Raw genomic sequence first — 288,358 nt, 5'->3', positions numbered from 1 at the left:
GTGTTTTATTATGAATATTATTTAGTTAGAATCACCTTTTAATTTATGAGTAGGATTTAAAATTGCTTCTTATTGACTAATAGCTCGTGTTATTTGGATGTCAAAATAGATAATGGTCCAAAACCCAAAGGCATTTGGTAAGAGTGAAAGTTTATTCCCTTATAGTTCACCATGGTCCAAAACCCAAAGGCATTTGGTAAGAGTGAAAGTTTATTCCCTTATAGTTCACCAACACTTCACTTTAGATTGCATGGTTTTTCTTGAATAATGGTGATGAGTGGGCAGACATTTGAATATTACAACCAAGTTGACTACTAAGGTATGAGAGGTTTTGCCACCTTAGAAGAAATAAATACAAAACCGGTTTTGTAATAAGACCTAAAATAACTTAGAATGTAAAGACAAATACCCAATTTTTGTAACACCTCCTACCCCTGTGCTATTGATGGTTGTGGGAGTGCTCCTACCCTGTACTATTGATGGTTGTGGAAGTGCCCCTTGTTTAACCTTATCTCCAAAGTTTGTTACGAAGATAAGGTTACACCAACCATCCTAAAGCTAATACCACCATTTTGTTTACCTCACAGAGAACTTCTCAATGATATGAATGTTACCTCAATCTAAGTCTTAGATAAAAAGTTATGCTCGGTAAAAATTTATCCCATTTAAAAGGATCATGTCATCACTAGAACACCATGTGGCACTCACATGGCTCCTCGTGTGGCCCATGTGGTGCCATGCCATCACCATGTGTGGTCCGCAGGTTTACCACACCATTGCGATCAAGTTTCCTGTAACATTAACGTACTTGTTATGAGAAATGGCCAAAAGCCAATGGCCAAGAAGCTGAATGAGGGGTCCACATATACACGTAATGTCGAATAGGGGCTCTCCGCTTAACTCATCTGAAATCCTGATGGCCTGGAGGCCTAACAGCGGAATGGGGTCCACCAGAGTCCACGTCGTCTCGGCATCAAGGTCTACCGACCTCGGCTCTCTACTTAACTTCTTTCGAAAGCCTAGTGGCACGAAGACTTGAAGGCCCGGTGGGTTCCACCTTGGCTCACGTCATCTCGACATCAAATATATCAGCCTCACTCTCTACTTACCTTTCTTCAAAAGCTCGTGGCCAAAAGGTCCGGTGGGTTCCACCTCGGCTCATGTCACCTTGGTATTGCGTCTATCGGCCTCCTTGCACACATGTGTTTCAGGACCAATGATCCATGGCTGATATCGATCCATGACAATGGTGGGTGCAATGTCCTGATGGGGTCCACGGGGTATAGTTCCGCTGGGCTAGGTTCTGCCATCGCACTGACACGCTTACCTTCAACACACATATGTTAAGTTGTAGTCTGCAGGGGATAGGCCAATGGTCAATGTGGGGAACACATGGTATGGTTACATTGGGATAGGGTTCTGCCATTGATCCCTTGGTGTCGAATGCCCATATACATATGTATTGAGCCATTACGCTTCATCGGTCTCCATGATAGCTAGGGCACCAAATTTCAAGGTTTTGCAAAACAAAGGGGTGACTACCTCGAAGACCAAATTTTCCATGTATCATGGCATGAAGGCTCGAGGCCCTTAAACTTCTAATTCTGTGTAATGATCAATAACCAGGAACATGTTCCCATAACACCAAATTTACAAGTGTTTGAGACCACAGGGGGCAAAGACACAACACTAAATTTTCACAATTTATCAATGTTGTATGTACCAATCAATACAACTCTGCTAACCTCTTGTAGGTTATTTATTAATTAACTAAATATGAATACACATATTTTCATAACTGCACAAGAAGAGTTACATATTATTTATCACACATCACAATCCTTTGAAAAAGCTTTGATTCATATGCATAATACATTGTTGTCAAATAAAAGAGAGAGAGAGCATAAACACAAAGTTTCTCACATCAATCATGAACTAAACATTGTTCTATACGATCCAAACATTCATTAACACATATAAACATACGAGATCAGATAGAGGCATAGCATGGAACATCCTAGTTCATAACTCAAACATATAATTGTAATATACTTATCTGTATATCTCAAACTGGTTGGCAAATAAACGAGGGACTTACACTCTCCACCCAAACCATAGGCCAACTACACCGCAATTTTCTTGCAGTTGACCACCCCCGAGATGGATCCAATGTTTGAGGAAATGCTTTCTCAAGGAAATTCACACCAAAGGCTTGGTTTAACACTTGGGATATGGAGTCCACTACCCAGGTGATTTATCAACTGCCCTCTAGCATTAAGCACCACAATGAACCACTCTTTCCTCTAAGTTTATTAACAAGGATTCACCCAAGGTCCAATTAGGGTATTGCTCAGTCTAGGAGTTGGAATTCATTTTGCAGGTGGTTTTCAACTACCTTTTCATAGCAAGCACCAGAGAAATATGAAATCCACTGTCCAGGTGGTTTATCAACTACTCAACAAGCACCACAAGGACCTAGAATGCCATGTCCAAGTGGTTTATCAACTATACAACAAGCACCACAATGTTTCATTCATCCACTAAGCCTCTGACTGACCGCACGAGATTAGACAACACAATTTAGTGGCCTAACATAGTTCATAGGGACTTTACCCAAATTCACTAAGGGTCTAATTCATGCACAAGGCTTTGCATTCCAACTTCAATGTCACTCTATCTTCTATTGCCATTGTCCCAGCAGCTCCATTCGCTCCACAATCAACAATGAGTGTCGTCCATTCTCTAATGATAAAGAGAGCCAGCCAAAACAACTAGGAACTAGAGAGAGAGAGAGAGCTCTTTAGTTGTGTGTTGGGTTGTTTTTTTTCCTCCATTGTTTTGTTGTTTTCTTTTTTCCTTGCCTCTTATTGTGTTTATGAGATTTGACCTTGTCTCTTTAATCTGCGAGGGGGGATGGGTACGCCCTCTGTCCCATTGCCCCACCCACATATCATCATTTTTTTTTATTTTTTTATTTTTATTTTGCCAACAACAGGTCTCCCCCAGATGTATCTCATCAATTTTATGCTAGGATGTAACTCAATTGGGTTACAACTAGTGGCTCTTTAATTTCATTAATTTCATGTAGGGTTGGTTTTGTGGTATTTCAAGGCACGCAAGAAAGTTACCTCAGCCATTGGATACGTAAGGTCGCCCCCTCCTTCAATCAGTAAAAATGAAATTTAAATGTTTCATATACACAATATATTAGTCAGTTGTGGGTCCTATGCCAATGTCGCCATTACACAATCATATTTACAAAAATGGGGGTAAAATGAAAGTGTTGTCACAAACCCCACCCTCTCAAAGAAACATTGTCCTTGACGTTTTATAAACAAAAAACAAAAACTGAGGTTTATAATTAATAATTTTTACATCAATCTATACATTAAACAAAAATGAGTAGAGCTCCCTCATTTGGTATTCAAATTCCCATGTTGCTTCATTGGGTCCAAAGTTCTTCCATTGCACCTTGATCTGCGCTATTATTTGATTTTGGAGAATAGTTTATCTCCATTCCAAGATGCATAGTTGTTTGGGTTGGAATTCTCCCTTAGATTTTGCCTATATCACAGACCAATCAATCACATTATTATTGTAATGTACACACTTTTTTAAGCAAAGAAATGTGAAATACATCGTATGCTTTCACTATGGGAGGAATGGTCAATCTATAACCTATTAGCCCCACTCTATCCAAAATCTGAAATGGTTCAAAAAATCTAGGTGATAATTTAGCACATGATCCCACTTTCAGTCAGCTCTTCCTTGCTCTAATATGGAGATATTGATCCAGGAGGATCCTGGAGGGAGGATCCAAGAGGATCCTAAGGAATTGATCCAAGTGGATCTTTAGAAAAGTACCAGTGGCATGGTAAAAGGCTCAAAACTCAAAGTGGCAAAATTTGGATAAACTTAGCATCAGATCTAAGTGCTCATCATCCTAATTCCAACGGTGCAAACGACACTCAAATCCGAGTTCATAAGCAGAAGTTAAAACGAGTCAAAGATCAAGTTTGACTTGTCCAAGTGGCAGGAGATGACATGGAAAAAGTCTCAGTGAATGGGGAAACGCCAAGTGGCAAGCTGCCATTGGCCCTACATATCGCATATATGAGCAAGAGGAAGAATCATCTTAATGATAATCGGCCCCGGTAGGATCCATGCTGCGATTGTGATATCGCATATCACAAGTCGGAGGAGGAACGAGTATTCAAGAATCAGCCCCTGGCGAAGCCCAGTTGCGATGCGATAAAATCACCATCGTAGATCATAGCGGGAGCATGGAGTATCACCCCGGCCACCGTCGATTGTGATTTGCGATGGGGGACTGTCATATGCGATATTGTTCTATGTTGTTTTTTATATTCCTGGCGGGTCTGCAGTTATCGCAGAATGCGTGTTCGGATCTTTATGTCGATGGCTCCACCGATTGCGATTTGCGATGGGGCTTTGGATGTGATATTTTATAAACTACATTTTATTATCTCGGCAGGTCTGCGATCATCACAGAGCGTGGGTCTATCCGCCAATTGGGAACACCGATGAGACAAACGCCAATAGCAAAGAATGTTGGTTTCAACGCGTAGTTAAGGGAGTTTCGCCATATTTGAAAGGGTTGTTGCCATGTCTTATTCAAGACCGAGAATCTCTGTTGGGATAATGCCTGCCTGCTAACTTCGTCAATGGTTGGAAATTGCTCGAGTTTTGAGGGATTCCCGCAATGATTATAAAATACCCTTTTGTGTCAAAGAAGGCAAAGAGGACTGGTTGATTAATTTAGAATCTATTGTGCAACAGACCTTGACCCTAGCAGCAAGTCGGGACCCTGCCTTGAGCAGCATGGAGGTTCCAAGAAGTTGTAGAAGGCTCGATTATCCAAATTGGGTGTTTGGATAGGCATTTTTGCACGATTTTTCGCCAGGAGTGCAGTGGTACCGTCTGTTTCTGAAGCTGGGCTCTCCATTCTTTGTCTATCTTCCAACTTGGAGGTATAAGGATTGTAAAGAATGTTGCTTGTACTTTTATCTCTTTTTATGCCACTTATTGAATGAAGGCCTCCCCACTATTGAGTAGGACCCAGAGACGTAGTCCAAATTGGACGAACTCCGTAATCAAATCATTATGTCATGGTTTCATGTTCTTCTAGTTATTTCCGCATTGTTTATGTGTTTTAATTTCCATGGCTGATTAATAGTGTTTTTGTTTGGTTAAGAATATTAAAATATTATTTGAAAAAGGATTTTTTAATATTTAGTAATAAGTAATAAATGATATATATATTGAGTTATGTATTATATTTAGGTTTGGGAGTATGATCTAATAATGTTTATGGTGAGCTAAGAGTTGGTCTTCATCGGACATGAGGAAGCGGGTTAATGGCCCAATACCCAAAGGCATTCGACAAGAGTGAAAGCGTGGCCCTTTAATGACCATTAGTGAGTCTTTGAAGGTGGTATGGTATTCTTAAATAATAGCGATGAGCCAACCTACATTCTCTAATAACAACCCATGATAATTGTCTCATGACTAGGCTGACAATTGAATTGGGATAGGTTATCCCATTGTATAAAAAATATGTTATATATAAAAATTATAGATAACATTAATTATATATATATATATATATATATATATATATATATTATTAAGATAGGATAGGGGTAGTAATTGGTTTTATATATAAGATTAAGGTCAATTGTTATTAAAATATATATGATTACACTGAACTTAGTTTTAAGGGTAATTGTAAAAGACATGTGTTTTATTATGAATATTATTTAGTTAGAATCACCTTTTAATTTATGAGTAGGATTTAAAATTGCTTCTTATTGACTAATAGCTCGTGTTATTTGGATGTCAAAATAGATAATGGTCCAAAACCCAAAGGCATTTGGTAAGAGTGAAAGTTTATTCCCTTATAGTTCACCAACACTTCACTTTAGATTGCATGGTTTTTCTTGAATAATGGTGATGAGTGGGAAGACATTTGAATATTACAACCAAGTTGACTACTAAGCTATGAGAGGTTTTGCCACCTTGGAAGAAATAAATAAAAAACGGTTTTGTAATAAGACCTAAAAGAACTTGGAATGTAAAGACAAATACCCAATTTTTGTAACACCTCCTACCCCTGTGCTATTGATGGTTGTGGGAGTGCTCCTACCCTGTGGTTGTGGGAGTGCCCCTTGTTTAACCTTATCTCCGAAGTTTGTTATGAAGATAAGGTTACACCAACCATCCTAAAGCTAATACCACTATTTTGTTTACCTCATAGAGAACTTCTCAACGATATGAATGTTACCTCAATCTAAGTCTTAGATAAAAAGTTAAAAAGTTATGCTCGGTAAAAATTTATCCCATTTAAAAGGATCATGTCATGACTAGAACACCATGTGGCACTCACATGGCTCCTCGTGTGGCCCATGTGGTGCCATGCCATCACCATGTGGGGTCTGCAGGTTTACCACACCATTGCGATCAAGTTTCCTTTAACATTAACGTACTTGTTATGAGAAATGGCCAAAAGCCAATGGCCAAGAAGCTGAATGAGGGGTCCACATATACACGTAATGTCGAATAGGGGCTCTCCGCTTAACTCATCTGAAATCCTGATGGCCTGGAGGCCTAAAAGCGGAATGGGGTCCATCCGAGTCCACGTCGTCTCGGCATCAAGGTCTACCGACCTCGCTCTCTACTTAACTTCTTTTGAAAGCCTAGTGGCATGAAGACTTGAAGGCCCGGTGGGTTCCACCTTGGATCACGTCATCTCGACATCAAATATATCAGCCTCACTCTCTACTTACCTTTTTTCAAAAGCTCAGTGGCCCAAAGGCCCGGTGGGTTCCACCTCGGCTCATGTCATCTTGGCATTGGGTCTATCAGCCTCCTTGCACACATGTGTTTCAGGACCAATGGTCCATGGCTGATATAGATGCATCACAATGGTGGGTGCAATGTCCTGATGGGGTCCACGGGGTATAGTTCCGTTGGGCAAGGTTCTGCCATCACACTGACACGCTTACCTTCAACACACATATGTTAAGTTGTACTCTGCAGGGGATAGGCCAATGGTCAATGTGGGGAACATATGGTATGGTTACATTGGGATAGAGTTCTGCCATTGATCCCTTGGTGTCAAATGCCCATATACATATCTATTGAGCCATTACGCTTCATCGGTCTCAATGATAGCTAGGGCACCCCATTTCAAGGTTTTGTAAAACAAAGGGGTGACTACCTCGAAGACCAAATTTTCCATGTATCATGGCATGAAGGCTCGAGGCCTTGAAACTTCTAATTCTGTGTAATGATCAGTAACCAGGAACATGTTCCCATAACATCAAATAATTTACAAGTGTTTGAGAAAAGAAGGGGCAAAGGCCCAACACCAAATTTTCACAATTTATCAATGTTGTATGTACCAATCAATACAACTCTGCTAACCTCTTGTAGGTTATTTATTAATTAACTAAATATGTATACACATATTTTCATAACTGCACAAGAACAGTTACATATTATTTATCACACATCACAATCCTTTGAAAAAGCTTTGATTCATATGCATAATACATTGTTGTCAAATAAAAGAGAGAGAGAGCATAAACACAAAGTTTCTCACATCAATCATGAACTAAACATTGTCCCATACAATCCAAACATCCATTAACACATATAAGCATACGAGATCAAATAGAGGCATAGCATGGAACATCCCAGTTCATAACTCAAACATATAAATGTAATATACTTATCTGTATATCTCAAACTAGTTGGCAACTAAACGAGGGACTTACATCCCCACCCAAACCATAGGCCAACTACACCACAATTTTCTTGCAGTTGACCACCCCCGAGATGGATCCAATGTTTGAGGAAATGCTTTCTCAAGGAAATTCACACCAAAGGCTTGGTTTAACACTTGGGATATGGAGTCCACTACCCAGGTGATTTATCAACTGCCCTCTAGCATTAAGCACCACAATGAACCACTATTTCCTCTAAGTTTATTAACAAGGATTCACCCAAGGTCCAATTAGGGTATTGCTCAGTCTAGGAGTTGGAATCCATTTTGCAGGTGGTTTTCAACTACCTTTTCATAGCAAGCACCAGAGAAATATGCAATCCACTGTCCAGGTGGTTTATCAACTACTCAACAAGCACCACAAGGACCTAGAATGCCCTATCCAAGTGGTTTACCAACTATACAACAAGCACCACAATGTTTCATTCATCCACTAAGCCTCTGACTGACCGCACGAGATTAGACAACACAATTTAGTGGCCTAACACAGTTCATAGGGACTTTACCCAAATTCACTAAGGGTCTAATTCATGCACAAGGCTTTGTATTCCAACTTCAATGTCACTCTATCTTCTATTGCCATTGTCCCAACAACTCCATTCGCTCCACGATCAACAATGAGTGTCGTCCATTCTCTAATGATAAAGAGAGCCAGCCAAAACAACTAGGAACTAGAGAGAGAGAGCTCTTTAGTTGTGTGTTCGGTTGTTTTTTTTCCTCCATTGTTTTGTTGTTTTCTTTTTTCCTTGCCTCTTATTGTGTTTATGAGATTTGGCCTTGTCTCTTTAATCTGCGAGGGGGGATGGGTACGCCCTCTGTCCCACTGCCCCACCCACATCTCATCATTTATTTTTATTTTTATTTTTTATTTTTGCCAACAACAGGTCTCCCCCAGATGTATCTCATCAATTTTATGCTAGGATGTGACTCGATTGGGTTACAACTAGTGGCTCTTTAATTTCATTAATTTCATGTAGGGTTGGTTTTGTGGTATTTCAAGGCACGCAAGAAAGTTCCCTCAGCCATTGGATACGTAAGGTCGCCCCCTCCTTCAATCAGTGAAAATGAAATTTAAATGTTTCATATACACAATATATTAGTCAGTTGTGGGTCCTATGCCAATGTCGCCATTACACAATCATATTTACAAAAAAGGGGGTAAAATGAAAGTGTTGTCACAAACCCCACCCTCTCAAAGAAACATTGTCCTTGATGTTCTATAAACAAAAAACAAAAACTGAGGTTTATAATTAATAGCTTTTACATCAATCTATACATTAAACAAAAATGAGTAGAGCTCCCTCATTTGGTATTCAAATTCCCATGTTGCTTCATTGGGTCCAAAGTTCTTCCATTGCACCTTGATCTGCGCCATTATTTGATTTTGGAGAATAATTTATCTCCATTTCAAGATGCACAGTTGTTTGGGTTGGAATTCTCCCTTAGATTTTGCCTATATCACAGACCAATCAATCACATTATTATTGTAATGTACACACTTTTTTAAGCAAAGAAATGTGAAATACATCATATGCTTTCACTATGGGAGGAATGGCCAATCTATAACCTATTAGCCCCACTCTATCCAAAATCTGAAATGGTTCAAAAAATCTAGGTGATAATTTAGCACATGATCCCACTTTCAGTCAACTCTTCCTTGCTCTAATATGGATATATTGATCCAGGAGGATCTTGGAGGGAGGATCCAGGAGGATCCTGAGGAATTGATCCAACTGGATCTTTAGAAAAGTACCAGTGGCATGGTAAAAGGCTCAAAACTCAAAGTGGCAAAATTTGGATAAACTTAGCATCAGATCAAAGTGCTCATCATCTTGATTCCAACGGTGCAAACGACACTCAAATCTGAGTTCATATGCAGAAGTTAAAACGAGTCAAAGATCAAGTTTGACTTGTCCAGGTGGCAGGAGATGACATGGAAAAAGTCTCAGTGAATGGGGAAACGCCAAGTGGCAAGCTGTCATTGGCCCTGCATATCGCATATATGAGCAAGAGGAAGAATCATCTTAATGAGAATCGGCCCCGGCAGGATCCATGCTGCGATTGTGATATCGCATATCACATGCCGGAGGAGGAACGAGTATTCAAGAATCAGCCCCCGACAAAGCCCAGTTGTGATGTGATAAAATCACCATCGTAGATCATAGCGGGAGCATGGAGTATCACCCCGACCACCGTCGATTGTGATTTGCGATGGGGGACTGTCATATGCGATATTGTTCTATGTTGTTTTTTATAATCCTGGCGGGTCCGCAGTTATCGCAGAATGCATGTTCAGATCTTTATGTCGATGGCTCCACCGATTGCGATTTGCGATGGGGCTTTGGATGCGATATTTTATAAACTACATTTTATTATCTCGGCAGGTCTGCGATCATCACAGAGCGTGGGTCTATCCACCAATTGGGAACACTGATGAGACAAATGCCAATAGCAAAGATTGTTGGTTTCAACGCATAGTTAAGGGAGTTTCGCCATATTTGAAAGGGTTGTTGCCATGTCTTATTCAGGACCGAGAATCTCTGTTGGGATAATGCCTGCCTGCTAACTTCGTCGATGGTTGGAAACTGCCCGGGTTTTGAGGGATTCCCGCAATGATTATAAAAGACCCTTTTGTGTCGAAGAAGGCGAAGAGGACTAGTTGATTAATTTAGAATCTATTGTGCAACAGACCCTGACCCTAGCAGCAAGTCGGGACCCTGACTTGAGCAGCATGGAGGTTCCAAGAAGTTGCAGAAGGCTCGATTATCCAAATTGGGTGTTTGGATAGGCATTTTTGCACGATTTTTCACCAGGAGTTCAGTGGTACTGTCTGTTTCTGAAGCTGGGCTCTCCATTCTTTGTCTATCTTCTAGCTTGGAGGTATAAGGAATGTAAAGAATGTTGCTTGTACTTTTATCTCTTTTTATGCCACTTATTGAATGAAGGCCTCCCCACTATTGAGTAGGACCCAGAGACGTAGTCCAAATTGGACGAACTCCGTAATCAAATCATTATGTCATGGTTTCATGTTCTTCTAGTTATTTCTGCATTGTTTATGTGTTTTTAATTTCCATGGCTAATTATTTCTATTATATGTAATTCCGATGCATCTGTAAGTAAAAGATCTTGGATCAGATATACATGCTCTCCTACTTGGAATTCTTCTTATATTGTATGTTGATTTGTATTGCTCTTTTTCCTATCCTCGACTGCTTTCAACTTATACCTTATATTAATCACTTCTTGCTCCATTTCTCTCATCATGTTAGGTCCAAATACCACTCTATTCATGGGGTCATGCTAGCTAATGGGAGTATTGCATTTCCTACCATACAATTCCTCAAAGGGGCTTATCTTCATTGACTCTTGGTACCCATTGTTTTATGAAAATTCAACTAATGATAGGAATTATTCCCACCTCTTCGGGTCATGCATTATATACATCCTCAGCATGTCCTTTGGATTTTGCTTACGCTTTCAATTTGACCATCTATTTGAGGATGACAGGTTGTGTTAAAAGCTAGCTAACTCCCAAAGCTAACAAACAATGCTTTCCAAGAATTTGAAGTGAACTTGGAATCCTGATCTAAAATGATCTTCTTGTGTATGCCCTACAATCTGGATTCTAAATATTTCTTTCATAAAAATATAACCTATGTCAATAGCTTTGTGGGTGGACTTAACAACTATAAAGTGAGTTTCCTTGCTCAATTTGTTCATTACCACCATAGTAGCATCATGTTGTTTGGATGTCTTTAGAAATCCCATGATGAAGTCCATGGATATGACTTCCCATTCCACGCGGGAATTGGAATTGGCTATAGTAATATCATTAGATGTTTTAGTTCTATTGTGTCTTGTTGGCATTCCAGGCACCTTGAAATATATTCAGTTATTTCCTTCTTCATTCCCGGTCAATAATATAATTTCAATATGTTTGTTATCATTTTTTGATAACCAAGATGACTTGAATAAGGTATTTTGTGAAACTCATCCATTATGAGCTTCTTCAAGTCAATCACACATGGTACATACCATATGTCTTTTAACATCAACATACCATCATCAATGAGCTTGTAATTCTTGCTTATTGTTCTCTCTAGCTCTTTTTGTAACCATTCCTTCACATATTGGAAATGTTCATTGTGTAGAAATGTATGTTTGATCCTTTCTTTGGTGTCAATTCGACAAGTGCTAATGGATAGAAAGTGAGCTACTCATAGATTTCTACTAAGTGCACCTACTACTCGATTTTCCTTGCCCTTAATATGCTTGATTAAGAATCAAATTCACTAATCAAAGTGAACCATCTATCTTTTCTAACATTTAATTTGGGTCGATCAAACGATTATTTTAACCCTCCATGATCAAACATCAACACAAACCTTCTCCTAAGCAAGTAGTGCCTCCACATCTTCAGTGCATGCACAATTTCTACTAGCTCCAACTCATCAGTGACATAGTTCCTTTCATTCTCATTTAGCTTCCTTGATTCATCAATATAAGTTGAAGTTCTAATGTCATAGAATTCCAGTAATCTCATCTGACTGCGGAAACTGGGTTCCAAAAGTCCCCAATAGCATCTCAGGTGAGAATGCATCCACTTTGTGGGTGATGCCGAAAGGGCCGGTGCCAAGTGGGTTTGTTGGCTAATTGGGCAATAATTTTTGGGTTTGTTAGAATCCCGCGCGCCAACAATTGGTTTTGTTGCTAGGACCGGGATCATGGTATGATGGCATTGTTTTGTGATACAAATGTGAAAACCATGGAATCCCACTGAGGAAGAGATTAGTCGGTGGTTTAAGTGGAAGGAGCACAAGTTTTCAGCCAAATAAATTGGGGATAAAAGACTAAGCATAGAGAAATGGTTACAAAAGTATGTGTTTACTAAACTCCATGAAGTTTTCTTAGGAGAATTCCCAAATGCTTTAATCGAGTGGGTTCAATGCTTGAAGGACAACTATCCGACCTATCAGCACAAGGGACTGAGACAATGGACTCTAGAGGAGGTACATCAGTTGCAAGTGATAAGTAATAAAATTTCACATGTTGTAGATTTCTGGTTTGAGAGTGTGTTGGAAGGTTATATTGTTGAAATTGCAATAGAAGCGACAATATCCTATATTTTATCATAGAGGAAATTCCCGAAAGGACCACAAGTAAGATTTATATGGTCACTACCATTATCCATTAAAATGTTACTGTGTGACCATGGAGTTCTTCCATTGGAGTCAAACAACATGAGTGGCTAAACCGCCTGTGTGCCAGGGGAAAGTGGGGAAGAACCAGGACGTAGTTCGAAAGAAGAGGAAGGAGAAAGGGTGGGAATATTGTAGTATAGGTTGACAGTAAGTAAGGGATTGTGCAAGTGAGGAAGAATAAATAGTACGTAGTTAGGGAGTTTTGAGGGTGGAACCTTGAGGAGTGCATAGAGAATCTAACAGAGTGACATTGGAGGAGGCCAGTCAACATTGTTTGTTTTCGCAAGGAGAAGCCTACGGAGAGTGACAAGGAAAGGCCACCAGAGGACAAGGAGTAGTGTAAGTGGCCATAGTTATGAGGGAATGAATTTTGGTACCCTGCACACTGAAGCAAAGGAAGAAGAGCAGCTTGGTCCATGCAACACGGAGTCCATGGACCCTGGACGACAGAGTCAGACCATGCCTGGTGTTGGACCCATGACCCTATGCGCTTATACAAATGTAGATGTAAGTACTCAACACACTATAATAAATAGTGTAGAAGGTAATTATAGTTGAGGGGGAGGAGGTGCTAGTAATTGTGGAGTCAGTTAAGTAGTAAGTGGAGTGACACAAGGTGCCCAAGTTCAGCGTAGTGCAAATACAGGTGCACAATTTTCTAGTAGTACAGTGGGTGCGATCAAGAATACTTCATCGGGAAGTATTGTGCAAAGTACAATGGATGGTGTAGAGATAACGATGCCTATGTTCCATGGTGTTGAGAATGAGGGCCAAAAGCAACACTTGTTTGTGTGTGAGGTCATATGGACAGCCAAGCAGGTCCAAGATGAGGCAATAAAGATTGCACAATTGGAAGCTAACTTCAGAGACCATGCATTGACATGGTACATGAAATTTAAGAGCATGACCCCAACTGGACAGAATAAGATGCTAAATGATATTAAGCAGGCTTTGATTAGGGAGTTTCAAAAGCCAAAATCTTAATCTTAATGTATTACTGAGTTGAAGGAGATCAAGCAAGGCCCAATTGAGTTTGCGTGGGATTTTGACCAACGATTTAAGATTTTGATGGACATGTTAACATTTGAGACTCTAGATGTGCAGCAAAAAGAGTGGTTCATTGTTGTATTGTTGCCACATATTAGGATACCATTCATGCAAAGTGAATCGGCCCATAATCAGATGCATTGGAGTTAGCACTGAAGTTGGAAGCTTTGCCAGTCGGGAATGGAGGGAATCATGGTATGGAACAAGTACAGTCAGAGTTAGTTGTGTTGACTCTTCAACTACAAGATCTAACCAAAGGTAAAGATAAGCAAGAGGAAGTGTGGTGTACCATTGTTTAGGCAAAAGGTGACCACCAAAATGAATGCAAGTTGCTAACAGACTATATGCAAATCGACGTAACAAATTTGCTTGTGCAGGGTAGATGGTTGTGGTGTGAATTTTGTCAAGTATGAGGCCACACCCCACAAAACTATCTGATGATGCAAAAATATGAAGCAACTGCTCACACTCTATTTTGTGATTTTTTCGAATCGGTGGGGCATGATATCCACCACTATCATGCATTAGACCTGATGCGTGAAAAAACATTTGATTCATTTTGGGTACAGGGACCCGAAGGAACTGAAGCTATAATAGTAAGCTTCAATCAACTAGGATATAATCATACTAGAAAATACAATCAGCCAATCGAGGACAAGGAATGGAAGTGATAAGTTTAGGAGGACCGACCTGAGGAAAAGGAGTATTTGGAAGAGGTCGAGGAATGATTATTTGCTACAATTGTGGTCAGTAGGGACATATTGCATAAGATTTCCCTAATCCCTGTTGTATGTGTACATATTGCAGGGCACTAAACCATTCAACTAAGAATTGTCCACAAATGATTGCTAAATAACAAGAGAAGACGGGGCCAAACGTACAGATGATGGTCATCGAGCCTCATAGATCCCAACAACGGGTCAGCATGATAACTTGATGAGGTGTCAGAACTGAATCAGATGTTGCGAAGCCAGTGACTCCGCAACTGCAATGGGTTAGAAGGGCACCTAAGCCTCTGTAGAGTCTCCAAAATGTCTTCAAAATATCATCCACTTTCACCTTTATCGCCACCATTTCACTCACATGTCACAACTCCATAGCCATATAATCTTTCATTAGCCTCCATTTTCATGATTACATGGGGGTACCTTTGTGTTTTCCAAAAGCTATTTATTTCTAGTATTTTAAGTGAATTTATGGTTAAAACTTAGAAAAATGACATATACTTGCTAATACTTAAAAGTGGCTTGAGTTCATGACATGTGTAGGTCATTTGGAAGCTCACCCTTATGTGGCCTCCAATGCTCAAATTCGAATTCCCTTCAAGATATGGAAGAAGATTTGTATAAAGGTCAAAAAGGATATGTGTCTCATCATTACCTATTTGAGTTGTAACTCTATATGTGTCTCATGATTACCTGTTTGAATTGGAACTCTATGAGATTTTATAGGGATCTAGGGAGAGAATAATGGACCTCCATTAATGAGGTAGCTTCTTATGTTCTTGTATAAATAGGAGAGCCTTCTCCTTTCAAAGGCATGTGTAAAGTTGGGGAAATGCTCATGTTTTGAATATAGAATTTGGATTTGGCACCATGCTCACGAGTGATGTTCACTTTGATTTGGTTATGCTTGTATTTGGAGCCTCTCAACTTTCCACCCCTCATGCTTTTGGATTGGCCACCTATAATGTGTGAGATTTATTGTTTTTCATAGATTAAGATTTATTGATTTCATAGATTAAGATTTATTTATTTCATATCTTTTCCTGTGTAAGAGGTTAAGGGTGATTGTTTTTATTTGCTTTCATATCTAGAGGTTAAGAATGATTGTTTTTATTTGATTTTATATCTAGAGGTTAAGAATGATTGTTTTATTTGCTTTCATATCTAGAGGTTAAGAATGATTGTTTTTGCTTTCATTTCATATCATGTGGTTTTAATTATTCATTTCATAGGATCCTGATTTGATAATGCACACATGATCCCTTAGAGTATATCTCATTTCATGTAATTTCATTTCTGAAAGAGTGGTGTGCTTTTTAATTCCTGCAAGTGTGGTAGATTAAGATTTCAATTCCTTCAAGTGTAGTAGATTAAGATCTCAATTCCTGCAAGTGTGAAAGATTAAGATTTCAATTCCGCGCACTATACTATAATTCCTTTTGAATTGATTGTTGAATTAGAATATGTGAATTTGATTTGTCGTTATTTGGTTTCGTAGTTATATTGATCTAAATTGGAAGTTAATTTCTAGCATATATAGTGCATGCATGCTTCACAAGTTTTACGAAACCCCCGGGTTGACAATTAAATGACAGGTAATTAATTTGCCTCAACATCCTCCTCTAAAATTTGATCTCGTCCGAGAGAAATCAACCTATAATGAAGCTTGAAGGGAGGTGGTTGTTGCAGAATGGGATAGACCGGACATAGTCCAAGAAGCAAAAAATGTTGCCTATCTACAAAGACATTGCTTCCAAGGAACCCGTGACAAAAGTCGATCTAGTTTGAATCCTTCTTCAAGGTTGTCTTGAGACGGTAAAGAATGAATGAGCATTGGAGAAATTTAGGAAAATGGTATAACAATGTGCCAAAGATACTAAAGTAACTATCGTTCAAGCATCAACACTCACAGTAAATCAGGTAGCACACAGGAAGAGAATGAGTAAGGAATTCAAATTTTGTGCACAATTGGGAGAATATGAAATGGACAACATCATATTGTACTTGGGGTCTAACATGAATATTTTTTCGAAAAGTACATGGGAAATAATTGGAAAACAAAAGCTAACCTGGTCTCCCATTCAACTAATTTTAGCCAATCAACATCCTATGTTCCCCATTGGTAAATTGCCAGGTGTACCAATAAATATTGATGGAGTTGCAAGTACTATAAATTTCAAAGTATAGAGGATCGTTGATGACACTGATCCCTACCATGCTTTGTTAGGGATCGATTAGGCTTTTGATAATCAAGTGATTGTCAACTTGAAGAAGATACATATGATCTTCGAAGTTGGGGATATTCGAGTTACAACACCGTTGGAGCAATGGGAAGGCGAATCATATAATAAACCAATTAAAGGTGAGTTAAGTAGGGAAAAAACATATAATATTTACAATGTGATAGCTCGTCGGGAGGATTATGTTAACCCTATCATTGATGGGGTGTTGAGCTGGCATAGTGTTGGATCATGCACTTATGATTTAGAATAGGCATTGAAAAACTAGTAGAATAGACTGCATGAGGTCAAGACTCGAAGATTCACACATATAACAAGGGTGGTGTGTTGGGTAGGAGCCAAGGTGCATAACCCACCCTGTTTTGATGGATTGTCTGAGGTGACGATTTTTGTAAATGAATTTGAGGATTAGATACCTGAGCAAGTAATGATTCCTGCGTTGGATGTTGCATTGTGTGCAACCCCGGCTAGATGGTGGACTGCGCACAAGGACCAAGTTGCGAGATGGAAACAATGTAGGCAATTGATGTGCATCAAGATTGGGACCAATTCTAGGGTCCTTAAGATATGCATGCATGGAGTGCCTAAGGACACACTTAAAGTGGTATGCTGTGACATGGACTTGGGAATGTGTGCCATAGTAGGAGTGGGTACACATGTTTGTACATAATTTGGACATTTTTCCCATGAACTGGTATATTTAGTTAGAGGTGTGCAGAGGAACAAAGCAGTGGACTTAGATGGCACAGAGCTTTAAAGCTAAATTTAGTCTTGAGGTGGAAGAACCAACACTCCATGAGGCCTTCAAGGTACCGTGACAATTTATTTTACCTATGGAGACCCAACAATGTTGAATGATATACCATTGTGTCTTGCACACAAGCATTCATAACATATGCAAGAGTTCATGGAGTGTTATAACATAGAAGAACTGGGAGAGGATGATGACGATGACAAAAACATACAGATCCCAAAAATTGAGGGGGGTCATCGATTAACTGGACCAGAGTTGCAATCTATCGAGTACGTGCAACCTATGAAAACAAATAAAGTAAACATTGTGAGAGAGTAAATTTCCAAGATGATGGTTACTGGAGATTATTAGGATGGTGAAATGGTAGGGAAGGTTGCAAATCTGTTGTGCGGGTATTAGGATTTGTTCGCCAACGCATTCGTGGAAGTGAAAGGAATCATGGGAGAATTGGGTGAGATAAGAATTCTAGTGAATCCTGAGGCTAAGCCTATGAACCAGCGGCCCTATTGGTTGAATATGATTCTCAAGGATACTCGTCAAGAGGGAGTTGGATAAAATGATAAAGGCAGGAACCATTGAACCTATGGAAGAGTCTTAGTGGATAAGCCTGATGATGGTCCATAATAAGAAGACGTGAGAATTCTTGATTTACACAGACATTTGGAAGATAAATTGTGCAAGCATAAAATGATAGAAGGAGCTCTACCCTTGTGTATATAAATAAAGTGTGTTGTTTGTAACTTGAAGTTAAACTTTCGTTATTTGTTAGAACGAGTAGTAGTAGTTCTTATTGATTGTGCTAGTAGAGGTTATTAGATGCGCATAGAATAAAAATTGCATTGTGTCGAACTGGAATAGTGCGCACAAAAGGGAATTTCATAATATGGTAGTGCCAAAATAGATAACACATAGTGTTAGGAGCAGTCAAGTTAGGGAAGAATCGCACCAAGAGATTGAATGATCAATAAGGAGATAATATTTTAATCTTAGATATGATCTTGACAGTGTATGACATACCTATTTGGCTGAAGACTCGGCTAAGAGTCAGGGTGATAGCAAAAAATGTGAAGGGAACCATGTGAGAAGGTGCAGGAATGACCATCCCTGGTATGGCAATGATGACTAAATTGAAAGAAAGTGATTGATATTATATGCAAATCAAATTTTGGCAGGAGATAAGAGCATGCAAACCACCATTTCAACCCATTGGATATCAAGACAATGTGATTGGAAGAGGATAATACATAGGTGGACAGAATAAAGTGAGAAGGAATTGGTATGAATTTGAGAGACAACACATGTATGCCATCCTTTCGAACTAAAATGAAGAGAATTTTAGACACGTTCCACACAGAGATGTAGTGATTATGATCTGCAAGTAATAATGAAGAAGCCAATGTAATGATTATCTATCATAAGGAGAAAGTGGTGCGAGGGTTATAAAAAAAACACACACAAGGGATGGGAGCTAGCAGAAGAATCGATGGAGGATATTCCAGAGTCTATGAGAGTTCAAAAGAATAGAGTAGTCAGTGATAGGGAGAATAGGGGCAGCGCGAGAATGGCACGAGGGATAGATGGAGCTATGCTGATATCATAGAGAGGAGCTCAAGGAGTGAGAGAAACTGAGGTTGTGCATCAAGGAAGAGTTTGCAGTGCTTGGAAATATAGTCTGATGCGACTATGGAAGAAAAGAAAATGTTAGGAGAGTCAAAGATGGGAGAGAGGAGATAAGAGAATTTTTCTATCGGTGATAGCTTAATAACTTCAGGTGACCTAGAAAAGAGAGGACCCCTTCCGCTCAGGAGAATGGTTTACATGGCAGATCATAGTTGCATTAATTAGGTTAACCCATAACAGCTTATGGGAGAGTGTTGTGAGTATACTTGGTAGGTTTGTGTCGGGGTAGTCCTTGCAATAGGGGTTGTAGCAATGGAATAGGATTTTATCCTCATGTGTATGGGGGTGGCATGAGGAGTCCCACAGATGAACCCCTGCCTTGGCGAAGAGACAAGACTATGACCACCTTGACAGTGTGTGAGTGGTCCTCTAATTGAGTATGCACCACTCTTCACACTAACCTTGTAGGTGTCATGAAGAAGGAAAAGGAATCAAAATCTTGCCAATCCCTGCTAAGGAAATGAGAAGTAAAGCAACACGAGGAAGGAAAAGGTCAAATACATACATAAAACTTGGTCCTTAAGCAACAGTGGTGACTCAAGGTCCTTATATGTCAGAGCCATTGTAGAGAGATGAAGTGTGGCACTCCCCTCTTATTCGAGATCAGAGTTCCAGTAAAACCATACCACTTGAATGCCTTTGCAAACTGCTCTACCAAAAGCAGAAATTCAACCTCAGTAAGGACAAATGTTCTTGAACCCATGGTGATAGGAGAAGGATTGAGTGGCTTGGGATAAGGCACATTTTTGTGTTGGGGGGCTATTGGAGGCTAAAAGATTTTGAATTTTTTTTTTAGTGTTAATGCAGGGTACCATGTCGAAGGGAGAGTGGCACAAGAGAGAATTATTTGGTGTGCAGTAATAAGGATTGACATAAAAGAGGGAGGCGTGGCCCAATTAGGTACTATGTGTAGGAGGCAACAATGTCCAACAAGAAGGACACATGAGAATAAATCAAGTAGTTAGGATTATGCAGATATTGGGAAAAGGAGAGGAAGGTCACCGTGGCGGGAAAATCCAGAGATATATACATAAGGGAGAAATTCGACAGAGGGGTGATGAGCTAGGGATAGATATTTTCCGCAGCTTTGTCCAGACGGTTATATGGCATGGGTCAACTGGAGAGAAGTTGTCATAAAATATCCCAGACAATTAGCAGCGTGGAGGACGGTTGGAAGAGAGGTGGAGTAGGTCGAAGAAGATAGAGAGACTACGAGAGATCAATAAGAGGACTTGTCTGATATAGTTCGAGGGTTGGGACAAAAAAGGAAGAACGAATTGTCGAGTCTGTGTCTTTTGTTGTAGTAGTTCTAGATGTTAACTATATGTGTCTGTAGATTTTGTGTAACATAGATGTAAAGGGAAAAGTGTGTAGTGAAGTATGTTATGTTTTTTCCTTATATTATTTATTGTATTGTGCCCTGAGTAATATAGAAGGTTAGTGAGCCGAGCTCTGAATGGCTTCTCTGGTAGTGCATTACACCCTTTTGTTTTATTATGAAGTAATGAAAGGAATTGTGGATTGTCTCCTCTATATTGGTGTAAAAATGTGTTGTGTTATTGTTGTGATTGTTTGTTTGTTCATTATATGTTTAATGATATAAATTTGAATCAGTGTTTCCTAATGCCCCGAATGGATGAGAGGATTGATAGTCTTATGGTAGTTTTATTAGGTTAAATCATATATGTAATGAATGGTAATACACTTTACTGATGTAGAAAATGTTGATGAGAAGGGTGATACATTTTGGCTATAATATTGTTGTAGGTAATGTCTCGTGCGCTAACTAGCAGTTGTAAGAACTCGTGAAGTCTCACGCAGCGCGTAGTCCCATAAAAAGTACCACGTGTCAAGCTTATAGGTGTCTAAAGTCTCGCGTTGTGCCCTAGTGTCGCAAAATTCCAGTAATCCCATCTGACTACAGAACCTGGTTCCATCAATTCCCCATAGCATCTTGGGTGAGACTTCATCCACTTTGTGGGTGATGTCAAAAAGGGTCAATGCTAAGTGGGTTTGTTTCCTAACTGCGCAAATCTCAAGTCTATCAGAATCTTGCGCACCAACACGCAATTTGGTATGTGGTTTCCTTTACAAAGAACATGTCCTTGTAATTTTGGGACTAACATAATTGAAATTAGAACCCACATCAATTTAAATTGAAACAAGCTGGTTTGTAACTATACCCTCCATTTCGATCACCAAGGCTTGATGATTTGTTTGTCTGTTGTCTAATATTGCATAAATCTAAGGTACGATTTGTGTCACATTATTTACTGTTGTTTCCTCTTAGACATTGTATAAATTCTTTTTTTTTTGTTGTTGGTGAGGGAAATCTTTTAGCATGTGATTCTCTCCACATCCCAACACTATAATGGCTTTTTCCTAGGTTCCTTTACCTCTTCCCTTGCTAATTTGATATGTTGATCTCTATTTTCAGTAGGAAAATTTTGTTGGAACTCACCTTTAGTGGGCATGTTGAACTTGATATTTTTCCCCATTTGCTTGTACCTTGAGGATTGTGGTCCTTTTCCTTTAAAGTTGTTTTTATCTTTCTTCCTCCAATCTATTTGGAATGTGACCATATGTTTGGAATAATCATAGCAATACTTGGCCTTCTTGATAGTGTCCTCCAATGTCTTTGATTCATCAAATTCAATTATTTCTTGGTAGGACCATGGTATACCAGTAAGATATCTTTGAATCTTCACATTCTCATCCTTGATGTAGGGTACATACCTCAACAGCTCCAGAAATATATTGGTTTAGGCATCCAAGGTGAGTTTTCTCAACTTATGCTCATGAAACTCTTTGATATTGTTGTCATAGCACCTCTCGGACAAGTACTTTTCCTAGACATATTTCTCAATTATTTTCCATGTCAGTTCATTTTCTTCAATGTCTTTGAAATTTCTCAGATCATCCCACCATATTTTAGCTTTTCTATTCAAATTAAAAATAACCATTGTGGCCTTCGTGTTCTCAAAATAATCATGGACTCTAAAGTACTTCTTTAAGCCCAAAATATAGGCTTTTTCCCCTTCAGTATTCTTAATATCTCCATCAAAGGTAGGCGGATTTTCTTTCTTCAATTATTCTGATATTGTGTTTTTCTCACTCTTCCTTTGTTGGTGGTGTCTTCTTTCCTTGGTTGTGGCATTGGATAGTTGGTCATGATTGCTTATTTATCTTTCCAGAGTGCTGAGTGGAGTTCCTCCCCTCACTGTGTCTTCACTTTTCTGCATGTGCCTCTTCTTGGACTTGCTACTTTATACCTTACTGGTTTCCAATCCATGCTTCCATATTGCAAATGGGATTTGCTTGGATTTATGCCTATCCAGATAAATATCACCATGTTCATGTTTATTTTGTTTGTGTACATTTGACAATATCTACATTATCATTGCATTCACCTTTGCTTTCCTTTCTTATGCTCTGAAAATATTTTAATTGCCAGCCTTGCAACTCCTTAGTTCATCTCTCAAGCTTCTTAAGGTATCCATCCAATTAGCGGCATTTTCTTCTAACCTCTTTCCAACCAAATCTTCTTCCTAGTTTTGGTGAGTTCTATCCATGTTGTATTATACCATTCTACTACTCATTCCTTTATTTTTTGTTGTATATTGTGTCTTCTTATGTGTTGTCACACACACACACACACATACAACTGTAAACTAAATCAAGCATAAACATATTAATCATAGCCTTGGCATGTTAGCACCAAGCATGTTGATATGAAGTTGTTCACACAACCAAAACCCATGTCAATTACATATTCGAAAAGACAAAATACATATAATAATTCCATCAAAGTTAGCAACCACATAACCTATTGGTTTAAATCAACATTCACATAATAATTTAATTTACTCATCCATATAAAATTGAATTCTATTCTATGTGTGTGAGCCTCTTCAGGTCCAGTGTTTAAACCTAGGTTTTGATACCACTCTGTAATACCTTCCACCCCCTGTTCCATCTTGGTTGTGGGAGTGATACTTGTTTGACATGATGTCCAAGATCTATTATGAATATGGGGTTACAACAACCTCCTTTCTTAGGGTCTTAAAATCCTAGAACTAATGCCCCCATTTCATTTAGCTAACTAAGAGCTTTTCAACAACATAAATTTTATCTCAATCTGAGTCCCAGATAGAAAGTTATACTCTATAGTTTTTTAGCCCATTTAGAAGGGGCCATGCCATCACTAGAACACAACATGGCCCCATCACTAGAAAATGCAATAAGGAGGCTATTTTTAGATTTTCATTTACCTTAATAATTGCTTGTGAACTTTATTTATCTTCTTGTATTTTTCTTTCTTAGATATTATCATCCAAAAAATATAAAGAGTAGTACAATAAAGACAATCGACACAAAAATTAGGCTCCAAGCCAGGGCAAAACCCCTCCAAGGGGAAAAGCCGAAAATTTTCTTCTCTTCTTATAGAATATGCTTCAAATGAGACAATCAAGACCCAAAACCTAGACTAAGTCCTCCTCTAAGTATGAAGTCAACCCTTCAAGAAATACTTGCATCACCCAACTTCCATTTATACCTTCAAACCCCGACTTTGACCCTGCAACTTTGACTTTGTAGCTGCTGTAGAGACCTTAGGACAGTTCTTCAAGAGGTCTTTCTTGAACAAGGTGTGTGAAAATTTAGAGACCCAAATCCCTACTACAACAAACTGATATTACTTCTCCTACTTGTTAATTCATGAAAGTTACTTATTGTGTTACACTGTAAATATTGAAGTAAATACGACTGCAACCTTCACTAATTAAATTATATGCATAAACAAGAATTGAGTAAGAAGAAATAACCACACACACAATTGACACCATTGTTTTTGGACAAACGTCCCTAGAAAAAAATCAATCTGGGAAAACCGATGCAGCAGTTGAGGTTTTGTATTATTATGTAGTAGTTTCTGAATACAATTTTTCGGATTCCAAAACTAGCAATCCTATACAGAAATCTAACTGGACAAAAAGATAATGAGATGATCTCACCCTGTCACTAGAAAATCCAACACTAACCTGCACTATAGATGATCCAGGTGAATGTCGGTGGCCACCCGCCTATTCCACTTAGACCCCCACCACTGTCTCTTTCAGTTTTTTTAGTTTCCTTAATTGTAGCACATTTTACTATTTTTGGCAGTTTTTTGGGTCCTAAATTCCATAGTTGTTTTAAAGCCCTAAATGACATTTTTTGGGAAAACCAGGGCCACTCAGTAGTTGTATTCCTTGGATATATCTTTCTAATGAGGTATTGTGCGCATCAAACGAAGATTGTATGCAAAAGTTACAATCCCGAGAAGTTGATGTACCAATTTACCCAAACCGGGCCCATAGCTTTGCCGCTTCATCTCCTAGGGTTAGGTTTTTGGATGTTTAGGGTTTTCCATTGTTTCTCAATAATAAATAGGCCTCCAAGCCTTATTATAACATAGTTTAGAGGCATGTAGCTGCCACATCTCTTCTCAGAGATAAGCTACCATCGCCGAGCTAGTCTTATTCTCATTCTGTTTGTAAGCATATTTCAGTATTTGACATTAATGAAATGAAGTGTTATTTCCGCTGCATCTTTGCATTTAGGGTTAGATCTATAATTTATTATGTTCCTGTTTAAGTTCAGATCAAGAGATGAGCCTCTGCACAGTCACTACGCAACACTACGTCACACCTATGTAGTTACTGTGCCACTAATTTTGGGACTATGCTGCACCTCCTCTTGATCTCCTGCTAGCTGGAAACTTCGACCCTCTGACCTTTTGGTCTTACACCCCATCTCTGGAACTAGATCTCAATTTTCCCCTGAAGAAATACATACTCCCTCTGAAGCTCTGGACTGCCACAACGTAGCTTTGCGTTGCCTCTGCGTGGCACTGTGTTGCCTCTCCAGACTACTCTCTACCCTCTCTGCCTTGCACTCTCCGGATTAGGAAAACTTCCTCCGGAAAACTATCCCTACCCCTTGAGAAATCGACCTCTTGATCCCACTCAATGTGTTTTCCAAATTCCCATCGAAGTCCTTATAATCTTCTCGTTGAGTAATCAACGACCCAGATTAAATATAATCAATGGATTAGATCATGTTGACTCGATCTCCTTCTTTTTCTAGAAGATTCACACCTATTTTTATTAATACTCTTTAATTATTTTAATTTCTTAAGTTTAGACTTAGGCATCCATTAAAAATAATTAATTATTTTAATAAAAATGCCTTCGAGTGGAATTTCCCAAAAATATTTATGGGTATTACGGAATACATGTGTCCTAGCCTCCCTACACATTTTCAGGCTTAGATCACATCTGATGCTACCAGAAATCAACACTCCCTCTTAGCGAGGAATGTGAGGCATCACCCTGACTTTGTAACATCTCCCTCGGTGCTGCTGATTTCTGGCATCACTGCCCACCAACTACTGTGAAAATGTCACATTTGTGCTGATGCTGACTCTCGATGCTATTGCCAACTGCATCTGCACTACAACTCTATTGTTGTAGTAGGAGAAAAATATCCAAAATACTGAACCAAAGGTGTTTAGCATGATGCATTTTTTGTTGGAATCCCGATTACTGCTAGTCTTTGCACTAACCCTCTAAAGTCTTTGTGTTGTTGCTGACTCTACATTGTGTCAACTGCATTGCTACCAACCATGCTCTGCAAGGCTCAGTCTCTAATGCTCCTAATCACTACAACTGTTACTCCGTCATTCCACTGCACCAACTGACACTGGTCCATCCTGCTACTTTTGATATGGGCTCCTGTACCAAGGTAAAGATCCATGAGGTGGACTCCTCAATGGACCCTGCCCATCTATAGTTCTTTCGAACCACAGTACTAGATCACCCCACCTTTGCCCTGAAGGTATCTAGGCAATCATGGCAAACTCCTCCTCCTCGATATTTAAGGTTGTAACCTGCAGATCATGTTTCTTGTCCTTTTCATTCTTCTTGATAGGAAACTGTGAAGCATAGTGACCAAATTCACCAGATCGTAAACATTTGATCTTAGAAACGCCATTCTTCTTCCTCAGTTGCTCCTGTTGCCCCTTTGATGCAAGGGCTGCATTCTCGTCCTCCTCCTTGGGCTTCATCCAACTTTTGTTGTTGCCATCAAGTTTGCACTTGACTAAGTCTCGCCTCATCTCTTCCTGTTGAAGAGTGGCCCACATCCCTTCCTAATCCGATAATTTCTCTCTGCCCAAGATACTCTGGATAAATACTTGCCATTCTTCTAAGACTGAATTTAGGGCCAACCTCACCATCTTTGTAGGTTGAGGTGACGATACTACAACTTCCAACTGATCTCATACTTCCTGAAGCTTTGATAGGAACGGATCAATGCGTTTCCCCTTCTACATCCTTGCGGATCTCATTTTCTCCTCCAAGTACATCTTCTGCTACTCGAAAGATCCTTGATACAACGTAGCCAAGGCATCCCACATCTCTTTGGTCATCCCTTTGCCATCAATATGACATACAACGTGATCCCTCACTCTGTCGAGGATCAACTGCTTGGCCTTCACCATCTCAACCTTGTACTTCCTGAGCGAAAATGCATTAGCGAGTTCAGCTACCACACTATCGACATAGGTTTTCAGATCATGCTCATCTAGAATGCAGGAGATCCTAGCCTTCCAGATCACGAAGGTGGATTCTCGATCCAATTGAGCTTGATCTCTCAACCCATTAGCTTCCATCTCTGCAACAAAAATTCAAATTTCTCTCTCTCTCCTCTGCGTAGTTGCTAGGTTGGCCTAGCACTCCCTACTAAAGTTAGTAGATATTCTCTTCGCTATTGTTGCTCAGTAATTGAGAAATAGAATTCCTTGGCTCATAAATCATTGAGGAAGAAATTCCCTCAAAAAGTGTCTTCTTCCTTCTTCTGTCACTTTTCTGACCTAGGAAACGTTGGAGAAAACTGCATCCCACTTGAAGATTGCTCTGCATTGAATCTGTTGTTGTGTTGCTCCCTATGCCACTGAAAAATCACAAACTGGAAATCTTACTTCTCTGTCAACTCACTCAGAGAGAGATTTTCCTCGAGAATCTTTCCCTCCTAGCCTGGACTGCGTAATCCCTCTAGGGATTCGATTTGCTGCCTACGCAACACTTCGATCTTCCTCCTTCTATTCAACGTTGGGCTCTTCAGGTCTGCTTTCTTGCTTCAACTGTGCTATGATACCATGTGAAAAATTGGAGACCCAAATCCCTGCTCCATCAAACTGATATTACTTCTCCTACTTGTTAATTCATGCAAGTTATTTAATGTGTTACACTATAAATATCGAAGTAAATATGACTGCAGCCTTCACTAATTAAATTATATGCGGAAACAAGAACTAAGTAAGAAGAAATAACCACACACAAAATTGGCACCATTGTTTTTTGACAAATGTCCCCAAAAAAACCAATGTGGGAAAAGCAGTGCAATAGTTAAGGGTTTGTATTATTATGCAATAGTTTTTTAATACAATTCTTCAGATGCCCAAACTGGAAACCTTATACAGAGATCTAACTGGATAAAAAGATAGTGAGATGATCTCACCCTATCACTGGAAAATCCGACACTGGTCTGCATTGGAGATGAGTCTGTATGTTGTCTTTGCGCAGTCATTGCATAGCACTGCATCACACCTATGCAATTATTGCGTCACTGGTGTTGGGATTGTTTTGCACCCTCTCTTGATCTTCTGCTATCTAGAAACTTCGACCCTCTGGCCTCTCGGTCTCACACCCCGGATCCGGCACTAGATCCTGACTACTCCCCAGCAAAAATACAGACTCCCTCTAAGGCTTTGTGTTGCCACAACGTAGCTCTATGCTGCCTCTGCATAGCACTATCCTGCCTCTCCAGACTACTCTCCACCCTCTCTTCCTTGCACTCTTTGGATCAGGGAAAATTCCACCAGAAAACTATCCCTACCCCTCACTACAAGAATCTCCTTGATGACTTCTCCGACAACTACTATGCTACTCTCTTGAGAAATCAACCTCTTGATCCCACTCAATGTATTTTCCAAATGCCCATCGAAGTCCTTCTTATAATCTTCTCGTTGAGTAATCAATGGCCCAAATCATGTTGACTCGATCTTCGTCTTTTTCTGGAAGATTCACACATAGTTTTATTAATACCCTTTAATTATTTTAATTTCCTAAGTTTAGACTTAGGTATCCATTAAAAATAATTAATTATTTTAATAAAACTGTCTCCGAGTGGAATTTCCTAAAATGATTTATGGGTATTCTGGAATACATGTGTACTAGCCTCTCAACAAATTTGAGGCTTAGAGCACATCTGATACTACCATAAATCAACAAGGTGATGTTTATCAAGAGCAACGAAGTCAAATTAGAATATTCACTCTTCCAACAACTTGATCCCGCAACTTGATCTCCTACAATTCATACCTACATTTTCAGCCTTTTTGGAAGCTGCAGAAACCTTATATTTTGCACATGTGAGAGAGATAGAGCCCAAAAACAAACTTTTCTTCTTCTTCTTGGATTTTCCTTGTCTTTTATACCTTCACTCTTCCTTTCTTGCTTCTTCGAGCTTCAGATCAAACTTGTGAGTAAGTAAGTTCCAAATGAGGTAGAATTTGCTTCTATTTATAGACTTTCCAAGGGGCCAGATTTCCTCCTTTAGGCCGACTTGTAGCTGTCAGGGATGACTTGTATTTTGGAGGTTTCCAGGACTTTCTAGACTCAAAATAAATTATTTTACAAGGTACATCTTGCTAGGAAGGGTCTTATAATCATGATGTTGACTCTCTTGACTCATGGAAATATATCATATCACCTAACAAACCCTAGAAGCGTGAAGAACATGCTTTTACCTAGAAGACCATCAATAAGGAGCAAAAAACCCATGCTTTAAAATAATAAAATTTTATTTCTTCTTTTGTTGGTTACATAAGATACATATTGAAATGAGTACATTAACAATTATGAAGATAAAAAATAGTAACATTTCCAACACCCATGCGATTTCATATTGGGTTGTGTAAAATGCTAACATACTTATTATGAGAAATGATTGAAAATCAATGGTTGTTGGCCAAAGTGGGGATCCAAATATACATGCCATGTCAGACTAGAGCTCTCCACTTAACTCATATGAAATCATAATGGCTCAAAGGTCTGACATCCTGGTGGGGTCCACATCGGCTCACGTCATATCGACATTGAGGTCTATCGACCTCACTCTATACTTAACTTCTTTTGAAATCCTGATGGCCCGAAGGCCTGGTGGGTTCCACCCCAAATCATGTCATTTCTGCATCGAGTCTATCAACCTCACTCTCTACTTAGCTTCTTTTGAAAGATAGGTAGCCCAAAGGCTTGGTGGGTTCCACCTTGGCTCACATCATCTCGATATTCGGTTTATTAGCCTCCTCGTGCACATGCATTTTAGGACAATGGCCTAGGGTCGATATTGGTCTATTAGCATTGGCCTCTTCACACAATGGTTCATGCAACTGACTCGGGGGGTATAATAGGCGATTGGAGTCCACATGGCATAGTTTTTTTGGGCCAAGTTTTTTCATCAAACCAACACACTTACTTGCCCACGCACATACGTTAAGTCATAGTTTAGGGATAACAAGATGATGGTCAATGGCTAATGTAGGGATCACATGGCATGGTTCTTTTGGGACAAAGTTTAGACATTGGTCCCTCGGTGTCAAACTCTTCCTGTATACATATGTATTGAGCCATTACACTCTACTGGTCTTGAAGACCACTAGAGCACCAAATTTCAGGTTTCTGTAAAGCAAAGGGGAAACTACCTCGAATTCCATTTTTAAAATGTATTATGGCATGAGGGTATGAGGTCTTGGAACTTCTAATTTTATGTAATGTGAGTAATAGGGAATAGGTGCCCATAACACCAACTTTATAGGTTTATGAGACATGAACGGACCAAAGTCCCAACACCAAAATTTCACAATTTATCAATGTTGCACGAGTAATGTACCAATAAAACCATCTCTATTGACCTCTTACAACTCGTTAAATTTATTCAAAGATATGTGATTTATCAATTAATTAAACTTGAATACACAGGTTTACATAACTACACAAGAAGAGTTATAATCCATCTATCATACATCACAATCCTCTGAACAAGATGAGCTCTATATTCATAAGACATTGTTGTCAAATAAGAGAGATAGAGCATAAACACATAATTTCTCACATCAGTCATTAACGAAACATTGTTCAGTACAATCTAGACATTCATTAACACATAGAGACATACAATATCTCATACCATAAATATGCTTAGCATGGAACATCACAGTTCATAACTCAAACATATAAATGTAATATACTTATCTATATATCTCAATTTGGTTGGCAACTAAAGGAGGGACTTCGAATCTCCACCTAACCATAGGACAACTACATTGGAACTTTCTAGCAGTTAACCATCTTTGAGCGAGAACCAATGTTTGAGGGGATTCTTGCTTAGGAAAATTCACACCAAAGTCTTGTTTTAACACATAGGATATGGATTCCACTGTCCTTGTGGTTTATTAATTTCCCTATAACATTAAGAAACACAATGACCCATTCTTTCCTCTGAGTTTATTCATAAGGATTCACCCAAGGTCCAGACGGGGTATTGCTTAGTTCAGGAGTTGGAATCGACTGTCCAGGTTGTTTTTTAGTTGTCGTTTAATAGCAAGCACCATAGGAGTCTGTATCCCACTATCCATATGGTGTACCAACTACTCAATAAGCACCACAAGGACCCATAATGTAATATCTAGGTGTTTTATCGACTGTACAACAAGCACCACAATGATTCAGTCATCCAATAGGCCTCCCACTAACCACACTAGTTTAGAAAACGTAGCCCATTAGCCTAACACAATTTATAAGGACTTTACCCAAATTTGCATGGGTCTAATTCATACACAAGGCTTTGCAATCTACCTCCAACATTACTTTGTCTCTATCTTCTACTGCCATTTTCCCAACAACACCACATGCTCCACGATTAAAAATGAGTTCCCTCCATTCTCTAGTCATAGAGAGAGCCAACCAAAACAACCAGGAACCAGAGAAGGAGAGATCTCTTCAACTATGCATGGGTTAATTTTTTTTTTTCCATTATTGCACTATATGTTTTCTTCCTAGCCTCTTGCTACGTTTTTAAGAGGTCGCCCTATATCCTTGATCTGTAAGGGGGTGGGAACCTTCCTCTGCCCCACCACCCCAATCACGTCTCATCAGATTTTTTCTGCCAACAACTACTCTCCCCTAAGTGTATCTCATCAATTTTCTATTGGGAAGTGGCTCAACCGACTTGCAACCAATGGCTCTTTAAGTTCATGCAGGGTTGGCTTCGTAGTATTTCAAGGAATTCAAGCAAGTTCCCTTAGTCATTAGATCGGTAAGTTCATCCCCTCCTTCGTTCAATAACAATAAAATTTAAATGTTTCAAATACAGAGTATATCAACCAATTGTGGCTCTGGTGCCCATGTTGGCATTGCACAATCATATTTATAAAAAAAGGGGTAAAACAAAATGGTTTTCACAATATTATTGACACAACCATAGACATATATAGTATGTTGTATGGTCAGATACATTTTGAAGGATTATTGTCATTGATTGGAAAAAATAAGATACTGCGGTATACCACATTATAAAAGAGTTGGACATTGTTATATGAATCATGAAGTAGATAAAACAAAGCACTTACCTCCTTGATTTAAGGAATTTTTTTTAAACATATTTCAATATGATTAAGTTGAGAAGGAAATTATATATTTCAGTGCAAGGGAGATGTGTTGTGTAATGCTCTTATATTTAAAATAAAATAAAATAAATTTAGCTTTAACAATAATTATGTTTTGTTTTAAATTCGCAACGAAATATATAAAAGATCAATTAGTTCATCTTAACCCTAAATTTATTAAGCATGGAAAGGGATCAAAATCTTTAATGTGTAAATATTTTCAAAGGTGTAAATTAAAAGTGGAAGAAATGCTTGTGCTTGGAGTATGAAAATAGTTTAAACCTCAAAAGATTTAATTATTCTCGATGGTTGATAAATTTGAAGTTAAGATAATTCTATGATGGTGATGATGCTTAACATCCATTAATACCTATATGGTCTACTGGACCTTAAGAAGGGAAGAGATTAAGCATAATTCTTTAACATTTTATTTCTATATTAAAAAAGAAGCGTTCCTAGATCACCATGATTTTGTTGAGTTAAAATGTCAATAAAGTTGGTAGTGTGACAAATATTTTGAAAACTAGTCTAGAGAATGTGAGTATGAAATGGACAATTTAAGAGAAAGTGTTTTCCTCTTAAACCCTCTTAGGACCGGACACATGACAAGTTCCTTTATCCCATGACTTTTTGGGAATTGACCAACGCCCAATTTCACTATGAAACTTTGAAAATTAGTTTTATCTTGACGATGTTCATTTTCTCTTTGACACTAATAAAAATACATATATTTTATTAACATTTTAAACAATTAAATTAATATTACTATTATTACATTTTTTAAAGCTATATCTAAGCACTACATTTATTCATTCACTAATAACATATCTTTAAATCCAACTATTAAATATACTTCTAAAATATCTGTGTTCAAATCTTAGAGTCTTCACCCATAAGGCGAGTAAAAGACCCGAGTTCAACTCTTGGAAGCTTCACCTATAAGCATGTAGATAGGATATACAAGCAATGAAAGAAATTCCCATCACCCATTGCGACCTCTCGAGTTTTGGTGTTTGGAATCGATTTGCAAGTAAAAAACCTGTGTAAACAAAATTATATTAAAACACATAAAAATCAATCACAAAATAAAAATGCAAGTACATTGATTTGTTGAAATCATGAGATTAGATGGCTTGCAACATTTTCAACTCCAAAATATAGGCTACCAACATATTCATGTCCATAATAATACCAATAAAAAATGAAAAAATATGTTTTTGGATACCTTTTTCTGTCTTTAAAATATATATATATATATATTAGTAACTATTAGTTATATGACTTATTGACTACTATTTGTTTATGACATGTCATATGGGAAATCAAATCATTGACAAAACACAACTTTGCTAGAGTGTTAAAAGAAAATATCTAAAATAATAAACAAAGATAATATAACATAAATTGCAAATAACTATAGGCAAATAAGCAATAATATTTCTAATATTATATATAGTAGCTATTTTAGCAATAAGTTAAAATCAGCTCTCTACAAAACCGTAACCCTTTGCTAACCCTAGCTTCCCTCTCCCACACCCTCCAATGGCCTGCTTGGAGGGGGCTCCTCCCCCTCCTATGGATGTTGCAACGACCTTTCAGGCTCTAATTGCATCACTTCCAAAGAATCAGAAAATCAGGGAGTCAAACTCCAAATTTGTCAAAAAGTCCGAAAATATTCCTTATGTGTCACTCCCTTCCACCTTTGTCTCTCCACCCTTTTGTTTTCAGATCATACGTTGATCAGAAAATTTACATGCATGTGGTCGTCTACCAAATCCATAGAACAGTGGGCTAAGAAAAATTCAAAAGCAAAAATGAAAGGTGGATTAGGCATTTACGCAGTCAGTAACGGATACTTTGCATTCCTGTTTGAATAAAAGGAATACAAGGAGATTATTTTCAGAAATGACCCCTACTTTTTTCGGGGCTAGAGGGATGTACTTGAATAAATGGTCACTATACTTTGATCGAGCAGAAGACATTCCAAACATTGTTCTAGTATGGGTAAAGTTGCCAATACTCCCTGTATCTTCTTAGAGCGACGATTGCCTTAGGGAAATCAGAAATGAAGTGGGAAGATTCATAGATAGAGCAGAACCTAAAGGTTGGCAGTTCACTTGTGCCAGGATATGTGTTGCAGTTGATTTGGAGAAGGGGCTCCCAACAAAAGTCTTCCTCACTATGGGGGAATGGAAACACTATCATGTTATGGACTTCAAGCAATTGCCCTTCAAGTGTTGAGTTTGCCACAATTATGGACACTTTGCATGAGATTGTGAGAAAGCTAAGTATAACAAAGGGGAAGCAACATTAGGCTCTCAAGAGGAGAAATGGTAGAATCAGAGGAGAGGGGGAAATAGACAAAATCAAGCTTCAAATCCCCTCAAATAAGTGCTCCCACCTCTTCATATAATCCTTTTTGGGCTCTAAATCCTTCAAAGGAGAACTAGTTGGAGGATACAGAGGATCCTGAATCTTTGGTAGAAGGAGAGGAAATTGAGGTTGAAGTCCAAGAAGAAGGGGAGATTCTAGAGTCGCCAAAGGTGGGTGAGGAAAATGAAGCAACTAACTTTATAGAAGGTGATTTTGTAAACCCTAGCCCAAAGGTGCAAGATCCCTCAAAACCTAATGCATCTAACTTCAGACTAGTCCTGTGCTAGATTTGCCCGATGGACTCTTTTTCATCCGGATCGACGTAGCCTCCTCACGGTCCCAGGATGATTATTACCAAAAATATGTCTCATCCCACAAGTGGGCAGGATGAAGCAAGTAGTCACGAAACAGAAAATACTACTAAGAGGAGAGATAAACATTCAAAAAAGGAGCTAAGAGAAAATGAGGCAGAACTCAATGAGAAGTTGGGTGGCCAACCCCACAGCCCTGGTATTTTAAATGCTTTATGATCCAAAGGGAAGACATGACAAGTGGATGGAGGTCATAAACCCCAATCTCCCCTGAAAAAATGATGAAGTTAATATCATGTAACATAAGGGGTATGGGTAAAAAAAAAAAAAAACTCGCGCGCGCTCTGATACGCGACCAAGCTAGGTCTGCGAACGACTGCCGCCGCCATGGCTGCTCCAGGGGGTGCGGAGCCCTCTCCCACCCCTCCGCTAACACCTGCAGAAGCCTTCCGAAGTATTCTAACGCAGAGGGGAAAAAAACGATCTCACCCTGAAGTCCCGAAGTTTATCAAAAAGCTGGATGAAATTCCAGAAATCGCTTTACCAGAAGACCAAACGATCAAAATCGCCCTTGCCTTGGCTGACAGAGGCTTAGTGGGGCAATTTATGGGTCGGTGGCCAACCACAAAGTCGACTGATGAATGGGTTCAACGAAACTGGAGACCCCTGCTGCCCAACAATGTGATCAGTTACGCGGTTGGAAGGGGATTTTTCATATTCGAATTCACTACCAAGGAAGACCGAGATCTGGTGTTCAGAAATGGCCCATATTTCATGGGAAATCAAGGTCTCTTTCTGAACAAATGGACACCCGATTTTGACCCCTCAGTCGATGTTCCAAAGGAGGTCCCTGTTTGGGTTCGGTTGCCCAATCTGCCAATACACTGCTGGAGCTATCAATCTCTGCAAAAGATAGGAAACGGACTGGGTAGATTCATCGACAAAGCTGATAACAAGGGCCAATACACCTGCACCAGAATCTGCGTGGAAGTTGACCTCGAAGCTGGACTACCGGAAGCCATCAAGCTTACAGTGGGAGATTGGCACCACTTCCAGAAGCTGGATTACGAGCAATTGCCCTTTAAATGCAGAATCTGTCATGAGCACGGCCATTTTCAAAGAAACTGCCCCAAAGCACCATCAGGGGACAAAGAGGAAGAAGAAGGATGGAAGGAAATAAAAAAGGGAAAGGTAGTCTCAAAGCCAAACGAGAAGAAGCAGACAGGACCAAAGGGGAATCATCAGCCCAATGACAAGTCCAAACCAGTCTCAAACGAAGGCACATCCTCAGGTGAAAAGGTGGAGGCCTCAGAGAACCAAGAAGAACCTCAAGACCAGCCGAAGATAAGGAAAGATACCGAAGAAGAATCAAATGCCCACTTAGCCAAAGCAGATCAAGGAGAAAAAGCAGGCAACGACGAGCACATTAGTCTTGCATCTGACTCAGGGGAAGAAACAGAAGAAAGAGAATCCGAGTCAGACAGCTCACAAATATCTCCTATCAAATCGACAAGGGGCCGGAAATCCAAGAAGAAACAGAGAGAGGAGAAAACCTACATGGATGTTCTCCAAGGCTCCCAGAAAACTCTCAAGGGAATGATGAACACCAGATCCGGGCGCAAGAATAACAAGGCTCCAAAAGGAGCCACTCCTCCCCAATCCAATAAATAATGAAATACGTCTCCTGGAATTGCAGAGGATTAGGTAGCAGGCTGAAAGAAGAGGCCCTGAAAGACATTGTGAGGTTGCATGTGCCTGAAATCCTTCTCATCCAGGAGACAAAGCTGGAGGACACTCTTCTCCTCCACTCCAGCAAAACATTCTGGCGCAAAGGCCCTGGTAGAGCAGTCAGTGCTAGAGGTGCCTCTGGTGGGATTGCCTCCTTCTGGGACAGCTCCAAATACGACTTGATTCAAGAAGAAAGTTGCCAGCACTGGATATTCACTCAGCTTCTACACAAAGACTCTGGTCAACAAGTAAGTATGTTTAATCTTTATGCTCCGGTCTCCCCATCAGAGAAAAAATTTTGTTGGGACTCGCTGCAGTCCTTTCTTTTACTGCAAAATCCAGAAAACATCATTATTGCAGGAGATCTGAACGTTACTCTAGGCGCTGAAGAGAAAAAAGGTGGTTCCCCTGTAAGGGATCCAGCTAGAGAATGGGTAGAAGATATAATGATTGGCTGGGATCTGGAGGACATCAAACCGTCAGCTGGGAAATACACCTGGTCTAATAAAAGATTAGGCCCCAGCCATATAGCTGCTCGTTTGGACAGATTCCTAATCCAAGCCTCCTTCCTTACTAGCGGTCTAATGGCCTCATCCAAAATTCTGCCCAACTGCACCTCCGATCATAAACCCATAAGTCTCGAGCTCTCCATGGATGGGTTTCTCGGCCCCATTCCTTTTAGATTTAGCCCGTTGTGGATTCAGCAAGAGGATTTCAATGAAGTGGTTTCTGAAGTCTGGAACCGGAAAATACAGGGATCCCCTTTCTTCGTGTGGGAAGAAAAGTTGCGGGCTCTTAAGAGAAGACTCAAGGAGTGGGCTAAAGCTTTGAAAACTCCTGCTGCCAAGAGAAAAGAGTCTGAAGAAAATCTTGCTGTCCTCCAAACATCAATGGAGAATTCAATTATTACCCAAAGTCTGCTCCAAAAAGAAATTGAGTTGCAAAAAGCCCTTCATAAAGCCAGTAGAGACGAAGAGGAGTATTGGAGACAAAAATCCAGAAACTTATGGTTGCAAGCTGGCGACAAAAATACTAGTTTCTTCCACAAGCATGCCGAAGCCCGAAAGCAATTCAAAAATGTTTCTGAAATTCGTTCCCATGATGCAGTGGTTAAAGACTTTGAAGGCATCAAAAGAGCAGCCTTCTCTTACTTCAAAGATCTCTATTCAGCGCCTGATGACCAGCCTATAAATCCTCAAGCCTATCCGTATAATCTAATTCCCCTCTGTGTGCAAGACCCTGTCAATAATATGCTGACTGCTCCGATCAGCATGGATGAGCTCAAGAAAGCCTTGGATTGCATGGAACCGGATAAGGCGCCAGGGCCTGATGGGTTCACTGCTAGGTTCCTTCAGGCTTGCTGGTCAACTATCAATAAAGACCTTCTGAGAATGGTTAGGAAGTCCCAATACTGCGCAAATATAGGAGGCAGTACCAATTCAGCCTTCCTGGCACTAATACCGAAAGAGAAAGGAGCTTCAGATTTCAGTAGATTTCGACCCATTTCACTGTGTAATACTAGTTATAAACTGATTACCAAAATAATATCCATTCGCCTCAAGAATATTCTGCCGGACATCATCCCGGAGAACCAAGGAGGCTTCATTAAAGGGAGAAAGATACTGGATAATATTGTGCTAGTACAAGAGGCAGTTCACTCAAGTGGCCAGAGGAAAGAGAGAGGAATGGTAATAAAACTCGATTTGGCTAATGCCTTTGACAGGGTGAGGCATGACTTTCTGTTTGCTGTCATGATGAAAATGGGCTTCTCAATAAAATTCATAAATTGGGTGAAAGCCTGCATCGCCTCTCCTTGGATTGCACCGTTGGTAAATGGCCGTTCGACTGAATTTTTTAAAGCTTCCAGGGGATTAAGACAAGGCTGTCCGTTGTCACCGCTTCTCTATGCTATTCAAGCCTCAGTGCTTAGTTTCCAGCTCGACTTCTGTCAGCAAGTCCAAATTCTGCCAGGACTCAGAATGGTGCATAAAGTCAAAGACATAAACCATGCCCAATTTGCCGACGATACGCTGCTTCTAGGTGGAGCGAGCATTAACTCGGCCAGATCTTTTAAAAAGGAACTGGACATTTATAAGGAAGCCTCCGGCAGCAAGATAAACTACTCAAAAAGCACAATCTATGGCTGGAACTGCTCAGCCAAAAATCTGGCTGATATAGCTAGGCTTCTTGAGATGAAAATATGTCAGGACTGGGAATCATTCAAATACCTTGGGATCCCAACTTTCAGATCCATTCCTAAAGTCACCCATTGGATGCCCCTATTGGATAAGCTTAAACTCAAAATTCAAGCCTGGGGAGCCTCCTGGCTGAACACTGCTGGGAAAATAATTCTTATAAAATCTGTCCTAACAAGCATGCCTCTTTTTCAGCATTCCATTCTCCTTGCCCCCAAAACCTTTCTCAGTAAAATGGATGGTATGCTGAGGAGATTCCTGTGGGAAGGGGGGAAAAACAATGAAAGAAGACTTCATCTTGTAAATTGGGATACCATTAAGAGACCATTCATGGAAGGAGGTCTGCAAATGAGAGAGTTGGCTGCTCAAAACCTCGCTCTAGGCTCAAAAATTCTGTGGAATATTGTGGCTGGGAAAACAAGCTGGAGCAAGAAAGTACTGTGGAAGAAATACTTTCAAGGTCAACGATTGAGATGTTTGGACCTTCCACCAAAAACCGCCAAAGGTTCCCCAATATCCAAGCTCTGTATCGCGGCTCTGGAGAATTTCAGCTCCAAGCTGTACTGGATTCCAGGTAATGGGAAAAAAATCAGAATTTGGGAAGATCAGATTCTTGGAGACCAGCCGCTACACCATATAGAAGGCCTGGCAAATATTAAATCATGGCTGCAATCCAACAACAAAGAAACCCTCTGGGACATATCCAACTGGACGGAGGATGATGGTAGAAGATGGGAGAGCTGGAATCTAGGAGAGGTGCCTCACCGGTTGAAATCTGAAGCTTCATTACTCTTAGACAAACTCCAAGGAAAATCCCCCTTGTCAGCAACAGCCAAGGACAAAAGAGGATGGGGCTCCCATACTGGCTCCTTCTCGGTTGCTGAAGGATACAAAAGTTTGATAGCTGTTCCGAATGTTCCTCCAGACCCAACGCAATGGAAATTCATATGGAACTTCCCTTCTCTCCCTAAAATAGATTTCTTCTGTTGGACGCTTGCTCATAACAGTATTCTCACTGGAGATAATCTGAGAAAACGTGGAATGGAAGGGCCTTCCAGATGCCCATTATGTATTTCAGAGGAAGAAACAGCTGATCACCTGTTGTTGTTGTGCCCCTTTGCCAAGGCTGTTTGGAACGGGGTTCTGAGCTCAAGGGCGGACAAGATTGAGATGCCAAGAAATGTGCCAAACCTGCTTCACGAGTGGGCCAAGCTAGCTCCGTTCTCTTTCAATAAAAAAAACCTGCTAAAAACTGCATGGATGTGGATCCCGAAATTCATCTGCTGGAAGTTATGGCTGGAAAGGAATAGCAGAATATTCAGAGGAGAAATCTGCACATCTAACAATGTTATATCCAAAATTAAAGCTATGCTGGGAGAGACACTGGAAGCTAAGACGGCTTTAAGGAACGAAGTGAGTCTGGACAGCGAGGAGGAGCTTTGGCTGAAAGATATTGTTCCAAATAATCAAATCATCCCTGTTTCGCCAGCCTCTTGCCATGCTATGTGGGAAATACGCCTGGAAGAACAAGAATTTCTAAAGTGGAGATCGGCCCTAGATGACCACTGTCTATTTTTCGACGGGGCCTCTAAAGGCAATCCTGGAGCTGCGGGTGGAGGTGGAATACTGCTGAATCCCGATGGCACTACAGTTCTCAGGTATCATTGGGGTCTGGGAATCGAATCAAACAATAGAGCTGAGGCTCTAGCTTTGTGGCAGGGGCTGAAACTGGCTCTCAATCGGAACATCCAATCCCTGACGGTCTTTGGAGACTCTCGCCTCATCATTCAAGCAATGAACTCTTTCTCGAACCCGATGCAGATCCACTTAGGCCGCATTCTCAAGAAAATTAGATCCATGCTGGTCAAATTTCAAAAAATTTCCTTCTACCACATATTGAGGCAGTTGAATCAACAAGCTGATTTGGAAGCCAATCTTGGCTCAGCCAGTAGCCATCGAACCCTTACAGTCAACTCTGAAGATTCTCAATGCATCATTCCTTAATTGCCTTCCAAGAAATCTGTTCTATCGGATGAATGGGGGTTCAGCTTCTGAACCAGTAACTCTGGATATGCTTCAGGCTATGCTTAGCTAGTTACCAAATCACCGGTTTCTGAGTCAAATCTTCAAGCTCCAAAGGCGGGCATTCAAGAAAACTTTGATGCTCAGATTCTCTGTCCCTGGCAGACTCTTTAATACTCAGCAGAAACAGGAACCTGAGGATGAATAAATGATTTTAAGTAAACAAAGGCAGAGGCGATCTTATAACAGGAAGGGTACTGCATGGAAAAAGAAAGGAATCATTGGGCAGCAACTGATTCGTTTCCATTCGTGAATTCCCAAACTGAAAGACGGAATCCCCTGTGTCGGCTTGGATAATGTGAGATCGCGTGGAGACTTGTACCAGCGAGTTACAGGTGTGCAGCTTCCCGGAACTGAGGTCGAGTGGCTGTAATCAGATCTGGGGCGCATTTTCAATCATTAATGTTGATGGAGGTAAAGTTTAGAATCACTTCTGCAGCTGAAAACATCGCTTTGGTTTGAATGCCAAGGATCTGTTGTTGCAGTAGCCAGGAGGGTAAAAGCAAGAAGCGGAGCAGCATTGACTAAGATCGCCCTTCTTCATTCCACCCAGAAAGCGGAGGGATCCTCAATAGTACGTGCATCCAGTGAAAGAGGAGGAAAAGGCATTGTTCCTTATTGCGAGACAGAGCACCAAATCAGACAGCATAAACTTTTAAATGGCCGATCAACCAGAACCTAACTGGCAAACTGGAATAGTCTGGCATATCTCAGAACCAATAAGGCAAGGATTCGGTGAACATCTCCCCAAAGGGCGACATTTTGTAACAAGAAAGCTGAGAAACATGAATTTTGAGAAATCTCTTCCAGATGTAAAAAGTATGCGGCAGCTGTTTTGCCGCCCATCAAAAATTAACCGTTACAGTAAAAAAAAACATAAGGGGTATGGGTGACCCCAAAAAATCCCACTCCATTAAAGATTTGATTAAAGTAGAAAATCCCTCAATATCATTTTTGTAGGAATTAAAACTAGATGAATCTGAGCTCATGGATGCATATAAAGCTTTTTGGATAGATACTTGTGGTATAGCCCAAAGTTCTAGGGGATCATCTATAGGTCTTGGAATTTTTTGGAATAGTTCAATGTTTTCAATGATCGACTTTCAAAAATCTCATCATTGGATAACAATATTATTGGAGAAAAATGACTCAAAGGAAAGGTTCAAGATCTTGAATATCTACACTCCTATTACATATAGTGACAATGTAGAGTTTTGGGATAATCTAATATTGCTTAAAGAGCACCCATGGCATCAAGATTCTATAGTAGGAGGTGATTTCAATACAATTTTGTTTGCGAGTGAGAAAAAGGGAGGCTCCTTAGTCAGAGATCCATTTAGAGAAACAATGGAGGATTTAATAGTATAATGGGACCTGCTTGACATAAAACCCTATAGACGCTAATACACTTGGTCAAACAAAAGATGTGGAGCAACTCACATTGCAGCTCGACTTGATCAATTTCTAAACCATAGTTCTTGGTGTTAGGTCTCCAAAATGTCATCTTTTTCATCATCTTTTCATTCACTTTTAACCATATTCCACTACATTATAACCTTACAATAAGACCATTTTCATTATCATATATGGATTTATCATTATTATTTTTCTGAAACATTATTTTAGTATTTTAAGTGAATTTATGGTTAAATATTGGAAAAATAACATGTATTCACTTATATATAAAAGTTGGATGAGTTTTATGATGTGTGTAGGCATATTTGAAGATTCCAGCAAAGTCATATTTGGACTCTAAGTCTCAAATTCGAATTTCCTCTTCAAAATCTTGAAGATTTGAGGAATATTTGAGATAATCATTGAAACACATTTGGTGGAGAAAATTCATGAAAGTTTTGATAAGATTCCTTATCAAATAGGTTAGATATTTGTGAGAGGATATGTAGAGATGTTACTTGTTAGATGTTAACACATGGTTGTAACCACATGAGATATTTGTGGATCTAGGAGAGATTTGTGGATCTACATTTATTAATTAGTTATCTTAGTTTTTGTATAAATAAGAGTGCCTTCTCCATTCAAAAGGAGGAACTCTTGGAACATAATTCCAAACTATGATGGAGTAAAATACATTTGATAAGTTCTTGTGTTATTTATTTTATATTTTTATATTCTTATTTTGTTGTAAGATATAGTGTTATAATTCATGTAGTTTCATAATATATGTTTTTATATTAGTTTTCTTATGTTTTAATTTGGTTTCTTTTGCATGTCAATAGTAACACTTGTTTAATGTTGCGATTGTGATATTTCAACACTTGATCAAAGATGGTGATTTAAATTAACAATAATTTTCGAGCAGCCAATTTTTGACGCAGTTTTTGGCCAAAATGAGACAAATCTTAAAAAATAAAACATGGGTTTTGTGCAGAATGAGTCAGTTTAGTTGTAGTTACGAAATTTCTTCAAAACAATGCACGGTTTTGGAGATATTCAAGGATCTTTAAAATGTAATTTTTCAGATTTCATGTTGCGACCAACAAATATATCAATAGAAAAAAAGAATTTGAATTGTCCATCAAATTAAGAAAGAGATCACTCATTTTGAACCTAAATCAATCTAGTTTTTTAAGTCATCACAATTCTCTAACAATTCTCTAATCTTTTTAATTAAGAAATAATTTACATTTCAATGATCACTTAGGATTTGATTTATTTATTTGTTTTAGATGCTTTATTTTCAAGTTTCTAATTGTCACTTCATTCTTTTCCATATTGCAATCAAGCGCTTGAGAAATATAAAAATACAAAAAATAAATAAATTCTAATTATGATTATAGTTGCTTTCTTTCATAGAAATAAATTTCAAATATTTTCTAGATTAAATTTACAAACTTTCATAGATTAAATTTACTCACTTTTATAGATTAGAGATTTCCATGCTTTCATAGATTAAGTTTACATGATTTCCTAGATTAATTTTTCAATGTTTTCCTAGATTAATTCTTCAATGTTTTTCTAGATTAATATTTCATTTCATGTCATTTAATTTGTTTTTAAGGCTAGAAATTTCTTTCATTGCAATTTATTTCTTTTAGAATTGAAAACTAAACTCCTAGCATATATTGTGTCGTATACTTCACAAGTTTACGATCCCAGATTAACAATGTAATGTAAAGTAATTTAAAGCACATTAAATTACCAAACATTTTGGCGTCATTTTCGGGGAAGTATACATAAGATTTAGCTTTCAATTTAGATTGCTCTTTAATTTATACAACTTTGGAAAAGAGAGATGGTAAGACGAGAGGTAAGAACTTGCACATCACCATTGTGAGGTCTTTCTTAGCCTTAGTTGTTGAATTACATCTCATTCTTAGTTGCATTCATTTTTTGTTTCATAAGTTTAATTTCATTCATTTTAGAGTTCATTCTAGAGGTAGATTCATTGCAAAAAAAAAACTTCAAAAACTTCAAAAAAAAAAAATTCCACAATCACCTACCATCCCCACTAGATCACGTGGTGCACTAAGAACCACATCACCATCCACATCATAAGTTCCTACTTTTGCAGGTGGAAGAAGACTGCCTCCTGGAGGTGGAAAACATGGTAGAGAAGGTAGAAAAAATGGATGGAAATGATGACAATGAAGGAGATCCTTTTAGATTTCTCATTCAAGATATTGATATAAATGTTAAAATGACAAACATCTCTCCATATATACTTCTCAACTTCCATGGTATGAGATCAGAAGAGCCATAAATATTTCTTTTTGAGTTTGAAATATTTTGTAGATCTTATAATTACTTATTAGATGCTCAAAAATTGAAATTGTTTCCAGCTACATTAAAGGATAGAGCTCTTAAATGGTTCATGTGTTTATGGACTAATTCAATAAGATCATGGGATGATATGAAACTGACATTTCTAGAAAATATAAATACTATTATATACATCATGATCTTAAAGATGAAATATTTAAAATGAATAAAAAAGAAGACGAAAGCCTTGAGGATCTGGTAGAAAGATTTATGTATAATTTTAAGAGGGAAAATTTTCATAATTCAAGATTTGATACATTAAAAACCCTCTTACATAGAGAAATTAGAGAAGAATGGATTTATATTCTTAATCTCATGAGCAAAAAAGATATTTTTGTATTACCATTTGAAGAGATTTGTGAACTACGTGAGCACATATCAAGAGAAAAAACAAAGTATGGTAGATCCCCTCAAGATTCAGTATGTCAACATCAAAGTTGGTAAGTCGAGCTGAACTTGGAAATTTGCTTGATAATTTGAAAAAAAAATCTTGGTAATTTAAGTGAACAGATTGATATGCTAAGAATGCAAAATAAGCAAAAAGCTAAGAATGTTTGTTTGTCTATAATTTTCCCTCAATGTAGAAAGAAACATGTTTTTCTTGAATGTCTAATTGATAAGATTGAAATTTGTGTCATATGTGCATAGTCACATGATACTAAGGAATGTACATCATTACCATGGTTGAATGTAGTTTACCAAAATGATAATGGAACAAATCAAGCACCAGAGCAACTTTGTTATGTAGCTCCAAGAAGACCTTCACAGCCTTGTCAAATTGGTATGATGAAAGATACTAGTTCACAATTTCAAGCTTATGCATAATAATCTCAATTTAATTGGAGCAAATCCTTTCCTTGGAAAATTTGACCATATCAATCCCAACCTCAAAATCAATCTTGGCAACAAGGTTGACAAGGGCCTTATGGAATAAATCCACCATATCCTCAATATTTTCCTCACTATCCTCAATACCAATCTCAATGGTATCCATACCATTCACCTCCACCACAAACTCATTTTCAACCTCAGTTGCTCTTAATTCAACCTTTCTCATTACCACCTACGCAAGCACCCCAAATACCCATTCCCACTCAACTACCTACAAAACCATTTCCAATCCACAACAATAAAATAGCTCAACCCAATTACAATTTCAAGGTACAAATATTTAAACAAATCCTCTTTATTTAAATGATATTCATCATATATCAGGAAGAGTATTGCAAAAAAAGGATTCTCCAGTTGTCACAGAAGAACGACATCCAGAAGAAGAAGAAGAAGATGAGGTCCAAGAATCATGGATGCTCTTTGATGAAGAGCAGTTGTTGGAACCTAAGATTGAAGAGTTTCTTGCATGCCTATCCCCAGATTCTATGAACGAGGATCACATCTATGAAGACTTGCATGGAATGATAGCAATAAGCCAAGAAAGACAAGATTACAATGAATCTTGGTTCAAGACAATAATTGGATCCCAGTTCTCAATTCTTCAATATTTTCTGACATCATCTCAGTCAAGGCAGATGGTCTCTCATATACCGGTATATATTAAAATGTATCTTTGAAACTTGCATATGAGTTTATTTGTCATTAGATTACACACATGGTTTCATTGGAAATATTCCTATACTTGAAAGAGATTTTCTTTTTTCAAGGTAGAGTACGATAGAATTATATATATATATATATATATATATATATATATATATATATATATACATATACATATACATATACATATACATATAAAGAGAAGAAGAAGAAAAAATTATTGTGAAAAACTAGTTTACTAGCACAATTGGACACGAGCTTTGCTGAAAACCAGAAAATTGACGAGAAAAGTTCACAATAAGTTATGTAATTTCATGTTGGTTTCAATATTTCATTATGGTTCTTCAAATTATTTTTGGTTCTATGCTCGAGTTGGCTGATGTGGGATTCCTTAAGGCCCACCTTCCAACAGATCTTGTCCCATCGACTTCAACACTTTATTTGGGACCAAGATCAAAGATTCTTTTAAGTGCCTTGGAGCTTGCATACATCAATGGAAATCCTCTTTGCTGAGAACAATGGGAATACAACAATGTCTCTTGATTTTTATATCTTGTTGGTGACTTGACTTCAACACATTTATTCGTACCTATCAAGATGCACTCTTGTACCTTGACACTCATTTACATTATTGGTGAGTTGTCTCGCATTGGTTAACAATTGACATTAATGGTCAGTAATCCAATGAATTCTTTCTATGTTTAACTTCAACTAAATCCATTCACATAGATTGAATTGTACTAATCGGGGTTATATATTAAGATTATATGGTTTATGATATCAACAACAACTTACAACAATGTTCCAATAAATCAAGGTTCAATTCCTAATTCAAGTAATAAGAAGGCACAAAGGCTCCAATTTCATATTTCATTCTTTATTCATACAACCAAGAGAAAAGAAGAAGCATATTAGATTCTTTCACTTCACATTCCATGATCAACAGTAACAGCCAAGATCTCCCAGATGCATAGCCTATGGACTTTTCAGGTAGGTGAAGGTATGTTGTTTTCTAATCTTTAATCAATAATTTCTTGAATGCTAAAAGACATGTATTTGGAAAATTTCCCATATGACATTTCTTTCACCATTTTTCAAAGATAGAAATCACCTTTAGTTGTGGGGGGGGGGGGGGGGGGTAGGAGTGGGGAGTGGGGCGTATTCATTACCATTTTTTTCAATTCCATATTCTATAACCTCATATATTGTTGACCAACATGATTCGGCAACTGATTGTTATAGCTCTTCAATTCAAAGATGAATATGTTTTGGAATTATTCAGATCATGCGCAAAGATCAATTGATATGTATATAAATGGGTCTTCATTTTGAATGTATTTTCAAGTATTCTTTGTTGCAGCAAGAAGAAAAGTAAAACAAAAGTGTTGCTACACAAGAACCAACACTCACAATACTTGTGGTTGTCACACAAGAACCAACCATAAGAGCTACAACTTAGATATCTTTCAAAGAAGGCTCCATAATAGCAATCTCTAGAGAACGGGCAATGAAGAAGACTTTGCAAAAGCTGCAAATCTTGGAAAAGTATCTCAAATCACAAAACGAATTATTGATAAAACATAATCTTTCACTCCAAAAGGCTATAAAAAATGAGATGAATTTAGTTCATGAGAATCAATGCAAGGTTGCATGAGGACATGCAACATCTTCAGTTGGGGGGAAATGTTGGGTCTCCAAAATGTCATCTTTTTCATCATCTTTTCATTCACTTTTAACCATATTCCACTATATTATAACCTTACACTAAGACCATTTTCATGATCATATATGGATTTATCATTATTATTTTCCAAAGTATTATTTTAGTATTTTAAGTGAATTTTTGGTTAAATATTAGAAAAGTAACATGTATTCACTTATATATAAAAGTTGGATGAGTTTTGAGATGTGCATAGGCATATTTTAAGATTCCAGCAAAGTCATATTTGGACTCTAAGTCTCAAATTCGAATTTCCTCTTCAAACTCTTGAAGATTTGAGGAATATTTGAGATAATCATTGAAACACATTTGATGGAGAAAAATCATGAAAGTTTTGATAAGATTTCTTATCAAATATTTTAGAGATTTGTGAGAGGATATGTAGAGATGTTACTTGTTAGATGTTAACACATGGTTGTAACCACATGAGATATTTGTGGATCTAGGAAATATTTGTGAATTACCTTAGTTTTTGTATAAATAGGAGTGTCTTCTCCATTCAAAAGGAGGAACTCTTGGAGCATAATTCCAAACTATGATGGAGTAAAATACATTTGATAAGTTCTTGTGTTATTTATTTTAGAGTTTTATATTCTTATTTTGTTGTAAGATATAGTTTTATAATTCATGTAGTTTCATAATATATGTTTTTTATATTAGTTTTCTTATGTTTTAATTTAGTTTTTTTTGCAGATCAACAGTAGCACTTTGTTTAATGTTGCAATTGTGGTATTTTAACGCTTGATCAAAGATGGTGATTTAGATTAACAACAATTTTCAAGCACCCAACTTCTAACACATTTTTTGGCCAAAATGAGATAGACCTTGAAAAACTAAAACATGGGTTTTGTGCAGAATGAGCCAATTTAGTTGCATTCAAGAAATTTCTTCAAAACAATGCACAATTTTGGAGATATTTGAGGATCTTTAAAATGTAATTTTTTAGATTTCATGTTGTGACCAACAAATATATCAATAGAAAAAAAAAATTTGAATTGTCCATCAAATTAAGAAAGAGATCACTCATTTTGAACCTAAATCAATCTAATTTTTTAAGTCATCAAAATTCTCTAACAATCCTCTAATCTTTTTAATTAAGAAATAATTTACATTTCAATGATCACTTAGGATTTGATTTATTTATTTGTTTTATTTTCAAGTTTCTAATCGTCACTTCATTCTTTTCCATATTGCAATCAAGCGCTTGAGAAATATAAAAATACAAAACAAAAAAAATGTAAAACATTCTCATTTGTGATTAGAGTTGTTTTCTTTCATAGAAATAGATTTCAAATGTTTTCTAGATTAAATTTACAAACTTTCGTAGATTAATTTTACTCACTTTTATAGATTAGAGTTTTCCATGCTTTCATAGATTAATTTTACAATTTTTCCTAGATTATTTTTTCAATGCTTTCCTAGATTAATTCTTCAATGTTTTTCTATATTAGTATTTCATTTCATGTTATTTAATTTGTTTTTATAGAGTATAATATTTTTTCATTGCAATTTATCTTTTTTTAGAATTGAAAACTAAACTCCTAGCATATATTGTGCCGTATACTTCACAAGTTTACGATCCCAGATTGACAATGTAATGTAAAGTAATTTAAAGCACAATCAAATTATCAAACACTTGGCTTCTAAAAGGAGTGGATGTCTCCTCCATCTTGGTTATAGGTGAATCCGATCATCATCCTATTATGTTAGAGGTTGGAGAAAGAGAGAACCTAGGTCCCATACCCTTTAGATACAATCCAGGCTCATTGAAAGAGGAAGGAGTCTTTGATATTATAAAAAAGGCTTGACACCCTCAGGTTTCGGGCTCCCCAACTTATGTGTGGGAATCAAAACTGAAAGTTGTTAAGCACACCCTTCGTCAATGGGAAAAGGATTCATATGTCTCACCTAGTAAAAAGAAGTAGGCCATAGTCAAAGAAATGGAGCAACATATGGTAATCATGGAGAACAACAAGATAGAGGAATGACATGTGAAGAAAGAAAAATAATCAAACTCTCTTTACTTTCAAGAAAGTAGAAAGGAGGAGGAGTTTTGGTGACTTAAATCCACGAGTGTTTGTCTCAAGGTAGGAGATAAGAACACAAATTTATTCCACATGCAAACAAAGGCAAGGGAGCTAAGAAACAGAGTAAGATAAATCACACCAAAATGTAAGGAAAAAATCACTTCCTTCCTAGAAAATAAACATGAATCCTTTATTCATTTTCAATCTCTTTATGCTTCATTTAATGATCTAGATTATGCCAAGGCTGAATATTTCCTTTCTCCCTTTCTCCCCGAGATATTGGAGATAGGAAACCAACAACTTATAAAGGAAATTGAGGAAAAAGAGGTAATTGAGGCAATTTGGTCTATGGACTCTGACTAGGCTTCTGGATTGGATGGATTTCCTATCAACTTTTATAGAGCTTTCTGGCCAAAGATAAAAAAAAATATATTATTAGAATGTTGAACTGGTCTAAGAACTAATGCAATGTAGTGGGGAGCATAAATTCCTCCTTCCTTTCACTTGTCCTAAAAGAATCTAATTCGATAATGTTTTCTCGCTTTCAAGTCATCTCACTTTGTAATGCTTCATACAAAATTTTATCTAAGATCATTGCTAGCAGGTTGACGAAGGTCTTGTCAACGTTAATTTTAGAAAATCAAGGTGGATTTATCTAGCAAAGGCATATTCTAGACAACATTATTCTCATCCAAGAGGATATTCACTCAAGTAAGGACAGTGGTGAACTTAGATTTTTTATTAAGCTAGACATGGAAAACGCCTTTGATCGGGTGTGTCATTCTTTTATCTTTCTCATCCTTGAAAAACTTGGGTTTTATAGTCAATTCATCCATTGGATCAAAGCATGCATTGGGTCCCCCTGGATTTCCCCCTTAATAAATGGCAGACCTACTCCTTTCTTTAGAGCCTCTATAGGTCTCTGCCAAGGTTGTAATGGCATGTAATTATGATTTTATGTAATGAGGTGTAAAGAAGAAAAATAAAATTATTATATTGACTTGCTTCATGGGTTTCATGAGCAAGAGATTTTGTTTTTAAGTCAAGACTCCCATTGAGAGTCTTTAGGATTTATTTGTCATCTAGTCATAAAATGATAGAGTCTTTGTCATGTAATGAAGTCGGGTTACACTATGTAAAAGGTCAAATTTGTCTATGTAAAGTATCCTCCAAGACCTTGTCACTTATCCTCTTCAAGTCGGCCTACAACGATGGAAGAACATGCTAAAATAAGTCGGCCTAACCACAAGCGATCATGTTAGCCTAAAGGACATGATGAAAGGTGTATATATAAGCCACACCCGTCCTCACTTAGAGCAAGCAACTCGACTTTCATTTGATCATGAGAAGTGTGAAGAAAGGGATTACAAAGAGTTTCTTTTGGGGCAAGTGAAGGAGGGTTATTTTGGGTCAACGAAGGATAATTATTCTGGGTATAGTGAAGATATATTCTTCTAGATCAACAAAAAGAGGTTTCTTCTAGGGTAGCGAAGAAGAGATTCTTCTGGGGCAACGAAGAGGAGGTTTCTTCTGGGGCAGCGAAGAAGAGATTCTTCTAGGGCAACGAAGAGGAGGTTGCTTCTGGGGCAGCGAAGAAGAGATTCTTCTAGGGTATCAAAGAGGAGGTTTCTTCTAGGGCAACAAAGAAGAGATTCTTCTGGGGCAGCAAAGAGGAGGTTTCTTATGGGACAACAAAGGGGGTTTCTTGTGGGTAACCAAGATCGAGATCTAGAGACCGAGATTCTCTAGTTGAAGCCAGTGAAATTATAGAGATTGAGTTTCTCTAGAAGGAGCCAAGGAGAGCAGTTCAAGATCAAGAAGGAAGTCGAGAAAAGGATGAGGCAAAGCATCAAGGTTAGTGACAAGGTTCTTGGGAGGATAATAGAGTCAAGGGTTTGTGTCACGGTCTTGGTGCTCATTAATGAAGAACTTGAAGAGGAATTTTGATTGGGTTTTCCTCTCAAGAGGTGAGAAGTTTTGGCCCTGGCTGACAAGCCTACATACTGTGTCACTTGTCTTTTATTGTGCATATTGGTAATTGTCTTGATGAAAAGAACACAATAATAACATAATGAAGAAAATATTATAATCTAAGAAGTAAAATTATATCACAAGCAATTATCAAGCAGATAAATCTTGTAATTATTCATGCCTTAGATTTCTCAACATGGGATCATAGCTTATGTGCTGAAGTCAAGAATTCAAGCAAGTAGACACACGAGAACAAAGCTTCAAAGAAAGATCTTAGCAAAATCCAAGGGCTGTGAAGGGCAATATATTCAAAACACTAGATCAAATAAATCTATACCAACAAGAGTCTTGAAACTATCTTCAAGAAGGAAGCAGGAAGAAAGGATGAAATCCTAGAAACACTTCAGAGATCATCACTCATACATCACCAAAGAAGTGGAAGCTCTTCAAATCTAAGGAAGGTTAGATCAAAAGGCAATATTATCTCTATTGAAGAAAGGATCATCTCAAGAAACATCATTATCAAGTTGAAGACTCTATCTTCATAAGTAAGTACATTTTCCTTATTCTAGTAAAAATTACTTCATGTCAAGGAGAACCAAAAGATGGTTGGGATATAAAACTTCCTTGTATGGAAAATAAGGATAGACATAGTCCTCAAAGTAAATGAAGCCATTGATCATGTCCATTGAAAGGTCTCCAAGCCATCCGAAGGAAAAGCATTATCTGAATACATGGGAAGGGATCTCAAGGCTCAAAAGGTTCTCAACGAATCCATTAAAGATCCTCTCATTTCCTATTTAGTCGAGTTGGAGACATTTAAAGAAATATATGATAAGCTGGCAGAACTTTTCTCTGAAAGAACGATAGGAAAGATCACATCACTTAGATATGATCTATATAAATTGAAGGTGTCAAAGGATGAAGGGATATAATCGTGCCTCTCAAATAAAAGGTCAATTGCATGATCTAGGAGAGATGGTATTTGATAACGATCTAAATGCATTAACTGATGAACAAGGTAACCTCACATCTACTGGGGAAGAGAAAGCTATCCCATTCATCGAATTATGGACTCTCTGCAAGGCAAAAGAAGACAGGTTGAAGAAAGAAAGTAACAAAAGATCAGATAGAAGGGGTCAATCAATGACAAAAAGAAAAGGGAAATTTGGAAAGTTTGATCCTCCAAAGAAAATGAAGAACATGGATAAGGAAAGATGTTATGGTTGTTAGAAACTTGGGCACTATAGAAGAGATTGTCCTAAACGAAGAGGAATAGGGAAGAAGCCCATATTACTGAGGAAGTGAAAGAACCTGAGACAAAGGAGCTTAGGAAGGAAGAAGCAAAAGATCTCTACTATGACTGAGATGGTCTTATTCACTAAGTAGGTACTTTCTACTTGTAATTTATAGATAGGGAGCAATGTAAATGAGTTAGGATGCATCATATTAGAAAATAACATCGTGATAGGAGCATTAGAAGTAAGAGCTCTTGACATGGGAAGCAGAAAGGATGTCTGGAACAAGTTATATTACTTACAAAGAATGGGAGCTCTTGGCAACTTCATTAAAACCTCAAGTGATACTCATAGAAGTAGAGGTCATAATCAACTAGGATCATCATGCAATAGTAAAAAGGAAACATCTTCCAGGTCATGATATGAAAAATCCTCAAGTTTCTCTAATGGAATCCTTATAAAAGGATTCACCGATTTAGAAAGGAAGCAAGAGTTTCATCAAGAATTCCAACTCATGGGATTCAAGGGATGATAGTATGATGACATAACAGGAAAGTAGGTCTAAAGGATAAAGTTCTTTCGTTCAAATGAAGCTGTTATAGGTTGTCCAGATGACCGAAAGGAAAGATGAGGTATGTATGCTTACATTGATTATTATGGAAGTCATGTCATATGGTTGTTGATAATATGGATCACTATTTCCACCTTGGGGAACATTATCAAAAGAAGAAAGGGTATCCTCCTCTGAAAGATTGTAGAAAAGAATAAAGTCACACTAGATGAAATCAACATAATATGTTCTTGTGTGAATCATGAGGAGGTTAACTACAATTGAGGAACTAGGAAACTTATGGGAATGAAGCGTGAAAAGAAAGGAAGAGATCGTGTGAATATGCAACAAAGGTAGAAGGAATTCAATATCCGAGACCAAGAAGAGTTGACTAGAATATCTACCAGAAAAATATGTAGACTCTGATAGGAGGCAAAAAAAGATGAAGACCCTTGAATATGGATATCTTTGGGAAATGTGTCAATGTGCATGTAGGATGATGATACCTATAGGAAGATGTCGTGATGAAAGACCACCACAAAGTTAATTTTGATTTAAGTGTTCATTTATTTTTTAACTAATATCTGGATGGGATTATGTGGGACTGTGAGAGGAAATATTTATGGATGACTTCCAAGAGGACCATATTGAGGGATATAAGATCCTTCCAGAAAATATGGCATGAAAGTAGAATGACATGAAGCAGATGGAAATATGATGAATCAATTTATGTTGAAATGAAGACTTGGATGAAAGTGATGGATGGTATGTGCCCTATGAAGAAGTCCAAGAAAGATGAAGACTCCGTGACAAAAGAAATTGATGAGATCAAAGAAGAGAGGAGTTCTTCAGGTAGCTTGTTGTTCCACAAAAGGAGTTGTTGTAGGTCCCTAGTTAAGAGGGAGCCAAAAAAATAAGTTTCTTACTTGGAATGAACTTGGAAATTCCTAAGCTAAGAGGGAGCTTAGTTACATTCCTTTTTGGTAGGAATGAGTACATTCCTTTATTGGAATATGTCCTCCCTATTTGAGAGGGAGAGATAGACATGTCATTCTGGTCTTCACCTAGGAAGACAAAATGGAGGATTGGGTAATCATTTGGCATTCGATACTCTTTGGGGATGAGATAGGGAATCCAATGGAAGATTAGTCATGTAGGACCAATATTCATTGAGGATTGGGGAGTCCAAGATAAGAACTGTCCTCATGGAACACACCTTGAGTACCTAGGAAAGGATGTTCTGAGAGAGACAATGATGAGGGTGTCTATAAATCATTGGTCACGCCAACATTGAGCTTAGATATTGTGGAGATAAGGAGTTGTTAGCCAAGGGATTTCTATGTAACAATGTTGGTTGATATGATGTTATACAAATGAGTTACCATTCTGAATTGTTCTTATGAGGAATTCTTGAGATTAAGAAAGTCCAAGTATCATTATGAATACCTCCCTAGTTAAGAGGTAGTGTTGAAAAGTGTAACTAGTTTTGGTCTTCATAATGACATGTAATTATGATTTTATGTGATGAGATGTAAAGAAGAAAAATAAAATTGTTATATTGACTTGCTTCATGGGTTTCATGAGCAAGAGATTTTGTTTTTAAGTCAAGACTCCCATTGAGAGTCTTTAGGATTTATTTGTCATCTAGTCATAAAATGATAGAGTCGTTGTCATGTAATGAAGTAATGTTACACTACGTAAAAGGTCAAATTTGTCTATGTAAAGTATCCTCCAAGATCTTGTCACTTATCCTCTTCAAGTCGACCTACAACGATGGAAGAACATGCTAGAAGAAGTTGGCATAACCACAAGTGATCATGTCGGCCTAAAGGACATGATGAAAGGTGTATATATAAGCCACACTCATCCTTACTTAGAGCAAGCAACTCGACTTGCATTCGATCAAGAGAAGTGCAAAGAGGTTACAAAGAGTTTCTTCTAGGGCAAGTGAAGAAGGGTTATTCTGGGCCAACACATGAGAATTATTCTGGGTATAGCAAAGGAAGATTCTTCTGGATCAACGAAGAGAGGTTTCTTCTAGGGTAGCGAAGCAGATATTCCTCTGGGGCAGGGAAGAGCAGGTCTTTTTTGGGGTAGCGAAGAAGAGATTCTTCTGGGGTAGCGAAGAGGAGGTTTATTCTGGGGCAATGAAGAAGATATTCTTCTGGGGAAGCAAAGAGGAGGTTTCTTCTGGGACAATGAAGGAGGTTTCTTCTGGGTAACCAAGATCAAGATCTAGAGACTGAGATTCTCTAGAGGAAGCCAATGAAATCATAGAGATCGAGTTTCTCTAGAAGGAGCCAAAGGGAGCAGTTTGACATCAAGAAGGAAGTCGAGAAAGGAATAGGCAGAGCATCAAGGTTAGTGACCAGGTTCTTGGGAGGATACTAGAGTCAAGGGTTTGTGTCATGGTCTTGGTACTCATCAATTGAATATCTAGAAGAATAATTTTGATCGGGTTTTCCTCTCAAGAGGTGAGAGGTTTTGGCCCTGAATGACAAGCCTACATACTGTGTCACGTGTCTTTTATTGTGCATATTGGTAATTGTCTTGATGAAAATAACACAATAATAACATAATGAAGAAAAGACTATAAGCTAAGAAGTAAAAGTATATCACAAGCAATTATCAAGGAAAGAAATCTTGTAATTATTTGTGCCCTAGATTTCTTAACAGGCTGAAAGCTTAAGCATAAATCTTGAGAAGGCCAAGGTGAATGGTTCTTTGTCGAGAATAAGCATTGTCAGAAATGTCAAAGAAATAAACCATTCCTTGCAGACGACACAATCCTTCTGAGAGGGGCCTCCAAAATCACTGCCAAAAGGTTTAAAGTAGTCTTAGATACTTACCTTTGCCTCTCTGGAGGTTTGGTAAATAAAAGGAAAATCTAGTTTTATGGGTGGAATTGTCTAGATTCAATTTTGTAGGCAATTACTTTCACCCTTGACTTCTTGGTCCACATAGACTAGAATTCTGTCAAATACTTGGGCATTCCTATTTCCCTAGGGACATCCTTGAGGGAGGATTGGGAGGAAATCATTAAGTAACTAAAAAAGAAGATCCAAGGCTTGGGAGCAGTGTGGTTAAATCTCATTAAATTTGTCTTGTCTTGTCTGCCAATTTATCTTTGCTTGGGCCTTCTGGCTCCAGAGAGAACGCTCTCACAAATTGGAGAAATTCTCATAAATTTTCTTTGACGGCGATTGGAAGTTTCATTTGCTAAACTGGAATATCATTTATCTTACAAAAGAGTTTGGAGGTCTGGGTATAAAAGATATGATGTATATGTATCTAGATTTATGCACAAAAACTATATGGAAGCTGATGTTAGACTCCAAAGAGTGGTGGAAAATAGTTTTTTTAAAGAAATACTTTCATAAATCCAGACTCTTAAGAGCCGAAAATGTCCAGTGGGAAGGAAGGGGATCAAAATATGGAAATTGTGTAGAGCAACAACTCCAATCATAATAAGTAATTTGGGATGGCACATAAGAAACAAAGATAGAATTGATCTCTGGAAATACAACATTCCCTCGGTTGCATTAAGCTTGGATCACAGTGGATCAAGTATCTTGGTAGACTGGATGAGAAGCAAAGGCATTGAAATATTGAAAGATATATCATCTTGGGATGCCTAAAGTGTGTGGGTAGATTGGGTCTGTCCAATTCTTTTGGCACACATGGCGCCTCTTTGCGATTCTTTGCTCTCTCTTTTGAAAGGGCTAGCCGCTATTTCTAGATATTCCTCAGACTCGCGCTCATGGCATCCAAGTAAATCTTGACAATACTATGTTAAAGAAGGATACAATCTATTGTTGAAAAGGCTCCCACACCGAACTTCGTAAAAAATTTGGAAAAAGATTTGGAACGAGGATGTTATGATGAAGGTCAATGCCTTTTGTCGGGTGTTGATCCATGGAAATATTTTAACCACTGAAAACCTTCAGAGGAGGAACATACAAGGCCCTTCTCAATGCACACTATGTAAATCTGAAGAAGAAACAATTCCACATTTATTTCAATCTTTCCCTTTTCCTCCGTCTGTTTGGCAATTGGCCTTTGCGAAGGTATATCATGTCAATTCCATCCCATGCATTTGGTTAGAAATGTTTGAATCATGGAAGTGTTTATGTTCCAAATGACAAAATTAATTCATCCATGGCTTGGTGGGTTTGGGTTTCATTGCCAAAATTTCTATGTTGATTGATATGGGTTGAAGGAAATTGAGTCGTACTCAAAGAAGGGACACCTTCCTTTTTCAGAGTAGCCATCAAGGCTTAATGTATTCTCTACGAATCCATTGCTGCGGAGGGTATAAAAGATTTGGATTGAGAAAAATTATCTCCAGAAGAAAATAGTTGGATTAAAATCCTAATCCCATCTGATCACGTTGTCAGCTTCATTTCTCAGAGAACACTCCTCCATTCGCCTTAGGATGGGGGTTGATAATTTTAGCTATGGAAGAATAGCCAACCATTAATTCTCTTGTGCTTTGATGGAGCCTCAAAAGGAAATCCAGGGGCGACAAGAGTGGGAGGGGTGATTTTTAGCCCCGAAGAACAAAACGTGTACAACTTAGCTTGGGGCCTAGGAACAACAACAAACAACCAAGTCGAATTCTTGGCACTTTGGAAAGGTTTGGACATAGCCATGAGCAAAAGAATAAAGAAATTAACAGTCCTCAGAGACTCTATGGTTGTTATAAGGAAAATTTCCAAGGCGATATCTAGAAGCCTCCCAAGTCTTCCCTCAACCGTTCAACGGATTGCCTTGCAATGCTAAAAATTTGAAGAAATATCCTTTCAGCATATCCTTAGAACCCTGAATGATGAGTCAGATAAGTTTGCCAAGATTGGCTCTTAGGTTGAGAAAATAATAATTGAATATCAGGATGGAACAATTTTTCAGGGCTCCAATCCCATAAATGTAAAAATTTGGGAGGTTGCTTCGTTCGAAGTTCATGATAACCAAATCCAGAAGAATTAATGTCTACGCCTTGTGGAATTCCATTTCCTTGGGAAGCCTGACAGAGGAGGACAATCATGTGGGTGGTATCACATATACACTTTGCAATTCTTGCATGAAGGAGATACTATCTGGATTAAATGGTATGGAGGATGGTGTTGTTTTAATGTGAAGCAAGTCAATACCAGTAAGACCAAAATAATGATTTTCTCTAATAAAAGGAAGCAAAGCCATCACACGTTCTTCTTTGAAGGCAACATTCTTGAAGAAGTAAATGAATACAAGTAACTCAGGATTGATTTCAACAACAAACTTAATTGGGAGGATTGCATAAAGAAGAGAATTTTAGGAGGGTGGAAAGCAATATATGCACTTCAAAACAGATGTAGAGAGGCAGAGTTATGGGATTGGAAAACAATTAAAGACCTTTTTGGACTCCTAGTTTGTCTAGTGATATTATATGGGTGTGAACTGTGGGCTAGCAGCATCCTTGTTTCAAAATGGAAACAAATTGAGAAAATCCAAAAACTCTTGATCATGAGCAAGTTCAAAATAAAAATTTTGGTTCCTTATGAGATAATGTTGAGTGAAACAGGAGCAGCTCCCATTGAAGCAATTGCTATAGTGCATCTTATAAGGTATCTAAAAAGAATTGAGCAAATGGGAGTAGGTAGATGGTTGAAAGTTATCTTCAATGAAGGCATGAGTGAAAGAAAGAAATCATGGATGAGACAAAACAAAAAATGGATGCAAAAATGGAATATTTACCTCAATGCATGTCCCAAAAATAGCAAGGACTTAAAGAACTTTGTTATGGAGAAGTTCTGTAAGCGTATATGGGGAAAAGAGTTGGGTAGAAAGAAGAAGTGCTATATTCAGGAATTCAACCCCATTTGTGATATCCAACAAAAAGAGTACATTGGAGCCAACATTTCGAGGAGAGCAAAGATTCTTATTGCTCCATTAAGAACTAACTCACATCAACTTTGTTGTGAAATAGGACAGTGGAAGAAACCTAAAGAAGCTTGGGAAGAATGAGTGTGTACTTTTTTCACTTCTGGGCCAACGAAATCGGAAAAGTATTTCATTTTGGAATGTGATTCTTTTAGAAACATCAGGGACAGTTATGGCAATGTGTTAGCCTCAATTCCTTGGCATTGTCTTTTTAGTGAGGGTACTGTTAGAAGGTTGGGTCAGCTCATCATCAATTTGAGTAAGAAAAGGATTGAATTGAAAAAGGAAAAAAACACGGAGGCTGGTAGTCCCATAGACTATTTTTAGTCTAGTAGATGTTAAAATATCATTCATTCTCTTCACTTGATGTTGAGGATCTGCTTGAAACTCTTGGAGGTGTGGAACATTAATGCACCTAGGCAATCCCTCTGCGTGAGGATAATCTGTACGACAGGGGAAAATATTTGGAGATCTCATTTGTGCACCGAATTAATTCTTATTCTTGGGGAGAGCCAATATCGGTGAGTGTATGCATTGATAAATTGTATGAACGGAGGTGCAATTGTTACAATTGCCTTTTTCCCTCTATGTACAATTGGCCTACTAAGGAATTGGTTAGTTGCAGTCATGGAGAGTTAAGATGTCATAGGTGAAATGTCGCGCTGGAAGAAGTCTGTGGAGGGGATGTTCAAAACTCTGATGGGTATGTATGAATTGGTTAACAAGAGGCTAGAGTTCATGGAGAAGGAAAAGGACAAGTGGTCTAAGTTGATGGACCACAAATTGTAATGGTTACAAGTCCATATGGAGAGGAGGCTCATCGACCTAGAGACAAAGATTCTCTTGCTGAAGACAAGGTCCTAAGAAGTTGCATGGAGTGTTGAGGATGATCGCGACAGGGCTTCTCTATCTCGGAAACAATCCTGCAGGAAGTTGTCGTTGAAGGAGTGTTGTTAGGAGTTGGAAATGATTGTGCCAATGAAGTATGTACTGCAAATTTTAACTATTTTTGGGGAAGTTTTGAAAAATGTATGGGTTGTAATAATACAAGAAAACTTTACTATGGTTGTGTACTAAAAATTTGAAGTAGCTAAAGTTACAGAGGCATGAAAGAAGAAAGAAAGAAATTATTTTAACGTCCACGAGGCTAAAGATAGCCTATGGGACAGATTGCTTCTTCATCTGCTTGATGTATTCGGCCCTTTTTCTATGAAGCTTCAAAATAAATGCTCCAAGCTTCTTGACAAACCCCTCGCTAAATAGATTATCCCAAGAGCTAGCTTCCAACGTATCTGCATAACTTTCCCTGTTGTGTTTGAAGGCCTCACATTCTAAAATGAAATGTTTTTATGTTTCCACTTTTTTGGAAGAACAAAAAATGCATACTCTTTCCTCCCACACTTCCTTTGGCCTTTTCCAGTGCCCTGTTTCAAAACAGAGTTGATGAGAATTAGTCCTTAACTAAGCAATAAGAATTTTGGCTCTCCAAGAGATATTGGCCTCTATGTATGTTTTTGGTTGATGACTATGAGTGGGATTAAACACTTCAATATAATATTTTTTCTTTCTTCCTAGCTCCTTATCCCAAGTACGCTCGTGGAACTTTTCCATAACAAAAGCTTTGATCTCTTTGTTGTTTATGAGACACGCGTTCAAGCAAATATCCCATTTATTAAACCATTTGTTATTTTGCTGCATCTAAGTTTTTTTGCTCTCCCACAATCTATCATTAAATACAACCTTAGGCCATCTACCCTCTTCCATTTGCTCAATTTTTTTTAAATACCTTATGACTCGCACCATAGCAATTGCTTCAATAGGAGCAGTCCATGTTTCACTTAACAAGATATCATAAGGAACTGCAATTTTAATCTTAAATTTGTTTGTATTCAAACACTTCTGAATTTTCTTAATTTGTCTCCACTGCATGTTGAATGTAATGCTAGCCCATAGTTCACAACCATAGAGAATCACCAGAATCACTAGAAGCCCAAAAAGGGTTTGATTGGTTTTCCAGTCCCATAACTTTGCCTCTCTACACCTATTTTGAAAAGCTTAAAATGCTTTCCAACCCCCCAAAGTTCTTTTCTTTCTACAACCATTCCAGCTTAGAATTTTGTTGAAGTCAATTCCGAGGTATTTGTAATCTGCAACTTCTTCCAGAATGTTGCCTTCAAAGTAGAACTTAAGCTGGTTATGTTTTCTTTTCTTAGAGAAGACCACTACTTTCGCTTTGCTGATATTGGCTTGCATCCCCACACTTCTACAAAAATGCTCAAGGGATAGTAAGTGCTCTTGCAAACCAAGAGCCGATTTAGCAGTCAGAATAAGGTGATCATTTGCATACAAAAGAAGCCTTATAACAAAATTGCCCAAATAGATACCATCACCCCCTTGCGAATTTAACCACTCCTCAAGCTTGTCGATATATAAACCAAAAAGGGTAGGAAACAGTGGGCAACCTTGCTTGACCCCGATATCGCTTCTAAAACTTTCAGAAATTCCTGTTGAAGTTCTAATTTTGACTTTCACCTCTTCATACGGCTTATGCACCATTGCTCTCAAATGTTTAGGAACCCCAAGTTCCTCCATTCTGTGCAAAAGCTTATCCCTAGGAACCGAGTCAAACGCTTTTCTGAAATCAACAAAGCAACAAAAGACTTCTTCCTTTTTCTCCCAAACTTTTTCAATGATGTGCCTTAAAGTTATACAATGATCAACCGTGGAATGTTTAGGTCTAAAACCTGCTTGCCTTTAGCACGCTTATCTCTTTCTTCTACCCACTTGCTAATTTTGTTTTCTAACATGATTCCATGTAGAAATTTTGACTGTAGATTAACCTGATAATGCAATATAACTAAAGCAAAATACTTTAATCTACTTCTACAATCAAACTTGCGGCAACTTAAAGATCGAGCTAAATCAGAGCTGAACACATATAACCAGAAGAAGAATCAATGCACATGAAACACAAAAAATACTCAGGGGAAAGCCTCAACTAAAAACCCCACTATCTGTATTATCATACAAGGTGGAAATATCTCAGAATTACACAAAGCTTTAACTCTCAGTAAAATCCTCCTCGATGCTCACATGCAAACAAGGCTTCTGACAAACCTTCTCCTCTGCCCTCCAAGCCTCCTATTACCTTGCATTGTTTCTCCTGGGTGATCCTCCTGTTACCAAGTGTAACATTGATCACTCACGCTGATCTCACACCCTGTAAAACTGCGTAATCCTCAAGGAACCTTCCCTTGACTGCATGGATGAGTTTCCTTTATAGGAAAACACATGCAATTGATAGTAACATGTCCTTGACATTTAGCTCAACTGGGTCTTTCTCAGAATAGTCATGCATGAGTTTCTGATGAGAGAATCTTCAGTTATCTGGAGTAGACTTGTTGAGTGCATGCATGCATCAACTGACTGATAATTCACAATTAGTTCCTCAAACAGTTTGGAACTAATTTAATTGGACTTAACTCAGTAAACTGAGCTAACTAATTACAACTCAAATATAACTCAATCTTATCTCCTTAATTAAGGGATAATCTCCTTAATTTAAGGGATAACTGTTGCATGACTTCAGAAAGACTTCTAACTTTAATTTCTCCAACTAATTAACTCAAGATGAATTAATTAATTATTTTTCAAGCAGCTGGTGAGACTAAATTCGAATTTAATTCAAAATTTTAATTCAAGGACAAATTAAAATTGGAATATTCTGGATTCTCTTTTTATCATTTCATGTTGCTATTTTCAACACTCCCTCTCAACAAGAAAGGAATTCAACTCGATCTCGATCATGAAACTTTGGAATGTTATGCATGTAACACTTCTCTCTAGTGTTTTTTCTCCAACAACTCCAGAAACAAAAAAAACATCCACCCTGAATTAGAATGATGCCTCTATCATCAAAGTCTTTGACTACTATTGCCTCTGTCGACTGAAAACTCTACGCTTTTGTTGACTCTGCCTTTCTGCATTGTTTTCAATGCTTCTCTGTGCTCTTCAGTATCTGACTGCTCTAGCCTCTGTCACTTTGATCTCTGACTGCATCAATCCCACTGATTCCTCCCGCTACTATGTACTTTGGGCTCCCGTAGCAAGGTACAATCTATGAGATAAAACCTCTCTATGGACCTTGCCTAATTTCAACCTTCTAGAGACTATCACTTCACATCGCCCCACCTCACACCTGGAGGTATGGCTGCATGTGATCCCTCTGCCCACTTGGCTCGAAATTTCCCCCTATTGGAGGTATCTGCATGAGTGGATGCCTCCACTCGGTCTCCTCTCAACATCTCCAATTGTGACTCCTCCACAATTGTCTGAGACTTCTTTTGGGGTTGTATGTTCAGAGATAATTTACTCTCCCTTTCAACCACCAAGTCTCTAACATTTGTCTTGCTCCTCAAGACTTTGCATGCATCTTAAACCTCAAGAGCATACAGGTTCTTAACTCGTGAACCGATCTGTTTCACCTGTCCCGTGGTGATGTGTCTAAGGAAAACCTTTCCCTTACTAAAACCAACATCGTAGCCTTTGTCCTCTAACATCGCGATCGATACCAAATTCTTCTTCAGTCCAGGCACATACTTCACATCTGTCAAGGTGATAAGAGCTCCATGCTCCCCCTGAAAAGAAATTATGCCCACTCCTGAAACACTATACCTTTCATTGTCACCCATCTCTATGTGCATCTTGAGGTCTTTCTTCTCCAAGGTACTAAATAAACTTTTATCGCCGGTCATGTGGAATGAGGCTCCATTGTCAAGATACCAACCACAACCCATCATCGATGACACCATGCATTCGATGAGGGTAAAGTCCATCTCGAACTGAGAGGCTAATGCCTCACCTTCAGATCCTTCTGAGGATCCCTTCTTGGACTTCTTCGATGGGAAATTAGTCGCATAATGACCCATTTTGTGACAATTAAAGCATCTCACTTTAGACTTGTCAACCTTCTTCCCTCCATGAGAATAATTCGATTTGGAATGAGAATCCTTCTCCTTCCCTTTCCTTGCCTTACTTGGTAAGGCCAGATTTTCTTCATCATCCTTGGATGAAGAACCATCTCGTGTGCTCCTCCTGATCCCCTCCTGCATGAGATCCGACCACAGTCGTTCCCATTCCAGCAGTTTCTCCCTTCCATTCACAGAGTCTTGGTAGCTATTCTAGCTCTTTGGAAGGCCAAGGAGAGCGAGGGTCACCATATCATCATCAGCAGTAGTTATTCCCACACTGCTAAGCTCATCTTTGTAACTGGTGAGCTTGTTCAGATATGTGGAAATAGTATCACAGTTCTCCATCTTGATTCTTCGAAGCTTATCCTTGAGCGCCAATTTCCTCTGGTCGCTACTGTTCTGGTAGAGGTCCTTCAATGTCTTCCACATTGAATATGGAGTATCCTTCCCATGGAGACTCGAGACAATATGGTCTCAAACTCCCTCAAGGATGATCCGTCTCGCCCTCGCCACACACTTCTTCCACTCAGCCAACTCTTGTGCATTAGTTGAAGCTGGCTTTTGGATTTCTTGATCAATGAAATCCTTTAAGCCATTGTCTTCTAATACAACCTCCATGCGGTCTTTCCATGCTATGTAATTCGAGCTACCATCCAAGGCATACTCGAGTCTCAAGCCATAGAACACCATTCGCCAACCTTGAAGTATGAGATGACTTTGATTTTCACCTGCAACCCCGAAATTCAAACTTCGAATTCTCTTCTCCGTATACTATTCACAACTCTGATAACCTTTGCTCTGATACCATGTAGAAATTCTGACTGTAGATTAACCTGATAATGCAATATAATTAAAGCAAAATACTTTAATCTACTTCTACAATCAATCTTGCGGAAGCTTAAAGATTGAGCTGAATCAAAGCTGAACACATATAAACAGAAGAAGAAACAATGCACATGAAACACAGAAAATACTCAGGGGAAAGCCTTAGCTAAAAACCCCACTATCTGTATTATCATACAAGGTGGAAATATCTCAGAATTACACAAAGCTTTAGCTCTCACAGCTAGCTAGCTCTTAGTACAATCCTCCTGGATGCTCACAGGCAAACAAGGCTTCTCACAAACCTTCTCCTTTGCCCTCTAAGCCTCCTATTTCCTTGCGCTGTTTCTCATAGGTGATCCTCTTGTTACCAAGTGTAACACTGATCACTCACACTGATCTCACACCCTGTAAAACTGTGAATTGACTGATAACTCACAATTAGTTCCTTAAACAGTTTGGAACTAATTTAATTGGACTTCGCTTAGTAAACTGAGCTAACTAATTACAACTCAAATATAACTCAATCTTATCTCCTTAATTAAGGGATAATCTCCTTAATTTAAGGGATAACTGTGGCATGACTTCAAAAATACTTCTAACTTGACTTTCTCCAACTAATTAAATCAAGATGAATTAATTAATTATTTTTCAAGCAGCTGGTGAGACTAAATTCGAATTTAATTCACAATTTTAATTCAAGGACAAATTAAAATTGGAATATTCTAAATTCTATTTTTATCATTTCTTGTTGCTATTTTCAATATTCTAAATAGCTTTGCAAACAAAGGGTTTATCATGATGGTCCTATAATTGGAGGGATTATTGATGTCACCGCTCTTGAAAAGAGGTATTGCCAGACTAGTTGTCCAATCTGTCAGGAGCCCTTGTTGTATGATGTTGTTGAAGATTTTTGTAATGTGAGGTGCAAAAATATTTGAGCCCCACTTTAGATATTCTGCTTGGAGTTCAGCTAAGTCTTTTGCTTTTCCACCACCCAACTTCTTGATACCCATCTCTACCTCTTGTACTATGAAGAGTTCGGTATCAATGTTGACCAAGGGGGGAGGGTCAACCTTGAGAACCTTCTCATAGTGTTGTATTGCATAGTCAAACAATTTAGAAGCTCTAATATTATTTCCAATTTGTATCTTTTTCGGTTGGAGCACCTTCCAAAAGAATTTGGGATTATTTTCCCCAAGGAAGATTAGTTCTTCCCTCATTTAAACCATGAAATTGGCCTTTTTCTTGCTTAATAACTACTTGTAAGCTTTGAGCTTTATGTTATCCTTGTTTGACTCTTTCCACATTCTCCTTGCCTTTTTGCATTCCTCGTCAAACCAAGCATTAACCGGAAAGCAATTTGTTTTAGACTTCTTAATTTTTCTCTTTTGCACTTTGCAAGTACACATTGAATTAAATATGTTAATTCATGACTATGAAGGCTGTGAATTGTAATTTTCTCCTTCTCGAAGAGCCTCTCTAGAGTCATTTTGAAGGTATTACAATTTTCTGGGGTCAAAAGAATTCTGCCCTGTGGGAGATTTTGTTGAACATGCTGATTTTTTGACTCTAATTGTTTCTTTCCAATCCAAGAGAAACATAAATAAATTGGCTTGTGATCTGATTTCAAGTCCCACAACTGATCTCCAATCAAAACTTCCTCCATTTTCTCACACAAACCATGCGAGAAAATTGCATAATCTACCACACCTGCCCCATTGTAAGTATTGCAAGTGAAATTACCAGACTTTGCTCATCTAGTCAAGCCATTACAAATGACTAAATCAAAGGCCCCACATAGAGTAAGCAATTGTTCATCAAAGAGATTGCAACCCTTGTCCTCTGAAATTCTTTTCCATTGATGATTACTTTCTTCTGTAAGCCAAATAGGGTCACAATCATCTTTACAACAAAGAATGCTAGCTTGCTCACTTGCAATCCTAGCATTGAAATCGCCCACTATAAGGACTACACCTAGCTATGAATATGTTGCAATATCCGCTTTTAAGGCTGCAAATGGATCTTTGTGGTCAAGCCCTCTACCTTTGAATATTTTTGAAACCTACGGTGCAAAATAACATGCTGCAATTCTGATGTGGTTTCCATTTTCTGATATTTTAAACCAAATGAATTGCTTATTTGAGTCTTCTTTTTCTAACTGAATGAGACGATCTTCTTTCTCCCTTACTAAAACCATGATACCCCCATGCCCTTTGCCATTCCCTGCTGCCTTGTTCCACATTTCCATCTTCCAATATCCTTCAAACAGAGGTGTCTTGCACCCTTCATGCTCATGTATTTCTATGAGGCAAATTATGTCTCTATCTTCCGCAATAGGCCCTAACCCAGGTCCTCGTCTCCATAGGTAACCTCTACAGTTCCAACAAGATAATCTTAAGGAAACCTGCGTATGACTTGATTGCTATTTATTTTGACACGCAAGATTCACATTTGAGTCTTTGTCCCTGCTTTCCCATACTGACCTTGCTTTCTGATTTCCTGTTGAAGAGTTTGTTGCCTCTTCTTGATTACCATCTTGGTGCTCTGTTTTGGAAGGAGGTCCAAATCGCGCTATCACATCTTTGCCTTTATAAATCCATGCTCTCTTGCCTTCATCTCTTGCTGCCCTCACCTTTTAATTTCCTCCCTTCTTTCCTCCTGTTGTTTTACAGTTAAATCTTCTTTTAGGAAAAAACTAGAACCCCTCAAGAGATGTTTCTTGCTTAGAATGATATATTTATCATGTAAGCTAGGCATAATGACTTTTATGGGCATGACTCTCTCCCTGTTAAACTTACCCACCCTACATGCTTGACATATTTGTCCTTGCCATAGCAACTTGTCTTTTAAGAAGTCTCTTGCAAGGTCAAGAGTACATTCATTTTTCCCACAGTCTTTCACCCCTTTAATAATTATGTTTGCTACCCTATTTTGTCTTTCCTTGCCTTTACTATCTTGCATGTTGTCAACCTGAATATTTGTTTCTCCTTCCTTATTAGCAGAATTGCTAATAACTTGAGCCCAAGTTTTGGAAACTTTGGTGGAATCTCCTTTCGTTTCTTTTCTTGCGTTCTCTTCATGGTTGTTTATTTGGGCAATCATTTTCATGGTTGTTTATTTGGGCAATCATTTTCCCTTTATCCTGAGATGATTTCACATTCACCACCTCTGTACTTTCCACTATAGATTTCTTTATGTTTTGCACATCCGCCTTCATGCGTTGCCATTCTGTCTTCCCTATCAGGAGAGCTTCCTGTAGCAATGCCACTTGTTCTTTTAAAACTTTATTGCTTTCTACTAAAGCCTTGTTCTCAGCTGTTATTATATGAATTTTATGATCTCTTTCCTGCCCTTTAGCTTCTAAAACCTCCAACCTTTATTTTGCATTTAATAATTCTTTCACATAAAGATCAGATGACCAGGTGAGAGGTGTGGATGTGGGACTATATAAGGCAGAATCATCAATGACTTTTCCTCTGAACTTTTTGTTGCCATGTGCTTGTAGAGGAGACTTGTTTGAGTGCTTTTTGCGAAGGGCTCGAGTACTTTTCTTTTTAGACCGTTTCTTCCTTGTTTTCTTCCATCTTAGACGAACTATTCTTCGTTTTAAAATGCCTCGATATTGTTTGGCATTGACCCAAACCCACTTCCCAGCTTTGGCGGATGAGGCAATTTTCACTTGTCCTAAATCATTTGTCTCCACGTGTTTGAAATTTCTTGTTCCTTTGTCATGTTTGAATGCATTTGTCGTCCAACCTGTTTCGAGAAACTTGTAGGTCTATAAAATGCCAAGATTACTTCACATTGCTCCTTGCTGTTCAGGTTATCGCTCGATACTTCCGCTGCATAAAAGCTCCATGCTTTCACACTGCTCACTGTTCACTGCTCGTTAATCTCACTATTCACTGCTCACTGCTCGCTATTAATTCAAAATGATTTACATGTCAAAAGCCATTCCAATCCATTCCATGATCATTGCGAGAGCATTAATCGCTAGCCAGCGAGAAATTCCTTTTATTTTAAGATCCACCCGGTATGGTCGAGAGTTTGAAACTGCCGCCACGGATTCTTCGTCCAACCAACATAATTTAAAATATAACCATTCTATTAAAAAAATATTATATATATTAAATATATCATTATCCATATAACAATGTCATCTATAGTCAATGCAACAACTCAATATATTTACCATTTAAATTTTAATTATCTATACGGTTTTTTATTTATTTTTAAAATATAGATTAGAGATAATCTAATCTGCACGGAAATTTTCCTCACCCATGGTTAAAAAATTTGAATAAAACAATACATAGATATTTATTTATGCCACGTAATATGGGAAGGTTAAAATGGACGAAAAAAACAAAATATAATATAGCCAAAGAGTTTGAATAAGTTGAACGACAGGCGAGGTCAACATCGATTTGTGGAATCTTTTTATTCTTATTTTATTTTATTAAAATACGTGGAAAACGAAAACTTAACATTCTCACCGGCCATTCCCGTACCAGGTCGACACCCTGCCTTTCCATTCTCCGGAAATCATTAACTTGCGATGTGTCCACGTCGGCATTACAGAATGGGGCAGCGAGATGCCACGTCGGATAAGCATCCGCGGTGTGGGAGGAATTCCCTGCTGGCCAAGAAGATGGATGACACGTGGAAGAAGCGTAGCCTGTTGGTCGACCTTTACCGAGGGTTCGAACTCAGAGGCTACTGGTTGCATTTTTTTGTGCCTGACCATGACGTGCAGAAGCATCAGGGCTCAGCTTTGGCTCAGTGCAAGCAACCTCTGCTTTAATGGCGGTGACAATTCTCGAAACCTTACACTATAATTTCGGCATGGTCTTCTAATTCGCTGAGGCTAAAGTTACAAATGACGACCAAATCGCCGGACGATGGCTCTCTGCTGCTGTTACTGGATGAGTCGAGGAAGACAATAGCTCAGCGGCTGGAAACCGACGGAGAGGAACGAGCTTACGAGAGCAGTGAGAAAATTGCTGTTAATATAGACGATCCGGACGGAGAAGACGAGGGTTACGTGCCTCCGTTTTCATGGCGGAAGCTGTGGCTGTTTTCGGGGCCTGGATTTCTCATGAGCATTGCGTTTCTTGATCCAGGGAATCTCGAGGGGGATTTGCAGGCACGCAAAACCTTTCGGCGCTAGTTCTCTAAATTTCATGAACAATTATTTATCATTCATTTTATTAGATTCTAATAAAATGATTAGTTTTCCAAGTTTCTAATTTTCATGAACAATTTACTTATAAAAATGTTACAATACTCTGAATTTAATGAATGTCCAAATTTCTTTTTTCAGAATGAAAAAGCTGAATATTATTATAGGAGGGATATAAAGTTCAAAATTTACATCATATATACATACTTCCATTTGAAGAGAAATCCAGATGAAATCACTATGGGAGAATTCCGGCGAATAGCTAAGGAAAATTTGTGATGAAATCACCATGGGAGAATTCTGGGGAATAGCTAAGGAAAATTTGGCTGAAACATAGTGTTTTGGGAGATCTCCAAAACAAAACATGAGCACATAGAAAAAACAGGAAGCATTATGGATGTACAGAAGCATCATGTACACCATCCATAAACAAGATGATAAAAGAAAACAGCCACATAAAGATCAGAGACCCGTCCATTGAAACGTGCGAAGAAAACAGAAATGAACCTAGAAGTCCGGCATAATAAACTCTTGGATATGATAGCTTACTCTCTCAGTTAGAACCTGCAAAAACCAAAAACCTGTAGCATCCTGAAGACTTGTTTTAGACAGTGAGTCTGCCAGATAATTTTTGTCTCTGCGAATATGGTGAATAGAACTACCAACCATGGAATCCCAAAAAAAACTGAGCCTCCTCATCCAGCCAATCAAATGTGGTACTGTAATATGGATCTTACCAGAGATGTAGTCAACCATAACGTTCGAATCCCCAAAAATCAGAACATGCTGTAGATTAAAGAAGAGACAAAATTTTAATAGCCCTGCGAGAGCATCTGATTAGTTCTCCTATTTCTAATTTCCCTAAAGAATTTATTTATAAAGAACTTATATTACTCGGAATTTAAAGAAAATCCAGATTTCTACTTTCTATGAACAGATTATTTGTGCTTCATTTTATTTATATTGTCATGAATTCAAAGAATATACACATTTAAACTTCTTGAAATTGTCATTTCTACAAATTTTATTTGTCTGCAGGCCGGGGGCTATATATATATATATGTATGAAGATTTGCTAAGCTGCTTGAAATTTGTCACTTCTTAAAGTTTTCATTGTTTGCAGGCAGGGGCGGTTGCAGGGTACTCCTTGCTATGGCTTCTGATGTGGGCGACGGGAATGGGTTTGATAATCCAGCTGCTCGCGGTGAGAGTGGGCGTGGCAACGGGATGCCATCTTGCGGAGCTTTGCAGGGAGGAGTACCCGCTGTGGTCGAGGCTCATACTGTGGGTCATGGCGGAAATTGCTCTCATCGGGGCTGATATTCAAGAGGTTATCGGCAGCGCCATTGCGCTTAAGATTCTCACTAATGGAGCCCTTCCCCTCTGGGCAGGAGTGCTCATCACTGGTCTCGACTGGTAAGAGCTGTTTGGAATTGGAAAACTTTTCGAAAAAATTGACTTCTGTGGGGTTTTTATAGGTATGCTAAATTTTTTTCTTTATTTCTTCGAAAATTTTAGCATGTATGGGATTTTGCATCATATTTACCGAACGATTTCATGTAGCTAATGTTTTTGATTCTTATTTTATTTTTAATATAAAATTGGGTGAATTCTGGGATAGAGACATTGTAAGGTATGAGCCCGGAAAGAATAATCATTTTTGTATGTTATATGGTAGGAAAGTGAAGAGTGCAGCTTTCTGGTCTTCACGGCTTCTATGTCAGTTTTTCTGTGTTTTTGGGTTGTTAAACACCCTTTTTTGGGTCAATGGTGACTTGCTGGGTTGGCGAAATGTGGAAGGAGGGTACTGTTGTTTCCTGCACTACGGTTCAGATCTTTCCAGTGAACAACTCGTGTTTGTGCTCATAGATGCGCTGGCATGCACAACAGTGGCTGGGCGAGGTGCAAGTGCTAGTGCTGGGTGTCTTTGGCCGAGTAGAATCTAGATAACTTTACTCGCGGACATATCTGGAAAATTAGAATCTAGATACCTCCATTTGCGGGCATCTCTGGCAAAATAAAATCTAGATACAACTCACGGACATATTTGGCAAAATAGAATCTAGATACCTCCAATTGCGGACATCTCTGGCAAAATAAAATCTGGATACCCTGAGTCGGGACCGCTTAGTCCAAAGATTCGAATTGAATGATCTTAATTGCACCTTCTCCTGATAAGGTTAAGGTGTGTTAACCACATCATGATATAAAAGGAAACCAAGTTAAAAAACTAACAATAATGACCCTTTAAGACTAGACCCTTGCCAACTCAAAAAACTAACAGTAAAGACCCTTGCCAAAGGGAAACCGCTCAGGTAGTTACGAAGTATCACAGTATCACGAAATAGCACGTGAAAGCACGCTTGATTGATCACTTGACCTCAAACCTCTTGCCAAGGTTCCAGTGTTTCATTTAATTCACCATGCTTAGATATTTCCCATTTTAGAGCTTCAATATCAATCCTTAATTGAGTAAATACTTGGTGTAGGTTTGAATTCGCCCCATTACCAGCAAACATGAACCATCCAGACAACATTGAAAGTGCCCCCTATGGAGTCCCAAAACATATAATTCTCTGGTAATGTAAGCACCGATGGCGCTGAAGAAGGTTAGGAGATTTATTCCAGAAAGTGTAGCAGAGAAGATAATCTTTTTGATCTTGATTTAAGACGAACTTATATTTGAGTCCTTTCCAGACATTGCAGTGGATAGATTATACACGCATGCTTTAGTTGGTTGCTTTCTAGGCTGTGTTCTGTGAGAGGCATCGATCCACAGAGAGGCATTCATTCATAGCTAGATCAAGAAAAGATGCAAGCCTTACAAAGAGGTCCCTATTTTTTTCAATTTTTGAACATGCCTACACAGAGACGACACTGTATGTGCAAAAAGGAAGTTGAAACTCAGCCACTTTGAAATTTGTGACGAAACCTTCTCCACTAACGTGGTACCCGCTCCTGCCACCAATTCGACACGTAAATTTTCAGTTTTTATTATTTATTTTTACTTTTTTCACTAATTATATGTTTTACGCCTGGCATTAAAGATCAACTCTAATCTGGCGTGCTCATTAGTGACTTTGTTGGTTAACTACTTTGGTTGATATTCCTAAGGTTTGCCGAAGTTTTATATCATTGTTACACAAGAGGAAGCATAATCCCTTAGATCAACTTCTCGTCTACTTGTCGCCGTGTCGGTAATTGAATCTTTAGTTAACTATTTAGAGAGCTTGGAAGCATAAAGTGGGTGTCAAAATCTGTTTTCTAGGTTTTTAACTGTGAGCAGACTAAGTGCTCCTGGTTTGTCTCTGGTAGAACTCTTCTCAGTCTGGTAATGTTGTAACTGTCATTTGCTGTACTTTGCCCGTACTTGTCGTATCATGCACAAATTCATTGTATGGGCTTAAAACATGACTTCTGTGTTATTTTCCTAGAAACATAAATTAGACTAGCAAGCTTTGTGTATTGAGCGTTGTGGCATAGGAGAGGACCCGTTGGCTATAGATGATGTTAACTGAAAATAATGTTTGCCGCAAGGTTTGGGGCTTCTGTTTGGTGGATACTCCCAATGACTCAATTAGTGGGATTACCATGTCAAGTTTTAAGGGTCAACGAATTACTGTCTACCATATTGAAATGTATTATTTTATTTGAGTCCCCTTGAATAAGGAGGCACAAATAAAGAAAATAGCATCTTCTAAACATTCAATGTTTTGCCTTTTTTTTGGGTTATATTTTACTACCAATTGTATTTGAAATTTGGGCACAAATAAAGAAAATAGCATATTCTAAACTTTCTATGTTTTGCCTTTTTTTTTGGTTATATTTTACTACTAATTGTATTTGAAATTTGGTCAGAATTTGTTGGAATTGCAGATTTCAGTTGTTGATTTTGTGTAATCAAAGTGCTTGACGGCTTATTCAGGGTGTTGAATTGATCTATGCATATAATAATACAATTTAAGTAACTAAAAATTGTGATCTCATCAAGAATTCACTAAATTACAGAAAAAAAGCCTAAACTAGAACATTTAAACTCCATGATAAAAAAATCATTTGAATTAAACTTAAAAAAGCCTAAACATAAAACATTTAAACTCCACCATAAAATATTGATTAAAATTAAAATGTTTAAACTCCACATAAAATATTGATTAAAATTAAAATTAAAAAAATAAAGTGCATGAATATTTGTGATAAAAAATTAAAGCATAAAGTAAATAAATATCAGTAAAAGAAAAAGGTTGTCATATTGTCAATTTGGCGTATAGAAATCAATTGATAAGTAAAAGGTGATTTTAGGAAAAAACAATTTCAATAAAAGTGTCAAAGTTCAAGTATTAAGGTATACCAAGGAAATTATCGAAGGAAGTCAGTGAATCACGTCATTTTTGTGGGATCTTTGCAGTTGTGTACTCATTAATTACTAAGTAGTGAATTATGAAGTCTATATATGTGTCAAAGTTTTAGATTAAATGTTCTTTTTGAGAAATGGAGTTTGAATATATGAAGATTTCTCACTTTGGTTCAATGTGTGGGAAATCATTTATTATGAAAGAGTATATATATATATATATATATTTTCTAAGTTAAGTTAATCTATTAATATGTAACAAAAAAGTACAATGAGGCTCAGGCCTCAGCAGTGCCTAACATAGAGTATCAGAAAGTATCTTGACTGCCCCAACATTGGGGAAACCAGTCCACAGAGACAAAAATATCCAGATGGAGTATCAGTCTTTAAGACCGGAAAAAACAAAAACTAGAGAAGTTTCTCCATGACAAATAGAAAGATCCAGACAAAATCCAGTAGAACTAACATATCAAAAAATTCCAGACAGATGACACCTGGCAGCCACGCAATATCATTCGAGCTCGTCCGGGATGGGCTCCTCTACAACCGGATAGGCATACTTCGTCCAGTCATCCTCCTCCTCCGCCGACGCTCCGCCGTGTGGCCCACCCGCAAGTTGGACATCACCATGGCAGCCAGCAGCCGCCTTCGAATCCGGCCCTTCAATCCCTATTCCACTTGGTGAGTGCGTGGCACCAGAACTACCACCCTCAGCATGCTGACCGCCACCCATGGTCTGGCCATGCAGAGCAATTTTTCCTTCATTTTGCAGATTCTTTCCTGTGTCTCGGCCATTTCTGTGTCTGAGAGCTTCCTCTTGCCGCAAATCAGAGTTTTCCGCCTAGGTATCAGGCTGTTCATTATCTTCAGTGAAGAGGATGGTGATTGTAGCAGTAATCACTGGTCTGTTCAAGGTGCTACAAAATCTGAATTGGGTTGAGTGGGGAGCGGGTGAGGGGGAAAAGGAAAATTAGCTGTGTGAACCGCAAATTCTCTGCGACCTTCACCCGGAGACATAGCACGACCCCGACCACTACGAGTATTGGGATATCTTCCTGAACCATAGCTATGGGGGTGATACATTTCAGGGGAAGGAGAGGAGGCAGCAGGCTTAGGATTCTGCTCCGTCTGAGGGCGGGCACTACCTCCCCGTGTCCCTCCTCTTCGACTTCTCATTCGATGTCGAACCATATCAGAATGACTGGCTAAGAGTTCAGTGGAAGCAATGGCGGAGGGATTGAGAAGGGGAACAAGGATCTGCTGGGGGGTGGTTAACTGACAGAGCCTGGAATGGGAATGGTGATGCCCATTACCGAAATCGATACAACTCGTTAACCAGCAGCGACGCCCAGTAACTGTGCGGGAGCTGGATTCAATGGCTTGAGGCGGGCAGTTGCAGTGAAGCAGAGCAGAAGGAATCACAAAATGGCGAGGGGAGTCCATGTTCGAGCAGATGAAAGCTCTTTTGCGTCCCGAGCCTACATTAAATGCTGCTTGCGGTGTGTCATGAGATCGGCTCAGAGGGGTATGGGAAGAGGCGCCATCGGCCAAGTGGCCCGTCCTCTCGCCGCCATTCATCAAATTCATCATAAATTCCCTTGAATGTCACCCGCATCCGGGTATTATGAAAGAATATTAAAGTAAATGCATAAATTTGCATGACAAATTAAAAATTTATAGGACAAATTAGCTTAAAAAGAAGAATATAAAGATCTTGATGATATATTTGGAGACAAATTATTAGAAAAAGATGTTGACATTTTTTGCCTAAAAGATCATAGTCAAAAACTACTTCCACAAATCAAGAAGTCAAAAAATATGAAGTGGTGCATTCGTAAATTATAATAGGAGAATCAAGACATCCAAAAGTTCAACAAGAAACTATTAGAAAAAGATGAATAAAATTCTCACTTAAGAAACATTAATTAGAGGTTGTTGCAAATTAAAAGTTTAAAAGATGAGAAGCCAAAAGATCAAGATATTAAAGATACGTTTGATAAATTAGACATAGATGAAGAACTTTCACACTTAAGGGACCATAATCAAACCTTACTGATACAAATTAAGAAGCAAAGAATGAAAAGTAATCGATATAGGAAAAGTTAGAGTAATTGACTAACAAAGAAACATTGGTTAGTGAAAAACAATCATTGATATTTTTAAGTAGAAGAATCATTAGGGATTAGACCTTACTGATACAAATTAAGAAGCTAAAGAATGATAAGAAGTCACCATAGGAAAAGTTAGAGCAATGTACTAACAAAGAAACATTAATAAGTAAATAGATAATGATTGATCCAATTAAATATGAAGAATCCTCCGAGGTTAAAATCCAATGCATTGTAGATTTTCTTGAAATTCTGCAACTGCTATGATGAACAATTTGAAACTAGTTTCTTTTCACCAAGACACATGGTTTCTCCACAATAGATAAGCAACGGAATAAGAATGCAGACATAAAGAACACAATCACACAATTAACACAATTATTTTTCTAGGGAAACCCAATTGGGAAAACCCTCTCCTTGTTGTAGAATTTTATTGAGAGAATAAATAGATCAAATACAAAGCAATCTGTCTATTGAGAACAAAGATGTTCTCCTGCTGATCTAGCCTAGACTTGCCTGCAAACCCTTTGATCATAGCTCCTACTTCCTTGTGCAGCCTCTGCCCTATTTCCTAACGCAAATTGGGTCCCTATTATTTAGGAATTTCCTCCTAAATCCTAGCGCAAACCTGCAAGAAAGCCTCTCTCTCAATTCTGCGTATAGGCTCCTCCTTGATACACACTCTCAACAAGAAGCTCTCCTCACACAAACTTGTGCAAGCAATAATGATACAAAGATGTGCCTTCGTCCTCCTTTTAAGCAATTTGATCCATGTTATATCTAGCAAGTATGAATTTAAAACACAACTTGAGTTTGACTTGTTAACTGAGTCAACTGCTAGTGTACCACGTCCTTGCTTCAATAAAGACTGAAGCTCTCCAACCCATCCTGTTCTAAATATGAATTGTTTGTTAGAAGTCCGCTAAACTGTTCCTCCAGCGCCATGCATGAGTTTCCTTGCTCCACAAACCCATCCATGTACACAAACTTGTCCGTTCTAAAAGAAGCACTAATTGTGGTCGTTATTGACTAAGGCACGAGTCAAGAAGACCTTCCACGCTACCATTTTCAACATGCATGGAGAAAATAAATGTAACAAAAGTCATATAAATATGAAGATGAAATAGAAATGAATGCCTCCATCAATCACTCCTATAAAGAAGGAAAAAAGAAAAAAATAACTATCGTTGATTGGGTAATAATTAGGTTCCAAGTCATAGATGGGTATCTAAACAGTTATAGCATTTCAAAATTATAAATGGGAAGGATGTAGAGGTATTTGCTCAAGAATACATGTTAGAGTGTGAGGATGAAAAATCAACGAAGAAATCATTAGCAACAATCACATGCACTAGGTAGACTCATTATGAAGAAGAATCAAGGGTTTGTAATATTGTTATAGGTCAAAAGGAAGAAGTGACCATCTATAATAAGATATACTCATTCTCATTTAAGGAACACTGGAAATAGCCAGAGCATTCAGGATGAAAAGGCCATGATATCGCTTACAACAATTACAGGAAAATGGAGTCAACAGTGTTAAATCTCAAGGGGAGCATAAAGAATAAAATTGTCCACTACCCTTGTAGACTTTGGAAGTACACACAATTTGTGGATATCAATCTCACGAAACAACTAAACCTTTTTATATACCATGTGAAGGATATAATTGTTACAATTGGTAATAGTTAATAAGTCAAAGAAGTAGGTAGGTGCCATAAAGCTTATGTATAGATAGAAAGCTTAGATCTACAAACTAGATTTTACTCTCTACTCAATAGGATGGGCATTGTGTTAGGAGTAGAATGGTTGATGCAATGTGAAACCTCCAAGAACAATTTATGGAATTCAAATGGCAAGGGAAGAACTACAAGTTAGATGGTAGGGGAAGCCAACATCACTCGTTAAAAGAGCTCATAAATCTCATGCTTTCATTACAAACAAGCCTCACAAATATCCAAAAACAAATCCAGAACTAAGATGACTCTCCACAATGGAGGATGAATCCATGTAGGATTGCTTTGAGTATAAAGTAATAAAAGATAAGAAATAATAAAAATAAAGTAAATGAATTAATAGTGATAACCCTTCATAAAAGTCATTGAGCCACTCCCTTAGTATTATTTATATGGGGCCCTCCCATTGCAATAATCATTTTTTTTCTTTCTCAATTATCTTTTATATGTCATATATTTATTGTTCTCAATTTAATTGAGCAAGTTAAGTGGATTTATGTCTTCCACCTTTGTTGTTGGATAGTTAGGTGATGGTGAACATTTAAGGCACATGATGGAAAATTTGTGATTTCTTGAGTTGACACTTGCTTATTAAGGCTTTCTTTCCCATGGACCCCCTTTGATCTTGTCCTCCTATGGACTTGTAGCCCTCTTATGTGTCTCGCAATGATCTTGGACCATTATATATTACATTCTAGCATTATTAGTGTACATAACATAGCACATTGGGATAACTCTATCAAATGTTGCTCGGAAAGTATATTCATAACATCTATATGCCCAATCATTCTCTAGTTGGGCTTTGGGCTTTGGGCTTGGGCTTTGCACTAAGAATCCATACATAACATATTTACATTGAAAACATCTACATTACAGGGTGATTTATTTAAGGCCACATGGCTTAACACTTGTCATAATAACCATGCATTTACAATCTATCAAAAATCTTATCCAAACCTTCCAAGAGGATGTTACAGTGATTGTTATGGGAGGCAAGAAATGCCCCTTGGAGTTGAAGAAAGGAAAGCATGGAATGAATTCAAAAGAATTTTTGGGTGTTAAGCTAGTGTGGGGCCTAAAAACCATGTTGCAATCCATTGGTACACTTGGAAAATAGACATGAAAAGAATAATAAAATTCAAGCCTTGACCAATTCTATGCTCATTGCTAACTCATACACAACAACTTTTAGTTTTGTTACTTCCCAAACCTATAGTCAAAGTGGTAAAGCCTTGAAACACAGATACAACCATGGGGGAACTCAAGAGGGTTGTCCATTGTCACCACAAAAACACCTCCTCTCTCTTTAGGTCAGCTGTCTTTCGATGTAAGGGAGGAACCCCTAAATAAAATAATCAAGATTTTCTTTTGATTTAATGGGACAGTGGACCAAGACAAGTGTTATTTCAATGGATGATTGAGTCAAAGATAACATCTAGGGTTCAAACAAGATGGAAGATGACGTATTAGGGCTGTTACAAACATGCTCAAATTAACCTAAATGAATTACTTCATGCTGGAATTTCGAAGTCTGACACATTAGAAACCCTTCATGCACTTTACTGATTTATTCCTACCTACTTGTTTTGTTAATTAACAAGTTATTTACCATGTAAATACTGGAAATAAATACAAGTACATGCTCAACACATTACAGATCATCAATTGAAGGAAATAGAAACAAACACACAAGTGACACTGTTGTTTTTGGACTAATGTCCCCGGAAAAACCCAATGCGGGAAAACCGGTGCAGCTATTTGAGGGTTTGATTTATTAAGCAGTTTCAAAATACAATCTGGGTGCCAAATCCGGCTCACCCAACAGAGAAAAATCTCGGTAGTAGCACCTCTCTACTCGGAAGCAAATATTCTGGCTGAAACCCGGATAAACACTCTGGCAGCTTCACAGCTCCAATCTGCCCCACGAAACCCGAGCGTCAGCCTCTAGGGACTGCGTCAGCTTTCCCGGCAGTTCCGGCTTCTGCCCTCTGCGTCAACTTTCTCGGCTGTTCTGGCAGTTCTCGGCAGTTCCCACTGTTCTCGATAGTTCCGACTTCTGCCCTCTGCGTCAGCTTTCCCGGCTATTCCAGCAGTGCTGGTTGTTCCCGACAGTTCCGGCTTCTGCCCTCTGCATCAACTTTCCCGGCTGTTCCGGTAGTTCTGGCTGTTCCCGACAGTTCTGGCTTCTGTCCTCTGCGTCAGCTTTCTCGGCTGTTCCCGGCAGTTCCGGTTGTTCCGGCACAAGACTAGCTAACCCTGGCTATTTCTGCCTCTTTGCTTCTGTATTCACTGCCCCTCAGCTGCAACTTTGATCACTCTCTCAACTTTCTCAGCAAACCCAGCCTCAGAAAGTCAAAATCTTGATCTCTTGGTGTGTTCTCCAAGTGACCCTCAAGCCTCCTCTTATATTTTTCTCGTTGACAGTTCAACGGCCGAGATTAAGTCCCTAATCAACGACTAAGATTAGATCTGGCTTGATCCATGACTTTTGGACCATTCTAACACAATTTTATATTAATTCACATTAATATTTTATTTTCCCTAAGTTTAGACTTAGGGACTCCATTAAAATATTAATTATTTTAATATTTCCCAAACTGTTTAGAATCTACCCAAACCCTTTCTGGGTATTGGAGATCTTATGTGCCTTAGCCTCTCCGCCAATTTTCGTGGCTAGGGCACATTCGATGCTACCCCAAATCAACACTTCCAATTAGCAAGACTGTGCTCTAGTAATACTCCTTATTGAGCATCACTCTGATCATCTGGCATCGGTCCCTGTGCTGATGCTAGGCCTGCTGCCCAACATCCTCTGCACTGCTGCATCCTATACTGCTACCCATGGCCCTGCCACTGCCACTGCTGCATCTGTATTGCAACTCCCTCTGCATCCGTGCTGCTGCCCATGGCCCTACCACTGCCACTGCTGCATCTGCACTGCAACCCCTCTCATCATGTTGCATCATGCTGCCCATAGCACTACCACTGCTAACTGTTGCACTGCAACCCAGTTACTAAGAAGTAAGAAACTGATCTCTCAAATCTGACATCTCCGTCAGGCTAGAAACACTCTTGATGCTGAAGCTCCCTCTGTTACTGACAAGTGCTCCCTCTCTGACCTCTCCACTGTGGCAACAACTCTGTGCATCTCACACTGTTGCACACCTCTCTATGCCATCCTGCACTGGTGCAACACTCTCGTGCCTCTCGCACTGTTGCAACCTGCTAGCCTCGCACTGTCCTGGGAATCCTGCACTGTAGCTCCCTTTGTCGCTCCATCCGCATTCGTCTCTATTGACATCCGCAAATACTGCTACTCCTCTTCGGGGCTCAAGTAGCAAGGTCTAATCTAAGAGGCTGGATACCTCGAGGATCCTACCCCTCATCGTCTGTAGTTTGCCTGACTACAACTCGATGTCTCCCCACTTCCACTCAAGTGGTGTGTGTGCACTCATGGCACACAGAACAGAAAGGATCTTGGCCTTCCAGATGACAAAGTTGGATGCCTCATCCAACCTTCCCTGATCCCTCAGCCCATTCATGGCCATCTCTCTGCTCTTCTTGTTGACTCCTTCGAGTCTCTCTACTTCCCGCTTGGAAGTTCTCTGTTCAACTCCTGCTGAGTCTCTCTACTTCCTTCCTGGAAGTTCTCGGTTCGACTCCTGCTGAGTCTCTCCACTTCCCGTCTGGAAGTTCTCAGTTCGACTCCTATTGAGTCTCTCTACTTCCCGTCTGGAAGTTCTCTTCTGGACTCCCTCTGAGTCCCGATTTCCCACCTGGAAATCCTTCTGCCAACGTCAAGTTGCCCCTCTCTGATTGTTTGTGCAACAACAACACTAATCCGGATTCCTTGGCTAGAAATCCGCCTCGGCAGCAACTCCCTCTACCTTGGCCTTGCCCTGTTAGGTACTGTTCTGACTACAGTACCCCACCAGCTCCACTCTGCAACTTACCCACAACCTCCTAAACCCCAGCAAACTGAAGGTTATAGCTCCTAGGCTCTACGCAATCCCGGCACCGACAAATTTGCTTCCTTAGCCAACTGCGTCAGCCCTCCTGGCTTCTGGGTGGCTTTGCATGAGCCTGTCTTTGCCTCCCTCACCCTCTATGTTGCCTCTTCTTGGCTCAATCTTGATGACGCAAGCACTGCGTCACCCCTTCCTTGTTGCTACTTTGCTAGGAACAACTTCTGTCACTCGGGACAACTGTTTTCTACTGCTGCTGCTCTGCTCGGCTAATGTCCTCAATTCTCCTGTGATCTGCAACCACCCTCTGATACCATGTTGGAATTTCTAAGTCTGACATGTTAGAAACCCTTCATGCACTTTACTGATTTATTCCTACCTACTTGTTTTGTTAATTAACAAGTTATTTACCATGTAAATACTGGAAATAAATACAAGTACATGCTCAACACATTACAGATCATCAACTGAAGGAAATAGAAACAAGCACACAAGTGACACCGTTGTTTTTGGACTAATGTCCCCGGAAAAACCCAATGCGGGAAAACCGGTGCAACTATTTGAGGGTTTGATTTATTAAGCAGTTTCAGAATACAATTTGGGTGCCAAATCTGGCTCACCCAACAAAGAAAAATCTTGGTAGTAGCACCTCTCTATTCGGAAGCAGATATTCTAGTTGAAACCCCGGATAAACACTTTGGTAGCTCCACAGCTCCAATCTGCCCCACGAAACCCCAGCGTCAGCCTCTAGGGACTGTGTCAGCTTTCTCGGCTGTTCCGGTTGTTCCCGGCAGTTCCGGCTTCTGCCCTCTGCGTCAACTTTCCCGGCTATTCTGACAGTTCCCGACAGTTCCGGCACAAGACTGGCTAACCCCGACTATTTCTGCATCCCTCTCTCTAGATACTGCATTGATCCTCTCGGTGCTATCTCTGCCTCTCTGCGTCTGTATTCATTGCCCCTCAGCTGCAACTCTGATCACTCTTTCAACTTTCTCAGCAAACCCAGCCCCAGAAAGTCGAAATCTTGATCTCTTGGTGTGTTCTCCAAGTGACCCTCAAGCCTCCTCTTATACTTTTTTTGTTGACAATTCAACGGCCAAGACTAAGTCCCTAATCAACGGCTAAGACTAGATCTGGTTTGATCCATGACTTTTGGACCATTCTAACACAGTTTTATATTAATTCACATTAATATTTTATTTTCCCTAAGTTTAGACTTAGGGACTCCATTAAAATATTAATTATTTTAATATCTCCCAAACTATTTAGAATCTGCCCAAGCCCTTTCTGGGTATTGGAGATCTTATGTGCCTTAGCCTCTCCACGAATTTTCGTGGCTAGAGCACATCTAATGCTACCCCAAATCAACACTTCAAATTGTGGAAAATTATAAAAGGGTCCTTCCAAAGGTTCTCCTAACAACAAGACTTAATGTGAACAACAAGGACATGATTACCACAAGCAGAAAAAACAATAGCAACCTCTCAACGAAATGACAACAATATAATCTTTATTGATAAAGGGTAAATTAACAAAGGACAAGGAGGGTTTCACCTCAACCTTGACCCTTTTTTGGGAGCACAATTGCCCTTCATACAAAGCCCCTTACAACAAATTTATACTAGCGATTCCAACAATCAAATAGCCCAAGAAGAAGAAGAAGATGGAGAATCTCACATAGAACAAAGTCCTTGTTGAATGTTGTTGTCATTGATGTCAACGTCAGTCCTTGAACGCTCTTAATAATCCTTCATTGATTGGAAGCTTTGAATGAGAAGAAGCCCTGGAAGAGAGGAAGGGAAGCCCTAGATGCCCCACACTTGTTGATGAATTTAAGGACAAGGGAAAGTGAATTTGCTTGCATGCCCATCGCCATCGTGTTGTCCTCATTATGCCGATTCCAACAATAGGTGGCGCACTCCATAACTCCTCACAGTTGAGGAGATATGCTTTGTCAAAGTTGAAGCCCCACTCTTGTGGTTAAAAAGCCCAAAGAAGAAGTTACAAGCAACCCATAGATTGGTTTGTTTGTGTTTCAAGAATTAATTTAACGATGAGCCTATCCAAATCAAATTATGGTCAAAGGCAAATTAATTATGTTATCATGGGTCTCCTAGTAAATTTCGTTTGCCAAAGAAGTCATGGTCAAGGTCATGCAATTCTTAAATTATCAAGTTAGCCTCATGAAATAAACCATTTTTGGCACCAATTTGAAATTCAAATTTAGGTCAGTTTCTGTCAGACTAGGCAGTAACTCCATAAGGCAAAAATGGTTCTACTGTGTTATTCCATCAGGTAGGTGTTTGTTATATACATGAGGGAGAGATTGTTCAGTTCATCTCCCGATGACTGTTCATATTTCTAATTTATTTATTTACATAAATTCACCCAATCACAAGGATTAGGTGTCAACATTCCCCCCCTTAATCTGAAGGGATGTTGGTGAGTCCAAACATCATTCTGAATCGTTCAAGCTTTTCTCTTCCAAGCGCTTTGGTGAAGATGTCTGCAATTTGCTCATTTGTGGAACAATGACGGAGATGGGTTGTTTTGGCCTCAACATGATGTTGAATTAGATGATATTTAGTATTGATGTGCTTCGTTCGATCATGGAATTTTGGGTTCTTGGCCAACTTTATTGCAGAGGTATTGTCAATCATGAGTGGAGTTGATTGTACTTGTTTTACCTGCAAATCTTCAAGAATTTTCCTGAGCCACACAATTTCTTTTGTTGCTTCAGCTGCTGCCACGTATTCTGCTTCTGTTGTGGAATCTGCTGGAACTGATTGTTTGTGTGATCTCCAGGAGACAGCTCCTGATCCAAGACTCATAGCATATCCTGAAGTTGATACTCCAGTTTCTTTGTCTCCATCGAAGTCTGAATCAGAGTATCCAATCAAGCTGAAGTCGTCCACCTGTGTGTACTTGATTCCAAAGTCTTGAGTTCCCTTCAAGTACCTTAAAACTCTTTTTGCAGCAGACCAATGTCCCTCACAAGGCTTTTGCATAAACCTGGAGAGGATTCCAACAGCAAACGAAATGTCTGGTCTGGTAGTAGTTAGGTAGTTGAGACTTCCTACAAGCTGTCTATACTTTGTTGCATCCTCAAATTCTTTTCCTTCAATAGATGTGAGCTTTAAGTTTTGTTCCATTGGAGTAGTAAGAGGATTGCACTCTGTCATGCCAAACCTGTTCAACAGATCTCCAATGTATTTATTTTGAGAAAGAAATATGGACTTTGGATGTTGGGTTACTTCAATGCCAAGATAGTAATGAACATAGCCCAAATCAGTCATTTCAAAACTTTTCCCCAATTCCTTCTTTATGGATGCAATGTAGCTTTCATTGTTCCCTGTCATCAAAAGATCATCTACATATACCACAAGATATACAACTGTTTTGCCAACTTTCTTGACAAATAAAGTTGCATCATCAAGATCAAAATGTTTGAAATTGAGTTTCAGAAGATGCTCAGTTAGTTTTTCATACCAGGCTCGCAGTGCTTGTTTGAGGCCATACAGGGACTTCACAAGTTTGCATACTTTATGTTCATGTCCTTTCACATCAAATCCTTCAGGTTGGGACATAAAAACATTCTCTTTTAGATCTCCATTCAAGAAAATAGTTTTACATCCATTTGATGGACTTTCCAACCGTTCTGAGCTGCTAGTGCAAAGAGTGTCCGGATGGTAGCCCATTTTGCTGTGGGGGCAAAAGTCTCCTCATAATCGACCCCTTCCTTCTGTGCAAAACCTTTTGCCACAAGCCTAGCTTTGTGCTTGTCAAGTGAGCCATCAGCTTTATACTTGTTCTTGTAGACCCACTTGCAGCCAATTGGTTTGGTTCCTAATGGAGGATCAACCAGCTTCCAAGTGCCGTTCTTTATGAGGGCATCATACTCCTTTTGCATTGCTTTTTTCCATTCATCATGAGAAGCAGCTTCTTTGAAAGAAGTTGGTTCAAAATCTGTAGACAAGTTCAATTCACAATCATAAGAAACATCCATATCAACAGGTGAATTAGAGTCGTCTACATCACCTCCATTTTGCCTGTTTGAATTTCGAGTTCTTGTCTTTCCAACTTCATCAGGATGAACACTTTCAAGTGTCTTTGTCAGCCACTTTGGGGGACCTTTCTGAGATGGTCTAGGCTGCTCCGTTGATTGAGTTGGGACTGAATCAAGATTGAGTCTCCCAATTCTATCAATTACATCACTTAAAGCATCATCCATTGTTGGAGTTTCATGCGGGGGAGAGAGTTCTTCAGAAGAAGATTCCACATGTTGATCTAGTATAGGAATCACCCCTTCAAGATGTGGAATCTGATTATCAAATTCTTGAAATGATTTTGCTTTTGCAAATCTATCCAAGTGATCAAGTTGCCGTTCAACAACATTGTCAGTTTTGGATGATTCAAGAAAAATTACATCTCTAGATACAACAAACTTCTTATTTACTTCATCATAGAGGCGGTATGCTTTGGAGGTGTTTGAGTACCCCAGGAATATACACTTACGACTTCTAGCACCAAGTTTGTTTCTATGTACCTTTGGTATCAAGGCATAACAGGTGGAACCAAAGACCCTGAGATGCTTTACCGAAGGAACATGTCCATACCACATTTCATATGGAGTCTTGTTTCTTATAGCATTAGATGGACATCTATTCTTTATATATGCAGCACATAGAACAACATCAGCCCAAAACATTATCTTTACATTTTTGAAGAAGAGCATGGATCGTACCATATTTAAGATTGTTCTATTCATTCTTTCAGCTACACCATTCTGTTGGGGATTATAAGGCACAGTTGTTTGATGTTTGATCCCATGTTGGTGAAGATAGTTTTCAAATTCATTTGATGTGTATTCTTTTCCATTATCAGTGCGAATAGACCCAATATGAGATTGTGCATCATTTTCAATCCATTTATGAAAATTCTTGAATGTTTGAAAAGCATCAGATTTGTTCTTCAATAAATAAACCCAACACATTCTGGTGTAGTCATCAATAAATGTCATGATATATTTATTTCCATTTGCAGAAGGAACATGCATTGGACCACATAAATCTGAATGAATGAGTTCAAGTTTTCTATGTGCTCTTGAATGTGAATCATGAAAAGACTGTTTGCTATGCTTTCCTAGAATGCAAGCATCACATTGCTTAAGTTTCCTAGGAATTGTAGGCAAACCAGCAACACCATTTTTCTTCAACAAGCGGAGACTGTCATAATTCAAATGTCCAAATCTAGCATGCCATAATAAACTTGATGGAAGTGTACCTTCTTCATGATGAGAATTGTATGAGAAATGTTGTGCATGAGTAGAGGTTCCTTGCAGCTTGATAAGCCTTTCTTCTTCTATTCCCCTCATGACAAGTGAGTGGTCAGATGCTTTTCTTACCTCAAGCTTGCCATCAAACATATGAATGGAGTGACCTTGCTGGCAGATGTGGACCAAGGACAGCAAGCTTCTCTTGAGCTGTGGAAGATATAGAACATGATGCAGAAGAAAGTCTGGAAGACCAGGCAATTTAAGCCTGATTGTGCCAAGCCCTGATGGATTGATTTTTGATTGATCTGCAAAGTATACTGCTCCATCAACATTGTCAGTGAAATCTTCAAAAAAATATTTTCTATGAGTCATGTGGCAGGTTGCTCCTGAATCAAGCAACCAATCATTTTTCCAAGAAGCAAGTGAAGCATTAAATAAATCTTCATTTACTCCAATGTTACATTGTGCCACAACATAGTGAGCGGATTCAGGGGCTTTACCTTTGTCTCAATCATCAGTTTTACCTTTCTGTTGGTTTCTTTTCTGCTCAATTTTGTCCCATGGTAGCTTGCATGTAGAGGCATCATGTGATCCATTTCTTTTGCAATGAATACAGTGCAAATCTGCCTTTTCTCCTTGAGAATGTTTGCCCCCCCTGCCTCTGAAATATCTTCCTCTTCCTCTTCGACCACCTCTTCCTCTTGTAGAATCTTGAGCAGGATGCTTTTCTTTATGAGCAAGGCACACAGCCTCTTCAGAAGATTCAGGGGCTGTCTTCTTTCCAAAAGCTTTCTCTCTTTCAACAAACTTTTTCATAAGAGAGTCAAAGGTTATATCTTTGAGATTTCCATTTGCTTGCAATGACTCAAGATAATTGGAGTAAGTAGGATAAAGTGCCTTGAGAAAAGCAATAAGAGGAATATCCAATTCAACCTTAGTGGATTTGATATCATGCATTATAGACTTTACTTCAGATGCAAGAGCAAGAGGATCATTATTTTGCAGTTCAAGAGTGAAGAGTTTAATCATGAGTTGAACAACTTCAAGTGCAGAATGTGAGTCATAGAGTTCTTTCAGCTTTTGTAAGGCTTCAAAGGCAGTTGAATATGACGAAATATGGCGACTCGCCTCTTCATTTACAGATGTTGCAATTAATGCATAGGCTTTGCTGTTCTTATTTTCCCAAATGGCGAGCTCTTTGTCTGAGGTAGGCTGTTCTGGCTCTTTGTCTCCATCTCCAACACACATTCCTTTCCACAACTCATTGAAAATGAGGGTGTGTTTTATCATGCGGGACCACTCAGGATAGTTCTCCTTGCCAGTGAGAACTATTCTCACAATGGATATGATTGAATGCATTGTAAAATTTGAGTGCTATAAAAATACTTCTGCTAGCAAAAAAATGTGCTTTTGTGGAGAAAAAAACTTCTGCTGCTAAAAAATTGATTCTGATATATGATATATGGAGACAGAGGTATGCAGAATAATTTATCTTCAAAGCTATCTCAGTCTAAATTCACAAAAAATATCAAAGATATATGTGAATAAATTATTTTCATCTTCATGGCATCTTCGCAATTATTGTCTATGCTGTCAAAGGAATCTACAGAAAACTACTGAGACTTGTATAAGCGATTCCACAAATGAATCAAATGTTATAGTAATGCACCAAAACCTTAACTTCTCTGAAATACCACAACGTTAACCAGTAGCGTTAACCAACAACGTTAACCAACCAACAGCGTGATATATCAAGCCGAGGTATGGAGACCTGGGACCTGTGAATTTCTTAACGAGGTTTGTTGCTTAGTCCAGAGATAAAGACAACCAAGCAAAAACTACCATCACGCTGATTCCGTCGAGTGAAAACAAAAAATAATCATCTATAAGTGGCACATAAGGCTTGTAATGGCATCATGTGACATGTACAGTCCTCGAGGCGGTGCACTTGGGATAGTAGCCACACCACGTTTCCGCTGCCACCACATTCACCGTGGAGTAGATACGATGGGAGTGCGGTATAAGGAGGGCTCCGATGGCCTTCTTCAAGCACACAGTTGTCCTTCATGCAGGAATTATACACGCTATGTGGCTGTGGGAAGTATGACTATGGGAGTCGAGAAGCGTATGGAGGTTGAGGCCGAGGTGTAGCAGAATTCGGATACTGCAACAGATTCTGCAATAATAAGAAGCAACATCCAGGCCAATATTGAAGCTAGAGGTTTAAAAGAAAGGCATTATCCATTCCTCTGGAAAGGCGGAAGGGAAAGGCATCATCGCGGGCAGGCCCAAGCTCTTCCACTTCCACGGAAGCTCATAACGCTAAGAGGCAGCATATGTTATATTCCTTTGAAATGCAATTTTATCCATCCATCCATCAAACAGAATTCGATGTACTTAAAAGACTTCGATGAATTAAAAACGTACTAGCATAGAACTCAACGCATATTCTGCATACCAGTTAATGAAGTTTCAGTCTTCAACCATGGCTCGGATACCTCAGTCTCAAAATAGTTGCACACCGCCATTAACAGTCAGAGCAGCGTATGGACTATGTCAGAGGAGCGTGAGAGGTTACCAAAAATTGGAAGAAGAATGCAGGACAAACTGACAAATTTCTGAAGAAATAACAAAAGGGAGTTACAATGGCAGACTGCAATGCCAAAAATGGAGCTGGCTCTGATACCATGTCAGACCAGGCAGTAACTCCATAAGGCAAAAATGATTCGACTGTGTTATTCTATCAGGTAGGTGTTTGTTATATACATGATGGAGACACTGTTCAGTTCATCTCCCGATGACTGTTCATATTTCTAATTTATTTATTTACATAAATTCACCCAATCACAAGGATTAGTTGTCAACAGTTTCCCTCCTTAAACAAGTCGGCTTGCCCTTCTCCAAAAACCTCCACATCTCTATAAGAAGGACTCATTTTCTCTTAAGTATCATATCTCATGTGCTTATCTTGACATATCTTCTGTGATTTTGTGAGGCCTTGAATTGTCACGATAATCTAGAGCAGTCACAATAATCTAGAGCAGCAGGCTGAAGTTGAAGAAGTCTTTTTGGGTTTTAACTCTTATGGTTTTGGTTCTAGTTATTCGTTGTGGGATTAAGCATCTTCTGAGGCCATTCGACACTTTTGAGGCAAGTTTGTTGGTCTAAGGCAAATTTTCTGAGGCTCTTTAGCCCTGTTAGAGGAGCCTCCTGAGGTTCCGATCAGAGCTATTGTTACAGTCTCGGACTTGAAGTTTGTTGTAGTGTCTTGAGGCTTGAAACTGAGGTTTGTTGCAGGTTCAGACTTGAGGCTTGTTGCCAGATTCCATGTCCTTCTGTGAGAAGATTTGAAGGGTTATTTGGGTCATCCTTCAGAGAATAATTCACTTTTGTTAAAGGCTAACACTGAGGCCTATTCAACCCTCTTTTCAGATCTCTATGGCATTGATTTTGAAGGCAATCCTGTGTAATTGAATGGAGTAATTCCGACCTCTGTTGCAAAGGCATATAACCCTCAATTTGGCCCTGAGGAAGTGACATGTCACACAAAATTTAAGGGTTATTCCACACCAATCTGAGAAGCATATTTGCAAGTTCATTGGCAGCTTGAAGAACCTTTTTGTTGACATCCCTAAGGCATTAAATTCATTGCTACCTGAACCCTAATCTGAGCTATCTAAAGCACCTTCAGTGAGGCCTAATCTGAACAGTGCTAAAGGCAGATTGAAGCAATTTTTTGTCACTGTGCTGTGTGTTTCAAGGCCAATTCAGACCCTTCTTTTGGATCTGCTCAAAGATTCTAGTCATGTGACCTCTTCATGTAGTTTGGTCAAAGGTCTATTGAGCACATATTGACAGAGAAAGTTTAGAGTAGGTTCAAAGGTCAGGCATATACTTGTCATCTTCAATACACAAAGGGCAGTTCTGTTGTTGAGAAAGGATTGTGCATCCAAGGTATACATTAGCATCTTGTTTGGCCATTTTGAGGTATTAAAGAATTTGGGTAGATCTAGACACTTGTCAAAGGTGTGTGGACACAGATTGCATCAATGAGGTATATGCTTACAAGGGTTTGTACAATAGTCACTAAATAGAAATAGCTCTGAACCTCACTGTCTATCTATACATAACAAAGATTCATTTGACAACATAATTCACATGAGGTTTTGCTACTAAAGTGTTACACATCATTGTTGTTTTGTATGCCCTTGTAGCTGGTGTATTGTCACAGAATTATACATATATTGTCATGAATAAGCCTTGGATTCCCAGTACTAATATGGTTGATGTATCTCAATATATTGTTGTTGTATAATCATAGTATGCTATTTATGGAGAAAGCTATTGATGATGATATCAATTTGGCATATCCTTGAGCAGAGCTGATACCACTAGGTTTATGAACTAAGTGATGTGGGATGACATTCAGGACTGAATTACTTAACAGAAAGCATTGTTATGTTGGTTGCTATCAGAATTGGATTTCTTCCTTGCCAGGATTATGCTTGGTTGAATATTGATGAAGGTGCCATCACAAAAATACGCTGATGCTCAGGGTTTGCTTGTTTATGACAACTATAATCTTCTTACCATTCGAGTAGTGATATGAGGTTGACATTCTTTTGTATTCTAAGGGAATGCAAAGTATATATTAGTAAGATTGTGATGTTGAGAGGACTAATTAGATTGTTTGACTAGAGAGATGCTGTGGAGTTGGGATTTGCTAGAAATTGTGTGAGGATCTGATGAATACCATGGTTTTCAGTGCTTCTAACTTGCTTGTTGAACCAGGGTTATGTTAGCATTTATATGGCTGAATGATTGATGATAGGTTGATGTAACTTGAGCAGAATAAGGGTTTGAGCAGAGGAAGTTTTTATTGTTGCTGACGACCTTGTGGCAGTATTGCAGATTGACAAAGTCAATAAATTGTTTTGGTATATTTATTTTGATTTTGAGCACAGGTGGATCCAATCTGAAAATTTTGAAATGTGGTCCATTGTGGTAAATTGAAGTGTGGCAGGGTGGTGCAAGGCGGAGAGTGGAGTCTCCTTCAGGTAGAGCCTGAGAACACTCCAGGGCGACATGGTGGTGCTAGGGCAGGTTGGAGCCGGTGTAGGGTGTTGAAGCATCCTTTCAGTCAAAGATGATAAAACTAGGGCATTGGAGTGTCCTTCTAGTTGAAGCTAATAAATTAGGGCATTGGAGCATTCTTCTAGCTGGAGCTAGTAAATCAAGATGGAGCTTCTTTCAAGTTGGATCCTATAAACTAGGGGGTTGGGGCTTCCTTCAGTTGATGTTGAAAATCTTGGAAGTTGGAGCTTCCTGTTGATGTAAATTTTGAAGACCTATATTAAGAATTGTTCGGTGGTTTTTTTCCTGGAAGGGTTTCAACCTAAAAATCTCTTGTCTACTGTCTTTGATATTGCGCATTGTTGAATGGTGTTATTGATTTATGTTTTGATTTGATGCTAATGTTAATTAATGCTTTAAAGATTAAAAATTAACTAATTGAAGTGAAACACTGATTCACCCCCCTCTCAGTATTTACAACACTCTTAACTTCATCCTCCAACAAATCTTCAACTAGGCTTGGAGGATATCTCCTCACAAATCCAACCATGCTAAAAAATGAGAGGGCTTCTGTATATATGGAATTTTAGCTCAACCTCTCTTACAATAAAATAATAATAAGTGGATTCTAGATGTAGATATTCTTAGAGTCACTATTATGTGACTATATGAGGCAATCCTTGGTGGCCTTCAAATAGTGGAGGGATTATGAGATTTTATTAGGAGCACCATTGGGGTGAAGCAAGGTTGCCCCCTCCCACTCACTCCATTCAGGAATTACATAGATAGGCTGGAAGTCTTCTTACAAAAGAACATCCTACCATTCAGTGATTGTCTCCTCCACCATGTCCGGATCTCCATATTCCTCTTCGTTGATGATGTGGTCCCCCTGGCATCCACACTTGAGGGTCTTCAGAGACAAATAGATGCTCTCATGTTCTTTTCCGACTTTCGGTAGTTGATGTCAATCTTTGGAAAACCAAGGTGATGATCTTCAACTACTTGAAAGTCCCTCTAGGATTTCCACTTTTACTTAATGGGGGAGGTGGTTGAGGTGACCACTACATACACATATTTGATTGTCTAGTTTTTAGGCCTTGGATTCTGGTTGAGGGTTTTTTCAACCCCATGAAAATAAAGGGGTATGGGTCTGGTACCCCTAGGAGAATTTTTTTTCTTATTTGTTCAGCTTTCTAGTCAACAACCCTATGATGATCCAAAGATAGCTAGCCTCAAAGGCCTTCCATCTATGTTCCAGTCAATTCTTTTGATTTTCATCTAGCTCACTCATCAGATAAAGGTGGGCCATGTATTATAAGGTACACTAACCATTTTTGTAATCGAGTGCTTTCATTTACTGTTTAAGGGAATTATAGTATGGATCACAGGTTGCATTGGATGACAGTCTGCTTTTGGTTGTATTCTTGTTCCCACGCTTCACCTTGTTGGTTATCCTTTGCCCCTACTCTAGTGTGAACTTCGTTGAAGCGTTTCTTTACACTAGTTAGAAGGGGCACAAATAGGAGCTACTGATTGATGTTGTGTGTCCATGGTAATTCATACCTAACACTTTCCATCTCCCTTGTATCCACATCCCATCTTCAGGTTGATTGCTATCTGTAACTAGTATTGGTTCCTTGTTTTTCTCATCCTTGAGCAAGGGCCCATAAATTTTGCTGTAATAGGTTGATGCAACAGAAAGAAGAGAAAGAGCATGAACGACAATGATAAAATACAAAAGATTGGTTAGGATAAAGTGCATGGACAAAAGCCTAGCCCGACTCTACCCCCCTCATTAGCCCTGACCCAATCATTGGCTAATGCATGAGCTATCAAAATGAAAGGAATTATGAATATCTTGGCCTCGATGTACATTAAATTGTTTCATCCTTAAGGGGTGAATGCTGAATAAATAAAAGCTTGTAACCAAAGCTATGCAAGAAAAAGAAAATCAATGAAGAAAAAGACACATAAGAGGAGTGGTAGAAATAGGTTGAGGAACGAAGTAACTTAGGTCCCATGATTTCTCCCTCTTTACATTATAATGCTCAAGGATGATGGAATTTCATAGTTGGTACAAAGATTGTGGCATGCTCGATGAGGTAAACCCTTACCATATCCCTAACCACTTGCACCTGTTGATTGATGGGTCAACTTAGGAATTGTTCCTCCCCTTAGGGTTGGAAGCACCTAATAAGGCCTTGGATAACTCTCCCATATGTGAGCATGATAACTTGTTTACAATGTTAATTTGGTAGCTCAGGGACAAATTCCCTCCTTTGGACAACCTTCCTTCTTAAGAAAGACCCCTCCTAGCCCTTGGAAGAATTTAATTTGGTCAAGGAAAAATTTAATTTTTAATGTGAAACCCACAAGTATAGAAAAGTACAAGTCAACCTAAGCAAGCTAATTCGACCACATAAAAGGCATATAAATACATCGTTTGTCAAATCACTTTGGAGCATCTCATCACACATCTTCTTCTCTTGGAGATTTGACTACTTCTGAAAATTGCAGGTCTTTTCACACGTACGAGGAGGAGAGAGAGTATTTTTGATTGTATCAAATTCTACTTTGACCAGCCTTTGACCAACATTGACTTTTGGGATTGGTTTGACTTGGGATTTTGCATCTGTTTTGGAGGCCGAATTCTTTGGCAAGAAGGACGAATTTTTCTGGGCACTTTGACCTTGGTTGACCACAGATTTGACGGTGCTACTTGACTGCAAAGTTGACTTTAACTTTGACTAGTTTTGGAGGCACCTTTTGGGACTGTTTTGACTTGACTTTGACTAACAAAATAGGCCAAGTTTTCTGTTGCCAGGACCAAACTTTTTGAAGCTGATTTGACTGCTGCATGTTGTAGTTAGGGCATCTTTGACTGCTGTTGACTATTGTTGACTTTGGCAGAAATTGCAGATTTGACTTGTTGACCAGATTTGACTTTTGGGCTCATCTATTGGATATTGGCTAGTGAATTGTTGGATAGTCAAAGCTGTTGACCTTTGACTCATTATTGTTGGATTGGAACATTGTATCTCTCTGTTGAACATTTGATGACAATCTAATAGAAGAATAATTTGGAAAGGGTTTTCCCCCTTGCGGGGTTTTTCCTTGGTCTTTGACCAAATCTTGTGTCTCTCTTGTTTCATGTTCTTGGCTGTCTTCTATTGCATTTGAAGTACTGTGCTATCGACAATTGCTTACTATCATTGAAAGATTGAATATTGGATAAAGTGATTGCTAATTGAAGAAGAAATTGTTGTAAGTGATTGTGCTAAGCATAGAACACTGGTAAATAACATACAAATAAGCTAGGAAGACATTTGAAAATGATACTTGTGTAAAGTACTTTGGTGTCTTTTGCATTAATTATGGCCCACTATGATACTATTATGGTTATTTTACCTTTGATGATGATCTCACTTGATTTTGAAGATTTGTTTAAGATGCTTACTCCTAGGTACAACTGCGATCCCTTGAGGGATTGTATGAGACTTCTCTAACACTTTAGAGAGTATGTGCAACCCTACCTGATGACCATATTGGGGACTAGAGTTAGGACATTGACCACCTTTTTGAGGAGAATTGACCTTGGGATGTATCTAGCACTGATAATGACTTTCTCTTCTCCCTCTAGAACTTGAAACACTGTGCATTTGAACCAAGACGTTACTTAGAGAGATGATGTACCCCAGAGATAGTAGGATGCCCCAAACTAACATTATATCTTTTTGATGGACATTGTCTTGTTGCTGAGTTGATTGGTTGATGATGATGACTTGAGACCTCTTTGGAGGGGATGATACACTTCCCTAAATGATGACTTCATGCCCTAGCCTTGTGACGTTCCCTTCATATGGCTTGCAGTGATGATGTGGGCCTGGTTGATGAGGAGTTTTTTCTTGATGATTGGACACCTTGTTGATGAGGAGATGGCCTTTTTGAGTGAGGAGCACTCTTTGATCCATCCATGGCACGTTTTGATGGAGATATTCATTTTTATAGGATGACATTGTTGAGAAATACAGGGCATCTAGATTAGGTGATTTCTCTTACTTTGATAACTACTTGTGATTTTTTTTTACTTAACTTAATTAGCTTCTTCTTTCAGTGGATTTAATTTAGTGTTCTTTTCATCAAACAACTACCAAACCATAAAGAACAATAAGACAAGAGGACACAAGATGTAGGCGATCAACCAAGTCCAAAACCTCTCCAACTGAGAGGAAAACCCACAAGAATTCTTCTCTTCTTATAGAACTTCAATTTACGAATTCCAAGACCTATGACCCTTGACCAAGGCCCCTCCAAGGCCAAGTCAAACCCTTTCCTTTTCTTACCAAGTCAAACCAAGTCAACTATGCCTTGATGCTGCAACAATTTTTTGTTTGTTCTCAAATTTGGCTCTACAATCCTAGATTGTAACTTCGGCCTCTCTTCCTGCAATTCTCGACTTACTGTAATCTTCTGCAACTTTCGCATGTGTGACAGGTATGTGGCGGTTTGACTCTTTTTACTCTTTTGCTTGACTAGGTTTCTTCTCCTCAAGATCTCGGCTTGGAACTAAACTTATTTTTGCACCAAATTTTGGCTCTTAAGTATGAATGTAATTCGGTCCTTCTTCTATAGTGGATGCCCTAGTTTTTCCCGCGTGTGAGAGGAGTTATAGCCTAGAAACAATCCTAATCTTTTCGGTCTTCCTTCTTCTTTTCTTTGCTGTTCAAGAGGGTTGATATCCCTTCTTTCTCGCACTTCTATCTTGTCCTTGAATGCTTGATCGATGGTCCTTTGAATGAGGTTGAGAGCTCCTTTATATAGGCTTCTTGTCCATGTTTGTAGGCCAACTTGTAATTGTCTCTAGGCCGACTTGTCATTGCTTGATAGGCCGACTTGTCACTACTTCACATCAGAAACCCCTACTGCAATTACTGTTTTAACATCTCCTACTTGTTCTTTGCATTAACAAGTTATTTAATTACATAAACATCAATGTAAACACTATTGCAAACTACACATACATACAGATCATGAACTGAAATACACTGAGACAATCACACAAGGGACACCATTATTTTTGAACAATCGTCCCCAGAAAAACCCAATTCGGGAAAACTGGTGCAATATATAGAGGGTTTGTATTATTAAGCAGATCCTTGATTACAACTAGGGTGCCAGATATGGCTCACCCAACAGAGAAAAATTCTGGCAGAGGTACCTCTATCCGGAGATAGATATTCCGATAAATTCAACAACTGGATGATCAAACCCCATAGATGACCCAACTGTTCCCAGTGCTGGGCAGCGATGGCTGCTCCAAGCTCTATGCTGGAACTGCGTCACCTCCTCTAGGATCTGCATCACCTCCATAGTGAGCCTCCTCTGCTCAGAAAGTCGATTTGCTGAACTGCTCCCTTTTTGCCCCACAGAATCTCCCTAGTGCTGCCTCTAAGGGCCTGCGTCAGCCCCTACGGCTTTTGTGTCACCCCCTACGGCTTCTGCGTCACCCGCGTTAGCCCCTACGGCCTTTGTGTCACCCTCTTTGGGATTGCGCTGTCTCTCCCAGTGCCGCTCTGCCTCTCTGCTATGTATTCTTTGGCCTCAGACTGAAGTTCTCTTGCCGAACCTGCCCCTCATTGCAACTCAGATCACTTAGCTCGACTTTCTCAGCAAACCACGCCCCAGAAAAATCAAACTCTTTGATCTCCTCAGTATATCTCCAACTGACCCTCAAACCTCCTCTTATACTTTTCCTGTTGATGAATCAACGGTCGAGATTAAGTCCCTAATCAATGGCTAATATTAGAACTGGCTTGAACCTCGTCACTTAGAACCTTCTCACCCATATTCTTATTAATACACATTAATATTTTTATTTTCCCAAGTTTGGACTTAGGAACTCATTAAAAATATTAATTATTTTAATAACTCCTTATCCGGGTAGAATTTGTCGAAACGATTTTTGGGTTCTGGAGATCTCATGTATTCTAGCCCCTCCACAAAATTTCGGAGCTAGAGCACATCCGATTTTACCCAAAATAAACACTCCCTCTTAGCAAGGAATGTGCTCTAGTAACACTTCTCAACAGAAGTATTACATTGATCCACTGCATCAGTCCTCTGTGCTGCTAATGCTTGGCCTGCTGCCCTTCATCCACTGCACTGCTGCTTCTTGTACTGCTACCCATGACTCTGCCACTGCCACTGCTACATCTGTACTGCAACTCCCTCTCAAAATGCTGCATCATGCTGCCCATAGCACTGCCACTGCTAACTGCTGCACTGCAACTCAGTTGCTGTGAAATAAGAAACTGAAACTTACCCAAAACTGACATCCTGGTCAGTATGGATGCCTCGTGATCCTGAAGCTACCTCTACTGCTAGTCTGTGCTAACCCTCTGCTACCATTGCGCTACTGCAAACTGCTTTGTGCCTCTCGCACTGCTACAACATACACTGCGTTGCCTTAGACTTTAGCACTCTAGCTCTGCCACTGTTGCTCCATAACACCTCGCTTCGACCAACACCCGTCATTTTGCTACTATCGTTAAGGGATCCCGTCACTGTATGTGATCTAAGAATTTGGGCACCTCAACGATCCCGCCCCTCCATGTAGTCCTCTCGACTACAACTCCATGTCGCCCCACCTCTTCTCCAGAGGCACATGAGCACTCATGGCACAATCGTCATCCTCGCCTTCCTTGTCCGCTTTCGCTGGAGCAACCATTAATTTAGAAGCTTCCCCCTTGCCCTTCTTACGGGGGCACTGAGTGGCATAATGTCCCAGTTCTCCACAGTTGAAGCATTTGACCTTGGAGATGTCCTTCTTCTTTCTCTTCTGCTGCCCTTGTTGTCCTGCTGATGTGAGAGCTGCATCCTCCTCCTCCTCCTTCTTGACCCGGGCTCCCTTGCCGCTACTCCCTGTCTTGGTCATCCTCCTGAGCTCTCTTGTCAAAGAGCTGCCCACATCTCCTCCCAATTGGGGAGAGTCGCTCTGCCAAGATACTTTGGACAAAAGTCTCCCAGTCCTCAGTGACTGCATTTAGGGCAGTCCTGACCATGAACTCAAGATCTGGTGTAGACCCCACGGAAGTCAACTGGTTGCGAATCCCTTGTAACCTGAGAAGGAAGGGATCAATCTCCTCTCCTTTCTGCATCTGGTACTGTCTCAGTTGATTTTCTAATAGCATCTTCTGTTGCACGGAAGAGCCTTGATACAAGGTGGTCAGGGTCTCCCACATCTCCCTTGTTGTGTTCTTCTCAGCAATGTGTGGTACTACATGATCTTTGACCCCGTCTAGGATCATGCACTTGGCCTTAGCCTGGGCCTCCTCGTATTTCTTCAATGGAACAACATCGACCGGTTTAGCAACAACCTTCAAGGCATAGTCCTTAATGCGATGTTTATCTAGGATTGCTAGGATCCTAGCCTTCTAGATGACAAAATTGGAAGCTTCCTCCAATCTGTCCTAATCCCTCAACACATTCATTGCCATCTGTGCTAAAAAATAGAACTAGTTCTCTTCTCCCTCTCTAGCTGTCAATCTAGCAAGACTTGGATTTGGATTCCTTCTTCGCAAGAAACCCTCTAAGGAACAACTCCTCTCTAGACTCCCTCTGAGTCTTGATTTCCCTCTCGGAAATCCTCCGACCAACTGTCGAATTGCTCCCCTCCAATCCTCCTTTGTTGTTGCAACCCAGATCTAGATTTCTTGGCTAGAAATATGTCAAGGCAGTGATTCCCTCTACCTTGGTTCAGTCTCCTTAGACACTGTTTTGCACCAACAGAAACAACGTCCAACCAGCGCCTCAAACCGAAAATCTGCTCAACTTCTTTAGCCCCAACAACTTGAAGAATTTGAGCCCTTTAGGCTCTATGCAATCACTGTGTGGGCTGGATCAGTTCCTCCCGGTCAACTACGTCAATCCTTCCTGGCTCTGCGTGAGCCTGATCTGCCCCCCTCTGCCTCTGCGCTGGCCTTGATGGCTGACGCAGCTACTGCGTGGGCTCCTCCTAGCTACTGCATCACCTCCACTTGGCTCAGAATGCTGACGCAGGCACTGCGTCACTCCTTCTGCGTCTCTGGCTCTGGAACAACGCTGTCACTCGGGACAACTGCTTTTCTGCTGCAAATTCTTCGGATTTCTTGGCTGGTGTCTTCAGTCACATATGATCTGCAATCACTCCGATACCATGTGAAAATTTCTGAATCTCCACATCAGAAACCCCCACTGCAATTACTAGTTTAACATCTCCTACTTGTTCTTTGCATTAACAAGTTATTTAATTACATAAACATCGATGTAAACACTATTGCAGCCTACACATACATATAGATCATGAACCGAAATAAACTGAGACAATCACACAAGGGACACCGTTATTTTTGGACAATCGTTCCCGGAAAAATCCAATTCGGGAAAACCGATGTAGCATATAGAGGGTTTGTATTATTAAGCAAATTTTTGAATACAACTAGGGTGCCAGATATGGCTCACCCAGCAGAGAAAAATCCTGGTAGAAGTACCTCTATCCGGAGACAGATATTCCGACAAATTCAGCAACTGGATGATCAAACCCCACAGATGACCCGGCTGTTCCCAGTGTTGGGCAGCGATGGCTGCTGCAAGCTCTGTGTTGGAACTGCATCACCTCCTCTAGGGTCCGTGTCACCTCCATAGTGAGCCTCCTCTGCTTAGAAAGTCAATTTGCTGAACTGCTCCCTTTCTACCCCACAGAATCTCCCCAGCGCTGCCTCTAAGGGCCTGCATTAGCCCCTACGGCTTCTGCGTCACTTGCGTCAGCCCCTATGACCTCTGCATCACCCTCTCTAGGACTACGCTATCTCTCCCTGTGCTACTCTACCTCTTTGCTATGTATTCTTCAGCCTCAGACTGAAGTTCCCTTGCCGAACTGCCCCTCATTGCAACTCAAATCACTTAGCTTGACTTTCTCAGCAAACCACACGCCAGAAAAATCGAACTCTTTGATCTCCTCAGTGTATCTCCAACTGACCCTCAAGCCTCCTCTTATACTTTTCCTGTTGATGAATTAATGACCGAGATTAAGTCCCTAATCAATGACTAGGATTAGAACTGGCTTGATCCTCGTCACTTAGAACCTTCTCACCCATATTCTTATTAATACACATTAATATTTTTATTTTCCTAAGTTTAGACTTAGGAACTCATTAAAAGTATTAATTATTTTAATAACTCCTTATCCGGGTGGAATTTCTCCAAATGATTGTTGGGTTCTGGAGATCTCATGTATTCTAGCCCCTCCACAAAATTTCAGAGCTAGAGCACATCCGATGCTACCCAAAATCAACAAATAGGTCGACTTGTTACTTGCATCATGATGAGGTCTTGGAGGGTCTTTTGACTCTACTTTGACTCAAATAATTTTTCCTTTAAAATATGTAACATGCCTAAATGGATCTTCAATACATGACAATGACTCAATGACATGTAGACTAAATGACAAGCCCTAGAATGACTCAATGACATGTAGACTAAATGACAAGCCCTAGAAGCACTCAATGGGTGCTTGACCTAAAATAAATTTCCCTTGAGCATGAAACCCATGCCACAAGAACAATAATAATTTTATTTTTCTCTTTTACATTAAATACATAAAACCATGATTACATATGTCATTATGAAGACCAAACCTAGTTACATATTTCAACACTCCCTCTTAACTAGGGTGGTATTCATAATTCCATACAGGGTACTCGGACATTCTCAATCTGAAGAATTCTCATAAGAAGAATCAGATTGGTAGGCCATCTCTTTGCATCATATCAACTAGCATTATCACATAGAAAGGCCTTGACTAACAACTCTATCTCTCCACAAGATCAGAGCACAATGCCGACAAGACCAATGACTGACATACATCATCTTCATTGTCTCTCAAGGTACATACCCCACTTAGGTGTTCACAGGGTATGTCCTTCCAAGACTATTCTTATCTTGGATTCCCAATCCTCAAAAAATATCGGTCCTCTTCGACTACTCTTATCTTGGATGCCTTACCTCATACTCAAAGTGTATCGTATGCCAGATGCTTACCCAATCCTCCATTATTTCTTCACGAAGTGAATACAAGAATGATGTGTCTATCTCTCCCTCTCAACTAGGGAAGATATATTCATTCCTATAGAAGGAATGTACCCATTCCTATAAAAGGAATGCACCCAAGCTCCCTCTTATCCAAGGACTTGTCCAAGCTCCCTCTTAACTAGGGACTTGCTTCCAGCAACTTTCTGCTCTTTGGTGGAGAACATGGTACTATCAGCTGCTTGTGGGGCTCCTCCTTTCGATGTCATGAAGTTCATACTTTTAATTATGGAGCCTTCATCATTTGTAGGGCATTGACCATCCATCATTTTCCTCCATGAACCATATTAGTCATGTCCTCCTTTTCTTTATCTAAAAGTGATCTTCTAGTCCACATATGGTTTTTCTTCATACCGCTATTTCTTCCAAGTCATGTTTCCTTTAGGATCTTCCATCCAACCACATGAGTGCTAGTTGTTGGTGACATCTACCACTTTCTTTTGGTAGCCCTGTATCAACCCATCCAGATGTTGTTCAAAGATTAAAAAATGAACATTAAATCAAAGTTACCTTTTGTTATGGTCTTTCATCATGACATCTGCTTGCTTGCAACATCAACAGCCTGCATATTCCTAAACACATCTCCAAGACTTTTAATCTCAAGGGTCTCCTTCTTTTACAAACCTTATTAGGGTCTTCTTTCTCTATGGAGATTTCATAACCAATTCTTCTAGTCATCGAATGTTGACTTCCTTTTTCTTATGTGACCATAGTTGCATCTTTTACAATCTCTTCTTTCTTTCTTCACATATTGCTTCCTAGGAGCTTCCATCCATAGTTCCTTTATTTTTTTCAACCACCTCATATTCCATATGAAGACATATTATGTTGATTTCATCTTGTCAATATGTGAACCATGCCTTCATGCATCTTTCAAAGGAAAAGATCCCTTTTTCTTCGATCATGCTCATGAGGTAGAGAATCTACTCATGCTATCTGCAACTATATGATTGTTGAAATTTCTAAGTCTTACCCGTTAGAAATTCCTACTACATTATCTGGTTTATTTCACCTACTTGTTTACTCCATTAACAAGTTATTTATACGTATAAACACTGAAAGTAAACATAAATGCAACCTCAACTCATATACAAATCAACAACTAAAATAATAGACAAACACACAAGGGACACCGTTATTTTTGGACAATCGTCCCTGGAAAAACCCAGTGCGGGAAAACTGGTGCAACAGTTCTGAGGGATTTATTATTAAGCAGCTTTCTTGAGTACAACTAGGGTGCCAAATTGGCTCACCCAAAAGAGATTTCTACACAGTAATAATACCTCTTCTCGGAAGCAGATATTCATCTTCTCAGCACTAGTCTGCCCCACGAAAATCCTTCTAGCGCTTCTCTAAGGCTTTGTGTTAGCCCTGCTAGCCTCTGCATAGATCTGGAACCCTCTGCGTCAGCTTACTGCCTCTCTGCGTCAGTGCTCTGGCCTTCTGCGTCACCCACGCAGTCTCCTCAGCCTCTGCCTAGTCTCTAGTTGCCTCTGTGTGGCTCCTGCTGCCTCTGCGTAGCCTACTCAATTACTGTGCTGGCCCTCTGGCACTATCTCTGCCTCTCTACTATGTACTCACTGCCCCTTGCTGCAACTCAGATCACTTGTTCAAATTTTCTTAGTGAATCCCGCTCCAGAAAATCGAACTGACTGATCAATCTTGGTGTATCTCCAACTGACCCTCAAGCCTCTTCTTATACTTTTCCTGTTGAGTCTTCAACGGCCAAGATTAAGTCTCTAATTAATGGCTAAGATTAGGTTTGGCTTGATCCACGTCATTTAGAACATTTTTACCCAATTTTATATTAATACCCATTAATATTTTAATTTTCCTAAGTTTAGACTTAGGAACCCCATTAAAAATATTAATTATTTTAATATCACTCCAACTGGGTGGAATTTCCCTAAACCATTTCTGGGTCTTGGAGATATTATGTGCCTTAGCCTCTCCATGAATTTTCATGGCTAGAGCACATCCGATGCTACCACAAATCAACACTTCCTCTTAGCAAGGAATGTGCTCTAGTAATGCTCCACCACTGAACATCATTCTGAGCCTCCCGCACCGGTACCTGTGCTGATGTTGGGCCTGTTGCCCCAACATCCACTGCACTGTTACCTCCTGTACTATTGCCCATGGATTTGCCACTTCCACTGCTACATCTGTACTATAACTCCCTCTCAACACGCTGCATCATGCTGCCCGTAGCACTACCATTTCTAACTGCTGCACTGCAACTCAGTTACCGAGAAGTAAGTAACTGATCTACCCAAATACTGACATCCTTGTTAGTCTGGAAGCCTCCTAATGCTGAAGCTACCTCTGTTGCTATCTAGTGCTTTCTTTGTTGCCTCCACACTGCTGCAACCACCTCTGTGCCTCTCTCACTGTTGAAACCACCTCTGTGCCTCTCGCACTATTGCAACCTCCACTGCGCTGCTACAAACCTCTGCACTCTAGCACTGCCTTGTCGCTCCATCGCATCTTGCTTCTACCGACATCCGTCATCCTGCTACTGTCATTTGGGGCTCCCGTAGCCGGATATGATCCAAGAGTTTGGGTACCTCAAGGATCCTGCCCCACATCTTTTGTAGTCCTGACTAGAGCTCGATGTCTCCCTACCTCTTCTCTAGAGGTGCGTGAGCACTCATGGCACAATCGTCATCAGTCTCAACTTCTTTCTCCGCCTTAGCCGAAGCTGCCTTGGAGTCAGAAGCCTCTCCCTTATTCTTCTTCATGGGACACTAGGTTGCATAATGACCCAGCTCCCCACAATGGAAGCACTTCACCTTGGAGATGTCCTCCTTCTTCCTCTTCCCCTGCTATCCCGTAGATGTCAGAGCTGCATCCTCCTCTTTCTTGATTTGACCCCTTTGTTGCTACTCTCGACCTTGGTCAACCGTCTGATCTCTTCTTGGCGAAGAGCTGCCTACATCTCTTCCCATCTTGGAAGATTCGCTCTGCCCAAAATGCTTTGGACAAATGTCTCCCAACCCTCAGAGACTGCATTCAGGGCAGTCCTCACCATGAACTCTTGATTCGGCGTGGCCCCTATGGAAGTAAGTTGGTCTCGAATCTCCTACAATTTGAGGAGGTATAGATTTATCTGCTCCCCCTTCTACATCTGATACGACCGTCGCTGATTCTCTAATAGCATCTTCCGCTGCACGGAAGTGCTCTGATACAATGTCATCAAAGTATCCCACATTTCCTTTACTGTATTCTTCTTGGCAATATGTGGTACGACATGATCCTTGACCCCATCAAGGATTATGCACTTTGCCTTCACCATTGCATCCTCATACTTCTCATTGTCAGTTGGGTCTACTGGAATAGCCACGATTCTCAATGCGAAGCCCTTGATGGATGTCTATCTAGAACAGACAGGATCCTGGCCTTCCAGATGACAAAGTTGCAGGCCGTCCAACCTGTCCTGATCCCTCTGTCCGTTCATTGCCATCTCCGCTCCTCTTCTGGACTCCCTCTGAGTCTCGACTTCCCTCTTGGAAGTTCTCTACTAGACTCCTTTTGAGTCTCGATTTCCCTCCTGGAAGTTCTCTCCTAGACTCCCTTTGAGTCTCGATTTCCCTATTGGAAATCTTCCCGCTAACAGTCCATCTGCTCCTCTCCGATTCTCTTTGCAACTGCAACTTGGATTTGGATTTCTTGGCTAGAAATCCGCCAGGCAACGATTCCCTCTACCTTGGTTTTGTCCCATTAGGTACTGCTCTGCTCCGACAGAAACAACACCCCACCAGCTTCCCAATCCACAATCTGCCCACAACTCCTTAGGCCCCGACAACTGAAGAACTGAGCCTCTCAGCTCTGCACAATCTCGGCAAAGGCTGAATCACTCCTTTGGCCAATTGCGTCAAGCCTACCTGGCTGAGGAGGATGACGTGGCTCTTCGTGAGCCTCTTCTGCCTCTCTCTGCCTCTGCGTTGGCTCTCTCTCTGGCTTGAAATGATGACACAGGCCCTCTACGTCACTCCTTCTCTACTGCTTTCTACCTAGGAGCAGCTCTGTCTCTCAGGACAGCTGCTACTGCTACAAATACTTCTGATTATGTTGGTGCCTTCAGTCCTCCTGTGATCTGTAATGCTCTGATACCATGTTGAAATTTCTAAGTCTTACTCGTTAGAAATTCATACTACATTATCTGGTTTATTTCACCTACTTCTTTACTCCATTAACAAGTTATTTATACATATAAATACTGAAAGTAAACACAAATGCAACCTCAACTCATATACAAATCAACAACTGAAATAATAGACAAACACACAAGGGACACCGTTATTTTTGGACAATTGTCCCCGAAAAAACCCAATGCGAGAAAATCAATGCAACAATTCTAAGGGTTTTATTATTAAGCAACTTTCTTGAGTATAACTAGGGTGCCAAATTGGCTAACCCAACAGAGATTTCTACACGACAGTAATACCTCTTCTCGGAAGCAGATATTTAGCTTCTCAGCACTTGTCTGCCCCATGAAAATCCTTCCAGCGCTTCTCCAAGGCTCTGTGTCAGTGCTTCTAGCCTTTGCATAGCTCGAGAACCCTCTGTGTCAGCCTACTGCCTCTCTGTGTCAGCTCTCTGGCCTTCTGCGTCACCACGCAGGCCCCTCAGCCTCTGCGCAGTCTCTAGTTGCCTTTGCATGGCTCCTGCTGCCTCGCATAGCCTCCTCAATCACTGCGCTAGCCCGCTGGCACTATTTCTGCCTCTCTGCTATGTACTCACTGCCCCTCACTGCAACTTAGATCAATTGTTCGAATTTTCTCAGCAAACCCCGCTCTAGAAAATGGAATTGATTGATCAATCTTGGTGTATCTCCAACTGACCCTCAAGCCTTCTCTTATACTTTTCCTGTTGAGTATTCAACAACCGAGATTAAGTCTCTAATCAACGACTAAGATTAGATTTGACTTGATCCATGTCATTTCGAACATTCTCACCCAATTTTATATTAATACCCATTAATATTTTAATTTTCTTAAGTTTAGACTTAGGAACCCCATTAAAAATATTAATTATTTTAATATCTCTCCAACTCGTTGGAATTTCCCCAAACCATTTCTGGGTCTTGGAGATATTATGTGCCTTAGCCTCTCCACCAATTTTCATGGCTAGAGCACATCCGATGCTACCACAAATAAAAAACGATGACATGACTTAATCTATCAAACACATACATATCTATTTTTCTCTTTTTTGGTCATCTAGACTTCCTTTGGCAACTTCCTTTCCTTGATTGAAATTATTTCAACCGTCTTGCCTTGCTGCACTCCTTTGTCATCATACCATTATCCTTCTAAACAAAGGATTCCACACAAGGTGGAATGTAGACCATCAGCGAGACACTTGCTTCTTCCATGTAGAGGTGAATCTTCTAATGAAGATTCCAATGGAGGATCTTGATTGTCCTCATCATGCAAATGCTCCTTTCTAATGATGATGATTTATGAATTCCTCTTGTTGTCGCGCAGATTGGCACGACAACGCTCAGACCGGGGGCTGTCACTCTGATCCCCGATCCCTCCGTTTAAGCCTGTCTCCCGCGGCTAAGGGGGGTAGACCCTGTGAGATGATGAGACCAACTGTCGACCAGTTGGTTGGGAGACACGAGACACGGTTAAGATAAGCACTAAAAAGATTTAATTAATTGAGCAGACCAGTGCCTTGAGAGATTGCGGATAAGACGATTACTTGTTAAATGATATAAAAAAAAACATGGACCATGAGCAGCAACCATCTATCATCAGCTAAATCACATGACCAAAACGATATCCAGCAATCGAAAATTTAAAAAGATGAATGCTTAAAACCACCACGTAAATTATTAACCAGATATCATATTTCGCATCTCGACTTGAAAGTTTAGATCTCAGCATAAAACATATAACGTGAAAATTCTTGAGACTGGCAAAAATAATTTCCCACAAAATTTTTATTTTTCGAATTTTTTTTTTTTTTTTTACTAAAATTTAAAAATGAAAATCTAGAAATCTAACTAATATCTAAAATCTAAATAAAAAATAAAACTAAGGCCTAAAAAATATCTTTTTTTTTTTTTTTTTTTATAAAATAAAAGAAACTTTAAACTATATCGAAACCCTAAAGAAATTTAAACTATATACATGGGACTAAATCAAAACTTAAATCTAACACATAAAAATCTAATTAAAACATAATGTTTAAATAAATAAAATTAAATCTAATCTAAAAGAAACTAAATTAAATCTAAGATTTAATATATGAAACTGCAATAAAAAAAAAAAACTAAGCCGCTATTTCTAAAGCCTATAACATGAAACCAAAAATCGAAACACAAAGATAAATCGGAAATGGGAGCGAGTTATCATAGAGAAACCCTAGCCGCAAATATACCCACGTAAACAGTCGAAGGCGGCGATCAAAATGACGGAATCGATTCAGCAGAAATTCGAATGACGGCACAGGAGACAGCGGCGGCTAAGAAAATGAATGAGCTCGGAACTTACCTGAGCGTCTGCACATAGAATGATAAACCCGCTTGACAGAATATGTATTGATCCCTGAGCTTGAAATACACAGGCAATGGTGGATCGATTCTCTGTCGGCGGCCACAAAGAAATTAAAAATCGTTTTTTGCAGGGCAGGACGTAAAAACTTCTGTGGTTTCCAGTTCAGGACTGTGGACGAGTGGAGCTTATGAAGGTTTTCGAAAACCAAAAGGAACGTGATTTCTCAGCTGGGCCGGTTGCTCATAAACAGCTCATCTGGTTAACCCGTCCACTTGAATGAGATCTGAGCCAAATCAAATGAGATCTGAGCCAAATCGCAGTCATATTTTTCACGGTGTGCAGCAAAATAAACTTGTTGACGACTACGCATATACAAACTGGCCCGATCTATTTCATTCCTTGATTCTTTTTCCTTGACGGCGGGCAGATACGTGAGGCAACAGCGTGAATGGCTCTGAGTTTGTTGGCCAAAGATTTCATACACACCATAACGTTTTCTAATGCGGCACCAGAGACTGAGATTATTTGAGAGCGACTTCTGATTTATTTGATTTGAATCCGCCTTTTTCACCCACGCAGTTTCCTTCCAGATAACTTGTTCATGAGACAAATATGCGTTTCAATTCTGAAACCCTTCGCTGAGCTGATTCACGTCTATGATTGCGTAGACTGAATCAAAACTTTTTGTTTTATCGAACAGCAGTATTGAAATTGAGCAATTTGTGCGCAGGGTAATAAATCACAGAATCTGGAAACTCTTTGTCGGCAGCAGATCCAGCAGTGCACTGGTAAAGAGAACGTTAATGGACTTGCATGCTGGGGCAGCTACAATTTCAAGCAAACAAAGCCCTATACCTGCAAACACAAAAGACAAGAAAACCCTAATGAAAACTGCAAAAAATAAAATCTTGAAATTTGAAACCCTAGGTCAGCGGATTAATTTACAGATTTAGCCCCTTCACAGCCAGATTTAACAATAAGAACAGGAAAATTTTAAAGAAAAGAAATTTCAGATTGTCACTGTAAAAAAACTTCAGAAATTCTCTCATGCAGATCAGAAAAATAAAACCGAATGATAGACCCAGGATCAAATCCACTGGGCTCAGCAGAAAATGCTTGTGGGAGTTGGCTGGTTCAGCCGAGAACTTCCCCGAACGCCCACCAAATCTTCTTCAGCAAGGGTTTTTCTGCACAGCTCAGCAACAACCATCAGTAAAGAGGGCAAGAATGCTGCTAGATCTCAGGAAGTAATGGAGATACCTGCCATTACTTCAGAAACCCTAACAGCACCCAAACCCTAGCAAGTGAGCAAGATACCTGTACCCACAATACTCTACAAAAGCTATTATTAACAGCTGAAAATAACATATGCAGAAAATTAAAACAATCTCACAGCATTCCAAGAGAGTAACACCAGCAAGATATGGACCCCAAAGTCTTCTTTATTAACCAGAAACAGATTTACAAGAGAGCTTCTTCAGTCTTAGACTCACAGATCGAATGAATCGACAATGACTCCCTAAGACCCTATATAAAGGAAATGATCCTAACGGCTAGTTCGAGTGATCCATGTAGAAATGATCTCGACCGTTGATGAGGATCAAAACATCTCTTGATCTCATCCGTCGATTTATTAACTTAAAATATTATTATTTTATTAGTTAGGGTTTTTGCTTGATTTTTTAATTTTTTATTATTTTTCATTATTTTATTATTTTTATTCATTTTTTTTTAATTTTTTAATTCATTTTAAAATGGATCACTGAACTAAGCCTTCGGAAACATCACCTAGGACCTAGGACTTAGGACTCATGAGGGGATTTAAAACATTTCTCGACCCTCAGGACACATTACATCATGACTTTTACAAAATTACATCTTAAGGGACAAACCCATTTAATACAGACCATCACAAAACACCCAGTTCTGCGACACAACGATAATCTAGCAGATCAACACACTAGGATTCTCCTAAAGTTCTAATGACAAAATCAATCCCGGCTTTGGGGTCAGGTTTGAAGGAAAACTCTGCCGATCCGTGGATCGGTGAGACAAAAAACCTTCCGGGACGTAGATTATCATCAGAAAGTTAGGTCCACCTAGGCAAATTACATACATGACTTTATGTCTACTAAGATTATTTACAGTTAACACATGCAGACTGGGTTTACAAAAACAAGATCAAGTCGCTGATGATGGCAGGACGGCACGGACATGCTGATCAGGTGCTGCTTCTTTCTGTCAAGAAAAACGGGATGCACTGCATGGGTAGTTGACCAGTAGAGGTCAACACCTCTTATCATGCTAGATGACTTTATTTTAACCATATGTACTATTTATGCTTTTAATGTAGTTACCAAGAGCTACTTCCTTGCTACATCCATGAGCTCTTGCTTCGCTTCAATCGTATATTTCTAAGATGATGCCATCTTTTAATATGATGCATCCTACCATACTTGCAATGCTTCTCATTTTGACTGCCATGGTAGAGGTCTTTTTCACCTCCTACTTCTCCTTGCTATGAACCAGGCATCCGCAGTTCTACAATTACATCATGAATAGTGCCTGAGGATTCGAGGGTCCATATAGTTTCCTCCTTCCATCATGCTTCTTAGAATGAAAGATTAACCCATCCACCTTCCTTTACTTCTTGTACCTGCAATATTTATTGACAAGTATCCCAAGCAAAGTGTATGATGCCAAAACACGATGTCAAGTTATCTTTCTAGGGTTTTCATGTAATCATGAGGTCATCCTAAGGCTTCTTAAGATCAAACTCTAGATCATATTATTTTCTTTTCATTTCATACTAGGATTTATCCCATGCTTTAGAATCCTAACAAACCCTAGAAATCAAATCATAGGGAACAAGTACCTTAAGATTAGGGTCTCTAATTACTAGGGTTTGTTATGAACCATTTAGAGTTTATAGTTCAAGATACTTAAATAACTACAAACCCTAAAACATCTTATGATGTACCCTTAACGAAATATGTTATACATGCCTCATAGTTACTTACTTGTAGTGTCCTGTACTTTTAGATGCCATGGTTCCTTCACAAAGGTACTGTAATCTTTATTGATCTTTTGCCATTTTCAGGACTTCCTTTTAATGAGTCTTCAACTAGGGATATTACTGCTCTTCTGATGGGACCTGCGTCTCCAAGAGTTCCTTTAAGATATAGTATGCCTGTAGCTCTTCTCTGCTATTATGACGACTACATGACTTCTTTTCTACAAAACTTCACAGTAGAGATTCTTCTTGTTGTATTTATTTACTGCCTGAAGATTCTTGGGTTCACCTCTTATCAGAATGTGTAGATGATTATCAAGGAAATTTCATTGGAAGGTTGACCTTCTTGAATGATTGGTCATGATACAGAGAACAAGTATATTTGAATGATTGGTGTCTTCACTCTTACTGCCACAGAGATTTGATTCACCACAAACTCAGGTTTTGCAATCAGTGATAGAAATATGACTTATCTTGACTGCCTTCACTAATGAGGTTCTCAGTCTTTTTAAGGAGTTCGATCCTTCGCTGAGGATGCCCATAAATTTGGCTCTGAGGTTGCTATAGTAGGTTTGGCTTCTTAAGGTGATGTAAATGATTCTCTTCTTCAAGGCTTAGAGGTTCGTTCTTCTTGCCAAAGGACTTAGATTGTTTTGAATATTTGGATTAGGCTAAGTTGCAGGAAACGTGGGTCTAGGGTCCGTTTTCGTACAGAAACGAAACGGAAACAGGGAAACCCGTACGGTACGACTCAGAAACTCATTTTTGCCCATATTGGCCCGTTTCTCGAGGAGGAAACGTGGCCAGTACAGTCGGAAACGAGTTTTCGGGCAGTACAGCGGAGTTTCCCCACGCAAATTGACTTTTTCTTATTTTTTTATTATTATTTTGTTTTCTATTTTTTTATTGGGTGACTAAAGTGGCTTCTAGTTGCTTCTAGATGCCTCTCTCAAGTTATGAAAGTGACCTTCGCCTCACTCTCTCATCACACAATTGAGCAAGTCGTTTCTCTTGGAGACTGGCGATTTTAGCGAAGGAGAAGAGAGGAAGAGAGCAGTGGTTTCAGCTAGGGTGTTTTCAACAGTGAGCAAAGGAGATTTCAGCAGTAGATTTGGAGTGCAGAGTTTCCGACTACGACATTCTTGGCTTTTGGCTCAGCGACAACTATATTTCTCATCTTTTGTGGCATTTTGGGGTAGCTTCAGCGATGAAAATTAATTTGGGTCAGCAACATTCATTTTCTTAGTTTTTCCCTACTATTTCTTCAATTTTTCAAGGGTTTATGCTGCCAAAATAATGAAAAACGTTTTTTATTTACAGATTTGTTTATTTATTTATTTTTGCAGCAATGGCTTCCAACCAAAGTGCAGCTGCAAGTTCAAGCCCTAGGGCCAACCCAAGGGCTGAATATTATCCTCTTTGGAGGCATGTTCAGAAGCTTAAAAAATGTGGAGGTTGTGGCTCATGGGAATGGCGATGTAACCTTTGCAATAATTCGTACAAGGGCTCCTACCCAAGAGTGAAGGCACATCTTTTGCATGGAGGAGGATAGGGGGTTGTGGGTTGCACAAAAACAACAGACCCATTGGCAAGGAGGGCATATCAAAGAGAGCAAGATGAGGCGGATGTTATTAAGAGAAGGCATGATGAGCTTACTCAAGCTACTCCTCAAGCTCCATCTAACATTGAGCCAAGGATTGTAGTTGAATCAAGAAAGAGGAGAGCCGGTGCCACTCAACAACATGAACAACCAGCACCCAAAAATACCAGAGGGGCATCCCCTTCAGTTCAGGATAGCAGAATTGCTAAATTGGTGAATGTGCAAGCGAGAGAAGAAACTGATTCCAGAGTGGCTAGGTGCATTTATGCATGTGGTATCCCATTCAATGTTGTTTTCTCTCCTTACTGGCAAGATATGATAAGGGCAATTAACAAAGCTCCTCAAGGGTACAAGGGGCCCAACTATGAGAAAGTCAGAACTTAGCTTCTCAAAAATGAGGAGGAGCTTGTGGAGGATATTTTATCACCAATTCGTTCTTCCTGGAGTAGCTCTGGGGTTACCATAGTCTCAGATGGATGGACAGATACAAGGCACAGACCATTGATAAATATCATTGCCACTTCCCCCAAAGGAGCAATGTTTATCAAGGCGAAAGACTGCTCAGGAGAGGTAAAAGATGCACAGTTCATTGCTGATGTTATTATAAAAGATATTGAACAAATAGGGCCTAACAAGGTGGTGCAAGTTATCACGGATAATGCACCAGTTTGCAAAGCTGCAGGTTTAATTATTGAGGGGAGGTATGACCACATCTTTTGGACACCGTGCATTGTCCATAATTTGAATCTAATCTTAGAGGAGATCGACAACAAAGTTTCATGGATAAAGAAAATCACAGGGGAAGCAAGGGAGATTGTCAAATTCATCACCAACCACCACCAATCTCAGGCCATATTTCGAGAGTACTCCAAATTGGAGTTGTTAAAAGTTGCTGAGACAAGATATGCCTCAAACTTCTTGATGTTGCGCCGCCTTGTTGAGGTTAAGCATGCATTAGTTTCTATGGTGGTGAGTCAAATTTGGGTTGAGTGGAGACAAGCAGATTTAGAGCAGGGATATATGGTGCATAGATTGTGCCTTGATGAGGATTGGTGGAGCAAGGTAGATTTCTTGCAAAAGTTCACAACCCCTGCATTTGAGCTTCTTTGGAGTGCTGACACTGACCAACCTTTCTTAGGAGAGGTATATGATGGCATGGATTCCATGGTTGAGAAAACTATGTAAATCATTTCGCAAGAGTCTCCACAACTTTTGTTTGTTGATGATCATTTTTCTGGTTTAATCAAGAAAATCATTGTTGATAGGTGGAACAATTTCAACACTCCATTGCACACTTTAGCACATGCCTTGAACCCCAAATTTATGATGAGGAACTTATTGCTCAAAGCAATGGGAATAGAGGAAGGCACCCCATAAGGATGGAGAGGTGGCTAATGGGGTGAAAAAAGCCCTTATGAGAATGTTTCCTTCTCATCTACACAGGGAGGTAAAGGAAGAATTTGCCAGTTTTGCTGCAGGAATAGATGATTATGCAGATATATCAACTTTGGAGGAGAGAAGCACCATGAATCCAGTTAGGTGGTGGATTTGTCATTGGAGCAAATGGTGTACATTTGCAAAACCTTGCCATTTGTATTCTTTCACAAGTGGCAAGCTCTTCATCAGCAGAAAGGAATTGGAGCACTTATGGTTTTATTTATTCTGTGAAGCGCAATAGGTTGGGCTCACAAAAGGCAGAGGATCTTGTTTATGTGCACTCCAACCTTCGCCTTGCATCTCGTAGGGGTCCAGAATACAACAGTGGTTCTTCTAAAGAATGGGATGTGGATGCAGAAAGCCTTGATTTGGATCTCTCTTGCTGCCCTGAATATTGAGGTCCAGCCTGGAAGTGGAATTGGCCCATCATCTTCTTCAGCACCACCATCCACTGTTGAGCATGGTTCTGCTTCTATTTTTGATGAGGATTATGATGATGAGGATTAGTCTTTTGTCTCTATAGTTCTTGCAGCCTTATAGTCTTTATTGTACTTGTAGCCTCATATATATAATAAAGGTTGATTTTGAGATTTGGATATATAATAAAGGTTGCTTTTGGATATTTCGATATTTTTATTTTCATTATGTGATCATTCATGAGTAAATGTGATGTAAATTTAATCATAATGTTTAAATGTAATAAATTATAATGTATCATGTATGCTTTATGATTGCACATAACATTTCTTAAATGTCCTAAATTCTAATATATATATATTCGCGTTTCCCCGTTTCCAAAATTTGGGGAGGTCGCGTTTCGTACCTGTGCCCATTTCGGAAACTCGTACCCGTTTCCCCGTTTCGTGCAACTTAGGGATTAGGCCTTCAACCTCTTGAAACAATGATATAGTGTCCCTCAAAAATTACTCTTTTATGCACATAGTTCAAAGGTCTAATTACTTGGTGAAGGGCTAATACTGTAGCCCAAACTTTGCTTATCTTTGGAATGATTTTGGTTCCTTTCAACTTCTTGAGAGAGATTCCTAGGACAAAGATATAGTTCACTGTAACTTTGCTATTTTGAGATCAAAACTTGAGAATTTTGTACAAGCCTTCTTATGACTTCGCTCTTGGAGGAGACACTTTTTTACTATTTTTGCCTTTCTTACATAGGTGAACCTTTCTCCTGATGTTTCCCAGATGATCTTGTTGTCTTTCGGTCCTTGAGTATCCTTCTTTAAGCTGCCCTTCCTTGCCTTATTACCTTAGCTCTGATTCCATGTTGGGAAATCTAGGGCAACTAGATTAGGTGATTTCTCTTACTTTGATAACTGCTTGTGATGTATTTTTACTTAACTTAATTAGCTTCTTCTTTCAGTTGATTATATTTAATGTTCTTTTCATCAAACAACTACCAAACCATAAAGAACAATAAGACAAGAGGACACAAGATGTAGGTGATCAGCCAGGGCCAAAACCTCTCCAATTGAGAGGAAAACCCACAAGAATTCTTCTCTTCTTATAGAACTTCAATTGACGAATTCCAAGACCTATGACCCTTGACCAAGATCCCTCCAAGACCAAATCAAACTCTTTCTTTTTCTTACCAAGTCAACTTTGCCTTGATGCTGTAGTGATTTCTTTTTTGTTCTCAACTTTGGCTCTGCAATCCTACACTGTAACTTTGGCCTCTCTTCCTGCAATTCTCAACTTCCTGTAATCTTCTGCAACTTTTGCACATGTGACAGGTATGTGGCAGTTTGACTCTTTTTACTCCTTCGCTTGACTAGGCTTCCTCTCCTCAAGATCTCGGCCTACAACTAAACTTATTTTGGCACCAAATTTTGGCTCCTAAGTATGACTATAATTCGGTCCTTCTTCTATAGTGGATGCCCTAGTTTTTCCCACGTGTGAGAGGAGTTATAGCCCAGAAACAATCCTAATCTTTTCAGTCTTCCTTCTTCTTTTCTTTGTCGTTCAAGAGGCTTCCTATCCCTTCTTTCTCGCACTTTTGTCTTGTCCTTGAATGCTTGATCGATGGTCCTTTGAATGAGGCCAAGAGCTCCTTTATATAAGCTTCTTGTCCATGTTTGTAGGCTGACTTGGCACTGCTTGATAGGTTGACTTGTTACTTGCATCATGACAGGGTCTTGGAGGGTCTTTTGACTCTACTTTGACTCAAATAAAATTTCCTTTACAATATGTGACATACCCAAATGGGTCTTCAATACATGATAATGACTCAATGACTTGTAGACTAAATGACAAGCCCTATAAGCACTCAATGGGTGCTTGACCTAAAATAAATTTTCCTTGAGCATGAAACCCATGCCACAAGAACAACAATAAATTTATTTTTCTCTTTTACATTAAATACATAAAACCATGATTACATATGTCATTGTGAAGACCAAATCTAGTTACATATTTCAACAGACATCACCCTTCGAGGCCTTTTTACTCACAGGTGGGTCAAAAAGAAGCTTATTGTTATGCTTTATCATTCAGATAACTATCTTTTAGGTCGACTTGTGACCTACTTAACTTGTGATCACATATTTCATTATTTTTAAGTCTTTTAGTCAATTTTACTCCTAAAACAAGTTGGTTTCCCACCTATAAATAGAGGGAAGTTGATTTGGGGAGAATCATTGTAACACATTCACTCATTCAATAGAGATTACACACTAGCAACCTCTTTTTCTCTTGGACATATTGGAGCAATGATGTAATGAATTATCTTGGGGAGGATATTGTGATTGGATTTTTTTTTCTCTTTGATGATAGTTGTGACTTTATGCAAATTTATTGTAAGTATCTTCTTCATTTTGTAATATTTGTAGAATGAGGGTTTTACTAAAATTGTCACTGTTACCGCTCAAACTAGCAGGGGACCTAAGGGGAATCCCTAAAGGGCAAATGTTATGCCAAGGGCAACAAATGGAGTCTTAGCCCACTGTCACCTTAGCTAAGGCTTCCTACTATTTACGAACTTTCACTGATGGGAGGAGACCCAATATGTATGGAGTCAGTAATGAATGATAAGTCAATAGATATGAGTGACCCACACCCTTTACGAGAAGGTTTTGAAGGATGGAGCTTGCTTGCTTTCGAAGCAAGGTACTATGTGCTTCGAGGGAAAAGAAGAGGATTTTGGGGGTTCAGTGTACGAGAATAGGCTTTCAAAGGAGTTCCCCACACCCTAAATCCTTGTTATAGTTGGTATCCTGAATGGTTTTTGAAGAATGGTCCTTTGAAGGAGCGGGACCACATGGGGCCAAGTGGACCCGGTCTAGGGTACGAGGAAGGTATGAAATAATCAATGCTTTTCTTACCATAGACAAGGTGGGAAGGATCAAAGAATTTATTTCACTAAATGATGTTGCTTTGACCCTGGGAAGTACTAGCCTTGGGGATGGCAAGGCAAGTTTTGGTCTTGGAGCTAGGGCTTGGATTTCCTCCCACCTCCACCGTCAAAATGTCTTCAAATTTGGAGGAGGGCTAGAGGAAAGGCCAATGCCTGAGACCCTAGGAGATTGAACTTTTTTAGTGGCTAACTTGTCGGGAAATTGATGCCCTAGGGACCCCAATGTAACTAGACTTGGGAGAATGTGAAAGAATAGGTGTTTTGGTGACCACACTTGGTTGATTAGTGCCTTAATCCATGGGAGAATGGAGTCTATGTTGATTATGTGTAGATTCCCTGGTTTCTAGTCAAGGAGGCCTCAAAATTACTTCACAAACCCCTTTAGGTCAAGTGAAAGCAATCTTGCAGCTTTATACTTCAAATGTACAAGAGGAATGGCTTATCAAGGTCAGACTTACCCCTAGGAGATTTCGCTCATACTACATGGGCCATGGGTTGGGCATCTAAATTATTGTACTCAGAATTGTTGCCGAACATTAATAATAAAACCCTCATTTGCTGCACCGGTTTTTCCAAGTTGAGTTTTTCTGGGGGCAGTTGTCAAAAAATAATCGTGTCAAATTTATTGTGTGCGCTAGAGTTTCTCAGTTTCCAGTATTTTATTTTTTGCAGTATTTTTATGGTGAAAATTGCAACAACGATTTTATTCGTTATTTGTCGTAGCAAATAAACTGCATATTTAATTTTTAAGAAAGAAGAATAATTTCCAGTAGCTGCAATAGATAAAATTTCACAACTTCTAGTATAGGGAAATTTCGAACCAAGTGGTCAAAGGATTTGCTTAAGGGAGATCAGAAGAGAGTTGAGTCTCCCAGCATCAAGAAGCAACCACAGAGGTACACAGGGTACATGGCACTTATGACTAAAGTGGTGGAATCAGAGAACATGGTGGGAAAGAACAGGTCTTCAAAGTAGGTTTTGCAGAAGAAAGAAGGGAAGTCTAGCAGCTGCAGAAACAGAGAACTTGGTAGAGTTGAAGATAGATCCAGGTGGATGAGGTTCTTCCAGGAACACCTTCCTTGCTAAGAGGGAGTGTTGAAAATATTAGTGAGAAAAGGGTTCCTTGATTTGTGCCTTAATCATAGGAGCCAAAACGAGTTCCTTCTTGTGCATGACTTGAGTTCCTAAAAATTAGGAGATTCCCTATAAATTAGGATGAGTTCCTATAATTTAGGAATCAATCCCTAAAATTAGGACGAGTTAGGATGCAGTTAACTGACGTGTTGAAATTGAAAGTCGAGTTCTTGATTTTCTAGTGTGAGTTGATTGAAGAAAAACACAAGTGATTGAGTTTCAAGTGGTTGACTTGAAATAGGACGAGTTGCATGAGCAGTTAACTCATGCTAACTCAATCAATCACAAAATCATTCCTTAATTAGAAAACTCACTAATTTTAACCATTCGAATTGCCTTTAAAAGGAGGAACGAAGGCACAAGTTTAATCATTATTTTGGTGAGCACAAGTTGATGAGATCAAGCAATAGGAAACACAAATTTGTATGTGGAGCTTGTGAGAAGAAGAGTGTGCAAGAGAAGCTTGTGCACAAGTTGGTAGAGGGCAATAGAGATCAACAATCTTGCAAGGGTTTCAAGCTTAGAACAAGCAAGAAATACAAGTGTGTCTTTGTAAGAGATCAATTGCTCAGTTTTTCTACCAATAAAATTCTCCAAAAAGCAGAGGGTTTTCCCATTTTGGTTCCCTAGACAATTCTGTGTTTTTGAATTGTGTGATTGTGCTTTTATTTCTGTTCCTATTCCACTGCATCTAGTAGAGAAATTATGTGTTTATGTGAGAATAAATTTTATTTTAGATTGCTCATATTAGCAGATTAGAATTTCGTGGATTTTCTACAAGGAACTGGGTGATGGCTAATGAGGTGGGTAGAGCTCATGCTAGGATTTTTCCAACTTGCTAAATAAGTCCCAACCATCTTTTGCATTTTACATTTTTTATTATTGTGGCTTTAGATGTGTTTATCGTTCCTTTCGTTGCATCACACTGCAGGGCCAAGTTTCTGGAGTTTGCCCCAATAATATGGATATACGGTGCCAATCCCAATGACCAATGAGAATCAACCCAAATATTGGAGATGAATAATCGGGAAAGGATGGAAGATGGTAAGTATGGATTACCCTGAATTCGCCATATCAATCAATGCCTCTCCAATAGTGACCTTCCTAAACTATAAGGCCTCATAGGAGGTCCCACTGTACTAGAGAGAAAGGCTAACCTCCAAGGTAAAGTGTGGAAACGGGGATATAATCAGGAGTGGTCAATCGTCCAATTTGTGCCATGGTTCATATTAATGGGCCCATAACATTAAATGAAAGCACATGATTGCTAAAATGGTTAGAGTACTCACTGATAGATGACCCACCTTCCTTCAAGAAAAATGCTAGATGGGAGAGAGCATTGACCAGAGCAATAGTTGGATAACTTTGGCATAACGCTATCTGGAGACCATGATAGGGCTACTGGCTGGTTGGCTATCAAATGAGGAGAAAAATCTTCTCTGCTTACCCACTTTGGTGGCAATGGTTCCTCTCCTATTTGACCTACTAATTAATTATACAAGTGGCCTTTATGTTGGCTGGAGAGAACACACCAGTTTGTGTAGTTTAATTAGTCATTGGAGCAATGCCTTGTTTACTGCCATCAAAAGAGGGGTTCGTTGAAAGAAGAGGTTGAAACCACAATTGATCCCAATATAGTGCACATGGTAAGCAATGGTATGAGATGCAGTTGTCAACCTTAATTAGGTGAGATAGATTAGCAGGGAAGTGGTTGAGGTAGTCACTGTGGTCGAATAGGTGCCCCACTGCTAAGCTATTTATTCGCTGGTGCAAACAAAAGATGGAGGTGGACAGATGGGGTCCTTCCTCGCTTCCCAAAGGAAACTTGTCAAAAAACCTTGGGGATGCGGTTATTGAGATTGAGACTGACAACATTGGTTGGGCTATTGTTGACAGTAGTTTCTTGCCCCTTACTCTTCATGTGTCTTGTTGTGAAAAACATTTGATTGTGGGGCAATTAATTGTTAAGTCTCGATGTTTATGGTATTCTTGGGATTATGATTTTGATGTAGAATGGATCCTTGGAAATTCTAACTATATTGCCGATGCTCTTACCAAGGAAATGAATAAAGCTCATAGAATTGGCCGCAACAGAAAAGAAGTCAAAGGAAGCATTTTTGATATTCCAGATCAGCCAGATAATTTTGTCACTTTGGCAAAAAAGATTCAAAATTCTTGAAAAGCATGTTGAAGATCTTTGTCTTGAAATAAAGAAGGTAGTTGGACTCAGGCTTCGAAGAAACCAGTGGATTCAAAAATGTCAAGCCTGGCAATCAAAGAATATTGGCACACTTCTTGGATTGGATCCTGAATTGGTAAAAGTATACTCTTTACCAAATATGAAAGTCAAATTATATTTTAGAACTCTTGATGATCTATGGTCCATACAGTATACACAATCCATGATTTGGGTCTTACAGATTTTAAATTATTATCAGATGATTGGTTGTATTGATTTTGCACTTGAAATCTTTACAAGTGCTAAGATGATGGACCTTGAAGATGTTAATATCAAGATAGAAGTTGGACAGTTTTTACAGTCCTTAAGAATCCCAGATCTATTCGAGGAAATGGAAGCATCATATTTACAAAGAAGAGATGCAGATTACATGCACTCAGATACTTTTCCTCAGTATGAAATCTTCGAGCCATTTGCAGATTGGGAAATCAAGGACGGATATTGCAAGAAGAAACAGGTTGAAAGACAATCTCAATGTGTAGAAAGAACTCTGCAGTATATCAAAATCTTTTCAACACCATGGGATTTTCAAAGTCCAGAAATAAGAAATGCTATTGATCCAAATCCTTTTTCACAGGTTTTTGCAAACCAGTTTTTAGAAAGTTCCACTTTTGCAGAAAACAAGGATGAAGTGAATAAAGTCTTGGGATGGTTACAAGAATTCCCCATGCAAAAGTTGGTTGAAAAATTTCACATCATTAAAAAACTGACAGAATTACAAGGGAAGCATCTTGTTTTAAAGTTTTCTGTGAATCAAAAAGCATTAATCACAGTTGGAGTAAGTTCAGGAAATTGGACAGCAGACACTATATGTTTGATTAGCTTGTTACTATCAACCAGGGTATGCACAACATTTAATTTTGAGTTTGGATGGCAAGAAAAAGAAGGCGTAAGTGATCACTGCAAAATCTGGGTATAAAACACCATAGAAACAGCAACCAACATGTTCCAGATATTCAAATGGGAATTATTGGATGGGATAGAGCTACCAGTACAACAGATGACAACCTTCTCAAAAGCCCATAAAGATTCCTTTTTGGACATCGAGATAAATCCTACGTCTTATATCAGTAGGTGGAGAAAAAGAGATGACCCATTCTCAAGGAACCTTGTGGTCATGGGTTCGAGCCCCACGGTGGGCACTAGAGTTGCAGTAGACACGAGCAGCAAGTGCTAGAAGATACCGTCTCAAGGAACCACTTTGCTGAACAGTAAGAGGTTCTAGATCTTTTATCTTATCTTTGGTATCAGAGCCCTGTACCATTCCTAATGGCTAGTTTGATTAGATCATTTTCTACTCTTGAACGACGTGTTGTTACTGAAGTTGATTCTAGATCTCTTGAAAAGGAGATCGATTCTGAAAAGGAATTAGAGACAATAGAAAATCCTGAAAGTTGGAATCCTCCAACTCTTCATGCAACCGATGTTTATAAAACCCCTCTCTCTAATATCTTTCAGAAAAAGATGCTTTTAAAAGAAGTGGAAGTAAAAATCAAAATCTCAGGTCCTTCTGTACAGATTGTTTCTCTCTCTTTGTTTAACACTGAAGAAATAAAAAAATTTCGCTAATATGCAAAAGACAAAAAATATTCCTATTTACATTTTGGAGGTATAAGGATAGGTTTGGCCCCTTTGTTTAGACATGGCTTGAATACCCCGTGCATATTTGAAGTCTTTGATACTCGACACCAGAACTATGATCATGCTAGAATAGGTACCATTGTCGGTAACCTATCTACTGGTTGTCAATATGGAACGATTTTTCCAGATTACTCTATTAGTCTTACAGATCCTCATCTGAAAGATTGTTGGAAACTTATGGTAGGAGTTCAAGGATTACAGATGGTTGATGACAGTGAATTCTTATTTGTAATAATTCAAACATCCTTCCAGTTGACTAATACAGTACATCCGAAATTAAAACAGCCAGTACTCAGAGATTGTGTGTCAGTTGGTTTAAACAATGCACAAGTAGAAGGAGTATCTTATGATTCTATAGGTCTACCAAATGACTGGTATTTTCAATACAAGTCTTTAGCTGATGTAAAGAAACCAAGAAGCCTAACAAGAAGAGCCTCGTTGCAAGAGGGTAAAATAAGGATACTTCAAGAAAAGCCTTCTGTCCAGCGACCTATCATTCATCCGAGAAAATATGCATTACCAGTCTCTGACTCTACAGAATCCTCATCCCAAATAGCCAGCACTTCCAGTCAACCTATACTATCTTCAAATGAATTGTATATACCTGAAGTTAAGCCTTTTCTTGCTGTAAATAAAATGTTTAGAATTTCTAATTCCCAAATCGCCCCAGTTGAAGAATGGCAATTCGCCAATCGTCGCTTTGTGAAAGGAGGCAAATGGCCCCCAAAGACGAAATTCTGCACTACTTCATCCTCCTCAAAGCAACCTCCTACAAGAGCTGATTGTGCCCCTCTAGTTGAACACAACTCCTCAAATACAAATGATCTAGATCAATTGTATCAAATTGGTAATTATATTACTACATGGTGTTCTTATGCTGAAAATGCTATAGATGATCTGGGTGCACAAAATGAACTCATTCTAGCCAATCTCAAGCTCTTACATGATGAACAACAAGAAGAAAGAGCTGAGAAAGAGGCAAGGATGCAAAAGAAAGAAAGAAGAAGAAAATCAAAAGCAGCTCAGAGCTCAAAATTTTCTATAGATATGTCGACCCCAAATTTTTGGGATCTAGAAGAAACAGAAGCTAGCACCTCTGAAACACCTTTCAGGCCAATGAAAATAGAGTCTATTCCAGAAAAACCAAGAAAAACAAAAGCAGAAATCATGACTCTTGAAAATGCAGCTTCTAAGTTCCCATCTTTTATCATGCCATCAATCCAAAAAGCAAATTTTGTCAAAGAAGTCCAAAAATATCTTAGAATAGAAGAAGATCTGTTTGCTTCTAATTCTAGCGGTTATATTCTAGATTTGGACAAATCAACAAATCCAACTGAATCAATTCGAATATGGATCGGAGCTCTATACCAGATGCAAGTAACCACAAAGCTCGATAATGTATCCATATTTGTTCTAGCAGAAAAAAAAATGGCCGGAATAGTTTATGATTGGTGGATTGGACCACTTGAGTCAGAACGACAAGCAGTCGTTGCAGCAGGACTATCTACTCTAGAGGTACTACTGAAAACACAGTTTGTCCTCGAGCCAATAGATGAGAAAAAGCAAATCATTACAGATCTTGCTAGGATGGAGCTGAAAGATTTAAAATATCTTCAATCTTTTGGTCAAGATTTTATGGCCAAAGTTTACAAAGCAAATCTTTCAAATGATTCAGTTCAAAAAATTTCTTTTCTGTCAAAATTACCAGGAAATCTAGGAGATCTGATTTCTAAAGATATTGAACTTCAAAGCAAAACTATAGATCAGATTTACTAGATAGATCTTTTATTCCGGTGTCAAGAGAAAGTTAAATATCTCTGTTGGCAAAAACAAGCACATGATATAACTCCCAGTGCCAATGTTTGTCGTGCCGCTTTGCCCTGGACACCATTTAAGAAAAAGAGAAAGCATAAAAGATATGGAAAATTCAAGACCAAGAAAATTGCAAATCCCAAAAGACCTTTTAAAAATTTCAGATGTCTGAAGAAGAGGAAACAACTGAGAATCAAAAATAAGTGCTGTTTCATATGCAAACAAGAAGGACATTATGCTCGTGCTTGTCCAAAAAGCACATCCGGTAAATTGAAAGCATGTGTAGATATTGAAGAATTTTGTGATGATTGGTCTGTTGTACAATCAGAAGAAGAACCATCAGATGTATATATGTTGACTGATGCTTCTTTTTCAGAAGATGAAGAATTAATCAATTCTGTTCAGAAAATGAATATTTGTTATGATTGTTCTACTGATGAATTTTCAGTTGAAGATGAAGAAGAACTTCACTACAGTGAAGAAATTGAGACTGACATAGACAATTCTAAAAAAAGTGAAACTGAATCTTTATGTTGGTCTCTACCACCAGAGAAAGACAAAGGAAAGCAAGTCATCCCCATTCTCCCTCAGTTAAACTCTTTTTGTCCATATCAAAAAAATATTGGACAAACATCTTCAATGCCAGTTCCTGAATTCGACCCAGCAGCAGAACAAAGTTTTTTGAAGAAAATGGTAAAAACAAATAATCTTTTGTATATACCAGTCTCCGTGCAGGTTAAGAATAGTTGGGTAGATCTTGATGCATTTATTGATACTGGTGGCTCAAACAATCTTGCCAGACCATCGTTGTTTAAAGGATTATGGAAACCTCTCCAAAATATCCTAATTTCAGAAACAGTCGGAGGTACAGTTAATCTTACCCACTATGTAGATAATATTTCCTTAAAAGTAGGTGGGAAGATTGTCAAGATATCTGCTATACAACATTATGACCCATTTGCCAGTTTATTTTTGGGTATGCCATTTATCAATTCTGTCTTGCCCGTGACCATTAGTGAAGATAAAGTTATCTTCAATTTCAAAAAACAAGCAATATCTGTTCCGAGATTAAAATTTGCAGATTCTGAAATTCGAAGAGAAAGCCAGAAGAAGACCAGTACAAGAAAGCCAATAACTGATTCCAAAGATTGGCAGAAAGTACTGCAAATTTAGGAAGAAAAGGAAGCTCTCAAAACAAAACAAAAAGCAGTAATAGATCCTCAGTGGACTCAGGAACAAATTTCTATCTACCAGCAATTAGTCAAAAGCTGCTCAGAAGACCCTCAGAAGTTTTGGGAAAAAGAAAGCCCCAAGCAAGAAATTGTGACCATGCATGATAATGGAGTAAAAGGTAAGTTAATTCCTTGCACTCCTTCCGATGAACAAGAGATCAAAAAATAGATTGAGAATTGTTGAAGTTGAGGTTGATTGAACGTAGTGTCTCTCACTATTCATGTTCTGCATTTTTGGTTCGAAATCATTCAGAAATAGTTCGAGGTAAAGCAAGAATGGTGATTAATTATAAACCATTGAATGCAATCACTCAAAGCTTTCATTATCCCTTACCTCGTCAAGAAGTAATAATGCAGAAGATTCAGAAGAGTAAAATCTTCAGTAAATTTGATATGAAATCTGGTTATTATCAGATTCAGATTGAAGAAGCAGACAGACATAAGACAGCATTCACATGTCCAACAGGATTTTATCAATGGAAAGTTGTTCCATTCGGATTAAAGAATGATCCTGCTTTCTTCCAGAAGAGAATGGATTTTATCTTTGGTAAGTATGATTTTATCATAACTTACATTGATGATATTTTAATTCACAGTCCAGATTTACAAACACATTTGGCTCATCTAGAAATATTCTCTCAAGAAGTTCAAGCTTAGATGGTGATAGTGCCACTTTGGCCATTAATGACATTTTGAGAATTGTGGCATTTTAGATTTATTATTGCATAGATGTATCATTGTGACATAGGTGGTATAATTCTAGGCTCCTAAATCAGCGGGTTCGGCTATTTTGCATGATGATGTTTGAATTTCAGCAAATTTAATCTGGAGGCAAACAAATTCATTCAAATTCGTCCAGCAAATTCGGCTGTATTTTGAACATGTCATTTCCAAATAATATCACAGTTAATTTACTTGTAAATTCATTCTTTTCATTATTTTTAAAGGGAGTTTGTTGAAAATCATTTATTGGACATGGTTTACTTCCTGGAAATTCTCTTAAAGTCCACTCCCACGATTGCATTCCTTGAATTGTTAAAATGCATCACTTGAAGGGTTTCAAAAATTGTCACAAGGTACAAAGTACCCCCACATACTAATTGTCCAAAGCGTAATGGTAATGCAGCTGCACAGTGGAATCATACAGTTTACAGAATCCCTTCGTATTAGTTGCCGAGGGTGCGACAATGAATAGAGGAATCACAATGGCGTACCTCGATTTTCTTGATTATGGCCTTGTAACTCATTCATGGATCTCAGACTCTGGCGCTGTAACTCACACCACTAAATCTTGATTTCTATATGGTCATGGTTATGTCTTTAGTCTGTAGCATATGTTGTTATATGTTTTAATTTGGCTATAGCCATGGCCGTAGCATAGCATATAGTGTTATAGGTTTTAATTTTTTTTCCCACACGAACCACGAACCACTAACCAAGTGACTTAGGCTAAATAATATACACATTTACACTTGTCGAATTTCATGGCGAATTTTATCCACTAATTTTTTGTTGAGGACTTTTTTCTGAATTTCAAGATCGTCAAACTCCAACACGAACCCGAACGAGGTGACTAAGATTCCAGTGGCTCATTTTTTTAATTGTAAATATGATAATGTAATCTCCTTATGGTAGATTCAGTGAATTAATGAAAGCTATTTTCAATTTTAAAAAAAATGCTGGGAACAACGAGTGTTCCTTTGAATTTTGTGTATTGAACTTTATATTATGTTCCGGGATTAAATCTTATGGAAACAAATTCCTTTTCTTTTATTGGATGAGGAAAGTCTGTATTACATGAACACTATATTTTCTGGATTTGTTAACTTGTTAAGGAACTTTTTCATGTTGCATTCCTTTAAAAAACTTTTCCTTTTCATTACCTGGAAAAACAAATGCATCTGGGGAAATTTAAATTACATCACCTTTTATTTTACTACATTTTTCTGAACAAAAATGGATTTTTTCATTTTTTTATAAATATTAAATTTGAGGGCAAACTCATTTACAGGAATATGAATCACATGGAACTACAATCAACCAAGCTTTTAGTTCTTCCTCAGTTAGCGTGTGTCTGCCCTCGCTGTAGAAGCCCATTTAGAGTTTCTTTTGTTGTTCTCTCCATATATTGAGTGTTAATTAGTTGAATAAACTTAAAAAGGAAGTATGGTCATTGGCAAGCCAAATCCCTTGGACAAATCAAGCTTGAAATTTGCAAGCCATGCACATCTACCTCTATAGCCTTGTGACCATGCGACCTCATTGGATGCTGAACTTTAAGCTAATGAAACCTGGGAAGCTTGGTTACCTTTTTTCCTAGGAAAATCTTGTGGGATCCCTCTTCCCTGGAATTCCCAATGTAGGGTGGTTCAACTGCCAGCCACAATAGCAGGCGGTAACCCAGAGGGACTTAACCAGATTTGAATTTGTGTACCTATGGGGATGCTTAGTTACCTGTATGACTGAAAATCTGTTGTTATCAAACTTTGGTGCATCATCCACACCATTGGCTCCGGAAATCAAATTAGATAGTCATCATCTGGTGTTAGGAGTGAATAGCTCCTTTAAGCCTACCTTGCTGATTTTTGAGATTGAATTTGATGCTTCTTTTAAAAGACTTCAGTTAGTGGACTAGTAAGTATTAGATTTCACAATATGTATGTGTTTTGACCCATAAACATAATTGGTATCTTTTCGTTTTAAAAGGAAAACATCTGAAGCTCATTTTAGACAGGTAAGATGGTCTTATAACTGCTTTGGTTTCTATGAAATTTATTCCTAATTGTCACTTAGGCGATGTGCTTGGAATATGTGTTTGATGACTTGTGAAACTCAAGTTAATGGAATAAAGCAGGGTAATTCTATTCAGCACTACTTGACGAAATTCACTTTGGAGATTAATGAGATGTATTTACTATTTATCCTCGATTTAGTTCTTTCACACTTAGATTCTGTTATCACTACTTGTTTCTTGCTACTGATAATTGAAATACATCTTCAGATGATAAAAATATCTCACTGGCCCTCTATCAATTTCATGCACATGCAAGTGTTCTCTGAATTTATTGCTGATAATTAGGACTACTGCAGGAACAATTCAATTGTTAGAATATTTTTAATTCCTTACTGCATGTTGCTTTTTTATATGGCCATATAATAATCTGTAATCAACTCTTTCCGGGCTGGTGATAACTGCGATTGTTCCATCTTCAACTATAGCTTAAAGTTCTTTATAAAGATTATAATTAATTGTCTGACAACAACTTTGTTGAATTTTTATGCATGTTTACTTCTATATGAAACGCTGGAATGTGAGTTAATGATGTAATTGTGTATTTTGACGATAAAATTATTGCTTGGTGCCTTATTCCTTGCAAACTTCTAGTAATAGCGTAATGGGAGATTTTATTTGCAAGTTTTTTTTTTGGTCATTTTTAATTGTTTCCAAAGTAGGTAAAAATGGTTATGCAAATCATCATACTACAGCCCCCTTGCTGAAGCTAGTGCCAGTATACTAAACATCCTCTGTAAGGGTGTATTCATTTGTTAGCTTTGAACTTACTCTAAGTACATCCATAACCAAAAAGCTTATTTGCTGCTTAATAATGGTACATTTGTTGACAGCATCCAATCAGGATGCAACTCCTGCCAGAGAACCTATTACCATCCTCGAGGGAGCAGATCAGACAGGATGGCTTGAGTGGTTATCTATTTAATCAAGGACTAATAGTATAAGTCCTTGTTACCCAATAAAACTTTAGTGGGTGCCTTATTCCTTGCAAACTTCTAGTAATAGGATAATGGGAGATTTTCTTTGTGAGATTGGTTATTTATTTAGTCAAAGGTCTGCTTTTCATGTATTGTTTAATATCCTGCTAATTATAATATTGTTGTTGTATGGTAAACAGTTTTACTTTCTTATTTCTCGAAAACTATGGAGTGAGGAAGCTGGAGGCCCTGTTTGGAGTGTTTATTTCATTAATGGCAATTTCATTTGCATGGATGTTTGGTGAAACAAAGCCCAGTGGAAAGGAATTGCTGCTAGGTACTTCTTCCATATCCTCAAGAATACAAGTTCATCTTGACATGTAGACGGTGGTTGTAATTGCCTAGTTCATATTTTCAGCACCAAAAAGTGTCAGTGATTTAGCACTAATATGTTCTAGCAAAAACGCCTAAATATATATATAATTTTTTACCTTGCTTGAGCTAGTGATTAATAACCATATGCTGCAGGGCTTTTGATCCCACGGATAAATTCAAATGCTGTTAGGCAGGCTGTCGGTGTTGTTGGATGTATTATTATGCCCCACAACATTTTTCTCCACTCAGCTCTGGTGCAATCACGGATGGTTGATACAACTAGGAAAGGACGAGTTCAGGAAGCTCTTAATTACTTCTCTATTGAATCAAGTTTTGCACTCTTCATCTCTTTCATTATCAATGTATTCATTACAACAGTGTTTGCAAAGGGCTTCTATGGTACAAAAGCATCTGGGAATATAGGCCTTGTAAATGCTGGAACTTACCTTCAAGAACAGTTTGGAGGGGGATTATTACCAATTCTTTATATCTGGGCTATTGGATTATTGTCAGCTGGGCAGAGTAGTACTATAACAGGGACATATGCAGGGCAGTTTATCATGGCTGGTTTTCTTAATCTTCGTATAAAAAAGTGGCTTAGAGCTTTAATCACTAGAAGTTTTGCCATTGTGCCGACTGTGATTGTTGCTCTTATATTTGATACTTCTGAAGATAAGCTGGATGTCTTAAATGAGTGGCTAAATGTGCTTCAGTCCATGCAAATTCCATTTGCTCTTATTCCCCTTCTGTGTCTTGCATCCAAAGAGCAAGTTATGGGGTTTTTCAAGATCGGTCAAACCCTCAAGGTTAGTGCTATTCAGAAGTACTTCTGTTAAGAATTTATTTGTTAGTTATTATTATAAGAGGAAAAGGAAAGCTGATTTCATTCTAAATCCATTAAGTGCTTATATGTTGTTGGAAATTTACAAGCCAGGATTTCTCCTATAATGAAGTTTCTTTTCTTAGATATGAAAGAGCTAAAACTGTTAACATTAATCACTGCAGAATACCTTGTGGTTATTACTAGAATGCATTATTTTCAATAAATGATGAGATTCATCTATATAGTAGTAATGCATTCTTGTTATTACTAGCATGCATTTTCATGAATAATTGATAGGATTCATCTGTATATTAGCATTTCTCTTTTTTCAGAGTCATAGAGGGCTTAAAATTTAAGGAGCTATTACTTTGTTTGCATGCATAATGCAGTGGCTCATAATGGGCATCTTGATATCCATCTGTACCTTTGTTGAGGCCCTAATGGATCGTTTAAAGGGTTGTTGATGTCCATGAGCAATTTGGGATCATACTATTCACAAACATGCATGACCTGTTAGGGTCTTCACCCTCTAGACCATGAACACTAACAAAAAACAGACAAAGATTGTTATAACTTATAAGGGTAGCCTACAATGCATGCTGACTTGATATACTATGGGCATTTTTCAATTTTGGCTTATTGGGTGGGTGCAAATGGGTAGCTAATATAGCCCCCAATAGTGTTCAAGTCCTTCTAGTTGACATGCTAATGCTTGTTCATGCTTGTGGATGCATGTGAGCACACACAACGATGGTTGGGGCCCAGGGAAAGTCTTGGATGACTTAGGTAGAATAGATACTCCCGACTTAGTGACTCATGTCTTTGCTTAGGTAGAATGGAATGGTGCTGATGGTTCCCTTGCAATGCTAATGCTGGGCATGTTAGTGTTGTTGTGATAAGAGAAAGCTAGTTCAAAAAACAAATCTACTATGGGAATTCAATACTCAAGTATATGCATGGTTTGCTTAGTGGATAGTCCCAGTCAAAACCTTATTTAGAAAATCACTGTTGTGTCTTAATCACTACCATGTCAAACCTTGTCAAATAGGTAAGTAGCTCAACATTACTCGACACCCAACCATATAACTGTGAGTGTAGGGAAACTGCCTTTACCACCTCAAAAGCCTATTATCATAGTAGATAACACAATAACAATTAGGGTTGTGCCTAGTGGCACAATTGATTTGTTTAGCCTAGTTGGAATTTGGCAAGTTAGGTTATAAAATTGTTTTTAGATAACCATAGGTACACAAAGGGGTATTAGGTAAACCCTGTATAGTTGTAGTGGGAAATAGATTAAAAAACAATGTTAATTTTTAGGGCTAGATTGTTATTTGCTTTAGATAATTGCATTTATAAAACTTTTCAACATTTTACATTGCATTCACCTCGTAACTTTATTTCATCATTGGCAATTATGTAGAGAGAACAATAACATCAACAATTTAAAGGGACAATAAATAACAATAGAAGAAACACATAGACAATAGAGACACCAGGAGTCAGGTTAGAGACCAGGGAAAAACCCCACAAAGGGGGAAAACCCAATCAGATTCTTCTTCTATTAGATATTCATCAATTGTTTAGTTGAGATACAAAGTAAAATAAGATTACATCAAATACATCAAGCTTCCCAGGGCCAACCCCAGTTAGTTCACAACTTCGTTTGTGAACTAAATGGTCCGATCTAGAAAGATGCAACATCCTTGTTTGAGAAGAAAGCGTCATTACTGAGTCAGTACTGTCATCATCACTGTCAAAATACTATCATGTATCATAAGAGAAAAGAGCATGGCCACTGTCATCATTATAGTCACTGTCACATGGTCACTGTCAACATAGGGTAAGGTCATTGTCATCATATAGATCCTTGTCATGTCCATCAAAGGGTCTGTCACTATAGGTCATGACCATATTCAAGATCACTATCACATTACCGTTGCAATTATGATGCCACTATCATACTGTCAACTAGGTCACTGCCATCGAGGTGACTATGATCATCATGTCACAAGGGTACTGAATATCCAAGGTCATTGTCATATAATAGATTGCTGCCAAGTTATATTAAGATCATTGTATTATAGTCGTAGCCATACGAAACAGGGTTACGGCCAGCATATGTTATAACCAAAGTGTCGTGAGCCATAACAAGTACTAAGGAAAGAGAGCGAGCCATAGAGCCACTGTACATATATACAAGCCATACAGAGACAAACAATGCGATCCATAGTATTGAGCTACAAAAATGCAAGGCACAAAGATACATATGCATGCTATAGGAATTGATGCGAGTTATATAGACTAGTGTTGCGATAATTGCGATTTTTTCCTAGAAACGATTAAATCGCCTGATTAAATTGGCGATTTTTTCGTTTTGAAAAAATTGCGATCTGATGCAAAAAATCGTGAGTGCGATAGACAACGAGTTTTTATAAGGGTTTTTTTTTTGGTTTTTTGTGATTCATTTTGCAAACAGAGAGCAAGGGTGAGAGCTAAGGAGGAGGAGAACTCATCTACAAGGGAAAGAGAGGAGAAAAGTGAAGGAATTTAGCCATCCCAAGCAAACAATTTTTGAGTTTGGACCAAGTTTCTTCAGCAGGGGTGGCTTTTAGGTATGGGTATCAAATTTTGCACTATTTTTTTTGTTTTTTCCTTAGGTTTCAATCACCCTGTTGTCGCACAAAGTGTTTAGGCACCGTGACAATTCTCAAAGTAAGGGTTGTCACTCTAATCCTTACTCACTCCGTTTAGATTCTCTCCTAGACAAGTCAAAGGGGGTAGTCCCTAGGGTGAATAAATGAGGGTAGCCTGTGGAACACAGGCTCTAGGAGACTTAAAGATGAACAACTTGATGAATGTGAAACAAGTCTTGGTTAAACCGAGATGGATAGATCTAACAGTTAAGACAAATAAGACACAACCACAAGATAAAAATGATTTTCAGACCAGTGCCTTAATGTTCAGTTAACCATAAATCAAATAAAAACAAATTCAAAGAAATTTGTAAATGTAATAGAAGTGACAATCATGAACAATTAAATCAAAACCTTAACATGCAAAAATATTCTAGCAATTAAATTTCAAAAAAATCTAAGTACCATGAAATTCAAATGCTAAGCAATTCACTATCCTAGAATTAAAATGATTTTCTTTGATGACCCAGATCTAGGAAATTTGTCTATAGTCAATCTTTAAATATGATTTTAAGCCTGCTTGACAATAGATAAATCAATACCACAAAATTTTCCTTTTTAAATTTTCAAAGTAAAAACCCTTAACACAAATAAAAACTCAAGAATGAACCTTAGATTAGAAATTTAAAGTTTTCCTTAGGCAATTTGTTTTTTATGTGCTGAGAAAATTTAATGTGGCAAATGTTTAATCTAAATTTTTAATGTGACAAAAATAAAATTCAAAAGGGTTAATAAATTAATTTTTTAATGGGCCATAGGCCACATAAAAAATTTAAAATTTTTAATGTGAAAGCGTAAATCCTCTTTTGATTTAATTCTTTAGAAATATCAAAGTCACATAAAAAATGAAAGTTTTTTAATTTTTTAGTTTTTTAAAACAAAATAAAAAAATAAAAAAAAAGTCAAAAAGAAATCAAAACCAAAGTCACACGAGAAAAATTAAAACAAAAATAAAGGAAAAAAAACAAAATTTAAAGATAAAAGAAAAATGAAAAGTAAACTAAAAAATAAAATAAAATCGAATTTGTTAAAACCTAGCCCTAACGCATATTCAAAGCAAAGTTAAACAAATAAAAAAAATGAAATCGGATATTATTGTTTGCAGGACGACGGCAGGAACTTCGAGCTGGGTTGAGGGACTGCAGCGATGAAGCCGCGGGAGGAGAAGGAGGAGCTTACGAGGATAATGGAGCTCGGGCAGTGAGGAGGGATGCACTAGCGCGGGTTTGCAGGTCGGATGAGAGCAGAGGAGATGTTTGAGAGGAAGGAGGTGCGGGCAGCACGCAGGTGGAGAGGGAAAGAAGAGCCGAGAGGGAAATGTGAGTCGTGGAAACGAAGGGATGGACTTCAAACCAGTTAGGGAGGAAGAGCTTGCAGGGCTGAGGGAGCTACGGCAAGGGTCTTTTGTAGGCGGAATGTTGGAAAAGAGGGCCGCAGAGAGGGGTTTGAACGCGGGAGAGTAAGGAGATAGGGAGCCGCGTTTTTTTAGGGGCGATGAAGATATGGCAGTGATTTTTTTAATTTTATTTTTGAAATTTGTAGCAGACAGATGGAAAACCTCAGGCAACAGAGAAAAGAGAGGCTTCCAGGCAACAAATGGTAGCCTCAAAAAACCCAGAACAAACCCAGAAAAATCAAATTTCACACCAATATATTTTTTGCTTCAGATTTTCTTCTAGGGGAAACTTATAACAACCACAAATTTAAAATTTTCAAACCCTCGAATTATAAAAAGAATAATTTCCTTGCAAAATGATTTGAAGCCAGATCTTACCCTCCAGGGCCTAGATCTGGCTTGAAGTAAAATTTTCTTTTTAGATGTTTACCTACAATAACAGAAACAAAACACCCAGAACTCAGATATACAAATAAAATTAAAAACCCCAAAAACCCAAGTTAGAGAAATACAATAATTACAAGCTGAAGGCTCTACGTAGCTAGATCTATCATTATGCGGCACAGAAATTACGATTTTTTAAAATTTTAAAAGGAGGTGCTAACTCGAAACCCTCTTACATCACAAAAAAAATCTTATGATAAGCCCGGAGTTAATCTAGCTGGGCTCTTTAGGAAATACAGATCGGAAGTTGGCTGGTCCAATTGAAAACTTCCCCTAACGCCCAATAATCTAACTCAAGATTTCCCTGCAAAACTCGATCCAACCATTAAAAATAGAGCGAGAAAATAATAATTAAATTCAGACAAATAGAGATACTTGCTATTACGTTCAAAATTTAAATTATTATTCAAACTCCAGCAACTGAGCAAGATACTTGTACTCAAATCACTCTTCAGAAGCTATCATCAATGGCTTTAGAAAAATTATGCATGAAATAAAACATTTTACAACATTCCCATGAAGAGTAACACCAACAAAATTTAACCCCAAAGTCTTTCTTTATTATCAAGAAAAAAATTACACTAGAGCTTCTTGCTAAGCACATGACTTAGAGATTGGATGGATCGACTGACAAATGACCTCCTATTTAAAGATAAATCCTCCAACGGCTAGTTCGAGTGATCCTCGTCAAAGTAATCTCGACCGTTGATGAAGATCAAAATTTCTTTTAATCTCATCTGTCGAAATATTTAATTTTTGAGGAAATTTGAAATTTTCATTTAAATGCATTTTAATTAACTCAAAAATAGAATTTTTGAGTTAATGTCCCAAAACAATTGACTTTGACTTAACCCGTAGGGATCAAAGGTTTAAAATTTATCAAAATAATTAATTTACCTTAGTCTCGAGACCCCTTAAAATTTAATTTTTTAGAATCGATGAATTTTTCCTTTGAAGAATTTAAATTTACCTAGGACCTAGAATTAATTAAATTTTTGGCTTAGGATTTTAATTAATTTTGGGCCAGAATATTTAATTAATTAATCTATGAGGAGATAAATTATTTTTCCAACCCTCAAGACACTTTACATCATGATTTTCATATTTTTTACATCATAAGGGGGAAAACCCATTTGTAATAGACCCTTATAGATTACCCATTTCTATGACACAAGTATAATCCAGCAGACCAAGTAATTTGTAATAAAATAATCTAACCAAATAGTTATGATTATTTCCAAATTACTTTTACATAGACTTGATTTAGAACATCAGGACTCGCCTAAGATCCTAGCGACAAAATCCATTCCAGCTTTAGGGTAAGACTGGAGGGAAAAACTTTGTCGATTATTCGAAAATGAATTGGTGAGACAAAAAACCTCCTAGAATGGAGATCGTCACTAGAAAGGTAGGTTTACCTAGGTTGTTACATGCATGACACGGGTGTGCTGAGATTATTTACATTATACACATGCAGAATGGGTTTACATAACATCTTGGAAGTCAGGCTGATGATGATAGCCGGACGACACGGACACATCGATCTGGCGCTATCCCTTTTGTGAAAAAAGAAGGTGTACTGCTACGGGTCATTAACACGTAGTGGTCAACATTTGGCTCTACTTGGGGACACGTTGCTGCACTGGAGGAATGTGAGAATCCAGAATCTGCATTCACGCAACACACAAGATAACATAAGTAGCGTTCATCCAAAAATCATCATATAATATTAAGCACTGGAAAGATATAAGCTCTTCATTTATTAACTATGCTAATAACATGAAAAACATAAATCTACCTACAAAATAAAATACTGAAATAAAAGGGTGTAGGGTTAGGAATACAATACAAAGGATGCCCCATGGCATCAGATGCGTTCAATGTAGTGCATGTTGAGCATTTGCATGCTTTCAGGCAAATTTGTAGGCTGCTTTTCAGATGTGCCATGTTCAATCGTGCATATGATAGGACTCTTCTCTCTCTGAAAATTAAGCCGTTTGGATCCGTCTTCCGTAGAATTTACCAGAAAACCCTAAAACTTATCCAAATTATTTAGAAAGTGAATAACATGTGCTTCATTATCAAGGCCTGCTCATGTTCAGATTTATCCAGGATAGAAGGTTTTAAACTGATATCCGTCTTAGTTTTATCTTCAATTAATTTATCAGACAACTGCATGGTAGAACCAGCAACAACTAACTCATCAACTAAGCAATTTTGCTCTCTTGGGATAGCTTCAAGATTGATGGCATCAAAATACTCCATGGTATCCCATACAACATTTCTATAATTTCTTAATCTTTGATTTTTACATGTAAATTTATTTTTTATTTGCATGATAATTAAATTTGAATCACCCTTGATACTCAACAATTTGACTTTCAAAGTTTTTTCCATTTCAATACCCAACAACAAGGCTTCATATTCGGCCACATTGCTAGTTGCTTCAAATTCTAATTGATAGACAAATTTGAAAATATGACCATGGGGAGATTTCAAGACAATTCCCACACCTTTACCATGCCTAGATGCTGCACCATCAAAGTACAAATGCCAAACTTTATTTTTTATGTCACCCTCTTTTTTATCAACCTTGACCTCTACGGGAATGGTTGAATTAGATAAAATAGCATGATTCCCTTGGTCTGGTCGTTCACATTTATCTCATTATGGGGACTTTTAGGATCTTCGACATGGAATCTCCTTTCGGGCTGTTGTTTAATTTAAGAAATCCTTGACCATTAGGGGAAGGAATCGTAGCATATGACCAGTTCATTTGTATGATTCCTCCTAAATCAGAGGCCCATTTTCTAGACAACAACATACCCCAAGCATCAAGCACATCAACCACAACTATATCCATGACAATCATGGTACCAGGGTACACAGACAAATGGACTTGTAAGTCCTTAATTAACCCATGAACTTCAATTTTCTTTGAATCCATGGCACATATGATGTAGTAAGACCTAGATATCCTTAAATTAAGCTGTTCCATGACTCTCTTAGTCATCACATAAGCAGAAGCACTAGAGTCAAGCATGCAGTTATATAACTGATAATTATTAACAAGCAAAGTAATGAAAAAAGGAGAATGCCCTTTGTTATCGGATTCCATACTTTGCAAATACACGGGAGCATCCTGGTAGAAAGCCTCATGAGTTCCTCTTGAGTTGCATTCACCTGGGTATTGCCAAATAGCACTTAGTAACTTGGCCTTCTGGGAGGGGATCTTCACTATTTCGGTGACAGGAACCAAAACTTTAGAGTTATTAAACCAACCTCCTAAATCAATATTCATACTAGAAGCTGATCCAGGGTTAAGACTTCGAGAATTAACTTGATTATCATTTTGACTTCTTCTCTGATAGGTTAGCCCCTTGTCCTTAGCAATTTCAAGAACTCGCTTAGGAGGAGGCTCCTCACTAAAAAGTTTAACCAAGACATTAGTTTCTTGACCAAAATTATTAATGCTATATGAAGATGTGAAAGGTTTGACGGGTTGACTATTTCCCTTGACCTCTTCCCAATTCTCTTGCGATAGATGATATTCTTTACCAACCACATTTATCTGATTATTTGTCCCAAGCATCTCATGATGCATGATTCTCTTGATAACAGGACAAGTGGCTTCTTCATGAAGCTCATCACATGCTCTATAATAAGGCGGGGTCTCCTCCACAAGATTATTCGTTTCAAGAGGGTGAGGAGGCATCTGCTCACTAGACTGACCTTTCTTCTGCCAATTTTTTCGATTATTGTTATTATTATTACTCTGACCCCTAGGTTGATGATTTCGCAATTGAGCTCTTTCCATTTGAATCAAACTAGAATGTAATGTAGTTATTTCCTTAGCATGATCAACAATCATCCTAGCTTGATATAACTCCATATTTTCCAACTTATTAAGCAGTTTTTTCATAGGTTCTTCTTCGGATTCCTTTTCTTTTCCTTTAGGTTCTTTTAATTTAACAGCGGATCCATAAAACCCAGGAATCTCAGATTTACCAGAAGCCTTCTTATCCTTTTCCAGCTCTTCAGCTGTGATTTGACAAGCCTTGTAGTCACCAGGCTTGGACCTCCTTAATTCATAAGAAGTGTCAGGATTATAAGCATCGAGATAATATTCTAGAAGCATTTTATCAGTTGGTTTGTAATCAGTAGATATCTCTTTAAGCATACCATTAAACCTTTTATTAAATTCTTCACACGTCTCATTTTCTTTCTTTTTAATGATGCTAATGGCTTTTGCTAAAAATCGATCTTCTTTCTTATCACCAAATTTCTCTCTAAAAGCATTAAGGAGGGAATCAAATGAATCAATCCTATGATCAGGGCTATCCTTAAACCAATCCATGGCATCCTACTCAAGGGTTAAGATGAAGCATTTCATTTGCACATGCTCATAATTATGAGCATAAGCAAATTTAGCTCACTAGGTTTGAAAAGCATACAAATGATTTCTAACAGATATTGCATTATTTCCTTGAAAAGCGGGCAACTTGTCTAGACCATTATTAGGAAGGTCATGGGGATAACCTTGGATGTTAGCAAAGTTGAAAGGAACGTAGATATTCATGATGTCTGGAACAAGAGGATTAAAGAAGAGTGAATGGATATCACAGAGAGCTTCTTGGCTGAGATTGTCAAGGAGTGTATGAGAAGAGAGCTTGTGTAATCTAACTCTGAGAGCCTTTTCAGGATTCGAAGCAGGATTAGCCAAGCTACTTGAATTCCTCCTAGTACACACCCCTGTACAAGATGAAGGAAGTGGAGTTGCCACTCGGACAAAAATCTAACTTAGACACAAAAGATGATATGATGAAAATGAGATGAATACAAATGGGTGAAGATGAAATGGTCAAATGATGAGAAGAGATTGAGAGGACCAAGGACAAAAAAACTCTATTCCCCAACAACGACGCCAAAAAAAGTTGTGTCGTTTGATGGGCCAATGAAAAAGATGAAATGAATGTTATTGTTTGCAGGACGACGATAGGAACTTCGAGCTGGGTTGAGGGACTGCAGTGATGAAGCTACGGGAGGAGGAGGAGCTTACGAGGAAAATGGAGCTCGGGCAGTGAGGAGGGATGCACTAGTGCGGGTTTGCAGGTCGGATGAGAGTAGAGGAGATGTTTGAGAGGAAGGAGCTGCAGGCAACATGCAGGTCGAGAGGGAAAGAAGAGCCGATAGGGAGATGTGAGCTGCGGGCAACACGCAGGTCGAGAGGGAAAGAAGAGCCGAGAGAGAGATGTGAGCTGCGGAAAATAAGGGATTGAATTTGAACCAGTTAGGGAGGATGAGCTTGTAGGGCTGAGGGAGTTGCGGCAAGGGTTTTTTGCAGGCAGAATGGAGGAAAAGAGGGTTGCGGAGAGGGATTTGGACGCGGGAGTGTAGGGAGATAGGGAGCCACGTTTTTTGAGGGGCGATGAAGATATGGCAACAATTTTTTTGAAATTTGTAGTAGACAGATGGAAAACCTTAGGCAGCGGAGAAAAGAGAGGCTTCCAGGCAGCAAATGGTAGCCTCAAAAAACCCAGAACAAACCCAAAAAAATAAAATTTCACACCAATATATTTTTTTCTTCAGGTTTCCTTCCAGGAGAAACTTATAACAACCACAAATTTAATTTTTTCAAACCCTCAAACTGTAAAAAGAATAATGCCCCTACAAAATGATATTGAGGCTAGATCTTACCCTTCAGGGCCTAGATCTGGCTTCAAATAAAATTTTTCTTTCAGATCTGTACCTACAATAACAGAAACAAAACACCCAGAACCCAGATATACAAATAAAATTGAAAACCCCAAAAACCCACGTTAGAGAAATACAATAATTACAAGTTGAAGGCTCTAAGTAGCTAGATCTATCATTATGCCGCACAAAAATTAAAATTTTTTAAAATTTTAAAAGGAGGTGCTAACTCGAAACCCTCTTGCATCACAAAAAATAAATCTTATGATAAGCCCGAAGTTAATTTAGTTGGGCTCTTTAGGAAATACAGATCGGGAGTTGGCTGGTCCAACTGAAAACTTCCCCTAACGCCCGATAATCTAACTCAAGATTTCCCTGCAAAACTCGATCCAACCATTAAAAATAGAGCGAGAAAATAATAATTAAATTCAGACAAATAGAGATACCCACTATTACGTTCAAAATTTAAATTATTATTCAAACCCCAACAATTGAGCAAGATACCTGTACTCAAACCACTCTTCAGAAGCTATTGTCAATGGCTTTAGAAAACATTATGCATGAAATAAAACATCTTAAAACATTCCCATGAAGAGTAACACCAACAGAATTTAACCCCAAAGTCTTTCTTTATTATCTAGAAAAAAGATTACACCAGAGCTTCTTGCTAAGGACGCGACTTAGAGATCAGATGGATCAACTGACAAATGACCGCCTATTTAAAGATAAATCCTCCAAATGTAGTTCGAGTGATCCTCGTCAAAGTAATCTCGACCGTTGATGAAGATCAAAATTTCTTTTAATCTCATCTGTCGAAATATTTAATTTTTTAGGAATTCGAAATTTTCAATTAAATGCATTTTAATTAACTCAAAAATAGAATTTTTGAGTTAATTTCTCCAAAAATTTGACTTTGACCCCTCCCAGGGATCAAAGGTTTAAAATTTATCAAAATAATTAATTTACCTTAGTCCCTGGACCTCTTAAAATTTATTTTTTTAGACCGACGAATTTTGCCTTTGAAGAATTTAAATTTACCTAGGACCTAGAATTAATTAAATTTATGGCTTAGGATTTTAATTAATTTTGGGCCAGAAAATTTAATTAATTAACCTATGAGGGGATAAATTATTTTTCCAACCCTCAAGACACTTTACATCATGATTTTCATATTTTTTATATCATAAGGGGGAAAACCCATTTGTAATAGACCCTCACAGATTACCCATTTCTGCGACACAAGTATAATCCAGCAGACCAAGTAATTTGTAATAAAATAATCTAACCAAATAGTTAGGATTATTCCCAAATTACTTTTACATAGACTCAATCTAGAACACCAAGACTCTCCCGAGATCCTAGCGACAGAATCCATTCCAGCTTTGGGGTAAGACTGGAGGGAAAAACTACCGATTATTCGAAAATGAATCGGTGAGATGAAAAACCTCCTAGAATGGAGATTATCACCAAAAAGGTAGGTTTACCCAGGTCGTTACATACATGACACGGGTCTGCTGAGATTATTTACATTATACACATGCAGAATGGGTTTACATAACATCTTGGAAGTCAAGTTGATGATGGTAGCTGGACAACACAAACACATCGATCAGGCGCTATCCCTTTTGTGAAAAAAGGAGGTGTACTGCTATGGGTCGTTGACACATAGTGGTCAACACACCCTATATTTTCCATGATTTTTTCTTGGATTTGAGTGTGTTTTTTGCTATTTTTGTTGCATTTAGTGGAGAGGGTTTTTTTTGGTCAAAAATTCAAAATCTTGATTGTTAGTTTTATTTGTTTAAAGTCATCATGATGATTTTCGCTCAATCATGGTGCCATATCTAGGTCCATGAAGAAATGTCCATCTCATCTGCGATATGCTGCTCATTAATGCTGTCAAAGGGGCAAGTCTTCACTTTCTTCGTCATCTCATTTATGTGCCGCCCATGGTCATTGACCAACAACCTCCATGTCCATCAAAATGTGAAGTCATCAAGACTTAGGAGGCACCTCTTGAAGGAGTGCCACGATTCTCCTTGGTCTGGCCACCCAAGGCAGTGTCGCACTTTGGCATTGTTGGAGAGAGGGTACTTTTGGGAAAAGATGAGAGAGGATGTAGAGGAGTATGTGCAAACTTGCATCATTTGTCAGCAGAGCAAATTGGACACCAGGAGATAGGGAGGATTGTTGCAGCCTTTGTTGATTCTGGAGAGACCTTGGATGAGTGTTTCGATGGACTTCATCACTCAGTTGCCATAGGTACATTTGTATAATGGGATCATGGTCGTTGTTGATCGTTTTTCCAAGTATGCCATCTTCATTCCAACAAAGATGCCATGTGGAGCAAATAAGACAACTGAGTTGTTCTTCAAGAATGTTGTGAAGTATTGGGGAATGCCGCTGACTATTGTGTTTGATAGAGATACAAAGTTTATGGGTAAGTTTTGGACCACACTGTTCAAGTTGGTCGGTACAGAGCTGTTGCATAGTTCGAGTTACCATCCACAGATAGATGGGCAGACCGAACGCATCAACTCGTTGTTGGAGGACTACTTGAGGCATTATGTGAGGGTTGATCAAAAGAATTTGCCTGAGTTGTTGGATAGAGCATAGTTCAACTACAATTTGCAGAAGAGTTCAACAACGGGGTATAGTCCATTTGAGCTGGTTAAAGGGCAGATGGCAGTCGCACCGCACACAGTGTTACCAAGAGGATATGTGAAGAGTCTGCATGCTAAGAGGTTCTTGTCAGCATGGGAGGAGTCCTTGGAGTTAGCACGAGTGCACTTAACGGATGCAACAGATAGAATGAAGAAATGGGCAGATAAGGATAGGAGGGACACACACTTTGAAGTTGGAGATATGGTTTTTCTGAGGATGTCGAAAGATCAGTTTCCACCACCAAAGGGGATAGTGAAATCTTTAACAAGGAAGTTCGAAGGTGCGTTCAGAGTGAAGTGAAGGATTGGAGAGGTTTCTTATGAACTTGAGCTGCTAAACCATATGCATTCCAAACATCCTATGTTCCATGTGAGTCAACTGAAGAAAGGCAAATTTGATGCAGATGATCTCGAGAGAGCAGCACCACTGAGAGGACTAGCCTTGATCGTAGACTGACCAAACCTAGTTTTGGACAGGATTTTGGACCTCAGAACTACTAGAGTCGGGAGCAACATGAAGAGGGAGTACTTTGTGCGATAGAATAATGCGTTGGAGGAAAGTGGTTTGGAAATGGAGGATTCGCTGTGGAGATGGAAGAAGGAGATTGATGAGTTTGACGCAAAGTTAGCTAGGACAACAGGATTGCCAAGGACGACAATGACTCGAGGTGGTGAGGATGTTAGGACCCTGAGTTGGCATTGTCACCCCAAGGCGATTCGAGCGCCCAACCGGGCACCCATGTGACCTCGTGATGAGTTGGGACCATGCGTGCCCAGTCGAACAAGGGCAACAGGCATGGGGGCATGAGCACACTACGACAGAGGACGCACTACGACGGAAGGCACACTACGACGGAGGGCGTACACACAACTCGATGGAGGATGCACTACAATGAAGAACATGTTACATTGGAGACGGGTGCGCACATAACATAGTAGTCGGTGATGCCCGCACCAAGGTGGGGTAGTCGGCCGCCACGACGGGGGCAACACTTGGTGTGCACGACAAGTAAGGGGGCACGCGACCAACCATGTCATGTCGGCTCAAATGTTGGGAGGGCGTCGGCCCATGGCTAGGACACCCCGACCTTTGGAGTGCGACACATACAAATAAAAGTAAAGGCGTGGAGCTAAGGCAGATCGCAAGGCAGTCACATAAGGTAAAAAGTGTGAATCTACGATATCATAGGGTAGGCTGCGTTTGCGATATTGCAGGGCGGTTCTAAGGCAGCGAGCGGGCAAGAGATAGCGAACAGAGGGTGCACATGGGCATGCGCTTTGCGATTTCTGTTGGGTTATTTCTGCGATGGGAAAATTGTTAGGCGCCCAAGTTTCTCTGTAAAGAACTTGCATTTCTGCATTATAAAATGGAGTGCTGCGACCTTGTTGGGACAACCTCCCATTGATGTACAAAAATCGGTATAATAAAAGACGTTCATTTACTTGATATTTTGTTGGCACGAACTGTTGGTTTATGTTGATATCGCATTGTTGCATGGTTTATGTTTAAGTTTATGTTTTCTGCACATAGCACTCAATATATAATAAAGAAGAAGTTGTAACTAAGTAAAAAAGAGTGCAGGCGTAGTCTAGAAGTAAAGTAATCGTTAGTTGTTTGTAACACTGCCATGAACCTTGCAGTGCCTCACGCCCACGGTGGTGCGACCATCGTAGGGCCATGACACCAGTTCTTTAATCTGATGGCTGATCTGGATCCTTCCTTGCTGTCCCTTCCACTCTTCCTCGAACTCTGTACACTTGGATGAAAGTCCTTCACCCAATCACTAAGATTGCACTATGTCACCGTGTCTTGTTCTCAAAGATGTGTCTTCTCCCTTAGCATACCTTTCCGTATAATTGAGTTATTGACCAAATCCACAACCCTAATATCCAAAGTGATTGTCAATAGAGATCAGATCTCAACATCGCTTTAGATCAATGGTTGAGATTTATTTAATTCACTAATGCAAATAACCATTGCATTTCATTAAATTAACTCACTTTATCTTATAAAAGTCAAATACCTTAATAATAGAAGTAATTGCTAAAGGTTCAGATTCAATTAGGTGACTTCCACATGCATAGACACTTAGGAATGTGTGGAAATACCTACCCATGCTACTCTCATCAACCTGTAGCTCTCATTTGGTCATTGTGTTCTAAAGCAAATTGGATGCTTCCATTTTAAAACACATGAGATAACAATTATGATTTAGATGCATTGCAAGAAGCTTGATGTTCAAGAACTCCATTTGATGAAACAGACTCATTGCACTTTGGTTCTTTAATATTTTCCTGACGTTGTGATATAACTTTATTATCAATAGCCTCCCAAATTGGGATGTCATCATGCACATTAGGATGACCATGATATGAAGGATATTTTCCTAACCCAACAGGCTAATCCTTGTGAGATCATAAATGGGGAACCTCTAATTTGTTTGACATTAAGTACCTTGAAACCTTGAAAAAAGATAACTTCACCATTATATGTTGCTAGAGCCACTTCTCTGGACCCATCCTTATCAATATCATAGAGTAGTGGAAACATTTCCTTTTAAACATCAAGGTTCTATCACTTTCCATTCTTTGGTGGAAGCAAATTTGCAAGTGGGTCTTGGTATAGCTCTACATCTTATATCCTTCTAGGTTTTCTTTCAAGTGTAACTTGCAATGTAATACTTTCCCATGCTTTCATGTCATCATCTTCTCTCATCTACATATGAATAGCGAGCCAGTAATATGTGCGCTCTTGGATGGATGAATGTGCTTAATTTTTCATTCTCTTCATCTACAAGCATTAAAAAATAAGCGATCGTCTTTTGTATTAAAAGAGATGCTACAACAGCCTAAGCATCGAATGCCAATATTCTAGAAGAATCTTGCAATGAAATTATCTACCACTATTGGGGTGATCTTTCCTCAATATTGTCTTCCTAAACTTGATTTACAAACTCTCACCATACAACCTGGAATGATTAATTTGCTTACAACAACTAGTTGCTTGGTTAATCACTCAACTACTTGGCCCATCTTTGGTAAAGCAACTATTTTCAATGACTATCTTTGACTCAACGACTAATTCTTGACTTGATTCCACTTTGGCTTCTCCCTTGAGATTTTAATTTGGGCCACTAATGCTGGATCTCCAACGTCCTTGCCCTTTTGGCAAATCGAGAACATAGGTTTCACTGCTTAGATCCTAATCTGTACTAGTTATGTCTCTATTTTGTTCAACCATCTAGGGTGTTGTAACATCATCACCTTGATTGCTATGTCATTGTGCTCCTGTGCTTGATCTCTAACGCTCCTCATGATCTCAAAATTTTGATACTTGGGTGTTCTTCATCTTGTTGTGTTGATTACTTTTGACGTAATGCATGCAAGATTCTGCTTAATGCTCTACCTGAAAATCCGCCTAGAATATTCCCCTGTCTTGCTGACCAAGTTTGGCCAAGCATGGCTTTTCACTAGATGCCTTGATCAGAAAATTTCCACTGTTGAATTTCCATGACACTAGAGAATCTAGGTTAGGGTCTTTCAATCTATGACACAACCAACTCAAATGCCACAACAAGACTACTTTGCACAACGGAATAAACACAACTTTTTACAAATTTTCAATCCAACTTCATTATATTAACAAACTTTAATACAACAGTCTAGGGCTCTTGTCCTAGGGATCATGGTCCTCATACAATCACTGATACAAGAAGACAACTAGGGTTTGGTGTCAGTCCTTCGACGACTAATCTACCTTGAACACGATACCTGTTGAAAAGTGTAACTAGTATAGGTCTTCATAATTGCTATTTGGCTCATAACATGATGTGATTCTTATGTACTTGTTGAAAGAAGAAAAGGAAAAATAAAATATTTTTGTAAAAGAAAAATAATTTATTTAAGCATGGGTTTCATGCTCAAGGTCATTGGTCATTAGGTCAAAGCACCCATTGAGTGCTTATAGGGTTTTTGTCTTGAGTCAAAGTCATTGTCATGATGTAAAAGACCCTATTGGGCACTTGTAACAAAAAAAGAAAAAAATATTTTAATGTTTAGAAGAGTCTAGAAAGACCCCAAGATCAAGTTGGCTAGTCTACATGAAATCGGTGTAATGTAGGCTTGACTCTTGAGGATCCATGTGAAGACTATATAAAGAAGAGGACTTTGACCTCTTGGGAGTAGAAAAGCACACACATCTCTTGATCTGATCTGCGATAGAAAAAGGAGTGCGAAAGCTTTAGAAGGCAACAAGAAGGGTCTAGCAAATGAAGGAAGCCTTGGAGGCTTGGTCTCTGAAATTATTCATTATTTAGCCTACATGTGCAAGTACCTTGCGGTCTCTAGGGTTTCACAGGTCCGAAATGTGCAGGAAAGGTTGCAGACTCTATTTGAAGGCTGAATCAATGTTCTTGGAAGGATGTTGCCTCATCATCCTTGAAGATCTTGTCTTACCTTGCAGAAGTTTTGTTTGGTGGCTGGCTTGGTCTTGGTGGGAGTCTTGTTTTTTGGGTCTTGGGTCTTGGAAGTCTCCTTTGAAGTTGTTTCTATAAGAAGAGAAGTTCTTTTGGGTTTTCCCCTTTGGAGGGGTTTTGCCCTGGCTTGGAGCCTATCTCTGGTGTCTCTCTTTCTTTTGTTTGTGATCTTCATTGTTTGGCAATTATCTTGATGATAAGAACATAAGAATCATAAGAAGAAGTAATAAAGAATCACAAGTAATTGTCAAGAAAAGAGAAATCAATTTAATAAGAAACCTAACTATTGCCCTAACGATTTCTCAACATGGTATCAGAGCTAAGGACAGTGGCATAAGGCAACTAGAAGATCAATGGTTGAGAGATAAGAAGGGTTTTCAAGAGAAATATAGAAGTAGTATTGAGCTTAATAGAAAAATTCTGGGTTTGATTACAAATCAAAATCACAGTGATTAGACCACAAACCTGGACTAAAAGGCCAAATATAGTGAATGTGCCAAGAAGCATTATCTAAACTTCAATTGTCATCACTTTCAAAGAATCCGAGAAATCTAGACAAGACCGAGGGTCTTGTAAAGAAGTCTGAAATCATGAGCATAAGAACAAGTGTCTTGACATCATCTCAACGATCCAAGCATCATAAAGGGATCTGAATTCCTACTTTGCCTAGTGATCCAAATCAATTGGAATGCAAGTCATCTCACAAGACATGACTGTAATACGAGACTGTAATCTAAGTTGTTTCTTGATCCGAGTTCCTCCTATGCAATTTTGACATGACAGTCATACGTGAAGTCTCTTCTACTTGGACAGTGATGCGAACTAGTGATGCATACAATATTGTTCCCTCCTTGGCTTCAACTATAATACTGATCCATGGACAGAGATATGTAATACCTATAATACAGTGTTGCGAATTTACCTTCTGGGCATAACATTGATACAAAGAGACATAAAGACTAAAGCAAGCAATTTTGACATAAGGTCTCCTCTTCCTACTCTTGAAGTCTATTCGAAATTCCAAATCCATCTGAGTTCAGTCAACGATTTGAGATGCATTTCTGTGGCCCATCCAAGCTCTACAAATCAAAATTGTTTCTATTGTGATCTGAAATGATATGTGAAGTAATACAAGTCACAATATAAGTATGACAATACAACAAAAGGAATTTGACAACCAAAGATCTTTGCTAGAATGAACAAAGTAACACTAACCAGATTTGGAAAGGAGCAACATATATTATTGTTTGGAATTGGAAGGCAATCTCTAGAAATATCAAGTATCTTGGATCAGGCCAGATTGTGGAAGAAATCTTGAAGACCTGTGGTAGCATCTGATTAGAATTTAAGAAAGAAGAGCAAAAAAACTATCTCTTGGAAAAAGTATTCTTGTTTGGATCTTCAAAGAATCATTGAAAGGTGGTTTATGTTGGAAGCATCAAGAAATATCACCGATAGGTCAAGATAACAAGCTCTTGAGATCTTGAAGAAGGATTTGTAGCAATTTCTGATCATGGAAGACTAAGGTATGTAGCTTTCAAGGTACGTATGATTACTTTATGCATAAAGGCTCTAACATGAAATTAATTAGGGTTTTGTGACATGTTTAAAGATTAGGGTTTATTATCTTCATCTTGTTGAAGACTATTGGCATCTAGGGATAGTAAACCCTAGTCGGTACTTAAAAACCCTAGTCAATGAAGAAACCCTAACCCTAATATGTTCTTAGAATCTCTAGCTCTTGATCTTTAGGGCTTGTAGCTAGTCTAGGGTAGGTCGCAAATCTTGACTAGGATGAAATTTAGGATATAACATTATGTCTCTAAAAAGGTTAGGGCTTACCCTAAGAAATCATCCTAGAAGGTTCCATGGAAACCCCAGATTAATGAAATTGTCTTCATGATGTTTGTGCGTGTATACCTTTGCTTGGTTGTGCTTGTTGATGAATGTTGCAAGTACTTAATAAAGGAAGAAAAATAAGCAAAGATATGCTGATCTTATATCATGAAGAGCATGATGAATAGAGGAAATGATAACTTAGTAATCAAGTTGGATCCCTGAGCACTCTGATTAAAGTAGACTCATATGGAGATGGATCATGACGATGTTGATACTGTCATGGTAAGAGGGAGCCCTTTCAAAGTTTGTAGAAGAAGCAACTCAAGGTATATTTAAAAGTTATAAGACTTGTAGCAGGTCTCCATCATATAAGAAGGTACATCGTTTTTGTCTTTAAAATTTCTTTATGACTCTCATTCTAAGGTTTTGCTATAGAATCATGAAGATTCATATATTGTTAGTGTTTGTTAAAATTGGCAACTAGGGCCAAGTTCCACCTTAGGACAACTCATATGGTGGATATGATTATTGCATTGGATTCCTCTTTTCGAGAGGTACAATTTTGATATAAAGATCATCTCATTCTGACAAGCAGAAATGGAATTTTGAATTTATTCTTTCTCATGTTCAAATTGTCAAGGCCGGCCTTAGTCAAATATAGGCTCATGAAGCCAAATGGATGTGTCTCCTCACCCTCAATGAATTGTATAAATAGGAGTGACCCTTCTCTCATTTGGACATCACTCATCTCATCACATCATCTTCTCTCTCCTCTCTTGATTGGTTCGTACAACTTGGAGGCTCTCTTCTTTGCACGTGTGGAAGGAACGCAGATTTCTAGACTAGTTTTGGAGGCCGCAAATTTCAGGGTTTAAGGCATGCGTTGACCAGCGTTGAATTGGAGTATTTAACCAGCATTGACTTCTGTTTTGGGGGAAAAATTTTGATTTCTGTAGGCCACATTCTTTGGCATAGATTTCAAGGTGATTGGGAATTGTTTGACTGAGTTGACTGTTGCGTTGACTTTTTGGTTTGACCGCAAAATTACAACAGACTTTGACTGGGTTGACCGAGCAGGTTTTGGGTTGGCTTTGACTCCCTTGGCAGGCTGCATTCTTCTGCTGTTGACTGAGCTAGTTGGAGGACGTTGTGGGGTAGCTTTGACCACTGTTGACTTTCTGGTTAGGGCTGCATTAACTGTTGATTTGATTGTTGATTTGGCAGAACTGTTTTGGGCATGAATTTCTGATATTTGTACTCTCTCTCTCTGTGTTGGACTATTGAGGAATAATAAGAAGATTTGATCAAAGGGCTTCCCCACATTGGAGTTTGTCCCTGGCATCCACCACATCTTGTGTCCTCTTGTCTTTTACATATGTTTTTATGTTTAATCTGCATTTACTGTCAATGTGTATAAGTTAATGTGATCGCTACTGAAGATAATTGGTAATTGTCATTGGGCTAATAAGGAACATTGAAGTAAATTGTGCTAAAGCATAGAACATACCATTGTTATCTAAAATTAACATGGTTTCAGAGCTCAGGGGAAGACAAAGCCCAAGCAAGAGTGAAGAAAAGGAATCACTAAGGGAAGCTGTTGGACAAGGACTTGGAACTAGTCCTAATGATGACTACATCTTTCTTCAAATCCGAGGACAAGCTTAAGGACAAAACCGACTATGATGCATGGAATATGACTTTGGATTTGACTTTGGAAGAGAATGATGCTATGGACTATGTCAAAGGAATGATAACATAGCCACCTTCAAATGCATCTGTTGCTGCACAAACCAAGTACAAGAAAGGTGAGGTTAAAGTGAAGAAGATTATTGTTGATTCTATTCATAAGCCTTTGGTTGCCTATATTTCTGATTTGGAAACATCTAAGAAGATGTATGAAAAGCTGGATAGGATATTCAAAGTTAATAATGCAAATCAAGTTCTCTTTCTTAAGAACAAGTTGAAAGACATCAAGATGGATATAGGAGATTCCATCCAATCCTACTTCATGAGGATTACAGAAATAAAGAATGGTCTCCTATCTATTGGAGAAGTCACTGGTGACCGGGAGCTCTCTCTTATTGCACTTGGGGGCCTTACAAGAGATTGGGATATGTTTAACACTACCATCCTCAACAATGACATGATTCCGGGATTTGATGAACTATTGGCTAGATGCACTCAACAAGAAATAAGTATGATGGAAAGAGACGAGCCCTCAAATGGAAACAATCCTACTGCCTTCTCCTCTCATTCTAAGAGAAGGAACAGTGTTGGTCCAAGGAATGAAGGACAAAGGTCCAAGTCAGGATTCAAAGGAGGAAGAAAAGGAAGGGGCTTCAATTGTAACATGTTTGGCCACTTCGCTAGAGTGTGTCCTCACAATAAGGATACTCGAAGAGATGATGACAACAATAACAGCAATTTCAAGGCAATGACAATCAAAGGAACAACAGGTTCAATAACAAAGGAAAGAGGAATGCTCCCACTGCTCAAAATGGAAGTGGTCGTCCTCCCAAGAAGTCGAGAAACTTCGGGTATGATGAAGTTAATGTTGTAAAGCAAAAGGAATTTTATCTTATTTCTGCCCTCTCCATCGCCTCTCCTCCGGATACATTGGACCATTGGTTGATTGATAGTGGTGCCTCAAGGCACTTCACTGGGTACAAGGAAGCCCTCTCTAACTTGGTTGAAAAGAAGACAAATATGGAGATTATACTTGGGGATAATGCCACTTATCCCGTAAAAGGAATTGAGACCGTTACTCTCCACTTAAATCAAGGTCAAACTCTTCATTTGCAAGAAGTGCTATATGTACCCGATCTAAAAAAGAACTTGGCTTCTATTTCTGCGATGGAAGACAAAGGTTTTAAGGTGGCATTCATTGATGGGAAGGTTCGTGTTTGGCAAAGGAACCCAAGAGATGCATTCACTCTTAGATTCAGGGTTGAAGGTCTCTATCAGGTTGGAGGAAGTCCGTTTGGAGCTATGACTTGTGATACTTCTCTTCAATCCGAATTATGGCATCGGAGATTTGCTCACGTTCATTTCAAAGCCTTATTCGATGTAAAGAAGATGGTCACACGGGTGCTCGAATTCAACTTAAATCGTGAAGGTGTTTGTTAGGGATGTGAAGCTGGAAAACATACAAGGGGACCATTCCCCTCAAGTGAGACTCAAACCACCGATATTCTTCAATTAGTCATTCTAATCTATCAAGTATGTTTCCCGTGACATCTTTGGGTGGATATTTGTATTATGCTATTTTTGTGGATGAATTCTCTCGCAAAACATGGATCTATTTCTTAAAGAAGAAGGATGAAGTATTCAAATGGTTTCTTCTTCAAAGCTTGGTCGAGAATCAAACAGGGAAGAAGATCAAAATATTGAGGACCGATAATGGGACTGGATATGAGTCAAATGAATTCAAAGACTATTGTAGAGAAGCTGGCATTAAGAGGGAAACTACTACCGCATATACTCCTGAACAAAATGGTGTTGCTGAAAGGAAGAATCGTACTATCATAGAAGCCACCTGTGCTATGCTTCATGATCAAGGTCTTCCGAAGTTCTTATGGGGAGAAGCTGCCAACACGTTGTGTATGTCCAAAACCTATGCCCACATCAAGCTTTGGACTTCAAGACACCCGATGAAGTATTCATAGGCAAGAAACCTGATGTTTCTCATTTTAGAAGTTTTGGTTGTCTCGTATATTTTCATGTGTCGAAAGAGAAAAGAAACAAACTAGATGCATTTGGGAAGAAAGGAATGTTTGTGGGCTACAGTGAAACTTCGAAGGCATATAGAATCTATGTGCCTGGTCAAAGGGAAGTGGAATTAACTCATGATCTCACTTTTGGTGAAGATTCTGCGCTTAGAAAGATTCGAGATCTTCGTATTCCTAGGAAGGACAATGATGATGTTGATGCAGAAAAGTAGGATGAACCTCCGTCTGATGAACTAATGCCTGATGTTGAAGGTCCGATGGATCCCATTGATCCATCTCCTAGTGAGCCCTCTACTTCAAGGAAAAGGCCTTTGTGGCTCAAAGATACTCTTGAAGATGTTGAGAAACATATTGCACCAAGGGGGACATTTCGTGAAATCAAGAAGACGAACAAGTACCATGGGTACTTAGCTGCCATGAGTACCATTGTACAATTTGAGCCTTGTACATTCGAAGAAGCCATGAAGCAACAAGTTTGGAAGGATGCAATGAATGAGGAGTATGAGTCAATCATGAAGAATGATGTCTGGGATGTGGTTCCTAGACCCAAGGACAAGTCAGTGGTCACTTCGAAATGGCTCTACAAGATCAAACACGGAGCTGATGGGAGTGCTGAGAAATTCAAGGCCAAATTTCTAGCTCGAGGCTTCTCTCAAAAGGAAAGAGTAGACTATAATGAGATATTTGCACCGGTTGCCCGATATACCACCATCTGTTCAATTATAGCCCTTGATGCTGCGCAAGGATGGAACCTACACTAGATGGATGTCAAAACTGCTTTCTTGCATGGTTTGCTTAAGGAGGAAGTGTATGTGGAACAACTTGAGGGGTTCGAGGTTCAAGATCGTGAGACACATGTATGCAGGTTGAAGAAAGCCCTTTATGGGTTGAAGCAAGCCCCTAGGGCTTGGTATGAGAGGATTGATAGCTATCTTATGAAGCTGGGGTTTACAAGAAGCGATGCTGACTTGAACCTATACTTTAAGGTTGAAAAGGACAGATCTCTCATTCTGGTCCTTTATGTGGATGATCTCTTTTTGACAGGTGATGACCCTCTCATTCATTAATGCAAGAGGGAGTTGGCTTCCGAGTTTGAGATGAAGGACCTAGGACTGATGCATTATTTCCTAGGGTTGGAGGTCTAGTAAAAGCTAGGTGAGATTTTCCTTTCTCAAGGAAAATATATTGTGAAGCTACTTGAGAGATGTGGGATGGTGGACTGCAAGTCCGTGACTACTCTGATGGAACTCAACTTTAAGAAGCTATGTGGAAGTGCTGCTGGGCCTAGATTGGTGAACCCTACTGAGTATCGTCAACTTGTGGGGGCCCTGATGTTCTTTGTCAACTCTTGTCCTGACATATGCTTCGCTGTGAACACGTTGAGTCAATATATGGTCGACCCTCATCACATTCATTGGATAGTTGCCAAGAATCTCTTGAGATATCTCTGGGGCACAATCCACTATGGATTGAGATACACTGCCGAGAATTTGAAGCTACATGGATATACATATGCTAACTGGGCTGGCAGTGTTGTGGATCGTAAGAGCACGTTTGGGTGTTGCTTCTCTTTGGGGTCTGCTTCTATATCTTAGATGAGCAGGAAGTAGAAATCAGTTGCACTAAGCACCACTGAGGCTGAATACATTGCTGTGAGTATGGCGTGTATTGAAGCAATTTGGTTGAAGAAGCTCTTCAGTGCGCTATTTGAGCACGTGCTAGATACCACTGTGATATTCTGCGACAACCAGTGTGGGATTCATCTATCAGAGAATTCTGCGTTCCACGATCGCTACAAGCACATTGATATCAGGTACCACTTTATCCGCGATATGGTAGAACAGGGAGCAGTTAGGCTCAATACATCAGGACAAATGAGCAGGCTACAGACATTCTGACGAAGCCTTTTAGGGAAGGTCAAACTCTTAACCTTCCGAGAGAGACTTGGATTCGTGGAACGACCCTCCTATGAGGGTCCCGTATGAGTTGGACATAGAGCTTTGGTAGCTCCCGGGGGCTTGGGGTACTTCTTGGAGCTAGCTATGAGTGACCATAGGGTGAGTGGTTCACCTTCCCCTAGTGGTGCGTTGAATATAGGGGGAGTGGTTCACCTTCCCCTGTGATACCCCATTATGATTGACATGTGTGTAGGGTGAGTGGTTCACCTTCCCTTACCCATATACATGCATGTAGGGTGAGTGGTTCACCTTCTCCTACGATTGACATATGCATAGGATGAGTGGTTCACCTTCTCCTATGGCATATGAGCAGGATGAGTGGTTCACCTTCTCCTGCTGATGCCCCAACACACATCCTACCCATAGAGTCCGGGACTCATGGGAAGTACCTCTCATTTGGCCAATGAGTTGGGAAAAGATGGTTAGGGACCATAGCACTACCGATGGACACATCGTGTATTGCCGTACTCCCTATGACTAGGATGCATGGTGTTCAACAACTTGATCTAGGATCAAGGACTGACTTTTGTCAGTGGAGAGTGGTATGATCTTATGACTCACTCTCGATCACTTCTTCTTCATTATTACTTCATGGTTCAGCAGAGCAGAGTAGAGCATAATAGAGCAGGGCAGTGATGGCAGAATGGTTCAAGATCACAGGTTGGCATGATGATGTCGATGGATTGGCAGGTGGAATTCTCCCTAGTTGAGAGGGAGTGTTAAAATTGTCAACTAGGGCCAACTTTCACCTCAGGACAACTCATATGGTGGAGATTATTATTGCATTGGATTACTCTTTTCGAGAGGTACAATTTTGATATAAAGATCATCTCATTCTGACAAGCAGAAATGGAATTTTGAATTTATTCTTTCTCATGGTCAAATTGTCAAGGTCGGCCTTAGTCAAATGGAGGCTCATGAAGTCGAATGGATGTGTCTCCTCACTCTCAATGAATTGTATAAATAGGAGTGACCCTTCTCTCATTTGGACATCACTCATCTCATCACATCATCTTCTCTCTCCTCTCTTGATTGGTTCGTACAACTTGGAGGCTCCCTTCTTTCACATGTGGAAGGAAGGCATATTTTTAGACTAGTTTTGGAGGCTGAAAATTTCAGGGTTTAGGGCATGCATTGACCAACATTGACTTGGAGTATTTGACCAACATTTTCTTCTATTTTGGGGGCAAAATTTCGATTTCTACACGCTGCATTCTTTGGCACGATTTTCGAGGTGATTGGGGATTGTTTGACTGAGTTGATTGCTCCATTGACTTTCTGGTTTGACCGCAGAATTACAACAGACTTTGACTAGGTTGATCGAGCAGGTTTTGGGTTGACTTTGATTCCCTAGGCAGGCCACATTCTTCTGCTGTTGACCAAGCTAGTTGGAGGACGTTGTGGGGTAACTTTGACCACCGTTGACTTTCTGGTTAGGGCTGTATTAACTGCTGATTTTGAAGAGTAATAAGAAGATTTGATCAAAGGGTTTCCCTACATTGGGGTTTGTCCCTGGCATCCGCCACATCTTGTGTCCTCTTGTCTTGGCTTGTCTTCTACATATGTTTTTATGTTCTATCTACATTTACTGTCAATGTGTATAAGTTAATGTGATTGCTACTGAAGATAATTGGTAATTGTCATTGGGATGATAAGGAACATTGAAGTAAATTGTGCTAAAGCATAGAACATACCATTGTTATCTAAAATTAACAGTGTTTGACTTCTAATCAACCCTTGTCATACTATCTTTCATGAAACCTAGCTTTTTAGGGTTTGGTGATGATGTCTAGGGTTTATGACTAAACCCTAGTAGAGGTTGATATAAGATCCTAAGGCATGAATGTGAAACCCTAAATGCTTCCAAGGTTTAGATGTTGGACTAAGTTGCAGGAAACGCAGGGGTAGAGGGCGTTTCAGGTGGGGAAACGAAACGAAACTCGTTTCCGCGTACCGTACGGCCTGGAAACGCGTTTCCGGCCGTACGGTCACGTTTCCCGAAATGGAAACGTGGCCGTACGGCCGGAAACGCGTTTTCAGGCCGTACGGGTCCCGTTTCCCCAAAAAAATCACTTGTTTTTAATTTTTTTTTTTTTTTCTAATTTGTTTTTAATTTTTTTTAGGGTTTCTAAGCTGTTCTAGAAACCATTTCTAAAGTTATAAAAGAGCAGTGTCTCTCATTCTCTCATCACACTATTCAGCAAGGAGTTTCTCTTGGAGATTGGCAGTTGTTTCAGCTAGGGTGTTTTGAGCAGTGAGCAAAGTAGATTTCAGCAGCGGGAGAAAGAGATTTCAGCAGCAAGAGAAGGAGATTTCAGCAGGAGATTTCTGTAGCAGCAGATTTGGCTCAGCTACAGCCATATTTCTCTTCTCTTTTCTGGCATTTCCAGGTAGTTTCAACCACAGAAAATTAATTTGGGTAAGCCACATTCATTTTGTTAGTTTTTTCTTACTATTTCTTCAATTTTTCTAGGGTTTATGCAGCTAAAAATATGAAAAACGTTTTTTATTTATAGATTTGTTTTTTAAATTTATTTTTGCAGCAGATTTGGCTCAGCTACAGCCATATTTCTCCTCTTTTCTGGCATTTTAGGGTAGATTCAGCCACAGAAAATTAATTTGGGTAAGCCACATTCATTTCTTAGTTTTTTTCTTACTATTTCTTTAATTTTTCTAGGGTTTATACAGCCAAAAATATGAAAAACGTTTTTATTATTTACAGATTTGTTTTTTTAATTTATTTTTGCAGCAATGGCTTCCAGCCAAAGTGCAGCTGCAACTTCAAACCCTAGGGCCAACCCAAGGGCTGAATATTATCCTCTTTGGAGGCATGTGACGAAGCTTCAAAAATGTGGAGGTGGTGGCTCATGGGAATGGCGATGCACTCTTTGCAATAATACGTACAAGGGCTCCTACCCAAGAGTGAAGGCGCATCTATTGCATGGAGGAGGACAGGGGATTGTGGGTTGCACAAAAACATCAGATCCGTTGGTAAGGAGGGCATATCAAAGAGAGCAAGATGAGGCGGATGGTACTAAGAGAAGGCATGATGACCTTACTCAAGCTCCATCTAACATTGAGCCAAGGATTGTAGCTGAAGCAAGAAAGAGGAGAGCTGGTCACACTCAAGAACATGAACAACCAGCACCCAAACATACCAGAGGCTCAGGGGCATCCCATTCAGTTCAGGATAGCAGAATTGCTAGATTGGTGAATGTGCAAGCAAGAGAAGAAGCTGATTCCAGAGTGGCCAGGTGCATTTATGCATGTGGTATCCCATTCAATGTTGTTCGCTCTCCTTACTGGCAAGATATGATAAGGGCAGTTAACAAAGCTCCTCAAGGGTACAAGGGGCCCAACTATGAGAAAGTTAGAACCCAGCTTCTCAAAAATGAGAAGGAACTTGTGGAGGACATTTTAGCTCCAATTCGTTCTTCCTGGAGTAGCTCTGGGGTTACCATAGTCTCAGATGGTTGGACAGATATGAGGTGCAGACCATTGATAAATATCGTTGCCACTTCCCCCAAAGGAGCAATGTTTATCAAGGCAGAAGACTGCTCAGGAGAGGTGAAAGATGCACAGTTCATTGCTGATGTTATTATAAAAGCTATTGAACAAATAGGGCCTAACAGGGTGGTGCAAGTTATCACGGATAATGCACCAGTTTGCAAAGCTGCAGGTTTAATTATTGAGGGGAGGTATGACCACATCTTTTGGACACCATGCATTGTCCATAATCTGAATCTGATCTTAGAGGAGATCGACAACAAAGTTTCCTGGATAAAGGAAGTCACAGGGGAAGCAAGGGAGATTATCAAATTCATCACCAACCACCACCAGTCTCAGGCCATATTTCGAGAGTACTCCAAATTGGAGTTGTTAAAAGTTGCTGAGACAAGATATGCCTCAAACTTCGTGATGTTGCGCCGCCTTGTTGAGGTTAAGCATGCATTAGTTTCTATGGTGGTGAGTCAACTTTGGATTGAGTGGAGACATGCAGATTCAGAGCAGGGATCTATGGTGCGTAGATTGTGCCTTGATGAGGATTGGTGGAGCAAGGTAGATTTCTTGCTAAAGTTCACAACCCCTGCATTTGAGCTTCTCCGGAGTGCTGACACTGACCAACCTTTCTTGGGAGAGGTATATGATGGCATGGACTCCATGGTTGAGAAAACTATGGAAATCATTTCGCAGGAGTCTCCACAACTTCTGTTTGTTGATGATCATTTTGCTGGTTTGATCAAGAAAATCATTGTTGACAGGTGGAACAATTTCAATACACCATTGCACACTTTAGCACATGCTTTGAACCCCAAATTTTATGATGAGGAGCTTATTGCTAAAAGCAATGGGAAGAGGAAGGCACCCCATAAGGATAGAGAGGTGGCTACTGGGGTGAAAAAAGCACTTATGAGAATGTTTCCTTCTCATCTACATAGGGAGGTAAAGGAGGAATTTGCCAGTTTTGCTGCAGGAATAGATGATTATGCAGATATATCAGCTTTGGAGGAGAGAAGCACCATGAATCCAGTTAGGTGGTGGATTTGTCATGGAGCAAATGGTGTACATTTGCAAAGCCTTGCCATTCGTATTCTTTCACAAGTGGCAAGCTCTTCATTAGCAGAAAGGAATTGGAGCACTTATGGTTTTATTCATTCTGTGAAGCGCAATAGTTTGGGCTCACAGAAAGCAGAGGATCTTGTTTATGTGCACTCCAACCTTCGCCTTGCATCTCGTAGGGGTCCAGAATACAACAGTGGTCCTTCTAAAGAATGGGATGTGGATGCAGAAAATCCTGATTTGGATCTCTCTCTTGCTGCCTTGAATATTGAGGACGATTCTGGAAGTGGAATTGGTGCATCATCTTCTTCAGCACCACCATCCACTGTTGAGCATTCTGCTGCTTCTATTTTTGATGAGGATTGTTATGATGAGGATTAGTATTTTGTGACTTGTCTCTATAGTTCTTGTAGCCTTATAGTCTTTATTGTACTTGCAACCTCATATACTAATATAAATAAAGGCTGATTTTGGATTTTCCAGTTCCTATATTTTTATTTTCATTATGTGATGACTCATGAGTAAATGTGATGTAAATTTAATCTTAATGTTAAAATGTTTAAGTAAATGTATCATTAATGCTTTATGATTGCACATATATATATTAATAATTTTTAAATATTTTTAATATATATATATATATATATTATTATATATATTCGCGTTTCCCCGTTTCCAAAATTTGGGGAGGTCGCGTTTCGTTTCGCTTCCCGTTTCCGAAACTCGTTTCCGTTTCCCCGTTTCGTGCAACTTAGATGTTGGATATCTAAGGTTTAATTTTGAAGTTTTGAGAACCGTAGATGCGCTCCTTGTGATATGACAACCCTAGATTGATAAAGTTAATTTCATGCCCTTGTACATATATATTTGTGCTTGGTTGTACTTGTTGTTGAGATTTGTAGGAACATAGTTTGCAAGAAATTGTAAAGATGTATGTCTACCTCTTGATGATGACTTTATGATGATGTTGATCATGATGGAAAGGGGGAGTTATAAGAACCCTGATGACATAAATGTTTACATTGATGATTAAAAGCTGAAAATAAAATTAATGATGTTCTGAAAGGTTAAAGTCCTCTGATGACATGATGATACAAAAGAAAGAGCCAGTGTAGCTGGAAGAATAAAATTGTTGATGGACTTATCCCCCTAGTTGAGAAGAAGCTTATTGAAGGAAAGTGTATATTCTCCCTAGTTGAGACGGAGAACATGATTCTCTACTTCATGTGTTATGCACTAGGATAGGACTAACAACCGTACCTCTAGTGAAGGCCATAAGGAGAGAATGAGATCAGAGAATGGCTAAAGCACTACTGATGGTTATTCGTGTTTGATGAAGTCGTGAATGAGACTCGGTTGTTTTGAGAAGCGCTGTAGCTGAGTTTGGTGCTACTTGAGAAGTTGGAAAAGGAAGCTTCCGTCAAAATTTGTTTGGATATTATGATGACCTAAGTAGCATCAGAATGGTTGTAGACCCTGGATTTTATGCTAGCATATTGATAGTAAGAACTAATATATTGGAAGTTTGATACTGGTTGGGGTCTTGGGGCTACAATATGTTCTGATGGATGAACAAGTAGCTGATGTGTTGATCTCTCCCTAAGAAGTTTTGAATATTTGATAAGCACGCTTGGATTGATGGATATCTCTGACAGGGAGAGATGAGTACCTTAGCTACGTGCCTGTATGATGGTACTTGGGAGGACATCTTAGCTTGGTTGGTATTGATATCTCAGTTATAGTTTTCCCTTGATGATGTCTAGATCCTTGTGTGGGAGGGTATTTTGGTCTTGATGATATGGAGCTCCGTTATTAGTGTTGATATCTTAACCTTGATGATACCTAGATCCCTGTGAGGGTTGGTATCTTGGCATGGAGGCCTAGATGGTATCTATATCCAGTTGGATTGATACCAAGGCTGTAGCCTGATGGTACCTACAGTGGCAAGTTGCCTTGATGACACCTTAATCCCTATTGGGTTGATACCTTGGTAGTTATGGTATCAAGATCCCTAGCATTGCATATGTTGATACTCTTCTTATGAGAAATTTTCAAAGTGAGTACTCTTACCGCTCAAACTAGCATGGGGGTCCTACAGGGGCACTTGCTAGGTCAAGGGTCACAATGAGGCTAAATCCCATTGTCAACACAGCTAAAGCTTCCTACTCTTTAGGGACTTTCACCGATGGGAGGAGACTCGATATATAGAGAATCGCTTATGAAAGATAGATCAACTAAAGATGGATGTGAAGTGATCTCGGGGACCCTTTCCTAGGGGAGACTCAAGAATGGGACTTGCTTGCTTCTTAAGCAAGGTACAAGGCTTTCTAGGAAAAGGGGATGATGTTTTAAGGGCTAGGTTTAAGGAGTATGAATTGTAGAGAAGCTTTAAAATCCGTAAAACCCTTATGGAACTTGGTTTCCCAAGTGGTTTTTGAAGAGTTGACTTTGACAAGATATGGGACCACACGGGACCAAGTGGACCCAGGTTAAGTCAAGAGGAAGGAGTTTAGCAACCAATGATAGACTTGACCTAAACAAGGAGGAGAAGGGGATCAAAGAATTGATTTTTAGTTGAAGGTGCAAAATGATCCCTATGAGGAACTAGCCTAGGGAAACTTAGGGAAAAAACCAATCTCGAGGCTAGGGCTTAGGATATCTCACAATCCCACTGTCGGAATTCCCTCAAATTTGGAAGCGGCCTAGGAGACACACTAGCGCAGTAGAGGCCAAGAGGTTGAAGTTTTTCTATGGGTGGTTTGTCAGGAAAATGATGCCCTAGGAGCCCTAACGTGGTTAGAACTAGAATAGAGGAGAGGTGAAGAAAAATGTTTCTTTAAGTGACCACCTTATGGTAGACCAGAGCCTAATCCTTCGGGAGATTGGATTCAAGGAGAATATGAAGATAGACTTCGTTTCTAGGTCAAGGAGGCTCTAAGATCAACTTCGCTTGTCATTAGGGCAAATGAGAGTGACCTTAAAAGTTTTTATACTTCGTTTTGCAAGGTGAAGTGGCTTATCAAGATAAATTCAATCATAGAATTATCCCTAGGAGAGTTCGTTCAACATACATGGCCCATACATAGAGATATGCTATATAGAAACATAATTCCACAATTTCACAGTAAATGCATGCAACAACTAGCCCTAGTATAACGAAAATCTCATTATCAATGTATTTGACAAAGTAAAAGAATAAATAACATTGAATTTGTACTTACATGTAAGAGAATATATCGAACCACCAATAAATTTGCCAATCAAGAAGCTCCAAGATAAGAAAAGACAATTTATACATCAAAATTCATCCATGCTCCAAAATTTCGTCCACCAAGAAGGAATAGCGAAAATCTCAAGAGAGATACAAGTCCAAACCAAGTGATGATGAGAAATGAACTCTTATTATTTGTATTTATACACCTCTAAGGAATTCGATTTAGCTTGAGCCTACATTAGCCCCTAAAATAGAAATAATGTGCAAATAACTAACTTTGGTGACAAGCCCACCAAACTAGCTCATAAACAAAATAACAAGCCTTTCAAGAGGTCAAGTGATCAATAATACATATTGTTGGGCTCTCTAAGAAGCCTGATGATGTCCATAAGTGCCATAATGATGAATAGGACTTCCAAAAGTAATGGACAAGGGGTTGGCCCCTTGTTCTCCACATAATAAACCTGTGGTGCTCCTAATGGGTGTGAGGGCACACAAGTGACCTCATGGGTCTCCAAGTAAATCGAAGATTCTTGTAGGTCATCTGTAAGGGCTCAGATGATGGTGTAAGTGATACCACATCAACATACAAGTCCTGGGTCACCATGCCAAGTGCATGGTACAACTGTGGGGCTGTCTAAGCAAAGGTGAACCAAGTGCATCTTCCTTGTCCAATAGGTGAATCTCGAACAATCTATGAATATCTCTGGGCATCCATGGAGTGTTGTCTACAGTTGTGGAGGACCATGGTCCTACATGTGCCAATGTAGCCCTCTAAAAGGTTAGGACCCCGTATAGGGAGACCAAACCCAAGATGGAGACCACCTGCAATCGTGTGTAAGATCTAATGTATCCCCTAGCTTTCCAGTATACCAAGTCATCAAGGAAATCGAGTAAAAGAGCTTACAAACCATGGAGAATAGGTGGGGACTTCACAATGCCATGCCCTTCCATAATGGCCTTTGGTATGTGCTAATGTCTCCAACTCCAAGTGGGGTTAATCGAATATCCTATTAGGTGGTTTCTACTTCTAGAGGGGATAGTATGTCCAAGGTACATCTTTTAAAAGGGTGGTGGCATGTGATGGAGAGATGAATGGAGTAGGGAATGAAAGGGGTAGCCCTGGGTCACATGGTGGGGTACAAGGGTAGCCAATACAAGGGAAGCCCACATTTGGGTATATAATGTATAGGAGGGAGCAATCGTGGTGCATGAGGCGCCCCAACCTTGATTTTTCCACCCTTCTTTATATGCCTTTGCCTTCTATGATTTTTATTTAATTGACTGCTCGGGGCTCAAGGGGTAAGAGCATGATGTGTGAGATATAACAATGGATACCCCCTTTAAGGTAGGGCGGTTCATTGCCTACTAGGGGTTGGGACAATCATGGGTTCCTAAACGATAAAGGAGGCTCATCTAGGGCCTGTAGGAACCAGGGTGATGGCCATGATGATGGGGTAGAACTCATGCATTACCTTTTGCCCACGTGCTAAATGTGTTTGTCTCGACCATCTTTTGCATTTTGTGGTACATTTTCCTGTTGGATGTGGCCAATTATGCTTTTACTTTTCTTTTCAGTTGCATAAGCCTCCAGGGCATCATTCTAGGGTCGACCTAAGGTGTGGGCAAGGGGAAGGGGAAAGCTAACTCTATGTGGAACCAATGGAGAAATGTGGACCTGGGTGGGAGAAATGATGAATGGGGTTATAATGAGTGGAAGGGGAGTAATGTATATGGATGAGGGAGCGGGACCACGCAACCAAATCGGGGTTTCCCATGTAATACCATCCATAAAGCCCAAGGGTCAGTAAAAGAGATCCCACGGGACTAGGGTCCAAGGTTGACATCCAAAAGAGGTCTAGGGGACCAGAGCACTGACCTAGCCCATTCTTTCCATCGAATCCCCCCATTAATCTATGCCTAGAAGTGTCCATGATAAGCAAACTACAATACTCAATTACCAGATGACAAGGCATACCTTTAGGTTCAGGAGGCCCACCTTCAAACATATGATCATGGCAGATGGGTGAGGGACCACATGGTTGGCTTAGGTGGCGGAGAAATGGCACAATGAGCTCGTTGGCGGCTGCAAGGGGTTGCCGGCTGAGGACCACCTTGAAGAAATTTTTTCTCCTAGGGATATCACCCACAAAATGGTGGGTAATAAGTACTGTCGTTGTAATGGTTGATCAATGATGAATACCTCCTTAGTTAAGAGGGAGTGTTGAAAAGTGTAACTAGTATCAGTCTTCATAATTGCTATTTGGCTCATAACATGATGTGATTCTTATGTACTTGTCAAAAGAAGAAAAAGGAAAATCTTTTTGTAAAAGGATAATTTATTTATGTAAGCATGGGTTTCATGCTCAAGGTCATTGGTCGTTAGGTCAAAGCACCCATTGAGTGCTTCTAGGTTTTTTTGTCTTGAGTCAAAGTCACTGTCATATGTAAAAGACCCTACTGGGCACTTGTAACAAGAAAAGAAAAAATATTTTAATGTTTAGAAGAGTCTAGAAAGACCCCAAGACCAAGTTGGCTAGACTACATGAAGTCGACATAATGTAGGCTTGAGGAGCCATGTGAAGACTATATAAAGAAGAGGATTTCGACCTCTTGGGAGTAGAAAAACACACACATCTTGATCTGATCCGCGATACCTGTTGAAAAGTGTAACTAGTGTCGGTCTTCATAATTGCTATTTGGCTCATAACATGATGTGATTCTTATGTACTTGTTGAAAGAAGAAAAAGAAAAATATTTTTGTAAAAGAAAAATTATTTATTTAAGCATGGTTTTCCTCAAGGTCATTAGTCATTAGGTCAAAGCACCCATTGAGTGCTTATAGGGTTTTCGTCTTGAGTCAAAGTCATTGTCATGATGTAAAAGACCCTATTGGGCACTTGTAACAAAAAAAGAAAAAATATTTTAATGTTTAGAAGAGTCTAGAAAGACCCCAAGATCAAGTCGGCTAGTTTACATGAAGTCGGCGTAATGTAAGCTTGACTCTTGAGGATCCATGTGAAGACTATATAAAGAAGAGGAATTTGACCTCTTGGGAGTAGAAAAACACACACATCTCTTCATCTGATCTGCGATAGAGAAAGGAGTGCAAAAGCTTTAGAAGGCAACAAGAAGGGTCTGGCAAAGGAAGGAAGTCTTGAAGGTTTGGTCTCTGAACACGTTCGAGTACCCTGCGATCTCTAGGGTTTCACAGGTCCGAAAAGTGCAGAGAAGGTTGCAGACTCTGTTTGAACGCCGAATCAGTGTTCTTGGAAGGGTCTTGTCTCATCATCCTTGAAGATCTTGTCTTACCTTGTAGAAGGCTTGTTTGGTGGTTGTCTTGGCCTTGGTGGGAGTCTTGTTTTTTGGGACTTGGGTCTTCAAAGTCTCCTTTGAAGTTGTTTCTATAAGAAGAGAAGTTCTTTTGGGTTTTCCCCTTTGGAGGGGTTTTGCTTTGGCTTGGAGCCTATTTATGATGTCTCTCTTTCTTTTGTTTGTGATTTCAATTATCTTGATGATAAGAACATAAGAATCATAAGATGTAATAAAGAATCACAAGTATTTCCAAGAAAAGAGAAATCAATTTAATAAGAAACCCTAACTGTTGCCCTAACAATTTCTCAACAATACCAACTGACCTACTCGATGATATAGCCGACCTTAGCTACTTTTGGTCCACGTACTCTAAACACAATTCGTGGTCCTTATGCTTCCAATTTGTAGCTCCACTAATCTGCCTCTATCAATGATCACAAGTCCTTTAGGTCACTAAACATGGCTCCAAACGCTTCTGCCCTCTAGTCGCTCCTTAGTCCATCAAGTCATCAACACATAGGGACTTTTGTGAGTTGTTCACAACTCCGTTTATGAACAACTCCTAAGTTGCCCACTTCTGCCTTCCTCTGCTGCTATATGAAGAAAAATCAATGGCTTGGAGGCTACCCACTTTTCACTGTAAGATGTCCTTCTCTTCAACAAACTATGGCTCAATGACTAGTCCACTTGGCTGCCTCCTTTTATCCTTCAAAGAGTCAACCCTTGATCTCCACACTTCTGCCTCTCCTAGCAAGCTTAATGTCCTTCTTAGACCTACACTTCGGGCACACTGAACACCTTCCTACAACCCTTCAACTGTTCTTGAGATGCCCAAACAACTGTCCAATACTTGGATTTTCTATCCACTAACAAACATCAAATTCAAAAGCCTGTAACATACCTTATTATTGTTGTTCCTCTTGACCTTGGGCTTGTGCACACTGCCTGAGATTTTCGACCCTCTATGACTAACTGTAACTACTGTTACAATCCCAAAAACTTTGCTGAAATACCTCCAAAACTCCTCGCTGAGCTTCCCCTTGAGAGTCCTCCTCTTCGCTGCTACTTGGCTTCCAAATGGGTATTGTTCTAGCCCCTTCTTAACCTCAGACTAGCCCCAAACTAGTGCTCAACCCTACTTGCAACTCTTCAGGGATTTATGAGATTTGCCCAGACTTAGCCTCCTTACTCACTGGCTGCTCCTCCTAGCTTCGACCTGTTGTCACAAAAGATAGGACCCCAAAACAATGCTCTTCTTATCCCTTTGCTAGTCCTCCTAGGTCTCGACTACCTCAGAAGTATTCTGCCTTTGATGCTTGCTCCTTAGATGGTCTGAATGAGGCTCCTCCTCTCACTTATTTATATGCTCTTCTAGGGTGTGCAACGTCTAGCCCTTGGGGGCTTGTTTCATGTCAAGCCTACATGAAACTTCCTTACAAACCCACACTTTACATATAAAAATTAATTTCTCCCAAACTACAAGGCTTCTCTTGGTGCTCTTGGTAACCCCTTGCTCCATTAAGGGTGCTCCATCATCTCCAAGTTCCAAGTCATCAAAAGCATGCTTGGTTTCACACCCACAAGCTTGGGTGCAAAACCTACCTCTTGGGTACTTAGCCCATAAAGCCGTTTTTGTGAAAATTTCAAATCTGAAATCCTATTGCAACTGGGAATTATTCTTCTAATGTTAATTAATTTAACAATTCATTTGCTACGACAAATACTGAATAAATCACACTGCAACCTTCAAAAATAAAACCATGGAAATAATAGCGCTGGAAACTGAGAAAATACTAGCACACACACAATAATTAAAACAGTTATTTTTGGACAAATGGCCCCAGAAAAAACCCAACTTGGGAAAATTGGTGCAGCAGTGAGGGTTTTAATTATTATGCAGCAGTGAAATCTGAGTACAATCTATGGATTCCCAACTGGCAATCCAAACAGCAAGAAAATTCGGCCAAAATTATCTAAGGGAATTCCGTTCTTCCACAAGCAACCCCGACACGACATCCCTTCAGAAAACTTGTCCCCCTGGACCCTCTGTGTCAGCCTCAGCATAATGCTTGCGCAGCCCCTATTACATCTAGCCTCTGAACTGCCTCTAATAAAGTTGTTTTGCCTGACTCTGCTGAGAAAATCGCTTCTTCAACACTCTGGAACATTTGTCCGGCCTTTGGAACTGAAAAACGATTTTTCCTCCAGCCAAATCGAGTTGCTCTTCTGAAGCAACTACGCAGTCCTCTGCAATGTCTCACCGGGAATAACTTGGCCTCCTTGCTGCTGCCTCTCCAGATTAGGAAAACTTCCTCTGGGTCACTGTCTCTGCCCCTCACTGTCTTTGCTTCGATCTTTGGCTCTCTGGCAATTGCTGATGCTCTTTGGAAATCGAATTGCTCAAGTGTATTCTCCATTACCACATCGATCCCTTCTTATATCTTCCTGTTGGGACTCCAACGACCAAGATTAAATCTTAATCGATGGATCAGATCATTTCTAGATCGATCCATGTGGGTTTCTAGACTATTCTCACCTTGGCTTAATTAATTCTGATTAATTAACCAATTTTCCTAAGTTTAGACTTAGGAAACATTAAAAAATATGTTAATAATCTAATTAAGTCATCTTTAGGTGGAATTTCCAAAAACGAATTCTGGGTTTTGGAGATCTCATGCATTTTAGCATCTCCACCAAATTTAGTGGCTAGAACACATTCGATGCTACAACTAACACTCCTACTTAGCGAGGACTGTGTTTTTTCTAGTGTTGCACATCTTGCCACAACACCTTGTCTCTGTATCACCTCCTATCACACTGCTGATGTCTGGCCATACTGCCCACCAACCACTCCGCAACTCTGATGTTGCATCTGTGTTGCTACTAACATTGCCTTACTACTGCCACTCTGCACTGCAACTGCAATTGCAACCACTGCAACTAAGAAGCATCCAAAATACTGAATCATCTATGTTTAGTATGATGCATCCATCTCCTGAGTCTCTGACTACTACTAGCATTTGCACTGTCATTGAAGATTTTGCGTTGTTGCCAACTCTGCACTGAGCCACCTACTCTATGGTTAACACTGCACTACGCTCCTCAACATCTGACTGCTACTAGACTGCAACTGTCTCTCTGGTACTCACTGCATCAACTGCCACTGATCCATCCTGCTACTGAATACTGTGGCATCTCTGTATCCAGGTAATGATCCATGAGGTGAACTCCTCAAGGACCTTGCCCAATCTCTGTAGATCTCTTGGGCTACAACACCTAGTCACCCCACCTCACTCTTGGAGGTATATCTGCGAACATAGAAAACTCTTCCTCTAGCCTAGAGGAAAGCTTGTCTATTTCCACAGATGCTGCCTGTTGGTCCTGCTTCTCGTGCTTGTCCTTCATGAGAGGAAACTGAGTACTGTAGTGGCCAAACTCACCACACCTGAAGCACTTGACCTTTGACAGGTCCTTCTTCTTCTTCTGCTCCCCCTGCCCCTGACTGGGATGTTGATTTTTGTGTAGCTTGGGAGGTACTCCAAGCCCTAGTGTTTGAGGGTTGGAGGTCAAAGCGCCACAAGTAGGTTTGTGGGCTTAGAACCCAAGCCTGGGGTTTTGCACCCATAGATGTTTGGGCCAAAACCGTGACGAGTTTTTGACATGTGATGGATGAGGATGATAGCTCTCGGCGAGACAATTCTAACGCAACGAAAATCATCTGATTCCGAGTTGTCGTTAAGGAGATATGAATTTTTGAAGGTTAATGATGGGTTTGCACTTGTATGTCAAGGTCGGTCTAAGGAGTTTTAAGCATGTGACAAGTTGTGGAAGCCCCTAGATCATGAGGTTTTGGAGCCCCTCTCTTTAGTATAAATTGAGGGTGATGTAGAGCCTTAAAGGGCATCCAAAAGTGCAACGCATGCCTTGAGATAATAGCTCGTTGAAGGAGGAGAAGGTCTGTTTTGGGCCGCAACAAGAGAGGGAAGAACAACGCAGCAAGAGGGATTGTTTTAAGGGTTATTACAGGGTGACTGAGAGCTGTGTTGGAGGCCGAGATACTTGCAAGTAGGCCAAGGCCTGAAGGGCTGGACATTGGCTTATTTGAGCCAAAGGAGGTGTTGTCTAGAGGGCCGTAGCCCTGTTCTTGGAGGCTGCAACCAAGGGAGGGACAACGAAGGTGTTTGGAGGCTTGCTGGAGGGTGGACAATCCTCCCAAGAGGTTGTCACAACCCTAGTTTGGTTGTTGTAAGGGCTGCAGTACCTTTAGGGAGACAGACCCTTGTATGTGGGCTAAAAACTACCCTAAAGGAGCAGTGTTAAGGGGCAGGATATACTTGGAGGACAACCGCAACAAAGAGGAGCAATTATGGGCTAGTTTGTTGGGTTGTTAGGGACTGTGGTTAGTTCCCTAACCAGTCCTAGAATTGCAGTATTGCAGCAAGTTCAGAGCAACAACGTTTGGAGGTGTGTTGGGTCAAGGAATTAACCAAGTTTGGATAAGTCTACATTGCAATTTGTCGAGAGCCATTTGTTGGAGTTGCCTTGGGCATGAAGGAACTCCAACTAGGAGCAGATCCCACTATGGAGTGATGTAGGTGTCCTAGTGTGGACAGAGTTGTTGCAGCCTGTGGAAGCCAAGGAGGTAGGGTTGACATGGCATGTTAGAAGCCCTAACCAGTGGGTAGTTTCACAGTGAAGTTTGGAGCCTAGATTTGTGCAATAGCTCCTCTATTGCAAAGCAAAGGGCAGATATGGAGAAGTTTGTGGGTAGCCATGTGTAAGGGTCTCCTAGGTGTGAGGATGCCCTAACTAGGTGCAGATGCTACAACGTGGACTTGGTCACTCATGGACTATTGGAGGGTAGCGTGAGAGTGGACCAAGTGTGGACGTGATTGGGAACTTATGGTCTACTGGAGGATAGCGTGATAGTGTCCAAGTTGGAGCCCGGTGAGCAACACCTTGATGGACAAAGGTAGTTGTGAGAGAGGCAGTTATTGAGCTCAAGGGTCTGATAAGCCAGGAGAAGTTTGTGGAGCCCTAGACTTGTGTGTGAAGGACATCTACCATAGAAGATGGGCAGTCCTCCTAGCCCGTGTTCATTGTGGGAGATGGACATCTTGCAGTGATAGGTGGTAGCCCTTTGTGCCCTATATTGGTCTTCATCGGAGCAGCGCGGGAAGACCATAGTGAGTTGAAGTGTTAAAATTGGCAACTAGGGCCAAACTCCACATGGGTCGTCTTATTTATGACAGCTGATATTTTTCTTGGATTCCTCTCTCCGCAAGGTGTAGGATTGATCTAAAGATCATCTGATTCCGTCATGTACAAACGAAGATATGAATTTATTTATATTATGGACAAATTGTCAAGGTCTGCCAGCAAGCAAACAGGCATTCAAAGCCCCAACTCATCCTCAACGTTGCATATAAAAGGAGACCTCAAGTCATTTTTACCATCATCTCATCTCACATCTCTCTCTCTCCTCTTGTGATTGGGTATGCATATCTAGGCAATCTTCTCTCTCACACGTGCGAAGAAAAGGAGGACAAATTTTTGTTCACTGTGTTGACCGAGCTGCAGGAAGGCTGTTTGACTGTGTTGACTTGATGCGTTGACCTGTTTTGACTTCGGTTTGGGTGAGGTATCTCCTTCCTAGCAAGCCACAGATCTGGGCACGAAAACCGACACAATTTGACTTCTCCTTTGACTAGCGTTGACTGTACTAGGGCCGGCCGCAAAGTTGACTTACGTTGACTAGTTTTGACTGGACTTTTTTGCACTGTTTTGGGCTGATTAGACTTGTTGTTGAACGCTGAAGTTCATTGGGTTTGATCAAGCTAAATTGAGGAAGAATTCTGCTCTGTTGACCAGCGTTAACTTTTCTGGTTAGGGCTTTTTGTTGCTGTCATAAATTATCATATTTGTAAATTGTACTCTCTCTCTCTCTCTTTGTTGAACTATTGAAGAATATAAGAAGAATTGATCAAGGGTTTCCCCACATTGGGGTTTGTCCTTGGCTGGTGCCACATCTTGTGTCCTCGTCTTGGCTTGTCTTCTACTATTTATGTTTATGTTCTATCTACATTTTACTATCATGTTGATGTGATTGCTAAACTGGATATTGATATTGGGCTAATAAAGAAATTGAAGTAAAATTGCTCTAAAGCATAGAACATACCATTGTTACCTAAAATTAACATGGTATCAGAGCTGAGGTGAACACAAAGCCCAAGCAAGAGTGAAAGATCAATCACTAAAGATGGTTGGACAAGGACAAAAGGCTCAATGGGTTCCTCATCACACTTCACGGCTGAAGACAAGCTCCGTGAAAAATCTGACTATCATGGATGGAAGATGTCTCTTGATTTGACCTTGGAAGAACAAGAAGTGTTGGATTATGTAAAGGGTAAAATCCCCGAGCCTCCTTCAAATGCACCAGCTGCTGCGAAGACCAAGTTCAATAGGGCTGAAGTCAAATCAAAGAAGATTACCAGAGATTCCATTGACAAGCGTTTGGTGGCCTACATCTCCGATTTGAAGACCTCCAAGGAGATCTATGACATGTTGATCAACATGTTCAAGGTTAGTGATGCTAATCAAATTTTATTTCTCAAAAATAAGTTGAAAGATATTAAGAAGGGCAAAGACGAGGATATTCAATCCTACTTCTTAAGGATCACTGAAATCAAGAATGATCTACTTTCGATTGGAGAGGTCATTCTTGACAGGGAACTTACTATCACCACCCTTGGAGGACTCCCAACTGCGTGGTATATATTTAGAACCACTATACTCAACAATGATCAAATTCCAGGGTTTGAAGAATTGATGTCAAGATGCATTCAAGAAGAAACAAGAATGGTGGAGCAAGAAATGCCTTCAAATAGAAGCAACCCCACTCCATTCTCCACTCATGCCAAAAGGAGGAATAATGCAGGGTCTAAAGGTCATTTCAATAGAAAGCCTGGATCTAAGGGAGGAAGGAAGGGCAGGTGCTTTGTTTGCAATAAGTTTGGCCACTATGCAAGGGAATGTCCAAATAGAAGGGACACATCGCATGATGATGATCACAATCATTCCAGGGGCAACTTCAACAACAACGATCAAAGGAATGGTAGGTCCTATGGCAAGGGAAAAAGGAATGTGGGACATCAAGGAAATGGTCGACCCTCTAAGAAAGCAAGGAACTCCAGGTATGAAGAATCAAATGTTGTTAACAATAAGCAAAAGGAGTACTATCTTATATCGACCCTCTCCACTACCTCTCCACCAGACACTTTGGGGAATTGGCTAATTGATAGTGGTGCCTCAAGGCACTTCATCGGATACAAGGAAGCTCTCTCTAATTTGATAGAGAAGGAGACAAACTTGGAGATTATCCTTCGAGATGATGCCACCTATCCCATGAAAGGAGTAGGGAATGTTACCCTTCAATTGAATCAAGGTAACACTATTCATTTACAAGAAGTAATATATGTACCTGATCTCAAGAAGAACCTGTTGTCCATTTTGACAGTGGAAGACAAAGGATTCAAGGTGGCATTGATCAATGGAAAGGTTCGTGTTTGGAAAAGAAATTTTAAAGATGCTTTTACTCTTGGGTTTAGGGTTGACGCATTGTATCAAGCTGGAGGAAGTCCATTGGGAGCTATGTCTTGCGACACATCTCTACAATCTGAACTATGGCATCGGAGGCTCGCCCATCTTCATTATAAGGCCGTGTCCGATGTGAGACAGATGGTGACAGGTATGCCTGAGTTCAAAGTAGAGCATGAAGGTGTATGTCCGGGATGTGCCGAAGGAAAACTTACAAGGGGATCATTCCCCCAAGTAATAGCAAGACCACAGATATATTGCAATTGATCCACTCCGACATATCTGGTATGATGTCTGTAAACTCTTTGGGAGGATACTTATATTATCTCACCTTTACGGATGATTACTCTCGCAAGACCTAAATCTACTTCTTGAAAAAGAAGGATGAAGTGTTCCCCTGGTTCTGACACTTCAAAGCCTTGATCGAAAACCAATCTGAGAAGAAAATCAAGATATTGAGGACTGATAATGGGACTAAGTACTAATCTAATGAATTCCATGATTATTGCAGCGAAGTTGGCATTAAGAGGGAGACTACAACACCATACACTCCTGAGCAGAATGGTGTAGATGAAAGGAAGAATCGTACTATTGTAGAAGATGTTCGTGCCATGCTTCATGATCAAGGGCTTCTGAAGTTCCTATGGGCTGAAGCTGCAAATACTGTTGTCTATGTTCAAAACTGATGCCCTCATCAAGCATTGGACTCCAAGACTCTCGAAGAAAGGATCACTGTTAAGAAACCCGATGTCTCTCATTTTAGAATTTTCGGAAGCCCTGTATATTTACATGTGCCGAAAGAGAAAAGAAGCAAATTGGGTGCATCTGGGAAGAAAGGAATTTTTGTGGGCTATAGTGAAAGTTCTAAGGGTTATAGAATTTATGTCGCTGGTCAAAGGGAAGTTGAGATAAGTCATGATGTCACCTTCGACGAAGATATAGCCCTCATCAAGATCAACAACCTTCCTATCCCAAGGAAGGACAAAGAAACTGACACCGGAAAACAACGTGCAAAAGAAGATGAAGCAATGCCGGATATTGATGAACCTATGGATCCTATTGATCCTCCTCCTCAAGAGCCCTCCTCCTCCAAGAGGAGACCCTCATGGCTTAGGGAGACTCTTGAAGATGCCAAGAGACATATTGCACCAAGGGGAACTTTCCGTAAAAGCAAGAAGCCGAACAGGTATCAAGGATACTTGACTATCATGAGCATTATCATTCAAAATGAGCCTTCATCATTTGAATAAGTTGTGAAGCAACAAGTATGGAAGGATGCTATGAATGAAGAATACAAGTCAATCATGAAAAATGATATCTGGGATGTGGGCCCTAGACCTCAGGACAAATCAGTTGTCACCTCTAAGTGGCTCTACCATATCAAGCATGGAGCTGATGGAAGTGCAGAAAAGTTCAAGGCTCATTTGTTGCTCGAGGTTTCTCTCAAAAGGAAGGTGTAGATTACGATGAGATATTTGTACTTGTCGCCCGATACACTACCAACCGCTCGATCATAGCCTTTGCTGCCTCGCAAGGATGGAACCTACATCAGATGGATGTCAAGACTGCTTTCTTGGATGGTTCGATCAAAGAGGAAGTCTATGTGGAACAACTCGAAGGGTTTGAGGTTCATGACCAGGAATCTCATGTATGCAGGTTGAAGAAAGCTCTCTATGGTTTGAAGCAAGCACCCCGGGCTTGGTATGAGAGGATTGATAGCTATCTGATGAAGTTGAGATTCACTAGAAGTGAAGCCGATCCGAACCTTTACTTTAAGGTGGAAAATGATAAGCCTCTCATTCTGGTACTTTATGTGGACGACCTCTTTCTAACAGGTGCAGACCCTCTCATTCACAAATGTAAGAGGGAGTTGGCTTCTGAATTTGAGATGGATCTAGGACTGATGCACTTCTTCCTAGGGTTGGAGGTCTGGCAAAAGCCAGGAGAAATTTTCCTATCTCAAGGAAATATGTTTGTGAAGATATTGGAAAGATTTGGGATGGTAGACTGCAAGATTGTGACTACCCCGATGGAACTTAACTTTAAGAAGTTATGTGGTAGTGTTGCCGGACTTGAATTGGGAAGTGCTTCTGAGTATTGTCAACTCATAGGAGCACTGATGTTCTTGGTGAACTCCCATCTGGACATATGTTTTGCAGTGAACACATTGAGCCAATATATGGTTGAGCCTCATCATATACATTGGATTGGTGCCAAGAATCTTATGAGATATTTTTGGGGCACAATCACTCAAGGACTAAGATACATTGCCGGATATGTGAGGCTGCATGGTTATTCTGATGCTGATTGGGCTGGCAGTGTGGTGGATCGCAAGAGCACTTCTAGATGCTATTTTTCTTTGGGTTTTGCTTCAATATCCTCGATGAGCAGGAAGCAGAAATCCGTTGCCTTGAGCACCGCCAAGGCCGAATACATGGCTGCTAGTATGGCCTCCTGTGAAGCTGTCTAGTTGCGGAAGCTCTTTAGTGAGCTGTTTGGACATGTGCTGGAGACCACCGTGATCCTCTGTGGCGACCAGAGTGGGATCCGACTATCAGAGAATCTCGTGTTTCATGATCGCTCCAAGCATATAGATATTAGGTACCACTTTATTAGGGATATGGTACAATGAGGAGCAATAAGGCTCCATCACATTGGTACTGATGAGCAGGTCGTCGATATTCTGACAAAGCTCCTGGAGAAGGTCAAGTTCTTGGCATTTCGATAACGACTTGGAGTCATGGAGAGACCCTCTTATGAGAGTCCTGCATGATATGGACATTGAGCTTTGGGATCTCCGGGGGGGGGTTGGGGTACTTCTTGGAGCGATGAGCAACCATAGGGTGAGTGGTTCAACGTTCCCCTAGTGGTTTGCTGTGTACAGGGTGAGTGGTTCAGCGTTCCCCTAGTGGTTTGCTGTGTACAAGGTGAGTGGTTCAGCCTCCCCTATGACACCCTGTGGTGACATGTAGGCAGGATGAGTGGTTCATCCTTCTCCTACTAAGACATCCTACCCATGTAGTCTGGAACTCATTGGAAGTGCCTCTCATCTGGCCAATGAGTAGGGAAATGAGGATAGGGACCATAGTACTACCGATGGACGCATCGTGTACTACCGTACTCCCTATGCTAGGATGACCGATATTGATCTGGGATCAATTGGAATTGACTTCGGGTCAGTAAGAGTGGTATGAGACACTCTCTTTTGATTGGAATTGACTTTGGGTCAGTAAGAGTGGTATGAGACACTCTCTTTTATTTGGGACTGACTTCGGGTTAGTAGAGAATGGTATGATACATTCTTGATCACTTCTTCTTCTTCATAGTTCAGTAGAGCAGAGCAGTGCATTGATGGTAGAGATAGTACAGATTGGGAGATGGATTAGCAGATGGAGTTCTCCCTAGTTGAGAAGGAGTGTTAAAATTGGCGACTAGGGCCAAACTCCATATGGGTCATCTTATTTATGACAATTGATATTTTTCTTGGGTTACTCTCTCCGAGAGGTGTAGGATTGATCTAAAGATCATCCAATTCTGTCATGTACAAATGAAGATATGAAGTTATTTATAATATGGACAAATTGTCAAGGTCGGCCAGCAAGAAAAACAGGCATTCAAACCCCCAACTCATCCTCAACGTTGCATATAAAAGGAGACCTCAAGTCATTTTTACCATCATCTCATCTCATATCTCTCTCTCTCCTCTTGTGATTGGTTATGCAGATCTAGGCAATCTTCTCTCTCACACGTGCAAAGAAAAGGAGGACAAATTTTTGTTGATTGTGTTGACCAACGTTGACCGAGCGGCAGGGAGGTTGTTTGACTGTGTTGACTTGATGCGTTGACCTGTTTTGACTTCGGTTTGGGTGAGGTATCTCCTTCCTAGCAGGCCGCAGATATGGGCACGAAAATCGAGGCAATCCGACCTCTCCTTTGACCAACGTTGACTGTACTAGGGCTAGCCGCAGAGTTGACTTTTGTTGACTAGTTTTGACTGGATTTTTCGAATTGTTTTGGGTTGATTAGACTTGCTGTTGAAGGTCGAAGTTGACTGTGTTTGACCAAGTTGAATTGAGGAAGAATTCTGCCCTATTGACCAGCGTTGACATTTCTGGTTAGGGTATTATCAGATTTGTAAATTGTACTATCTATCTCTCTGCTGAACTATTGAAAAATATAAGAAGAATTGCTCAAGGGTTTCCCCACATTGGGGTTTGTCCGTGGCTGGTGCCACATCTTGTGTCCTCTTGTCTTGGCTTGTCTTCTACTGTTTATGTTTATGTTCTATCTGCATTTTACTATCATGTTGATGTGATTGCTAAACTGGATATTGATATTGGGCTAATAAAGAAATTGAAGTAAAATTGCTGTAAAGCATAGAACATACCATTGTTACCTAAAATTATCATGAAGTCCCGGAGTAGCTGAGGAGCAGCAGTGGGCAGATTGAGAGTTGTTCACAAGTGGAGTTGTGAACAACTCGACAAGAGTCTCGATGTGTTGTGGCCTTGATGGACTAAGGTACAACTAGAGAGTAGATTGACAATCGAGATTTCAGTGGCTAGATGGACTTGGAACATTGATAGAGGCAGGAGCTACAGACCAGGAGCCGAAGGACTGGGCAGGTACAAGGTACGATCGAGAGGAGTTGAGAAGAGCGCATTACATCAACCAGATGATTAGAGTATCTTGTTGAGGGTAGATTGGTTGTCAATGGACTGACACCAAGCGCCAGTTTGTATCTTGTACTAGTGGATGTATGAGGGTCATTATCCTTGGTACGAGAGCCCGACACTGTTTTACTATATGTTTGATATAACAAAGTTGGGTTAAAAATTGTAAAAAGTTGTCTATATTCTTTGCATGTGTGATTTACTGCTATTTATATTCCGTTGTGCAAAGTAGTATCGTTGAGATTCTTGGTTTGGTAGCATCAGAGATTTTAAGATTCTATCCTAGACCTAAGGCCGTGGAAATTGAACATGGTATTAGAGCATATCTGACCTACTTTGAGGGACAATGAATCAGAGTGTGCACAACGGCCTCAGAGGGAGTTGCAGGTGTCTAGATCATGGAGTAGAAGGTTCAGCTGAGGACATGGAGATGTGGTCTTGACTGGCTTGGCAATGAGATTGGCTGGGAGTTCTGGTGGATTGGTGGTGATCCTGGTGGACAATAGTTTGTTGTAGGGCAGATCGCTGATTGTGGATTTCCGTTGATGTCTTGGATGATTGGGACAACTCGAGGATTGCTTTGGCATGGACGAGATCATGTTGATCGAGATGGCTTTATGTGATGGACTACAAGTTGGCAGGCTAGGGTCTTCATCGGATTGTGCTGCTGCATATTCGAGATTGGTGGGATTTTCACAAGTGGTATTTGATCCAGGAGGATGAGTGCTTGCAGGACTGAGCCAGTGGAGATCGTGTAGGCTCAGAGGGAGCAACCCTATGGAGGTTTGGGATCTTCAAGTTCAGATGTGATGAGGCAGAGGCACTACTGAGATTTCTGGATTCATCTATAGGGTATGTTGCAGTGATGGTTGCTAGATGGGCTAGTGTCATCGTCGGATGATGGTTACTTCTTAGTCTCACTAAGAGGGAGTGTTGATTTTTGTGTAGCTTGAGAGGTACTCCAAACCCTAGTGTTCGAGGGTTGGAGGTCAAAGCGCCACAAGTAGGCTTGTGGGCTTAGAACCCAACCCTAGTGTTTTTCACCCATAGATGTTTGGGCCAAAACTGTGACGAGTTTTTGACATGTGATGGATGAGGATGATAGCTCTCGACGAGACAATTCTAACGCAACGAAAATCATCTGATTCCGAGTTGTCATTAAGGAGATATGAATTTTTGAAGGTTAATGATGGGTTTGCACTTGTATGTCAAGGTCGGCCTAAGGCGTTTTAGGCATGTGACAAGTTTTGGAGCCCCTCTCTTTAGTATAAATAGAGGGTGATGTAGAGCCTTAAAGGGCATCCAAAAGTGCAACGCATGCCTTGAGATAACAACTCGTTGAAAGAGGAGAAGGTTTGTTTTGGCTATAGCAAGAGAGGGTAGAACAATGCAGTGAGAGGGACTATTTTAAGGGTTATTACAGGATGATAGAGGGTTGTATTGGAGGCCGAGATATTTGCAGGTAGGCCAAGGCCTGAAGGGCTGAACGCTGGCTTGTTTGAGCCAAAGGAGGTGTTGTCTAGAGGGTCGTAGCCCTGTTCTTGGAGGCCGCAGCCAAGGGAGGGACAACGAAGGTGTTTGGAGGCTTGCTGGAGGGTGGACAGTCATCCCAAGAGGCTGCCGCAGCCCTAGTTTGGGTGTTGTAAGGGCCGCAATACCTTTAGGGAGATAGACCTTGTATGTGGGCTGAAAACTACCCTAAAGGAGCAACATTAAGGGGTAGCATATACTTGGAGGACAATCGCAACAAAGAGGAGCAATTTTGGTCTAGTTTGTTGGGTTGTTAGGGACTGTGGTTAGTGCCCAAACCAGTCCCAAAATTGTAGTATTGTAGCAAGTTCAAAACAACAACGTTTGGAGGTGCGTTTGGTCAAGGAGTTGACCAGGTTTGGATTAGTCTACATTGCAGTTTGTTGGGAGCCATTTGTTGGAGTTGCCTTGGGCATGAAAGAACTCCAACTAGGAGCAGATCCCACTATGGAGTGATGTAGGTGTCCTGGTGTGGACAGAGTTGTTGCAGTCTGTGGAAGCCAAGGAGGTAGGGTTGACATGGCATGTTAGAAGCCCTAACCAGTGGGCAGTTTCACAATGAAGTTTGGAGCCTAGATTTGTGCAACAACTCCTCTATTGCAGAGAAAAGGGCAAATATGGAGAAGTTTGTGGGCAGTTGTGTGTAAGGGTCTCCTAGGTGTGAGGATTCCCTAACTAGGTGCAGATGCTACAACGTGGACTTGGTCACTCGTGGATTGTTGGAGGGCAACATGAGAGTGGACCAAGTGTGGATGTGATTGGGCACTTATGGTCTGCTGGAGGACAACGTGATAGTGTCCAAGTTGGAGCCCGATGAGAAACACCTTGATGGACAAAGGTAGTTGCGAGAGAGGCAGTTATTGAGCTCAAGGGTCTGATAAGCCAGGAGCAGTTTGTGGAGCCCTAGACTTGTGTGTGGAGAAGGACATCTACAACAAAAGATGGGCAGTCCTCCTAGCCTGTGTTCATTGTGGGAGATGGACATCTTGCAATAATAGGTGGTAGCCCTCTGTGCCCTATACTGGTCTTCATCAGAGTAGCGCAAGAAGACCATAGTGGGCTGAAGTCCCTGAGTAGCTGAGGAGCAACAATGGGCAGATTGAGAGTTGTTCACAATTCGACAGGAGTCTCGATGTGTTGTGGCCTTGATGGACTAAGGCACAACTAGAGAGTAGATTGATAGTCGAGATTTAGTGGCCAAATGGACTTGGAGCATTGATAAAGGCAGGAGCTGCAGATCGGGAGCCGAAGGACTGGGCAAGTACAGGGTACGACCAAGAGGAGCTGAGAAGAGCGCGTTACATCAGGGAGATGATCAGAGTATCTTGTTGAGGGTAGATTGGTTGTTGATGGACTAACATGAAGCCCTAGTTTGTATCTTGTACTAGTAGATGTACGAGGCCATTATCCCTGGTACGAGAGCCCTAGACTGTTGTATTATATGTTGTTTAATATAACGAAGTTGGGTTAAAAATTGTAAAAGGTTGTCTATATTCTGTGCATGTGTGATTTACTATTGTTTATATTCCGCTGTGCAAAGTAGTATTGTTGAGATTCTTGGTTTGGTAGCATAAGATATTTTAAGATTCTATCCTAGACCCAAGGTCGTGGAAATTCAACATAGGACCCTTCGATGCAAGTGCCACATTCTCCTCCTCCTTCACACTCTTCGATCCGCTGCTACTGCTGCCACTAATGGAGCTCTTTAACAGAGCTCACCTCAAATCCTCCTGCTGCAAATCGGTCCACATCCTACCCCATCTTGGCAAAGTGTCTTTGCCAAATATACTTTGGACAAACACTTGCCAATCCTCCGAGACGCTGTTTAGGGCGAATCGCACTAGCTCTGATGGTTGAGGTGCTGCTCCAACAGTTGCACATTGATTTCAGACTTCCTGCATCCTGGTGAGGAAGGAATCTATGCCTTCTCCCTCTCGCATCCTTATGCGTCTAAGCTTTTCTTCTAGGAATGCCTTCCGTTGCTCGGAAGTACCCTGATATAGTGTAGAGAGAGCTACCCACATCTCTCTGGATGTACCTTTGTTTGCCAGATGTGAAACTATTGATCTCAGACTCCATCTAAGATCAACCACTTTGCCCTAGCCGTCTCCTTTCTATATTCCTTGAACTGATCTGCATCCTGGGGAACTACCACCACATTATTTATGTAGGCTTTCAGGCCATATTCATCTAGAAGGAGGGACATCCTAGCCTTCCAGATGACATAGTTGGAAGTTCCATCCAACCTATATTGATCTCTAAGCCCTGCTGTGGCCATCTCTGAATCTGTCGAAAACTCCCTCTTTCCCTTTGCTTGGCTGCTGCTCTGCTACTCGCACTCCCTCCCGAAATGCGCAGGTCTGCTAGCTGCTACTGCCAATCTGCCTGGAAGAATTGAACGTCTAAGACTCGAAGTTCCCTGAGAGAAAGTTTTCCCTTTGCTGTGCGTGCTCTTCTCTTCCACTTGATGTTGGTTCTGCTACTGCAAAACCCTCTGCGTCCAACCAAGGAATCTGCTTAGTGAAAATCTGAGCTTCTGCTGCTCCCTCTGACTAATGGAATCACTAACTCGGGCAACTCGACTTTTTTGCAAACTAGCAACTGAAATTTGAATTTCTGCCCCAACATTTCGGGTTTCTTGTCTGAGCACTGCGCTACCCCTAAGAATTTCGGCCTGTTGCTCCCTATGAGCAGCGGAATTCTTTCCTTCGCTTATGAGCTTCCCGACTGATCACTTATGCTCTGATACCATGTGAAAATTTCAAATCTGAAATCCTATTGCAGCAATTGGAAATTATTCTTCTAATTGTTAATTAATTTAACAATTTATTTGCTACGACAAATACTAAATAAATCACACTGCAACCTTCACAAATAAAACTGTGGAAATAATAGCGCTAGAAACAGAGAAAATACTAGCACACACACAATAATTAACACAGTAACTTTTGGACAAATGTCCCCGGAAAAACCCAACTTGGGAAAACCGGTGCAACAGTGAGGGTTTTAATTATTATGCAACAGTGAAATCTGAGTACAATCTATGGATGCCCAACTTGCAGTCCAAACAACAAGAAAATATGGCCAAAATTATCTATAAGGGAATTACCCTTCTTCCACAAGCAACGTCGACACAACTTCCCTTCAAAAAACTCGTCCTCCTGGACCCTTTGCGTCAGCCTCATCACAGTGCTTGTGCAGGCCCTATGACGTCTAGCCTATGAACTGCCTCTGATGAAGTCTTTATGCTTGTCTTTGCTAGGGAAATCGCTTCTCGGGCACTCTGGAACCTCTGTCCGGCCTCTGGAACTGAAAACGATTTTTCCTTCTGCCAAATCAAGTTGCTCTTCTGAAGCAACTATGCAGTCCTTTGCGCTACCTCACTGGGAATAACTCGGCCTCCTCGCTGCTGCCTCTCCGGATCTGGAAAACTTCCTCTGGATCACTGTCTCTGCTTCGATCTCTGGTCCGACAACTACCGCTGCTCTTTGGAAATCAAACTGCTAGGGAAATCGAACTGCTCAAGTGTATTCTCCATCACCACATCGATCCCTTATATCTTTCTGTTGGAATTCCAACGACCAAGATTAAATCTTAATCGATGGCTCAGGTCATTTATGAATCGATCCGTGTGGGTTTCTAGACTATTCTCACCTTGACTTAATTAATTATGATTAATTAACCAGTTTTCCAAAGTTTAGACTTAAGAAACATTAAAAAATAGGTTAATAATCTAATTAAGTCATCTCTCTGTGGAATTTCCAGAAACGATTTATGGGTTTTGGAGATCTCATGCATTCTTGTGTGAAAGAGTGTTTGTATTCCGTGCTTTAAGAGATCAGAGACCAGAAAGCTCTACTCTGAGGCATAACTTGGTATTTAACATAATTATTTGAATTAATTCTGAAGCCTGCTGGGCCGCCTGTCTGAGGACAGTTTGTTCCAAGATCGCCTTAAGTCGAGATTGTAAAGCGAGTTGAAGACTGAAGGAGTCGTGAGTGTCCTCGTATTTCTCGTACCCGTGGTGGATGGTGTGAGGAATTCTAGCTACTCTTTAGATATTCAAGTAAGTTACTGAGTCCATCATCTTAATTACTCTAATCCAAAATTTAGTTGTGATTGTGAAACTGTTGAATTTCTTTTTCTGTTGGAATAAGGGGACAACTAGCTTAAACCTATTTCCAAGAAGTGCAAAAGTGCTAATTTATTGCAGAGGTTTTGTAAGACCTCAGATCTTATAGAATTTATGCAATTAGGAAGGAAATTAAAAATTTACATAGTTCCTAGTTGAATTGTAATGCACAGGGATATCGATGATGATGTTGTGTTTTAAATCCTTCTCTATAATGCATAAGATGAGCAAGCAAACTTTAAAATCATGTTTAACTTCTAGGATATAATGGTAATCTCCAAGACAAAGCTACAGGTCTAATTTAATGTCAAAAATGTCATAAGAAACCCCAATGGAATGGAAAAAATTTAACCATATCCATGAGGTCACATTCTGATTTACATACATTCATTGAACAATTAACAGCAAAAATTCTTAATTAGCATACATTCAAGTTGGAAGGGAACTATATAGTAGTGGCATGCTTAGGGTTATACAGTCTATGGAAGACAGTTAGAAGATAATTATGTTCTATTGGATCCTTAGCATACCACTCATATGTGATATAGAGAAGAAAGGAGAGCACTTTTTCGAGGGTCACAATGAGTGTGTCTTCATACTTCTTTTGGAGTGCAACTATATACCTACTCTCATTTTGGACATGGCTTTGACATGTTTTCCAAGGGAGCCATCCTCCTTAAAATGATTGGACATTATATTGATTAAGAATGTCAAATGTGCAAGGATAGAAATGCACCATATCTTACTAAACTTCAATGCGTTCATAGGGCCTCACTGACTTGTTTCTAACAATATAACAAGCATCACTTGATTAAAAAGTACACAAGGATTTGAGACATCAGTGCCTGTGTTTACTAAATTTTTTTAACAAAATAATTCAAAGGAATTCCAACCTTTCTGTGAAAGTTGACTTGGCCTTATTTCATCTTTTAGTTTATTTGCCATGCAATTGGGTTGTAAAACTTCTAGCTTTTAGTTCAAGTATATACTGGAAAGTAGATAGATATCCAAAATTCAATAAATGTGGTCAGAATTGCTGATAAATACATTTGAATGTAAATATAAAAGGGTATTGTATTAGGTAAAACTATCTCCAAACTATGAGCTTGGCATATATCTTGATATTTAAGGTTTTCCAACTGCCAAAACATTGAGAAGCTTTACATGACCTGCAACTATCTTTTACGTATCCATGTTTGATCTTTTATGTCTCTAGCCTGTTCCCATGAACAACTCATTCAACCTTTCTTATGAAGGATTCACTTATAGCAGAAAGAAGCAAAAGGAAGCAAAGTTTAACACGAGTGTCATTGTTGTTCTTTCATATGTGGATAAGGATGGCTTGAACTAGGAACTAAGAGAGACATCTAATGAGTTCTTCTTAGTTACAAGATAAGCTCTGCTGCAATGAAAATTGTTCTTGGTTTCAGATTGGTGAACATGCATAGATGAAAACTCAGAACACTTTATGTGCGTGCACAACCACATCTTACATTGCATTAAGGTCTTTATCTTGGATTTGATTTCTTTGTTAAGGAGTTGAAACCACAGGATTAAATTAAGTGTTCCATCATTTCTTTGAAAATGATCATTTTTAGATCTATGTGGTAATTTTCTTTCATTTTTTCATGAAGCATCTAAATTTTAAGGTTTTAACTTTTAATTGTGCAGGTTGTGGCTTGGGTAATAGCTTTCTTTGTGATTATCATCAACGGATACCTCATAGTGGACTTCTTTGCGAATGAAGATGTCAACATGTGGATTATAATTTTATTAAGCTTCATAACCCTTGGGTATCTCTGTTTTGTCGTATATTTGGTTGCCCAAGCCATTAGGATAAATCGATCGAGTAGTGCATCTTCCAAACTACTTCATTGAGGCACGTAAATTGATCCTATCCCTCATTTATCCTTATTATTATAAAACACAAATGATCTGTAATGAAAGAATGGAATGTACAAAATACTCATTAGAGCTCTTCTTTTGTGTACTTGAAATGTGTTGTCTACCTTCGTTTGATCTGAATGAATATAAATCTATTGTGTTTTTAACCTCTCTTCAGTAAATCAGCAAATTCATTACATCACAATAGTCAGAAAATCAGAAACCAACTTATTTTGCATCTAGAATCTGACTTCTGATGGAGGAGGAACTCGAGGGACAAGAAAAATATGGATTCCTCAAAACTAATAGATGAGTGTTAAAGGTATTTCAATGGATAGACCTCACAGAGGGCAATTAACATCATCTGTGTGATAAAAAAATTTCATGTTCTACAAATCAGCCAAAATTTGAGGGTGATATTCATATAATGTGCCCATGATATATAAATTTACAAAATCAAAACCTCCAAATTTCCAGATTTTGAGAACTCTATCATAGTAATAGCTTGCAAATATTTAACGGATATAATGTGTAATTTTTTTGATGAATCAATGTAGATCATACACACTAACTAAGATTTGATGTCGAATGGGGACAGTGCTCTGGAAATGACAAAACATTGTCTGAAAGAACATAGAATATTCATATTCTAGGATGAAGGAAGGAAAAATATCTTTTGGAATGAACCTTATTCTTATGTCAAGTTTGGCATGCCAGACTCTAAAAGAGAGTCATAAGGCCAATCGACAAGATTTTTCCAACACTTATCAGTACCTATTGCTAGTTCTGTTTTCTATAAGAAGACGATCTTGCAAAACAAAGGTAAGCCTCTTAGATTTAATGTACATCCCATATTTCTCGTTCTCTTGAATCTTGATCACTTTGATTATTGAAAAAATGCTTTAGTAGATAGAGAGAAAATTCTATAATTAACAAAAATGGGAAATATTTTCACTGAATGCTTACAAGTGTTTATATCCTTGCAATACTGCCACCATTTGAGAACATATCCATCTTAGGACAACATATATCCATCATGAAGTTGGCTTTTCTAGTTAGTTTCCTAATGCAAAGTTTCATTTCATGGCTTGGAACCATTTGTCCACTTCATCACGTCTTTCCTTCATCGTAAATAATTGGGATCTTTTCCTTCTTGATTCTAGGGAGGTATTCATAATCCATACAAGGTACTTGGACATTCTCAATCTGAAGAATTCTCATAAGAAGATTCAGATTGGTGAGCCATCTGCTTAGCATCATATCAACCAACATTGTGACATAGCAAGGCCTTGACTAACAACTTTATCTCTCCACAAGATCAAGGCACAATGTCGGCGAGGCCTGTTGAGGGAAATGTAACTAGGTTTGGTATTCATAAATGTACTTTTGATATTTGTATTTATTCAAGAATAGAAATATTATTTTTATAATATATGTCAATGAGTTTCTTGCTTATTGAAATAGGTCTAGCACATGTTAAAGTGCTATAGGTGAGTCAAAATAGTCAAAATAAAATGTTGAAGACCTTAAGGGCATGTTGCACCATGTATAAGAGTCAAAGAATACTCCTCCAAGCAAAGTCAAGTCTCCTCCAAAGCAAAGGCACCATCAAAGAGTCTCCTCCAAAGCAAAGACACCATCAAAAGAAGCCAACCGAAGCTAAGACATCAAGTCGGCCTACAAACAACTAGTTGGCCTAAAGGAGGGACATACCTCTATATATAGAGGTTGTCCACTCCCTCAAAAGACAACGCACTCATATCTCTAAAATTTGCGAAGTAAAGAGGCAAGTAAAGGGTAACGAAGGATGAAGAAGAGGTCTCCAAGTGCAGCGAAGAAGGTGAAGCCTAGATCGAAGTCAAGAGGACCATTTATAGGGAAAATATAGTCACATTTGCGAGAAAAGGGAAGGCTTCCTGCGGTCATAACAACAGTAGTATATCAACATCACATCTCTCATTGTTTGGGCTAGAACATAGGCCTAAAGGGCCTCCCACCCAAGCGAAGAAGTAAGGAAGAAGAGCGAAGGTAATAGGGTTGTTCTAAAGCCTATTACAGTCACACGTGCGAAGAGAAGGAGGTTGTCTCTGCTGGTATAACAACCCTCCCATTATAGTCATACAAGTTCGTTGGTTGGTGAAGAGAAGAAAGGGATCATCATAAGGAAAGGGTCTCATCAAAGGTATTTCTTCTAGAGCAAGTGCAACAAGATCTAACAACAGTTGGAAGGAGGACAAAGTGCTGGGAATCGAAGTGCCGGAAGAAGGAAGTGTCGGGGAACAAAGTGCAGAAAGGAGGAAGGACTTGACTTGTGCTTGGAGGACATTCTAGTCAGGGATCTAGGGTTTGACATTGATCAATAAGAAGCTTCAATAAGATAAACTTACTAAAGGGTTTTCCTCTCAAGAGAAGAGAGGTTTTGGCCTTGGCAGAGAGCCAACATCTTATGTTCTCGTTCTTATGTTTTTGGTAGCAGTTTTATGAAGTACACACACATGTATTAATAATAATAAGAAGAAGATTAAGCTAACAAGAAAAGTAAAAAGAGCTCACAAATTGTTATCAAGTCAAGAAGAATCAAACTACATCCTAATTGCTCTTGATTCTTCAACATGGTTTTAGAGCTAAGGTGACACATCAAGGAAAGGGCATCTCAAGAACTCTCATCAAGGAAGGACATCTACAAAAGTTGAAGCATCTAGCCAAGAAGTATCAATCACTTCAAGGACAAGAAGGTCTACCATCTATCATTCATCAAGGAAGACTACAAAGCAAGAAGAAGAGCCTTACACAAAGGCACCTACAAGAAGAGCAAATCAAAGAAGGACCTACATCAAGCTACAAGTCATCAAGCAAGTTCACTCGAAGAAAACAACTTGAAGAACATCAAGATCTAAGGAAGGCAAGCCATCAAGTCTTCAAGGAGAAAGCAAGTCTACTACATCTCAAAATCTATCAAGTAAGTATATGTCCCCTTCTAAATATACATCAATGTCTTTTTGCAAGGAAAGCAACAAATTGGTAGGTACCAATAACTTTCTTGCATGGAAGAAGAGGACTGATTTACTTCTCAAGGAGAATGAATTTCTAGAACACATCAAAGGGAATATCACTATTCCTGCTAAGGAACAAACTCAAGCCTTAGCCAAGTGCAATAAGGATGAGACAAGAGCTCAAAGGATTATAATAGAATCCATCAAGGACTCTCTCATTCCTTATGTCTCCAAACTTGAAACATCAAAAGAAATCTATGATAAACTAGTAAAGCTATTCTCGGTAAGCACAATTGGAGAAGTGATATCTCTACGAAATGAATTGTACAAGATGAAGATATCAAAGGAAGGAATAGCTCCCTACTTCATGAAGATCTCTGAGATGAGGGATCAACTTCAAGAGCTAGGGGAAGTCATGTCCGACAAAGAAATAACAACTGTAGTACTCAATGCTCTACCTGAGGATTGGGGCAACTTCACATCAAGCATATATGCAAAGAAGGAAGCTACCCCACTAAGTGAAATGTGGTCTCTATTCAAGATAGAGGAAACAAGACTCAAAGCAAAGGAAGATGTGGGATCAAAGGAGCAAGCATTTGCTACCATGGCCAAGAGAAAAGGAAAATTTGGCAAATTTGGTCCACAAAGAACAAACAACAAAGATATGTCCAAAATACAATGCTATGGATGCCAAGAATATGGACACTACAAAAGGAATTGTCCTAAACTAAAGAAGGACAACAACAACAACAAAAAAAGGGAAGAAACTCATGTGACTCAAGAAATGAAAGAAGAAGACAAGAAGCAAAAGAAGGAAGATCCTCCCGATCTCTACAATGACTAAGTCTTCTTCTTTACTTAAACTTCTTTCAAAGTTTTAAGTAGTATAGGAGCATGTAGGAATAGAATAAAATTGCATGGCTAGAAACATCTTCTAGAATCTAGAAGCATAATGTACATGGAGTTCAAGATACTCATGTAGAAGGAGCATTTATAATAGAACAAAATGCATGGTTAGAAATATCTTCTAGAATATAGGAGCATGGTAGATATAGCTCAAGATATTCACGTAGAAGGAGCATACCTAGAATGGGACCTCATCCACAATGAAAGAAAATTGATCATGATTAAGAACCTTAGAAGCCCTCCATCATCAAAAGGAAAAAAACATTTGTAAGGTAAGGGTCTTTAAGATCCTATGAGGGAATCTTCAAAAGAAGATTCATAAACAAAAGAAAATGTCTCATTGGGAATCCCATTCATGGGATTCAAGAAAGTGATGATATGTAGGTAAGCTAAGATGAAGCAAGAAGGGCCACACCAAGGACAACCAAATGAAGATGATGAAAGGAGAATCAAGATGAGGTATGTATGCATCAAAGTTTAGTCATGTTATTATATGTATATTATTGAGTCATGGGAATAGTTCTATGACATGATCAAGTAGGAAAGAATCTATTTTACCAATGACATGCTCAAAGGCATGTACTACAATGCAATGAAGGTCAACAAAAGGAAATACACACATAATGAGTATAAGATTGTTGACTAAGAAGCAAGAAGAAATGCTAACTAGTCCTTGTAGCAAGCAATGAAGAAGTGCTCTCACAAGGAGCATAAGGTGGTTGATCAATCTATCCATGAAGAAGCAAATGAAGAAAGAGATCAAGCATGTGAAGAACACCATGATCACAAAGAATCACTATTTGACAAGATCCATTGGAGACATCTCTCTTGGAAAAAAAAGGCAGGACAACTCTGACTAAGAAAGGAAAAGATCAAAGGACTCTCGACACCTATGAAGGCCTTGGAGATATGAAAGGTGCAGATAACTAATTCTACTCTACGAAGATGTCATGATGAAGAAGCCATCCAACAAAAGCACCATTTAATGTTGAAGCAATATCAGGATGAAGTCATGAAGGGCTACTAGATCAAAGCATGGGAACAAGCAAGTACAAAGAAGCATCCATGTGAAGAGTAGTCTGAAGCATAGACAAGATGACAAGAAATAACTAGATGACAAGAGAACCTGATATATGACAAGAAGGCCACTTTCCACGAGGGAAGCAATGGCTTGACTAAGCAGGAAGGAAAGTGATCGATGGATGATGCCCTACCAAGAAGAAGTTCAAACAAAGACTTCATGACATCAAAGGAAGGAAGGAGATCAAGTAATTGAAGGACCCTCGAAGAAGAAGTTGCTGATGAATGGACAAGTCCCTAACTAAGAGGGAGTCATAGTAAGTTCCTAATTACAAAGGAACTTGGACAAGTACCTTGCAAGAGGATACTTGGGCATGTCTTCCTCAATTGAGAGGAAGTGATAGACACAACATTCTTGTCTTCACTTGGGAAGAAAGAATGGGAGGATTGGGTAATCATCTGGCATCCGATACTCTTTGAGGATGTGTAGGGCATCCAAGACAAGAGTAGGCAAGAGCACCGATATTATTTGAGGGCTGGGAACCCAAGATAAGAATAATCCTAGAAGGTCATACTCAGTGAACACCCGAGTGGGTATGTACCTTGAGAGACAATGACTAAGGTGTCTATAAGTCATTGGTCTCACCAACATTGTTCTCTGATCTATTGAGAGATAGAGCTGTCAGTCAAGGCCTTATTGTGGAAACAATGTTGGTTACTATGATGCTATTATAGATGGATTGCCAATCCAATTTCTCTTATGAGATTTCTTCAAGATTGAAACATAGCCAAACACCTTGTAATGTTGTATGAATACCTCCCTAGTTAAGAGGGAGTGTTTAAGGAAATGTAACTAGGTTCGATATTCATAAATGTACTTTTGATATTTGTATTTATTCAAGAAAAGAAATATTATTTTTATAATATATGTCAATGAGTTTCTTGCTCATTGAAATAGGTCTAGCACATGTTAAAGTGTTATAGGTGAGTCAAAATAGTCAAAAGAAAATGTTGAAAACCTTAAGGGCATGTTGCACCATGTATAAGAGTCAAAGAATACTCCTCCAAGCAAAGTCAAGTCTCCTCCAAAGAAAAGGCACCATCAAAGAGTCTCCTCCAAAGGAAAGACACCATCAAGAGAAGCCAACAGAAGCTAAGACATTAAGTCGGCCTACAAACAGCTAGTCGACCTTCAAGTCAGCCTAAAGGAGGGATAGACCTCTATATATAGAGGCTGTCCACTCCCTCAAAAGACAACACACTCATATCTTTGAAATATGCGAAGTAAAGAGGCAAGTAAAGGGTAACGAAGGATGAAGAAGAGGTCTCCAAGTGCAATGAAGAAGGTGAAGCCTAGACCAAAGTCAAGAGGACCATTTCTAGGGCAGCTGCAGTCACACGTGCGAGAAAACATAAGGTTGTCTGCAGTCATAACAGCAGTAGTATATCAACATCACATCTCTCATTGTTTGGGCTAGAACATAGGCCTAAAGGGCCTCCCACCCAAGCGAAGAAGTAAGGAAGAAGAGCGAAGGTAATAGGGTTGTTCTAAAGCCTATTATAGTCACGTGTGCAAAAAGGAGGTTGTCTCTGCTGGTATAACAACCTTCCCATTACAATCATACAAGTTCGTTGGGTGGTGAAGAGAAGAAAAGGATCATCATAAGGAAAGCGTCTCATCAAAGGTATTTCTTTTAGAGAAAGTGCAACAAGATCTAACAACAGTTGGAAGGAGGACAAAGTGCCGGAAGAAGGAAGTGACGAGGAACAAAGTGCAAAAAGGAGGAATGCCTTAATTTGTGTTTGGAGGACATTGTAGTCAAGGGTCTAGGGTTTGACATTGATCAATAAGAAGCTTCAATAAGAAAAACTTACTAAAGGGTTTTCCTCTCAAGAGGAGAGGTTTTGGCCCTGGCAGAGAGCCAACATCTTGTGTTCTTGTTCTTATGTTTTTGGTAGCAGTTTGATGAAGTACACACACATGTATTAATAATAAGAAGAAAAAGATTAAGCTAACAAGAAAAGTAAAAAGACTTCAGAAGTTGTTATCAAGTCAAGAAGAATCACACTACATCTAATTGCCCTTGATTCTTCAACAATTCCAATCACTGATAGACACCATCATCATTGTCTCTCAAGGAACATACCCAACCCGAGTGTTCACAAGGTATGTCCTCACAAGACTATTCTTATCTTAGGTTCCCTAATCCTCAAAGAATATCGATCCTCTACGACTACTCTTATCTTGGATGCCCTACCTCATTCTCAAAGAGTATCAGATGTCAGATGCTTACCTAATCCTCCATTCTTTCTTCAAAATTTGAAGACAAGAATGGCGTGTCTTTCTCTTCCTCTTAACCAAGGAAGATATACCCATTCCAATAAAAGGAGCGTACCCAAGCTCCCTCTTAACTAGGGACTTGTCCAAGCTCCCTCTTAACCAGGGACTTGATTTTAACAACTTTCTACCTTTGGTGGAGATCATGGGATTTTTAGCTGCTTGTAGAGCTCCTCCTTTCGATGTCATGAATTTCTTCTTCATCATTATGGAGCCTTCATCTTTTGTAGGGCATCGACCATCCATCACTTTCTTTCACGAACAATGTCAGTGATTTCATCCTTTTCTTCATCGGAAAGTGATCTTCTAGTCCACATCTTGCTTTTCTTCATACAACTATCTCTTCCAAGTCATGTTTCGTTTAAGATCTTCCATCCAACCACATGAGTGCTAGTTGTAGGTGACATCTACAACTCTCTTTCGGTAGCCCTGTATAAATCCATCCAAATGTTATTCAAAAATCAAAGTGAACATCAAATCAAATTTACCTTTTATGATGGCCTTTCATCATGACATTTGCTTGCTTGCAACATCAACATCCTGCACATTTATAAACACATCTCCAAGACATTCAATGCCAAGGGTCTCCTTCCTTTACAGACTTTATCAGAGTCTTCATATCTTCTTCATGGAGATGTCTGTAGCCAATTCTTTTAGTCATTGGATGTTGATTCCTTTTTCTTACATGATCATAGTTGCATCTTTTATGATCTCTTCTTTCTTTCTTCACATATTGCTCCCCAAGAACTTCCATTCATAGTTCCTTTATATTTATCAACCACCTCATAGTCCATATGAAGACATATTATGTTGATTTCATCTTGTCAATATGTGAACCATGCCTTCATGCAATTTTCCAAAAGAAGAGATTCCTCTTCTTTGATCATGCTCATGAGGTAGAGCATTCACCCATGCTATCTGCAACTATATGATGACATGACTTAATCTATCAAATACATGCATACATATCTCGTTTCTCCTTTTGGTCATCTAGACTTGATTGAAAGTGCTTCACCCATCTTGACATGCCACACTCTTTTGTCACCATACCATCATTCTTCTAAACAATGGATCCCACACAAGGTGGAACGGTCAGCGAGACACTTGCTTCTTCCAAGTAGAGGTGAACCTTCTAATGAAGATTCCAACAGAGGATCTTGATTATCCTCATCGTGCAAATGCTCCTTCCTAATGATGATGATGTATGATGAATTTTATGCTAGATGACTTTCTTCTACTCATAAGTGCTACTTATGCTTTCAATGAGGTTACCAAGAGCTACTTCCTTTCTATGATGACTGCTACATCCATGTAGATTTCTACTTCTGCTATCTTTCAAGCTTCTATGAGGATGTTACATGATCTTGCTTCAATCGTATGCTTCTAATATGATGCCATTTCCTAACATGATGTATCCTATCATACTTATAATGTTTTCTTCCATGATAGCTATCTTTCAGAAAACTGAGAAGAACACGGTGGAGGAGATTATCTCAGTCATAGTAGAGATCTTTTACTTCCCCCTTCTTTGATTTCTTCTTTTTAGCTTCTTCCACTTCTTCAGTGATATGGGCTTCACCCCTTCCTCTTTTTTTGTTGTCTTTCTTAAGCTTAGGACAATTTCTCTTGTAGTGCCCATATTCATGACATCCATAGCATTGGATTTTTTGACATATTCTTTTTATGAGGACCAAACTTTTCAACTTTTCCTTTTTTCTTAGCCATGGCAGCGAATGCTTGAACTTGCTCGTTTTATCCTACATTAGTGTCTTCGATCTTACATAATGATCAAAGTTCATTGAATGGGGTAGCTTCCTTCTTTCCATAGAGACTTGATGTAAAGTTGCCCCATTCCTCTAGTAGTGCATTGAGCATTATGGTAGTCATTTCTTTATCAAACATTATTTCTCCCAACTCTTGTAATTTCTCTCTTATTTCTGATACCCTCATAAAGTATGAGGCTATTCCATATTCCTTTGAGATCTTCATTTTGTATAGCTCGTTTCTCAAAGATATCACTTCTCCAATAGTACTTATGGAGAACAATTCTACTAGCTTCTCATATATTTCTTTTGATGTCTCCAATTTTGCAACATATGGTATGAGGGGATCCTTGATGGATTCTATAAGGATCCTTTGAGCCCTAATTTCTCCTTTCATATACTTGGCTAGGGCTTGAGCTTCTTCTTTTGGAGGTTTAGTGATTGAGCCCTTAACATGTTCAATGACTTCATTTTCTATGAGGATCAAATCTGTCCTCTTCTTCCATGCAAGAAAGTTTGATGACCCAACCAATTTGTTGCTTTCCTTGCAAAATGAAGTCATTTTGATAGCATATTCATTCATAAATATAAGAGTACTTACTTGACAAGTGAAGATGCTTCTTGATGACAATATCTTCAACTTGATACCTTCTTTATTTTTTATGATGATGTTGACAATAGAAGATGTCTTTTTGATGAAGATGTCTTCCTTGTAAAGTGATTCTTCAAAGAGAGGGAGATCACCTTGATTCCTTGATGATGATGACAACACCCCTTCTTGCTTTCCTTGGACTTTAAGATGCTTCAATGAGTATTCCTTCTTTAAGTGGAGGTAGGGCCTTGAAGATCTTTTCTTTGTGATGATGATGTGAGCTTCTCAAGTGTGTTTGAAGTGTATAACCCTTACTTGGATGAGCTAGGGTTTTGAGGTCTTCTTTCTTCGAGATGTGATGATCCTTGAGATGAGTGGTCCTTCTTGATGATTGATGTTCTTGATGATTTTCTTGTGATTCGACCTTTGAGTGTACTTCTTTGAGTTGCCCTTCCTTGACTTGTCACCTTAGCTCTGAAACCATTTTGAAAAATATAGGGGCAACTAGATGAGGTGATTTGTCTTTTGATAACTGCTTGTGATATATTTTTACTTAACTTGATTAGTTTCTTCTTTCAATCGTTTATTATCAACGTTCTCTTCATCAAACAACTACTAGACCATAAAGAACAATAAGACAAGAGGACACAAAATATAGGCGATCATCCAAGGCTAAACCCTCTCCAACTCAGAGGAAAACCCACAAGAATTCTTCTCTTCTGATAAAACTTCAATTGACAAATTTCAAGACCTATGACCCTTGACCAAGCCCCTCCAAGACCAAGTCAAATCTTTCTTGCTTTCCAATTACCTTGACCTTAACAACTTCTACAATTTCGATCCACAGTAGATTCTTCTACAATTTCAACTTGTCTAGTAGATTCTTTTGCAACTTCGACCTGCCTAGCAAATTCTTCTGCAACTTCGACCTGCCTAGTAAATTCCTCTACAGAAACCCTAGCCCTTGCACGCGTGGAAAATAATGGTAAATTCTTCTCCTTTCTTCACTTAAGTTGATTCTCTCTTCTAGAGAACTCGACTTGCAAGGTGTACTTCTTGATTCCCTAACTCGACTGAATCTATACCTCGACCTTTACTGCTGCAATAAATGCCCTAATTCCTTCGCACGTGTGGAGTGAAGTAGCCCAAAAACAAACCAAAGGTCTTGTCCTTTTATTCTTTCTTCGCCCTTTTTTTCTTCACACCTTTCTCTTTCTTGTGATCGAACTTGTGTGAGTGAATTGCATCTCCTCCAAGTGAGGTTGATGTCTCCTTTATATAGGTCTTCCACTAGGTCAAATTGCACCTTTTAGGCTGATTTGTCTATGTGTGTGGGCCGACATGAGCTTTGCACCATGACGAGGTATTGGAGGGTCTTTTGACTCAAATAATTTTCTTTACAATATGTAACATGCCCAAGAAGGGTATTTCATACATGACAATGACTCAATTGACTTGTAGACTAAATAACAAGCCTAGAAGCTCTCAATGGGAGCTTGACCTATTAAATAAATTTCTCTTGAGCATGAAACCCATGCCTCAAGGACAACACTAATAAATTTATTTTTCTCTTTACATTAAATACATAAAATCATGATTACATGTCATTGTGAAGACCAAAATTAGTTACATATTTCAACAAAAATAAAGATCTGAATCCTTGAATGTATCACTTATTTTGTGATTTTTTGGTTTTTTGATTTCCTCGTCTATTGGGAAGTGTTTTTCCATACACCATTACTTTTGAAAAAAATCACTCTATGAATGAATGTTGAGGAAATCCTACATACTATCTTTGATATGATTCCATTCCAATAACTTTGATTGTGTTTTTGTTAAACCAATGTGAATGATCCATTTCATTGTTTGAAAAAGAGGGTTATTCGGCACTTTTGCATCTATTCTCTCATAGTACATACAGAATGGTCTTTTTCCAATCATATAATGTCCATATCCAAAACATTTTATTTAATCAAATGTAATTTTATTAGGAATTCTATTACTTCAATAAAAACTAGGTAGTCAACTACATGAATATGGATGACACCTCCTCGATGTTTCAAGTTGTGAATATGCAAGTGGTGTGGTTTTCTATTTTGATATTGAAATTCTATGAATTTTTTAACATTGTTTCACATTCAATTAGAATGTGTAATTATTATAAACTATGAAAATTAAAAAAATTATTGATCTTTTGATTGGTAGAAGCTCTCTATCAAATGTTTGTTTAATGAAGATGATGTTATCTTATGAATTAGTCAATTTTTTTAATCAATGCTCCCCAGGATTAAATATGTGAAGAATAAGAATAATATTGTGTTTATATATGAAAGATATATGGTTAGCCCTGAGGGTTAGTTCAGTTGGTTGAGTCGTTGTCGTTAAAACACCTTTGCTACTTAGAGGTCATTTGTTCAATTCTCTCGACACCCTTGGGGTCAAGCTTCATGGTTGAGTCGGCATGAAGTGATCCCTTCAAGTGGATCTTCCTATTACAAATATTCCATGGATGTAGCAGTGATCGATCTCCAGGGTCCGTGAACCACATAGAAGAAGAAACAAGACATATGGTTAAGATTATTACTTTTAGCCAATATCAATTAAAATAAAAGGGTAATATTAGAAGGAAGAAATAATTTACCTAATGCATGAGAAATGAAAAAATGTAAAAACAAAAAAAGCTATGAACACCCTAAAATATTAAATAGAAAGATTATAAAATAATATGAAGCTATAAATTATTATATAATTAAATATGAGAGGGAATGTTTTAGAGGACAAGTTTGGAGGTGAAATTCATTATCCAAGTTATATAATTATTTATGGGAGGGTAAATAGTTGTACCATTATATGTTTTAAGTTGAAGAAAAAACAATGGTTCATCTAATTGAAAAGTTTCATTCTAAAAGCATCAATATTTTGTTCCCATATATATATTTTTTTGCATTGGTAAACATCATGCAAATACCTTCAATGACCATTTAATTGTGATGGAAGTAATGAGATTGAGAACATTGTTAGATATCATTTTTGGGATTTAACTGCGTTAAGTAAGTCATTCAAACGTATGACCATTTCCATGAGAGGTAGTCGTCACTGACTAATTTCTCATGATTTTTGAATAGTTCACTTAGCACTCATTGCATCGGGTGATGCTCACAGGGGTGAAGAAGTGGGATTGAAACTAGTGAAATGTGGAGAACGAATCACATAGCATCAATCATCACTTCCGGGGCTTGCACCCTGTAACCAGGACTTCCCAGGAGGTCACCCATCCCAGAACTCCTCTGGCTCAAGCGCGCTTAACTGTGGAGTTTTTCCCACAATCAAGCCCACTTAGCTTGCTACCCCATTTGCAAAACCTTAGCAAGTATTGTGCCTCATGAACCATTCAAGTAGAGATCCCTTGACTCTTTTTGAATTTAAGTATGGGGGATTTACGCAGTGCATTATATTAGATATCATTTTTGGGATTTAACTGCGTTAAGTAAGTCATTCAAACGTATGACCATTTCCATGAGAGGTAGTCGTAACTGACTAATTTCTCATGATTTTTGAATAGTTCACTTAGCACTCATTGCATCGGGTGATGCTCACAGGGGTGAAGAAGTGGGATTGAAACTAGTGAAATGTGGAGAACGAATCACATAGCATCAATCATCACTTCCGGGGCTTGCACCCGGTAACCAGGACTTCCCAGGAGGTCACCCATCCCAGAACTCCTCTGGCTCAAGCGCGCTTAACTGTGGAGTTTTTCCCACAATCAAGCCCACTTAGCTTGCTACCCCATTTGCAAAACCTTAGCAAGTATTGTGCCTCATGAACCATTCAAGTAGAGATCCCTTGACTCTTTTTGAATTTAAGTATGGGGGATTTACGCAGTGCATTATATTAGATATCATTTTTGGGATTTAACTGCGTTAAGTAAGTCATTCAAATGTATGACCATTTCCATGAGAGGTAGTCGTAACTGACTAATTTCTCATGATTTTTGAATAGTTCACTTAGCTTGCTTCCCCCAACAATGTGAGCTTAAGCCAACTTGTATGAATTCTCAGAAGAAGCTTTTAACTGTGATGAAAGAAAGCTAACTCGAAAGAGGCTATTCTACTTGCAGAAAGAGAAGGAAAACTGAAATGTAACACAAACACTAGCAAAACCTAATTTACCTACTAACCTTACTTTTGCAAGAAAAGAGATAGAAACGAATGAAATGAGTGCCATTGATTATGGAAAAGGTAAATTGCATTTATTCAGGCTACTTCTGAAAATAAATGAGAAGAAATCATCTTTTTGTATTTTTGAGTGTTTTTATGTGAAATTATTATGCTTGTGATTTATCTGGTTATGACTGTGCAGAGGTTTGGTGGCAAAGGAAGATGGAGTTGGCTTTTGCAGAGGGTGAGGAAGGTGTGGAGAGGTCCTAAGAAGTCCCTAGTACCCTTCTGAAGACTTCCATTGCGACCAGACTTCGAAAAATCACTCACAAGAAATTCTACAGGAGGTTGCACGGGATCTACAGGAGGTTCTACAGGAGGATCTATTTTTCCCACTTTCTATATACCAAAGAATTTAAAAGAAAATTTTATTCAGTTTCACTTGGTTGAATGTATGGTTTTTAAAGGTTGAATGTTTCAAAGAGTTGACTTCATATTTCCAAATATTCATGCATGATGGTGCACAAATGACCATGACCAACTCATTAGTTTGGATTTTTTCTGAAGTTTTTGTATCTACAATGGGACAACATTAGCCACTAAAGAAAAAAGAGGAAATGTTTAGATATACAAGCATGCTTGTTGAATTAAAAGTTTTTAGAAGGTAAAAGTTGGTTCCTTTATTGTTGGGCACATACAAGGGCATACTAATCAAATGTTAGTGATGTTGTAGGGAGAATCTTGGGAGCTTGTCATCATTAATTAAAACTATTAATAAAACATACTATATCATAGCCTATTTTCACACTTCAAAAGAAAATTTTGACATGTGAAAACATATTCAAGGATTACTTGGTGCAAAAATGTGTGTTGAACGACTTAATGACACTAGCTTGGAATATCATTTATGTATCATAAATATTGATAAGAAAACATTTATATAGGGCGATCAATACTCAACCACTATATAATGGGGACTTTCATGAGGTTTAGCGTTTCGAAAGTTCATTCAAAATTGTTATATATATGCATCTAAGTTATTTTCATTGCAATTAAATTCTAAAATCCAAAATGTAGGAAGAGACATCAAGATTTACATTGTTTTCAATGCTTAAAGGAAATAAAAATTTGTCTATTTCAATCTTAATGACTATGTTTTGTGAGAGTATTCTTTTAATGATCAAAGTGACATAATTTAAAGTTCAACAAATGATAAATTTATGAAGACTCCATTTAGTTAACGACATAGTACACTAGATGAGCATGAGAAAAGAAACATTATGAACAACATATATCTCTAGGTGTTACTAAATTTTTGTTACTAGAAGCAAGGGAAACATATAGGGGATCGAGACGATCACATGCACATCATGAAGCCATGGAAGACCTTTATAGGGGCTTAATACAATATATGAAGGAGTGTTGCATGATTGTTATTATAGTAAATGAAAATCCATGTGGTTATTGGTTTCAAATTGCAAAAGTTATAAAGACCAACAAAGAAAATGAAGAAGTAATATCAATTGAAGTACATTGGCATGGGATAGATAAACACTTATTTAATGGTGTTTACTAGCTAGAGATGATAGTCGACGAAAATATCAATAGAAAGGGACAATAGAAAGGGTCAAAATATAACTTATCTTAAAACTAGAAGATGTTGATATACTTTTTTATGACTTCATTTCACATAAAATAGACACTTTTGCCTCTAAGCCTATAGAGATTATCAAGAGGTTGTTGACATAAGAAATAATTGAATGATGAGATTCTAGTGAACCTTGATGTATATCTAGAAGGTTTTTGACATATAAATTTTGAGCATATATGAATAATCATATGGTGCATTCATTGACAATGGAGAGGAGTGTGGGTCATCTACATCTTCATCCAATCATTCATATCAATATAATGCAAATTTTGATGGTGTCTTGAAATCAATTAATGGGGCTTTATTATTGTTTTAAATATTTTATATGTTTTTAATTAATGCAATGTTTATACAGTAACAATGAAGGAGTGTTTAAATGTAGATATGATTTCCATGAAATTATGAAGCATTTCTATGTATTTTAGATCATATGATTTGCTGAAGTAATGTAACAAGATTTCTTAGCTTCTCTAACTTGAATATGGATAACCCAATAATATTTCTCATGAAACAAAATGTGTTGACTCCAATGCAATTTGTATTCATTTTTATTTTTTTAATTAATATGTAAAATAGTTGTAAGTAATGTTGAATTTTAAAATCATGGATTTCTAGTGTCATTGCATTATATATAGTTTAGTTGAAAAATGATATTGAAAAAATATATAGCAATATTGGTGGAAATGCTATATTAAAAGGGTTTTTAATATAATAAAATCTTAACCCTAAATGTGCATGTTAGTTTTAAGGTTGATTTTATTGTTTTATTTGTAACAATAACATTTTTTATGCCATGCTTTTAAAAATGTTGTATTTAACACCCCCAAAAAAATGTGTTATTATTAGTACCACTTAGGGGTTGGTCTTAATATCTTTTAGTTGCGAGAACATTGGTTGTGAAGGTCATGGTTTTACACAAGTTCCAATTTTAACATCCTCCAAAACAAAAAGAATTTCTCATTGTTAACACCCCTTAACAATTAAGAGATCAATTTTAAGGTGATTTTTTAGCAACATTATAAGTTTTATGCTTATGGTTGCAAAATGTTGTAATTTTTGTTGATTTTTCGTAGGTTCTTCTAAACTAATAATTACTTATGATTTTTAAGATAATATTTTCTTTCATTCACATTCATCATAAACTGATTACATAAATCTCAACAATATAAACAAAATGCTAGGAGGATCATAAAGAGACAGCCAAACAAGAGACACGAATTTACCTTGGGAAAACCCACAACTTAGAGAAATCAATGAATTAAACAAGAGATACATCCTTATATTTTCAATCAGGAAAAAGGTCAAATTGACCATGAACAAACCCAGGTCAAGCAAAGTAAGTAACCTCATAAACTTGGTCTGTTGTGCCTCAATGATTAGGCATTATGCCCAATTCAATGCTTTGCTTGGTTCTAAAATTCGGTCTTCTTCCAGAGATTAGTTCTGTCTAGAAACTTGACTTGCTTCCTCACTTCAATCTGCCCATTTCTTTCTTCCACACTTCAATAAGAAGTAACACAAATTGCCTTGAAAAGAAGATTATCCAAATTTCCCTTTGAAGGAGGCTTAATGGTATTTATATAGAAGTTAAATGAGCCTAAATAGACACGACACTATGGTTGGGCTGACTTGAAGCCGACCTTACTTTTGGAGGAAAAAATAGATAATTTCAGATTTCCCTCTTTTTGAAGCCGACATGAAGAACATCTCTTGAATATATTATTACATTTTTTGGAGAGCTAAAATAACAATTATGAACACTCACCATAGCTACAAAAATTCAACACCCCCTCTTAGCTAGGGAGGTATTCATAATGATTGTTCATATGTTATCTTGTTAACAAATATCTCTAAGAAAAGGTTATAACAACTCATCATAGCATCAACGTTAGTTGATTACCATTATTATAGTGAACAACTTTGACACATGGTAATTCAACAACATCAACTAGTTACCATAATTTCGGTCGGTACGTCTGACCTATGGTGCATCATAATCCTCATCGATACTCCTAACACATGGTACATCATTAGCATCAACTAGTCACCATGATTTCAGTCCCTTTGACATATGGTATATAGATTAGTCTGGGTTCACCATCATTTCGATCAATATCTTTGACACATGGTGAATCTCCAAAGGCCACACTCTACATGAGTAATTATGGGCATGATGCTAAATGGGCTCACCCAGCCTATCTAGAAACTAAGCCTGATTTTGAAAGGAACTCACTCAAGTGAGTGATTTTGGGCCTCTAGGACCATTCTTCCTAATTTCGGTCAACATAATTGACATAGGAAGAATGATTGTCCTCTATTGGTCCATTCTTCCTAATTCTAGTCAACACACTTGACACAAGGAGAATGTTTATCCTTGATGCTATCACATCAAAATTTTGGACCATTCTCAGTAATCCTGGTCAACCTGGCCTAGGGGGAATGACTGTCCTTGATGTTGCAATTTCATCACTCTCTCTTGCTTGAGAGAAGCATGCTCAATAACTCCAATCTTGTCCTTGAAGTATACAGACTTCATCCCGCGATAGAAGCTTTGCCATCAATATGCTTGACTATAGAATAATACTAAAGCCACACTACTTGATTTTATACCTTGTCTCGGTACTATATCTCACCGTGCTTTGACCTGTCATCATGGTCGTCACTTGCACCTGATGAAGATAATCCTGTAAGTAGCCTTTAAAGCCATACTACTTATCAAATTACGAAACAAGCTACAATATAATCGACCTCTGCAATACCGAGTGCGATAAATGTCTACTTTCCGCTCATCCAAGAAATCATAATGGAGCCCACATTGAAGAAACATCTTGATGAACTCTTTCTGTCTTCTACACTATGCCCAATCAAAATCTATGAATCTCTATAGTTGCACTTCATTGTTCGAGACATATCTCAAACCACAACTGGTTGTGTCATAAGCAATTATACCATGCTAGTACTTCAACACATGTTGAGCTTCATACCTTAGCTCAACTATAAGCTAGTTGGCTTACTTTCTAGTTACCCTAACTGTAAGCTCTTTCTAAACCAACTTCTGTTGTGGCAATCCTCGCTGCTCATTGTGCCATTGATGCTAATGAATTTCTATAACATTTTCTTAAAGAATTTTGTAGCTATGGTTAGTCTTCATAGTTTATATTTTAGCTCTTGAAATAATTAATATAAGACATGTTCTTCATGTTAGTATCAAAAGAGAAAATTTTGAATTTTGAACTTTTTGCTCCAAACTTATCAAGTCGACCCTCCTTCAGGTCAAGTCATCCCCAACGAAGAGACACCCATTCAGACATGCAAGACACTATATATAAGGCACTCAACCTCCTCCACAAGATACCATTCGATCACACACAAGACAAGATATACTTTGGGCATCCAAGAAAAGTAGAAGGATGAAGAATGGCACAATCATCTCAAGCATTTGTCTCTCTCTTTGACTTTGCACGTGTCGGAAGCAGGTTGAACTGTTGGGCAATTGTTTCTGGGAAGCAAGGCTGAAATTCTGGGTAGAAGCACTAACTTTCTAGGAAATTTCTAGGAGGCTAAATTTCGACCTTGGCAGATCATAGAGGGTCGAGTTTGTTGGGTAGAAAATTGACTTGACAAGAGGGTTATTTGACCAGGTTTGACCATAGCATTGTTGGTCTGTTTGACTGTCATAGTTGACTAGTAGAATTAGGTGTATCTATTTTTGAATTAAATAATTTCTCTAAGCAAAAGGTTGTTGGGTTTTCCCTCAAGTGGATTTTCCAAGGGTAAATCTTCTGTTGTCTTTGTGCGTTGTGATCTATACTTTCCTTATGCATTTATGGTTGAATTTCTGAAGTGTAATTTCTTAATGATAAACTGGAAGTGCTAAAAGAATATCTATCATTAGAAGTAATTATCATTTTTTCATAAATTAGTGCTTGTATCTATTGCACTTGAAAAATAAAAAACTTTAACCCTAAAAAAGATTACTATTGATATTACAACTTTTTAATTTGAGTATTGATTTCTAGATTTTGATACAAAAATATGGATTTTTAAGATTAGAGTTCACATTTTGAGGTCTAGTTATTATCAAGTTAGTATTGTTTTGAAATCAAAATAATTTTTATGTCATTTTTAAAAAGAAATAGAGGAATATACACTATGTACTAAAGTACAAATACACCAAGCATATCATAAACTCAACCATACATTAAGAAATTAAAATGTAAATGTTTATATTAGATTTCTTAAAAAATACAAAGTTTTCATTGTATGCACCCTCTTTAAATATGTATAAACTTAAATATAGCATGACATCAAAATTTAAGAGAGTTTTCACAAAATGCCTTGGAGTCTTTTTATAAAGATATGTTATAGAGGTCCATATACAATATCATTAAAACAATGAAAAATTCTCAAAAAGACAAAAGAACAAGTTATCAAAGAATGAGGTGAGCTCTCATCCAAACCACAACTTCTAAATTTCACTTGGACAAAAAGTGATCCGGATTTAAACAGGAACGCAACAAATTACAGAGATAACCATATACACAAAGATGCAGCGGAAATAATACTTCATTTCATTAATGGAAAATACTGAAATATGCTTACAAACAGAAATGGAAATAAACTAGCTAGGGCGATGGTAGCTTATCTCTGAGAAGAGATGTGATGGCTACATGCCTCTGAACTGTGTTACAATGAGGCTCGAAGGCCTATTTATTGTTGAGAAACAATGGAAAAACCCTTATCATTCCAAAACCTAACCCTAGGAGATGAAACGCCAAACTGTGGGCCCCGTTTGGGGGTAAGTTGGTACATCAACTTCCCGGGGTCGTAACTTTGGCATATGATCTCCGTTTGACGCGTACAATAGCTCATTAGAAAGATCTATCCGAGCACTATCATTGTTGGAACGGGAAACACCAGTCCATTCCATGGACTCGTGTTGCCCCCGGATTCCCCAAAAAACGTCGTTTAGGGCCTCAAAACGGCTCCGGAAGTTCAGGACCCGAAAAACTGCTAAAAATAGTAAGTTGTGCTACAATTAAGGAAACTGAAAATGCTGAGAAAGACAATGGTGGGGGTCCAGGTGGACTTGGCAGGTGGCCACCAATATCCACCTGGATCATTCCTCCCCCCTTAGGAAGCAATGGTCCCCATTGCGTTGAGCTCCTCCATGAGATGAGGAAACTTCTGCTGAACTTGTTCCCTGGTGAGCCACTTGCCCTGCTGAAGGAGTTGGCCCGCTTTGACAACTCGATACAGTTGGATATTCTGTTGGCGAGTGTTCTTGATCTGTGTGTCCATGATCCGATCAGTTGCAGCTTGTTCCATGCAATCTGGATTTAATTCTGTGGGTTTGAGCTGTTCTGCAATGTCGGATGTGTCTAGCAATGGTGGAAAGTATGGCCGAAGGCGGTCCACATTGAATACTGGGTGCAGGCCAAGGAATGGGGGAATGCTGAGCTCAAATGCATTGTCTCCCATAGCCTTAGTAATGGTGTAAGGACCATATCGGAGTGGTCTCAATTTCCGATAGGCTCCAGTAAGGCGTTCCTTTTGCAAATGCAACCAGACTTTGTCGCCCACCTGAAACTTGTGTGGCACCCGATGTTGATCATGTCGCTGCTTGTACTTGGCATTTGATTTCTCAAGAATGTCATGGACCTGCTGGCGAATATGTTGGATGCGCTCAATGAAGCTGGTGGCCTTATCTGTTTCGGACTGGACATGAGCTGAATTCATGTGAGTAGCTGCAAGTGGCATGGCCACATCAATGGGGCATAGTGGCTGGAATCCCAAACCCACCTGAAAAGGGCTATGGCCAGTGGAGCTGTGAAGAGCTCGGTTGTAGCTGTGCTGAACGTAGGGGAGGCTCTCGTCCCATGTGCGTGGATGCTTTGAGTTATACATGCGCAGAATGTGCACAATCATCCTATTGACAACCTCTGTCTGGCCATCAGTTTGAGGATGGAAGGCTGTGGACTTCGTGAGTTTGGTGTCCAGCATTGACCAGAGACTGGACCAAAAGGTGCTGAGAAACCGACTGTCCCGATCTGAGATGATAGACTGTGGGATCCCAAAGTGCACCCACACTCGTTCAAAGAAGAGTTTAGCAGTGGCTTCTGCTGTGATATTCTTCTTGCAGGCCATCATAATGGCCATCTTTGAGAACCTGTCGACGACCACAAAAACACAGTCATTTCCATGCTTAGTGGAAGGAAGGCCTGACATGTAATCCATGGAGATGGATTCCCAAGGTCGACTAGGGGTAGGCAACGGGGTATAGAGGCCTTGCTTCTTAATGGTCGGTTTGGCAATGGCACAGGCAGTACATGATCGGATGTACTTCCCAACATCCTGTCGAAGATTCGGCCAATAGAAATAGTTTTGCAGTACTGCCACTGTTTTCTCGACCCCGAAATGCCCAGCAGCCCGACTGTAGTGTGCTTCCCAAATCATCTTGGCACGCTCGCTTGAAGGAACACAAAGGTGACCGAGGTGGCATAACAGGGCATCCTGGAGGTGAAAATCTGCAACCTGCCGACCCTCCAAGAGTGTCTGGTATGTGTGGCCGAATTCTGGGTCGCTTTTGTAGAGAAGTGGCCAATCAGAAGTCTCGTGCCCGCAAGAGTTGAGCACGGTGGTTAGCGCCATGATCGGTGGTCGACTGAGGCAATCTGCAACATTATTGGTGCTGCCCTTTTTATACTTGATATTCAAGTGAAACTGTTGCAGGTATGTAGACCACTTCTGATGGCGATCATTCTGCAATTTCCCTTGGGTCTGTATGAACTGCAGAGGTCGGTGGTCTGTGTGGATGACCGTTTCCTTCCCCAAAATGTAATGCTTCCATTGTCGGCAGGCCTGTACAATGGAATACATCTCTTTATCATAAGTGGGGTACTTCCGGACTGTGTCTGAAAGTGTTTCACTGTGATATGCCACTGGATGTCCATGTTGAGTAAGGACTGCCCCAATAGCATAGTCAGAGGCATCTGTCTCGACCTCAAATGGTTGTTGTAAATCTGGTAACGCGAGCACTGGTGCCGTGCAGAGGCGATCCTTCAACTCCCTGAATGCCTTCTGTTGAGATTCAGACCAAAAGAATTTTGCTTTCGCCCCGCCCTTGGTGACTTGACTCAAGGGCCAAGAAATATGAGAAAATCCCAACACAAACCTGCGGTAGAAGTTGGCAAGACCTAGAAAGCTGCGGAGCTCTGTTAGAGTGGTTGGAGAGGGCCAATCCCGAATGACTTGGACCTTGGCTGGATCAACATGCACCCCCTGTTCATCAATGATGTATCCCAGATACTGAACCTCGGTCATGCCAAAAGTGCATTTCTCCAAATTGGCACATAGCTTGTGTTGCCGCAGTGTTTGGAGAACCTGTCGGATGTGGTGGAGGTGCTCTTCCCAACTCTGGCTGAAGATCAGAATGTCATCCAAGTATACTACTACAAAGGAGTTGGTGAATGGCCGCAAGATGTCATCCATTAGCCTCATAAAGGTTGCAGGAGCATTCGTCAATCCGAAAGGCATGACCAACCATTCGAAGAGGCCCTCCTTGGATTTGAAGGCAGTCTTCCACACATCTGAGGGTTCAATTGGTACCTGGTGATATCCTGACTTCAGATCGATCTTGCTGAAATATTTCGCCCCCTTTAGTTGGTCTAGGAGGTCATCAATCCGCGGGATCGGGTACCTATTACGGACAGTGATCTTGTTCAGCGCCCGATAGTCAATACAGAGTCTCCACGTCCCATCCTTCTTCTGTACCAACACTATCGGGCTCCCACAGGGCGAAGAACTCGGACGGATGTGACCTTTCTGCAGGAGCTCCTGAATCTGCCTCTTGATTTCATTGTTCTCCAGAACGGAGCGCCGATAAATTGGTCCATTGGGTAGCGGCGCACCTGGGGTCAGATCGATGGAGTGCTTGACTTGACAGTGCAGAGGAACCCCTGCCGGGGAGGTGAAGATGTCTTCGTACTCCTCCACAATCTTGTCCATCTGTAGCTGCCGTGCAGAGGGACCCCGTTTGGAGGCCGCGACCACTGTCTTCTTCTTCCCTTGAGGGCGTATCATCAGGAAAACAAATTTCCTGGTTTTGGAAATGATCTTACTGCATTGTTTTGCAGTAATCAAAGAGATGGCGGCAGGTGGTGCTACCTCTGGTATCCTGAACAACTTATTTCCCAATGTAATAATAACAGCACGGGGCCTTGATTCATACACAGCATGTCGCTTCCACAAGTATGGTTGTCCTAGTAATACATCACAAACTTCAAGGGGAGCAATGTCACACAATACCTCATCCGTGAAGGGCTTGATGTTGTATGGAAGGCGACACTGCTGGCTCACGCGAAGATCTCGCCCTTGGTGAAGCCACCCAATGGTGTATGGTTGTGGATGTGCTGTGGTCGGTAAGCCCAACCGCTTCACGACCTCTGCCGAAATGAGGTTCTTTTGACTCCCGCTATCAACAATGAACTGTATCGGGGAGCCCTTTACCCACATCTGGGAGTGGAAGAGACGCTCCTCCTCCTCTGGATCTTTGGGTTCATTTTTCTGGATCTTTGCGGTAGCAACAGTGGCGCTGGGATCCGCATCAATGATCTGCTTCCCTTTTTCATACCCCTTATCGGGTTCTGACTCAGAGTCGGAACATGCATCTGATTCTGAAACCTTTAGCTCAGCCACCAGTGACTGCTTGGCCCGACACTCACTTGTGTTGTGAGTGGAGCTCTTATGGAACTCGCACCATTTTCCAGTGTCCTTTCTCGGCTTCGCGGCGTTGCTCTTTGCTTGCAGCTTCGGCTGGTTGTCTTGGGCTGTCCCGCCTTGGCTTTGTCCTTTGTTCTGTGGTTTAGGGGCACCTTTCCCCTGCTTTGGATTCGCAGATCCAAAGTCTCGCTTCTTTTGTTTAAACTTCTGCTCGACCTTGACGGCATACCAGTATGCTGCGCCGAGCGAGGGGATGTTTAGGAACTGTATTTCTTCCTGGATGTACTTGTGCAGGCAGCCACGGTATTTGAGTATCAAATGTTGCTCCGAATCCTTGATACCCAACTTTGTGCGAAGGGTATGGAAAAGATTGGTGAACTCCGGCACGTCTTGGTCCCTTCCCTGCCGCAGCGTGGTCCACTTTATGTATTCATCCTCATAGCTTCCGACAGGGTAGTACTGCTCCTTGATGGCATCCCGGAACGAATCCCAGGTGGGTGCGGTTGAAAATAGTGAGCCAGTACTTTCATCCTTCTGCTCGCAGTAGGTTTCCCACCAGTCCTTGACGTGGGGGGCTGCTTTGAGAAGAGCAAAAACAATCTTTTCCCGACTCGAAAATTCATGAACAGAAAAATAACCCTCTAGCAGATTTAACCATTTATCTACGGCATCGGCGTCTATCTGACCCTCGAATATGGGGATTTCAAAATTAACTTGTACCTTAAAGGGTGTGGCGTTTCCAGAGGAGCTGCTGGAAGCCGATGCGCCGCTTCTGGGTAGCCGCTGAAGGATCTGCGCAAAGCTGTCCATCATCGCGTTCCGTTGTCGCTCGAGCGCTTCTTCGAGCAAGATTTTGATGGGATCTCCTGCCCCCTCGTCTTTCTTCTCGTCCGCCATGGGAGGCCGTCGGGATTTGCGAGGCTGGTCTTGCAAAGGTTCAACCAGTTCAAGCCCTAACTCCTTATATCCCGACCTTGTTGGGGACATGCAAAGAAAAACAGAGAAAAAGCAGACCGCTCTGATACCACTGATCCGGATTTAAACAGGAACGCAACAAATTACAGAGATAACCATATACACAAAGATGCAGCGGAAATAATACTTCATTTCATTAATGGAAAATACTGAAATATGCTTACAAATAGAAATGGAAATAAACTAGCTAGGGCGATGGTAGCTTATCTCTGAGAAGAGATGTGATGGCTACATGCCTCTGAACTGTGTTACAATGAGGCTCGAAGGCCTATTTATTGTTGAGAAACAATGGAAAAACCCTTATCATTCCAAAACCTAACCCTAGGAGATGAAACGCCAAACTGTGGGCCCCGTTTGGGGGTAAGTTGGTACATCAACTTCCCGGGGTCGTAACTTTGGCATATGATCTCCGTTTGACGCGTACAATAGCTCATTAGAAAGATCTATCCGAGCACTATCATTGTTGGAACGAGCAACACCAGTCCATTCCATGGACTCGTGTTGCCCCCGGATTCCCCAAAAAACGTCGTTTAGGGCCTCAAAACGGCTCCGGAAGTTCAGGACCCAAAAACTGCTAAAAATAGTAAGTTGTGCTACAATTAAGGAAACTGAAAATGCTGAGAAAGACAATGGTGGGGGTCCAGGTGGACTTGGCAGGTGGCCACCAATATCCACCTGGATCAAAAAGAAGAATAATCCTTCATAAGTTGGAGACCATGAATGAGGTAAACTCAAGGCAACACATGAAAACAATGTAAGAACTTAAGGGAAGATTTTAGAAAAAAAGAGATAAACAAAGAATAAAAGGACATAACTTGTAATCTCTAAAAGATAATTGTTGATTTTTTTTCATTTCTATAGAACATATTCTCTTCTTTAATAATGAATTAAATAAGCAAGTTGGGTGATTGATATCGATGACTATCACATCTCAAGGTAAGAAATATTTTAGGGCCCTTGGTATTCACAAGTATATATTCATTTCAGGGGGGTTGTGTTGAGAAATCTAGGGCAACTAAATTAAGTGATTTCTCTTTCTTGATAACTACTTGTGATATTTTTTTACTTCATTAATTTCTTATTCAACTTGATTATTAATGTGTCCTTATCATCAAACAACTACCAAACCATAAAGAACAATAAGACAAGAGGACACAAGATATAGGTGATCGACCAGGGCCAAAACGTCTTCACTTGATAGGAAAAAACATAAGAATTCTTCTCTTCTTATAGAACTTCAATTGACGAATTCCAAGACCTATAACCCTTGACCAAGACCTCTCCAAGACCAAGTCTATCCCTGTCCTTCATGAGCTTCTCTTACACAAAGTCAACTTCAGTAAAACTCGCTTTCTAGTAGTTGCAACTTCTTAGGTGTCTTTTTCGGACCTGTAATTTATGACTGCAATTTTTAGTCACTACAAAAACCCTAGATTCCACACATGTGGGATAAGACAGATTCTACCCTTCTTTCTTCTTCGCTTGGACATAGGATTTTTCTTTTGCAACTCGGGTTGAAAGATGGCTTGACTTTCACTTGTTTTCGGCCTCCTTAAGTGGCTGGAATAATTCTACTTCTGCTGCAACAAATGATACCCAAACTTCTTCACATGTGTGAGGAATTTTAGCCCTAAAATAGACTTCAAACTTCATATTCTTCCTTCTAGATATTTTCTCTTCCTTCACTAAATTTTAGGTCACCTCTCCTTGATTTGATTGAACTTGATGACAATTGATGATGATCCTTTGAAGGAGATCGAATGCTCCTTTATATAGGCTTCTTAGGTGATCTAATAGTCCGACTTGTCCTTCTAGATATACGGACAACTCATTTTGAAGGCTGACTTGTTTGTAGTACAATGACAAGGTCTTGGAGGGTCTTTGACTCTAACTTTTGACTCAAATAAATTTTCTTTACAATATGTAACATGCCCAAAAGGGTCTTCCATACGTGACAATGACTCAATTGACTTGTAGACTCAATGGCAAGCCTTAGAAGCACTCAATGGGTGCTTGAACTATAAATCAAATAACCTTGAGCATGAAACCCATGCTTCAAGAATACAAATAATAATTTTATTTTTATCTTTACATCAAATACATAAATCATGATTACATATGTTATTATGAAGACCGAACCTAGTTACATATTTCAACACTCCCTCTTAACTAGGAAGGTATTCATAATCCATAAAAGGGACTTTGACATTCTCAAAATGAATAATTCTCATAAGAAGAGTTGGATTGGTAAGCCATCTCATACGCTGCTTCCTTAGCTTATGCCAGAGCATCTCGTCATATCAACCAACATTGTTACATAACAAGGCCGTAACTAACAACTCTATCTCTCCACAAGATCAGAGCACAATGTTGGTGAGACCAGTGACTGACAGACACCATAATCATTGTCTCTCAAGGCACATACCCCACTCGGGTGTTCACAGGGTATGTCCTTTTAGGACAATTCTTATCTTGGAATAACACATCCTCAAGGAATTTCCTCTTCAACTACTCTTATCTTGGATTCCCTACCTCATCCTCAAAGAGTATCGAAATCAGTGTCAGATGCTTAAACAATCCTCCATTATTTCTTCACAATATAAAGACAAGTATGATGTGTCTATCTCTCCCTCTCAACTAGGGAAGATATACTCATTATTATAAAAGGAATATACCTAAGCTCTCTCTTAATCAGGGACTTTTTTCCAAGCTCCCTCTTAATCAAGGGATTTTTTCCAAGCTCTCCTCTTAACTAGGGACTTGCTACCAACAACATCTATTAGCTCTTTGGTGGAGACATGATACTATCGGCTACTTGTAGATATCCTTCTTTCGATGTCATGAATTTCATTTTTACCCTCATGGAGCTTGTTGGTACCCTTCATCAACAGTTCCAAGTAGTTGAGAGATCAGAGCCAGGGCTCATATCTAAAAATGCCTTTTAAATCAGCTGAGGAATCATTGGTAAGGCCCCTAAGTTAAAATACAATTAAAGCACCCATGGGGGTCACTATCAGGGCCTACAGATATAATGGAAGGCCTGAAAGCACAAATACTACTCACGGCACCCCTATCGCCAAAGCACAACAAGGCAGAGAGGTTTTTTTTCACGAGCATGTGTCGTTAGTTAAAGGTCGAACAGTTTTCGGGTAGGTCATTGTCTATCCCTGCTTGACCACCCCCTGGACTCTGTTTGAGGGGGTAAACTATGCAAGCGATAAGAAAGCCACCCCCTCAGAGTTGAAAATAAAGACTTGGATCCGACGGTCCAGATTCATTCTCGGGGGTGAGCGGGGGATCTAACCTCCTGCTATTTAACCGGCCGGAGGATGGTGGGAGTGGGGACCACACACCATGTGGATCAATCTTGAGGCGCCTTTTCAAGCAAGCGCGAATTCAAAAGGTAAAATGGTAACTCCACTAGCCCGCGCTCTTGTACACCTATCCTCGTCATCATCCAATCCCATCAAGCCACATGTCCCTCCCATGATGTCATCCCACATCCGCTGACCAGTGTCCCCCCCCACCTATAAAAAAAAACCCTTCCCGCCTTATATTTTCAAAATTTCTCGCCGATTCCCAACGCAAGCTCTCCCACCAGTCGCCTATCCAGAACGTCTCCCAAGCTCTCAGCTGGCCAAGAACCTCCTCCCGACGTCATTTTCGACCTGCTCCACGACAACCAGGAAACCATTCGCTCCTGTCCACCTGTGAATTGTTTAAATACTCATAAAATATGAATAAGGTGGCTCCCAAGACCCAAAAGGCCCAACCCTCCTCCAACGTCGACCCCTTCATGGACACAGAGGCACAAATTGTTGACCCTGCTTGTGCCTACCACCGTGTTGACCTCCATTTCGACCTGTATGGCAACCACATTAGGGGTAAGACCCATTCTAGGTAGTTGAATCCGACTAATATTATCAAATTACACCCTTCATGCACCATTTTCCTGAATTCATCTCCTAGTTGACTGCAGACTACATAAAAAATAAGAATTGCTTTGTTTCTTCCTCTGGGGCCCAAATCCTCGAAGTAACCCAGAGATGATTCAAAAGGCCCTTGGTTTACCCTAGCTATCTTGAACCCCAAAAATTTACTGATGTCACACTAGTTTATCATTACTTTACCCTCCCAGCTAATGAGCAACAATCTTTCCTGCAAATGGTCCTGGCCCCTGACCTACAATATCTACCTATGGCTGACAACTTCCCTATCACCCTCTTTGTTGAACCCATCCAACCCATTCTATCCCTAATTTCTCATATGTTGGGGGATGATGATGCTAACATAGCGAACAAAGCCACCTTAGTTTTTTTAAGGAAAATGATGCAGCTTGGCCATTTATTTGATATTCCAGCTTACCTATCTGAGACCATAAGATTTCAGCCACACCATTTTCCCACCACATCCTATTTCAGATACTATTCACTGTTGTTTTATTTGTTTGTGTACACTCATGTGGATGACTTTGAGTGCCTGGGCCTCAGCTTGGTGGCTGGTAACAAGCAGAGGAAATATGTGTTTGACTGGGATGTTGTTGTTACGAAGAGGCCGAATTCTGATGGTTACTCTTAGTTTATATCAAGTTATATGGCCAATTCATATAAGGTTATCAATGGTTTTTCTCCCCCAACGTTATCCCCAAACAAAAAGAGATTCTCTAGCTTAGCAAAGACACCAGGGTAGGGTACTGGTGCCTTTTTAAGGATCATACAGAGATCAGGGTTTATGGGTGTGAACTTCCCCCTTACCACCTACTTGTGTTCATGCCCTTGAGGATATTTTCTCTATAATTAATCAGGGAGAGCATCAATGCGACTAGCTCCACTTTGTCCCTACAAAGAAGGGACATCTGTTTAAATTGGGAAGCCCTGTGCGACATTTTGTTGTCATCTCCATGCATGACTTCAAGGTAATTGAAGCATTACTCAAAATGATGAACTTTGTCCTAGGGGATGTTTGGAATTATGACCCTCATGGTGTCATTTCCCAAAGGAGGGAGAAGATTAAAGTTTCAACTTATGAATATGAGTATAGCCTTGAAATCGAATGGAAAGCTAACCTTGATTCATGGCCTATGAATACAGAGATGGAGATCGAGACTCTAGCAACCGAGGACAAAGCACAAAAGATGACTGTGGACCAAACTGGAGATACAAAGATGGAGGATGTACACGAAGCTAAAAAAGAAAATACCCAAGAGACAGAAGAAGAGTAACTTGAAACCAAGCTAGTGGAAACAAGGCCATATCAACCCGGTTTCCAAGTGACCTTAGAGGATCCCTCACAGACTGCAGCCTCATCCTCTTTAGAGGTAGCTATTTTAGGTGCAAAAGGAAGTGCAACTATTACTGGTTAAAGTTGGCCTATTGGAAAGGCCATTGAAGAAAGAAATAAGAAGGTGAGGGAGGAGATGCAACAACAAATGGAATCTCAATCAGTTCCATACCAGACCAGACTGTTGGCTGTTATGGATTTAGAAAGAAATCAAATGAAGTTTTCACTACAACATCCACTGGCACAGTCTTTTCCTTCAGGTTCTCAGTTCAAAGCCTTGGATGTTTCACTGGATTTAACAAGTGTTCCCTTGCCTTGGATGTTTCACTAGATTTAACAAGTGTTCCCTTGCCATACAAGATAAATTTCCATAGGTAGGTTGGAGAGATGTTATATAGTGAGATCAATAGGAACGCAATGAATATTAGCAAGGCTGAGAAGTTGTTGGAAAATGTTGCAACTAGGTTGAAGCAAGAGAGAGCCAACTCCATGGCTGTCCACATGCAAAATGAGAGCTTCAAGGAGCTGGTCATGAAGCTAGGTGTGAATCCAGAGGATAAAACTGCTTTCAAAGCCCTCCTTCAAAGTTCCCAAACAGAAATCCAAGAGCTAAGGCATAAACTGAAGATGCTAGGTAATGAGAATGTTCAATCTAAAGAGCTTGCACACGTAGAAGAAGAGAAGGAGATCCTATCCAAAGAGCTCATTGAAAGGAATAATGCATTAGTGACCCTTAAGCAGCAGGCAATAGAGATGAAAATGAGAATAAAATCACATATTTGTGTAGTGATCGTACCTGAAGATCCTCAAAACCAAACTGAAAAACTCATTAAGACCCTTACTGAATTTCAACTTTTAGAAGGGGAACTTAAAAAGGTACAAAAGGATTTGGACGCAGGCCAGAAAATCCTATCATAGAAAGAGAAACAGATTGAGACTGCTAGGACAAATGCAAACATCCTCAGTAAGAACCTACAGGCAACAAACCATGAGGTTTCTGAGCTGAAGGGAAAGCTAAAAGGAAACATGTCTCTTCTGCAAGCCAAGCAACTGGCCTGGGATGAGATCATTGAAGAGATGGGAACCAACTGGGAGTTCATAACCTTGATGGATGAACATAAAATTGTGATCAAAGATGATGAGTTCTTCATCCTATCAGCTAAAAAGAATTTGGAGAAAAGAGCTCCCAGATTGCCAAAACGTTTATTGAGTTTGTGAATGAAAGGCCATTCAATGAATTGAGGCCCATAGATATGGTGGACAAAGTAAGTGCTATCATGGAGATTTCTAAGGTTGTCTAGAAGGACGAAGCTAGAGTCAAAGCTAAGGGGTGCCTAGAGGTGGTATCAAAGAATGTGGTTGCCTTCAACAGTGAGTTCGAGAGGATTGTCAAAGTAGGGTTTCCCAACTGTTGGGACTTTGTGGGGGTGCTAATCCAGTGGGAAAAATGCAGTCAAATACTGGTGGAGGCCAAAAGAAAAGTAGACTTTTCCCATGAGAAGATTGCTACTTTGAAGGGAAAGACTGTGGTAAACTATTTGAAGAAGGATTTTCAACTATTGGGGATGGTAAAGACCTTGTTTCATCCTAGACTGAATTGCACATGTTTGACCAATCTCAAAATCGCATATCAACGGTTCTTATGAGCCCCTCAGCCAACTCCAACATTGTGGCAGATACGCGAACAATTCATCAATCCTCCTATGCTCCAAATCAATGAACCATTGACGCAACCTCCACCACCCACCTATCATGACTAAATATATTGTAGACTGTGTCGACCATGACACTTTAATCTTTTATGTAAATATTTTTATTTCAGCCAGTGACTTAGAGTTCGGTTAGTACAACTGTGCCATGGAGCACGCTAAAGTTTTGTTATGATTATTCACTATAATGAAATCAAGAAGGAATATTTTGTAACAGGCTCTCCTTATGAGGCCCTATAAAATAGTTTTATGATACTTAACCCAGGGTTCATAATTTTTGGTTTTCCAAGAGAGAAGTACTGTAAGCTGCCTATGAAATGTATGGTTTGTGGAAGATTAATACAAGCTTTTTGGCGATTCTTATTATTCTTCTCAGATGACATGTAATAATAGCTGTTGGAAGTGTTTTCATGAATTTATGGTTTCATCTAAGTCTAATGTCGATGAAAGATGCCTATATTGATATGAAAGCTAATCCTTAAAATGTGTTCCATGTATCTTTTTATTCCATTCAATTCTCGGTTTCATCCATTTCACTCTAAATTTTGATGCATCAGATGCTTAGATTTAATCCTTGTGTATCAATTTTCCCTCTTGCTCAAGTCTTCTACCAAATATACTATTGGCCGCTATGAATCTAATGTTAATGCTTTTGTGGGTAATAGTTTACATCAGGATTTTTCATTTATCCTCTTAAGATTCTGAATCAGTTTTCTCTTGAAAATGTTAAATACTGAGTGTGATATAAAATCCTAGTTGATCTTCAAAACACTCATCAAGATGTTCTAGGCATTGGCCTCTTCTCAACCCAAGGGTTGTCTCTAGGAACTACAACATCTTCTGGCGCTATTGTCGGGGGAAAATCATAATATTTTCCATGGTTATGAAATTTTTACACCCTTTGGTAAGGTGAGAATAAATGGGTGTCGGTTGAATATCTCTCACCTTAGCGACTCCACTGTCTAAATTTCATTTTAACCACCCTGGCTTTCGAAAGGCCACACACTCGCTCAGATCTTTCACAACAAAAAACTCCTCTTGTACTTGACCCCGAAAGGATAATGATCCGAATTGGATCCATGAAGAAGAGTTATCGAAGAACCATGACTGTATCAGGTCGGGACATGCTTCAAAGAATTAAGAGCAGTGATCAGAAACATCTCTAAACAGTGGCAGTTAGCAGCCAGCGTGGAACGACGAGGACCTCGGTCAAAGGCACTGACTGAGGCCCATGGAGACTCCACAGGAGGCGAAACTAGCCCCTAGGAAGCCCAGATCAGGAAAAGGAGGCAGTTTTTGATGCGGGATTAATCACGCATCGCTGGGCAAAACCCCTCGAGAAGGAGAGGCCTCGAGCTCTCGGTCGCATGAGAGTCAGGAAAACTGTGGGGAAAAAGGCTAAAGGCTAAGGCGGGACCCGCGCTCCAAAAACCGGTGGTATTTATCGAGGGCACCCTTGGGCGGTAAGTAGTTTTGGCGAAAACGAAGCAATTCCACTCAACGCCCGACGCGTGGCAAGCAGAGGAGAGAGAAAACCTCCGCTCATCGTGCGCTAACAATCGAGCAAGTCAATCGCGTGAAATGAGCGAATGGCGTCGAATCTGGGGGCTCCAGATCTAACGGTTGAGATCGCGCCCGATGGGAAACCCAGAATCGACAGGGGATAAAGCCACTATCTATAAGAATTTGACGTCCGATTTGACCGCCAAGGTGGCAGATGACTCATTCCACGACGTAACTGAAAAACTGAGCCGACGAAGCAAGTTGGCGCAGTCGTAGGAGGACAAGTGGCCACTCCCTGTGAGCCTGATGATGACGCTGAAACAGGGAACTGCAAGCAAAGCTGTAGCAGGCGATCCGATGGAAGTGGAAGAGGAATCGAACAGCCATGAGCTCGAATTGCTTTAAAGCCATGAATAGACAAAGCAGAAGACATCAGAAGACAGAAGACGGAGAAAGAGAAGAAAGGAAAAAATACAGAGAAAACGAAGAAAAGACAGTGAAGCAAAAAGAAAGCAGAAAGAAGACAGAGGGGAAGCGTCGAGCACCAGAGAGCTTGAGAGATTCAAGCCATCCTTGAGAGGATCTGTCAGGACTGAGCACCACACTAGGCTCCTTCCATTAAAGACCAAAGAGGTCAAAGAGCTGGTAAGGAAAAGAGTCTGTGCACTCTAGTGGCTTGGGGTCCAAGAACCACCCTGCCAAGCAATTTCTGTTTCAGGAAACTCACATTGATCTCCTTCATTGTAATTCTCTGCTTCAAGACACAATAAAAGAAGGCCACCACTGAGAGTTGGATCAGAGATGTAGCCCTAGAGGATAAGGTGAACTCCTTATTAATTTCTTGTGTTCTTGTATTTGCTTACTGTATTTCTCTGTTGTTTTCCATTTCAAGTGTCTGTGTATTTGCAATCTGATCGATCCGTTGCCTAAATAACATAGACACACACCAGCACATGAGTCTGTAATACCTTCAATTAATAATTCTTAACTGAGATCACTCATAGGGTGATTTATAGATCAAGTGGTATTAGAGCTCTAGGCTGTAAGGTTAGACAAGCTTATGTTGGTTTAGCTGTTGAATGCTCACTAGATCAAAGCTCAAACTAGGAGAAGGAGAGTTGGTTGAAACTAATCCTGAAATTGGGAGAGTATATCCTCAGAAGACAATGTCAGAGGAAGGTTTTGTGGGGCTAGACCCTCAATTCATAGAAAGTTTCCTAGCCATAAACTCCATGGTAGAAGAAATGTATAGGGACTTTAGAAAGCATAAGGATGAAGATTCATCAGGTTCTAAACAAGACAAAGAAGAAGATGAGTCTCACTTCCATGACCACTCCAAAGGAAAAGGGAAAGAGGAAAGCTTCCTCACACCTCCTAATAGCCCTGTGCATAATAAGAAAGCATCTTTGATCAAAATAGATGTAAAATTTGATTTGCTTGTATATGATGGAGAGCTAAATGCTGAAAAGTTGGACAATTGGATTAGACAAATTGATGTTTATTGCAGAGTACAGAACATCGATTCAGACAAGAGAAAAATTCAGTTGGCAAGCCTATGCCTAGGAGGCATTGCCTTGGTTTGGTGGGAAGGCAAACCCAAGCTAACATGAAAAGACATGGTAAGACCATCTCTGTCTGGAGTGAATTTGTTTCTGCAATCAAAAAAAAGTTCTATCCATTGGCCTACATGCAACAAGCCATGATGAGTTGGCAAACTCCTCGGCAGTTGAAAGGGAAAAGTGTGCAAGGGTACACTCAAGAATTTAGAAAGAGGGCATTGATTCTAGGAATCTCATTAGACTCACCAGAGACTCTGTTGAAGTACATTGGTGGTCTACACAGCTACATGAGGCATACCATCCTCATGTTTAATCCCACTAGTATGGATGAGGTATCCGTACAAGCTACTCATCTAGAAGCTAGAGGAAAGAATGGAAATCCAGAAGTTGGGGAACCATCCCAACCCACTATAAGCAAGAGAAAGGAGAAAAGAAAGCGGAAGTGGAAAGCAAGAAAGGCTAACACTACACAAAAAAGCAAAGCTTCATGCACTCACTGTAAAAAAGATGGGCATGAGGATGAGCATTGTTGGATTCTGCATCCAGAGCTGAGACCTAAGAAGTTCGAGGGCAAGAAGAAGAAGACTGCTGCAGCTATTCAGAAAGATTTGGGGTCAGACTTAGGAGATGGAACAACTATTACAACCACATGTATAAAAGGTTGTCTGCTTTAGAGAATGCTGAAATCAAGAAGCAGGTACAGGAGTTGCTCGAGAAAGGGTTCATCAGGCGTAGCACATCACCATGTGGGTCACCAATCGTTTTGGTGAGAAAGAAAGATGGCTCGTGGAGAATGTGCATTGACTACCGAGCACTGAATAAGATAACAATAAAAAATCGTTATCCCCTTCCTCGCATAGATGATCTTTTAGATCAATTGAAGGAAGCTGTTTATTTCACCAAGCTAGACTTGCATAATGGATACCATCAGGTCAGAGTTGCAGAACAAGATGCATGGAAGACCGCTTTCAAAACAAAGCAGGGATTGTATGAGTGGCTGGTTATGCCTTTTGGCTTAACTAATGCTCCTGCTACTTTCATGAGATTAATGAATGATGTACTCAGATCTTTTCTTGATGATTTTGTTATTGTGTATCTGGATGACATTTTGATTTTTAGTAAAACGTGGGAAGAACACTTAAAGAATGTTAAATAGACATTAGATGTTTTGAGAAGAGAAAAACTTCATGTTAAACTCTCAAAATGTGAATTTGGCAAAACCTCTCTAAATTATTTGGGTCATATAGTAGGGGGTGGTGAATTGAAGATAGATCCCTCTAAGGTGGCAGTCATTGTAAACTGGCCTAAACCCAAGTCTGTTACAGAAATTAGAAGCTTCTTAGGAGCAGCACAATATTGGAGGAAGTTTATTTCTAACTTTTCCTCAATTGCAGCTCCCTTACATGCTTTAACAGGATTGAATAAGGTGTTTCAGTGGGGAGGCAAACATCAGAAAGCCTTCGACACCTTGAAAGAAAACATTAGTACAACACCTATACTAGCACTGCTTGATTTTCAAAGACCATTTGATATCCAAACAAGGCCAATGACTATGCCATGGGAGCAGTGTTGACACAACACGATAAACCCATATGTTATCATTTTGAGACTTTTAATCCTACAGTAGTTAACTATCCTACATATGATAAAGAATTGTGTGCATTAGTTCAGAGTGTGAAAAAGTGGAAACATTACTTAATGGGCAAAGAGACAGTAATACTTACTGATCATCAACCACTTCAATATCTACACTCCCAAACTAAGTTGCAACAATCAAGATACTACAGATGGATGGGTTTTCTACAACAATTTCATTTAGTCAACAGATATAAAAAGGGCATACATAATAAAGTTGCAGACATGTTATCTAGACCCATTATAAATGCATCTACTATACTTAAGCATAATTCTGTGCTACATGAAAGCTACATTGAACAATATGCTCAAGATATAGACTTTAAAGATGTATATGCAACTTTGAGTCAAGGAAAAAGAGTAGAAGAATTGGATTATCATGTAAAGGACTGACTCTTATACCATTGTGGGAAACTTTGCATTCCACAAACTGAGAGAGTAAAGATAATTAGAGAAGCACACACTTCTCTGATATCAGGTCACTTTGGGGTAAGTAAAATAGTTGCACAGCTACAAAGATTTTGTTATTGGCCAAAAATGAATGAGACAGTTTCTAGATATGTAAGAGGGTGTACTCTATGTGCTAAAAGCAAGCCCAGCAACAGAAAACTAGGCTTGTACACTCCATTACTAGTACCTTCTCACCCTTGGGAAAGTGTTTCCATGGATTTTGTTGGAGGACTGCCTAAATCTAGGAAAGGTCATGATTATCTATATGTTGTTGTGGATAGGTTTAGCAAAATGTGTATTTTGATACCTTGTAATAAACAGATTACAGCTGAACAGACTGCAAAATTATTGTTTGAACATGTATGGGTTCATTTTGGACTACCCACTTCCATTGTATCTGATCGAGACACCCGATTTGTGGGGAAGTTTTGGTTAAGTCTGTGGGAACTGATGGACACCAAACTAAAGAAAAGCATAGCTTTTCATCCACAAAGTGATGGCCAGACAGAAGTAGTTAATAGGACAGTGATCCAGTTGCTTAGAGGATATTGCAGCAAACATCCTAAGCTTTGGGATGAACATTTGTGTTATGTGTAGCATGTTTACAATAGAGCAAAACATTCTTGTACATAGAGATCTCCTTTTGAGACCTGTTTTGGTTTCACACCAAGGTCTCCTTTGGATTTTGTCTTTGGTAAAGATACCACATTTGAGGGACACAACGATATGGACAAGGCAACTAGGTTCATTAAACAAATCCAGGATATCCACCAAGCAGTACAGGAACAGCTAGAAAAGAGCCAAGCCAAATACAAGGCAAGGCATGACAAGCATCGGATGGAGCATAGTTTCCAAGTTGGTGACCAGGTCTGGCTGTATATCAGCAAGGATAGGATGCAAGGTGAAGGCAAGAAGGTAAAGCCTATCAGGTATGGACCCTTCAAAATACTTGAGAAGATTGGTAAGAATGCTTTTCGCCTTGATCTACCAGCTTAAATGCACATCTACTCAGTCGTAAATGCATATTGCTTGAGATTGTTTGAACCCTCACTGATTGAGGATCCTAAAGAGCAAAGTCAGTTGCCTTCTATTGATGCCTTGCTACTTGAATATCTTAATGAATTGCAGGAAGACACAGTGCTGGACAGGAAGGTGAGGACGACGCGCAGGGGAGATGTTGAGTACCTCAGGATTGGACTCAAAGGTTCAAAGCCGAGAAGTGCAAAGTGGATTGAGATTGGACAAGTGAGAAAACAGTACCCTCACTTAGTCAATGCTTGAAAACCAACTTTTGGTGGTCCAAAAGCTTTTCAGTGGGAAGGCCGTGATCCGAATTGCATCCATGAAGAAGAGTTATCGGAGAACCATGACTGTATCAGGTCGGGATAGGCTTCAAATAATTAAGAGTAATGATCAGAAACACCTCTAAACAATGGCAGTTAGCAACCAACGTGGAAAGATGAGGACCTCGGTCAAAGTGCATTGACCGAGGCCCATGGAGACTGCGCAGGAGGCGAAACTAGCCCTTGGGAAGCCCGAATCAGGAAAAGGAGGCGGTTTTTGATGTGTGATTAGTGCATCGCTAGGAAAAACCCCTTGAGAAGGAGAGGCCCCGAGCGCTCGGTCGCATGAGAGCTGGGAAAACCGTCGGGAAAAAGGCTAAAGGCTAAGGCGGGACCCGCGCTCCAAAAACTGGCAGTATTTATCGGGGGCATCCTTGGGCGGTAACCAGTTTTGGCGAAAACGGAGTGATTCCACTCAGCGCCTGACGCATGGCAAGTGGAGGAGAGAGAAAACCGCCGCTCATCGCGCGCTAACAGTCGAGGAAGTCAACCGCGTGAAATGAGCGAATGGTGTCGGATCTGGGGGCTCCAGATCTAATGGCTGAGATCACGCCCGATGGGAAAGCCGGAATCAACAGGGGATAAAGGCGTGATCTATAAGAATTTGACGTTCGATTTGACCGCCAAGGTGGCAGATGACTCATTCCACGACGTAACTAAAAAACCGAACTGACTAATCAAGCTGGCGCAGTCGTAGGAGGATAAGTGGCCACTCCCTATGAGCCTGATGATGACGCCGAGACAGGGAACTCCAAACGAAGTTGTAGCCAGAGATCCGACGGAAGTGGAAGAGGAATCGAACAGCCATGAGCTCGAATGGCTTTAAAGCCATGAACAGACAAAGCAAAAGACACTGGAAAATAGAAGACAGAGAAAGAGAAGAAAGGAGAAAAGACAGATAAAACGAAGAAAAGACAGTGAAGAAAAAAGAAAGCAGAAAGAAGACAGAGGGCCGAGCTGACCAAAGGCAGCGTCGAGCACCAGAGAGCTTGAGAGATTCAAGCCATCCCTGAGAGGATCTGTCAGGACTGAGCACCACACTGGGCTCCTTCCATTAAAGACCAGAGAGGTCAAAGAGCTGGTAAGGAAAAGAGTCTATGCACTCTAGTGGCTTGGGGAATCCAAGAACCACCCTGCCAAGCAAATTCTGTTTCAGGAGACTCACATTGAGCTCCTTCATTGTAATTCTCTACTTCAAGACACAATAAAAGAAGGCCACCACTGAGAGCTGGACCGAAGATGTAGCCCTGGAGGATAGGGTGAACTCCTTATTAATTTCTTGTGTTCTTGTATTTGCTTACTGTATTTCTCTGCTGTTTTCCATTTCAAGTGTTTGTGTATTTGCAATCTGATCGATCCGTTGCCTAAATAACATAGACACACACCAGCACATGAGTCTGTAATACCTTCAATTAATAATTCTTAACTGAGATCACTCATAGGGTGATTTACATATCAGATAATATCCAAGAGGATCTGGAAAGAAAGAATCGTGGTCGCCCCTGTTCCTGTGACCTCTTTTCCAGAAGTATCCTCTTCCAGCTCTCAAAAGGCTATGATAAACTGTTCACATTATCCCTCCAGAGTTTTGAAATATCCTCAAGAAAGTGGTCTACCATTTGGTACATTCTTCTCAAGAGTGAAAAATGAAGAAGCCTATGTCAGTTCTCCCACTTTCTCATTTCATCCCTCCCCTAAAACTAAAGAGGTCAAATTCATCCTTATAAACAGTCCCACACAGAGTGTGAATAGCTTACTGACCCAGATCTAGTCAGCTGCCACTCAGATAACCCCTCAGCAATGACCTGTAATAAATCTTCTACCACATCAATTACTCAATATGGTTGTCCCAGGCTTTCTGCTGAACAAATATGCCCCATTGGATTTTCCATAACCCTTGAATGCTATGCCATAGGACTATCTCAAGCTCTTGCCAAGATTCACAGGAGAAGGTGACGTCTCAACTCAGAGGCATGTAGAAAAATTTTGTGCATTTGCTGAAAACCTTAATGTGGAACACCTAGATGTGGTGTTAACACTTTTTGTCTAGAATTTGGATGGGGAAGATAGGAATGGTTTTGAAACCCTACCAAATGCTTCAATCTATTTGGGAGGAAGTGGAGAATTATTTCATGCAAAAATGGGGGGAAAAGAGGGACCATGGGTATATCCTCACTGAATTCAATGCCATGAAGAAAAAACATAATGAATATGTATCTGAATTCATAAAGAGGTTTAAAAAATATTACAATAGCCTTCCTGCTGAAATCAAACCTCCACAGGCTACTAGTAAAGTGGTTTTTTTTTTGTTTTTTTGTTTTGTTTTTTTTTGTTTTTTGGGATTTTGAGCCATATTTTGGTTTCACTCTCAAAGAAAGGAAGTCTTGCTCCTTGGACCAGATCCAAATAGATGATTTAGAAGTTGAAGCAAAATTTACCTCTACTGGGAAGTGGAGAGGGAGAACTGATCATGGAGATAAGAGAAGGGGAAGGAGGAAGCTAGTTCCTCAAACTAGGGAAAGGAAACTCAAGAACATAAACTTGAGAAAATGAATAAATTGATTAGGAACCTGTCTAACAAGCTGGTGAAAATGGAGTTGGAAAATAAAAACCCTCCTCAACAAAACCAACCAGCTCCTAACCCAAGTTTCAGTCCTCAGTATAGGATACCTCCCTTGCAGTTCTTACAGAGGGAAATAAAAGAGAAACAAGATCACATTCAACCTCCACTGTACTTAGAGGATGATCTAGAGGAGCATGCTAAAGAAACTATGGAAGTTCAAGAAAATCAATTCTCTTCTTTTTCTGATGAGGAATATGAATCTGAATCACATGAGGAAGGGGGATGATTTGAATGCACCACTGGATGATGGTGAGGTTGAAAACTACTATAGGTAGTTTTTTGACTTCATGCAAGCACAAATGCATAGGAAATATGATCTTAGATCTTCTAGGAAAAGATCTAGAATGTAGGACCAAAATGAGGAGTCCTCTCCCTCAAATCCTCCAAAATCAGCAGAGAAAGGAAAGAAGCCTCTAGACTTAGCCTTACAAAAAAAGAAGGAGTCCTCAGATTCCATTCTCCACAAGCCCGAAGCTTCTAAAATAGAGAAGTCACCCTTACCATCTAAACCAATCAGTGATAAAGAGAAAGAACTTGTTGATGTTGTCACATCTAATAGGTGCCTTTCTTCTTTTAACCTCCAAAAAGAACCAGAGAAGGTCAAAATCTCTGAACCCCTTAACTAAACTATTAAAACAACCTAATTATAAATCCCAGGTATCTCAGTTCATGTGTCCATCCACCATAGCTCATTCACATGATAGTTTAAACCTCCAAGAAGAAAGGCCCATGGTTGTATTTGGACCTCATGTTGAGGAATAATATTCTTCCACTTCTCCTTTTTATGTTACTTTGGTAGTTCATGAGCTCCTATTACACAACTACATGCTTGACTCAGGAGCTTCCCACAATCTAATGCCATTTTCTATTATGGATCATTTGGGGCTACAAATAACAAGGCCATATAAAGATTTGTATTCTTTTGAATGCAAAAGAGTAAAATGTCTAGGGATGATTAAATATTTGGTGGTCAACTTGGCCCAGATTCATGTAAAAAGTGTAGTGATGGATATTGCATTTGTTGACATCCCTGTAAGGTTCGGTATGCTCTTGTCTAGGTCATGGGGGTCTAATATTGGAGGATCCATCAAATTGGATTTAACATATGCTACCATCCTAGTGTTTGGTGGAGAAGAAAGATGACTGTACATAGAATTGATATTTGTGAAAACAGCTACTAGATCTAACCATTCAAATAATGCCCATGTGTATGGTAAATACAAAGATTTCTCTTGCTTGATGTTAGATGAAAGTGAACTAATATTGGAGGAAACACAGGTGGAATCTTCAGTCCATCTAAACCAACAATTATTGGAGGGTGATAAAGTGTGGAAGTTATACTTTGATGGTGCTTATTCCAAGGAAAGAAATGGGGTAGGTGTGTTGTTGGTGTCCCCAAAAGGAAGCTTAAGCCCTCTCTCCTTCAAGTTGGCATTTGAAGCCACTAATAATGTTGTTGAATATGAATCATTTCTACCAGGTCTGCAAGCTGCTAGAAATATTAATTTTGGGTGCTTGGTTGTGTTTGGAGATTCAGAGCTAGTAGTGAAACATATAAGGAATCAATGCCAACCAAACATCCAATGTTAAAGGCTTACCGAAATGAGTTATCGGATTTGATTGATAATTTTTTCTTAGCCTTGAATATCCAATTCATGCCTAGAGAAAGAAATCAGATGACTGATTCCTTGGTTATAACTTCCAACAACTTTAAACATCCTCAAAATCCACTCCTCATATCTAAAATTGAGGTCAGATATAGACCATCAGTACCAGATAATGTCAGACATTGATATGTGTTTGAAGAGAAGGAGCAGATTAAATGCTTTATGGAAGTTTTCAAATAATTCTAGAATTCAGTAATTGACTAGGAGGAAGAGAGAGTGATAGATAAAAAACAGTCCAGTTGGGAAGAAACCATTGTAGGATACAAGATTTTACAGCTAAAGGGTAACATTATTCTGAGGGGTTTGGTTCCCTTGGAAAGACTGTTCAACTCAAATAATGTGGCTGCCAAGCCAACTGAGAAAGAAATCAAAGAGAAGGTGGAAGACTGCAACATTGGTTTAGAAAAGGATCCTCGGGTAATCAAGTTGGCAAAGGGAGTTCCTCATAAATACAAGCAAAGGTATCTAAACCTTTTCAAACATTATATGGATGTGTTTGCTTGGTCTTATGATGATTTAAAAACATTTGACACTACTATTATTAAACATAAGATCCCTTTGAAGGGGGCGGGGGGGGGGGGGGTGAAACCATATAAGCAGAAGCTTAGGCATGATAACCCTTTGTCAGAGTCCCATATATTAAAAAGGAGGTAAGGAATTTTCTCTAGGCCAAAATCATTGTACCTTTGAGATATTCAGACTGGGTAGAAAATCTAGTCCTTGTGAGAAAAAAGAATAGAGAAATAAGGCTATATGTGGACTTCATGAATCTCAACAAAGCATCATTAAAGGAAAATTACCCTCTGCCTAAATGGATTACGTTCTGCAGAAGGTGGTAAGGTATGCCTAGATGTCTGTGATGGAGGGTTTTTCTGGATACAATCAGGGAGTTTTGCATCCTGAAGATCAAAAGAAAACTGCTTTCACCACGCCTTGGGGAACATTTATGTATGCTATAATTCATTTTGGCTTGAGAAATGCAGGAGCCACTTTCCAAAGAGCCATGGATATAACATTTGTGGGAAAGTAGGACAAGTTTGTAGTAATTTACTTGGATGACATCACTTTTTTTTTCAAAAACATATGAGGAACACATTGAACATTTGTGGCTCACTTTTGAGAAATGTAGAAAATTGTTGGAAATACTAAGATGGGGGGGTGAATTAGTATTCCTTAGCAATTAACACTTTTAAAACTTTTCAGAGCATTAGTTAATCTTCAATTATTATTAATGTTTATGCAGTAATAACAGTAAATAAAAGAACACAGTATGCACAAAAATTTTAGGTGGAAAACCCCCTCCGAGTCAAAAACCACCAAACGTTTTTCTAATAAATTATTTAATCTTCAGCCCCAACTAAAATGAAAGAAACAACTTCCTATAATTCTAGAAAATCATTCTTCTCTAGCTCCCACTTGAAGGATGCCTCAACACCCTGGTTTCTTTAGTAATCAATTGAATGGATGCCCCAACACCCTAGACCAACCTACCACCTTGAAGTGTTCCCAGGATCCAACCTATAGGTGACTTCATGCACCTGCCTAGCACCTTCCTGCCACCCTATAATGACTGAAATGAGACAAGAGTGTGGATTCCCGTACTAGGGACAATGATCCACGATACGATATGATTTACAATGATTTTGACCAAAATCCCAATCACACTATGACCTGCAACCCAACCATGACATCGTCCCAACAAAGACTCCTATACCTCCCAACAATGCCTTTTCGACTCTCGCCAGATTGATTCTTTTACAATAATGACTCTTCCAATGATGACACTTTTAGAAATGACTCTTTTACAACTTTACAATGATGACTCTTGGCCTTGACACTTCTTCACAATATAGGGATGACTGTCATGTCTTTAAAGGATTTCCCGCTGCAATGCTTCCTTTGATTTGATACTTCAGTTCTTGAATGCTCGCTTGATGCTATCCTTGAATCTTCTTCTAACTGCATGCAAATTTTCCTAGCGAAACCCAATCTCAAAAGGAAAAACAAAATACTCTTCAACTTACCTCTTCTTGCAAAACACATGTAAGTGCATAATAATGATAAAATACAAATTAAAATTACAATGCATACCTGAAATCTTCTTGTCACTTTTGTTGTTTACTTGTTGTAGCAGTAGACAAAGACTCCCACTCTTGATATAGGCATGGACTCTATGCAAGACTATATCCAAAACTGACCTAAAGATATATACAATAGAAACTGATGACAAACCCTAGACTTGTGATGAACCATGTTCTAAGTACAACAACATAGACCATTTTATCAACTATGACAAGACAAGTAACATGAAATTACAACATCATATATATCTAGCAGACTTGTTGTACCATCAAATGTGTAGTATCAAGAATAAGACATCCAAAATGTGGTATCAAAACTAACTGTGACATATAGATACATAGAGATATAATCGAGACCCTATATATACTTACGTTGTCCTACAAAAATATATGTTAGTGATGATACTCAAGATTAAAATGTAAACACTTAATCATACGTACCTTGTTGTAGGAGACCTACCCTTGACTGTTGATGTGTGGTCCTTACTGCAGTGATCCTTGAATGTATGCTTATTCTTGCCTTCTAGGAGCTCGATATTGAATCTACTATATATATGTAATTTAAGATCTCCAGGGTCTAAAATTGCCTATGGTAGCCCTCTGAGTCCTCTTTGCAACCCCACATGTCTGATCAAGATTGGATTCTTCAAGAAATAGTTATGCCCAATATCCCACGATGACCTGATTATAGCTTGGTTCATTAGAGTGAACTTGTAGGAAGTTCCACACATCATTGTTATGACCTTCAGCCCTGAAAATGCTACTCAACAAACTAAAGTTCGTCCTCTTTCTGTGATTATTTACGAAATCTGAATCCAATGCTCAGAGAGAAAGTTATGATTATTTTCCCAATGTCACCTGCTTGACATGGAATTCGGGAGCCTGCAAAACCCTAACGTCCTCAGATCATATCTCCAAAAATATAGCGAACCAAGCTCTGAAATTTGGTCACGAGGTTCATCAAGATTTCAGCTAAAACGGGTTTTAATTTCAGCTTCTGAAACTACGCAGAAAAATAGTTATAGCGCAAAATTCCACGATGACCTGTTTGAAGCCACAAAATCCCTACCAGAGGAGGATATGAGGGTTATTATTTATATGAATGTATTGAGTTGAGAGGGTCCTCAACAAGTGAACGTTGGAGGGATTTTAGGAGAAAAAAAATATTATTAATTATTTACTATTCAATGACCACAACCAATTATGAGTGCCATGCCACAACCCCATAGGGTTTTAGCCCCACTAACTGGGGTTACTAACTTCAAATGCAAATAACTTTCAAACCGTGAAGAATTGGGAGGCGTACCATATATCAACGGAAATATATCAACGAATAGAATCCATCAAGAAGATATTTGACGCAAAATAATATGAGTTCTCAAGTCAAAATTCCCTTGCAAGATCGGGGTATCCCGTGGTGCTTCTTGGGTTGACATCAATGACAACCACTGATCAACAATCCCCCCCTTTAGCATTGATGGCAACAGAAGTACTCCCCCTGCGATCATGACACCTCTTCCTACTGCCTTCTCTACCCCTTTGTCATCAATGGAAAAGGGTAGCTCCCCCTGACAAACAACCATCCTGCAGACGTGTACACACCTCCACTCCCCCTTTCTACTCGAGTAGATAAGAGAAAGAGTTTAATGAAAACTTGGGAGAATCCAAAGCTTTTGGCGAAGATAATCAAATGATTCACGAGGTAATGGTTTGGTAAAGATGTCAACAATTTGTTCCTTTGTGCCAACATATTCAAGATTGATATTCCTTTTGTGACCTTCTCTTTAACGAAATGATATTTGATCGAAATGTGATTTGTTTTGGAATGCATCAAAGGATTTTTGGAGATACTAATGGCACTGATGCTATCGCAGAAGATGGGAATAGGCTCATCAAACTTAAATTGAAGATATTGCAAGGTTTGCTTCATCCAGATAACTTGAGTACAACATACTGTTGTCGCAATGTATTCTGCTTCTGCTATGGATAACGAGATTGAAGACTACTTTTTACTTAACCATGAGACAAGGCAACCACCTAGGTAGAATGCTGCTCCATTGGTGCTGTTACGATCATCAACACTTCCTACCCAATCTGCATCTGTATAATCTTGGATAACCAGATCATTTTCTTTAGGATACCAGAGACCATATTCCACTGTGCCTTTAAGATATCAAAGAATTCTTTTGACGACAATGATATGAGATTCTTTTGGTGCTGCTTGGAATCGTGCTAGTTGTCCAACTGCCTGCATCACATCTGGCGGAGAGTCTGTCACATACTGCCAATCATGGATCTATACAACCTTTGGTCCACATCCTTCGATGAGTCTTCTAAGCTTAACTTGCAACCTGTTACCATGGGGGTAAGGATAGGCTTTCAATCACCCATCTTGAATTTATTGAGCATTTCCTTGATGTACTTGATTTGATATATGAATATTCCTTTATCCTGCTGAGATATCTCAATAATCATTAGATTGTATTGATCCACTTTAACATAGATATTTCCTGTTAGCGCTTCCTTTCTTGAATTTGTAATACTTCAACTATTCTTATCCCCCTGAACATGTAATCAAACTGCCATCTTGTTCAAACTACTTGTTTGTCAATCGTATACTTGTTTCATATACCGTTGCATAGACTCCTCATCTTCAAATTTCTAGGAGTCGATAAGCTAACTTGTTCAGAATAGTGTGTCATTTAACGGACCGTCTTGAATCGAGTTGTTAACCGAATAAATTGTTGATTTCTCACAATCTATTACGAATCGTGAAAGCATAATTGTTGGGACATTTTTGCCTTCTTGCTTTTCTTGTTCATCTTGTACTTGTTCATCATGTACCTGTTTTCCTTTCCAAACCTTCTTATTCTTGTCGTCAAGATTTTCATTCATGGTTGATTCCATCTTGTACCTGTAGTTACGAGCTATGTGTCCATAGTTATGACATTTGTAACATTCAATGTTATTCATAGAAGAAATTTTGGTGTCTATCTCGTGATCCTGCAAATTTCCTTTTAGGGTTTTGCCGATAATAGTTGTACCTATCTAGAACTCCACAATCCCTAGCCATATGTCCAAAATTGTTACATTTGTAACATTCTACATCATCTCTCAAATGATCAAATTTGTTGATATTATGTTCAGTTCTAGAATATCCATTTCTGAAGGATCTCCTGGAATTATATTCATTCCAAACATACATACGACATTCTGAAACTCTATGTCCAAACCTTCCACATGAATAACAATGACCATAAAATATAGGTTGATACCTAAGAGGAAATATTCTTCGAGGAATTGTCTTCTAAGGTTCTTCCTGCGAATCTTGATCTCTTGATCTAGCTGGGAGATCTACCTGCTTGGTAGATTTTGCATATCCATCTTCTTTAGTTGTCATAGAAGGACTTGACTCCTTTTCGAATTTTTCCTTATAACCAAAACCAGTCTTGTCGCTGCATGATCGTTGGTTGTTGATGAGTTCGTCCAAATTTTTTGAGCTGTTGGCATAGTTTTGAAGATTTTTTCCATTTTTGACTTCCTTTCATAAATGAACGATTTCAGCTTCCAACGCTTCTCTTTCATTGTTTCTTTCTTTTAATTCCTTCCTGAGCGATTATTCAATTCGTTTGTATTCTTCAACCTTGATTTTAAGATTTAGGACCTGTTCCCTTTCTGTCTTCAATAGTGTTGACGTGCTTCTTCTTGGCCTTGAGCTCTTTGATAACCCTAATCACTTTGTTTTTAAATTCAACCTCAGTCATTTCTTCTTCTTCGTCTCCTTCTTCGTCAGGTGCCTCTTGCTTATTGTGCATGGCCATAAACAATACTCTTCCATTAAACTCTTCTTTGTTATCACTGTCTTCTTCGGATGAGGAGCTATCTTCTTTGGAGAAGAAACTTTTCTTAAACCATTTCTTCTTGCCTTGCTTGTTGAACTTCCTGGGACTTTTATTTTCTTTCATAACAACCTCATTTTTGTGAGGACATTTAGCTACAAAATGCCCAACCTCACCACAATCAAAACATATTAATGGAAGTTTACCTTTAAATTTTCCCATACTTATTCTCATTTTCCGCAAGAAATAGGCAAACTCTTTATCTGAGAATTCTTCTTCATCTTCTTCCTTCTCGTCATCCTTACAATTACAAGTTTTTGCTTTCGGAGTCTGCTTGTCCTTACTATTCTTCTTGGATGCGGAAAATGTTGTTTCTAAGTGAGATGTGCCATCCTCTTCTTCAATCCTCATTTCATATGCCGTAAGAATTCCATGCAATTCATCTATGTTGAGATTGGTCAGATTCGATCTATCTTCCAAGACAGATACCTTAGGGTTAAATCTTGCTGGAAAGGTTCTGAGGATCTTTCAGACAACAATTTTCATTTCAACAGGTTCTCCCAAACCTTCCAATGTATTTGTTGTTTCATCAACACGCTGAAAGTATGTAGCAATATCTTCATCTTCCCTCATTTTGAGTTGCTCAAATTTTGCCTTGAAAATTTGAAGTTTTGCTTCTTTCACCTTTGAGTCACCTGCATATATATTTTCAAGATTGCCCCATACCTCTTTAGCAGTTTTGAAACTCAATACCTTAAGATAAACAGATTTGATAAGCCCACTGATAATAAGATCTTTAGCCTTTGCATCATATACCATATTTTTCTTACCTTGTTCATCCTAGGTCGGTGTGAAGCCTTTGTCAATGATTTCCCATACTTCGTATCCTTGCGCCAGCAAATGAACCTGCATTCTTCCACTCCAAAGTGCATAATTATTTCCATTGAACAAAGGAACTCTATTCTTAGTATAATCCATGATCTCCTTCCAGTTGTTACACTGCTATTGAAGGAACCATGCTCTGATACCAATTGTTGGAATATTGAGAGGGGGGATGAATCAGTATTCCTTAGAAATTAGCACTTTTAAATCTTTTCAGAACATTAGTTAATATTCAATTATTAATAATGTTTATGCTATAATAACAGTAAATAAAAGAAAACAGTAGGCACAAATATTTTAGGTGGAAAACCCCCTCCGGGTCAAAAACCACCGAATGCTTTTCTAATAAATTCTTTAATCTTTAGCCCCAACTAAAATGAAAGAAAAAACTTCCTAGAATTATAGAAAAGAATTATTCTCTAGCTCCCACTAGAAGGACGCCCCAACACCCTGGTTTCTTCAGTAATAAAATGAATGGATGTCCCAACACCCTAGACCAACCTACCACCCTGAAGTGTTCACAGGCTCCAACCTGTAGGCAACTTCATGCACCTGCCTAGCACCTCCCTACCACTCTATAATGAATGAAATGAGACAGGTGTGTGGATTCCCGTACCAGGGACAATGATCCACGATACAATATGATTTACAATGATTTTGACAGAACACCCAATCACACTATGACTTGCAACCCAACCATGACATCATCCCAACAAATACTCCTATACCTCCCAACAATTCCTTTTCGACTCTAGGCAGATTGATTCTTTTACAATAATGACTCTTCCAATGATGACACTTTTACAAATGACTCTTTTACAACTTTACAATGCCGACTCTTGGCCTTGATACTTCTTCACAATATACGGATGGTTGTCATGTTTTTAAAGGATGTCCCGCTGTAATCCTTCCTTTGATTTGATACTTTAGCTCTTGAATGCTCGCTTTATGCTATCCTTGAATCTTCTTCTACCTGCATGCAATTTTTCCCAACGAAACCCAATCTCAAAAGGAAAAAACAAAATACCCTTCAACTTACATCTGCCTGCAAAACACATGTAAATGCATAATAATGAATAAATACAAATTAAAATTACAATGCGTACCTGAAATGTTCTTGTCACTTTTGTTGTTGACTTGTTGCAGTAGTAGACAAAGAATCCCACTCTTGATATAGGCCTAGACTCTATGTAAGACTATATCCAACACTGACCTAATGATATATACAATAGAAATTGATGACAAACCCTAGACTTGTGATGGACCAAGTTTTAAGTACAATAATAAAGACCATTCTATCAACTGTGACAAGAAAAGTAACATGAAATTACAACATCATATAGATTTAGTAGACTTGGTGTGGCATCAAATGTGTAGTATAAAGAATAGGACATCAGAAACGTGGTATCAAAACTAACTGTGACATACAGAGACATAGAGATATAACTGAGACCCTGTATATACTTACGTTGTCCTACAAAAACATATGTTAGATATGATACTAAAAATTCAAATGTAAACACTTAATCATACATACCTTGATGTAGGAGACTCACCCTTGACTGTTGATGTGTGGTCCTTACTGCAGTGATCCTTGAATGCATGCTTATTCTTGCCTTCTAGGAGCTCGATATTGAATCTGTTGTAACTATGTAATTTCGGATCTCCAGGGTTTGAAATTTCATCTTGTGGTATCCCTCTAAGTCCTCTTTGCAACCCCACAGATCTGATCAAGATTGGATTCTTCAAGAAAGAGTTATTCCTAGTATCCCACGATGACTTGATTATATCCTAGTTTAGTAGAGCAAACTTGTACGAAGTGCCACATGTCACGGTTGCGACCTTCGGCCCTGAAAATGCTACTCAACAAACTACTGTGAGTCCTATTTCTGTGACTATTTATGAAATTTGAATCAAATGCTCAGAGAGAAAGTTATGATGATTTTCCCAATGTCACCTATTTGACATGGAATTCGGGAGCCTACAAAAACCTTAATTTCGTCAGATCATATCTATGAAAATATAGCGAACCAAGATCTAAAAGTTGGTCACTAGGTACATCAAGATTTCAGCTCAAATGGGTTTAATTTTAGCTTCTTAAGCTTCGTATAAAAAGCTTTATAGCAAAAATTCCACGATGACCTGTTTGAAGCCACAAAATCCCTACCAGAGGAGGATATGAGGGTCATTATTTATATGAATGTCTTGAGTTGAGAGGGTCCTCAACAAGTGAACATTGGAGGGATTTTAGGAGAAAAAAAATATTATTAATTATTTACTATTCAATGACCACTACCAATTATGAGTACCATGCCACAACCCCATAGGGTTTTAGCCCACTAACTGGGGTTACTAACTTCAAACGCAGATAACTCTCAGACCGTGAAGAATTGGGAGGTATACCATATATCAACAGAAACATCTCGATGAGTAGAATCCATCGAGAAGATATTTGAGCCAAAATAATATGAGTTTTCAAGTCAAAATTCCCTTGCAAGATTGAGGTATCCCCTGGTGCTGCTTGGGTTGACATCAATGACAACCACTGATCAATAGAAAATATGGCTTGTCCTTAAATCCTAAAAAATCTCAGTTCACTCTAAGTGAAGGAAAGATGTTAGGGCACATAGTGGCAAAGGAGGGGGTGAATATTGACCCCAAGAGGGTGGAAGTCATCAATAACATCCAATTACCAAGAAATAGGAAAGGGATCCTGATTTTCTTGGGAAAAATAATTTTTTTAAGAAGATTCATACCAACTTATGCTAAGATAGTTAAAGAAATTACAAAGATGTTGAAGAAAGATAAGGAAGTAAAATGGACTCCAGAGTCTCATGAATTTTTCTCCGAAATTAAAATGGATTTTGCCGAAGCTCTTGTGTTAGTCAGCTCGGATTATCTAAAACCATTTTTCTTTTTTTCTTTTTCTTCTCCTCATACAATGGTTGTTGTATTATTGTAGAAAAATAATGAGGGGCATGAGTAACCGATAAAATTCTTCAGTCAGGTGCTAAGAGATGCTAAGCTAAATTATAATTTTTTTGAGAAGTACGCTTATGGCTTGGTCAAAGCCCTAAAGGCTTTCAGAATCTATGTCCTGCAATCAAACATAATTGCTTATGTTCCTACAACTATTGTGAAATATATTCTGGTACAGGGGGATAGTGAGGGGAAAAAAAGCAAGTGGATTATTAATATTCAAGAGCACAACATCAATATCAAGCCTAACAAACTCATCAAGGGGTAGGGGCTAGCTAGAATTATATCTGAAGAAAATTTCCAAGCATTGGGCATAAACTTACAGGCTGGAGGAGATGGAGAAAGTGGAATTTTGAGCAAAAACAAGAGATCGAAACATCAACCCAAAAAAGTTCAGATGAGGTATACTAGGTCTTGCTGGTATAAAATTATTGTTCATTATCTATTTTTTCTTAGGTGCCCTGTAAATTTTGATAAGATTAAATACAAGGCTCTGAGGCTGCAAGCCCATAAATTTGTTATCTCAAATGGCCAATTGTACTGGAAGGATCATGTGGGGATTTTTATTTTATGTATGTTTGAGGAAGAAATCCACAAAGTGATGGATGAGTTTCATCATTGTGTCTGTGTATTAAAAATAGCAACAAGAAATTCCAATTTAATTTGTCCTTGAATTAAATTGTAATTCTATTCTCATAGCAACTTGTAATAGTTAATTAAATTAAATTGACTTAATTGAATTAGGAAATTCGAGTTGGAAGTCTATATAGATTCATGTAGAGTGATCCCTAAATTTTAGGGTCCCAAGTTGAGTTCTTTTGAGTTGTAATTAGATAACTCAGTCTAATTGAGTTATAGTCAGTTAAACTAGTTCTAACTGTTGGAGGAAATAGTAGAGGTCTAGTAGTGGAGTAGTGCACCAATGCATCACTAGTACCACACTAGTTAACTAAAGATTCACTCATAAATAACTCATGCATTTCATTTCAAAGGAAGACCCAGTTGAAATTAGAGTTCATGGACAGTGTACTATCAATTGTATAATTTTCGAGTTGTATAGATGGTGCATGCAATTAGTTGAGGACCTATGTTTGGATTGTGCATTTATGAAGTGAGGATTTCCCAATTAAATACAATATTTTCTCTCGGGAATTGTGCAAGGAAGCATGGGCTTGGCACATAGCAAAATTGGCTAAGTGTTGGCTTGAGCTGGCTTGTGAAGCAGAGAGTTAGATTGTACTAGTGCAAGAATTGTTCAGGATGAACATGCATTGTATTTTCTTCTTAGATCTTCTGGTTAATGCAATATGAATAGTCGAGGTTTTTAGTAGTTTCTTTCCCCAGAGAAATATTGTGTTATGTGCACTTGATATTCTTCCTCTTTCTTCTTTTTGTTTTCATCGATCATTTTTGGTTTCCGCTGAGAAGAGTGGAGTAGATTCTTTTCTTGTGTTCTATAATATCACATAAGTTGTTGAATCTACAGAAAAATATACATGATATCATAGCTGAAGACAATATAGAAGAAGATATTTTGAGTTTGGTGTGTGAAAATCGAGATTGCAAGTTCATACTTCAAAGCAACAATATGTCTTTCTATGGGTTGCTACTTGACTATTCCTTGGAGGGAAACTCGAATTACATAGCTTGGATGGATAGGGTGGAAATAGTGTTGGAAGACAATGACCTCAAGGAATTCATGGGTCATGACGTTCCTAAGCCTCCAGCATTGAATGATAAAGATATGAATGAATGGAGAAAGTGTGTGGCAAAAGTGAGAAGGATTATCCTGGAGGGAGTCGAGACCACATTGTCTCGAGTATCCATGGAAAGGATACTCCATACTCAATGTGGAAGGCATTGACAGATCTGTTTCAAAATAGAGGTGACCATAGGAAATTGGCACTGAAGGAAAAACTGATAAATATCAAGATGGAGAAAAGAAACTCTATTCTGAAGTACTTTACCAAATTCACCCATTGTTGGGATGAGCTTGGAAGTGTTGGGATTACTGTTTCCGAGAATGATATGGTGAGCCTAGCTCTTCTAGGACTTCCCAAGAGTTGGCATAGTTATCAAGACTCTATCAATGGGGTGGAGAAGCTACCATATTGGGAATGACTGTGGCAAAATTTGGTACAGGAAGAGATTAGGAGGAATGCCAGAGACGAATCCTCATCAAAGACTGATGATGAGGAAAATTGTGCCTTAGCAGGTAAGGCAAAGAAAGGGAAGGGGAAGGCATCCCATTCCAAATCAAATTCTTGTCATGGAGGCAAGAAGAAGGACATGTTGAAAGTCAAGTGCTTTCATTGTCACAAGTTGGGACATTTTGCCACAAAGTGTCCAATCAAGAAGGCCGATAAGAGTCCCTCAGGAGGAGCAGCAGGAGGTGAGGCTCTTGCCTCACAATTCAAACTAGACTTTATCCTCATCACATGTGTGGTGTCATCGATGATGGTAGTGTATGGTACCTGGACATTGGAGCTTCTTTCTACATGATTGGTAACAAAGAGCTCTTCAATAACTTGGAGGAGAAGGATCTCCGTATGCATATCAAGATGGGTGATTACAGGAGGTATAGTGCTACAAGGCTTGGTACAATTACCTTTTAGAGGGATTCGGGTGATCCTCTTACTTTTCAAGATTTTATGTATGTTCATGGTTTTAAGAATAACTTGGTATTTGTTGCCATGTTGGACGATAGAGGATATGATGTGATCTTTAGTAAGGGAAAGGCGTTCCTTCGTCACATAGCCACAGGACAGGTAAAGAGGATAGGGATTCAGGTGAAGAATCTCTATAAGTTCGAGGTAGAATATTATGATGCCTTGAGCATGAAAGCAGAGAAGGTGCAGAGCCGAGACATCAGTGAGTTGTGGCACAAGAGGTTGGGTCACTTGCATCACGACACTTTGAAAATCATGCAACAAATTTCTATCTATCTTCCCAAAGGTACACTAGAGTAAGTTGACACATGCAAAGGGTGTACTTTGGGAAAATAAACCAAGACTTCCTTTCACAACAAAGACAGTTGAGCATAGGCGATCCTCAATCAAGTCCATTGAGATGTGTGTGGATTGTTCTTGACAAAATCCATGGCCAAGCACAGGTATTATGTTATATTTGTTGATGATTTTTCTCATAAATGCTGGATCTTCTTCATGCAAAAGAAAGATAAGAATTTTGCAAAGTCTTGTGAATTTAAAGCATCGGTCAAGAAATATATTGGCAGGAAGGTTAAATCTCTCAAGAGTGATAACGGTGGAGAGTATGTGCTGAATGAGTTTAAAAACTTCTGTCTGATAGAAGGCATTTGACAAGAGTTGAAAACATCTCATAACCCACGACAGAATGGGGTGGCTGAAAGGAAGACTATAAGCATATTAGGGGAAGCATGGGCGATGTTGCATGATCAGGGCCTTCCACTACACTTATGGGTAGAGGCATGCAACACAATTGTATATTTGAAGAACATAAGCCCTCATTGAATTCTTGGGATGAGTACACCAGAGGAGGCCATTTCTTAGGGAAGATACCAGATGTGGGTCACTTCAGGATTTTTGGTTCATCGATCTATTGCCATGTAACCAAAGATGCATAGAAGAATCTTGAGCCAACAACAGAGTTGGGGATATTTTTGGGGTACATTGATTCACCTCACAACTATCGGGTGTACCTGCCAACCAATAGGATGACAGTGGTTCACAGGGATCTAAAATTCAATGAAGAGAAGGCCATGAGATGTTTCCTTGAGAGGGAAATTTAGCTACATGCAATTGAGGAGCTTTTGGCTCCTAAGGAGGAACCTTAGATTGATGTGGAGCAGCCACATGAAAAGGATCAGGGAGTGGAGAGACCCACTCAGGAAGAGTCTTCCAGAGATGGGAGAAAGCACACTAGAGAGGCTGACATATTATTGCATGATGCGAGATAGAATGTGGGAGCACCCACATCACATCACAGGTAAAGGAGGTCACCTGAGAGGTACACTGGATACATGGATCGTATGAGAGGATGTGTTGAGAGAGAACCATCCTCTTTTGAGGAAGCAGTGCAGCAACCAGTTTGGGTTGATGCCATGGTTGAAGAGTATGACTCCATTGTTAGGAACAATGTTTGGGATGTGGTCCCGAGACCATTGGAAAAGTCAATGGTGAGTTCCTGATGTCTTTACAAGGTAAAGAAAGCAGCGGATGGGATTGTGGGGAAACATAAGGCCAGGTTTGTGGCCCAAGAATTTTCTCAAGTGGAGGGGATTGATTACAATGACACTTTTTCTCTTGTTGCAAGGTACTCATAAATCAGATCCATTTTGGCTCTGTCAACGCAAATGAGATGGAAGATACATCAGATGGATATAAAGAAAACCTTCCTTAATGGCATGATTGAGGAAGAGGTGTATATTAAGAAACCTGGAGGTTTTGAGACCTTCGACCGAGAGTCGCATGTGTGCCCACTCAAGCGAGCATTTAATGGGCCGAAGCAAGCACCTCGTGCTTGCTACACCAAGATCGATAGCTACTTCACTGAGTTGGGCTTCACCAAAAGTGAAATGGATGTGAACCTTTACCATATTGTGGTTGAAGGTAAATTGCTAATTATTGTTTTATATTTCGAAGATTTGATTCTGACAGGTGATGATAAGCTGATCAAGTCTTGCAAATGAGGACCTTACAAGAGAGTTCGAAATGAAGGACTTGGGGCTTATGCACTACTTTCTAGGTATGGAAGTATGGTAAGGTGATGAGGAAATTTTTGTCTCTCAGGGCAAGTATGCCAACAAGATACTAAAAAGGTTCCACATGGAGAGCAGTAAACCCATGGAGACTCCTCTAACAGGTAACTGGAGGAAGGAGGATGCTACTTCTGGTGAAGTAGTGGAAGCTACTATTTACAGGCATCTTGTGGGTTCACTCATGTATTTTGTGAACACATGACCAAACATGTGCTATGCAGTTAACCAACTTAGTCAAGCGATGGCTAATTTGACCAAGTTGTATTGGAAGGCATCCAAACATGTGTTGAGATACCTTAGAGACACTACTAAGTATGGTTTATGGTATAGATAGACATAGGGTGTGAAGCTTCAAGGCTTCACCGATGCATAATGGGTAGGGAGTCCATCCGAAAGGAAGAGCACATCAACAGGGATCTTCAGTATTGAGTCAACAACTGTTTCTTGGTACAACAGGAAACAAAGATCAATTGCACTTAGTTCAACAGAGGCAGAGTACATGGCTGCTAGTCAAGCAGCTTGAGAGGCCATTTGATGAGGAATATTTTGGTTGGTTTGTTTGGTCAGCAGATGGATCTAACGATTATTTACTTTTAAAATCAGAGTTGTATCAAACTCTCTAAAAATGCAGTTTTTCATGATCGGTCCAAGCATATTGATATCCGGTATCATCATCTTCGATATTATGTGTAGAGGGAAATTATGTTGTTGGAGTACATTCCCATAGAGGAGAAGGATGAAGATATTTTGCCAAAGGAATCATCAAGATGTAAATTCGAGTTTCACATAGAGAAGATCGGGGTAGCTGATAATCCATTTCTTCTTGAGAGGAAGTGTTAAAAATAGCAACAAAAAATTCCACTTTAATTTGTTCTTGAATTAAATTGTAATTCTATTCTCATAGCAACTTGTAATAGTTAATTAAGTCAAATTGACTTAATTGACATAGGAAATTTGAATTGGAAGTATATCTAGAGTCATGTAGAGTGATCCATAAATTTTAGGGGCCCAAGTTGAGTTCTTTTGAGTTGTAATTAGATAACTCAGTCTAATTGAGTTATAGTCAGTTAAACTAGTTCTAACTTTGGAGGAACTAGTAGAGGTCTAGTAGTGGAGTAGTGCGCCAATGCATCACCAATACCACACTAGTTAACTAAATATTCAATCATAAATAACTCATGCATGTCAGTTCAGAGGAAGAACCAGTTCATATTAGAGTTCAGGGACATTGTGCTATCAATTGTATAATTTTCGAAGTTGTACAAATGGTGCATGCAATTAGTTGAGGACCTATGTTTGGATTCCACAGTTATGAAGTGATGATTTCCCAATTAAATACGAGTTAATTCTCTTAGGAATTGCGTAAGGAAGTAGGGGCTTGGCAGGCATAAAAATTGGCTAAGTGTTGGCTTGAGTTGCTTTATGAAGGAGAGAGTTAGATTGTACCAGTGCAGGAATTGTTCATGACGAACAAGCATTGTATTTTCTTCTCAGATATTCTGGTTAATGGAATATAGATAGTCAGGGTTTTTAGCAATTGCTTTCCCCAGAGAAATATTGTGTTGTGTGTGATTGATATTCTTCCTCTTTCTGCATATTGTTTTCATCAATCATTTTTGGTTTCCCCTGAAAAGAGTAGAGTAGATTCTTGTCTTGTGTTTTAGAATATCACATAAGATATTGAATCTACAAAAAAATCTACACTATGGAGGACATTACAGTTGGATGGATACAACACACAAGATCCTCAAACCAAGTTATTATTGGCCCAAACTGTTGGGTGAGGTGCATACTTATGTCCGGGCCTGTGAGAAGTGCTAAATGTTTTATGAAAAACAGAAAGTAACACCTTTTCCTCTAGTCCATGTTTTTGTTGAAGAACTTTTTAAACAATGGAGGTTAGACTTCATTGGGGAAATACACCCACCTTCTAGTGGTCAACACAGATGGATACTCACAACTACTAATTACTTCACTAAGTGGGTAGAAGAAGCCCCAGCTAGGAATGTAACTGATGTTGTAGTCATTAATTTCATGGAGGAAAACATCCTTGCTAGGTTTGGCTACCCAAAGAAGGTTGCCACTGACAATTCCCAAGTGTTTAAGTAAACCAAGTTTATAGATTTCTGCCAAAAATAAAACATTTAGGCAGGCCACTCCACCAACTATTACCCAAAAGGAAATGGATTGGTCAAATCCTCAAATAAAACGCTGGTAAGGATTCTAAAGAAAACAATATTAGAAAATCAGAGGAACTTAGACTCACAACTAAAATTTGCATTATGGGCCAACAAGGTTACCACCAAGAGAGCCACTAGGAAATCCCCTTTTGAGTTCATTTATGGAAAGGCAACAATCTTCCCCATACTGTTAGCTATGCTAGTAGCTAGAATCTTGTAAGATATTGAGGAAGAGTCAAATTCTTTAACTAGAAGGATAAATCAGTTGGTGGAACTTCAAGAGAGAAGAGAACAAGTGAATCATAAGTTGATCAGTTATTAGGAAAAAATGAAGTCCCTGTTTGACAAGAAAGGAAAAGATAGACATCTTGAGCCAAGGGACTTAGTTCTAAGATGGGATATCAGAAGGGAAGAGAAAGGCAAGCATGGGAAATTTGACCCCCTATGGTTAAGATATTTCGGGATTGTTGAGGCAAAAGGGAACAACACCTTCCTACTGGAAAATCTAAAAGGTGAAGTGCTTGGGTTGCATGTGTATGGGTAGTTCCTCAAGCTTTACTTCCAACACTGAAAGGGTCCACTCCTATTCATTGTAAATACCGGTGAGCCATTTGCAAATAACCATCACTATTTTCTGTTTTCTATTTCTGTTTTTGTTTTATGAAAGTTTGAATGAAATGAATCCATGCCCAAGGAGTAAGACATTAATCTGCAGGTTCTCAGTGCATTTTATCCAATACACTATCCCCAGTTGGAGCCAATGTTGTTTCCCTTCATAAACAATTCCAAGAAGTTGAGAAATACGAGCCAGGGATCATATCTAAAAATTCCTTTTAAATCAATTGAGGAATCACTGGTAAGGTCCCTAAGTTAAAATACGATTGAATCACCCATGGGAGCCACTATCAGGGTCTAGAGATATAGTGGAAGTTCTAAAAGCACAAGTACTACTCACGGGACCCCTATCGATAAAGCACAACAAGGCAGAGAGGCGTTTTTTCCCCAGCGCACGTTGCTGGTTAGAGGTCGAACAAATTCCAGGTGTGTCATCGTCCATCCTTGCCCGAACACCCCCTGAAGAAGTTCGAGGGGGTTAACCTGCGCAAGCAATAAGCAAGCGCCCCCCCCCGGAGTTGAAAAGAAAGACTTGGATTAGATGGTCTAGATTCATTCCAAGGGGTGAGCATGGGATCCAACCTCCCGCTATTTGACCCACAAGAGGATGGTGGTAGTGGGGACCATGTGCCACGTGGGCCAATCCATAGGCGCCTTGTCAAGAAAGTGTGAATTCAAAAGGTAAAACCATAACTCCACTAGCCCCCACACCTGTACACCTATCCCTATCATCATTTAATCCCATCAAGCCACATTTCCCTCCCATGACATCATCCCATGTCAGCTGACCGTTGTCCCCCCCACTTATAAAAAAATCCTTTCCTGCCTCATATTTTCAAAATTTCTCGCCAATTCCCAACACAAGATCTCCCGCCATTCACCTATCCAGAACGCCGTCTGAGCTCTCAGCTAGCCAAGAACCTCCTCCCGGCGTCGTTTTTGACCTGCTACATGAAAACCAGATAAACACTCACTCATGTCCACCTATGAATTGTTCAAATAATTATAACATATGAAGAAGGTAGCTCCCAAGACCCCAAAGGCCCATGAGGCCAAACCCTCCTCCAATGTTGACACGCTCATGGACACAAAGGCACAAATTGTTGACCCTGCCTATGCCTACCACCTTTCTGACCTCTACTTCAACCTGTATGGAAACCAAGTTAGGGGGGAAGACCCATTTCGGGTAGTTGACTCTGACTTATATTATTAAATTACAACCTTCGTGCACCATTTTCCTGAATTCATCTCTTGGTTGACTGAAGCCTACATTGAACAAAAGAATTTCTTTGTTTCTTTATCTGGCGCCAAAATCCTTGAAGTAACCCCAGAGATGATTCAAAAGGCCTTGGTCTACCCCATCTCTCGTGAACCTCAACAATTTACTGACGTTACACTAGTTTATATTACTCTAACCTCCCAGCTAATGAGCAACAATATTTCCTACAAATGGTCTATCTACAATCACTGCCTGTGGCTGACAAGTTCCCTACACCCTCATTACTAAACCCATCCAACCCATCCCATCCCTAATTTCTCATCTGTTGGGGGATGTTGACGTTAACATAGCGAACAAGGCCACCTTAGGTTTTTTAAGGAAAATGATGCATCTTGGTCATTTATTTGATATTCTAACCTACCTATCTGAGACCATAATATTTTCGTTGCACCATTTTCTCACCACATCCTATTTCAAATACTATTCACTGGTGTTCTATTTGTTTATGCACATTCATGTGGATGAGTTTAAGTGCCCGGGCCTCAGCTTGGTGGTTGGTAACAATTAGAGGAAATATGTGTATGACTGGGACATTGCTATTAGGAAGAGGACAGATTATGATGGTTACTCTTAGTTTATATGAAGTTATATGACCATTTCATATAAGGTTATCCATGGTTTTTCTCCCCCCAAAGTTACCCCCAACAAAAATATATTCTCGAGCTTAGCAAAGACATCAGGGTAGGGGATTTGTACCTTTTTTAGGATCACACAAATATCAGGGTTTATGGGTGTGAACTTGCCCCTTACCACCTACCTGTGTTCATGCCCATGAGGATATTTTCTCTAGAATTCATTAGACAGAGCCTTAATGCAGACCTGCTCCACATTGTCTATGTAAAGAAGGGACATATGTTTAAATTGGGAAGGCCTGTGGGGAGTTTTGTTGTCAACTCTAGGAAAGCCTTCAAGGCAGTTGAATCATTACTCAAAAAGATGAATTTTGACCTAGGGGATGTTTGGCATTATGACCCTCATGGTATCATTTCCCAAAGGAGGGAGAAGATAAAAGCTTCAACTTATGAACATGAGTATAGGTCTGAGATCGAATGAAAATCTAACCTTGATTCATGGCCTATGAATACAAAGATGGAGATCGAGACTCTAGTAACCAAGGACAAAGCACAAAAGAGAACCACAGACCAAACTGGAGATACAAAGATGGAGGATGTACACACAAGTAAAAAGGAAAAAACCTAAGAGACAAAATAAGAGGAACTTGAAACCAAGCTAGTGGAAACAAGGCCAAATCAACCAGGTTTCCAAGTGATCTTGGAGGATCCATCATGGACTGCTACCTTATCCTCTTCAGAGGTAGCTATTTTAGGTGCAAAAGGAAGTGAAATTGTTACTAGGTCAAGCTGGCTTACTGGAAAGGCCATTGAAGAAATAAATAAGAAGGTCAGGGAGGAGATGTAAAAAAAAAATGACATCTCACTCAGTTCCATACCAAACCAGACTGTTGGCTACTATGGATTTAGAAAGAAATCAAATGAAGTTTTCACTACAATATCCATTGAAATAGTCTTTGCCTTCAGGTTCTCAGTTCAAAGCCTTGGACGTTTCACTGGATTTAACAAGTGTTCCCTTGCTAGACAATATAAATTTCCACAGGCAGGTTGGAGAGATGCTATAGTGAGCTCAACAGGAACACAATGTATATCAGTAAGGTCGAGAAGCTACTCGAAAAGGCTGCAACCATGTTGAAGCAAGAGAGAGCCAAATCCAGGGCTCTCCACATGTAGAATGAGAGCTTCAAGGATCTGGTTGTAAAGCTGGGTGTGAATTGAGAGGATAAAACTGCTTTCGAATCCCTCCTTCAAAGTTCCCAAAAAAAAAATCGAGGAGCTAAGGCATAAACTGAAGATGTCAAGTAGTGAGCATGTTCAATCTAAAGAGCTTGCACGTGTAGAAGAAGAGAAGGAGATCCTAGCCAAAGAGCTCATTGAAAGGAATAATGAAATAGTGGCCCTTAAGTAGTAGGAAAAAGAGTTGCAAATGAGAATAGACTCACATATATGTGTAGTGATCATACCTAAAGATCCTCAAAACCCAACTGAACATCTCACTAAGACCCTTACTGAACTCCAACTTTCAGAAGGGGAACTTAAAAAAGGTACAGAAGGATTTGGATGTTGCCCAAAAAATCCTAGCATAAAAAGAGAAACATATTGAGACTGCACGGAAAAATGCAAACATCCTCAGTAAGAACCTACAGGTAGCAAAACAGGAGGTTCCTGAGCTGAAGGGAAAGCTTAAAGAAAACATGTCTATGTATGCAAGCCAAACAACTGGTCTGGGTTGAGATCATTGGAGAGATGGGAAACAACTAGGAGTTCATAACCTTGATGGATGAACATAAAATTGTGATCAAAGATTATAAGTTCGTCATCCTATCAGCCAAAGAAGATGGAGAAAATAACTCCCAGATTTCTGAAAGGTTTATTTGGTTTGTGAATGAAATTCCACTCAATAAATTGAGGCCCATAGATGTGGTGGATAGAGTAAGTGTTATCATGGATATTTCTAAGGTTTTCCAGAAGGAGGAAGCTAGAGTCAAAGCCAAGGAGTGCCTAGAGGTGGTATCAAAGAACGTGGTTACATTCAACACTTAGTTTGAGAGGATTGTCAAATCAGGGTTGCCCAACTGTTGGGACTTTATGGGGGTGCTAATCGAGTGGGAACAATACAGTCAAAGACTGGTGGAGACCAAAAGAAAAGTAGACTCTTCCCATGAGAAGAGTGTTACTCTGAAGGGAAAGACTTTGGTAAACTATCTGAAGAAGGATTTTCAACTGTTGGGGTGGTAAAGGCCCCGTTTCATCCTAGATTGAATTACACAGGTTTGAACAATCTCAAAATCGCACATCAATGGTTCTCAAGGGCCCCTCAGCCAGCTCTATCATTGTGGTAGATATGCGAACATTTTGTCAGTCCTCCTACACTCCAAATCATCAAACCATCGATGCAACCTCTACCACCCACCTATCATGACTAAAGATATTGCAGATCGTGATGACCATGAAACTCTAAATTTCATATTTTATGTAAATATTTTTATTCCAGTCAGTTAATTAGAGTTCCGTTAGTCTAACTGTGCCACGGAGCACCTTGAAGTTTTGTTATGATTATTCACTATAATTAAATCAAGAAGGAATATTTTGTAACGGGCTCTCCCTCTGAGTCCTTATAAAATAGTTTTATGATATTGAACCCAGGGTTTGAAATTTTTGGTTTTCCAAGAGAGAAGTACTGTAAATTGCCTATGAAATGTATGCTCTGTGGAAGATTAATACAATGTTTTTGGCAATTTTAGCTCATCTGAACGTGTAGTATGTACTCTTTATGTGTTTGTTCCATATGTTCTTATTATTCTTCTCGGATGACATGTAATAGTAGCTTCTGGAAGCATTTTCATGAATTTAGGGATTCATCTAAGTCTAATGTTGATGAAATATGCCTATATTGATATGAAATTTAATCCTTAAAATGTGCTCCATGTATCTTTTCATTCCATTCAATTCTCTGTTTCATCCATTTCACTCTAAATTTTGATGCATCAGATTCTTATATTTAAGCCCTGTGTATCGATTTTCCCTCTTGCTCAAGTCTTCTACCAAATATACTATAATGACTAATAAACTACAAGTTCATGTGATGTTGGCTGCTATGAATCTAATGTTAATGCTTCTGTGAGTAATAGTTTACATTAGGATTTTGCATTTATCCTCTTAAGGAAGGTTCTAAATCAATTTTCTCTCAAAAATGTTAAATATTGAGTGTGATATAAACTCCTAGTTGATCTTCAAAACACTCATCAAGATGTCTTAGGCACTGATCTCATCTCAACCCAGGGTCTATCTCTAGTAGGTACAACAGAGCCTTCATCTTCTTTGTAGGGAATTGACCATCTATCATTATCCTTCATGAACCATATCGTTCATGTCATCCTTCTTTTCATTGGAAAGTGATCTTCTAGTCCACATCTATCTTTTATTCATACAACTACATCTTCCAAGTCATGTTTCTTTTAGGATCTTCCATCCAACCACATTAGTGCTAGTTGTAGGTGACATTTACAACTCTCTTTCGGTAGCCTTTTATTACCCCAACTAGATGTTGTTCAAAAATAAAAATGAGCATAAAATCAAAGTTACCTTTTATGATGGCCTTTCATCTTGACATCTACTTGCTTGCAACATCAACATCCTGTACATTCATAAATACATCTCCAAGACATTCAATGTCAAGGGTCTCTTTCCTTTACAGAATTTATCAAAGTCTTCATACTTTCTCCATGGAGATGTCATAGGAAATTCTTCTAGTCATCGGATGTTGATTTCCTTTTCTTACGTGACCATAGTACTTGCATCTTTCACAATCTCTTCTTTCTTTCTTCACATATTGTTCCCTGGGAACTTCCATCCATGGTTCCTTCATCTTTTTTAACCACCTCATATTCCATATGAGGACATATTATGTTGATTTCATTTTGTCAATTTGTGAACCATGCCTTCATGCATCTTTCCAATGGAACAAATCCCTTTTCTTCGATCATTCTCGTGAGGTAGAGCATTCACCCATGCTATCTGCAACTATATGATGACATGACTTAATCTATCAAACATATACATACCTATTTTCTTCTTTTGGTCATCTAGACTTCCTTCGACAACTTCCTTTCCTTGCTTGAAAGTACTTCAACCATATTGACATGTTGCACTCCTTTGTCACCATACCATCATCCTTCTAAACAATGGATTCCACATAAGGTGAAATGATCAGTGAGACAATTGCTTCTTCCATGTAGAGGTGAACCTTCTAATGAATATTCCAACGAAGGATCTTGATTATCGTCATTTTGAAAATGCTCCTTTCTAATGATGATAATGTATGATGAGTTCTTTCTATCTTCTATCTTGCTAGATGAATTTCTTCATATTTACTACTTATGCTTTCAAAGAGGTTACCAAGAGATACCTCCTTTCTATGATGACTGATACATCCATGTAGACTTCTGCTTCAAACTATCCTTTCAAGATTTTATAATGATGTCATGAGCTCTTACTTCAACCATATGCTTCTAATATGATGCATCATGTCATACTTACAGTGCTTTCTACCATGATAACTATGTTTCACAGAAACTTGAAAAGAACAAAGTGAAGGAGATTATCTTAGTCATATTAGCGATCTTTCACTTTCTCCTTCTTTGATTTATTCTTCGCAGGCCCTTCCACTTCTTCTATGACATGGGCTTCATTCCTTTATTTCATGTTCTTGTTGTCCTTCTTGAGTTTCAAACAATCTCTCTTGAAATTCCCATATTCCTAACAGCCATAACATTAGATCTTTAATGTATTGATCTTCTTCTTTTTCTGAGGACCAATCTTCCCAGACTTTCCTTTTCTGCTAGCCATGGAAAAAAATGCCTGAACTTGTTCATTTGGTCCTACATCGCTTTTTTCCTTCAACCTTATTTCTTCAATTTTACACAATGACCAGAGTTCACTGAATGCAGTGGCTTCCTTCTTTCCATATATTCTTGATATGAAGTTTCCCCATTCATCAGGTACTGCATTGAGCACCACTATGGTCATTTATTTATCAGACATTATTTCTTCCAAATCTTGCGGTTGGTATCGAATTTCTAACACCCTCATAAGATATGAGTCTATCCCTTCTTCCTTTGATACCTTCATTTTATATAGCTCTATTCTCAATCATATTACTTCTCCTATAGTGCTTATGGAGAATAATTCTACTAGCTTGTCATATATGTCATTTGACTTTTCCAATTTTGCTACATAAGGGATGAGAGAATCCTTTATTGATTCTATAAGGATTCTTTGAGCCCTTATTTCCCCATTCATATATTTTTCTATAGCTTGAGATTATTCCTTTGGTAGTTTGAAAATTAAACCCTTAACATGACCAATGACTTCATTTTCTCTAAGGATCAAATCTATCATCTTCTTCCATGCAAGGAAAAATGAAGTCATTTTGATAGTAGATTCAGTTATAGATATAAGGACACTTACTTGTAAAGTGAAGATATTATTTTGATGGTGATATATTCCACTTGATGCCTTCTTGATTTTGATGATGTGGACAATAAAAGATGCCTTCCTTCAAGTATGTTTTGATAGTGATCCTTGACTCAAGAAGAGGGAGATCACCTTGATTCCTTGGTGATGATGGCAGTGCTTCTTCCTTCTTCCCTTGGATGTAGAAACTTCAAGATGTTTTGATGTGTAGTCTTTCTTTATTTGAGTAGAGGTGGGGTCATTGAGGTATTATTCTTGTTGTTTCTTCTATATGGTGTGATCCTTGAAGTGAATAGTCCTTCTTGATTCTCCTTAGATTGTTCGGCCCTTATTTATCCCTTCTTGATGATTCAATGTCCTCTTTGATGTCTTGGAATTTCTTGATACTCATTTTGATGGTCCTTATTCAAGATGACTTTCCTTGTCTTGTCACCTTAGCTCTGGTTCCATGTTGAGAAATCTAGGGCAACTAAATTAAGTGATTTCTCTTTCTTGATAACTGCTTTTGATATATTTTTACTTATCTTGATTAATTTCTTCTTCAACTTGACAATTATTGTGTCCTTATCATCAAACAATACCAAATTGTAAAGAACAATAAGAAAAGAGGACACATGATATAGGCGATCATCCAAGGCCAAAACCTCTCCACTTGAGAGGAAAACCCACAAGAATTCTTCTCTTCTTATAGAACTTCAATTGATGAATTCCAAGACCTATGACCCTTGACCAAGACCCCTAAAAGGCCAAGTCTATGCCTCTCCTTGATGAGCTTCTCTTTCATAAATTCAATTTCAGTCAAACTCACTTTCTAGTAGTTGCAACTTCTTCTGCAATCTCTTTTTCAACCTTGCAATTTCTTACTGCAATTTTCGGTCACTACAGAAACCCTAGATTCTGCATGTGTGGGAGAAAGACAAAGATTTTACCCTTCTTTATTCTTCACTTGGTGTTGCGGGTGAGAACACCCTAGGGTCTTGGGTTGAAAACCCCAATAGAGCGGAGGGCAAACAACAGCGAGAAATGCTCATACAAACAATCTAAATGCTTATTCTAATGAATTGGGAAGAAGTGTCCTTACCCGGGGGTCCTACGTTTGGGTAGATCCTGCAGGCTAAAAACCCTCCGCTTCTTTTGATGCATTTGAAACCTGTAAATTATTCAAACAAAGCATATACAACAGTAGAAACGTAAAGCATATTCATGATATATACGTTAGATCATATAAACGAATGAACAATTACGCATTAATATAAGATTTATAGACCAGTCACAATATAGATCAATGCATAAACACCTTTTAATATCATGAACATAACAATATTTCTTTATTGATGTTAAAGGTGGAAAACTACAACCAGAGTCTTCCTTTAGCTCCAAGCAGAACCGTCCTCTAGATTCATCCTTTCCTGGCCTCAACTATCTTCCTTTATCATCATTCACAAGGATATCTCAAGAAGGATGAAGGATATCTCAAAAGATGAAACAAGGGTTTCCTAAAGCTCTAGGGAGTGCAGGAGGCATAGGGATTTTGTCAAACTCGATCAGGTATAAATCAACTATAATATCAATATCTCATTTCTTCTCCTTTAAGGCCTTCCCAAGGAGGTTTATTTATACTTCTCCAAATTAGTTTTTTTTGTTTTTTGTTTTTTGTTGTTTTTTTGTTGTTTTTTTGTTTTTGTTTTTTTTGTTTTTGTTTTTTTTGTTTTTTTGTTTTTTGGTTTTTTGTTTTTGTTTGTTTGTTTGTTTTTTTTTTTTTTTGGAAACAATTGGGCCACGGGCTATAGGAGGTGATAACAAGTAAAACCCATGAACTCCACCCGAAATTAATCAAATTTATTATTTTTAAGTGTTTTAACACATGTACACTGGTTGGGTATATGTTGAACCGTGTGTACACGATTTTATCATAGGGAAAAGCAGCGTATAGGAAATAAAACATTGTTTTTTAGATTTTGGACCAAGTCTAGAAGGAAGGGTTTCCCTAGGCCATAACCAGAGCATCATATCCACCAAGAGTGGTAAATGGTGCTATAACAGATGCCCCCAATATATGAGGTCAAAAGGGGTACATGATGGTTGAAATGTATTAAGTGTATAGAAGGAATCATGACGAGACCGAGGAGGAGCTCACCAGAATTCATCCTGCCAAGCCAACGAAAGAGATCAGAAAGAAACTATTGTTTGAGGCGGGCATACCCATGCTCAGAGATAGTAAAGCATGTCCACATGTTGAGTACAAAAGCGAATCCAATATGCATACAAGTATAAAGGAACTGAAGATACATAATGGATCATCCAATCATAACTAAGAAAGTACATGTATGAATACACATATAAAGAGCTGATCAATGATGCTGAAGTATGAAGCTGATCACTGAAGTCATAAAACTGATCCAAAAATTACCAAGTCAAATGGTGGAACAAATGGTACTACACTGCAACTCGGGTGCCAACATATAGGATGTCGCTGTAAGGAACTATAACATATAAGATGGATGGTGTCAACTAGCAGAAACAGGAGCAACTGAGAACTGAACCAAGAAATGCTGATGCAAACCTAAGGTCTTCACCAACCGCCATGGTACATTTCTACACGATGGGAATAAATGATCTGAAGTCGACCATGTGAGAAATCATTTGATTATCAGTCATTGATGTATACCATTAACAAACGTGAGACTACTCATCGATAATGATGATGAGAGCCAAGGTACCCAAAATCTAACAAGTGCGAATAAATGAGCTGTAGTCGAACACTTGGAAGAATCTATCAATTAGGAGACAATGATGTTTTCCCACTGTCGATAGTGAAGGAATATGCCACTGATGACTGCAAGCCCTAAGGTATTGCTAAATGGACTCTAGACCTCTTTCCTAGAGCAATGAGCTGAAGTTGATGGGAAAAGATCCGCTAGAAGGAAGGCATTAAGGCATCCTTCATCAATCTAGTGCGAGTGTAACCCATAGGCCAATAATGTGGAAGGAATCAAATGAATAAAGATGTAGTAACCCAACCGATGCATGTTTCCGGCGTACACAAGATGTAGCTAGCGCATGATAGAAACCCTCTGAACCAACCAATAATGAAAGTTGACACAGAGGCAAGGAATCCACTAATAGGGTCAAATGGAAACCAGGGCATTGCATGAATCCCAATGTGTGATAATGAATGCTGATGTCGAACACAAGGGAAACCACTCAGTGAAAGACCCATGATACTGATCGATGCTGAGCACAAGGTGACCTATCAATAATGAAAATAGGGCCAGGGTGAGGCTCCAGATCTGCCCTCAGAGCAATTTTTCGTATTCGATAAGAGCAAGGCCCGCCAGCAAGAAGTCAACGGAGACCTTCTCAAACTAGCATGAGCAAAGGACCAACATAGATGATGTGATAACGAACATGACTCTAACAACTAGGAATGGCCGAATGAAAAATAGATCAAGAGACACCGTAGAGAGGTCGACTCAGGTTTACTTCCCTTCAACAAAAGCACGACTCAATTGTGACTACATGGCAGCATATGATAACTTTGTATAAGTTTGTCATGCAAGAGGCATAAGAAAACTCTCCATATGATTGGAAGAGATAACCAATCGGGGAGTACTGACTCAATAACAAGGTTAAGGCTATCCTGAGTCAAACTAAAGCCCATCCCAATGGAGGAAAGACTTATTTTTTGAGTGCTTTGTTCAAGGGCGACACAACTGACTCTAACTGCCATCAAACATGGAAATAATGTCCTGTTCCCACTCTTTTTTGGGATATATAATTTTTTTTGTCTTTTTCATTTATATGAAGCCTGAAAAAGAATAAAAGAATGCTATAGTACAGTGGAAAGAACAAGTGTCGAAAAAACAGATGTTCTAGTTCCTGGGAGGGGAACATTCCTGTGCTCAATGCAAGGTGACGAAACTGGTCAATGACACTCAAAGGAATGTTCTTTCCACGGGTGAAAGGGTGCATCAAGTTGTAGAGGCTAAGTGATTGAAAGGTTCATTTTGCAGAAGTCATGGTCAAAAAGTGGCTTAAACACGAGTCCAAGTGAAGCCGGATCAAGGCCAAAAGGTGAAAATAGTCAATATGCAATGCAACAATACAACTCAACACAAAGGAGCCTCTAGGGTATAAAGCCAGAAAATAACGAAGAAGAACAAGAATGAGTCTCTAATGCATAAGTCATGGTGAGACTAAAGAGGACTCCCGAGCCTACTCAATATAGCAGCATGGGTAACATATGTAAGCGAGGATCTAACTAATATGCCCATGTAAAGGTTGGCTCTACCATCGCGTCAATATTTTAAAAGTCAACGAGTGAAAATGGTTTGTGAATCAAGACATGATCGGCTTGACCCTATGGAAAAAATATAGCAGTATGGAGGCTAGTATGCAAAATGCAGCGGAAAGTGATATTCCCTAACCTATATGCCAGTAAGAAAGCGATACCTACCATGATGGTGTAGGTTTTAACCCTGTACAGAAACTACCTGCGTACGAATTCTAAAACACAGAAAATAAACAATGTGAGAGCATAACACATAAAACACATATACACAGAGATTTTCACTTGGATTCCAAAACCGAGACTACTAGCTTGATTTTTCATTATTTTCCTTTCAATGTTACAATACATATTTATACATGTCGAAGCATCCAATACCATGGACCGAAAACCATCGCGTCCAAAACCATGGACCAAAAACCATCGCTTCCAAAACCATGTGCGAAAAATCATGCACACAACCATAGGTAGGTCTGCCCAACCTAATATAGGGTCCAAAAACAAAATTTTCTGGGGCGCTGCCCTAGACCGCATAGACTTGGGTTACCTGCACCCGTCAAACCCCCTGTGACCCCCCCCCCCCCCCCGCTACGCAATCGGCGCAACGAAGGGGGGGCTCCGCCCCCCTTCTAACCCCCCGGTTAACTACGTTGGCTAGTCGTGGAAAGAATATAACACAACCCAACATTCTCCCACTTGTTTTTTTCTTTCCACAATGGGCCACAAGAGAGCTTAGTCATTTATCTAGCCCTGCAACACCCATTATTTCTCTACACCAAGAGAACTTCTCAAAGCTCACATATTTTTTCAATGCATCTGCAGTATTCTTCAAAGTGTCCACCTTTACTAGCACCACCTTTTTGTCTTCTATCATATCGCTCACAAAGTGATACTAAACATCAATGTGCTTTGTCTTTGAATGATATGTAGGGTTCTTTGCCAAGAAAATTGCAATTTGTCTATCACAGTCTATCCTTATAGCTCCTGTACTAACCCCATACTTGAACACAATCTCTACAACCAAACTGCTTCCTTGCTTGCATGAGTGGCTACCATGTATTCTGCCTCTGTAGTTGATAGTGCCACTACAGATTGTTTTTTACTCATCCAACTGACTACACATCCAAATAGGTTAAACACATACCCACTTGTAGATCTTCTTTGATCTAGATCTCCATCCCAATTTGCATCAACAAAGCCATGATTATCCAACACTCTATTCAATCCTGGTCTTCCTTGGTAGCACAAACCATAATCACTAGTGCCATGCAAATACCTGAAAACCCGCTTCACTGTTGTCCAGTGTTCCTTCCCTGGTGTTGACATAAACCTACTCAATACTCCCACTACATGTGCAATGTCTGGTCTAGTACAGACCATCGCATACATCAGGCTACCGACTACACTTGCATATGGAACATGGGACATGTCCTCTTCCTCTTTTTGTGTCTTGGGACACTGTTCAACAGATAACTTTACACCTACAGGAATAGGAACCTTCACCGGTTTACTACCTTGCATATTAAACCTCTGCAATATTGTCTTGACATACTTCCTCTGGTTTAACCAGAGCTTCCTCTTTTTCTAATCTCTTTTAATTTCCATGCCCAAAATATAGTTTGCAACACCAAGATCTTTCATGTCGAATTTGGAGGACAAATGAGTCTTCAAATCCTGGATAATTTCTTTGTCATTTCCAACCAGCAACATATCATCCACATACAAGTCCAGATAAATAACACGGTCACCAATTAATTTAAAATACACACAGTGATCTGCTTTGCTTCTAGTGAAGCCAAGTCCCTGTATAAATGTATCAAATTTTTGATACCACATCATTGGTGACTATTTTAACCCATATAGAGACTTCTTTAACTTGCATACCTGTTCTTTCTTACTCTTCACCTCAAAACCTTCAGGTTGCTTCATGTAGATCTCCTCTTCCAGATCCCCGTGAAGAAATGTTGTCTTCACATCCATCTGTTCTACCTCAAAATCAAAAGCAGCAACAACAGATGAAAGTAATCTAATAGAAGTTACCTTGGCAACAGGAGAAAAAATATCACAAAAATCAATTCCCGACACCTGGGAATAACCTTTTGCTACCAACCAAGCTTTGTATTTCTCCACCCTTCCTTCTACATTTGTCTTCTTCTTGAACACCCATTTGCTGCCAATGGGTTTCCTTCTAGCTAGCAACTCCACCAGATCCCAAGCCTCATTTTTGTGCAAAGATGCCATTTCATCAACCATGGCCTCTTTCTAGAGTTTTCCATCCTTTGAATCTACTGCTTCCTTCACAGTTCTGGGATCATCATTAGTAATAGATAAAACAAAATTTGAACAGAAATCAGATGGACTATACCTTTATGGTTGCCTTCTTTCTCGAACTAATCTTCTCACACCCAGAGTTTGTGGCTCTTCATCTTCTGATTCCTCCTCTGCTGTAGAGTCTGATTCTTCCTCCTTTAGCTCAAACTCTATCTTCTTAGGTTCCTTTGGTTGGACTTCATGTTTAATAACATCTTTCACCTCTCTGAACACCACATCTCGGCTGTACACAGCCTTCCTTGTTACTGAGTTCCAAAGCTTATAACCCTTTAAACCATCCTTATACCCAATAAAGATGCACTTTTCAGATTTACTATCCAACTTGGTTCTTTTCTCCTTTGGAACATGTACATATGCATCACATCCAAATACCCTCAGATGTGAAAGAGAAGGTTTCTTATCAGTCCATACCTCTTGTGGAGTCTTATCTTCCAATGCTGATGAAGGTGATTTGTTGACCAGGTAACATGCAGTCTCCACCGCCTCTGCCCAGAGTTCTTGTCCTAACCCGACACCACTGAGCATGCTTCTTTCCATTTCCATCAACGTCTTGTTCATTCTTTCTGCAACTCCATTTTGCTGAGGTGTATATGGAGTAGTCTTCTGCTGTGCTATACCACACTTCTTACAGAATTCTTCAAATTCCTTACTGCAAAACTCTCCACCGTTATCTATCCTCAGCACCTTTATCTTCTTCTCTGTCTGCTTTTCCACCAAAGCCTTAAATTCTTTAAACTTGTCAAAAACTTCATATTTCTTGTTAAGGAAATATATCCATGTATTCCTTGAGAAGTCATCTATAAATGATACATAGTACACAAACTTACCTAGTGATGGAACCTTCACATGTCCAAACACATCACTGTGCACAAGCTCTAATATATGTTTCGCCCTCTTACCACCAGAGGGGAAACTCACCCGATTTTGCTTCCCATATACACAATTTTCACAGAAATCAAAATCTAGAGAGCTATTACTCATACCTTCTACCATACCTTTACCATGAAGTATTCGAAGGTCCTTCTCTTCAATATGTCCAAGCCTTTGATGCCACATCATGGTCTTCTCTCCATAGACCACTAGATTTTCTGCTCCATTTTTAGGAACCACAAAACTATTGCACCCATCAATAACAGTGCTGCCTTGCAGCTTGTACAAAGTTCCAATTAAAACTCCCCGCATCAATACTAGTGCTCCCAGAACCATTTTGCAGGTATCCTTCTCGAACATTGCTTTTACACCTGCATCATCCATCTTGCTTATGAAAATCAAATTTCTAGCCAATGCAGGAATATGCAGAACACCCGGAAGTGTTCTAACCCTTCCACCTTGCAACTTCAACTTTACTTTTCTGCGACCAATGATTCTAGCCTTCCTGTCATCCCCCAAGAAGACATCACCACCATCATATTTCTCATACTCGTAGAACCACTCTCTATGGGGAGTGAAGTGAAAGGATGCACCTAAGTCAATCAACCATGCCTAATGATCTACATGTGTACTTGAAGAAGCCAAGTACACATCCCCACCTTCATCTGAGGTGGTTTTCGCCTCTGCAAAAGCAGCATCATCAAATCCCTTTCCTTTGTTAGGAGCTTTAGATTTACAATCCCTTTTTTAGTGCCCTTCCTTTCTGCATTTCCAGCACACCACCTTTACAGGTTTTCCCGGAGATTTAGATCTCCCTCTAGATTTAGATCTCCCACTCGATGACTTATTTTTGTTTCTGTTCTGGGACCGTCCTCGTACAGACAAGGCATCACCATTCTAGCTCTCCATATTTTTTCGTCTCATCTCCTCTATTAGCAAGGATGAGACTATTTCATCAAACTGCAAGGCAGTTGCTTTGCTACCTATTACAATAACCAAACTATCCCACGAATCTGGTAGAGAACAGAACAAACTGATGCACTTTTCTTCATCTAAAATTTTAATATCAACAGATAATAACTGACTTACCATAGTATTAAATTCATTCAGATGTTCTGTCACCGAGTCTCCATCTTTCATCCTTAGGTTATACAACTTTTTCCGTAGGAACAGTTTATTCATCAGAGACCTAGATTGGTACAAAGTCCCTAACTTGTCCCACAAAGCCTTTGTCGTAGCTTCCCCTGATACATTTAGCAATACTGAATCTAAGACACACAATCGTATTTTGCTCTTAGCCTTCCGATCCAACTTCTTCCATTCTTCATTGGACACTCCCGTTGGTTTAGTACCTGGACCTACCGTGACCCACTGATCTTTATCCACCAACATATCCTCCATCTTGAGTTTCCATAACTCAAAACTCTGACCATTAAATTTCTCGATCTCTATCTTTCCATTGCTCGTCATCCTCTTTCACCACCAGAATCGATCCCATAGATCTCCCACTAAACAGGGTCTACCATAAGCCCCAGTGAAACCCCTCAGCAACAAAAGCGTCCCCTTGAAGCCAAAACAACTCCGATACCAAATGTAGGTTTTAGCCCCGTATAGAAATTACCTGCATATGAATTCTAAAACACAGAAAATAAACAATGTGAGAGCATAACACATAAAACACATACACACAGAGATTTTCTTCTGGATCCCAAAACCAAGACGACCAGCTTGATTTTTCATTATTTTCCTTTCAATGTTACAATACATATTTATACATGTCGAAGCATCCAATACCATGGACTGAAAACCATTGCATCCAAAACCATGGACCAAAAACCATCGCATCCAAAACCATGTGCGAAAAATCATGCACAAAACCATAGGTAGGTCCACCCAACCTAATATAGGGTCCAAAAACAAAATTTTACGGGGCGCTGCCCCAGACCCAATAAAGTGGGGTTACCTGCACCCCTCAAACCCCTTGTGATCCCCCCCGCTACACAATCAGCGCAACGAAGGGGGGGCTCCGCCCCCCTTCTAACCCCCCAATTAACTACGTGGGCTAGTCATGGAAAGAATATAACACAACCCAAAAGACGGGTTTGCAGTGATGGGACCGAAGCGATTTCTCAAAAGAGTCTCCAAAATATCCTGTAAAAACAACCCATTCTCGACACTCCAAGCAAAAAGGTAAAAAATTCCATAAGATAAAAATCAACTTTAGAAAAATAATTTTCATTTTTCAACCTATATAAGGAATTTTGGACTCACATTTTTGTCATTTGTGTTTTGAGCAAGGAGCTGTGGAGAAAAACTCAAACAAACTTCCTCCGTCAAATTCAACCGTTCAAATTTCTTCAAATCTTCGAGGTAACCCTTTAATCATGATTTTGATCATTTTTTATGCTTTCTAGATGTTTCAAATCATTAAATCAATGCTTGAAATTTTTTACTCGCGAACACACAGGTTCCCTTTTTACACAGTCATGTGTAGGGCCCTTGTATAGGAAATAAAACACTGTTTTTTAGATTTTGGACCAAGTCTGGAAGGAAGGGTTTCCCTAGGCCATAACCAGAGCATCAGATCTACCAAGAGTGGTAAATGGTGCTATAACACTTGGACAAAGGCTTCTTCTTTTACAACTCGACTTGAAATATGGCTTGACTTTCACTTTTTTTCGGCCTCCTTAAGTGACTGCAATAATTCAGCATTCACTGCAACAAATAATACCCAAACTTCTTCACATGTGTGATGAGCTTCAACCCTAAAAAAAACTTCAAACTTTGACTTCTTCCTTCTAGAATTTTCTCTTCCTTCGTTCGAATTTAGGTCACCTCTTATTTCTTTGATTGAACTTGATGATGATTGTTGATGATTCTTTGAATGAGGTTGAATTATCCTTTATATAGGCTTCCTAGGTGACCTAATAGGTCGACTTGTCCTTCTAGATAAGCCTACAACTCATTTTGAAGGTTGGATTGTTTGTAGCACAATGACAAGGTCTTGGAAGGTCTTTGACTCTAACCTTTGACTCAAATAATTTTTCTTTACAATATGTAACATGCCCAAAAGAGTCTTCGATACATGACAATAACTCAATTGAATTCATTAGGGGAATTTTGAGGTTTAAAACGGGCCTCCTAAGGAAATTATAAAATAATAGTGGAAATAATAAAATAAGATTACATTACATCATCAAATTTTAGAGGGAAAAATTTTTCAACTTGTATTTTCAACTTATCTCCCTATGGGTTTACTCAAATTTTGAGCGGGAACACTCATTGGATGCAAAATAATTCCTCATCCAAGGAGTACCCATGTTGCATAATTTTTATGGACTATACTACACCAAAAATGAGAAATACATGAAAAGCATGATTGCAATCATGTTTTTTTCATTTATTTCTCATTTTTCATGTAGCAGGGTCTATCAAAAGTATGCAACATGGGTACTCCTTGGAAGAGGAATTAAATTTTTCATCCAACGAGTACTCTGGCTCGAAATTTGAGTAAAACCTTAGGGAGATAAGTTGAAAATACAAGTTTTATTATTTTATTATTTTTAATCGTTTTACTTTTATACCCCAAAAATGGTGAATCATTCCCCATGGTTGACGTCATCATATTAAATCCCATTACTTCTTATAAAGTTTATTTTGGTTGTACATTTTTCTTAGGAGGCCCATTTTAGACCTCAAAAGTTTTCTAATGGTAGACTCAGTGACAAGCCCTAGAAGCACTCAATGGGTGTTTGACCTATAAATGAAATAACCTTGAGAATGAAAGCATGCCTCAAGAATAACAATAACAATTTTATTTTTCTCTTTACATCAAATACATAAAATCATAATTACATATGTTATTGTGAAGATGAAACCTAGTTACATATTTCAACAGGTTGTGATGCACTCACAAAGTTAATGTTTCAAACCTCTTTTGTTTTCATGCTTTCATTTTATTTTCAGTCAATTGTGGAGTGCGTACCTTTGCTAAGGAAAATGAGATGATGTGCTATCCCCAGTGGATTAATTACCCAAGGGACAAAGTAGCCTATCAATCCCCATAGGATATAATCTTTGATAAAGGGAAAAACCTAATCACCTAATGTTTCGGCAACATGGGGTAAGTTTTGGGAGCAGTTGGGGAAAAAGCCTAAAGTTGGGGGTTGCCACAAACCCGTCTCAATTAATTAAGGATGTGAAACACCCACAAGGAAATCCATAAATACAAGAGGATTAGAAACACTTTGATTATCATTGGATTCGATTGATTTGTCTTTGTTTTTAGTTGAGCATGAGGCTCTAAGGGTTTTGAGACCCCTTTATCTTATTTGACTAGTTTCGATGGAGGTGATCCCATGCAACCTAGTCATCCTTATTATTTTTCTGGCACCTGTCATTAGATCAGTCTCGTTGGGTTAAGAATTGAATATTTTACTATGTTTTGGCATAACAATAGCTTTGAAGCATCTCTGTTTCGGTTTGGAAAGAAGAGGCAATTTCCTGTGACTTGTTTACCCAATAATTTCAAGAACAATTTGTTCTGTGGCATGCCTAAAGTAGATTAACAAGAAAATAGTAGGTATACAATTGGGTTTTTGAGAGGCTACAAAAGTGCATCTGTACAGTCAAGCTATAGGGTCAAAGTTGGAATATGAAATAACGAATCAAAAATCTGTCATAGGAATTCTAAGCTATAAGCAACTAATTTTTTGTCAAATCTTGTGTAGATTAGAAGGGTAGATTAAGTTGTTAGTTGAATTCAGTTAAACAGTTGGAATTGATTCAACACACTTACTACTATGTTGTGTTGAAGTATTGGTTGTAATAGCCCTAGTGTTTGGACAATTAGTATTTTTTTTGTTGGAATTGAAGAATACTATATTTCTATCATTCTTACAGATCTATTGTTAACTAGCATTTTGTGTAGAAATGTCTTATATTGTATGAATGCATAAACTTATATTTCTATTTTGTTAGGAGCCCTAACTGGAATTGGAAACCCTAGGAAAAAAAAATACATTGGGATATTATAGTGGTATCAGAGTTGGAATTTTGCTAGCTTGTGAGTGTATAAGCTTGTATTCTTCCTGAAGATACAAGAAACGTTATAGTAAGAATAAAGAGGGCCACCCACAATAAAACCATGGGGGGGTAGAGAAGGACAAGGAGGGCAAGAGCCTGATTATTTCTTGCAGGCCCTAATCCATGAGTAGCAACGAATGACCAATGTATCAATACAAGGGAAACATTAGCTATCCAAAAGGAAACAACAAATGACACAACTTATTATCCAAGCTATAAAAAATTTGTGTAATAAAGGTGTAAATGTTGGCAACAAGATTGGTGTTGATGGGAGCAACAACTACAATCTTGGTTCCTCTAATGTTATTGGTCAACCAAACAATCGAGTGACTAGCGAAAGAAGTAAAAAATTCTTACTTAAGCAATTTTTAGACAATCAACCACATACAACCCAAGGAGCAACAAAGCAAGATGGAATCTTAAATGAATACCTTTGGGAGCATGCAACACTAGAGGAAAATACTTGAGTAGCTATACCTTTCTGAGAATAATACAACATCAAATACAAAAATAAGCCTAGGGAACATTGAAATCAGGATTTTATGTGCAAGGTAGGAAAGTTTTCCATCCCTTCTTTTGATGGGTCATCAAAATTCTCAACAAGGGCTTGGGTACAAAATCTGGACACCTGTTTATGATTTAATCCCATGGAGGAAACAAACGTTATCCAATTTGCCACTTTACATTTGGAAGAGGAAGCACATGAATGGTGGTACCATGGACTGGTCACCTTGGGATAATCCAACATAACATCTTATATGGGCTTCCCCTAACGATTGATAGATTATTTTGATCGAAGGGATCCTGACATACATTTCAAAGAATTCGCACAAATCAAACAGACCTCTCAGAGTAGAGGCGTGTCATGCTCTTCGTAGAAGTTTTAGCTGAACCACTACACAGATGGGTCAAGGCCTTCAATCCTACCACATTGTAGGAAGCCATCACCAAGACTCGAGATATGGAAGGTGCAACACCAAAATTGAAGACTCCACCCATACCACAAGTCGCTCCAAAAGATAAGGGAAATTGGAAATATATGGCCAATGAAACTAAGAACAATCAGTTGGATGAAGAAACTTGAAACAAACTTAGAATAAAGAAGCTTGGTTTCACTTGTAAAGAGCCATGGGAACTTGGTCACAAATGTTTGGGAAAGGGAAATATTCACTACATTGAAGTACTCCCTATAGTGACAATGAGGGTGATACAACACAACCACCAAGAAAGGAGCCTAGAATTTCTGAAGAAGCACCAATCGTGGAAGCAACTAAGCATTAGAGAAATTTTGAGGTCTAAAATGGACCTCCTAAGAAAAAAGTACAACCAAAATAAAGTTTATAAGAACCAACATGATTCAAGATGATGATATCAACCATGGAGGATGACTCACCATTTTTGGAGTAAAAAAGTAAAAAGATTAAAAAATAATAAAATAATAAAACTACTTTTTCAACTCGCATTTTCAACTTATCTCCCTAAGGTTTTACTCAAATTTCGAGTGGGAGTATTAATTGGATGCAAAATTTAACTTCTCATCCAAGGAGTACCCATGTTGCATACTTTCACTGCTCTGCTACACAAAAAATGAGAAATACATGAACAAAACAACTTTTGTTACTCTTTGTACTAGGATCAAAGTGTTCTACTACTTTGAGAACTCCTAAAATATTTAGTCAATGTCATGGCCATAGTTTCACTCTTCAAGTTCTCTTGTTTCTCTATTCTTGTAACAAATATTTTTGAAGTCAATCCCTAATAGTATACATGTATCAACGACGAAATACCTTCATACTAGCTTTCAGCCTCTCCATCGATTACATGTTGCTTGAATGTTCTTGAATTGTTCACTAAACATATGTTGAAGGGAATATTTGACCTTGGTTCCTTTCTAAACTAAAGGAAAGCATTGGTAGTTCCACATGGTTAGTGCATTGCTTATAGAAAATACAGGCTCTCTTACCAGGAAGTCTTTTTTGTGTCTTTGTAGAGGAGCAAAGAAGTATATTTGATGCCCTTATTGCTTTCCTTTCTTTCCTCATACTTAGTCTTCTAAATATTGACTAGGTTCTCAATAATTTATACATTTTTCCATCTTCAACTATGCCTCTAATCTTGCCAACTTAATTTTTACTATGTTGGATGCCTTATCTAGACTAGTTAGATAGAGGGAAACTGTGGGAAACATAATGCTTTCGGGTTATGTGAATTTGGATTATTCACTTTAGAGGAACGAGAAATGCCTCAAGTGAATGCTAATAGTCATGAGAAGTCCAAGAGACCTCTTGGAAGATGAAACCAAAGGTCACAAAAAATGTATTTTTTGCATATTTTCTGAGTAATGTGCACCAAACACTTTATCATTGGTAGTATATTTATGTGTGTACTTTGACAGTGGTATAGAGCAGATGCATACCTGTGCTGGATGATCCTCCACAAGGTGGGCTTTGCACGTAGACATACGACGGGTTCATGCCATGCATATCCTCATCAAACTTGGCAGGGTTTGTTAATGACAGGCCAACATCTTTCTTCAAGATTTCTCGGGGACTAAGACAAGGTTGTGCACTCCTGCCTCTATTATTCATATTGGTCATAGATGGCCTAAGTAGAGGCATCAGGGCTACTCAATATGCTAGAAGGATCCATGGGTGCAGGGTTTCAAATAACATCGATTCCACTCACCTAATGTTTGTGGACGATGTCCTCTATGCTAGTGAAGCTAAAATAATAGAATGACAGGAATTCCACCAGATCATCTCCAATTTTGGTTTGGAATCTGGGTTGATCATGAACAAGATGAAATCAGAAATGATCTATGACATAGATGAACCATTAACACAGGAGATTTATATCATTTTTGAGGTAAAAGTAAGCTCGTTGTCACGTGGATTTAATTACCCGAGCTTTCAATTAAAACCGAATGACTATGAAAGCCAAGATTGGGATCAGTTGATCCATAAGTTTGAGAAGAAATTGACATTGTGGGAAAATAAATGGTTGTCCATGGGCGACTGACTCATGATGATAAAGGTTGTTCTTCAAGGAATTTAAATCTACTGGATGCATCTCTTCCTTCTGCCTAAAGTTGTCACTCGAAGAATTAACTCTATTATAGCTTGATCCGTGTGGAGCGGTGTTGGCAAAATCAGGGAACCTCACTTGGTGTGCCTGGATTGTATCTCTAAGAGTGTGGATGAAGAAGGATGGGGTATTAGATATACCATTTATTTCAACCTAGGGCTGCTAACAAAAAATCTGTGGTGAGCCTTCATCGGTTCAGGATTACAGAATGTGATCATTAAAGAGAAATACGTGCAAAACTTGAACTTAGCAAATTGGGTTTTTCGTGGAGCTCTAGGAATTAAAAATGCCTTTTTCATTTGGCATAGTATGATGAAAGCCAAACAATGGATATGTGGGAACCTCATGTGGTTTGTGGGAAAGGGTGATTAGATTGCCATAGGGTTGGATGCAATCAAATGCTTAAGCGGAGATCATCTTCTATCACTCCCAATCCTTTAGTTTTTCCATGACTTTGGCATAAAAACTCTGGCTCACATTGGGAACATACGTACTTTAGATTTTCCATCGTCTTGCTGGCATCCCTCTCGTCTCCTTGGCCTCGCAACTGATCTTGAGCCTGAATGGGCATGATACCGATATACACTTGGGCATGTTTCCGTTGTGCTCAACGACAAGGAATGTCATCTTGCTTGTTGTGGTAGGGAAGTTGGCATCAATATCCTGGTCCAAGAAATTTATACTTGTATCACCAAGGATTCTCGGACTGCCCATTATGCTGCATGGTTGGTAGACATGTGGAGATGGGACGTTATACTTATATTACCAATGATTCTCGGACTTCCCATTGTGATGCATGGTTGGAAGACATGTGGCGATGGGATGCTCCACTTAAGCTGAAATTCTTTTTCTAGCTAGCATGCCAAAATAGGATCCTTACATGGGAGAATCTCAAGCAGAGGGGATTCCAAGGACCGGGGATTTTCTATATGTGTGGATCAGAGAATTAAGAGGTTTTTCACCCCTTTTTTGGTTGCCCCTTTGCTATTACCATTTGTCGAGAAGTATTAATGTCCCTCTACATTTAGGATAAGGTTGATACATCTTCTATTGGTGGTTTATTTTCTCATTGGATTGTAGAAAACAAAGTCCACAAGACTCTCCCTCTTTAAAATTTTTGGGGAATATGGTGGTGTAGGAACACCATTATATTCGAACATGTTTCCCCTAATGTGAGCTCCACTTGTTTGAATATCATGGGATTCTTCCGAGAGACTAGGCCTTAGATCCCCTTCCCACAAAGGAGGACTTTTATTTACCAAGAATTTGATTTGTCTCTTTCAATGGGATTTTTTGATGGAGCCTCCTCGGAAGGTCTCTATGGTTTTGGGGCTATCATTTTGATGTAGGCAGGTCTCCAATACCATTTCCATTGGAGTGCAGGGGCTGGATCAAACAACAGAGTTGAGTTGGTTGCACTGTGGGGTGTTTTACGATGTGCATCCTGGCTGGAGATTGATGAGATGGAGGTTGTAGGAGACTCTAAAACTGTTATTGAATGGGTGTTGGGAAAATATTCCTTTGGGCCTCTTTCATTTTACAATTGGATGGCACAGATCAGGGATTTGATCAAACAATTCAAGAGAATCAATTTTTCACATGTCTATCGTGAACAGAATCAGTCTGCATATTTCCTCTACAAGACTTTTAGGACTACTATGCCAGGGAAGATCTTCTACTCCATCCTTGTAGACAACTCTATTTGCAATTCAGGAGCCTTCTCTTTCTAGGCGTTTTTTTGTCTCCTTTAGCCTAACATTTTTTGTAGGTTTCGACAACATGATGGTTTGTCTCCCACTGACCGTTCATCAGCGTTGTGGGGAAAAGTGCCTATTCAGGACGACCCTATCCACCTAAGGTGTGACAGTGCCTTAGCAACAAACAGAGAAAACTACTTGTGTATTCTTCTTTATGAATTACAAATGAAGAGAGATGAGATAAACCAACCTGTGTCTTGCGCTAGTCCTTTGATCCGGTTTCTCTTCTCTTTGACAGCTTCCAGCTACCTGCTCCCTTACTTGCCCAGCTTCACCAAGTTCCTGCAAGATCACAGAAGAGGAAAACTACACAAAGACAGATTCATATTCATAAATAGCTTAGGATCAGATTTAAGCTAAACATACTAATGCGACATACATCAATGATACATAAGCATGTAGGAGAAACTCAAATAGTTTTATTGATATAACAAGAAGATCCAGGAGGAGATACAACCAAGTGAGTCCCGATCCAGCATTAACCTCCCAGCAAAGGAATCCCTTCTTCACCTCCAACAAAGCATAAATCACCCAATGCACTGATCTCAATCTCAAACCAACAGCAATTCTCTGCAATGTACAAAATTCCAGCCTTTGGATCTCTGGGATGAGGGATCCATATATAGATGTATGCAAAGAGGATGAGTCAGCTTGTTATCTGACTAGTGTCCTTTCTCTCTGTCAGTTCTTGCTTCCACTTGGAGGCTGAGAGCCTCTTACTCATCCTTGGTCGAACTCAGTGAGGCAAGTGTCATGGAGGAAGATTCTGGAAGCTTCCATTGTCTTTACACCTCGTGGAATGGCACTGCCATTTGTCATTTCCCACTCAGCGCACCCTGGTAGTGCATTTAGGTGTGTTGCAACGCACCTAGCTAGTGTACTGGGGTGCTATGCAACGCAGGCAAGTAGTGGAGGCACTGAAATGATCCTGATTTGACTGATTCTGAGCAGTTTCTGGTGGAGAACTTCTGGGAGAAGCTGTAGTTTGCTGACCTTGTTCCTTTAGGGGCAGGAACAACACTTTTAGGGACTTTGGATCCCTTGGTTTATGGACATTTCATGCTCAGAGCTGTAAGGCACAAAAATGTCTATAACAGTTGCCCCCTAAAGTATGAGGCCGTTTATCGGGTGAAATGCTTTATTAGGAGGATCCGAAGTTCTTTCAATGCTGGGAGGAGACCTGTAATAAGATACAATACAATACATTATTTTCATACTGTTTTCATGATCTAGCTGAGGCGGGCATTCCCATGCTCAGCTTTATAAATTCATTTTCATGTACATAGGACAGACAATCGTCTGATGGTAGACTGATGATTCTGATAGAGCCATCATCCTTTCTGGTAGGATGATTATCTGTGCTGCAATGCTGTACATTTCAATGTTTTTATTTTCCTGAATATATATCGCAGCCCGGATGGATGAAACTAGATCCGGGGTCTTCAATCTCGTCCGATCTTCACTCGAAGTACAAGTCGATCCATGTGAGAAATGTGTTGAAGTCGAACATGGAAAGACATCGCTTGATTACCAGTCAATGATGTAAACTGTTAACAAGCGCGAGAGGAATCACCGATAATGATGATGACCCTCAAGGTACTGCAGTACAATTCACGTGGTGTGAATAAAGGACTTGGCGTCGAACACCACGCAAAATCTTTCGGTCGAAGGTCATTGATGTATACCTGTCGCCGGAAGTGAGAAACTTGCCAATGAGGCATGCAAGCTTCAAAGTACTGAAGAGGGTGTTCCTAGATCAACTTCTTGGATAATGAGCTGATGTCGACAAGAAGCGATCCGTCAAAGGAGGGCCTTAATGAATCCCACATCAATGACACGGAATGGAGCAAATGATTTTGATGGAGGTGAAAACGATCTGATGATATATGGTTCAGGGTGGCGGTCATGAAAGAATGAAGTATAATGTATGGTAGTGGATGGGACACAGGTGACTTCTCTGAATGACTTCTCTTGAACATATCGGCGACACTTATGTGATGGATTGGTAGCATTTACCCCAAATGTGGATGGTATGGCGTGACCATGGTGATGTAACCGGTGAATGAAACAACCCAACCCGAGTCTGGTACGGAGGAGAAGTGTCATGTTCAAGAGCGACTTGCTACCAATAAAGATTCTTTGAGTTTTTCCCAATTTTTCCCCAGTCATTGCTGACCAGTACCTATTTATTTTTGTCAAGCTTGAGGAGGATAACATATGCTTGTTCTATAATTTGCCCTTCGGGCAAACCCATCGCTATGTTTTAACGAGCCTAGCGATAGTGAAACTCGTTCTCGTCTAAAGACAAGTTTGTCGCTATTTAATGTTTTTAACAAGTCTAACGACAAAGATAACTCGGTCCTTTTCATTTTTAGAGAGTCTGAAAAGGTACGTAAAGCTAACTCCGGAAGTCCTTTTTCGTCATCTAATCCCTTAAGCTCGAAAAAGTATAAAACAATACAGAAGGGATGAATTTTCGATAGTTTTAACGAGCCGAACAAAACAAGCGCTCGATCTTTTTGTGCAATAATCCCTCAGGTCCAAAAAGATTAAAATCTAGAGGAGGGATAGCACTTCCGGTCGCTTTAACGAGCTGGAAGGGCAAAACTCGGCAATCTTTTCATATTTTACGAGTCAGATGAAAAGAGCTTAAAGAAGACTCGTCTTTTGAGGAACGAGTGATAAAATGGGTAGCAGCTGATTCCAGGTAAGGTTTGGAATTTTCCAATCACGGCAGTGTCACAAGGATGGCTAGTGAAATCACTCTTCGCAGCTGTTCCTCAAAATGGGTAAACAATCAAATGGAGGTGAATGATCGGCCAATGGAAAAGTGGAGGTGACGGTGCAAACACGACCAAGGCTTTAATGGCTGATAAAGTTACATTCACGGTGGTTATTTACCGGAGGATAGTTCATTTTTTAACGAGCTTAAACGCGGATTGAAACACTTGCTCAATCTTATGTTTATTTTTTAACGAGCATGAACTATGTGTTAAAACTGCTCGATTATCCAGTCATATGATAAGAAAGTCTCGTATAAAACGAAAATATTTAGATTTTTGCCCCACATCCTTTCTTTATGCAAGTTAGGTGACGACTAATCCTACGAGTTTAAAGGGTTAGCCTACAGGTTTAAAGGGAGGACCTAAAAATTTAAAAAATAAATAGACGCCCCTTACTTGCACTCCAAAAGGTTTGCATGCCCCCAGGTATAAAATATGATTTCAAGGTTACCCCTCAATTTGCAGACAAAACATTTGTTCTATCAGGAAAGGCCTACCTCTTTCAGGTTACCAAAGATTGTCTCATTCGCGCAGCAAACAAAACACTTCTTCGGCGATGTCTACCGAGATAAACAAAGGTGAGTGACAACGAGCGCCAAACACATAACTTTGACAAGAGAATCTTATTCTAGAATAACCCCTCTTCCAAGACGGACGGGGTACAGACTAGTCATATTCTCCCGCGGAAACCTACCCTATACCCGAAGTTTTCCTGCCGAAGCAGACCAGGATGCATGCCCCTTGGGTTCCAGTCATATCCCTCCGAATTACTCGCGCTCATCGGGAGGACGGACCGTAGGTTGAGACACTTCTTGCGTGAAGAGACCATTTAGGGATGGTATATGACTATTTGCCATGCGTGATCCGGGAAATGAAAGCTGGTCCACGAGCTTGACCACTCTTCCTTCGTGCGGAAAACACATTACTCTAAAGAGTGAGGAGACGATGGCTCCCATGCAATAAATATAGTCTCGTCCAAGGAGTAGGTTATAATCCAAGGGTCCTTGAACTACCATTACGTTCATTTGAACTGTCTTCCCTCTCAACGTTATGGGCACATCGGGAAGGATCCCTAAAGGTCGACTGGTTCCTTTATCAAAGCCTGTCAGATTTCTCATCTCAGGCAAAAGAGATGGCGAACCAAGCGCTTTCCAAGCAGTAGAGGAAAGGATACTCACAGAAGCCCCCTCATCTATGATGGTACCAGCCATGACCATTCTATATATTTGGACGATAATTCTGAATGGTATGCTTGCTGGTAAGCGGGGTCTGCCTAGTTGATTCCAGTCGAAGGAGACAACTAAGTTGCTTGGAGGTGGGACCGAGTAGACGGCCGGGTATGGCTCTGACGAACTTCCTTCCTGCGGTAAAGGAATGGGTAAATTTCCCCCTTGTTCGTCGGAGTCTGTGTTGATGAAGAGGATTGGGATGGTGTCATCCTTGTTCTCTTCAGTGACGGTATCATTCGAAGATAAAACCTCTGAAGGCAAGACCGGGTCAACTGCCGCCTCGACCTTTTGACTTTTGTCTGGTATGGATTCAGCTGGTTCATCTTCAATGACAGGCGCTTCAGCCGACCACTTGAGCGGGCCAGCTGGTTTCTCAACTAACGAAGGACTCAGCAAGAGTTTTTTATATCCAGGAGGAAGTCGTAACGGTGAAACCGGACGATCATCCAAAACTCTTTTATCTTCATCTAAGAAGGGACAACGGTGGATGGCGTGATCGCCTTCGCACAGTCTACAGGGAGATCTAGCTCTCCCTTTTTGTCCTGGGGCTTCACTTTCGCTAGTTGACGGTGTACAGTCAACATGATCACCAGAGGTTGACGACACCGGATTGTGCAAACGGGGAGACCAGTCCCTTAGTATCCGGGGGATACAAGGACAATCTCTGTGAAAGTGGTCTCCCTTGCATATGACACATGGCGATTTAGGCCTGGTCGGTGCAGTGTGTGGATTTTCGTTAGACGACACTTGTTTCCCTCCTTTTGCCTTTGGCTCCTTCTTCTTCTTCTGTTTCTTCTTCTTTTCCTTCTTCTCCTTAGGAACTTGGCTTTTGGCTTTGCCAGCCCCATCAAGTGAAGAGGAAGGAGGAGAAGAAGAATTAGAGGATGTAGAAGGTTGGTGGGCAACTCTAGATTCGTCTAATTGCCGATTCGATTGTTTAGGAATAGTGGCGTTCTGAACAACATTGGTTGAGAAGAGCCATACCGGCAAGCCAATTGTCAGTCCTGGAAGCGACAATGTGGCCATATGGGGCGCACCAACATCTCCCCAAGAGGAGAAGGGACTAGGATTTCCACCAAGGGGAATTCCTTGGTTGGTAGGCTCCATTTTCTCAACCGAAAGATCAACGCAGGAAAAGGGTGATGAATATTCCGTTTAAAATAAATTTTTAGACGCTTTAGACACAACTCATTTTTTCAATTTTAAAGAGTCGAGAAAAAACAAAAGATGACTCTAGTCTCCTTCGATTTTTAATGAGCCCGAAGTGACAAGTGCTCAGATGGACCTTTTCCGTTAAGAAGTCTGAAAAGGAACGAAAGGGACTGCTCTGGAGATCTAGGTAGAGGTGTGCCAAACCAATCACAAAACTGCAGAATACGTTTTACGGTACGGCAATCAATCTTCCCGAATGATGTGTTCGGTGCATTGCGATCAGTAGGGCGGAGGGCGGCCGACACGGTTTCCTATGGATAAAAGGTTTTAAGCCTATAGGGGTCTCCCAATATATACTCGACGGTACGTGGGAGCACAAATCCGTACTGGAACTTATCGTCTCACAGTGGAGGAATCACCCAACCATCAGTGAGGCCAACAGTTACCAGGTTTTACGACGCCGGAACATGTCTCTAGCCTAGACCTCTATGTTGTGCGTTAAGTTCCAAAGCGTTGTTAGATTCATTCAATTTATTTTAAGTTGATCTTTCTTAGAAGTTTGCCTTTTGGGGTTCACCACGAGATGTAGATGTAATTCCTAAATGCAATCTAAAGATGATAAGCAAATCTTTTATCTCTTTTCGACAATGAAAATCCTAGCTACAAGGGGAAAAGAAAGACACAATCTTTTCTCAAAGAGCAAAGAGCACACTGTAAATGCACTTTTCCTAAATCAAGCCATACAAACTATCAATATGCAAATGCACAAGTGCATGTATTTGTTTTTCACTTTCTTAATATTGATGCCTAAAAAGAAAGTTGATGTACAAATTTGAATTCGCTTTCAAATGACAAACACAAACAAGCTTCTTTTCGAAATCAAAAGGTAGAGAAGATTACGACACTTTACGATTTTCGAAATAAACACTTGTTTCGACACTAGAAAGTGACAAATTAAAACCAAAGGCAAAATTAAAAGCATAATCGACTGTCAACAGCAAACAAACTTTCTCTTAAGACCAAAATCGACAGTTACGACAGATCTAAATCAAAGGACGATAGTATGACTATTTCACTTTTTCAATGGAAAACTGTAAATGATGCCACAAACACATAAAAACACCTACAGTATTTTTGTACAAAGGAGGCGGAATTAAGGCAGAGAAAAGGGGTTTTCAGATAGGTACCCACACTGGTCACAGGCTGCAAAAAACAGAGATCAAAACTGGACAAAACAGAGCAAAGAACCTCAGCTGCACAGGGCAAAGGCTGATCAGCGCACCTGTTGCACAGAGAAACTGAATTGCAGCGCAGGTAGCCCTCTCAGGACCTGCGTTGAAATGCAGAGTCTCTTCACAGAGCCTGCGCTGGGGCAGAAACGAGACTTCTATCCGGGTTCTGGGTCACGGTTTGCAGTTTAATCTATGGTTTTTGGCCGAGTAAAAGCAATCAGTAAGGTACAATCAGAGGGATGATTTAAAGGAGGACTAAGAGCTATCACAAAGGGCAATCAGATCATTTGTGAATCCACTGTTCAAATCATAAACAAATCCAGTGAGTGGATTGAAGTAGCAGTTGTCTACTTTGCATTTGAAAATGGCAAATGCAGTTCGATTGCTACTTCTAAGTCTATGAAACAAACAGTAAGAGAAGCACAAATAAACTAATTAGACAGATCTCCCCAGCGGAGTCGCCATTTTGTTGTGGGGAAAAGTGCCTATTCAGGATGACCCTATCCACCTAAGGTGTGACAGTGCCTTAGCAACAAACAGAGAAAACTACTTGTGTATTCTTCTTTATGAATTACAAATGAAGAGAGATGAGATGAACCAACCTGTGTCTTGCGCTAGTCCTTTGATCCGGTTTCTCTTCTCTTTGACAGCTTCCAGCTACCTGCTCCCTTACTTTCCCAGCTTCACCAAGTTCCTGCAAGATCACAGAAGAGGAAAACTACACAAAGACATGGATTCATATTCATAAATAGCTTAGGATCAGATTTAAGCTAAACATACTAATGCGACATACATCAATGATACATAAGCATGTAGGAGAAACTCAAATAGTTTTATTGATATAACAAGAAGATCCAGGAGGAGATACAACCAAGTGAGTCCCGATCCAGCATCAACCTCCCAGCAAAGGAATCCCTTCTTCACCTCCAACAAAGCATAAATCACCCAATGCACTGATCTCAATCTCAAACCAACAACAATTCTCTGCAATGTACAAAATTCCAGCCTTTGGATCTCTGGGATGAGGGATCCATATATAGATGTATGCAAAGAGGATGAGTCAGCTTGTTATCTGACTAGTGTCCTTTCTCTCTGTCAGTTCTTGCTTCCACTTGGAGGCTGAGAGCCTCTTACTCATCCTTGGTCGAACTCAGTGAGGCAAGTGTCATGGAGGAAGATTCTGGAAGCTTCCATTGTCTTTACACCTCGCGGAATGGCACTGCCATTTGTCATTTCCCACTCAACGCACCCTGGTAGTGCATTTAGGTGCGTTGCAACGCACCTAGCTAGTGTACTGGGGTGCTATGCAACGCAGGCAGCTAGTGGAGCCACTGAAATGATCCTGATTTGACTGATTCTGAGCAGTTTCTGGTGGAGAACTTCTGGGAGAAGCTGTAGTTTGCTGACCTTGTTCCTTTAGGGGCAGGAACAACACTTTTAGGGACTTTGGATCCCTTGGTTTATGGACATTTCATGCTCAGAGCTGTAAGGCACAAAAATGTCTATAACAATCAGGCCAACAAAATTTGTGGAATTTTTTCCATTGCTCTTCAGTAAGCCTCATATGTTAGGAGAGATGGGTATGATCCTCATACCCATTAGCCCCTAGATCTTCTTCGTCAAGGCATTCCATACATTTGTCATGACATTCCATACATTGTATCTTTTATGTTCCCACGTTATACCTTTTATGTTCATGCATTGTATTTTTTATAGGAGACCGTTTGATTCTCCCGCATTTTATGGACATCATTATACTCAATAGTCCCTTTGACCTACTTTGTGGTCATAGTTGGACATAAATATAATTATCTTATCTTATCTCCATTCCTTGGCGATATAGGATGTCTTCATTACGGGTCCCCTACCATTTTGGGTAGATGTTTCAGGTTCCTATCATGTTTTGTAGCTTGGCTGATCTCACACTGTTTCCATTTAGTATAATTTTATGAACTGAGGTTTTTTGTATTCATGTTTCCTACACATGAAGGTTTTTGTTTATCTGGCTATTGAGGCACTATATAGTATGATTCTTCATATATCCCATGTGTTAGTGTCGGTCTTGAAAGCCCTCCATCAGCGATCAAAGCTCTTTGCATTTGCATTCGTAGGTGTCTCATCAGTGTCAAATTTTGCATCCCGTTAGGCATGCCATAACCCTGATGGAGGAGCTGGTCTATTTATACCCCTCTTGGCTTTGCTGGATCAGGTCATATCAGTCATTAAGCTTTTTCAAGATTGTCTTGTTTTGTCTTGAGGTCAAAGTCCTAGGTCTAGGGTTTTGGTCATTTATCTCTGCAAGGTCATGTCTTTGAAAATCCATGAGTACTCAGCAAGCCAGAGGGAGGATTGTAAACAGGTTTCTTCGATATTTTTATCTTGTACAGTTCATTTTTACCTTGGATTTAAAAACTCTGTTTTTAAAGCCAAGGTCATTTTAAATTTTTGTAAAAATGATGAAATTCCAAAAAGTCTTCAAAAGGGCAGCAGTAACCCTGGTCCCCTTGCCAAAGTCCCTCAGATGATCTACCTGCAAAAAGAATCAAGTCAAAGCACTCAATGAGTCAAATTCAGGATAAAAGAAACCAAAAAATCAGTGTTATAAAGTGTCAAAAGGAAAACTTTAGAAAGTGGGTTTATGAATGAAATTTTTCAAATGAAACTTATAAAAGCCCAAATTCCCTCCTTTCACTCTCATTGTGCATCCTAACGCTTGCAAGAGAGGTTTGAGAGAGTGATTGAGAGAAAGGAGCAAAGGCAGAGCGATTTCGGGCAGCAGAGAGGGGCGCGACCCGTCGAGCCAGGTGCACGACCCGTTGGGTGCGCGCGACCCGTCAGAGGGTCTCCCACAGTTCAGAAAAACAACGGGCGCGACCCGTCAGAGGGGCGCGACCCGTTGAACTGTCTTGCTGCAAACTTCAAACAAATTGCCCAATCTTCCTCCAAGTCATCAAATTTGTTCGAGGTAGGCTCTTCACACATCATTTTTGTGGTTAGTGATGAATGTAAGCCCTCATGCTTGTATTTTAACCTCAAATCATGCAAGTGAAAAGACATTATATGGCTGCAATGTTAATGAGCAAACTGTGCTAGGGTTTGTGTTGTTTCAAGCTATTTTTCCCTTTGGTCTGTTTCCCTCCTTTCCCTTTCACTCACACTTATATGTTCATCTCTTTTCCCATATTATTTTACAAATGAAATGCAAATCTTTCCCCATCCCTAATCACTAAAAATGAAAACCCTACCCCTCTCCCAAAGCATCAAAAAACAAAATTCAAAACTCTAGTTCTCCTCCACCATATGCATGTGTAAATAACAAAAAAAGTTGGTAAATATGTCAGCATGTTTTTTGCATGGTTTCCCTATTTCCCCTATTAATACATGTATGCATATTCCCATGTTCACTTTCATACATGTTTTTTCCCATATGCAATGATCTTTGCAAATGATTTCCCAATTATAAATATGTATTCCTATATGCATAATGATTTGCAACATTTCCCTTAAAAATTCCCTATTATATTTATATATTCCCATTCCTTGTTAAAAGATCCCTCCCCTAACATTTCCCTCATGTCTTTTTCCCCTTGAAACAGCATAGAGTTCAGCACTTTTTGCAGGAAGAGACAGCAGTTCAGTTTGTCCACTTTGCTCCTAAACCATGTCAGAAACCGAAACTTATGAGCAAAGTGATGACCATTCATCATCTACAGAGGTTGAGGTACAGAGGAGGCCTCGTAAGGGGGGTAAGGGTGGACATCATAAGTGAGAGGAGCCCACCTCTTTGGCAGAATTACAGGCTTGTCCTATGGCAGTTACTTGTTTTCAGTACATGTCTTGTTATCAGTTTTGTGAGAGGATCTCTCGGATTCAACATCACAGAGAGTTGGCCCGCCTCTTTGTTTTACATTTGCATGATGGACATGTCAATCTAGCAGGGGTAGATTTTACATTGACACCCGAGGTGATCTCACATGCTACAGGGATACCAAATGTTGGTGAGGTGTGGCCTAAGCGCAAGTTGCTAGATACTGTTCACTTTGAGCCCTATGTCCGACCACCATTCATGAGACATTTGGCGGGTGTTTTTCCATTCAGATTTCTCCGGAGCGAGTATGCTCCCATCATGAGGCTTATTATGCACTATTTTACCTGTGAGGGCAGATTTTCACAGGTGTACTCATATCACATTCGCCTTTTGATGCACTTCACCCGAGTGAGGATGATGAACATCCGGTCTTCTTCTTTCAGAACATTCAGAAGATGGTGCCCATGTTGCAGAGGAAGACCCCGGCACAGCAGTACAGGAGCCTTCATCATTATGGTTTGATTCAGCTAGTAGTATTGCATCAGTTGACACAACAGGGTATCTCATGGGAGGAGTTCATCTCTCGTGAGTTTTTCACAGCGCCACCCCAGCCACATCATGAGCTCATTCATGAGGAGGGAGGACCATCTCAGCAGCCTGATATTCCGGTCACCCAACATGTTAGTTCCTCATCTCAGCTCACTTATCAGAAAGGCCCAAGGGCCTTATTTGCTGCAGCCAGGCGAGTACTATCTCCACAGCAGGTGGAAGGGGTCTCGCCTTCATCTTCAGCTCAGCGAGTGTTATCTCCACATCAGGTGGAAGGGGCCTCGCTTTCTTCACCAGCACAGGTACCAGAGAGGGGCAAACAGCCCATGATTCATGAGGGTCCATCAGGAGTTCCAGACACTGAGGTGATTGATCTTGAGGCCAGTTCTCCTAGCCGAGAGGCAAAGGAGATCATTCAGCATCTCAGAGCTGAAAATGATGCTTTGCAGAGGAGATTTGAGGGTGCCCAATGGACCATCACCTACCTGGAGTAGCGCAACAAACAATTGGAGGAGGAGAAAGCACTTGATGAGCTATGGAGGATTCGTAGTGACCGAACCTTGAACCGTAGGAGACCCGGTGACCCATTGCCTGCAGACCGAGAGTCTATGCTCATCCAGGAGAATGCACACTTGGAGAAGCTGTTGGCTAAGGCCAACCAAGATAAAAAGTTGCTGAGGAACATGAAAAACCATTACTGGGCGAGGATGCATGTGTGCAAGGCCAAAATGAAGATGTTTCAAAGGCGGTTGTCCGAGGCCCTAAGAGGGAAGAAGAAGACCAATCCACTCCGTATTTTGGCTGAGGCTTCACTCAAAGATCATGGCACTCAATAGCCTAGCCACAGCTCAAATCCCAAAATTTTTTGAGAATTTTGGGTAATTTTGGCATTTTTTGGTAATTTACAGGTTTTGGCTCTTTAACGGGTCTCACCCCCGGTGAGACCCTTTGTCATGGCAACTCCTTTTCACAAAAACTCAGCATTTCCTGATTTTTTATGCAAAGTTACATATGCCCATGGATGGACTTGACTATTTATGGAGTTTTGGGCCTCCAAAAGGTCAAAATACATGCAAAATTTGACTTTCTGCCCCTTTTTTGAGTTGCAGAAACCAGTCTTGGGAGAATGAAGTTTTGACAGGGCAAATGACCTCCAAATTCAAAAATTCCAGTTGGGTTGGAAAGTAGACTCACAGAAATTTCCAACAAGCCCACTTTTGCTCAATTTGGCCACCTGAAAGTGCCTAAAACAGAGCTCCAAAGGGGCGTGACCCGTCAGGCAGGGGGGCGCGACCTGTCAGGGAGTTTTTTGCCAGATTGCACTGTACAGCCTAGAAAACGCAGATTTGACTCTTTTTGACTTTTCGAGGTTAATGATGGTCCTCTTTGATGTAATTGTGACACTTTTTAGACACTTTTACCCTTTTGTAACTCTTCTAGAAGATTCATTTGTGAAAAGGGTAAAAATTAAATGTATGAATTGGTTTCCAAGTTTATAGAGGCAAGTTGTTTTGACTGCCTATTTTCTAGTGTCTAGTTTAGAAGTGGTTGAAACAGCTCCTAGGATAGTGAGCTCGACCCTTGGAAGCAGGGAAAGAGGTTAGATCATCTGTATTATGTACTTTCTTTCTCATTTTCATGGTTGGACTCTTGAGGGAGAAGCTATCATTGTATTTTCACTTGTATCTCTGCAATTTTTGGCTAAGGAAGACCAGGGTTTTGCAGTCATCTTTGGGATTCTTGTGGACTCATGTGTTGATGGTGTGCTTCTTTATGTTCTTGTAAGTGTGTTTATGTGATTCATCTCCTTTCTTTACTTCTGCATATTAAACAAATGAAGTGTTAAAGTATGAATTCATGCCTGCCATGCTCTACTTTTAAGTTTGTTTAATTTCAATGTTTTCTACTGTCTAAAGAGAATTCAAAGTCATTGTCTGCTCTCTTTAGCTCCTAATCTTTCATTCCTGATCATCCCTCTCAATCAAAGGCATCAATACTGTCTCCTACCTCGCCCCAAGGAACCCCCTGCAGAAACTGTGTCAAATCCCCGCACCCAAAATTGCAATTCCTCAATTTGCCACCAAAAACCCCAAAAAACCCCAAATCAACTTCTTTGATTAGTTTACTAGCCTAATATCAGTGTCACTTTGTGGGTCATCTCATCCATTTGAAGATCTACTGAGATTGACCGGAGAGAGCCTTCTCCTGCCCCGTAGGGCTAGCTACGAGGCTGAATGGTTTGATGTTGCCTTGAGGTTTGCCTTTCTCAGCCTAGGGTGAAATCTCAAGCGCTAACACCATGTACAATGTAACCCATTTGATAGTGACTAGTACTTCTGCAGTAGCAACCATATTACTTTGAACTGAGCCAAGGTCGAAATCGTTCACTATAGATGGAGGGTTTGGCGATATGTGTAGAAACACTGAGCACCTGGATACATTAGCAATCTCTTTATAGTCATTTTTAATATTTTTTGAGGTTTGTGGTTGTGTGTAGAGGGGTTTGTCCCCATTCCTCAAACTTCTGCCTGAATATCTGAACGTTTTGGCCTAAATTCTTGTTGTGAAATTGTGTTAACGCACCCTGTCCTGGTTTCTAACCTATCCTTGCAATTTTTGGTTTTCAACTTGATGTTGGCAGTAGGTTTTTTTTTATTGTAAATCCCTCCTTAGTTTAGGGTATATGTGATTTTGTGCAAATATCATATAAGAGAATGGAATAGGAAACACAATCTATTCATTTGAAGATCTGGGCATGCATTCAATTAGGGAATTGATCTCGACACCTCAACTTCCTTGTGTCCTCGGAGAGGAGATTCTTATTATACTGTTGTGGTTGGCTCGGGTTTCAACGACATGACTTGCAGATTTGTGCTTGCATTGCCTTGTAAATTCATCCTTGGACGAGACCAAGCTAGCCTCTATCATTAGCAGGTTGGACATGGGGAGGTTCTAAAGTAGTTGCATGCTTAGAAATTGTCCATCTCCTTGATCTTGTGTATCGAGCTGGTTCTGATGGCCAATGAAAATAATGAACATTGTGCTTGGGGAAATTTCAATTGGTTATAATTTGTCTGTTATATGCTTTTAGGGTTTTTTTACTTATTTTCTGGTTTGATTTGGCCAAACTTCCTTAGGATTTGTCCGGATCACAAGTTTAAGTTTTGAATTCTATATAATATAAGTGTCTCTTTGGTTTTTAAGGGTGTTAAATCCATAGATGTAGTAAAAAATTGATTTTAAACAATAAAGATCAATATTTCACCAAAAAAAACCAGTCGGATTTCAACGAAAAACTCCAAAACATATAAACATATAATGTTTAGACAACACCTTCCAATTGTATAGCTGGATTCAAGTTTTTGAACATGTGAACCTCGAACTTTTTGGCCTAGAAGTTTGTGAAAACCCTAGTTTTCCTCTTTTTCTCCCCTTTATCCAAAGCTATCAAGGTAGAGAAGTTGGTGGGAAATGGTGTGTTTCCTTGTAAACAATCTTTACAATTGATTACAAGTCTGGTGGTGTAATTACATTTGATTGCAATTCTGGTGGCATAATTAAAGCATCATTGACACAAAGTACAATGGAGACATAAAGTAAAATGGTAATTTATAAATAGTATTTTTACTTGTACTTTTTTGAAATTAAGTTGAATTATATTGTAAACAAGGGCATTTTCGTTAGAATCCAACACCCTTCATTTGTTAATCTTAAGAAAATGACTAGAATTGATGAGTTATTACAACTATTCAACACCCTTAATTGAATCTATTGTTAATGATACAATCAAAATCAACAAACCATTATCACTTGTATTTGAATCTATTTACAACATGCCCAAGAAAAGATTGAGTTTCGCAGCTTTTATCTGCGCTCCAACAAATTGAACTACCATAAATGAATTAACATTCTAAATTGGTTCTTGTTTAGAACAATTCTTTGTTGAGATTGATTCCCAACAATGGTCAACACATAATCAGATTAGTGACACCACTCCGTGAGTAGATTCACATGAAGATGCAAAGTTTCCACTTGCACTTCCCAAGCCCATCATCAAACCTTGGGAAGAATTCATGAACAACAAGCACATAATCGGTCTCGGATATGAAAAGGAAGTGACCTTTCACCTCCTAGACTACTCCAAACCAGTCTAGTTTCAAAGTGTTGGGTTTCTTCAAGACAATTCATCTTCACCTACTACACATTCACTTCAGATTATCAAATGTCAACATTGTGATTGGGTTGACCATGGGAAAAATCAGCGTTTTAATCTTCACCCTTGTGAGCATTGTGGAAAACATACTCATCATTCAAACAAATGTTCTAGACACAAGACTCCAGTAAGAGAAAATATTCATCTTGGATGTATCGCTTCTTATCAATGGTTTTCAACAACCAATATGATATATCGATCATACTACGAAGTTCATTCTCGATTATTGACTTGTCTTGTGGTAGAGATATTTTCATCCTCACACCTTGTATTTGACAAGGCGGAATTGATACTCAGCTACTGAATTCGAAGTTATATCAATTTGAGCTAGAGCATGCAACTAGAGCCTAGCGCTAGAGTTAGCTAGAGTTAGAATCAAAGGTGTAGCCAAAGACAGACTGATGTTCCATGAACATGATTTGGCTGGTGACTAGCCTTAAAATACCATAAGTAAAGAATTTGACTTTTTCTATTCGTTTCATCAGTT

General features: G+C 39.4%; 1 protein-coding gene across 2 annotated transcripts; it reads left to right on the top strand.

Annotated features, from left to right (window-relative positions):
- The first annotated feature begins 70,206 nt into the window (after positions 1–70,206).
- On the top strand, positions 70,207–202,417 carry LOC149139902 (metal transporter Nramp3.2-like). 2 transcript variants are annotated; one of them, XR_016264787.1, is made up of 7 exons: positions 70,207–70,609; positions 71,769–72,061; positions 131,171–131,307; positions 131,499–132,151; positions 187,753–187,960; positions 188,564–188,787; positions 201,937–202,417. XR_016264787.1 is itself a non-coding variant. In XM_089449444.1 (6 exons), exons 1-5 carry the CDS (start codon positions 70,343–70,345, stop codon positions 187,957–187,959), a joined length of 1,557 nt encoding a protein of 518 aa, XP_089305570.1. In that variant the 5' UTR covers positions 70,207–70,342; the 3' UTR covers position 187,960; positions 201,937–202,417. The 2 variants fall into 2 exon arrangements, 1 of the variants encoding a protein (XP_089305570.1); XM_089449444.1 differs by lacking the exon at positions 188,564–188,787.
- Positions 202,418–288,358: the final 85,941 nt, after the last annotated feature.

Source organism: Pinus tabuliformis, chromosome X (assembly GCF_031772625.1).
Source record: "Pinus tabuliformis cultivar Carrire ecotype Pingquan chromosome X, CPIR1, whole genome shotgun sequence".
In the NCBI taxonomy this organism is placed as follows: Eukaryota; Viridiplantae; Streptophyta; class Pinopsida; order Pinales; family Pinaceae; genus Pinus; species Pinus tabuliformis.
This window is presented reverse-complemented; position numbering and strand designations above follow the sequence as displayed.

Excerpts from the sequence above, each read along its gene's own strand:
- LOC149139902 (XM_089449444.1), top strand. The coding sequence starts at position 70,343 with ATGACGACCAAATCGCCGGACGATGGCTCTCTGCTGCTGTTACTGGAT. Across the intron at positions 72,062-131,170 it reads CTCATCACTGGTCTCGACTG|TTTTACTTTCTTATTTCTCG; the intron begins GTAAGAGCTGTT and ends TATGGTAAACAG. Across the intron at positions 131,308-131,498 it reads TGGAAAGGAATTGCTGCTAG|GGCTTTTGATCCCACGGATA; the intron begins GTACTTCTTCCA and ends CATATGCTGCAG.